This window comes from Molossus molossus, unplaced genomic scaffold, assembly GCF_014108415.1.
Source record: "Molossus molossus isolate mMolMol1 unplaced genomic scaffold, mMolMol1.p scaffold_m16_p_13, whole genome shotgun sequence".
Taxonomy (NCBI): domain Eukaryota; kingdom Metazoa; phylum Chordata; class Mammalia; order Chiroptera; family Molossidae; genus Molossus; species Molossus molossus.
The window spans coordinates 59,484,159-59,740,671 of record NW_023425348.1 but is presented as its reverse complement, the minus strand read 5'-3'; the positions used below and the strand labels follow the sequence as shown (position 1 = coordinate 59,740,671).

The window sequence follows — 256,513 nt, the reverse complement described above, 5'->3', positions numbered from 1 at the left end:
GATTTATAAGAACCAAATACTTTAATTATATTAAGGTAGTGAGTAAAGATGTATAATATTTTTTATTAATACTTTGAATATATTCAGTGGATTGGATGTGACTTCATAACTGTACTACAATTTTATTAAAATATTTCTGGAATAAAGGAACTCCTCTCCTATCATTTCTTTCCTCGTCAACATATTAATGTTTTTGGTTCCAAACTTTGAGCTCACAGTTGCTATTCTTTGCATTGTACCCAGGAGTTTGTTAGGTTCAAATAATACTGAATTTCAGAACTGACCTGTTAGTTGCCCCGTAGGATGTTTAAATATAGTGTGTCTGATTTCTAAGTGTGGTTCTTTGAAGGTCTGGATTGCCACTTGCCTAGAGCCCCATCACCATTTCATAGAATTTAAATGCTTCTGTGAGTATGGTCCCTGGCCTTTGGTAGTTTATTTAAATATTAAATAGTGTAGTAACAGCCATGTTATAGACATATCTATACAACAGGGAAATGTAGATTCTTCTAATCCATACCATAACATGTAAAAGGGCCCAGAGACTATGAAGAGCAACAACTTAACAATTACAGCCAGGGTTTTTTTGGTGATAAATTCAGTTTCTGTCAGAAAAGAAAACCTACTTTATTTCACCCCTACTCTTTCGAAACACTTTATCAGGCAAATTTTAGACATATACAAAATTAGACAACAGTATAGTGAACTCCATGAATTAATCTGTCATACCCCTATAACAATTAATACCTTAGGTCTAGTCTTATTTGATCTATATTAATTAGGATGTGCCTAGGATATGTGTCATTTTTTTTCTATTTAGAATTCTTAAATCTATGCATCAGTAATTTCATTTCTGAATAACTTACCATGACTTCTCTAATTAACTGCTTCTCTCTTCAACTGTTTATCCATAGAGTTTTACTTATTTTTTTAATTAAAAAAAATTTTTTTCCCCTTTATTTATTTTACAGAGAGAGGAAATGAGAGGGAGAGAGAGAGAGAAACATCGATGAGAGAGAACATCCACTGGCCACCTCTGGCATGCCCCCACTGGGGATCAGGCCTACAACCCAGGCATGTGTCCTGACTGGGAATCGAACCGGCCACCTCTTGATGCATGGGTCGACACTCAACCACTGAGCACACTAGCCAGACCATCCATTGAGTTTTAAATATTGGTGGTTGTATTTTTCTTTCCTTTTCTTTTGTTTTATTTTTCATTTCTAGAATAACTTTTTTTTTTTTCTTTGAATCATGATCCAGAAAAGACTCACAAGACTGACAAGATCAATGGGGAAGGAATAGTTTTTTTCCACAAAGGACAATTAACCACATTCAGAGGAATGAAGTAGGACTCTTACAACATGGAAATTAGTTCAAAATGGATCAAAGACCTAACCATAACTAAAATTATAAAACTTAGGAGAAAACAGGTGTACTTCTTTGTAACGGATAGCACAAGGGTTTCTTAAGCATGACACAGAAAGCACAAGCGCCATAGCCAGTGTGGCTTCGTTGGTTGCAATATTGTTCTATACACCAAGGGGCGGTAGGTTCAGTTCCCAGTGGGGAAACATGCGCAGGTTGCAGGTTTGATCCCTGGTCAGGTTGTGTGTGGGAGGTGGCTGATCGATGTTTCTCTCACATTGAGGTTTCTTTCTCCTCTCTAAAATACATATTTTGTTAAAAATTAAAGCACAAACAACAACAAAAAATAAATTGGGTTGCATCGAAATTAAAATATTTTGTGCATTAAAAGACACTATTAATAAAGTAAAAAGACAACTCAGGATGGGAGAGAATAGTCACAAATCATATATCTGATAAGGGCCTGGTATCCAGAATACATAAAGAACTCTTAAAACTCAACAAAAAGCCAAATCCATTTATAAATGGGCAAATGACTGAATAATCTAAAATGGTCAATCACATTAAGATGCTCAACCTCATTAGTCATTAGGGAAATACAAACCAAAATTACAGTGAGTTACTAATTCACACCCACTGGGATAGCGAGAATAAAAAGTGAGGATGTAGAGAAATTGGAGGCCTCATGTATTGCTGGTGGGAATGTAAAACTGCTGCTGCTGTGGAAACAGTTTGGCAGTTCTCAAAAAGTTAAACAGTTACTCTATGACCCAGCAATTCATAAAGTCTGTGTGTGTACACACACATCAAGGAGAATTGAGAACAGGGACTTAAATACTTGTACACACATGTTCATAGCATTATTCATAATGGCCAAAAAGTATAAATCAAATTTCTATTGATCGATGCACAGAGTGTGATATATCCATACAATGCAATATCATTCATGTGCATGTACTAAACAACACTGAATTATACACTTTGAAATGGTTAAAATAGCAAATTTTGTGGTATGTAAATTTTAACTAAACAATTTTAAAGGCTATACAATTTTTTAAAACTTAACACAGAATCTCTAATAAGCAATTGTGTGTTGTTGTTTTTTATCCTCACCCTAGGACATTTTTCCATATTTTGTTCAGATAGAGTGGGAGGCAGAGAGAGAGAAACATAGACATGAAAGGGACACATTGAGAGGCTGCCACCCGCACAACCCAACCAGGGTCGGGGACAAACTGCAACCAAAGTACGTGCCCTTAGTGGGAACTGAACCCGGGTGTCTCTGGACCACAGGATGACACTCTAACCGCTGAGCCAAACCAGCCAGGGCTAATAAGCAATTGTGTTAACAGTGACTTTTTTTTTTTTAGAAAGTAAAATAATTTACCCCGTTTTTGTTTAAAAAATCAGAAGGTTCCAATTTATGAAAGTTCTCAAACAAAAAAACAAAACAAAACATGCCACATATAAAGGCAATAGGGCCTGGCTTAATAAACACCATTTGATTAAAATTCAACACACTTAACTACATATTTTATCTTTGGTATAATTGATACATATGTAACCAGATAAAGTGAATTAAAAACTTGCCCTGGCCGGTTTGGCTCAGCGGTTAGAGCGTCAGCCTGCGGTCCACAGAGACCCGGGTTCGGTTCCCGCTAAGGGCATGTACCTTGGCTGCAGTTTGTCCCACGCCCTGGTTGGGTCGTGTGGGTGGCAGCCACTTGATGTGTCCCTTTCACATCGATGTTTCTCTCTCTTCCTCTCTCTCCTTCCCGCCCTATCTGAGTAAAAAATGGAAAAATGTCCTCGGGTGAGGATAAAAAATAAAATAAAAATAAAAACTAGTGGAGCCCTGGCCAGTTTGGCTCAGCGGTTGATCCTCGGCCTGCAGACCAGAGGGTTCTGGGTTCGGTTTCCGCTAGGGGCACGTACCACACCCCTACACCAAAAAAATTAGTGGAGGGTTTAAACATGACTGAAAAAAAAGAAACCTTGAAATAATAGTTATATTTTCTATCCCATGAATAAATATTTGAGTCAATATTCCTATACCCTTATTAGAAAAGTTGTATGGTCTTTCTTAACAACTGATTTTTTAAAAACCAAAATGGTATTCTCAAAACAACCCAGTACTGGTGTTGGTTACATCATTGACATCCCTCATTCTTTCCACTAGAAGACATAATGGATGTCAAGGGGCTGAGGGCAGATCATTTCAGCAATGCTTAAGAAACTCGTGTGACCCAAATCAGACAGATGTACTGTAATCTAGGACTAGATTGTTGGATCTTACTCTTCCCACTATCTTCTACTGCCTCCTGAAATCAAGTTTGTAGTCTAGACATCTTCAAATGGGGAATGAATTACTTAGGTTCATGAGTACCTAACTTTCCTGCCTGCCAGGCCCAGTTCTGGGTGCTAGAGGTAAAAGCAATGAATAGTCTACCCTCAAACTTGGAATTTTATTGGAGGCTGACAACCAAACAAGCAACTAGAAAGGAAAATGCCAGGTTCATGTGCTATGAAGATACTCAGGATATTCTATTGGAAAGGAGGAACACTACATTACATGGTTTTCCTCAGGGAAGGCTTCTCTGATGACATCCAGGTCAAGGCTTCGGATTTTCTAAATGCACTGAGAAAGGGTAGAAGGGTTGTACTTGGCAGAGGAGTAATAAATTATGACAACATTTTTCTTTATTGATTTTAGAGAGGGAGAGAGATCGATTTGTTGTTCCATTTATTCATGCATTCATTGGTGGATTCTTGTATTTGCCCTGACGGGGGATTAAACCTGAAACCTTGGTCTATGGGGATAGTTCACTAGCCAACTGAGCTACCCCAATGGCCTGATTTATATTTTTAAAAGATCACTGTGACTACTAGGTAAGAATGGGTTGTATATGTTTGTGGTGGGGATATGAGTAAAAGCACAAATAGTTGGGATACCACACCGAGTTGGCCAGATAAGAGCTGGTGGTAGCTCTCATCTTGGATTGAGGGTAGTAGTGGAAATGGAGAGAAGTGAACGTCTTCGTGATATAGTTTTGTGGTAGAACTGAGATGACTCTAATGGGAATTAGAAAGGAAAAACAGACTCAAAGGTTTGTGGTTTGAGCAAATGGGTAGTGTTTAACTGAAATTAAGGGCTGGGGATTGGAAATTGGAGCCATGTTAAAACCTATTCCTGGGCTAAAGATGTAAATTTGGCTAACCATAAGAATGCATCTTGTCTAGGTAAAAACAGATTCCTCAATGTGAATAAAATTCTTAATGCTTTGAAAAAAGTTACTAAACAAATAGTCACAGGTTGAAAGAGTGGGGCTGGATGTTTCACTACCTAGAGTTTCTTTCAAAGTCTCATCAGTTACTTCAAACTTGAGAGTCGTTTACTGAACTGAATGACCTCCCTCCTTTCCAGGGCCATTCGTTGCTTTAAAACGTCCCTTCATTTGCTCAATTTTCAACACATTCGCCGGATGCCAGCTCTGACTCAGTCTTAAGAGCTTCATGGCGGTTCCCTTTGGCCAGGAAGTTCAAACGCCTCATTCATTCATTCTCTCACCCTACACTCTTCCCTACACCCAGCTCCTCCTGCCTTTGCAATCCTGTTCCCAAAGCGCTTCCCGGTTCAACTCGCTCGCTGGGGCACACGCTTCACCAGGCTCTGCCCACCCATTACATTCATTACTTCCAGTGTGGCATTGATCACCATGGTATTGTACCTGAGAATTTATGAAGGGCAGGGACAGCCTTTGAGGTGTCTAGTGCCAAGATAAGGACGACGTTGGTGAAAGAACGAACAACTAGTTGTGCGTGGCTGAACTTCAGGCTCCCAAATCAGCGGAGGGCCGGGGCGCAGATAACGGGCCTTTCCTAGCGCGGGGACTAAGTCCACCAACCCCTGCAGCTGTCTCTGCGTCACGCCCTCTCTCTTTCCGGCTTCGAACCTGCACCACCCTGGCGCGGCAGCACCTTCGGACGCACCCAGTCCCGGCTGGAGGCGGGCTTACTGCCCGCTCTGCCCGCAGCCCTGCGAAGACCGGTGCATGCCGGGATGTGTAGTCCTGTGGACGGACGATCCACTACCCCATTGCAATGCATTTCGGCGTCTGTAGTTACGCGGAAGCCGAGGGCTACGCCGCGTAGCCCCGCCTCCAACGGGCGAGGAAGCGGGGACGTGTGAGGTCACTTCCTGCGTGCTGGGTGGCTTCCTGCGGCGTTTCCAGTTCTCGGTCTCTTTTCCGCTGCCAGTCAGCCGCCATCATGGGTCGCATGCACGCTCCCGGGTGAGCTTGGGTGTCCCCGCGGGGTGCAGGGCTCGGCCGCGAGGTCGGGGGGAAGGAGCGAGGGTGGGCAGCGGGTCGGGGGGGTGATGTTCTAGGCCGCTGTGGCACAGAGCGCCACTTCATCCCAAATTGCTTCTCTCCCCAGGAAGGGCCTGTCCCAGTCGGCTCTGCCGTACCGCCGCAGCGTCCCCACCGTAAGTAGCGTGCGGGGGCCAGGGAGAGGGGGCGGGGGTGCCATTCGTCGCTCCGGGAAAGGGGCGCCGGGCGGGGCGCCATGTGTGCATGAAGAGTGCCACTTCGAGAGTGGTGGGGCCGCCGTGCATCGGTGCCATCCCAGTTTTGTCCTCCTAAGGTCGCTTTCTTTTTTACAAATAGTGGCTGAAGTTGACGTCTGACGATGTGAAGGAGCAGATCTACAAACTGGCCAAGAAGGGCCTGACTCCCTCGCAAATCGGTGAGTGTTTTTGTCTAATGTAGCCCGTTCCGCCTTCCCTCGTGTAACTTGCTAGAAAGGGGTGGGGGTGGTAAAGGCGTCCCCATACGTACCTTGAAAACCTTTTGTCCTTTTTTCCTGGCTTTACTGTTGATGACTGAGACCTCATCTTTATTTGTTGAACTCTGAAGTTCTCTGAAAACGGTAAAATTGTTAAAGCGTTCTCAAAAATCGAATGAGTGTATACTGTGGGTTAGGCACTCTCGTAAGTGCATGGTTCTAAGCGCGTTACCTATGCCGACCTCGTTTAATTGCGACAGCAGTACTTTAAAATAAATATTATAAGTTTCCCCATCTTGCAGTTGTGGAAATTGAGGCACAGTGTGGTTGTACAACTGGCCTCAAATCACACAGCCATGAGGTGAAGGAGTGGAGATTGGTTAATCAAGAGTGCTTGTCCACTTTCCCCGTTAGATGTGGCTTGAACCTAAGCTTGTGTGACACTTACTTTGTAAGTGGCTTCATTAAGCAAATGTTTGTGTGCTGTGTGGTTGTGGACCCTGAGAATACATACGGAAGTAGAAAAAAGGATAACTATTTGCCCTCCTGGAGCTTGTAGTATGGTGGAGGGATCACAGCAGACTGCCATGTAGTTGGATGGTGCTATTTTGAGATTTTTTAAAAATAAGGTACATGAAAGTTTTAGAAGAATAGCTGATCTTCATAAACATTAGCTGGTTCTAATTGAGCAAATATACAGAGTCAGAATTTTACTAAAAGCTTTGATGTCCTCCAATTTAGCAAGCTCACTATGATGATGGTCTTCCAACATTCGCAGTTTCCACCAGAAGGGTTTTCCTAAGTGTTGGGCAAACCTTCCTTGGATGTCTGAGTGAGCTTTGTGTGAATTCTCATGTTGGTTGCTGTGGCGTATAAAATATAAAAGCAAGCCCCATTTTACAGGTGGGAAACTTGAAAAGTGACTTGATCTCAGAACCTTGAGTTTGTGTGTTTGGTGTGGGAATTTATAATGTATTCCTTTACAGGTGTGATCTTGAGAGATTCACATGGTGTAGCACAAGTACGCTTTGTGACAGGCAATAAAATCTTGAGAATTCTTAAGTCCAAAGGACTTGCTCCTGATCTTCCTGAGGATCTCTACCATTTAATTAAGAAAGCTGTTGCTGTTCGAAAGCATCTTGAGAGGAACAGAAAGGTAAGGACAGAACTGCTTGTGCTAACATACTTTAATAAAATATAATGCATCTGGTTTGAATTATATAAGATGGTTTAGGGCATGAGCTAGATTGCTTTGAAATTAAAATTCTAGAAGAGATGGGGGGAGGAGCTTTGGCTTCCCTAAATACAGTATATTCGGTTGGTTGAAACGTTGAGCTATTTGCTGAGATTTACAAATCGTTCCTGCCCAATCTGGTGGAAGGAAACGTTAGATTCCCTTAAGGTAGCCGCATGAACCTGAGCTTGTGATTCTGTTATAGGACATTGGGTAACTGTTTTCATTAAAGTCCATGGTGTCTATACATTCCTTTGTTAAAATAATGTTTAGCTGTTTGGTTTTTTTGAATTCTGTCAATTTTTATTTTTAGGATAAGGATGCTAAATTCCGTCTGATTCTGATTGAGAGCCGTATTCACCGATTGGCTCGATATTACAAGACCAAACGAGTCCTCCCCCCCAATTGGAAATAGTAAGTATTAATCTTATGTTACCAAGAACAAGAGTTAGCCATATAGTTAATGTAGTTAAAGGACAGATAGTGGTAATGTTTTAGGTCATGGCTACATGTTCAACTTCTCTTTCAACTCTGCCATTATAACAGGAATACAGCCATAGACATACATAAACAAATGGGTGTGGCTGTTTCCCATTGACACTTTATTTGCAAAGGACAGGCAAAGGGCCATAGTTTGCAAACCCCTGATTTAGAACTTGAACCCCACCCCCTTTGAATCCCTTTTAGATAGTGGGTCAGTTCATGCCTCTGCTCTCAGGTTTTTGTTGTCTTTATTTTTGTATCAGTTGCTCACTATGATGATTGATTTCCATACATTCGCAGTTTCCACCAGAAAGATTTTACCTTATGTTGGTCAGTTCTTCCTTGGATGTCTGAGTGAGCATCTTTAGTTGTTGTGCTTGGGCCACAGTAAACTTACTCAATTTAGCAGTTTGGTGCATTTTATATATTGGGGATTATTTTAGCTGTTTGGAAATGACTCTATTAGCTGGGGGATTGTATGAATAAATATAGAGGACCTGTATTAACCCAGTCTTTTCCCCTCCCCCCTTTTTCCTTTTCAGCGAGTCATCCACAGCCTCTGCCCTGGTTGCATAAAATGTCTATGTACTCAAGCAATAAAGTTGTTTAACTAGGAGTATGTTTTGTATTTCTTTCCCTTAAAAAATTGTGTATCAGTGATTCACGTGTTGCTCTTTGTAGATGTGGAAGTGTTTTTGCAGCATTAAAATTGTGTGATTCCACAGAGCGCTGTATGAGATAGCATCCATTATTTATTTTAATCTTCACCCAAGGATATGTTTTTTATTGACTGAAGAGAAAGAAACAGCAATCAGTTGCTTCCCTTAGGTGCCCCAACTGGGAGTGGAACCCAAAACCTTGTGGTACAATGCTCCAACCAACTGAGCCACTCGGCTAGGGTTGCATCCAGCTGAAAAAATTTTTTTTTATCCTCACCCGAGGACATTTTTCCATTTGTTCAGATAGAGTGGGAGGAAGAGAGAAACATCGAGTGGTTGCCATCTGCACAGCCCATCCAGGGCCAGGGATAAACTGCAATCAAGGTACGAGCCCCCAGCGGGAACCGAACCCGGGTCTCTCTGGACTGCAGGCCGACGCTCTAGCCACTGAGCCAAACCAGCCAGGGCGAGTTTTTTTTTTTTCCTTTATTGATTTTCAGAGAGAGAGGAAGGGAAAGAGAGAAAGAGATAGAAACATCGATGAGAGAGAACATCGATTGGCTGCCTCCTGCATGCCCCCCAACTAGAGACTGGGCCCACAACCTAGGTATGGGCCCTGACCAGGAATTAAACCTGTACCTCAGTCCTTGGGATGATGCTCAATCCACTTGCCACACCAGCCCAGCTGTTTCTAAGTATTTTTGATGCATTTTATGTTAAATACTGAGGTATAACTGATAGATATTATCCACAGTGTAGTATCAAATATATATGGAAGTGTCTCTGGAGAAGGAGCATTTTTAGTATGGAGGGACCTCAAAAGAAAGTGGTATTTCTTCCAGACTTGGTGGTGAGGCTTAAAGATGAAGAAGGAATTCAGGGAACGGTAAGCAAGCACAGTTACATGTGGAGCAGAGGGAACAGAAAGAATTGAGGTGAGCTCAGGTCCCAGAGCCTTGCAACTTTTGGATGAGTGAAAATAAAATTTAGTCACTTGGGTATTGTCAGGATATTTCTTTTAATTCTTAAAACCTAATGAGGTACATGGATATCCCTGTTTGAAAGGGGCAGTTCTCTTGAACAACTGGAGTGAGCTGTTTAAGATTGTAAAACCAGGAAATGATAAGTTGAATGGCTGGCTTACAGAGCCACGCTCCTTCAGAACATAGAAAAAGTTAAAGAATAAGCTTTTTACTTAAGCTTTACCCTCAAGTAGTAGGGTAAGACTGTTGGGTAAAGTCCTCGTTTTCAAGAGACCAGTATGGGAACTAGCATTGATACCCTGTTAGAGACAGATGGGGGCGGGGTATAGACACCTAAATAACTTACCTTGTTCTTCAGGACCATATATTGGCTTGAAGTGTGCTCTATGCTGAGTGTGCAGACTGATGCAGTCCCCTTCCTAACGCGTTTACAACTGTGGGAAACAGGTGTGAAAACTTTCAGTATTTTGCCCCATTACCTAGTGTTAAATGTAACAGGTGTGAAAACTTTCAGTATTTTGCCCCATTACCTAGTGTTAAATGTAAGTTTTTAATCTCTTGTGCTTTTGTGTTCATATCTTAAAAGTGGCTAACCATCATAAACAAAGGAATCAACTTACTGTGATACGGTAAACATTTCTAAGAGTGATGAACAAGTAAAACAATGCGTCCTTTGCAAAAAGGATTGTGAATTCTAGGTAGCTAGCAAAATGTTGGGTATTGATGGTTCTGGACCATCGGTTGTAGGTCAAAGCATCTCTAGATTTTCTTTTAAATTATAAGGAGTGTTTATTTTAATTATTGCCATCAAGTCAACAATTACTCCAAATATTAGACTGCATGCTGGAGGTTTTTTAATACCTCAAAAAAGTTGTACTTGATATTTAATGCAAGGAAGAAAATGGAAAAACCACCTGCAATCATTTTGAATGTGGGCAGAGGGGTCAAACTTGGCTTTCAGAAACAGGCCTCCCACTTGAAGTGTGATATGGGGGTTTAGATTCTCAAAAACCTATTGTGTGGTAGTTAAATCATAACAGTTTCTTTAGTGAACATCCCTCCAGATGATAACCTGCTAATATATTTATTCACAGACGCTTGCACATGAATCATACAACATACATTGTTCCATAATCCTTATGCCCTACTTGTGGACATAGTATTCCATACTTGCCATGTAACACAATTTGCCTTGTAGTTGTGTGACTACCAGAAATGACCTCTTTGGCATGTATATTTTATATTTTGTGTATTTTGCAAAACTGCCTTTCATAGTGGACTGATAAGTATTCAAAAAGTGCATGAGAATATTTCTCCACATCCTTTAAAAATTGTTTTTCTTTTTAATTGTTTAAATCTTCGTGAAAAGAGGCAATGCTCTTTATTCTGTTTTACTTCTTTGGTTATTGATGAATATCTTACGTTTACTTTTTGTGAATTGTCTATTCAGGTGCTATTCCAATTTCTATTTTGGAACATTGTTACCCTGAAACTTTCATCATGTGCTACATATTCTTCCCAGTTCCTTTTTAAAATATTTCCCCAAATTTCAATCTTGTGTATGCTGTTTGCTTTAGAAGTTTAAGAGTTTTATTGATACTGTCCCTAGTGATTTTCCTTATTGATCTTTGTTTTTTAATGGATCGGTCTAATTAAATTTTTAAATTAAAAAAAATAATAATTTTAAGGAAAGAGAGAGAGAAACATTGATGAGAGAACATCGACTGGCCGCCTCCTGCATGCCCCCCACTGGGCATTGGGCCCACAACCTGGGCATGTGCCCTCACCGGAAATCAAACCAGCGACCTCTTGGTGCATGGGTTGATGCTCAATCACTGAGCCACACTGGCCGGCCTAAATTTTTAATTTTTTTTTCTGCTTCTTCCTTCTGTTTAATATAGTATGGTCTTCATCTGTATTCTAGACAGACATTTATTCTCCCTTTTTAAACACAAATTCCCATATGCTTTTTATTTGTACATCTATTTTGACACAGTTGGAATCAGCACAGTTTTTTTTAAAAACATTTTTATTGATATTTTAAAGAGAGGAAGGGAGAGAGAGAGGAACATCCAGCAGCTGCCTCCCACACATGCCCCGACTGGGGATTGAACTGTGACCAGGCTATATGCCCTGACCAGGAATCGAACCCACCATTCCTTGGTGAAAGGGATGATGCTCCAACCAACTGAGCCACACTGGCCAGGGCCAGCATATAAATCTTATTTGTCCAAATTACACATATGTGAACACCTAGGTTTCCTTCAAAAACTGTTCATTTAAAAATCTTCAAGTGACAGTTGTTAATCCTACTGTTTTTAAATTGAAGGTATGCATATATGCGACTTTAAAACATACCATTTTACAACACTTCTAGATGAACAGTCCCTTCCCTTTTGCAGGCTGAAGTCGGGTGACTAACTTCAACTCACCTATTTCTCTGACAATGTGCCTTATTTCTAAAGAATTTTTTGAAACAGGTGAAATTCATTTAAAATTCACTATTTCAAAGTGAATAATTCAGAGGCATTTAGTATATTCATAATATTATACAACCACTACCCCTATTTAGTTCCAGAACATTTTCATCACCCCAAAATAAAGCCCCCTGTAGTCAGTCACTCCTCCTCCTCTCCCCCCAGGCCCTGGCAAACCACCCATCTGCTTTCTGTCCCTATGGGCTTACCTAGTTTGGGTATTTTATATAAATGGAATCATACAATATGTGACCTTTTATGTCTGGCTTTCAATTTGCATGATGTTTTTGGGGTTCATGTTATAGCATGTATCAGTTCTTTTTATGACTGAACAATATTCCACTGTAAGTATATACTATAATGTGTTAATGGGTATTTGGACTGTTTCCGCCTTTTGGCTATTTTGAACAGTACTGCTATGAACATGTACACGTCTGAATCCTTGTTTTGAATTTTTTTGGATATATACTTAGAAGTGGCATGGCTCTAATGTCCTTATACTATGATTTCTTATTTTTTAGTTTATACCGCTTCCCCTGGAATCCTCATAATAATAAAAGTTTATGGTTAACTCAGCATTTTATGTTTATAGATCTGTGAATATTCTATATATATATTATTGATGCAATTCTATTTTTAGCATTTCTGTATATATATATTTACATAAATTACATTAATAATTATCTTGTTCTTCCATCTGCCTGTTCTGTTTTTCTATCTCTGATTCATCCCCAAACTCTGAACCCTAATTTAAATCTCAATAACTTCAGTCAAGTTTACGTCTGTGTTTTTTTATTGGTGATATCTCTCCCAGGACCCTCATTCTCTAGCTCCAATTCAGAAAAGTTACTCTTGAGACCTGTAGTTCTCGGGCCTCCTTTTGCCATCAATGTGGGGATTCTGCCTCCAGCGTCAGATTCTCTACTCTGCATTTCCTGGTTTACTCCTTCCTTTTGGTGAGCAGAAAGGGCTCAATGCTTGGACCTCATTTCTTCTTAGTTTGTACTAACTCCTAGGTAATTTCATCCAGTCTGTGGCTTTAAATGCTATGTTTGAGGTTACTACACTAAAATTAATACGTCTAGCACAGGCTTTCCCTGAATCTCCAGCCTTAGGTATGTCCACCTGTTCAACATCCCCACTTGGATCTCTAATAAACACCAGGGTTTTATTTATTTCAAACTCAACTCGTGAATTTTGCAGCCTAGGGCTGCTCTTGCAGGACATCATCTCAGTAAATGGAGATTTGATTTATCCTTGAGCCAAAAATCTAAGTCATCCTTGCTTTTCTTTCTCTTAACACCACATAACTACTCGACCAAGTTCTCCTGGTTCTACCTTAATACGTCCCAAATTTGACCGCTTTTCACCTGTGCTGCAGCCACCCTCATCCGAGTCACCTTTTCGTACCTTACTACTGTGAAAGCCTCTTGGCCACCTGTGACCCCCACCAGGTCTTACCCACATCCAGCATCTAGGGTGACTTTTCAAAATGTAAGTCACATGTTCCATATGCTCAAAAACCTCCAGTGGTTCCCATCTCATTCAGAGTGAAATCTGAAATCCTCACCTTGCCTTACAAGGCAGTGTCAGTCAGGACCTGGCAGGAAACAGATGTCACACTCAAATTGAGGCATTTGGAGAGTGTCTTCTAAAGGAACTCTTTGAAAGGTATGAGTGGTCCATAACATCAGCTTCCCAGGCAACAGAGCAGGGTGAAGAGGGGGTCTGGAGGGACAGATGGAAAGCATCAATACCAAGGGCCCTGTGATCTGACTTCTAGCGACCTCTGCCTTTTACCTCCTACCACCCTGTGAGCCTGGCCTCACTCTTCCCAGGGGCATTGCCCTTGTTAATTCCTCTGCTTGGAAGGCTCTTCCCTCAGGTATCCACATGGCTTGCTCCTACATTTAGGTCTCTGTTTACCTGTAACCTCATTAGAGAGGCCCTTTAAAAAGCATCCTACCACCACCGGCTGGTGTGGCTCAGTGGTTGTGTCAACCCATGCACCAAGAGGTTGCTGGTTTGATTCCCGGTCAGGGCACATGCCCAGGTTGTAGGCCAAATCCCTGGGGGGCATGCAGGAGGCAGCCAATCGATGTTCTCTATCATTGATGTTCCTATCTCTCTCTCTCCCTTCTTCTCTCTCTGAAATTAATAACGAAAATAAATAAAAAGCAAGCATCCTACCACCCATCACTCCATCTCCCCCAATCCTGCTATTCTTCAGAGTACTTGAGTATTGTTACATTGACGTTTTCAGATTATAAACCCCATTAGAGCAGGGGCCTTGTTCACTGTTATATTCCTAGTATTTAGAAGAATGTCTGACACATAGTAGGTTCTCAGTAAATATTGCTTAAATAAATGCACATAAAGGATGAAAAAAATTTTTGAGATTTTGGAAAAAGTCTTTTTTCAACTCCCACTGTTGAAAGATAATTTGGGGATAGATTCTAGGTTAGAAATAATTTTTCCTAAAAATGTTATCACTACTTATTGTATCTACCTTTAAAATAAAACCTACCTGCTGCTGCTGAAAAGTCAGATGTCACTCTGATTTCCACCCCCCGCCTTACTGCTTTTAGGATCATCTCTTTATTGTTTGGTGTTTTGAGAGTTGCAATAATACCTTGGTTTTATCTTTTTCTTTTGTTCTGCAAGGTACACAAACTATTTCAGTTTCAAAACTGTCTTGCAGTTCTGGGAATTTTTCTTGAATTAGTCCTGTAATATTTCTTCACTATTCTATGTTCTCTTTCTGGAACTCACTATTTGCATGTTTGACTTTCTGGACTGATTGTCTATTTTTTTTTCATCTTTTAACAATTGTCTATCTCTTTTCCTACTTTCTGGGAGGTTTCAACTTTATCTTCCAATCTTATTGGTTTTTCATTTCTGTCTTCATATTTTTAATTTCCCAGAGCCAGTGGCATGTTGGTAAATGATATGTGTATATATATATGTTTATAGGATGTTAAATGTATATTGGTATGTTGGTAAATGTTGAACTCTGGTGGGGGTGGGGAGAGAACAACTCTGATTTGCAATGTTTATTTCTGTAGTGTAAAAACTCCTACTATAGGGGGAAAAAACAAAAACAAAAAAAAACCTCCCACTACAGCCCTGGCTGGTGTGGCTCAGTTGGTTGAGCATTGTCCCATGCACCAAGAGGTCAATGGTTCAATTCCTAGTCAAGGCACATGCCCCTAGGGAGCATTCAGGAGGCAGCTGATTGATGTTTCTCTCTCTCTTCCCCCTTCTTCCCTCCCTCCCTCCCTTTCTCTCCCTCCAAAATCAATAAAAAAAAAACACACAAAAAGGCAAAATGAAAAAAACTCCCAGTAGGGCAGATTTCAGGCTACCCATGGGATGTCACAATGGAGTTGGAACAGATATTTGGTAGCAGACCATTATATTGTATTTCCCCTATACAGGAACAATAAATGTAAATGACTTTAAAACCTTAGATAATAGAAAAATGCTGTAAACTAATTGGGAAATGGTGAGTTTTGAGTATTGCATTTGTTTTGAATATAATTTAGTGTTGAGTTCGAATAATTTTTTTTAAATATGTTTTTTATTGATTTTAGAGAAAGAAGAAGGGAAAGGGAGAGACAGAGAGAGAGAAGCATTGATGTGAGAGAGAAATATCAACTGGCTGCCTCCTGCATGCCCTGCACTGGAGATTCAGCCTGCAACCCAAGGATGTGCCCCTTTTATGGGATAACACACAACCAACTGAGCCACACCAGCCAGGGCTGAATAATTTAATTTTTAATAATGTCTGTGCTGCCTGTGGCTCAGTTGGTTGAGCATCATCCCATGCACCAGGAGGTCTCCAGCTCAATTCCAGGTCAGGGCACATGCCTGGGTTTCAGGCTGATCCCCAGTAGGGGGTATGCAGGAAGCAGCCAGTGGATGTTTCTCTCTCATCCATGTTTCTGGTTCTCTCTCCCTCTCCCTTCCTCTCTCTAAAATCAATAAAAACATTTTAAAAATAATAATATCTATATTTAACTGGCTTGCAGAATTCCTGAAAATTTAGCAGTTGGCTCCTGTGATCCCTTATGAGACACATCCAGCTTACCACAGCTCAGAGCTCATTTTTGTTCCTTGAATTTTCTTTTTTATAGAAATCTGTTGCTTTATATTTTCTCATCTCTGAATACTTAATGATAATCTTAAATTTTTTCTACCTCTATACTATATGGTTCGTCTGAGATACTTTTATGTTTGTTTGTCTTTTATGTTAGAGTCTTTCCTCAAATGTCCAGTAATTCTGAATTGTGATGCTCACTATATAGTGTCTATAGTACATTTGAATTGTATCTGGATGCAGTAATTCTCTTTCACCACAAGGTGGCGTATGTTGCTGGTGATGCTAACACTACCATAATATGACTGCAGCATTTTTTTTTTTTATTCTTATTTTGCATTTATCTTCAGATAGAGCGAGAGGGACAGAGGGAGGTAGAGAGAGAGAGAAACATCAAATGAGAGAGACACATTGACTGGCTGCCACCCACACGACCCCAACCGGGGCTGGGAACAAACTGCAACTGAGGTACGTGCCCTTAGTGGGAACCGAACCTGAGTGTCTCTGGACCAGAGGCTGAAGCTCTAACTGCTGAGCCAAACTGGCCAGAGCATACCTGCAGTTTTTAATTAATTAATTTTATTTATTTATTTTAATTTTTTTTAATCCTCACCTGAGAACATTTTTGCATTTACCTTCAGATAGAGCGGGAGGGACAGAGGGAGGAAGAGAGAGAGAGAGAAACATCAATGTGAGAGAGACACATCCACACGACCCCAACAAGAGGCTGGGGCTGAACTGCAACCGAGGTCCGTGCCCTTAGCGAGAACTGAATGTGGGACTCTCTCTAGTCCATGGGCCAACGCTCTAACCGCTGAGCCAAACCAGCCAGGGCATACCTGCAGGTTTTCATTAATTAATTTTATTTATTTATTATATTTATTGTTGAAAGTATTACAGATATTCTACTCCCCCCCCCCCACTGACCCTCTCTCCTCCCCACTTCTACTCCCCTCCTGCCTTCACCATGCTGTTGTCTCTGTCCATTGGTTATGCATATATGTATGCAGCTTTTAATTTAAAAGTGTGCTCTCACAAAAAAAAGTTCCTTTTGCTTAAAATAAATAAATAAATAAAAGTGCTCTCACATTTGTATTTCTTTGATTTTTACAACTTCCCAAAAAGCTAACGCCAGACTTTTTTTGGAAGGAGGCTTGGCATAAGTTCATTTTTTAAAAAATTACCTCCATTTTAAAGATGGGAAAATTGAAGCTCAGAAAAGGTAACCAACCTACTTTGATAGTCAAACTAAGGCCACTAGGATGCCTAGTGTTCTTATCACTATACCTTGATGCCTCTTACGAGTTTTCTCAGTTTTTGTTTGTTTGCTTTGGAAAGGGAGGAAGAGGGAGAGAGAGAGAGAAACATTGATGTCTCATATGCACCCCAATGGGGGATAAAACCCACAACCTAGGTTATGTGCCCTGACCTGGAATCAAACCCGTGACCTTTGGGTGCACAGAACGATGCCCAACCAACCAAGCCACACCGGCCAGGGCTCAGTTTGTTGGTTTGTTTTTTAAAGAAAAGTGCAAGTAATAATGACCCATGTTTTTCTAGACAAGTCAACTAACTTAAAAATTAACAGAAACATGGTGTGCTCTCCTCGGAGCATGCCCACAGCCCTCCTTTTTGGGGGCATTTACTTTTGCTTTCTTTTTCCTAAACTCTAAGCATCCTCATAAGACTTGCAACCAAGGGAACAGTGGGCAGCCACAGCTTGTACTGGGCTAACCTCCTGAACCCGTCTCCAAGGCCTCTTTTCTCTGGCTTCTCAGTGAGCTGACAGCATTCCGCCTGGGCCCCTCCTTTTCCACAACATTTCTAGAGAACCAAAGCAGCCCTGCCTGGGCTCTCCTGTTGTTCCATCTCTCCTAAGCCCTTCCTTGTTTCACTGTCCCCCACTTTAATAAACGTACTCTTAAAAAAAAAAAATTAAAAGAAACATTTTTAGCTAATTCCTAATGTATGAAAATATCCATTACAGAAATCAAAATTTATAATCTCCAGAAATCTAAGTGAATTTAGGGAGTGTTGTCTTTCATACTGTTTCTCTCTCATTTTGTTACTTATAAGTAAAAATTAGACTTCTTTTAAGCTAAGTGTGAGAGTTGCCTTTCAGCTCCAAGCTGCTCATGGCATCCCAGCCTCGCCTGCAGTCACACTGCTTCTTACATGATCACCTGTTGGTGTGGCTACAAACACAGTGACACATACTCCAGAAGCTTGGGGTTGACGAACTACCAAATCAGGACAGTGGTCCCCTCCAGTGGTCCTCTTCAGGGGGAAGATGAGCAGGATTGGGTTACAAAGAGAGTTTCAACTGTATGTCTGGCTGGTGTGGTTCAGTGGCTGAACACCAACCCCATGCACCAAGAGGTCGGTGGTCCGATTCCCGGTCAGGGCACATGCCCAGGTTGTGGGCCCAATCCCCAGTGGGGGGCATGCAGGAGGTGGCCAATCAATGTTCTCTCTCATGGATGTTTCTATCTCTCCCTCTCCCTTCCTCTCTCTCTAAAATCAATAAAGGAAAAAAAATTTTTTTTAATAGAAAGTTTCAACTGTACTTATAATGGTTTTTATTTCCATAAGGTAGGTCATATGTACAAGGGGATTTTTGCTATATTTTCTGTCATTTGTATGCCCAACATTATTTAAAAGTTCTCTATGAGGTCTAGAATGATAAAACAGCAGTTTGCTCAGCAATTATTTACTGAGCATTTTTTGTAACACATTCTTTTACACAGTGGTGAATAGCAATGTATGTATCACTAATTCATTCAAAACACATTCACTGAGTGCCTCCTATGGCAAGGTGCTAGGCCAGATGCTAGTAAGATGACGCATCTGATCCTGTACCTTCACAGACATGGGGCATGTGGGCGAAGAGGAGTTCTATGGAAAGTAACCTCACAGGGTAATCTGATCATACAGTCCTAATTGGGCAGGTAACGTTGGCAGTCACATCCCAGGCATAGATATCACTTCTTTACTAAAAGGCTTATCTTTGCCTTAAGCAAGCCCAGTCCATCGTTTCTGTACATCTAGGTTAACATAGTTTTGAAATGCCCTGCTTCTAACACGTGCCCACCCTTTGAGACCCCTCCTTCTAACACATGCCCACCCTTTCAGACCCCTACTTCTAAAGTGTGAGTGCACAGCCCAGCTGGTGTGGCTCAGCGGTTGAATGTCCACCCATGCACCAAGAGGTCGCTGGTTCGATTCCCGGTCAGGGCACATGCCCAGGTTGTGGGCCCAATCCCCAGTGGGGGGCATGCAGGAGGCGGCCAATCCATGTTCTCTCTCTTCGATATTTCTATCTCTCTCTTCTCTGCCCCCCTCTGATATCAATAAAGAAAAAAAATTTTTTTTAAATCAAGTATGAGAGCTCATAGTCTTAACTAGCTTGTAATTCAATCCTGGCCTTGCTCTCTCCCACCTCCGAGTAATCTTTACATTCCTTCCTTAATTTCAAATGCACACAAAAAACTGCAAAACTGTTATTCTCTGGAAATTGAGATCTTGCTCCTTAGCATGTTGTCAGTTTTGGCTCAAACTCATAAATATTCTCTACAGGTTTGGACATTTCTTATGTCGACAGGCACGTTATTCACCTAGGGGACAAGCCTGACAAGGTAGGAATTAGCTTCAGAAGAGAGGTGCAGATAACGTGCTAAGAAAAAATCATGGACAGTTTGGGAAGGCTTCACAAGGAGACGGCAGTGGAGCTGGACCTTGAGGGACATGTTGGGCAAGTGGGAGGAGGAGCAGCCCCAGAACAGCGCCCCCTGTGCGTGAGCAAAGTACGATGGTGGGAGAACGCTCAGTGTCGGGACCTGTAAGTAATTCAGTTTGGCTGGTGAACTTGGTAGTGTTGAGAGAAGTCTGGGAAAGGAGTTGGGTCAGCTCCCAGAGGCTCCAGGTCCAGGCCAAGCTGCTGGACTGTTCTGTGGGAGACACAGAGCAGAGCCACATGACCAGAGCTGTTTGCTGTTAGGGCCAGTGGGGCGGGGAATGGCAGGTTGCTTTCTGGAGCCTGGGTGGGCTCGAACAGGACCTGGCCTGCAGAGAGAGGAGCAGTTAGGGTTTGGGTTGGAATCACCACTTACAGGTGGGTCTTCAGTATCTGCTTAAACTCCTCCAGGGATGGGAAGGTCAGCACTGAAAAGGAGTTTGGTTTTACAGATTAGGAGTTCCTTATCTGTCCACTGGAGCCCCCTTCACAGGCCTGTAGTGAGGGGGAAGGAGACAGAAGAGGAGAAACAGCTTGGAAAAGTAGACAGTGTGCTATCTCTGCGAGGGGCCTGTCCTCTAGTTCTGGTAGTCAGTGTGCCTGAGGGCGAGCCCGGCTTGGGGGTCCACATGAGGAAGGCTGCTTTGGGGCCGTGCTCTTCTCCACTCAGGCCTGGGCCAACAGGCTGAAGGTTGGAGCTTCTGGTTTGCTTCTGTGCTGATAGGGGGAGGCCATGGTGCCGGGCTTGGAACGCCATACCTGGGGGAAACTTGGGACAGGGAGACCATCTGGTGCAGGAGGTGTGGGAAGGCCCCACATCACCCTGGGGCCCTGCTCTGCCAGCATCTACTCTTCTCGTACAGGGGATGAGCACTTTGATCTGGGGTCTCAGCATGCGCCCCCAGCATTGGCCTTCATACTCCACCAACAGTGTTTTTGGCCCAAAGATTGGGGCAAGACTGGTGCTCAAGGAAGACTGATGAGGTGTTCTCTGAGGGTCATTAGACAAGAGCCCCTCCTGGACCTCCCCAGCGAACGGGTTGTGGTGCCCAAGATCCACCACTGGGTAGGGACATACATTTCCCAGAGTGTCCGGCACACTGTCTGAGAGCCTGCAGTAATGCCCTGATTTATGAACGAATTCACAGAGATTCAAAGATCAGAACTGGTTTTTGTAACTTGTAAAGCCTCATACTCACTAAAGTGTCATTATTTATGCAAATCACCCCTGAGCTCTGACTGCCTCTAACTCAGGATCAGGCAGTTAGGGATTACAAACTTTGGCCTCCAGAACCTCACTGGAGCAACGCTGGAGGGTGGGAATTATTAAACTCTCTTTGTCTCTGTTTCCTCATGACATGGATGTCAAGTCCCATGGCCAAGATCAGATGCCAATACGAGGCTACCATGGCTGGACACTAGATTTTAGAACCATAGGGGTGTTATTTCTTCCCATTTTCTCAAAGCAGCCTGGGGTGCAACACTCTCAACCCCACTGAAGGACTCATCTCAGACCAGGACAGTTCTCTGACCTTTGAAAAGAAGATGAAGAATGGGTGGGGGCTGGAAAGCCTGGGTGAGTGTGTGAGGGGGCCTGGAGTGCATGGCAGGCGGGTCACTGAGGAAGAGGAACTGAGATTGGGATTTGTGTTCAGTCAGCCATTCAGGTGAGGAGACTTAGGTTCTGATCCTGGAGGAAGAACCCAGGACAGTCTTCTTCAATTAGCACAGTCAGGATGGAACCCAGGTCTGTCGTGTAGTATTGGTGCCTCTGCCCTATTTTCTCCACCCTGCACCGCCCCCAGGGGTGCTGTGTGAACTTTGGCTAGTCTCGGTGCCTGGGGGTCCTCATCTAGAAAAGAAGGAAGTTGGCCCAGGTAGGCTCCAAGCCCCTGCTGGGTGAGCCATGCTAAGCTGGGAAAGTAGGCGAAGCTATTCAAGTCTCCAGCGCCTTCAGAAGATGGGCCCTGTGGTAGGCAGGAGGAACGTTTGCAGTCCTGACTGAATCACTTTTTCCTACACTGTAACAGTTTCCTTTCTGGCCCTGTCCTGCCTGAAGATTGGAAATCAGGTCTAACTGTGAGTCATCTGGGCTCTGTCCAACCTGCTCATTTCTTCATTCAGCAACATTCTCTAAAGGGCCCCTTCTCCTCTCTCATCCATCCATCCACCCAATCAATAAATATTTATTGAGTATGTGCCAGGTGCTGTTTTAGGCTTTGGGATACAATAGTAAAAAAACCAGACGTGGTCTCGCTCTCATGGGAGCCTATAGGATTTTGGAGAAGATAATAATCAAATACAAATGTAGACGCCAACTGTAATATGTGCTGCAACAGAGATGTACCTGGTGCTACTAGGGAATCTCACCATGGGGGGCAGAGAAGGCTTCCCTGAGGAAGTGACTCTTGAGCTGTTATTTGAAGGGGAGTGGGGGGAGGGGCATTCCAGGCACAACAAATAGCCTGTACATAGGCCTTGTGGCAGAAGGGAGCTAGGGGAGTGTGGGGGACAGAGAGTGGGGCTGAGAAGGAGGGAGGGAGGCAGGGCCAGAGCCACAGGACTTTGTAGGCCTTTCAATGTAATTGCCTTTTTTTTTTTTTTTTTTTTTTTAGAGAGAGAGGTAGGGAGAGGGGGAGAGCAACAGAAGCACTGATGCGAGAGAACATCGACTGGGCCCCTCCTGCATGCGGGCCCACAACCTGGGCATGTGCCCCTACCAGGAATCGAACCTGCGACCTCTTGGCGTATGGGTCGACACTCAATCACTAAGCCACACCAGCTTAACTGTCTTTTCTTTAGAGCAGCAGAGATAAAGGTGGTTTGTCTGTTTGTTTGTTTTGTTTTTTACTTTTATTAGCATTTAATTTAAACTGAATTTACTCCCAGGCCATAAATTTTTATTTCTTCAGTTTCTTCTGGGATATCTTTTCCTTCTGTGCAACCTCCTCTCCTGGTTAAGGAACAATCTGTTCTTTTATTTATTTATTTATTTATTTTATTTTTTTTATCCTCACCCGAGGACATTTTTCCATTTTTTTGTTCAGATAGAGTGGGAGGGAGAGAGAGGAACAGAGAGAGAGAGAGAAACATCGATGTGAAAGGAACACATCAAGTGGCTGTCACCCGCACGAGCTACCAGGGCCGGGGACAAACTACAACCGAGGTACATGCCCTTAGCAGGAACAGAACCCGGGTCTCTCAGGACCGCAGGCCGACGCCTAACCGCTGAGCCAAACCGGCCAGGGCAACAATCTGTTCTTTTAAAAAAAAACACAGATTTTTGTTGTTGTTGTTAATCTTCACCCGAGGATATTTTTTCATTGATCTTTTCAGAGACCATAGAAGGAAGGGAGGGAGGAAGGGATCCAGGGAGAGAGGGAGAGAGAGAGAGATAAGATATATAGAGAGAGACATCAATTCGAGAGAAACACATCAATTGGTTGCCTCTCACACAGGGCTGGGAATTGAATCTGAAACCCACGTACGTGCCCTTGACCACAGTTGAACCCGTGACCCTTCAGTCTTTGGGCCAACGCTCTAACTGCTGAGCTAAACCAGCCAGAGCACAATCTGCTCTTGTTCAGTGAGGATCCTCTCAGTGTGGCAGGGAGAGCTCGTGTATGGGTCACTCAGCCCATGAGCTCTGTAAGTTCTGCACCGTTATCTTAGGAGCTTTGTTCCCTGGATGTGCTCAATGACCAGAGAATCGACATCTCCACCCTCAAGTTCAGCATTACTCTCTGCTTTTCAAACCTTGTGCAGCAAAAATTCAGCATTCTTTTGGGCCACCAACCCTGTGTGCAGTCCCACTGTTGGGCCTGAACACGCCTACCAACTCCATCATGTAACAATGGAATGGGTCTCATTGCTTCTGTAAAGTGACATTTTTTTTTTTAGAGAGTGGAAGGGAGGGAGGGAGGGAGAAAGAGAAACATCAATGTGAGAGAGACACATTGACTAGTTGCCTCCTGCATGCACTCCAACCGGCGCTGGGGATCAAACCTGCAATCCAAGTATATGCCCTTGATTGGGAATCGAACCCACAATACTTAGGTGCCTGGGCGGATGCTCTAACCACTGAGCAACACCAGCCAGGTCTATTACAGTATATTTTATGCTCATAATAATTTAACTTTGTTCACATATAAAAACTCTACTGCCCTGGCCGGTTTGGCTCAGCGGTTAGAGCGTTGGCCTGCGATCCGGAGAGACCAGGGTTCAGTTCCCGCTAAGGGCATGTACCTCGGTTGCAGTTTGTCCCCGGCTCTGGTCAGTCATGCGGATGGCAGCCACTCGATGTGTCCCTTCACGTCGATGTTTCTCTCTCTCTCTGTTCCTCTCTCCCCCTCCTACTCTACCTGAACAAAAAATGGAAAAATGTCCTCGGGTGAGGATAATAAAAAAAATAAATAAATAAAATAAAAATAAAAATAAAAACTCTACCCTTATGGTCTGGCCAGTCTGGCTCAGCGGTTAGAGTGTTGGCCTGCGGACCAGAGCGTCCCGGGTTCAGTTCCCGCTAAGTGCATATACCTCGGTTGCAGTTTGTCCCTGGCCCCGGTTGGGGTTATGTGGGAGGCAACAACTCGATGTGTCTCTCTCACATCAATGTCCCCCCCCCCCCCCCGCTCTATCTCAAGATAAATGCAAAAATGTCCTTGGGTGAGAATTAAAAAAAAACAAATAAAAACTCTACCCTTTTAACCCCTCTTTTGTTTTTTGTTTTGTTTTTGGTATGTGCCCCTAGTGGGAACCAAACCCAGGGCTCTCTGATCCGCAGGCCAACGCTCCAACTGCTGAGCCAAACCAGCCAGGGTACCCCTCTTTTGTTTTTGATGTCACAATCGACATCGATTGGCTACCTCCTGCATGCCCCCCACTGGGGATTTGGCCCACAACCTGGGCATGTGCCTTGACTAGAAATCGAACCAGCAACCTCCTGGTGCATGAGTCGATGCTCAACCACTGAGCCATACCAGCTGGGCTGTAGTTAATTATTTTTAATACTCTTGTCCTTTATTCTCTACAGTAGAGTTAAGTGGTTTACAAACCATCATACTAGAGTATTCTGAATTTGTACATATACTACCTTTACCAGTATATTGTATGTTTTCATGTTACTAATTAGCATCTTTTCATTTTAGTTGAAGAACTTCTTTCAGCATTTCTTATAAGGCAGGTCTAGAGGAGATGAACCCCTTATCTTTTGTTTTTTTTTCTGGGCAATTCTTTATTTTGCCTTCATTTCTCAAGGATAATTTTGCCAGATAGAACATTCTTGGTTGACAGTTTTTTTTTCCCCCTTGGAGCACCTTTAATATGTTATCCCATCTCCCCTAGCCTGTAAAGATTTTGCTGAGAAATCTGCTAAATGCCTTACTAGTCCCTAGCAAGTTATAAGCTGCTTTTTTCTTCCTGCTTTTTTAAAAAAAATGTTTTTATTAATTTTTGAGAGAGAGAGATAGAAACATCAATGTGAAAAACATTGATCAGCTGTCTCCTGCACAACCCCTACTGGGGATTGAGCCTGAAACCTGGGCATGTGTCCTGACTGGGAATAGAACCAAGACCGCTCATTCCATGGAATGACGCTCAATCCACTGAGCTACACTCGCCAGGTTTTCTCCTCCTGCCTTTAAGATTCCATCTCTGTCTTTGATTTTTTTTTTTAATCCTCACCTGACGACATTTTTCTATTTTTTGTTCAAATAGAGTGGGAGGGAGAGAGAGAGAGAGAGAGAGAGAGAGAGAGAGAGAGAGAGAGAGAAACATCGATGTGAAAGGGACAATCGAGTGGCTGCCACCCGCACAACCAAGCAGGGCCAGGGACAAACTGCAACTGAGGTACGCGCCCCCAGCAGGAACCGAACCCAGGTCTCTCTGGACTGCAAGCCGATGCTCCAACTGTTGAGCCAAATCGGTCAGGGCTGTCTTTGATTTTTCACAGTTTTATTATAATGTGTCTTGGAGAGGACCTCTTTGAATTTGTTTGGTGATTTATGAACTTCATGTACTTAGACATCCAAATCTCTCCCTAAATATGGGAAGTTCTCAGCCATCATTTCTTTAAATAAATTTTCTGCCTCCTTTTCCCTTTAGAACTCCAGTAATTCACAAATTATTTCTTTTGATGGTACCCCATAGATCACGTAGGCTTTCTTTACTCTTTTTCATTTTTCATTTACACTGACTAGGTCATTTCAAAGTTCTTATCGTCTAACTCAGATTCTTGCTTTTGCTTGATTCATTCTGCTATTGATGCTCTCTATTGCATTTTTCATTTCATTCACTGTATTCTTCAGCTTCAGAATTTGTTTGGCTCTTTTTATGATACTTTCTCTTTTATTTATTTATTTATTTATTTATGTATTTATTTATTTATTTAAATCTTTATTGTTGAATGTAGAATGTATTACAGATTTCCTCATTTTTCTCCCATTGACTCCCTCCTCTCCACTCCCACCCCCCTCCCGCCTTTTCCCACACTATTGTCTGTGTCCATTGGTTATGCATATAAGTTCTTTGGTTTATTTCCTCCCACGCCCCAACCCCCTTCCCTCTGAGGTTTGTCAGTCTAGCAATGAATTTGTACTTCTTAATCCCTTCACCTTTTTCACCCTTCCCCCCAAGCCCCCCTCCCATCTGGCAACCAACAAAATGTTCTCTGTATCTATGAGAATGTTTCTGTTCTACCTGTTCATTTTGTTTGTAGATTCCATTGTTGATAGATACGTATTCATTGCCATTTTGTTTGTTCATATATTTTATCTTTTTCTTCAAAAAGACCCTTCATCATTTCATATAATAACGGTTTGGTGGTGATGAACTCCTTTAACTTTTTCTTGTCTGGGAAACTCTTTACATGGCCATCGATTCTAAATGACAGCTTTGCAGGATAGAGTAATCTTGGTTGTAGGTTCTTGCTTCTCATCACTCTGAATATTTCTTGCCACTCCCTTCTGGCCTGCAAAGTTTCTTTTGAGAAATCAGCTGACAACCTTATGGGAACTCCCTTGTAGGTAACTAGCTGCCTTTCTCTTGCTGCTTTTAAGATTCTCTCTTTGTCTTGAACCTTTTGCATTTTGATGATGATGTGTCTTGGTGTGGGCCTCTTGGGGTTCATCTTATTTGGGACTCTCTGTATTTCCTGGACTTGTATGTCTGTTTCCTTCACCAAGTTAGAAAAGTTTTCTGCCATTATTGTTTCAAACAGGTTTTCAATTTCTTGTTCTCGCTCTTCTCCTTCTGGCACCCCCAAGATGCGAATGTTGGCACGCTTGAAGTTGTCCCAGAGGCTCTTTACACTATCCTCATTGTTTTGGATTCTGTTTTCTTTTTGCTGTTCTGATTGGGGGTTTTTTGCTTCCTTATATTCCAAATCGATGGTTTGCTTCTTGGATTTACGTACTCTACTATTGAGTCTGTGTAAATTATTCTTTATTTCAGTTAATGCCTCCTTCAATTCTGACTGTGCATCCATCATTTCTGACTGGTCCTTTTTTATGCTCTTGAGGTCCTCACTAAGTTCATTGAGCATCCTTATAAGAAGTATTTTGACTCAGCATCTGTTAGGTTGCTTATCTCCATTTTGCTTAGTTCTTTTCTTGGGGTTTTGTTCTGTTCTTTCATTTGGGACCTGTTTCTTTGTCTCCTCATTTTGGCTGCCTCCTTTGTGTTTGTTTCTGTGTATTACTTAACAAGCGGTATGGGGCTATCTGAGACCAGATGCTGCTTGTTTGAAAGAATTTAAGAAAACCTGAAGCAGGATCCAAGACAGACCAATCCTATGGTTAAGCAAGTGGCAACAGCTTGGGTGGGCCCGAAAGTTGGGTGGGGCGGGGCCTCAGGGAGTCATCAGGGCGGGGCTACCAGTGTGAGCCAGGTTGCTGGAGTCCCAGATATGGTGACTGTCTGCCGCCCCAGGGAAGGGCTCAAAGGAACAAAGGCCTCTGACAGCATGTTAGTCCCGGAGAAAGCCCCCTCTCCGGCCCTCGCTCCAGTGCCAAACAGCTGTTTTTCCCTGTATAAACCTAGTGCCCCTCGAGCTGCCTCCCCTCCAAGTTTAGAGGGAGTGAGTTCGATAAGTCCGTGCGCGGGCCCTTTAAGGAGCTGCCTGGGGCTCCAGCTGCTTCAGCTTCCCTGAGCCTCAGTTCCTGCTGGTTTTTCCAGCCAGAAGTTATGGGGATTCTCTTCCTGGCACTGGAACCCTGAGCGGGGCACCTGGTGTGGGATGGGGACCCCTCAGTCCTCGGGAAGGACCTTCCCAGCCGAGGTATCCTCCTGATTTTTATGTGCCACACGTGGGTGTGGGACCAGCCCTCGCGCCTCCACCCCTCCTACCAGTCTCGATGTGGCTGCTGGTTTAATTTAGTAGTTGTAGGACTTCCATTCAGTTTGATTTCAGGTGGTTTTGAATGATGGTTGTTCTGTAGTTTAGTTGTAACTTTGATGTAGTTGTGGGAGGACGCGATACCGCATTTACCTACGCCACCTTCTTGATCGGAAGTCCCGATGCTTTCTCTTTTAGACTTCTCATTTTATTCATGTATTGTTTTCCAGATTTCATTGAATTGTCTTTCTGTATTTGCTTGTAGTTCATGGAGTTTCCTCAAAACAGCTATTTTGAATTATCAGCTAAAATGCAGAACTCCATGTCTTTGGGATTGCTACTACAATGTTAGAGTGATCCTTTGGCGATGTCATGTTTTGTTGATTTTTTCATGTTCCTCGAACGTTTGTGTTGCTGTCTTTACATTTGAAAGAACAGTCACCTCCTCCAGTCTTTACTAACTACCCGCTTCAATGCTCCCAAACTTGTATTTTTGCTCCAGTGGTTTGCTAAAACTTCTGTGCTGGAAACAGACTTCCACAAAGACTCCCTCACCTGTAGGTGATCGTCTAACACAATGTTTTCCAGGGGATCCTCGACCATAGCTGAGAGTGGCTAGAGTAAGTTCATGGACTACTGCAGTGTCCACAGTTAGAACCAAGATCTGTATGCCTACTGCCCATGTATGTGCGGGTAAAACTCCTCTTCTTGGCATAGGTGCTGGACCCCACAGCTCCCACAAAACACTTTTGTCCATGGATGAATGCCAAATTATTGTTGTTGAGGAGGAGACACAAACAAGGGAAATCTTATTCAGCCACGATGCTTCCTACATATTAACAGTAGCATACCATATACAGAGTTCTACATCTTGCATTACACAGCAGTACCTAGAGCTCGAGCTAATCTTAGTAACAGCTGCATCCTATTGTAGGAATATGACATAATTTAATTAACCTGTTTTTTAAAAAATTGAGATATAACTGACATATAACATTGTATTAGTTTCAGGTATATAACAATGATTCGATATTTGAATGCTTTTTATTGATTAAAAAAAAGTGTTTTTATTGCCTTGGCTGGTTTGGCTCAGTAGTTAGAGCGTTGGCCCACAGACCAATGAGACGCAGGTTTGATTCCAGTCAAGGGCAGGTACTTTGGTTGTGGTTCATCCTTGGCCCTGGTTGGGGTTGTGCGGGAAGCAACCAGTAGATGAGTCTCTTTCATATTGATTTTTCTCCCTCACTCTCTCTCTCTCCCTCCCTCCTACTCTATTGAAGGTAAATGAAAAAATATCCTTGGGTGAGGATTTAAAATATATATATATATATATATGTTTTTATTGATCATTTATTTATTTAAAAAATTTGTTTTCTTTATAGATGTTAGAGAGAGAGAGAGAAAAACATCGATGATAGAGACATCGATTGGTCGCATCCCATTTGCCCCACACTGGAGATCAGGCCCACAGCCCAGGCATGTGCCCTGACTGGGAATCGAACCAGTGACTTCCTGGTGCTTGGGTTGATGCTCAACCGGCCTGGCTTTATTGAATTTTTAGAGAGAAAGGAAGGGGGAGAGAGAGAGAAACATCAATGTGAGAGAGATACATCACTCTGCTGCTTTCTGCACACACCCTACTGAGGATTGAGCAGGCAACCTGGGCACATGCCCTAAGTGGAAATTGAACCCAGGACCTCTCAGTCCATGGGACGATGCTCAATCCACTGAGCCACACCAGCCAGGCAATGACTCAATATTTATATATATTGTGAAATATCACCACAATAAGTCTAGTTAACATTCACCATACAAACCTGTTCTTTTTTGATAGACATTTGGGTTATTTCCAGTCTTTTGTAACTATTGACAATGCCGCAGTGAATACTCTAGTACACATAGGCCTTTGTGCCCAGGTGAGCACTAATGTAGGATAAATTTCTACTAGTGGAATTGCTAGGTAAAAGGTATATGCATTTAAATTCTAATAGCGTTTACCAAACTACCTTTAAAGACACAACCATTTTATAGTCCTACCAACAATGAACAAGAATGTCTTTCTCTACAATGCACATTTTTGCCAATTTGATATCTAAAAAATAATATCTCACCTTAATTCTAATCTGCCTTTCTCCTATTATGAGGTAGTTGAGTGTCTTTTCATTTGTTTAAAAACCACTTGTATTATTTTTTTGTGAACTGTGTGTTCATGACATTTGCCCACTTAATGTATTATTTCAAATTAATGTTTAACAATAGAAACACTATTTTCCCACTGTCATTTGCTCAAGAATCTCCCCAAAGGCAGGAGGCCCTTTCAGACAGGTGTTCAGGGTCCTCCACAATCACACCAATTCCCTTTCTCCAACTGCTATCGGTCTCCTTCCCTAATACCACTGTCTGTTCCCAAGGAAGGGCATGTGTACAGGCTCCTCAACATCACACACCCCTCCCACAACCCTGTTTGCTCTCTCATCTGTCCCTTCCCAAACCTGACCTGTCCCTCAGGGTCAACAGAATTCCACCTGTCTGCGGCGCCTCAAGAACTAATGACCACGCTGCCTACAGTCTCGCTTTTATGTGAGTCTCATCTTATCACCTATAGCCTATGTCCCTCAAAGGCTGGGCCTGATGGCTCCCAGAGTCCAGGCCCTCTGGGTGCTCAGTGTGCAGGGCTGTCAGTGTGGAGTGTTTCCCCCACTCATTGCATTCGGCTGCATCGTGAGTCAGGCACTGTCCCCGGTGCTGTGGATATTGCAGTGTATGAGACAGACCAAGGCCCTCCTCTCATCCGGCTGACAATTTAGTGAGGGCAGGAGGCTAATACACAACAAACACGGCAATAAAGAAACACACAAATAGGAACGTACAGTAATGGAATTGATAGTGAAGGGAGGGAGGGAAGAGTCTCCTTTGGACAGAGGGGTCAGGGGAGGGATCCCCCAGGAGCTAAGATGAGAGCAGAGACCTGAATATGAGAAGGCTCCAGCCATGAAAAGAACCTTCCAGAGCCCCCACTAGAGGTCCCGCCTGGAGGATGAGCTACAGCCCAGCCCTCGGCACCTCTTTCTGTCACTTGAGACTTGGAAGAGCCTGTGACCCCTGCAGCTTTAGGGCCGCGCGCGGTGTGTGGGGGAGAGGACCTGCACCCACCTGTTTCATACTCCAGATGCAAACTTGGGCAAATGAACTCACGCTTGACCTAGCATTAAGAAGCACTTTGTGTCATTGTTATTTCATTTAACCTACACATCAGTCCCGTGTAATATTTATTAACTTATTTTACAGAAGCAGCAGCCGAGGCTCGGAATATGGGAGTCACTTGTTTAGGTTTACAAGATTCAGAAAGAAGTAGAGTGCCCGCAAAGTTCTGTCGCAGGGATCGGGTAGGGTTTCCTGGAACATTCGGGGTGCACCCTGTTTCCGGAGTTTGCCCCCGGAGCCCCGACAGCGGCCCCCGCCCCGCCCGAGTCTGGGGCCAAGGGGCGCGCGGCGGGCTGGGGGCGGGGAAGTCGCGGGGACAAAGGCCGCGGCCACCGCTCGGGCAGGCCGGTGCGGCGGTGAGCTCCGGCGGCCGTCCGGGCACTGCGGACGCTGGGGACCTGGCTGCACGCCGCGCCCAGAGGAGCCCGCACAGCGATGGACCGCCCCGGGGTGCCGCCCGGGCCCGCTCAGGCCGAGCCCGCCGGCCCGCCGCCCGCACCGCCCCCTCCCCCGCCCCCGCTCCCTCCCTCCCGCCCCGCGGCGCCCGCGGCGGCTCCGAGCTCGGCGAACATGGCGGCGGCGGTCGGGCGGGACACTTTACCTGAGCACTGGTCCTACGGCGTGTGTCGGGACGGCCGCGTCTTCTTCATCAAGTGCGGCGGGAACGCGGGGCCGCGGGCGGGGGCGCGGGCCGGGCGGGGTGCGGAGCCCGGAGGGCGCACCCCGCGCGGCGGTGGCGCTAACAGGTGCACCTCTCTCCCCTAGTGACCGGCTCCGCTGCACGACCTGGCTGCACCCGCGCACCGGGGAGCCCGTCAACTCCGGCCACATGATCCGCTCAGGTGGGCGCCGGGTGGGCGGACGGAGGGCCGGGGGCGCGCCGGGCGGCCGGGTTTGACTAACTTTTCTCGCGGTTCCGCAGACCTACCCCGCGGCTGGGAGGAGGGCTTCACGGAGGAGGGCGCCAGCTACTTCATCGAGTGAGTGACCGGCGCGGCGCCCGCACCTGTGCCGTGGGGTGCCACCCAGTTCCCGCCCTGCGCCCGCGCCCCTTCTCCCGCGTCGGCGGAGGTGGCGGCCTGGCGCGGTGGCCGCAGATGTGTGGGGTTTTGTTTGCCCGGGTTGTGAGGCGGGCTGCTGGAGGGAGGCAGGCCGGGGTCCACTCTCCGCTGGGGTCCGGGGCGGGGGTCGGGGGTCCGGGGTCGGCCCCCTGTGGGGGCTGGGGCTGCAAACTGCGCCCTGGCCCGGGCAGTTAGGTTGGCTTCAGGCTGGTGTGAGGGGTCGGACACGCCTCCCCTTTGGGTGGGTGGCCTTTCTCTTAGGTCACATTCTCTGGGATGGTATTGGGGGGTTGGGACCGCACCCCACCCTGCCCCTCCTGCGCCTGTCTGTGGGGCAGAGATGGGGGGTGGGGAGGGGAACCGATTAGCCAATAATATTACCTCAGCGGGTGCTCAGTAGGTACCAATCACACTGCTGCCTCCACTTAGTCGAGCGGTAGCTTTTCTGCAAAAGCCGGGGAGCCTTGCGCAGAAGCCAAGTCACCCCAGCCCGGGTCTGTAGGGATGAAATCGGGGCGCCGTTCGCTAGCATAGTCTCCACCTTCCCGCCGGCTGAATCTGCCGCGTTTGTCCTCTGCCTGCTCTCCAGTGAGCTCCCTGAGGTCACAGACTGCGTCTGACCCTTTGCCTGGGTGCCTGGCACAGCGTAGGCACTCGAATGTCTGTGCCCTGAATGAATGCACTGGCCTAAGGTCTGGACAGTGCTGTGACTAATAGTGTGTAGTTTGGGGGACTGTTGAGTCAGAAATCCTTTTTTCCATCAACTTGAAAACACTGCTCGTCGGCAGTGGAGCAGCATTTTCGAAGCTCCGATGGTCCCGTAAAATCTCAGCGTCTCCTTCCTGGGTTTGAGCTCTTGCAGGATGGTTGAAATCCTAATGGATGAGATTAGTAGAAATGAGCGCTAGGGCTGTGGATGAGGTTGTGCTGTCCTGCTTCGTGTGTGAGTGAGTGAAGTTGAGGAGCTGGTTGGAACCATTAGAACCTCTTATCGTTGACTCTCTCTGGCTCATAACTGCATCCGTGGAGATTTATTATCTATCTCCTGTGTGCCACACAGACACTACAGAAGTGAATGTGGCAGCCCTGGCCCATGTGGCTCAGTTGGTTAGAGCATTGTCCCGTGCACCGAAGGGTGGTGGGTTCCATTTCCCAGCAGGCCACATGTCCAGATTGCTCTTGGATCCTAGGTGAGGGTGTGGGGGGGAGGAAAGAAGCGATGGATGTTTCTTTCTCACATAAATGTTCCCACCCCTCTCTCCCTCTCTCTCCCTCCCTCCCCCTCTCCCTTCCTCTCTCTCTAAAATCAATAAAAAAACAAAAACAGTCCTGGCCAGTTTGGCTCAGCAGTTAGAGCAACAACTGGTGTACTGAAGGGTGGTGGGTTTGATTCCCAGTCAAGGACAAGGTACCTTGGGTGGAAGTTCTGCAGGGGGGCAACCAATCGATGTATCTCTCTCATGGAAAAATATCCTGGGGTTGAGGATTAACAATGACAACAAAATATGCTCAGGCAAGGATTAAAAAAATTAGTGAATGAAGCAAAGTCCTGATGCTCATGGAGCTTGCAATCTATTGGAGGGAGAGGAGGGAACAGAAAATAAGTAAAGTAAATAAACAATAATATCAGCTCGTGAATGGTAGCTACTATACAGTAAGTTAAAGTAAGGTGATATCAAGTGACTGAGTGGCTTGGTTGGATGGGAGATTGATGGTGGTGTTTCTGAATAGTTGACATTTAAGGTAAAATATGAATGACAAAAAGTATCCATCCTTGTGTTGAGGAGGTGGCAAGGCATTTCTGGAAGAGGGAACAGCCAGTGCAATGGCTTTAGGCAAGAAAAAACTTCAAGGATCAGAGAGGCCGGTGTGGCTGGAATGTGGTGAACAAGGGAGACAGTGGCGTGAGAAGCCCTTACAGATAGGAGAGAGCTAAATGGTGTAAGGCTTTGAGAGCCACGGTTAGAAGTTCTTACACTTTATTCTGAGTCCAGTGAGTTGTCATTGCAGGATTTTAAACAGGGAGCCACAATGTGATTTGCATTTTTAGAAAGATCACCCTACCTGCTGTAGAGTGGGCTGTGGGTGGGAACTGTGGTGGGCAGGATAGCAGCGGTGGCTGCTGCTGTAGTCCAGGCAGGAGTGGATGATGGCCTGACTGGGGCTGGTAGCCCTGGAGATGATGAGGAGTGGTCAGATTTGGGCTTGATGATTTGGGTGCATTCTGTGAGAGAAAGAGAAGAGTCAAAGATGACTCCCAGAGGCTTGAGCACCTGGATGGATGGCGTTCACATCATTGAAATGGGAAGGCTGGGGGAGGCGCAGACTTGGGGTGGGGTGGAGTGTGAGATCTTGTTTTGCCCTGTTACATTTGAGATGTGAACATATCCACTAGTCAGATGTACACATCTGAAGGTAAAGGAGAAGGAGGACTGAAGAGATACATTTGGGTATTATAGGTGTTATTCAAGGCAACAGGATTAGATGAAATCACCTAGGAGGAGAGTGCAGACAGGAAAAAGAAGGTGCCCCAAGCCTTGTCACAGAGCAGCATTTAGAGGCTGGGAAAAGAGGTGGATCCGGCAAAGGAGAGTGAGGACTGAGAAGGTAGGAGAAAACTAGGAGAATGAGGGCTCCCAGAAACGTAAAGAACAAAACCTGGCAGGAGTGGATGGGAGAGAAAACATGGAGTAAAAAAATGGAGTCAGTTAGTTTGGGTGAATCTTTCAGGCAGTTTTGTTACAAAGTAGAGTTGAGAAATTAGCTGAAAACTGGAGAGGATGTGGGTTTGAGGGAGAGATTGTAGGAGATTGTAGAGCATGGTTTGTTCTGATGGGAATGATCCAGTAGAGAGGGAGAAATAGATGATGCAGGAAGGAGATGAGACAGTTGCTGAAGCAGTATTTCTGATAAGTGAGAAGGAAGGGACGCAGGGCATTTCATCCATTGACAGAAGGAAGGGCTGCGGGTGCCTGAGCTGATGTAAAGAGTTTGATAGAGGTATCCATCTCTCCTGTTTATGGTTTCTGTCTTTTCCATGCATTTCTAGGCAAAATCTTGAGCAGAGAGATCTGAGGGGTGTGTAGGATCTTAAGCCATTGTCACAGCTCCTGCCCTTCATCTCTTTTGCTGCCTCTTCTGTGGCAACTCTGTCAAATCCCTCATGATTATCCTTCAGCAGGCCCTGGTAGCCTGCCTATGGGGCCTTGGCGGAGTCCTTCCAGGCAAAGGGGAAAGCAGAGACCCTGTGGCAGCACACTGTATTTTCTTCCTCGTTCCGTGATGCGTTCTTAAAGACTTAAAGATTTGGGAGTAATTATTCTCCTTTTCCCCACTTAAACAATGTTTTGCTTCAGTCTGCTTTCTCCGATTTGCCATGAGCATTTCTGAATTTCCGATTTTTTGCTGGGGTGGTTCTCTAACATGGCTCATTCAGGAGGACAAAGCATCGGCACAACTGACTATTGTCCCCAGTGGGTCCTTGCCTGGAAAGTTGTGTGAGGCGCTCAGGGTGCATCAGCTGCTCCTGATAGTCAGCAGATGTTTGAATACTCTCCAGAATCCATTTCTTGAAGAACACCTTGGGCTAAGACAGGTGGATTTCAATTTTGGTTTCTGCACTTTGCGTTCAACTGTGGATTAACTAGGGACAAAATATACGAGGAGTCTACTCCTGGTTCTTTTAATTCTAGACTAGGTAATGCTGACACCCCCTCTAAGAAGACTTGTACTCCAAGACGTCTCTCCTTTCCCATCAGTCCCTTAGCTCAGGTAGCAGGATGTAAGAGTAACTGTGATAACAGTGCCATTCCCCGCAGCAGTGATTATAGTAGTAGCAGTAATGTAAGAGCTTCATCTTTTTGAGTCCTTGAAAAACACCAGGAGCTGTTTTATAACTATTGTCTGATTTAAATCTTACAACAACTCGAAGTAGGAACTGTTTACTAGTTCCATTTACCTGTGTGGAAACGTGTAATAATCCCAGTCATTCCAACAGCAAAGGCGGTTGGCTTTTTCTGGTACCTTTTCATACTTGATCCTTACAACAGCCCCTGAAGCTGCAGAGTAGAGTTATCCTGTTCTTTAGATGATGACATTCAGGTCCATGAAGATTCAGTGATTTGGTTGAAGTGTCAGAGCTGGGACTAGAACTGTGTGTCTTTAGTCTCTAATATGGTAACCATGGTAGCCATGGTGACTTCTACCCCTGGTCACAGGTGAGCCCCATGCCATGGGCCATTGCCCAAGACTCACGGGGCTAGACCTCTTTTTGTTTTTTGCTGGGGACTGAAGCTCCTTGGAAGGGCAGCAGCCCTTGGTCTCATATGTTGATTGGTGATGGCGCTTGTCTGATTAGTAAGAAATGGACGGCATTATTACTACTTAGTGAAACAGTGGGGCGGACACAGCATTTGTAAACATGAGGTCCATGAGGGAGTTCTTGATGGGGCCACAGGAACTAGAGTGTTCACTGGGCTGGTCTTCAGGGGTTTTGTGGAAAAGGAGGATAAACGGCAGAGAGGAAGGGTTCTGGCTGCCCTGCCTGTGTTAATGTTCTCCTTGAAGCCAGAACCCTGTTCCCCCCTCTGAGACTGGAGCCCATGCCAGCACTGAGTAGCACTTGGTGTTTATTGAAGCAGCAGTGTTTAAGGGACAAAGAGAGTTTAGTAGGTAGTCCAGGTCTTGGAAAACTTCTTATTGGGGAGGAGGTCAGGGTGGGGGGAAGACCAGGCAAGGTAAAAGAAGCAAAGTAGTTGGGAACAGTGCCCGTCAAGGCTGGTGCCTAGATCCCAGGCTTCTCCTATATAGTTTCTTGCTGTCAAGCATGGCACACAAAGCAGGAACCTGGTCTCAGGCTTCTTAACCTCACGACCTCATGTTCCATATCTGATGGGACGTCTGTTGGTCATTGGACCTGGCTGCTCTCCCTCTCTGGTGGCCACGTCTTGGTCCTTTGTGACTTGGCTCCTGACGGGAAACAGTTCATTGCACAATGTCTCGTCTGGCTTCATGTTTCTGAGTTTCAGCTTTGGACCTTGCAGGGCCATCCATTGTAGGTGCCCTTCCTCTTGTGGGTGCACATCCCCAAATGAGGGCAGTGAGGCTCTTGGGAAAGACATTTCTGAGGGTTGGAGTAAGGCTGACTCAATGTCTCTCCCCAGCCCTTTGGACCGCAGCAGGTCCTAGGGGCAGAACTAGCTGTAGAATTTGCAGAGCCCAGAGCAAAGTGAAAGTGCAGGGCCAGTTGTTCAAAAAGCCAGAAAATTAAAGATATTAAAGTATAAAACTCTTCCTTTCTTTTGTAGTCTTTCTCTTTACTCCCCCCCCCCTTTTTTGCATTTATCATCAGATAGAGTGGGAGGAAGAGAGAGAGAGAGAGAAACATCAATATGAGAGAGACACATGGAGTGGTCGCCACCCACACAACCCCAATGAGGGCCGGGGACAAATGGCAACCGAGGTACATGCCCTTAGAGGGAACCGAACCCGGACTCTCTGGTCCGTAGGCCGATGCTCTAACCGCTGAACCAAACTGGCCAGGGCTTTACTTTTATTTGCTATTTAATGTCATTCTGAGTAAAAAAATAAGTATTAGCATAAATCTTATGGTTCAGCTGTGTATTGTGAGATATAAGTTTTTAAATGCAAATATCATGTTGTTGACCTCATGGGCTGAATCACCACCACCATGCACCACTCTGAGACACCACAGGGCAAGAGTGCTGGTCTCAGGCCCCTGGGACAGGAGTGAGGAGTGGGGAGGCTGGGGGAGGCTTGGGGGAGGCTTAGGGGAGTGGGCAGTTGAGAACTGTCCCAGGCAGACGGGGTGGGGAGTGGCGTGAGCCAAGGTTTCACGCCTCCTTCAGAAGGGATACCCTTCTAGAAATAATGCTAAATATCTAGAGTGTGTTTTGCATTCAGCAAACCCATTTTTGAGTCTGACATTAAGGGGAGGGAGGAACCCTGGCCAGTTTGGCTCAGTGGTTGGCGCGTTGGCCTGCGGACCAGAGAGTCCCGGGTTCGGTTTCTGCTAAGGGCACATACCAAAAAAAAAGGGGGGGGGGGAGGAAGAGTTGGGAAGTGAAGGCTGAACCAGCGGTGACAGAATGTCCAGGTAGGGACCCCAGCTGGCTGTAGACACCAAGTGCAGAAGGCCTGCAGGAAAGCCTGTGACTACTGGACATCCTAGGCAGCCATCCTCTTGAGGCTTACTTATGCTGCAGCCAAGGGACAGTCTCTCAGGCCAGCCCAGGCAGAAGTCTGTCCTGTCTGCCACAGTTTCCTCCCCAGACAAATGTTGAACTTCGTGTTAGTGAAATTTGTCTTGTAGAGTGCCAACCTGTTGGCTCATTTAGTTGTCATCTTTCTCATGGAAATGTTTCTGGGAACAGCAGTCCCAGAAACTTTATTTCAAACCAGAGAGCAACCATTCTGCACAGAATTTCTGGGAAGCTCCCATGTGTTTAAAAGGGGAAATTCTGAAACGTCTTGTTGCAAGTTAAGAAGGTCCTCCCAGCTTGGCAAGTTTTGGCATAATCCCACACTTTGCGTTTCGTTTCCTGGTGGTTTTATCAAGGGTGAAACTGATTCGTGGATTGAAATGTTAGGCTTGGTGCAGAAGGAACAAGAGCGGTGCTGTGCACAAAGCTGAAGGAAGGATTAAGCGCCGTGATTTGTACCACGGTCTCAAACCCTCCCAGAAAAGATCTGGGAGACCCTCTTTAAGAAACCAGTCTCCAGTTGCTTTGGAAGGCCCTTTTTTTTCAGAGAAAAGATGAGGTGGGTAGGCAAGGAGAGGTGTTAGCCCCGATCCCTATTCTCGGTGCTGCGTGTGAGGAGGCTGGGTGCAGGTTTGCTGTGCACTGATGGCAGTCTTTCCATTCTCTTACTATTTCGGGGAGCGAATTTTGGGTTTCTTAAATTGAAGACTTTAGAAAAAGGAGCTTATTTTATTTTAGTTTTAGTTTTCGATTACAGTTGACATTCAAGATTGTATTAGTTTCATATCAGATTAGCAAAATTTAAATGTTGGATGAACTCTAGTATTGATAAAGATGTTGGGAAATGAGCAATATGTACATTATTGATTAAAATGTAAATTTATGCAAACTTTCTGGGAAACAATTTACAGTATTTATAACAAATTAAACTACTTATACATTTTGGAAAAAATGATTATATTGGTTTCAGGTGTACAGCATAGTGGTTGGACATTTATATGATATACAGTGATCTTCCTGTAAGTCTTTCACCTGCCTGACACCATACGTAGTTATTAGAGTATGAGCGACTAGATTCCCTGTGCTGTAGTTTACATCCTGTGACTATTCTGTGACTGCCAATTGTACTTCTTAATCTCTTCGCCTTTTTCTCCCAGTCCCCCGACCTCCCTCTTATCTGGCCACCATCAGTTTGTTCTCTGTACCAATGTTTGCTTCTCTTTTATTTGTTCATTTTGTTTTTTAGATTCCACATATAAGTGAAATCATATGGTATTTATCTTTTTTTTTCTTTATTTATTTTTAGAGAGAGAGAAAGGGAGAGAGAGAGAGAGAGAGAAACATCGATTAGAGAGAACACCAATTGACTGCCTCCTGCAAGTCCCCACAGGGGGTTTGGCCCACAAACTGGGCATGTACCCTGACCAGGAATTGAACCAGCGACCTCTTGGTACATGGGTCGACACTAAACCGCTGAGCCACACTGGCTGGGTGGTTTTTATCTTTCTCTGTCTGATTTATTTCACTCAGCATGTTGTTGCAAATGGTAAGATTTCATTCTTTTTCTTTTTCCCCTTTATTGATTTGAGAGAGAGAGAGGAAGGGAGAGGGAGAGAGAGATAGAAACATGGATGAGAGAGAACATCGATTGGCCACCTCCTGCATGCCCCCCAATGGGGATCGGGCCCACAACCTGGGCATGTGCCCTGATGAGGAATTGAACCAGTGACCTCTTGGTGCATGGGTAGACACTCAACCACTGAGCCACATCAGCTGGACAGATTTCATTCTTTTTATGGCCTAGTAATATTCCACTGTGTTATGTACCACATAAAAAGGAGCTTACTTCAGAAAGCACTTCATTATGTGGACTGTTTGGTGGTTTAATGCGGTGCCTGCTCCCATGTTCCGCCCCTTCAGAAGGGAGCCCGGTTTGAATCTTTGTGTTCAGTACGAGACGGCGCATGTCAGTAACCAGCATGGTGTTGTAGTAAATACTGGCAGAGAGAAAAGCACAGAGGAATGTGGTTTTATTTGCCTGTTGTTTTTAGATGGCTGTCAAACATTTTTATTTAGATTTTTTTTTTAATCCTCACCTGAGGACATTTTTCGATATTTTGTTCAGATAGAGTGGGAGGGAGAGAGAGAGAGAGAAACATCCACGTGAAAGGGACACATCGAGTGGTTGCCACCCGCACGACCCAACCAGGGCCTGGGACAAACTGCAACCGAGGTACGTGCCCTTAGCGGAACCGAACCCAGGTCTCTCTGGACCACAGGCTGACGCTCTAACTACTGAGCCAAACTGGCCAGGGCTTTATTTAGATTTTTTGAAATAAGAAGTGTTTTGTGTTAGTGTTTTATTGTTTACAGAGTGCTTTACAAACATTATCTGGTTGGAAACTCACAGATATTGTATTTTTTAGTGCAGAAATATGGGCTCAGAGTGTTGAAGTGACTTCCTAAAGCTGCATTCTGTTTTAGCTCAGCCTTTTCAGGGTTCAGAAAAGAGGGTGGACATGTGGCTGTCTCAGATCAGACCTTCTCAGACTTTTTGACCGCAGCCCTAATGACAGAAGAGGGTGAAGGTCAACTCACCTGGCAGACTGGATGGTGGAAAATGTCCTCAAAATGCTAGTTCTGTCCAAAAATTCGTGTAAACTTTACCATCAGTTTAACTTATGAAATCCCCTTCTGTATCTTCCATTAAGATTGGTACTGTAGCAGGGATGCATCGTGTTTGTTGTGTGGCTTTGTGTTTTCCTAAACAGAAACATATGCCCCTCGGGGTGTCAATTGCCATGTTCAGTCTTAAGTGACAGGGAAGTGTGGGCAGGCTGTGCATTGGCTTTCCAGCTTCTCTGGACCCTGCATGTCCAAAGGTGGATGCACAGACCTCAAGGAAGACAGCAGCTCTTATGAGCTCGGGTCATCTCTTGCCTAGACTGAGTCGTGCCAGACCACCTCTCTTCCTTGCGTGCAGTCTACTCAGTCACCTGGATGCTGGCCTGGAGGCAGGGTTGGTTTTTCTGGAAGCCCAAAGCACAGCCAGGCAACTCCATCATGCAGAAAAATGCGCAGGGATTGTGTATGAGGTGGTAGAGTGTATAAGGAGGCAGTGGGTAGGTGCATGGGCTCTGGATTCCTAGATTCTAATTCCAGCTCCACCACTTACAGCTCCCTGACCTTGGTATGTTACCTACTCCCTTTAGGCTCACTTCCTCACCAGTGAAATGGGGATAAGTGTGAGAAGTACATGAATTAATTGACGGAAAGGGTTTAGCAAGTACCTGGCACATGGTGATGCCCGGTAAATGTGAGCTCCTCTTTTGCACATCCATACAACTGTGAGATGGGGTGGAGACGTGAATTCTGGACCCTAATCTCATTCAACGGCTGCAAGAGAAGCCTGGTGCCCTTGAAATGGGGCTGCCTGGGTCGGGAACATGCAAACTATAGGACTACTTAAATTGGTTTGATCCATAAAAACTACATAACCATTATGGTTATTAAAAAGATGTCCTTGAAGCATTTGCTCTTAAGTGGTTGAGGGGGAAAAAAACCACTGTGTGTGTGCCTGCCTATGCAGGGGAGTGGATTGTAGAGCAGATAGGGCAAAATGTTAACAACGGGTGAGTCTGCGTGAGGGATGTGTGGAGGTTCTTTGTTCTATTCTTGTAATTTTTCTGTAAATTTGAAATGATTTCCAAATAAAAAGTTAATTTACAAACAACACGGTTTAACCTTGTCTATCAAGGGCATACTTTCTCAAGGCCGTGGGTACCTTATCCATGCTGCAGGGACCTGGGGACAAAAGCCCTGGGTAATGAGGTGTGAAAGCAGCTCCTGGTTTGCCTCTTTCCTGGGCATTTAGAGGGCTGCACAGATGTCCGCGCCTTAATCTGGGCGGCCACCTGGTTATCGGCTCTGACCGCTGAAGGACAGACTTACTGTGTGGTGCTGCCCGGGCCACAGATGTCAGCAGTGATCATCTTTGTGATGCTCTGTACTAGTTGAAAACACTTGTATTCCTTTTAGAGGCGGGTGTTTTTATTGTCCTCAGTTTACAGTTCAAGCTATTGGGGCCTGGAGTAGGAAGAGGTTAAAAGATCTCCCCAAGGCCAGAAAGAGCATCAGTGGGGGAGCTGGAACTTGAACATGAGTCTTCTGGGCTCCAGATTTGTGTGTTGTTCGTGTGATGTGCTACGAGGCATCCTCTGGTTTCCATTGCCGCCCTCTCTGCACCGAGTCCTCCTGTAGGATCTATTCCACAAACCCGGTCTTCTGAATCTGTCCTGATGACACTGAGACAGAGCCTCTGTGGACCTCCCTCAGAAAGTCCTCCACAGGATAAAAGGGTGAGGGTGGGGTGGATGGTCCCAGGTTGGGCAGGGGGTAGGGCCTGGTGTTCTGGGGGAGTGGACCCCCAACCTCCCCCCAGATGTCAGCTGACCACAGCTTAGGGTCTGATGAGCCTCTTAAGCCTGCTTAGAGCCAGGCTCTTTCAAGTTCTGCCATAGGAGCACTTCCAGCATCACGGCCAGTGCTCTCGGGTTCTCAGGGGCTTTTCCTGCCAAGGCAGAGCCCTCGCCCTCTCGAGGTCTGACAGCTTGGAGTTAGCATGCAGTCTCTTCCAGAGCCGCTGGCTGCCTCTTGTGGGGCCCTGGAGTAGTGCCCGGTGGGGGGGGGGGGGCAGCATGCTCCGGTGAGGGAGGCAGCAGCGGGCCCATTTCATCCCATACCCAGGCCCTTGGCTGCACAGCCTCCTGCGTTATCCCCCCGGACGAAATGGGAGATCAGACCATCTCCTTCTGGGAGGAGTGGAGCCAGAGAGGTGTTTCAGATTAATGTAGTAACCTCTGCAATAATCATATTCTGTCCACTTGCAAATTCAGTTGTCTGTGCATGTCCACAGTGGTGTCAGTGTGTCACTTTAAGGAGTGGTGAGCCCCTTTTTGGGGAAGCAGTTTACTCAGAGGCTCTTGGTCAGAGTTCATCCATTCAGTGTCCAGACTCTGATGAAGCATCTACTATATGCCGGTCTCCACAATGGTTGATGTGGAGGGAAATAGAAGTCACCATCTCCACCCTCCAGCAGTGCCCAATCCAGAAGAGAGGGACGCTGGACCATGTCAGTATGTGACTGGGGCTGGTGACCTGAGGAGGGGCCTCTGGGGAGCTTCAGCAGGTGAATGTGACGAAGTCCAGGCAGCTGTGGAGCAGAGTGCAGAGCATGGGCAGCCTGAGGCAGGGGAGGCCCGCCCCGGGAGGAAATGCGGAAGAGCTGGGGGCAAGGGTGTGTGTGTCCATCTGCATCTGGAGGAGGCTGGTGCTAAGTCAAAGAGTAGGACTGTCCCGGATAGCTGGCCTTCAGGAGAGTGTTGTAATCGGGAATATTGCCCCAGGGATTCTTCCAATTCCTGTGTCAGAAGGTGGGGCCACATGAAACATGAATTCTGGAGCCCGAGTGTCTGGGTTGAAATCTTGGCTCTGCTGCAGGTTTGGGCAGATCACTTAAACCTATATCTTCAGATGTTTCTTCATCTGTAAAATGGGGGCAATAACCATTCTGTGAACTTGGAACAGTGCCTGCCATATCGTACATGCTACATAAGAAAGAAGTGTTATCATTACTCCTCCTAGAACCGAAACCCCTCCCAGTGGTGACATGTGGTACCACCAGCAAGGGGCTGTGTCATTTTCTTTGGGGGATCTGAGACCAGGCTGAGGGAGAACTGTGCTTTTCTGTTGAGACTTATCTTTAAAAGGAAGCCGGGCACTTTAAAATGGTTGGTGCTAAATGTCAAAGCAATGAGTCCTCATCTCTGAAGCCCTGTGTCCATCATAAGTACGAGAAATACATAGGCTTCTCGTACATATGATGGATACATTTTCCAAATGGGCAGCTTTGATTTACTCCCTGTCCATCGTGCCCACCCCGCCCCAGTGAGAGAGTTGCTGGGTATTAATTAGTGTTTGCACTGCCAGGCAGGGCACATAGCTCTTTTTTTTTAATCCTCACTCGAGGACATTTTTCCATTTTTTATTTAGATAGAGTGGGAGGAAGAGAGAGAGACATCAACGTGAAAGGGACACATCGAGCGGCTGCCTCCTGCATGACTTAACCAGGGCCAGGGACAAACTGCAACCAAGGTACGTGCCCTTAGCGGGAACCGAACCCGGGTCTCTGGACCGCGGGCCGACGCTCTAACCGCTGATCCAAACCGGCCAGGACACGTAGCTTTTTTTGAGGCAATGCGTGCGGTGTCTGTGTTAGAGCACTTGGTGAGGGAGCAGTGAGGTGGACCAGAAGTGGAAGCAGTGTTCTGGAATGCTCAGTCAGAACTTGTGGAGGGTAGGACTGGGGACCAGCATGATCACAAACACCAGGGGTGATTGCAGATAGAGGGAAGCCGTCCCGGAGCTTCAGCTTCCCTCCCTTGACCATGAAGCGCTCCTTTCCTCCCTAGTGTTATTTGAGAATTAAATGTGACAGCCTAATGAAGCTCCTAGCATGCTATTTGGCACATAGTAGGTGCTCAGGCATTGTGAGCCCTTCCATTTCCAGGAGGACATTTGTCCAAATTGATTGGATGGAACGTTGAAGGCCTGGACACAGTGTCAGAAGGGCAGAGCTGGCTCTAATACCTACCCACCCACCCCAGTCTGGCCGGTGTGGCTCACTGGTTGAGCATCGACCCCTGCACCAGGAGGTTGCCGGTTTGATTCCTAGTCAGGACACATGCCCAGGTTGTGGGCCAAATCCCCAGGGGGGGCATGCAGGAGGTAGCCAATCGATGTTCTCTCTCATCGATGTTTCTATTTCTCTCTCCTTCTCACTTCCTCTCTCTCTCTATAAAGGGAAAAAAAATTTTAATACCCACCCACCCCATTACCCAGGGCAGATCCTGGAGAGCCAGGCTCCCTGGTGGGCTTCTGGTGTCCTGGATAGAGTTTGGGAATGCTCTATCCTCTCCTCCACCCAGATGGTGCTTTTCAGTTGCACAGGTTGGTAATGGGGCTGGTCTTGTAGGTGACCACTGAATGGGGACTCTGCCCACCTGGGAGTGGGCTGGCTGTTCCACATCTCAGAACCCCATGACCACTCAGAGATCCTCTTGAGGGCAAAGGAGGGGCTGGGACGAGCTGTTGTGAGTGATTGACGTTGATAGTTGGAGCATGTAAGCCGTCCGCAGTTCATGGGGACATGGAAACCCTTCCTCTGTGTGGGATATGGAGAAATGTGTCCCGGCAGACGGTGGTGATGGTAAGCTGTAGAGGTATCTGGCATTGCAGCCCTCCCTGAGCTGGTTCTGCAGGAGATGGGGCAGGGGCACCATGGTGACTCAGTGCCAGGAGCAGCTCGCCAGCTCCCTGGGGACTGTCAGGTAGAGTCAGTGTTCAAGCAAATCTGCGTAGTTGGTTGATTTGACATTTGGCGTGACCTTCTCAACACTGGCAGACGTACAGGAAGAGGGGGTTGATTGGAGGTGGAGGTTACTTGAGGTTTGTAAGCTAGAGTGGTGGTGAGGATACAAAGTCATTGGTCAGGATCCCAGGGAGAGAAAATGACTCCCTCCCAGCCATGAAAATGTTTGAAAAGATTTTTTCTCTCCACACATTTTGACCTGGGGATTTAAAGAAACAGAAAGATGCCTGCTGTGAAGCTAAATGTCGTAATCACTGTACCCATTAATACGTTTCTAAATGGAATTGATGGTACCTGAAATTTACTGAGACTTTGCATAATAATTTTTTTCCAGTGCTTGGGTGGGATGGTGGTTTTATTGCATTACATTATATTATAAATTAATTGATAATGCATAGGGGGAATAGAGAGGGCAGGAGAATGGAGGGCAAGGGGCTAGAAAATCGAGAACTAGGTCACATGGGTTGATGGGACATGAGGTCTTTCCCCTGACAGTGCCGTAAAATCAGTGCAGGGTGTTTTTTGTTTGTTTGTTTTGTTTTGTTTTTTATATGTTTTTATTGCCCAGCCAGTCTTGCTCAGTGGTTGAGTGTCGACCCATGCATCAAGAGGTCACAGGTTCGATTCCCAGTCAGGGCACATGCCCAGGTTGTGGGCCAAATCTCCAGTGGGAGCATGCAGGAGGTGGCCAATCAATGCTCTCTCTCATGGATGTTTCTATCTCTCCCTCTCCCTTCCTTTCTCTCTAAAATCAATAAAGAAAAAAAATTTTTTAAATGTTTTAAAATATGTTTTTATTGATTTTTCGGGGGGGGGGACAGAAATACGAACATCGATTTGAGGACCATTGATTGCCTGCCTTTTGCATGTCCCCCACTGGGGATGGAGTCTGCAACCAGGGCATGTGCCCTGACCGGGAATTGAACTGGGACTCTCAGCCCATGGGACGACGCTCAATCCACTGAGCCACATCAGCCAGACTCAGTGCAGGGTTTTAAGTGGAGGCACAACAGGATCAAACTTTTATTTGGAAAAAATATTGTCAAAGTGTGGTCCAGACATCGTTAGCACCAATGTCACCTGCTGACTCTCAGACTCCATCCAGACCTACTGAACTGGAATCTATCTTTTTTTTTCTTTATTGATTTTAGAGAGAGAGGAAGAGAAAAGGAGAGAGAGATAGAAACATTGATGAGAGAGAACATCAACTGGCCACCTCCTGCATGCCTTGCACTGGGGATTGGGCCCACAACCTGGGCATGTGCCCTGACTGGGAATCGAACTGGCGACCTCCTGGTGCATGGGTCAACGCTCAACCACTGAGCCACACCTGCTGGGCTGGGATCTTTTAACAAGATCCCTAAGTGGCTCGTGTGCACATTGCTGGTTAAGCCTGGGCTAGCTATGTCACTGGACAGGGACCAGGCCTTGAGCGGGTGCTTCAGAAATGTGTGGGTTCTTGAATTCATTCAGGAAAACTTTCACAGTATGAGTCCAGGTGATTTTTTGAGAGCATGTGTATTAAAGCTGGAACAATGAAACAAAGGAAGGACTTAGGGTAGAGGAAGCAACAGGAGAGATGCCAGGTAGGGCTGCTTTGGCTCCCTAGAAACATTATAGGAAAAAAGTGAGCCATGCTGGGCTGTGTGGACTCACTGAGAAGTAAAAGTCACGGTGACAGAAGTGAGCAAAGGGGGAGCTGCTGTTAGCTCCCTGAAAAGTCTAGGGCAGAAGAAGCAACAGGAGAGAGTCTAGGCAGGGCTGCTTTGGCTCAAGAGACATTATAGGAAAGAAGTGAGCCATGGCAGGGCTGCCGTTAGCTCACCAAAAAGTCAGAGAAAATGGGGCCTTGGAGACAGGTCAGGGGGTTAACCCAGGACAAGTTGCCACTGCACATTGCTCCCCAGGTTGCAAGTCTCATGGGGACCCTTAGAAAGGGAAGAAAGGCGTGGGCATAATTTTGTTTTAGCCCCAGTGTGTAGGTGGGAGCTGGAGAGAGCTCATTGGCCTCTGCTTCGACTTTTCCCAGCCCTCCTCACCTGAACACGTGTAGACATTTGTGTATTTGGCAACAGAGGTTTCTAAAACTCAGAGGGATTTTAATTCTTTGGGGGAGAGGAAAATAATTGGTTTCCTATTTTGTGTATAGATAGACATTTACATTAGACTTCAAAGCACACTCTTTTTTTTCTTTTTTTTGGTACATGCCCCTAACGGGAACTGAACCTGGGACTCTCTGGTCCTCAGGCCGAGGCTCCAACCACTGAGCCAAACTGGCCAGGGCCAAAGCACACTCTTTTTCTTTCTTTTTTTTTTTATCCTCACCCGAGGAAATTTTTCCATTTTTTGTTTAGGTAGAGTGGGAAGGAGAGAGAGGAAGAGAGAGAGAGAGAGAAACATCGACGTCAAAGGGACACATCGAGTGGCTGCCACCCTCACAACCATGGCCGGGGACAAACTGCAACCGAGGTACATGCCCTTAGTGGACACCAAACCCGGGACTCTCTGGTCCACAGGCCAACGCTCTAACCGCTGAGCCAAACCAGCCAGGGCAAGCACACTCTTTTTTTATTTCAAACTCTCCATGTGTCCATGTTTACGGTATAATAACTGTGGTGTGCAATGATCTTGCTTGGCCTTTCGACAGGGAGGACATGTTGGTGCTGATTCCTTGCGTCAGTGGAAAGCTTTGGAAATTGTGTTGGTTTTTTCCCTCTAAGGATGTATTTTGCTTGGTTTGGGGTGCAGTAAGCTGAGCAGTGGGGCAGAGGGACTGTCACACTGAGAAGCCAGTTGCTTTTGTCGAGTCCTTATTTGTGTGTTTACTTTACAAGTGTCTGCTCACCATGTGCACCGTTCCAAGGGTTTACTAGGAACGGGCTCATTTAATCCTCCTAGCCACCCTGTCTGGTAGGTCCTATTATGATCCTCATTTTACAGACAAGGAAGATGAGGTTTCAGAACTTGCCAAACAGGTTTTAGGTGGCCAGGCCAGGATCAACCCATGGTCCTTAACTGGGGTCCTCACAGTCCCTTTGTGCCCTGCTTGGCCTGTCCCTACCCTGCACTGTGGTGGGCTCTGCTGAGGAGGCTGGCCCTGATTTGTTTCAGGGAAACGCTCAAGTTTTACACAAGTCATTTAAGGCCACAGGGAAGTAAGGGTAAGGCCTGGACTATTGGCCAAGGACTCACTGGGAGCCAACCCTGTGAGGCCTTCTATTGAGTCAGCACCTGGACAGAGCCCTGGCTGGTCAGGTAGGAGTGGTCATCCCCCTGCCTCCAAGACACACATCCAATTGTAGAGAAGTGCTGGACTTCACACTGGGTCTGGGGAGGCTGCAGAATGGACTTCACCAGAGATGGCTTTCTCAGACTCCTCCCAGAGGGCCACACCCATGCTCAGAGACTGAGGCTGTCCCACCCAAAGTGAACAGATTTTGAAAATAAACTCTTCATAGTGAAAAGATTTGGCCTTTTGAGGAGAGTTAGCATGAAAACCTCACTCTAATGCTTTCCTGTGGCCTTCGGATTATTGCCCAGGCCCTTGTCCCTGGACATTCCAGGTGGAGGAGAGGGAGGCAGTCCATGAGGTTAAGCAGGAGAAGGTGGCTGGTCCCTTCTATCCCCTTAGGGGACCTCAGCAGTACTGTGAGGGGAGGGAGTACACCTGTTTTTGGCTCAGAAGCAGAGCCTCAGGCAGTGGGTCCTGGCAGATCACAACCTGCTCAGGCCAGGAAGGTCCTGGGAGCCGGGGAGGGGGGGGGGGGGCTGGCACTGAGCCAAGAAGTAAGCTTTTAACTTATGTTAAGCATTCTGTGGCCCCAGGTTCTTTGTCCTTCCTGAGGACCTTAAGTTCTTTTTAAAATTCTAAAGAAGTTTTATGCCTGGGATGTGACTACCCACCATGACCTGCCCAGTTAGGAATTACTGATCAGATCACCTTGTGAGGTTACTTTCCATAGAACCTCATTTTTTCATCCACAGTTCCCTCTTTGGTTCGTAAATCAATCTGAAGGAGGCATTGATGACCAACTTTTTGGTTGGAAGGACCTTAAGTTCTTGACTTACTTCCTACAGGTCGATAACATTCCCCTGGCTCCCCCATCCTGCCCCCTGAAACCTTCCTGGAAAGCTCTGCTGGTCTGGGTGTGTGATCAGGTGGGACAGGTGGAGGGACCACCTCCCTGAGGCTACCGTCTCTGTGTTGAGTGCGTCTCACTAGACTCAGCCTCACACACAGTTCAGCTGTTCCCGCTCCAGAATTGGGGCAGCTATGGGATCCAGAGTGAGCACAGCCCGACTTTGTAACCTCTAAACAAAGTGGGGCAATCGCTGGACCTGCCCTGTGAGTCTTTTGCAGTGGTTCAATGAGAATAATACATGTAAAGTACTCACTTTCTAAAACACAGTATATTTTAATACATTTTAGCAAGTATTTTTCTTAATACCAGGTAATTTGTCTTTTCTCTGTAATGGCTCTGCTGGTTCACATAAACCTGGCGAATTCTTTGTCTTACATCCTGTCCAGCTCAGATTCTGTTAGGGGCATTTTCTTTTTTCTTTTTCTTTTTATCCTCACTCGAGGACATTTTCCCATTTTTTGTTCAGATAGAGTGGGAGGGAGAGAGAAGAAGAGAGAGAAGAGAGAAACATTGACGTGAAAGGGACACATCGAGTGGCTGGCTCCCGCACGGCCCTGACTCAACCAGGGCCGGGGACAAACTGCAACCGAGGTACGTGCCCTCAGCGGGAACTGAACTGGGGTCTCTCTGGACCACAGGCCGACACTCTATTGCTGAGCCAAACTGGCCAGGGCTAGGGGCATTTTTTAACAAAGGGCATTGATCATCTTCTTGATGGGTTTCACCGGGGGGTTCAAAACACCCAACACTGTTTTCATCACAGCTGTACCCTAACCTGACCTTGGCTGTTACAGCTTTCAGGTGGCAGCAGTGTGGGTATGGTACAGCAAAGGTCATGTCTGACCTGAGCCTGGTTTGCCTCCCCTGGGCAAGGGGAAAAATTGCTCTGGTGAGAATGGAAAATGGAGAGGGGAGGCTCAATTCAGTTTAGTATTTCTGTATCCATTTTTGTCGTGTGCCTGGCAGTATATTGGTTATACTCAGGGGGATAGCAGGGAGCTGGCAAAGCCGGATGTCCACACAGCTGCAGGTGATAGGATGGTCAGGTGGTGTGTGATTAGGTGTCAGAATAAGTAGTGAAGGTGCAGCATGGAGAGGAATGTCCAGGAGGAGACAGTTCAGGGGCTAGATGGGATTGGGTGGGGGCAAGAGGAAGAGTGGGTGCCTCAGGTAGGGGACCAGCATTCATAATTCAGGGTCCCTTCACTTCTCAGATTTTTACTGGGCACTGGGTGTGTGCCAAGCTGTGGCCTGGGCACTGTGGATACCAAAATGAGTAAAGCACAGGAGAGAAAACAGCCTTGCGAGGTAGATGGCCTAGCGGTCGGGAGCGTGGTCTGGAACAGGATTGTCCCGGCCCTGCCGCTTACTAGCTTGTGGATCCTGGAGCCTCAGTGGAATCTGGAGCCTCAGTTTCCTCATCTGTAAAATGGGGATAAAAATCATTGTGGTGGGAACTAAATGAGTTGCTAGACAGTGCTCAGAACAGTCTTGGATATTCAAAGTACTATTGTGTGCCGGCTGTCATCATCATGGGAATATTAGCTCCATTTTGTCTGCTATGTTCACTGCTCTAGCGCTGGCTCCCAGTGGAGTCTGGTACACAGTAGGCATTTCGTTAATGAATCAGAGTGTCACTGGTGTCTTCAAAGATCCTGTGCTCTGGTGAGGACACAGACGTGCCAACCACTAGAGGATACTGTGGAAATGATTTGGTAAGAGAAACATGGCGACTGGGGAGGTACAGAGGAGGGGTGGCCAGGACAGGCTTCGACTGGGGTGGGGTAGGGGAGCCTGTGCTGGACCTGGAAAATCTAGCAGGGATTCGTTAGGTGACAGTGTGGATGATCAAGGAAGAGGAAGCAGCGCAGACACAGCATGTGAGAGGGTGACCTGTTCAAGGACATGGAGAGAGGGAGGAGACAGCAGGAAGGGCTGCTCAGAGACTTTGGGGCTTTGTCCCCAGGGTGATGGGGAGCCAGGGCTTAAGCAAGGGTGTGACCAGAGCCCCACCATGGTGTGGGAGGAAGGTGGGGGTGGTCATTTTCCCAGACTCCAGCTCAAGGCAGGGCTGGAGGAAGTAGGGTGGAGCCTGTGAGAGATTCCACCCCGCAGGTGAGGGGTTTGGCCTCCAAAGGGGGAGAAGCTGGGTAACCCACACCATTACCTGGCTGCGCTCCTACCTCAAAATAGGAGACAGAGATAAGGAGTGGGTGGTGTAAGTGTCCGAGGAGTGACCTACTTAAAACCTGACCCCCCTGGAAGTGAGAGCAAGAGCCGCCCTCACCCTCATGCCCACACCAGCGGCTTCCAAGGGGCACTGCCCAGGGCGGCCTCGCTCTCCTTCCTCAGCTCTGGGGGATGCACAGAAGTCCTGCCCGGGGTGGCCTCTGCCCCACCCACTGACAGAGTCTGTTCCCAGTGCTTCCAGGGGAGCTGGGGAGGGGAGGGGTGAGGAGGCAAGACACTGGATTCAAGTCTGTGGAACCTGTGTGTTTAGTAACTCCGACTGAAGAAGGCCGAGGAAGAACTCCACATTGAGACTTTTTTCCCACAGTGCATTATAATTCCTCCGGGACTTAATGAGCGGCAGATAGCGTGCACCTTGCTCTACTTGTTTCTCCCACCTCCCAACCTCCTGCAGTACCACCCAGAGATGGTAGGAGGTCAGAAACATAGAGAAGACTTGATCGTTTCTCTGAGGCCCACTGCCTTCTCCTTTGGTCTGTCCTGATTTCTCTGAGACCTTCGGAACTTACTTCCATGGCTGATCATTCATATGCAGAATCTGCCAAGGGTCTCCGCACAGGGCTTTTAAACTTTAACTGAGGTGGGCCTGACAGAAATGGAAAGTGACGTTTGCAGGCATGTGAAGTGGAACCATGACCAGCACTGCACCTGGTGGTGGTTTTTCTGGTCTGCAGTCCAGTGGGAGGGTGCCCCAGGCTTGCTTCTGTAACTCCACTTGTTCAGCACCTGCTGTGTGCTCACTGGCTCTTCACACAGGCCCTGAGGTCAGTGGCACCAGCAGGGAGAGTCACCGACCAAGAGCACAGATCTCGTCAGGGATGCCCCACAGGTGCTGGTGGTTCCACTGGGCGGGAGCCCGAGGTCACCTTGAGAACTGCCAGGGCCCTGCGCAGAGTCTGAGCCTGAGAGGAGGGAGCGGTGTGAGCCAAGGGTCTTCCTGGCGCCTCAGTTTCCTTCCAGGGCAGGCTGGTGGGGAGGGTGGATAGAGTTGGCAGGGCCGAGGTGATGGCATGGAAGGGGAGTCAACAGGATCAGATCAAGCACCATTTCGAGGCCTGGAGGGCCTCCACAGCCATTGAGGTGCTTCTCTGTGACCAACACTATCAGATTATTTGCTTTAATCCTCACGGTGACCCTAAAAGGTATTATTTGCCCCACTTTATAGATCAGAACCTTGAGGCCCAGGGCGGTTTTAAGTCCAAGGTCACATAACTAGGAATGGCTGGCATATTCTGATTCTAAGCCCGTGGGCCAGGTTTTGCATAGAATGGTGTATACCAGGTGTCCCTCCAAAAATGTATTCAGGGTGTCTGTAGATTCTATTACATTTCGAAAATTAAATGTATTTTGATAAACACTGGCTTGATAATTACACTTTTTTTTTGTATATACTTTTTTGGGGACACCCTATATATTAATTCATTTAAGCCTGTCAGGAACCTCTCAGGTGGTATATTTCAATGCTTATTTATACATGTGGAACTGAGACCCAGACTCAAATGACTTACCCAGAGTCACACAGCAGGAGGTAGTAGGGCCAGGGCTTGGACCCAGGTCACCAAACTGCCTCACTGGGCTTCCTGGTGACGTGAGCCACCAGCCCTTTAGAACTGTGGGGAGGGGTGAAGGTTGGTGAGTCTTGCTGGGAGGCCCTCCTGGCCAGGTGAGAGCTTCCCCACCTTCACACAGAAGCAGTCACACAGCTTCCTGCCTACATCTCTGCAGTGATGCGGCTTCCACACTTGTACGCCTAGACGGGGTCTCAGTGGACCAAATTCAGTGTGCCCTTTGGACTACCCAGTACAAGCAGCTGGTAATGACCAGGAAGGCCTGGCATCAGTCACATTTCCAAGGAACTTTTATTTATTTCTTTTTAACTTATCTTTATTATTGAATGTATTACAGATGTCCTCCCCCCTTTCCCCCCATTGACCTCTCCTCCCCGCTCCCACCCCCTCCTGCCTTCCCCACACTATTGTCAGTGTCCATTGGTTATGCATATAAGTTCTTTGGTTTATCTCTTCTAGCCCCTCTCCCTCCTTTCCTTTGAGGTCCATGAGTCTAACAATCAAGTTGTACTTCTTATTTTTCTTTCTCCAATTTGTGCTTCTTAATTCCTTCACCTTTTTCACCCATCCCCCCAACCTCCTCCCATCTGGCAACCAACAAAAAGTATCTATAAGTCGATTTCTGTTCTGCCTCTCATTTTGTTTGTAGATTTAATTGTTGACAGATATGTATTTATTGCCTTCTTCCTCTTCCTCTTCCTTTTCCTCCTTCTCTTCTTCTTCTTCTAGAAGACCCGTTAGCATTTCATATAATACTGGTTTGGTGGTGATGAACTCCTTTAGCTTTTTCTTGTCTAGGAAACTCTTGATATGTCCATCGATTCTAAATGATAGCTTTGCAGGATAGAGTAATCTTGGTCGTAGGTCGTTGCTTTTCATCACTTTGAATATCTCTTGCCACTCCTTTCTGGCCTGCAAAGTTTCTTTTGAGAAATCATCTGACAGTCTTATGGGAGCTCCTTGTAGGTAACTGCTTTTCTCTTGCTGCTTTTAAGATTCTCTCTTTGTATTTAACCTTTTGCATTTTGATGATGATGTGTCTTGGTGTGGACCTCTTTGAGTTCATCTTGTTTGGGACTTTCTGTGCTTCCTGGACTTGTATGTCTGTTTCCTTCACCAAGTTAGGGACGTTTTCTGTCATTATTTTTTCAAATAGGTTTTTATTTATTTATTTATTTATTTATTTATTTATTTATTTATTTATTTATTTATTTATTTTTTATCCTCACCCGAGGACATTTTTGTTTGTTTGTTTTTTGTTCAGATAGAGTGGGAGGGAGAGAGAGGAAGAGAGAGAGAGAGAGAAACATGGATGTGAAAGAGACACATTGAGTGGTTGCCACCCACATGACCCAACCAGGGCCAGGGACATACTGCAACCAAGGTACATGCCCTTAGCGGGAACCAAACCCGGGGCTCTCTGGACCGCAGGACGACGCTCTATCCGCTGAGCCAAACTGGCCAGGCTCAAATAGGTTTTTAATTTCTTGTTCTCTCTCTTCTCCTTCTGGCACCCCCATGATATGAATGTTGGTGTGCTTGAAGTTGTCCTCGAGGCTCCTTACACTTTTTTTTTTTAATTGGAATCTTTGTTCTGTTTGGGTGTTTTTTGCTTCCTTATATTCCAAATTGATGGTTTGCTTCTTAGCTTTACCTACTCTACTATTGATTCTTCGTAAATTATTCTTTATTTCAGTTAGTACATCCTTCATTCTGACTGGTCCTTTTTTATGCTCTTGAGGCCCACACTTAGTTTCTTGACATTCTCACTAAGTTCCTTGAAATTCTCACTAAGTTCCTTGAGCAGCCTTATAACCAGTGTTTTGCACTCTGTATCTGTTAGATTGCTTATCCCCGTTTCATTTGGTTCTTTTCCTGGAGTTTTGTTCTATTCTTTCATTTGGGACATGTTTTTTGTCTCCTCATTTTGGCTGCCACCCTGTGTTTGTTTCTGTGTATTAGGAAGGGTTGCTTTGTGTCCTAGGCTTCCTAGGGTGGCCTTCTGTAGTAGATGTCCTATAGGGTCAGTGGCACAGCCTCTGTGGTGACCCTAGCTGGGCCCTCAAGGTGTACCCCTCATGTAGACTGTCCACCCTTCTGTTATAATTGAGCCTTGATTGCTATTGGCACGTCAATGGGAGAGATTTACCCAGACTGATCAGCTGCAAGGACTGACTGTGCCCACTGATCACTGACCTCTGACTACCTTGGAGGATCAGCTGTGCAGGGCCCACCACAGAGAGCAAGACTTACTTCAGCAGGGCTCTGGTACCTTCTGAATCCACTCCTTGAGTGTTTTGCTTGTGGAGGTGGTTGGGTGGTGGTGCTTCAACTGGTCTGAAGCTGTCTGCTGGGTGTGCTGGCTCTGGGGCAAGGTCAGCCTCTGCCTGTGTTGTACCTGGGACTACCAGGCATAAGCTACAAAGTAGTCTGCTGATGGCTGCTTCTTGTGCTGGGCTTGGAGGTGCCCAGGCAAAGCCAAGCTGTGAACCAAGGCTGGCTGCTCTTAGTGCTAGGCCTGGGGCCAGTTAGCTAGAGGTATGTAGCTTGCTGAGGCCAGGTGCTGCTTATTTGAGAGAATTTAGGAAAATCTGAAGCAGAAGCCAAAACCGGCCAATCCTATGGCAAAGCCACTAGAAACAGCTTGGATGGGCCTTAAAGTTGGGTGGGGCAAGGCCTCAAGGAATCACCAGGGCAGGGCCAACAGTGTGAGCCAAGTTGCTGGAATTCCAGATATGGCCTTCGACTGCAGGCCCATGGGGAAAGGGCTCACCAAAGGAACAAGGCCTCCACCAGCACGTCCATCTGGGAGAAAGCTGCCCCGTCAGCTCTTGCCTGGATGCCAGACAACTCAGTTCTTCCTCGTATGTCTCTGGTGCTTCCCCTATGCTGGAGCCTGGAGGAAGCCGGTCTGAGTAAGTAGGTTCTGGCCTTTTAAGAGGACCTGTCCGTGGCTCCAGCAGCCTCAGCTTCCCTCAGCTTTAGTTCCTGCTGGTTTTTACAGCAAGAAGCCATGGGGACTTCTCTTCCTGGCACTGGAACCTTGAGCTGGGGGCCTGATGTGGGGTGAGGACCCCTCACTCAGGGAGGACCTTCCCAGCTGAGGTATCCCTCCTGATTTTTATCAGCCACATGTGGGTGTGGGACCAGCCCATCTGCGCCTCCGCCCCTCCTACCAGTCTCGATATGGCTTCTTCTTTAATTTCGTAGTTGTAGGACTTCCATTCAGCTCGATATCAGATGGTTCTGAATGATGGTTGTTCTGTAGTTTAGTAGTAATTCTGATGTGAGGAGGCGATACCGCGTTTATCTACCCACCGTCTTGACAGCCCAGGGAACTTTTTAAATCCTGCCGGTTCTACGCTGAAATGTATCCAAAGTCAGACTGGTCTCCCAACATCCAGGCTACCACCCTAGTCCATGCCACTGTCATCTGTTGCCTGGACTGGTGCCGTGCCCCCCTAACTAGTCCCTGTGCTGCTCTCCCTTCCCCAGTATAGCAGCCAGAGTGTTCTACAGTGGAAGTGGACTCTCAGCTCAAACCATAGGGTCTCTCATCTCACACAGCAGAATTCAAAGTCCTTGCAGTGCCATGAGGTGCTGTCATCTACCCTCCGCATCCCCAATTACCTGTGATTACCTGTTTACCTCATCTCTTCCTGCTCCTCCAACATGCGAGGTGTAACCAGGCTTAGGGCCTTTGCACTGACTGCTCCCTCTGGAATGCTTTCGTTCAGATAATCCATGGCCTACTGTTCCCTCTCTGTCTTCAGGTCTCTTCTCAGATGTTGCTTTCTCAGGGCAGCTTTTCTTCCTTCCTTCCTTCCTTCCTTCCTTCCTTCCTTCCTTCCTTCCTTCCTTCCTTCCTTCCTTCCTTCCTTTCTTTCTTTCTTTCTTCTCACCTGAGGACATTTTGCATTTATCATTTATCTTTAGATGGAGAGGGAGGAAGAAATAGAGAACTCAGCCAGGGACAAATTGCAAATGAGGTATGTGTCCTTAGCAGGAACCGAACCCAGGGCTCTCTGGTCTGTGGGCCGACGCTCTAACCGCTGAGCCAAACTGGCCAGGGCTCTTTTCTTTTTTAATCTTCACTTGAGGATATTTTTCCATTTATCTTCAGATAGAGTGGGAGGGAGGGAGAGAGAGAGAGAAACATTGAGGTGAAAGGGACACATTGACTGGTTGCCTCCCGCATGACCCCGACCAGGGAACCGAACTGCAACCGAGGTACAGGCCCTTGACCGGAATTGAACCCGCGACTCTTTGGTCCTCGGGTTGATGCTCTAACCGCTGAGCCAAACCAGCCAGGGCAGGGCAGCTTTTCTTGACTCCTCTCCCCAGCACTCTCTAGTCCCTTAACTATACATTTTTTTTCTTTAGAGTTCTCAACCCGACCTAGACATACTATGTTTTAATTTATTTGTCTCACCCACTAGAATTTAATGTCCATGGAGACAAGAAACAGTGCTTGTTTTGTTCAAGGTGCCCGTTAGTGCTTAGAATAGTGGTTGAACCAAGTAGATGCTCAGAAAATAATGTTTGATGTTCTGGTATTGAGGTCTGATTGAAAAATACAAATTATATGTATTTGAGGTGCTTTGATACACATATACATTTTGAGGTGATCACCACAATCAAGATTGTTACCACATCCACATCCATCACCTCACATGGGGACCTTTTTTTTTCTTTTTGGTTGTGAGAGAAAATAATTATTGAATGAATTTATTAAATGGTCCATGAACTCTGTGATATTCTTTCCTTGAGACTCTGCCTGAGAAGCCAGCCAGCCAGTGAGTAGTGCCCCTCCGCCTCATAGAGAGCTCTAGACCAAGTATCCCAGGGGCACTCTGGCCTTGGGTACTCTGGCTTGGATGTCCCCAAAGATTCCTCTCCAGTCTGGAGACCCTACAGCATCCTTATTTATCTCCCTGATGGCTTCTAGTCACCCATTCTTGGGAATTATCTGAAAACAGACATTTTCTACCAAACCTGTCCACAGATGGCCACAGAAAATTAAAATGGATTGGCTTACCAGCTAACGATCAGGAGTATTTGAATGCCCACTGAATTCTCAAGGTCATACCCATTCTTGCAATGGCCAGAGGAGAACCGCTCATGTGCTTGAGGTTCTCCCTGCAGAGCTGGAACTGAACCATGCCCAGGACAACCATGATTCAAGGCTCTGAGATGCAAGAGACCAGAAGGAAAGAAACCACAGTCAAGCGAACATCTGTTACATGTAGTACATGGCCACAGTGTTTCTATAGTTGTCTCACACTTAACCGTGTTATCATTGTGTGCCCATTTGATGGAATGGGGGATTAAGGCTCAGAAGTGATGGAACCAAGGCTCTCATTGACTCCAGAGCCCTAGGAAGAACTGGTAAAGCTCTAGAGGGGAACTCAGAACCAGGCTGTGAAGAACCCCCTATTTGAGTTACAGGGACAGTGTGTCATGGAACAGAGGCACACAGATGGTGAGGCAAGAATACTCTCTCAGGTGTGGCTTAGATAATTTGAAATGGCCTGTTCAGTATGAACATGTGTGCCTTTCTTTTTCTTATCATTAGTTACCTGGGAACAGGGAGTAGATGTTTTTAATGAAGCCCCAGAGAGCTGGAGCTAGAAAAATCCTAGCATCAACACTCCCCCACATAGGACCTGTGCCATCTCAGGGTCACCAGGGACCATCACAGACAAGCTCATCTGATTACACACAGCACATCCAGGAACAGCTTCGAGCAAACTTCACCAGTCTTGGAGACTTGGTGTGGGAAAGGCAGCTCGTTGCTATGTGAAATGGGCTTCCCTGTCTGGCTGATGCAGTACTGCAAACCATTAGGGAATGAATGCTTCTTGCTACCCAGCTTGTGCTGGTGGGATTGATGCTCCTGAGATAGGGCAACAGGGGTGCTTGTCTTTTAAAAATTGTTTCAATTTTTCATTTTTCAATTACATTTTAAAGTCAGTATTATTTTATATTAGTTTCAAGCGTATGGTTAGATGGTCATATATTCACAAAGTGATTCCCCTGATATTTCATGATATCAGTTCATTAAGTTGTTTATGTAATCACTTGTTCATCAGCATTTATTAGCTCCTACTCTGTAGCAGACGGTACATGGCAGATTCTGGGGCCACAAAGACAAGGATGTCTTCAAGGAATTCTCAGTCCAGTGCAGGGAGAAAGACAAACCAAAGACGACACTCAGTAGACGAGGGCTGTGGGACAAGAAAACATTGTGGCACTGCAGCGTGGCCACATGTCTTTGGGTTGACAGACTTGGGTTTGACTTTTATCTCAACCCAACCACTTCCCAGTTTTGACCTTCTGTAGTTTCTTGGTGTGGGCTAGGTGCTTACATACTTTTTTATCTCATTTATTCTCTCTCTCTCTCTCTCTTTTTTTTTTTTTTGTATATGCTCCTAGCGGGAACCAAACCCAGGACTCTCTGGTCCGCAGGCTGACGCTCCAACCGCTGAGCCAAACCGGCCAGGGCCTCTCTCTCTTTTTCAAATATGTTTTTATTGATTTTTTTTTTAAGAGAGAAGAAGGGAGAGAGAGATAGAAACATCCATATGAGAGAAAAACATCTATCCGCTGCCTCCTGCATGCCCCTTACTGGGGATCAAGCCCACAACCTGGGCATGTGCTCTGACCGGGAATTGAACTGGGACCTCTCAGTCTATGGGACAGTGCTCAATCCACTGAGCCACACCAGCTGGGTTCTCATTTATTCTTCAAAGTAGCCTAGCGAGGAAAAAATTTTCCCTCTTTTTGGAACTGAGGAAGACAAAAATTGGAGAGGGTGAATAATTTGTCTGGGTCATTCAGTAAAGAAGTGGCAGGACTAGAATTGCTATCCAGGTCTGACTACAAGGCTCCTGCACTTGCTGCTGTATCCAGCCGAGGAGAACGAGTTGCACTCATGTCCCTGCATGGTTGGTGCCCTCTGGGAAAAAGGGGTTTATTGACTATGGATTCCTTAGGAGTCAACAGGGTGATGTGACCACCCAGAACACGAATTTTGTTTTAGGCTGCATTCATGAAAGTATAGTGCTTATATCAGGGGAGGTGATAGTGCTGCTCTGCTTTGGGGAGATCACAGAGTACTGGGGCTCATTCTGGGATTACTTTTAAGAGGAATGTGGCCAGCTGAAGTCGTTCTGAGGGGTGACTGTGATGAGCACTGAAGACCTTGTCTCCCAAAGAACAACTGAAGGAACTTTCACACAGGGAAGAGGAGACCCACAGGGAAATGAGGGCTGGCTGCAGATATCTTAAGGGCTGTCGCACAGAAGAGTCATATTCTCTGGGAAAGAAATTCTGGTTCCAGGTTTACAACGCAACCTTCTGAAATATCTCAGGATGTGGTAAGTTCAGTTGCCAGAGATAATCATTGACAGATGGAAGCAGTGGAGAGCATGGAGTAAATGCCCTCTGCCATTCTGCCCAGAGTCCCTGACTGGCTGTGTCTCTGCTGTTTGGGGTGCAGCTCCTGGGGGGTCATGGAGGGTGGATTTAGATTGCGTCTCTCTCAGCCCAGATTGCCTCAGCAGGCTCCAGGATTGCTGGCCCTTCTAGGTGTTGTGGGGAGAACAGGGTTAGAACAAGAAGTAGAACACCTGGGTTTAAATCCTGGCTCAGCCCCTTCCAGCTGTGTGATATTGGACACCATGCTTGCTCACTCTGTAAAAGGGATCATAGCAGTCTGTCCCCTGCTGGATTTTTGTAAGATAGTAAGTGAGAAAGCTCTTTATCAGAGAGAGAGGGTTCAAACCCTGGTTATTAACAGGCACGGCTTTGGCCACCAGGGGCATAATGAACTTCCAAGTGCCTGGTGGTGCGAGCAGTGTCCGGGAAACAACCCACAGTGACGGAGGACTTGTCAGGTGCAGGTGCTTTGGAGAGCTGGCTTTAGGATTGTGCAGAGCCCTCTGAGATGTTTTGTGATGAAGTGTGTCCTATTACTAGTGATGAGTAGAGAGCCCCCTACCCTAAAGGCCCGTTGAGTGGAGGAGGCAGGAGAGACTGGGACAGGAGTTGAAAAAAGAGGAAGTGACATTTTAGTAGGGTCTCTACAAAGACTTCTTTAAAAAAAAAAATAATTTTAAAAATGTTTTTATTGATTTTAGAGAGAGAAGAAGGGAGAGGGAGATAGAAATGTCAATGAGAGAAACATCAATCGGCTGCCTCCTGTGCGCCCCCCACTGGGGATAGAGCCTGTAACCCAGGCACGTGCCCCAACCAGGAATCAAACTCACGACCTCCTGGTGCATGGGACGATGCTCATCCAAGTGAGCCACACTGTCTGGGCTCCAGAGACTTCTTTATGCAGGAAAGGGACAAAGGCCTGGAAGAGGCAAGGGTGTGGGGGGGTACAAATAACATGGAGGGAGAGAATTAGGTGCTGGGGTGGATGGGGAGTCTCCTTGCTGGGGTGGGGTATTGCCCTCCAGCTGGAAGCCTCTTTACTTCTGGACAGTAAAGTGTGCAGCTTTGGATTTTGAAAGAAATCTAGGTTTACTGCAGTTTGCTGGGAAACCTGGGTCATGGAGAGGCAGGGTGAGAGTTTCCTGGGATGCTGTGTACATTCCCTTAATTTCTCGGATGAAGGTGAGGTCAGATGGGAAGAGGGTTTTCCTGCAGGGGAAGGGTGAGCTGAGGTTAGAACCAATGCCCAACACCTCACTGGGAGCTGTTTTCACCGTGTCCCATGGACGAGTCTCTGCCCAGAAGCCATTTCCCCTAGTTCTGCCTCCTGGCAGGCTGTTCCTCTTGAGGAAAAGGAAGAGAGAGCAAAAGTTGTATTTACCAAAGGGGCTGGTTGGACAGGTCTCTCTGAGGTCAGAGTCTAGGCCAAGGTTGGCTGGGCTGGCACCTGGTGGATAGGGTAGGTGGAGTCAGGCCCTGGCTGGCCACCAGCAGCGGGGCTTTTGGTTGGGGTGACCCCTACTAGGAAATGAGGGTTTTCCAAGGCATTGCCCCTGAGAACAGTGGACTGAAAAGATTACAGCCCACATTCTTTCTCAGGAGATTAGGGCCTTTGGAGATTATGGGATACACAGGAGGCTGTAGGAGGCCTGTAAATTTCCCATTTGGGGCAATTAATTTGATGGATTGTAAAACAGCTCACCACTTCCTCTCCCTCTCCCTGGGCTGGGCTGGGCAGTCACACTGGGCCAAGAATATGCCCAAGAAGGGCCTTCCTGGCGTCCCACACGGCCTGCTTGGGCTCCTTCCCTTGCGGCAGGGGCTGGGCATGTCCTTTTCCTGCCTCCCCTCTGGTACAAGGGAGAGCATACAGTAGGTGCTTTTAGGGAGTCATGCAGAGCTAGTACTTATCTGATTGGGACCTTTCCAGGAGGCTGTAAGGGGTGGGATGGGGCAGGGCTCATGGTGGCAGCTCCCATTTATAGATGGGTAAGCTGTTGGGGTGTGTGTGAGGTAACTTGCCCAAGGTCACTCAGGTCATGGGTGATAGCTGGGACTCCGGCCAGGTTTCTGCACTCCCGGGCCAGGGTGTCTTCTCCCCAGTTCTAGCGTGCTCAAAGTGAAAGTGAAATAGCACTTTTTCTGGTGTCTGCCCAGCTTCCTCCTTGCCCCCAGCCAGCCATCAGATTTGGTGAATGTGTGCAGGGTTGGTAAGGCTCCCCCACCTCCCCAGGCAGCTCTGCAGCATTCCTTCGCTGGCTCTGGGGGGTTGCGCTTCTGGGCTCACAGCGTGAGGGGCTAATCTTGGCTGCTTCCCTTCTCAGTGGGGTCCCGCACCTGTGACTAAGAAAGGGTCCTGGCACAGTGCCTTTCTCTGGTGCCTACTGAAGGCCCTGCCGTCACCAGCTCGCACCTAGACTGGTGCAGCTGGTCCTGACTGGTTGTCCTTCCTCAGTTCTGTTCTCTCCCAGGGGCCCAAAGACCCCTATCTAATGTGCTTCCTAATCACAGCCTGCCTCACCAGAACTGCCTGACTGGGGGCTTCTCTTCCTGAGGTCTGTGCCGTCGGATTGACTGTTCACCTGGTCCTGAACACACCCCAGCAACATCGGATTGCTCGTAGCCTTTCGTGTTTGCAGGAATGCTCACTTTCCAGATAACTCTTGGGTATCCATTGTTTGGGCTCAGATGTTTTCTCAGGAAGCTTTCCCTGACCACCCTCCACCGAGGCTTTGTGACATTCCTTCACTGTGCTTTCATTCCTGTGTTCAACAAATGACGAGTGTTCAACAAATACGTAATGAGAGGCCTTGACCAGCCGGACAGCGCTGTAAGCGCTGGGGAGCACAGCCGTGAAGGAAGCCGTGTCTGCCCCGTGGAGCTGGCAACCTAGCATCCCGTCTCACCACATAGTACTTCGTTTATACTCATGTTTCTTTGTCCCTCTGTTAGCCTATGAGTTCTCGTGTTTTGTTCATTCATCTCTTTATCCCCAGCACTCAGCACAGGGTCTGGCAAAGAAAACCTTAACAGTTAATGTTGACTGAATAACTGCGCTGTCTTCCCACCTTCCTCTCCGCTAACCCGCCCCAGGGTGTGATGGCCAGCTGCCGCGCCCTCCCTGGGTGTCCGCCCTGTGCCTGGCTCTGCATGCCCGCTCACATGACCGCCCTGCTTCCTATTACACCTTTTGGTGTCTGTGTCTTCTCTCTCTCACCTGGTGTAAATTTCTTCAAGGCAGGGTTCATTTCTAGTTCAGTTTTGTGTACTCAGAATTTCTGCACTTCCTCATATTCAGCAAAATGAAGAGCAATATGTGAAGTGTATGTAAAGAAATAAAAATAGCCCTGGCCAATTTGGCTCAGAGGTTAGAGTGTGGGCTCAAGGACCAAAGAGTCTCAGGTTCGATTCTGGTCAAAGACACGTACCTCAGTTGTGGTTTGGTCCCCTCGTCAGGGTAGTTAGGGAGGCAACCAATTAATGTGTCTCTCTCACATCTCCCTCTTTCTCTCTCTCTCTTTTTCTCCCTCCTTCCCTCCCTCCCACTCTACAGATAAATGTTAAAATATCCTTGGGTGAGGATTTAAAAGAAAAGAAAGAAAAGTATAAGAACAGACCGAGTGCCTTGAGGTGGGTTGAGTTAATCATGAACATCTGGTGAGCACCTGTTGTGGGTCAGCTCTGAGCCAAGTGCTGGGCATTCTGAGATGAAGGAGGCAGAGGCGTCTGCCTGGAGGAGCCCAGGTGGAAGAACATGCAGACAGGGTGAGGAGGGGCACAGTCTACTGGCACCCAGGATACTTGAGGTGTAGGATGCCCAGACCCTTACTCTTGGTCGAAGAACCTGGCACTACGGAGTTAAGGAGGGTGTCAGACAGGCCTAGATTTTAATCCCATTTCTGTCCCTTGCTAGCTGTGTGACCTTGGAGAACTGAGTCAACTTTCCTGAGCTTTAGTTCTCCATCTGTGATGAGAGGTTAGCAAGAACACCTCTCTTGTGGGGTCGTTCATTCATTCATTCATTGAATGATCTAGACGTTGTTCTAGATGCTGGCAATGGGATAGTGAACAGAACTGGCAAAGGTCCCTGTCCTCATGGAGCATACATCTTAATACATCTTCATACGTACATCTTTAGTACATCTGACTAAAATATGTAGAATAGAGGAAAATAAGCCGGGAAAGAGGCTTAGAGCGCTGGAGTAGTGGGTTGGGCCAGGGAGCAGAATGGTCAGAGGAAGCCCCTCTGTGGAGATGCCTTTGAGTGGAGAGCTGATTAAGCATGTAGACCTCTAGGGGAAGAACATTGTGTGAAGAGGGAACAGCAAATGCAAAAGCCCTGAGGCCAGAGTGTGGTTGGTTTGTTGGAGGAACAGCAAAGAGGGCAGTGTGGCTGCAGCTGAAGAAGTAGGAGCGAAGGGTTCGAGGATGTGTGTGAGGAGGGTGGTTTGCAGGCCTTTGAAGGGAGTTTGGCTTTAACCCCGAGTGAGGTGGCAATTCTCAATTGCAGGGCTTTGAATAGAGGAGTGATACGATCTGCCTTTGGATTTAGAAGAAGGATAATTTTGGTTATTGTGCAGATAATGGACCAATCAGAGACATGGTATATAGCATGCTTAGCACAGGGCCTGGCATGGAGTAAGCCCTCATTCAATAGTAGTTTTGATCTTGGTGATGTATTATTTTTTTTTTTAATCGTCACTTGAGGACATTTTTTTCCATATTTTGTTCAGATAGAGTGGGAGGAAGAGAGAGAGAGAGAGAGGGAGAGAGAGAAACATCGACGTGAAAGGGACACATCGAGTAGTTGCCACCCGCACGACCCAACCAGGGCCGGGGACAAACTGCAACCGAGGTATGTGCCCTTAGCGGGAACCGAACCCGGGTCTCTCTGGACCGCAGGCCAACGCTCTAACTGCTGAGCCAAACCGGCCAGGGCTTGGTGATATATTATTAAGGATTGACCTGAATGCCTGCTGATCTTGGCCTGGGCCCTCATCCCGTCTACTTCTGCCCTGGCAGGGGCTGCAGCATTGAGGGTGCTGTCTCCCTGAGGAGCGGAGTGCTGGGGACTGGGCTTGAGAATGAGGAGGAAGAAGGTGTCTGCATCTTCATCTGTTCCTCTCTAGATCTTCTGTTCGGTAGTCATGGGGAGGCCTGGTGGTGGCAGTGGTGCAGGAGACAAGTCTTAGCCTTCAGAAACCTGGCTTGGAGAAGTCAGGAGCTGCCAGTCAGTCACAGAGCCCCCTCCAGGGAATGCTAAGATAACTTTCCCCTGATATGTGTCTCTTCTCCATGTCTACTCCTCCCTTCCCTGGTTGTCTGGGATTCCCAGGAGAGGCTTGACTCCCAAGAGGCTCTGGGCAGTTCTTGCTCTGTTACCCAGAGTGATCAATGGGTTGCGGAGGTCAGGAGAGCTTTGTAGACTTCGTGACATTGGAGTGGGGTCCTGAGGGTGAGGAATTAGCCAGATTAGGAAGGAAAGAAAAACCTTTGAGGTAAAATGTAAGGCAGTATCTTCAAATAGTATGTAGAGTCCAGAAAGTCTAGGTAGTTCAGTCACTGGAGCAATAGGGAGAGTGTGTGTGTGTGTGTGTGTGTGTGTGTGTAGGAGGTGAAGCCAAAGAGGCAGGGGAGGTGGAGCCTGAATCAGAGCATGAAGGGCCTCCTGTGACATGCTGAGGGTCATGGACCTGAAGTCAGAGGGGTGCCTAGGAGAAGGGTTTTTTTTTTGTTTTTTTTTTTAATCCTCATCCGAGGACATTTTTCCATTTTTTGTACAGTTAGAGTAGGAGGGAGAGAGAGGAAGAGAGAGAGAGGGAAACATCGACGTGAAAGGGACACATCGAGTGGCTGCCACCCGCACGACCAACCAGGGCCGGGGACAAACTGCAACCGAGGTACATGTCCTTAGCGGGAACCGAACCCGGGTCTCTCCGGACCGCAGGCGGACGCTCTAACCGCTGAGCCAAACCGGCCAGGGCAAGAGAAGGGGTTTTTAAATGGTTTGTGTGGGGACTGGGGATCACGGGTTTCACATTCTCCTGAAACTGATGAGTGGGTTTCTGAGCACATCTGAGCCTCCTTCCTGTTCTGTCTGGGGTTACTAATTAAACCTGTCCAGGGGACTCCTGCAGAGTGGAGCAGGGACAAAGCAGCACCTTGACTGCAGTCGTTCTGGACCTCCTGCTTCTGAGCTCAGCGCGCCAGGTGCTCCACCTCTGGGAGCACCCTCCAGGGCTGTGGCCTTGTGGCGGAGGCCAGGATACTGTAGCCATGGCTGACGAGCGGCCTCAGCTCCCCTCTGTCCCAGTGCTGGCTGGACACACAGGCCTGTCTCTGCCCCGCAGGGCTTCTCATTTATGCAGGGCGTCTGCAGGAGCGGCGCCTGGACTCTGAGCCCGTGGCCAAACATTCCACATTCTTTGGGTATAAAGATTTTCTAAAGGGGCCTGGGGCTCTTCCAGGGATTTACATTTTCTGTTTATGCCCCACCTGATAGCTCTCTATCTGATTTTTATATATTCCCAAAGCACTTTCCCACATCCTGGGGGAGGCCCGCCTCTCCAGCCTGGCCAGCTCACTGGGACTCTTCTGGCCTCCCGCGGCCCGCATGTGGAGTGTCCTCCCACCACCGCCTGTTCTTCCCTGGTGTCTTGGATGCTGAAGGGCCGAGGGTGGAGTGGGGCTTTTTGTTTTGTTTTTAAATAGGGGCAGCGTGGGTAAACAGAGCGGCATTTCTGGTGTGATGGGAGGGCCAGGACCCCACATTCCGGTTCCATGACGACAGCTTGTTCGGTTGCTGCTCGCTGGGCTGGGGGCAGCAGCAGTGCCCACGGAGACAATGGAGGCTCTGTTGAGATGCTGCTGCTGAGCCCTGGCAGAAATGCATTTTAATTGAGCACTTTCCACCCTGAAACCTGTGGAGATCTGGTGGCCTGTTCCTCCTCATGCCTTCATTTTCTCTCTGCAGCTCCAGAGCCAAGTTGTGGCAGCTCCTTTTCCCGCAAATACTGGCAGCCTCTTGTGGGGAAATGGTGGCTCCAACCTGAGGGTAGTTGGCATTTGGCTGACTTTGTAACAGGTGAGGGAGAGGAGGGCTGGGGGTGAGGGCTGGAGGTAGCTGGGAGACTTCCCTGTACTCTGGCCGGGAGTGTCATAGCAAGCAGGGTGCTCCAGGAAGCCCACCTGGGATTTAGGAGCACTGGCTCTGAAGTCAGATTGACTGGGTTGGAATCTCAGTGGTAACACTTCCCAGCTTAACCTCTCTGGGCCTCAGTTTCCTTATCTGCAAACTGGGAATAAGAATAGTGTCATAGCCCTGGCTGGTTTGGCTCAGCAGTTAGAGCGTCGGCCTGCGGTACAGAGAGACCCGGATTCAGTTCCCACTAAGGGCACGTACCTCGGTTGCAGTTTGTCCCCGGCCCTGGTTGGGTTATGCAGGAGGCAGCCACTTGATGTGTCCCTTTCACATCGATGTTTCTCTCTCTCTCTCTCTCCCTCCCACTCTATCTGAACAAAAAATGGAAAAATGTCCTCAGGTGAGGATTAAAACAAAACAAAACAAAAGAATAATCTCATAACTTATAGGATTGGTGATGAGAACTAAATTAGTTTTATTTTATTTTTTATCCTCACCCAAGGACATTTTTCCATTTTTTGTTCAGATAGAGTGGGGAGGGGGAGAGAGAGAGAGGGAAACATTGATGTGAAAAGGACACATCGAGTGGTTGCCTCCCACATGACCCAACCAGGGCCAGGGACAAACTGCAACCCAGGTACGTGCCCTTAGCGGGAACCGAACCTGGGTCTCTCTGGACCGCAGGCCATCACTCTAATTGCTGAGCCAAATTGGCCAGGGCTAAATTAGTTCTCTTTTAATCTTCACCCTAGGATATGTTTTTATTGATTTTTAGAGAGAGGAAGAGAGAGAAACATTGATGTGAGAGAACATCGATTGGCTGCCTCCTGTACTTGCCCACACTAGGGATCCAACCTACAACCTAGGTGTGTGTCCTGATTGGGAATCAAACCTGTAACCTTTTGATGTACGGGTCGACGCTGCAACCAGCTGACCCACCCAGCTAGGGCAAGAACTAAATGAATTTAACATATAAAGTACTAAAGATAATACTTGACTTACAGTAAACACCAATTAAGAACATTTATCATGCCTAGCTGGCGTGGCTCAGTGGTTGAGTGCTGACTCATGCACCAAGAGGTCACCAGTTCAATTCCCGGTCAGGGCACATGCCCAGGTTGTGGGCCCGATCCCCAGTGAGGGGCATGCAGGAGGCAGTCAATCAATGTTCTCGCTCATTGATGTTTCTCTCTCTCTCTCCCTCTCCTTTTCTCTCTTTCTAAAATCAATAAAGAAAAAAAATTGGAAAAAAAAAAGAACATTTATCATTATATTATGTCATTTTAGTATGTTCTGATCATCATCAACATTACATTTGCCCTTTAAGGGCTGCTTCTGAGACTACAAGAGGAATAGAGCAACAGTCTTAATAAAATGCAGAGTCGATCTTGTCGTTCCTTGGCTTGGAAAGCCTCTCTGCATGAGGAGGAGAGAATTTTGCTTGTTGAAGTCCTACTGTGTGCTGAGTCCCGGGCACTTGGTGTACCTCTGCTCTTTTCAGTGAAGTCCTATGTCTAGCCTGATATGTAAGACCCTTCATCAGTTGGCTCTTTCTTGCCTATCTTTTCTCTCCTACCCACCAAAACCAACCAAACAAAACATAGCTCTGCCTAAAAAATGGCTTGTTTTTCTCTGACGTTTCTCTGGCTCTCATCTTCCACACCTTTGTACATGTTCTTCTTTCTGTGAGGAATGCCCTGTGGCTGGTATCTGTGGATCGGGGGACACACTGGCCCAGGGGAGAGTTTGGGGATTCCCTAACCACCATCCCATATGGACCTAGCCTGTGTGAGCCCTCTGGCAAGGCTGTCTCTGGGGGTGTGGCTCTGGCTGAATCCTGAACCATTGACTGTGTTGCCTAGACATACCCTAATAAGACACCTGCTCATAGGTTTTTGCGAGGGGTTAATCCACATACAGCATTTAGAATGATGTCTGATATACTGTGAGTGTTCAACCAATGTTATCTGTTCTTGCTATTGCAAGAAGTCTGATGTAGCATTTTTCTGCTTGGAGTATTTCTCTTTCTAGGCTCAACACTGGGCTGCTTTCCTTTGGGGGCAATAGGCATCGAAGAGACACAGTGGACCAGGGAGATCTAAACAGTGTGTCCTTGTCCTGCCTGGCACTTTCTGTGGCTATTGATCCTTGCTATGGGTCAGGGCCATTTCTGCCTCACTCCAGTCTGTCCATGGCAGGACCCCTTGTTTCGCAGCTACTGACTGCACTCCTTGATGTGGCCACGGTTTGTGATGACAGCCGGGAAACAGACACAGCCAGCCTCGCAACATGTGAGGACCCTGTGTACACAAGGGATGGCCTTGCCGTCAGTGAATGGGATACTTGGTATCCAAGTGAGGACAAATATTTATAGACCAAATTGCTCTGATTTGAGATTAGTCCGATAACCAATTTTTGCTCAAGGAGGGTGGAATATGTATTTTTTCATCTTGCTGACTTTACAAGGGCAAGTTCTCAAAGATTATGTTGCAAGTACCTTTCATTGAAACCAAAAATGATGAAAGGCCATTTCCCCCTTAGAAAGAGTGAGGGGAAAAAAAGAGTAGAAGATCTCATTTCAGGGAGCGGTGGTGCTGTGTGGTCCATGGCACCCTGGTTTGCTGATTATTGGGCTCAACAGTCAGGAGAGTTGGGGCTTTATCCTGGTTCTGTCACCAACTGGTAGGTGGCCTTGAGCAAGTAGGCCTCGGGTTCCATACCTGTAAAGTGGAATAACCATGTAGCTGTGCCTGCCTCCCTGAGTTGTTTTCAGGAGCTAAAGAGCATGTGTTCTTGTGTATTTGTGTTTGTTTATTCAACCAACCAGTGTTTGCTAGACCTGCTGTGTCCCTAGAGCCAGGCATCTAAGGACGGATAGAAGACAGTCTCTTCCCTCCTGGATCCTAGAGGTGGAAGTGAAGTTTGGGGGAGTGTGTGAGTGGATGGACTCACAGACATGACATGGCAAGTGCTTTGCTAGAAGCGCATAGAAGGTATATTGGTACTTTGGGAGGTCCGGGAGGCTTCCCAGAAGAGATGACACTTGAGTGAGACAGAGATAAGAAAGTGAGGGGGCGCAAACAAACCTTGGCACTGTAGAAATGTGCCACAGGGTGGAGGTGGGGTTGTGGGCCTGTGGGAAAGAGGCGGCCCTACAGATCAGGCTGGAGATAGGCTAAGGGTTGAGGCTAAGGTGTCAGGGTGGGGGCAGAGTGATTTGAGGCATCGAAGTGTGGAACAGGTTGGTATTTTAGAAATCTCACTGGTGGCTATATGCAGGGAGACCTGGCCAATGACAGAGATGCCTGCTAGAGGACTCCTGTGATAATCTCAGTGAGATATGTACAGGTTTGAACTAAGGCAGGGGTGTGGGCATGGCCAGAGGCACGTTTGTGTGTGTACGTGTGTGTGCATGTTTACATGTACCTGTCTGGGAAAGGGTGAATTCTCTATATGCTCATTGAACAGTTTCGTTGTTTATCGAGATAATCAAAAAGTTCAGATACCCAGCAGTTCTGTTGCTATGGCTTCATCCTACCAGGGTAGTAAGTAAGCAGATTGCAAAGGTACGTGGACAGGGATGTTCATTGCAGCCTTGTTTATAATTCTAAGAAATTGAAAACAGTCTCACTGCCCATCAGTTAGGAATCAGTTAACTAAGTTATAGAGCTGCACAACCATTAAGTGATGCTGCAGGTCTGCTTCCCTGAACACAGCAAGAGATCTACATGTATCCAGTGAGGGAATGGAAGGACACCGTGCAGCATTTCGCTGCTGTCCCTTCGCTCTCATTCTCCATGATTCGAAAGCCTGTCCAGGTTGGGTTTGCTCTCTGCCCCTCCCCGTGTGTGACTTTCTGTCTTAGGTTACTGATAACAGTTTTGTGTTTGGGGCGCTATGAATAAGGACCATGCCTCGTTCTTGCTCCCTTGTTTCCCTTAAGCAACAGGAGTAGGTGGCCACTAATTACTGCAGTGCTTAATTGAGGGATGTGAACAAAAGGCCTTGTTATCAGCACTCGGTGATATTAAGCTGTAGGCTGATTCTCCCTCTCTCTCACAAACAGAAACAGTGTGTCTGGCCCATAAAGAAGCTTTTAAACTAGAGTTGTGTTAACAAAGACCTCTTCCAGAGACCTCCCTGCTTGGGGGAAGCTGGGTAAATTCAGGCTTTGTTTTCTCTGTCTTCAGAGCCAACTGGAGGTGAGGGGAGATGAGGTGTGCCTGCCGTCCAACCGGTTTTCATGCACAACATCTGAGCCAGTGTGTTTTTATTGGGGTGGCGGCGGGGGGGGGGGGGAGCTTTGGCTTACATCTGTTGGGTGCTAGCACCTTATGTTATCTTGTTTCCTCCTCACAGCAGCCTGAAGATGAAGGAAATTCTATCTCATTTTGCAGACAAGGATAGCAAGGCTCAGAGAGGTTGACTCACTGGCTTAGGCTGCCCAGGGAGGAATTAGTAGAACCAGGATTTGGCCAGAGGTCTGGCCTTGAGTGCGTGTGTTTTGCTTTAACCACCAGGGATCCTAGAGCAGGGATTGGGCCGTGGTCTGGGCAGGTAGGCACAGTTGTTGCCTCGTGGGTTTGGCGTTGGGTAATGAGTGAGGGGTGGGACACCGTGTTGGGGCAGGATGAGTATCAACTGGTCAGGTATGTATTTCATATGTGCGTGTATACAGCATGAGGCAGGATACCGAGGGCCACAGAGAAGAGGCCAGCATGATACTGTTCTTCTGTGGTCTACTGTCTGGTTGAAGCCACTCTTTCTTATCTGGAGAGATGCAGCAGGGGGTGTGAGGGATAAATAGGGGAATGGAAAGTAAGAGGTGGAGGAAGTTGGAAGGGGAACAGACAGAGGGACGGAGGTCGGCTGGGAGAAGAGGTGGGGAGGGTGTGAGCAGTGGTGTAAAGACGACTGGTCTGGTATGAAGTGGGGGTTTCTTGAAGGTGAGGAGTGAGTGGGAGCTTGGTTGGAAAGGGGCGAAGCCTAATGGGTTGGTAGGTCCTGGATGCTGGACCAAAACGTTTCACCAAATTCTCTGGATGATGGGGAGTTACTGAAAGCTTTCGAACAGAGAGTGGACAGGGGGAGCAGTTCTAGGGTGTTTCATCTGGCCATGGTGTAAAATGCGGGGGAAGGAGGGAGCGAGGAGTTGCCTCCTTTCTCTAGATGTTTGGCCATCTGCAAGAATAGTGGTAGGAGGGGTGGGGATGCCCCAGCTGAGGTGGACTGGGCACATCAGTCTTCTCTGACATGGATGTATGATAGCTGCGTGTGCTCTGGGTGTGTGACCACACGTTGACGGTGGGTGTGCATGTGTACATTCATTCAACAATGATTTATTGAGTGTCTACCATGGCACTTAAGCTAGGCATATGGCAATGAGCAAAACAGACATGATCCCCTCCTTGAGTTTGGCTTTGAAAGTAAATGTCATGTGAGGGAAAAAAACATTACAAGAAAAACATCTGAGCTGCTGAAAGAAAACAATTCGCTCCATAGACTGGTTGTTCCGCCCAAGTGAAAACCGCTTCTCACTGCAGAGATGAGATCTTACAGAGGAAGCTCCAGAACAGCGCTTGCCTGGGGTTGGGGTTCAGGCACAACCCCCTTTACTTAGAGGTGACTTAAACAATGCAGTCTCCCAGGGTTTAGGGGAATTCCTTGTAGCTGTACAGCACATTCCTATAAGTCTGCTTCTCAGCACTCCTGCCCCACCCTGGCTCTTCTCTGAGCCAGTTTTTCCAGCCTCATTTCTGCTCTTGGGTGAGGGGCTGGAAGAGAAAAAAGGGGACAGGGCAGACAATAGAACAAGGAAAACTTTTCAAACAGGACAAGCCACAGAGGTGCACCCTCCCTTGCTCCAAGGGTCAGTGAGGCCCCAAATCAGAAGTTCAAAGAGGCTTCAGCTGGGCTCAGGTCCTCATCAGTTGTCTAGCGTCTGGTAGCTCATTCCCAGGGCTTGTTTCTGAAGGCCCAAGTGGTACGGACCAAGATGTCACTCACTCCAAAAGGCCAAATACCCTGAGAAATTCCAGAGGCTTTCCTTTGAGCCTTGGGGCTCTGGCCAAACAGCCCATAGTGTGGCTGCAGCATCAGGTCCTTCTTAAAAGTACTTGTCTCCCTTACCCCCAACCCAAGGGCTGGGCCATCCAGGTCCAGGGGTGCAGGCAGTGAGCAAGTCTCTGTGGTGGGCTGCTGTCCCACAAGCAGCTGTGCTAAGCCTGTGAATAGAATGGAGACCTCACAAACTACTTCACTAGCTGGGAGAAGGACACAATTTTTGCTAAAAGTCTTAAAGGTGGTAAAAATTGAAGCTTTTCTCTAAGCACTTACAGAAATTACTTTTTATTTATTTTAATTTTTTCCAGTCCTCACCTGAGGACATTTTTCTATCTATCTTCAGATAGGGTGGGAGGGAGGGAGAGAGAAAGGGGGAGAGAGAGAGAGAAACATTGATATGAGAGGGACACATCGACTGGTTGCCTCCTGCACGACCCCAACCGGGGCCATGGATGAACCACAACAAGAGGTACATGCCCTTGGCTGGAATTGAACCCATGACTCATTTGTCCACAGGCTGATGCTCCAACCACTGAGCCAAACCAGCCAGGGTCAGAAATTACTTTTTAAATTATAAAGGTATCCATGTTCATTGTTGTAAGTTTAGACAATGTAGATAAGCAACAAGAAGAAAATAAAAATCCTTTATAAACCTATTACCCAGAAAGAATCACTGTTAACATTTTGTTGTATATCTATATGTGGTTATGTATATGTGTATGTGTTTTAACAAAAATAAGATACTATAGTATCATACTGTTTTGTTTTTGTTTTTCACTTAATTATATATTGGGGGAAAATTCCATGTTATTAATTAAGATTCACCTCATCAGTTTTAGTTGCTGCATAATATTTTCTTATATGGTTGTGAAACTGGAACCAAGGTCAGCTGCCTGCCTGCTGCCACAAAAGCCAAACTCATGAGACAGATGCCGGTAGGAAAGGAAAGAGGTTTATTAAAGTGCCAGTAATCTGAGAAGATGAAGGACTCTTGTTGCAAAGCCCATCTCCCCATCTCAGTGCAGGCAGAGGTTTTTATAAGGAGGGAGAGGAAAGCAGAACAAAGAAATCAAGGGAAGGGAGTTGAAAAGTTCTCTATGTGCACACTAGCATATTCCATTCTAATAAGGCTCTTAAAACTGGTCAAGTGATGGTCTGGTGTTCATCAACCTGATCTTCATTATCCTGGTTTTACATCATCCTGGTTCTATGGTTGAGGGTCAGCAAATCTCTCAAAACTGGGATGGCTGAGGGTCAGTCTGCATCTTCTGAAGATAGTTCCTAGGATTTTTATACAAAAAAAATGGGGGGCGGGGTATAATTCCCCACTGTTACACTTTCTTACAGTCAGTTTTTCTTCCATTTCTATGGAAGTTAGGGGTTGTAGCCAAAATATATCAAAGCATTAAAAAAATTCAGAATCCAGCCCTGACCAGTTTGGCTCAGCGGTTAGAGCGTCGGCCTGCAGTCCGGAGAGACCCGGGTTCGGTTCCCGCTAAGGGCACGTACTTCGGTTGCAGTTTGTCCCGGGCCCTGGTTGGTCGTGCGGGTGGCAGCCACTCGATGTGTCCCTTCACGTCGATGTTTCTCACTCTCTCTCCCTTCCTCTCTCTCCCTTCCATTCTATCTGTACAAAAAATGGAAAAATATCCTCGGGTGAGGATAAAAAAAAAAAAATTCAGAATCCAGTTTAGTTCATAGATGAAAAATGAAATTTTACAGGCAATTAACTGAACTAGAATCTAATATCTACAACTTTGTGTTACAGATTATTTTGAAAGGCAATTTTTCCCCTAAAATTACCCTTGTTTTTATTAAAGATCCAAATTAAGACAAATTCATTTGTTGTATTAAGTTCATTTTTAATTTGGCCTGATTATTTTCATAAACACAACAGGAATAGCAATTTATCATATAGGGTTTAAAAAATCAGGTGTGCTGGAATCTCACAAGAAATTTTCAGATTGAACAGTAGCCTCTCAGGGCAAAGAAGCCAGGCCACACAGTTGCCATCAGGCTTTGCCTGCAATACCTATAAGTTTGGGGTAAATTTCTCAAGTTCTTGAGGCCCCCAAAATGTCTTGAGGTTCTTTCCTTGCCATTTCCCAGGAAAGCAACCTTTGTCCCTTACCTGGAAAGACTGCCTGCCATTAACCATGTAAATAAGCAAGGTACCAGACCATTTTTCCCAAGGGGCTTTTAGTGCCTTCAAAGTTGGTCTTCATTCCTTAAAGCGTTTTGCTGACATCCAGGGTCTAGGCATGTCTTTTCTTGTACATGACATTCCAGTCAAAGTCTTGGTTAATAAAACTACAATTGGAAACTGGCTTTATGTGTCCTGTTATGAATAAATGAGATTCCTATTGGATTCATGTAAACAAACACATTGCTATGAAAATAATAATACTTACTCATTAAGAATTCTTAGCTTCTGGAGGGATCAAGTAGGGAGAAAAATATAAATAATTTAATATTGTTTATCAAGGTACAATTTACCAAATTGCTCTAAGAAAACAAGTTTCCTTATATCTGGAAAAAAAACACCACCTCAAAAACCAGTAATATTTTGAACAAAGGCATAGGAATGATAATTATTTTAAGTTTATTCAGTCTCATGATCAATTTTTGTTTATCCTGATTACTTGGCAGTATTTCTATGAATCCAGTTATTCCTTAGAGTTTTATCAATTTTTATCTATTTTAAAGGTATGATTTGAAAATGTATTCTCAGAAATTCATATTTTAGGGTAAGTCAAAATTCTTTCCATGGATCTTTCTGAAGATGTAACATTTTTGCAAATGCATCAGAATAAAATGACTGTCTCTAAATGACAAAAACAACAACAAAAAACAACCAAACTTAAAATGACATGGTTATAGATCTAATTATAATGCAGTTGACAAAGCAATTTGCTCTCTTTTGGTAACAACATTTTAAAGTAACACTCAGAATTATAAATGAAAGCGTATTAGACTATGAAGTAAATTAATTTGTTCCCCACTATCATTTGGACCTGGTGTTCCTGTGGGGAAATTACAATTGGTTTTGAAAAATCAAAGGGAGCTTCCGGGCCTTTTCATTTGCCATTAAAATTACCACTCTGCTTTACTATTTATCTATGTGCCTTGCTTTTTTTTCCTCTTATTTCTTTTTTCCCATTTCCATCTCCCTTCTTGAGTACTGCTCCTCCAATGTTCTTTCTTCCTGCAAGATGTATATCCCTTTCTTGAATCCTTTCTTACTTTTTTTCACTTCCTCAATTCTTTCTCTTTCTGCTTCTTCCCTTTACACAATCCTTCTTCAACTTGCATGAACCCTCTGCAACTTACAAAGTCCTTCTGTGACTTTCCTATTCCCTCTTAGTTGCTTCTTTATAATTCATTCAGATAATCAACTTTAGAACAACCTACTTTCAATTTTATATTATCAAAATCATATACCTTTTCCCAACTTAGTTAGAATTCTTAATTCTTAGAAACCTTAATTTTTAGTGTCAACTAAAAGTAAGTAATTAGCATTCTTTAGATTGATACATTTATAAATACATTTCATAACTTTTAGAAACAGGTTTTTCCATTGGCAAATACACTCACATTTTAAAAGAGGCATAACAGAGATAACATGAACTTTATGACTTTTAGGAGGCTGGAGAAAAGATGGGGGAAGATATCAGGCTTGTGCTTATTTCTGGGACTGCAGCAGCACCCAGGCTTTCAGGAGGAGGATTTAAAGTGTTTAAAAAACTTATTTCATCACATTTTTCTTTTTGAGTTTTACTGTCTGGGAGGGAGTGAGACCTTTCCCCCTCTTTGAACCATCACTTTAGATCTTTCTGAGAATTCTTATCATGTAACAACATGAAAACTTCCATGTAAGAGATCTTATCCCATTTACCAGATCTTTGGGGAAACAACTTCAATAGGAAAATAATATAGTAGTTCAAAGAACTATTTAGGGGCCATTGCCCTTCTGACCTCAAAACGTATATCAGCCACGCCGTATTACAATAAAAGACCATTGGCTCATAACCACAGGTGGACCAATTGGCCAGAATGTGACCCAGGGGCCTGCCATGGGGTACTGATGCTGAGGACCACCATGCTTAAGAGTCAAGGATTACACATAAAATAACAATTAGACAAAAAGGAAGGAGCGAGCAACTTTATAGCAGTATGATTCCTATATAAATATCTCCAAGTAATAATGTCCCAAATCAAAAACACAATTATTAAGACACATCACAAGATGTAGGCAATAAGAAAAGCAAACAATACCCCCAAATCCAGATAACAAAACCAAAAGAGTGTTCTAACCAAATCCCACCCCAGGGAACTGGGATTTTTCTTAGTCACTGTGCCATGCCTACCACTGTGCAGTTCCTGTTCATTCCTACAGAATCCCAAATGTTTCAGAAAACCCCAAATGGCAGGGCAGGGACTCCTGGTTATGCACATGAGGTACTTTATACCCAGTTTGGGCTCATCAGCCCACCAACAACCCATTTCCTTCCCCCAGTCAGGTGTAGCAGGTGGCCAGCATTAAGAGAGAGGTCAGGACAGTCCCTGAGTAAAATCACTTGGCAGCTGCTAGGGATTCCCAAGTTCTCTCACAGGGTCGGTCAGCCACAGGCAACCTGGAGAATCCCCTCCAAAGTCCAGGGACTTACTGGGTTACTCCTGCTTGCTTCTTGCTGGCTTGCCAAAGCTGTAACTGGAACCAAGGTATTGCTGCCTGCTGCCATGAAAGCCAAACTCATGAGACAGATGCTGGTGAAAAAGGAAAGAGGTTTATTCAAGTGCCAGTCACCTGAGAAGATGGAAGACTCTTGTCACAAAGCCCATCTCCATTTCTCAGTGCAGACAGAGGTTTTTATAAGGATGGAAGCAGAGCAAAGAAATCAAGGGGAGAGGGTTGAAAAGTTCTCTACATGCAGACTAGCACAGTCCATTCCAATAAGGATCTTGCAACTGGTCAAGTGATGTTCTGGTTGTGTCATCCTGGTTCTATGTCATCCTGGTTCTGCAGTTGAAGGTCAGCAAATCTGGAATGGAGATGACTGAAGGTCAGAGTCTGCATCTTCTGAAGTTAAAGTTCCTAGGATTCTTATACAAACATACTATTTATCTATAAGCCACAAATTAGTCAGAGTCAGCATTTACTAAAACAATGTCGAAAAAATTGTGGGGTGGGTTACAATTTTCCACTGTTACAGTCGTATCATGATTTATCTAACCAGTAATGGATAAGATATTTTTGGGTTGTTTTCCAAAAGAGAGTATCTTTCCTGTGGTGGCTGATCATAAATTAACTACATGAATTAGAATCTCTGAGGTTGGGCCTCTGATGTTGTTTCTTTAAGCCCCCAGTGTGGAGAGACCATAAACACCTAAGTTGGATCTTTTACCCCAGGATCAGCACTGTGCATGGATTTAAGAAAGGCACAGAGAGAAACATCTTGCCTCTCCTCCAGGATTTCTCCTGCTGCTGCCATCAGGGATGAGTTTGAAGCTGATGTGAGGGCTATTGATCTGGGGGTTCCCCTCTTTGGTCCCTGCTGAGTCTGATGTCTGTATGCTGGTGGCCCTTGAAATGTGGTTCTGGCCCCCCACGTCTTCTTTTTTTTTTATCCTCACCCGAGGATATTTTTCCATTTTTTGTACAGATAGAGTGGGAGGGAGAGAGAGAGAGAAACATTGATGTGAAGGGACACATCGAGTGGCTGCCACCCGCACGACCAATCAGGGCCGGGGACAAACTGCAACTGAAGTACGTACCCTTAGCGGGAACCGAACCCGGGTCTCTCCGGACCGCAGGCCGACGCTCTAACCACTGAGCCAAACTGGCCAGGGCCCCACGTCTTCTCTTTACCCTGTACATGATTGTTAATTTTGAACATTGCAGTTGATGAGTTTTTGTGGCCCAGGCCTTGCCCATCCAGAGGAGTAGAGGGGCTGGTAAGGACTGTGAGGGAGCTGATTTGGGTCATGCTGTGTCTGGAGCGATCAGAGAGAGGCGATGGGGTTCTCTACAAATCCAGGGTGCTTTTTTAGGTCACAGGGTGTTTTCAGACATGGGCTCCCTAATCCTTGCAACCAGCCAGCCCATAGAACAGATAGACCAGGCGGTCTTATTCCTGTTTTATAGTTGGGGAAGCAGAGGCTCTGAGAAGGTCACACAGAATTTTGGATCTGAGTCTTTGTAAGAATCCAGTGTTTTCCTCACTGTTCATATCTATTTCTATCTATTAAAAAAAAAATAGAGAGTAAGTCATTCTGTAATCAAGGGCTAATTGCTATGTTTGGAGCAAAAACGACAAGTGAGGCAGGGAGACCTGTTTGAGAACCATGTTACTTTGTTTTTATATTATAGTTTTTTACAATCAGTAAAGCACTTTATAGCATATGTTACTTTTTCTTGATTTTAAAAAGAATACATAGTTATTGTATAATTAGGAAAAAAGAGAAAAGCCCAAATAAGGGAAAATAATATTTATAATCCTGTTAACATATTTTTCTTCAGGGATATCAGTCAACTCTTCAGGTTGGAAGTGATAGAAACCCATCTCAATCTAGTTTAAACAGTAAAGGAAATATGTTGACTCCAGTAACGGGGAACTTCAAGGGTAGATCTGATCTGGCTTTGATACTATTAGACCCCAGGGCTAACAGGGCATTTTGAAAGCTTTGCTCTCTTTTCTTTCAGTTTGGCTAGCCCCTTGTCAGGAAGAGAGATGCTCACTTTCCCAGCATCTGTAGATCACTTCTTAGCGAAGACTTTGACTGGCCCTGCTTAGATCACGGACCCACCCTTGGGGACGCATGGTCACTGAGTTGTAACAGGACAGCATGGGAGGTCTGGCTTTCTTCAGTGAGGAATGTGGGTAAGCAGTGCATGCTCATTATATTGTGACATGTAGAACTGAACACTGTGTGGCAAGTGCTGTCTGGACAGCTCATCATATCTCTTTTCTCAACATTATACTTTTATTAATGTAACCTACAACCAAAATATGTTCTTTATTAATATCTAATTATATTACATCAAAGGCTGCTGCATAGTCTCTCTCTCCCCTCTTGTGCTACCTCTGCTGGGAGATTTTGGACTCAAATTTAGGTCTTTAAGCTTATCCCTGTTAGATTTCATATGGCTGTATTGGGTCCAGAGAATCAGCCTGTGAGATCCTTTAGCCATAATTCTGTCATCTGGTTTCCTGGTCTGTCTCTCTTTCAGCTCAGTGCACTCTGCAGTCAGGGGATAGATGTGATTGACAGTTACTGATGCGGGGAGAGAAGAGGGAGTGAGGTTGCTCTAGGTAGTCACCTGTGTCAAAAGAGTCAGAATCTTCTCCTGCCTCCCCTATACCCCCAAACCTTTACAGTTTTCTTTTTGTGGGCCATAAAGTCATCCTTCTGGGTTCATGGTATGTCAAGTAGCGTCACAGTGTCATGGTGTCAAGTAGTCTGCTTGCCTACTGAGGCCCCAAGTGGACTTAAGTTGAAGCAGGAAGGATCCAGGTCAGACATTAATAACTTCTTGGCATGTGTGGGTATGGGAGGTACACTAGAGAAAACAGTAGGTCCATTTCCAGAGGCTGTGAGGCACTAGCAGCTTCCAGAGAAGTCTGTGGTGGTGTAGGGTGGCAAGCAGGGTACTGAAGCCCCTCTGAGCCCTGTTGAGGTGCAGGTTGATGGCGCCAGCGTCTGTATGCAGGCATTCTGGTGTGCTGGTGGCTTTTGGCCTCCATGGCTCTACTGTAGGCTCCAAACTGTGTTGTTCAGCTGCAAAAACAGTTTTCTTCTCTTGCAAGCAAGAAACACAAAGCGGCCCTTCAGAGAAGGCGGTGGGCGTGCAGCTGTTCTGGCAGTATGTTGCATTGATCTGATGCAGCACAGGGCAAAGCACCCCAGGTGGCCTGGCAGAAGCAGGGTTGGGCAGCAGTATCCAGAGGACCCCGGGAGAACAGAGGGCAGTGGGGGAGCCTTGCCCCGAGTCCATGGTCAATGGCAGGAGGAGGCCTGATCTAGGCACTGGCACGCCCTGTCCATGAGTTGGACAGGAACAAGGCTGGAGAGTGACCTTTTCCATGTGGTCCAGTGGGTCTGGTGACGCTTCATGTGTGCTGTGTGTGTGTGTTTATGTCCAGATCTGAGACTGGGAGCAGTTTCGCTTGTGGCTGCCTGGGAAGAGAGGGAGGTAGGTCTCTCTACTGATGAGCATTGGGGGTTTCTGAGGCCTTCTCACCCCTACATGGGTTTGCCAAACCACTCAATACATTGATAGCCTGTCCGTTTTGACATCCAGATGGCTTCCTGCGGGTACAGCCCTATAGCTCTCTCTTCCTTCTGCTTGCACAAGATTCCTGTTGGACTGTCAGTTTTGGTTTGGGCTGAATGGAGCTCTGTCTGCTTGTTCTCCCCCCAACCTTTGTCTTTCCCCTTTCCTGCATGCCCCCATTCCACCCAAAAGGAGGTGTCTGGTTAGACAAGGAACGACTTCCTCATATTCAGTTGAGCCCCTCTTTCTGGGCAGTGGACCAAAGAAGAGTCTAGAGTCCAAGGCTGCTGTTGGCTGCTGAGGACGGGGTTGAGGCAGCAAGCTGGCAAGTCTCTGTGTCTAATGGGGGTGCCTACGTTGTTCTAGTACTGGAGAGCACAAGACAAAAGCTTGTCTGGGTCTGTTCTGGGCTCCTGGCTGGTCACACCAGAGGAACCGGATTTGCAGAGCATTTCTCACTGGAGAGCGGAGCTGGTGGAGGGTAGCAAGGCAGAGTGACAGCTGGCGGGCAGCTCTCTCCTGGAGTCAGGGTCCATGGGGTTTTGGACTCCCAACAGGAGGGGCTTGCGTTCACGTGGTGGCTTGTAAGGGGTGGGCCTCGGAAATGGAGGGCCGCGTGCATCAAGCAGCGCTGTTTTCTCCCTCCCTGGTCCCCAGCCCGGGGAAGTCATGTGTGGAGGACCTCTTGAGTGCTTGTCCTTGATCGCACTGCCCAGACCTCAGATTCAGGCCAGGGGTCAATTTGAGTTGTCCAGATTTCCCCTCATCTCTGCTATAGGAGAAGGGCAGCCAGTTTAGGAAAATCCTTTGTGCAGGGACTGGAGTAGGGGGCCGTGCAAGTCGAGGTTTGCCCTCATGAAATGCTCTCTGGGCTGTTCTGGGGGTGGCTGCAGAAATGATACTTTAATGAGAATGTTTCTTTCTAAATTTTAACTAGCAAAGCCACAGCAGTGTACGCCAGTTAATAATGTACCTGGTGAGTCACTGAGCTGAAGTTTAACAGCCAGTTTAAAAAACAAGGTAGGGAGTTTTAAAAATAGGACATTGAAAGCGTGCGTGTCCTGAAATGATTTCAGTGTTTCTGTTGGAATAAGCGATTTTGTGCCTTCTGTGGCCCTGTTATCTGGCCTTTCCAGGGGCCCTGTCCCTGAAAAGTAATTTACTGAGCAGCCCATTTGTAGATGAACCGCTGTGGGAAGCTACATGGCTGGGGCAGCTCTTCCCACTGTGGGATGGTCCAGGAAGGTGGCCGAGGCGGAGAAGGGAGCCCGGATCTTGACGCAGGCAGTTGCTCCAGGCACATGACAGCAGTAAAACCCGCATGGCCAGCCAGGGCTGGTGACCGAGGATTAAAGCAGGGTGTGGAGTTCAGCTTCAGCATCTAAGATGACAAAGTCCTTCGGCAGAGTTTGCTTTGGAAAAGAGGAGAGGTTAAAAAAAATCTCAATGGAAAATGTAGGGAAACTGAAACAAAGGTTCCTCTTGGATTCCAAGTAGTGTGTGTTACTGCAGGGTATCAGTGCCTTTTGTTAGAGCCCTGGGTCACAGTCAGCCCCTCCCTAGCTCGAGCTCCCAATTTCACTTTCACACTCGGGCCGAAGACTGCAGGCATCCCCGTGCCTTGCTCCAGCTCTCTGGTGCTCTGGTGGCTTGTACCTACCACTCTCGAGATGCCTTGAGAGACACTCGTGGTTGCTCAGTGGATGGTTGTGGAGCATATGGGGTGTGAGACATACATACACAGCCCCTCTGGTCCTTCCCCGAGACTGTCCTCACTCTCCCAGCTCCATCCAGAATTTTCCCTCTCTGGCCTCTTGTGCGTCCTCGCTCCTCCTGTTTTATTAGAAGACCTTGCCAGGCTGACATCGTACTGGCATTTATCTCAACGCCTCACTTACTCCCGCAGCCATCCTATGAAGTAGATGCGAGTATCATAATGTTGCCATTTTACAGATGAGAAAGTCAAGGTCAGAGAAGATGTACTAATTTGCCACAGAAGTTTATGGTGATACCACTGCTCACCCACTGGTGTCTGATTGAAAAGCTGAGTTCTTATCTTCATGGCTACAAACTTTCCTTTTCTGGGCTTTGACCTGTAGTGGAGTTGGGAGCCTCAGGGAGAAAAAATACTGTCCATTCACCCCTCTCCCTGCCCTGTCTAGAGACATCTGTCTCTCACTTCCCCCAGGAGTTAGTAGCACCCTAAAAGTGAGTTTGCAGTAGAGCTGTCAGGCTGTGAGGGATGCTGGGTTTTGTGAGCTTTTTTCCACATTGTCATTATCATTGCTGTCGGTACAGTACATAAAAGGCAGGATGGAAAACAACAACATAGGAGAGATTGGTCTAAGATAGGGGGTCTCTAAACTCTTTTGATCATGTATATCCCATTAATAAATTAGCATGTACTTTAATGTATATATTCTCATTTATAAATCACATACACAAACTGCTGTACTAATGTACCTATAACACACGCACACTTAAAAGACTGATATAAAATGAAATATGCATAGATGTTCTAATATTTTCTTCCTGAACTACAGTGGTCCTCTTGAGTACCTCACAGTTGAGTGCGCCCACTTTGGAGACCCATGGTGTGCCCTGTTATCTCTGTTTCTAGGACACTCTGCTACAGCCCAGCATCCCGGGCACCTCCGGCCGGACTCTCCATTTTTAGGTACTCTGATTTTCAGGAGCAGGCAGGCCTTGTCCTTCCAGCCCTCGTGTTTTTTGCTTAGAGTTTTACCAGGTTGCCTGGAGCCAAGGGGGAAACTTTCCTAGCTCTGCTCTGGCTGCAGTCCATGCGGTTATTCCTGAGCCCTGGAGTCAGTCCAAATAGCTTGCAGATATCCTTTGGGCACAAGGGACAGGACGTTTCCTGGTGCTTGGGTATAGCCCAAGGATGGTGAGGATGTGGGGAAACTGGAACTCTTGTGCATTGCTGGTGGGAATATAAAGTGGCAGTCACAGTGGAAAGCAGTTTGGTGGTTCCTTAAAAATCTAAACAAAATCACCATATGATCCTACTTCTAGGTATATACCCAAAGGAATTGAACAGGGACGTGAACAGATCCTTGTCTACCAATGTTCATTGCAGCATTGTTCAAGGGTAGAACTAACTCAAGTTTCCATCAACAGATGAATAGGTGAATAAAATGTGAAATGTACATACAGTGGAATATTGTTTGTCTATGAAATTCTGACACATGCTCCAACAGAGATGAATTTCAAAGACATTATGCTAAGTGAAATAAGCCAGACAGATATTGTATGATTTCACTTATTTTAGGTACCTAGACTAGTCAAATACATAGAAACAGAAAGATTAGAAGTTACCAGGATGTAGGAAGTGGGGTAGGGGTGGGGGATGAGGAATTATTGCTAACTAATGGCTATAGTGTTTCTGTTTGAGGTAATGAAAAAGTTTTAGAAATAGGTAGTGGTGATGGTTGTACAACATTGTGAATACAATAGAATAAGGGGAAAAAACCTTTTTCTTTTTAAATAAAAAAGGAGGAAGCAAGGGGAGGAGGCTGGGGTTGGGGTGGAGGGAGGTTAATTCTTTGTCCGAATGTAGTGCAACTGCCAATCAGATGCCAGACTGTCCCTATCCCTGGGCACCTTTGCCAGGCATTAGGGCTGCTAGAATAGGACACCTGTGGCCACACCCTGGCCATTCTGACTGGCTGTACAAATAGCTCTACAGGCCTCCCCAGGGGCATGGTCATCAAGATTTAGGCCATGAAGTAGGGCCATTTGTCCCCTTCTTGTCCCCTTTCCCCAGTCAGCTGATGGCAGCTCTGGTACTGCAGCCCAGCACCCTGTGATCGAGGACACGCCTCTCTGGGTGCTCCATTGTCAGAACTCTGATTTTCAGAAGCAGGTAATGGGTTTTCTCTAAGAGTTGGAATCATGATGTAGGGTAGACAGGTTTCTTTGGAATTATTTTTAGGGCTTAGAATCCAGAGGTGGGTGATAGAAGCTGTGTCTCACTCCTACCTCACAACCAAAAAAGAAAAAAAAAATGTCCTAAATTAAGCAAGGTACACAGAACCTGAAGATACCTCAACCAAATTGGAACAGCTCCTCTAAAAATAAAAGATGCTGAAATCTGGAAAATACCAAATATGGCTACATGGTCAGGTCTGCTTTTCTGTCACCACCCCCGGAGGACTGTGTATCTGGGCTTGTCTTTCATGTCACCCACTCCCTGGGGTGGGGAGCGAAGACCACCGGTTCTGCAGAGGGGGCTGCTGAAGCCAAGAGGGGTCAGAGTGGCTGCCCCTGTCTCTCATTACCCCTTTTCCCAAAATGTCTGTTCAGCCCTTGACTTTCCTGGGGAGAGGTGCTTTAACTCAGAAACCCCCTTAGTGCCACTGGTTCCCAAGGCTCCAGTGGCCAAGCCCCACTTCTTGGGCACTGTGATTTTTCTTGTTGCTCCTGGGCTCTGGGCTCACCAGAGTGCACGAAAGAGTCTCAGAAACACAGGTTCAAGGGAGGCTGCCCAAGGGCCACATCAAGTTGGTTATTCCCATGGGCGCAATGAGTGTGCAGGAGACTATGGTTTTAGGGAGTGAATGTTGCCTGGAGATGATAACCACAGTGAAAGATATTGGGCCTTCAAGGTTTTTGTTGTTGTTGTTAATCCTCACCCAAGGATATTTTTTCCATTGTTTTTTAGAGAAAGTGGAGGGGGGGGGGGGGGGGAGAGAGAGAAAGATCGATGTGAGAGAGACCAGGGCCAGGGCATTGAACCTGCTACCCTTTGGTCCGAGGGCCAACACTAACCGCTGCGCAACACCAGCCAGGGCTCCCAGGGTTCTTATGCAGACAGCCTCACTACAACAGTGTGAGGTGGACACTGTGTTCATGCCCATTTCGAGTGAGAAAACTTAGGTTAAGTACCTTGCCCAGGGCCACAGAGCCAGCAAGAGGTAAAGATGGGATTTGAACCCAGAAGTCTGTCTCCAAGACCTGTGGACTTAGGTACCATGTAAGTCAGTCATTTCTGCCAAAGCCACAGGGCTGTCTGCTCACTTGAGGCACAGTGTTGGGAGTCACAGCCTGGCTGCTCCTTCCACTGCCTCCTGTTTTGGGAAAAAAGACAGAATAAAAGTTGCCTCGATGTCCTCCAAATCACTTCCCTCCTGGAGGGGTGGTGTCAGCCCGAGTTTGCAGGCTCCTGTTTGCTGTCTGGTGCCTTCGGTCAGGCCCACCACGGACATATTCACCAGGCACCCACTCTGCACATACCCTTTCGTCGGTGCTCCACTCCCGGGATCTCACCACAGCCGAGGAGTTAGGTGTCACAGCTCCCGATGTACAGGTGAGAACAGGCTCAGAGAGGTGAACAATTTGGCCAGGTTCAATAGCTACTTAGTAGCAGAACTTCAATTTGATCTAAGGACCATCTGACCCAAAAATCCATGGCCTTTCCAGAAGGGTGCAAGGGGCACCCCGGCTCTGCCAAAATCCTACCTCCAGCCTTGATGAGGCCATGGTAGGGTGAGGGCCAAGGCTGAAACAACATGTGCCTTTCTAGGAAAGATGCTGGGGGCAGAGATAGATGAGGAGGGTCCTCACTACCTCCTCCAGGTGTCCTGCCGTCCTGCCCTGGGGACAGGGACAGCTAAGATACCCCCTTTGGGCGTGGCCAGGGGCGGGTGCAGGGCTGAGGGCCTGTTTTCTGGGCCACTTCTCCGGTTGCCTGTAGCCCGTAACTGTAAACTCTCAGGAGCTCTTGGCCCAGGGAAGCCGAGGGAGGGTCAGTGCCTGTGAGGGGCCAGGGCAGGTGTGAGAAGCAGGTGCTCCTGCCCCTCTGAGACTTGTCCTCCGATGAGCTGTGTGAAGCTGGGGCACAGCGCAGCCCTTCCTGGCGGACTAGCCCAGCTGTCAGCTCTTTCAGGAGGCTCGGTCATCCTGGTGAGTGGCAGAGAAGTTAGCATGGGGAAGGGGCGGCTTGGGAACCTACCTCACTGAGGAAACTTGGCTGAATGAGCTGATTTCTCTAACACTTGAGGCCTTTGTGTTCTGGGCTTGGAAAAAGCTGTAGCCAGAAAGTCAGGAGGAATATGTTTCAGAGAATCAGACTCTTCAGCCAGAGACCCTCAAGGGCTCCTGGAGGGGTGCGGGGGCTGCTAGCTGAGTCTGTTCCTGAGGAGAGTGGAGATGTGGGGGTGGGGTGGGCACCGAGGTGATGAGAGGAAGCCAGAAGTCGGAGGACAAGTTGAGCTCAAGGAGTTGGGTAACTGGAGTGAGAGCTCCTTCCCCACCTGGGCCAGCCCCCTGTGTGCCTCAGTGCCCCCATCTGTAGGTTGGGGGTGAAATTTCTTCTTGGAGGTGTTCCTGCCTGAGGCATTGGGAGGGCTGGGCCTTGGGGTGTAGCTGTTACACAGTCGTTGTTGTTGTTATTTATTATTTAAGCACCTCTCCTGTGGCTGAGCAGGGGCCTGGGGTGGAGTATCACCTTAAGGTGCGGGTTTCTCTCTCTGCTGGACCCTGTGATCTCCTGTTTGTAGTTAGCACCTCCTGCACCGGAGACTTCACCTGGGTCGGTCACGAGGCGCTGAGCCTTCCTGGGGTCCCCTCGGTGGGCTCCTGCAGCACTTGTCTGCCAGCCTGGAGTGCACATGCCCTTGTTCCACCTTCCCCTGTCCTCCTCCCTCACCAGGGACTGGACTGATCCTCACCTTCACGGTGCCTGGCACCCAGGCCTCAGGACACATTTGAGTAAATCCAGGGAGGTTTGAAATCTAGGTCTTCGGTGGCTTCTCGTCTTATTCTTGTCTCTCGGCCACGCTCAGGCCCTGTGTGCCCAGGCCTCCTGCTCTGGGTGTTGGTCGCCCGGGGACTGTGCTGGCTTCTCCAGGGCTTATGGCTGCGGGAGGAGGGGGACTGCCAGGAGCTGCGTATTCAGGACAAAAGGGTACAGCAGCGAAGGGACCACAGGGACTGAAAGGAGGCAGGGCCCCGAGTGGGTAAAGAAGTCAGTTCACAGCAAAGGTACGGTGGGTGGAGCCATCAGAAGTCTGAAGGTTTGTGCACATGCTCGGCCCAGGTGGGACAGTGGAGGGCTGGGTCCTGGACCATGGGACAGTCTAAGAGGGTGTGTGCACACGCTCGGCCCAGGTGGGACAGTGGAGGGCTGGGTCCTGGACCATGGGACATTCTGAGAGGGTGTGTGCACACGCTCGGCCCAGGTGGGACAGTGGAGGGCTGGGTCCTGGACCATGGGAGAACCTGAGGGGGGTGTGTGCATACACTCGGCCCCAGGTGGGACAGTGGAGGGCTGGGTCCTGGACCATGGGACAATCTGAGGGGGGTGCACACGCTCATCCTCAGGTTATCAGTGGGTCCTTTTGGGGGAGTAAGTTTCAGATCTGAAAATGCATTCGTTTCCTGGGCTCCTTCTCCTGGGTTTGGCCTGGGATGAGCCAGGTATGGGGTGTAGGCCTCCATGGCCTCCGAGGGGAACCCCCAGTCCCCTCCACTCAGGAACCATGTTTATGGGAGAGCTGGAGCCAGGAACCACACACTGATAAAGAAGTGTTTTCATTCTCGAGGATGTTAATTAACACAGATTAGATTTCAACTGAGTGGGCCTTTTGTTGCTGGAGTCTTTCTAATCAAGGTAGTCTCAATACTGCTGTGGTTTCCCTGAGCCAATTCAGGTGCATTACTTTGTTCTGTTACCACCTGGGGTATTCAGCCCTGATGTTATTACTTAGGTCCCCACTGGGTCCAGCTTTTCAAACTCGATTTAAATGCTGGCCTGGCATCTCCCTCAGACATCACCCTCGTAGGGTGCTGAGTCTGGAAAAAGAGAGCCCACGCATGCAAACACGTGTCTTGGCTCTGTGCATTTATTAAACATTTACAAATGTGTTTTCTCAGTTTCCTGAAGTAATCTGGCACAAACAAGTTGGGCTTTGAGTAGTATTTGCAGTTGTCATGTTTGTTAACAATTCCATCAGTTCCCCTGTATGGAGAGAGCCTGGAAATAAACTAGACAATGGTGACAGGGAAGACAGGAGGAAATAAGGAGATACTATGGCTGGTGGCCGGTCACCAAGTTTAAAGATGGGGAGCTTCCTGGCTTGCCCCCCCCCCCTCCATCTTGCCACTTCCATTCTTGCAAGGAGCACTGTTTGTGCTTCTGGGTGAGCCTTCATGCTTCTTTTCAGTATTTTTTTCTATAGTTACCTCTGCTATGTAATTAAGGAATTAGCTAAGAAGAAAATAAGTTACCCATAATCCTACCACCCCAAGATAAGGATACTTAAGATCTTAGCATATTTCCTTCTAGATTTTTTGAGGCATTTAAGAAATACTATTGAGGTCTTACATTCTCTCTCTATAAGTCTGTATAATTGGTGCCTGCTGAATAGTCCTTTTTCTTATGACAGAAATAATGCACATTTGATTGCAAAATTTTGGAAAAGACCGAGGGAAGCACAGAGAGGAAAAGTGAAGATCACACTAATTGTTTCTCTCTGTGACTGTGTGTATGTACACACTGACAGTCTCTCTGTTCTCAAGCGTATAGCCTTCTTTCTCACAAGTTGAGAGGGTGTACACACAGGCATTCTTTCTTTCTCCATTCTACTTAAAAATATCCCATAAACGTGTATCATGACATGACGTCTTTCTTTAAGACATGATTTAAAAAAATAATTTATTTACGTGAAACTTATGCAATAACCATTTTAAAGTGAACAGTTCAGTGGCATTTAGTATATTCACAATATTGAGCAATCAGCATCTCTATCTAGTTCTAAAACATTTTCCTTACTCAGAGTTTAACCCTGCCTCCTGGTGTGGCTCGGTGGATTGAGTGTCATCCCATGGACCGAGAGGTCCTGGTTCGGTTCCCGGTCAGGACACGTGCCCAGGTTGTGGGCTCGATTTCCAGTGGGGGGCATGCAGGAGGCGGCCAATAGATATTTCTCTCTCACATTGATATTTCTCTCTCTCTCTCCCTCCCCCCCCCTCTAAAAAATCAATAAAAACATATATGTTTTTTTAAAAGTTAAACTCCTGCCCTGGCCAGTTTGGCTCAGCAGTTAGAGTGACGGCCCAGCACCAAAGAGTCTCGGGTTCAAGTCCTGGTCAAGGGCACCTACCTGGGTTGCAGGTTCAATCCCCAGTCCCATTCAGGGTCATTCGGGAGGCAACCAGTCAATGACGTATCTCTCTCTCCCTCCCTCCCTTCCACTCTATTTAAAAAAATTAATGGAAAAATATCCTTGTGTGAGGATTAACAAACAAAAAGTTAAGCTCCTTACCCATTAAGCAGTTTCTTCCTTTTCCTCCAGCCTCTGGCAACCAACCAATCTGCATTCTGTCCCTATACATTTATCTATTCTGGATATTTCATGTAAATGAGCCATACTGGAGACATTTTGAAAGCTGCGTAGTATGCTTTTATGATCTATTTGAACAGGCCCTGGGTGGTCTTCAGCAAAAGGTCCCACCATCGAGGAGCTGGGATTTTGTCATATGGACATAATTTATCTAACCCCTTGTTTCTGTACACTGAAGTTGCTTCTAGTTTTTTAATGCCATATAAGTAATAATGTGTTGAACATCTTTGTGCTGTTTTTCCCCCCAAAAATATGTTTTGATTTTAGAGAGAGAGGAAGGGAAAGGAAGAGAGAGAAACATTAATTGGCTGCCTCCTGCACACCTCCTACTGGGGGTCGAACCTGCAACCCAGGCATGTGGTCTGACCAGGAATTGAACCAGTGACCTCTTGGTGCGTGGGACAATAATCAACCATCTGAGCCACACAGGCTGGGGCTGTACCACAGCTTTTTTTTTTTTTTTTGGGGGGGGTTAATCCTCACCTGAGGATATTTTTCCATTGATTTTTAGGTAGATTGGAAGGGAGGGAGAGAGAGAGAGAGGGAGAAATATCACTGTGAGAGAGACACATCTATTGGTTGCCTCCTACACAACCTCACAGGGACAGGGATCCAACCTGTAGCATAGGTATGTGCCCTTGACTGGGAACTGAACCCGCAATCCTTTGGGCTGCAGGCCAATGCTCTACCCGCTAAGCCTAACCAGCCAGGGTTGTACCACATCTTTTTCACCCACTCATCTGCTGATGGTTACTCGCTGCATCCACATCTTAACTATTGCAAATAACACTGCAATGAACATAGGGTGAATATATTCTTCTGAATTTGTGTTTTGGGTTCTTAGGATTATTCCCAGAAGTGGAATCCCTAGGTCATAGGCAATTCCATTGTTAATTTTTTGAAGTAACTCCATACTGCTTTCCACAGTGGCTGTACCAATCTGCATTCCCATCAACAGTGCACGAGGGTCCAGTTTTCTCCACCTCCTCACCAACTCTTGTTGTTTATTGATATATTTATTAATGGTAGCCATTCTGACAGGCGTTAGGTGATCATCTCATTGTGGTTTTAATTTGCATCTCTCTAATGATTAGTGATGGTGAACATATTTTCATATGTATATTAGCCGTCTGTATGTATCCCCATTAATTGAGTTTGAAAGTGGTCGTGAAGCCCTGGCCAGTTTGGCTCAGCGGTTAGAGCATTGGCCTGCGGTCCGGAGAGACCTGGGTTCGGTTCCCACTAAGGGCATGTACTTCAGTTGCAGTTTGTCCCCGGCCCTGGTTGGTCGTGCGGGTGGCAGCCACTCGATGTGTCCCTTCACATCGATGTTTCTCTCTCTCTCTCCCTTCTTCTCTCTCCCTCCCACTCTGTCTGTACAAAAAATGGAAAAATATCCTCAGGTGAGGATAAAAAAAAAAAAAAAGAAAGTGGTTGTGAAGTAAACACTTTTATTTCCTTGAGTGAAACACTCTCACCTCCAACCTTTAGCCTCCTTATTGCTTTTTCCACAGTCTTATCTCTTCCCATGAAAGCAGTTCCTTAGCCGGGGTGACTAATGCGTCATGCACGCTGATAATACCTCACAGTATTCGCAGTTAGCATTTAAGAAGGTAGCACTTAAACCTGCCACTTCTGTCGGGATCATCTGGGCTCTTTTTGCTGAATCTTTCTGTTCTTCAAGGGTAACATAGCTTTTATAGAGATGGCTAAACTGCTTTAGATTGACTTGAACTTGTAACTGCCAGAGACCTCAGTAAAGTGATCTGCTGCTTCCCGTCTCTCATCCGGGTGCCGGAAGCGCCAGAGTAAGACTGGCTGGGAGATGCTCTGTGTGGACAGATTGCGGATTAGGGTACAGCCAGGAGCAGGCTGGAGAGGATTCCTGCAGAATCCAAGACTGGCGGGATATTTCTTTATCCCTGTCACAGACCTGGGTTAGGAGTTCTTAAAAGATGAGCTACCTTTGACTCTTACTGCGGCATTGGACGTGGGGTCATTGAAAGATCATCCGCTGATTCTGTGTGTGGGGAGAGATGGTCACAGAACCAGCTGATGGGAGGAGCACTGACGTGAGATATAATCTTCGCTGTGTGACTTTGAGCAAGGCACTTCTCTCTCTAGGTGTCAGGTTGTCTGTACTTCAGGTGGATGTTGACTTGCCCTAGGGACGAGTGCCCCACTTCAGAACTGCACTTGCTAAGCCATCACTGATGACTTCCCTCCAAGCCTAGCACAGTGTCGGGCACAGTGAGCCTCCAACAGGCACATGTGTGGGCACACACATGCACACATACGTACGTTCCTCTGAGTTGCTCCATTATGACAATAGAATATGCTTGTTTGCTTGGTCCCTATGGAAGGTATCCCCCCAAAAAACCAACAACAACAACCATATTTCTTACAAACTACATCACCAGGTGTGATCTTCCCCACACCATTTTCTAAGTGGCCATGTATAGTCTTTAAAATCTACCCTTTTCTAGATGACTGGGTCTCTAACCATGCCCCAGTCATTTTAGATCCCTTGTGTGGACTCACTAAGCCTGCCTTCATTTTTGATAACTAGGATCAGTCCTGAAAATTTCATTCTTTCCCTCCATTCTAGAGCTTTCTGGAGGTAGTCTTTACTGTCCTTTATGGAAACTATGGACTGCTGACTTGTGTTTGATATGGCCTGGAGAAAAAACAACTTAGACCTCTAGCTAGATCAGTGACTTTCTTTAAGCTTCCTTGATCCACAGATTAAGTGTATATATTGTCTCCTATATTAATATGTAAGCAACAGATGTATTCAATTAATTCAAACACTAACTGAACTTCTGTGTGCCAGGCACCATACTAGATGCTAGGAGAAACAAAGATGAGTAAATCATGGTCCCTCAAGATACCCCAGTCCAGTGGGACATAAACAACTATAATGTGACAAGTGTCCTCATGAGGATTTGTATAGAATACCATAGGAACACAGGTGGGGGTTGGGCAATCCATTCCATGGGATATGCTAAATAGGAAGCAGTGTTTGAACTGGGTCTTAAAGAATAGGTAGGAAGTTGCCATATGGATGGGTAGCAGAAGAGTATTCTGGGGGAAAACTTTCATTTTATTCATTCATTCAACAAATCTGTCCTTAGCCTGCTGCAGTCTAGGCCCCATGGTTTGTTAAGAGTTTAGATTTTCTTCTTTATATTCTCTAGGGTGCCTAGCATAGTGCTTTGTATACAACAATTGTTTGGGAAATATTTGAGTAAATAAAATATCTAACTGATAAGTTAAGGAAGTAAAAATCACTCTGACGCCCAGCTGGTGTGGCTCAGTGGTTGAGCATTGGACCCATGCACCAAGAGATTCCCAGGCAGGGCTTGATCCTAGGTGCCAGGCGTGCAGGAGGCAGCTGATTGATGTTGATGTTTCTCTCTCTCATCGATGTTTCTATCTCTCCCTCTCCCTTCCCCCTCTCTAAAAAAGTCAATACTTTTTTTTTTTAAATCACTCTGACACTTGTAAAAACTAGCTTGCAAATGAAACAGTATAAATGAAAATAAAACACAAGACAACTGTAAGTTGCATAGTTAATATTTAACTCTTGTTAGCTGTATTTATTTAGTTCCCTTCTCAAGAAATTTATTTGGAGGACTTCAGTGACCTTTCAAATAACTACAGCATCCTATATAATTAGATTTTATTCTGTGCTCTGATAGTACTGGGTAAGAGCATTTATGGTGGTGTTTTATTTATTTCATGATTTTTTGGTAATTGTTTAAGGAAATATATATTCCTCATCTTCGTCTTAAGTTTGTTAGTGAAGCCCTGAACTTTCTGTCTGACTCCTTGATTCAGTTTAGCTCCCTGTGGATCTGAGGGCTGTTTCTGAACTTTATATACATTTCTGTTTGGTGAGTCAACATTCTAATCATGATAAAGGCCAAAGTATTCTTTTATAAGCCTGGTACAATTCGTCCCATTCCCCTCTTACCAGTTTCTTGAAGGGGAAGGGAAAGAAAAACATAAGCACCCTCAAAATCTGCTTTGTGTTTTCCTGCAGAGTAAATAATAGATGTTTTATTTATTTGAACAAGAGTAAAATAAAATAAACACAAACTAGAAAAACATTGTCCAATCAATCAGGTAAATTTACTTTTAGAAGGTAGGTTAAGTTGTGCCCTTAAATGCAATACTAGCTTTTTAAACATTAAGAGTTAATTGGTAAAGGGCTTTAATGTACATTTTGTCAGTGTAAGTGCTTCTGTCTATTTTAGTACAAAAATATATCACACATAAAATGAAATCTTATATTTCAAATGTATGATCAAGGGCCTTAGTTTGTTACCATCTGAAAAGCCCTGGTCCTCACCATTTGGTTTGGCTTATTTAATTTTTATGTTGGGATTGTGTACATAATTGTTCTTATTTGTTTTTTTTTGTTTTTTTTCACAAAATCTTAGAACTTTAAGGCTTCTTGTAGATTAGAGTCACTCTGGCACTCACAAAAGATTTTTCTTTGGTTTCTTCCTAGTCATTTATTCTTACATTCCTTTAATCAATCAATACAAAGCATTGAGCTGATTTCTGTGAAGACCAAGGTTTAAAACTGGTCTGTGAGCCCTGGCCGGTTTGGCTTAGTGGTTGGAGCATCGGCCTGCGGACCGGAGGGTTCTGGGTTCAGCTCCCGCTAGGGGCATGTACCAAAAAAAAAAAAAATTAAAACTGGTTTGTGAAATGATATAATCCAGTGGCATTTAATAATACCATCTCCATGACTCCACACATGCCATTTCCTCTGCCTTGTGTGTTTCCTCTTACTCATCTGACAATTTAATCCTTAGCCTTCAAGGCTCAAACCTCCATGAAGCTTCCTGCGACCTCTCTGTGTGGCTCAGAGCAGTGGATCCCCAACCTTGGGCTATAGATTCTTCGAGGAGAATCAGCCAGTGTGGCCCCACAGGTGGTTTTAGCCTCTCACACACACCTATCCTTAGCCACACACCATCTCACCATTCCCTCATCTGAGACTTGTGCACCCCCAGGGCGAGGCACACAGGGCTACTCTTCACGGAACACCTTCTTCCCAGCATTTGTCCCTCACTCAGTGTCAGGCCCAATTCCCCCCACTCTTGTAGCATTTATTAACTAGTATCTCTCTCTTTAAAAAAAATACTTTGGCCCTGGCCGGTTTGGCTCAGCGGTTAGAGCGTCGGCCTGCGGTCCTGAGAGACCCAGGTTCGGTTCCCGCTAAGGGCGCGTACCTCGGTTGCAGTTTGTCCCCGGCCCTGGTCGGTTGTGCGGGTGGCAGCCACTCGATGTGTCCCTTTCACGTCGATGTTTCTCTCTCTATCTCTGTTCCTCTCTCTCCCTCCACTCTACCTGAGCAAAAAATGGAAAAATGTCCTCCGGTGAGGATAAAAAAAAAAAAAAAAAAAATACTTTGAGTTTAGAGAGGAAGGGAGACGGGGAGACAGAGAAACATGATTGGCTGCCTCCTGCACGCCCCCTACTGGAGATTGAGCCTGCAACCTGGGTAAGCGCCCCAACCAGTAATCAGTAATCAACTGGGTACCAATCCGTGCCTGGGATGAAGCTCAACCAACTGAGCCAGTGTCTCTTTTTAAAAACCTTATCTTGGCTGTTGTTATGGTCTCTTCCCTCCCCCCTCCCTCCTATCTCCAGTTTGGTTTCTTTCCCTTCTCTGAATTTCTGTGGCTCATACTCTGGTGGCATTTGCTACTTTCTTTTTGTACTTTGGTTGACTTTGGTGATTTATGTTTATGCCTTTTAACTTCTATCTAGACTCTCAGGCCAAGATCCAATTCTTATTTCTCCTCTTTATGCCCCCAAGTGCCTAGTACAGGCACATAGTGGGCAGTCAGACATTAGAGTAAATGAACGATTTGGGATTTGGGAATTTATTGTAAGTTATCTGCTTAGCAATGTTTCTCAGTGTTTTCCAGGACTGTCTGCATCGGATTGATGTGTGTATGATGGGGAGGTTGTTAACAGTGCAGGTATCATGGCCCTATCCAGATTAACTGGACCCAAATCTCTGAAGTCTACATTTTTAGCAAGCAACACCCCCCAACCTAGGTGATCTTATTCACATTGAAATCTGAGAAGTCCTGGTTTAAGGGACAATGAGCCAACTTTATAAATGCATTTTTGCTGCTGAGCATCAAGTGTCTTCAAGATGAAGCCTGGGAGATGAGCAGGATCCCTGTCTACCCCTTTCCTCCTGCAGGAAAGATGGGGATTTGGGGGGAGACATGACTTTTGTGCAGTGGTGAGTGAGAAGAGAGCCCAAAGGTGGGGGGGGGGGTTTACCCATACATGGATGGACAGATAAGGCTTTCTAAGTAGTGATGAGGAGAGGCAAAAGAGAGGGGGAGCTGGGGACTTCTGGGAGGAGGAACCAACATGAGCAAGGCGTGGAGGTGAGAAATCCACAGTGAGGGAATGACAGGGTGTCTGGTTGGCTGAATGGAACTACATGAGGAAAAGTAGAAGAAAAAAAACTCAGGTGACAAGGGCTTGAATGCCATGCTTCCTTCTGAAAGATGATGCTGAGGAGTCTGGAGGGTGGGCATCTGTGAGGACCTGTCCCTGCAGGGTCTGCTGTTCTCTCTGTGTGTTGAGGATGTCCCTGGGTGCAGGGGAGCTGGGAAGGGCTTTGTGAAGAGGGCTGGGGGATCCTGGAGCTCATGATTAAGTCCCAAAACACTTCCATCCGCGTTTGATGTGAGAAAGTATCTTTTCAAGTTCCTGTGCTTTTTCCACCCTCTAATCTTCTCCAGCTCCTGTGAACTTGCTGGAGAGGGGTGTGTGTGTGTGTGTGTGTGTATGTCCTTCCTTCCTCCATCCTGCCTCACAGCTCACCTAGTCATCTCTGTATGTGTGTATATATGTGTGACTATAGGTATTTGTGCAGATACTGTCTTACCCGTGCTCCCTTTCTCATTGCTGTGACTTGTCACCTTCCCGCTGGGAGGGAAACGGAGGGTGAGGCAGTGCAGGACATTCTGATACATTCCAATGTGGTTTTACAACCCCCCGTTGAGAACAGAGTAGCCTATTCAGTGGTCACCACCAGGGCTTACAAATGCCACAGCTCTCTGGGCACTGTGGGACCCAGGCTGCCGTCTTCTTCACAAGCTCCCAGGGGAGCTTGCTAAGGCTGAGGTAGGTGCATTTTGGAACCATCCGCCCAGATGACCCAGTCACTCTGCCCTTTCACTCAGGGATTAGGGGCCTATGAATTCCTCAGCTGGTGGGGGTGGTTAACTTGAGAATGACTCCTCCTTCCCCTACTTTGATCAGTAGAGAGGAAAATACTTTACAGAGCAGAGAGGAGGCTGAGGGAAAGTTCCCTGGGTCTTCTCTGCGTGGTGTGTGTGGGTGTGTGTGCGTGGTGTATGTGTATGTGGTGTGTGTGGTGTGTGTATGCGTGGTGTGTGTGCATGGTGTATGTGTATGTGTGGTGTGTGTGTGTATGTGTGTGGTGTGTGTGTGTGTGTGTGTGTATGTGTGTGTGGTATATGTATATGTGTGGTGTGCGGGGTGTGTGTGTGTGTGTGTGTGGTGTTGCTATAGCTGAGTCTAACAATGCTCATTAAGACCCACAGCAAGTTGGGGCCTGTCAGTAATGAAAACTCTTTGCTGTTTTCCACAGAAATTTCATTTCAACACCTGATTTGCCTTCAAATACCCTGATTTGCTATTCTAATTAAGCACTGAAGTTGGCTTTGTGGGCAGCTTTGTGGCACCCTCTGAGCATCCTTGGTCTGCCAACCTCTTGGGAGACACTTGAAGTGAAATTCTTTGAACACATCAAAAAAGTCAACACTAACACACAAAAATTTCAGTGATTCTCAAACCCTAAAGATATTCAGTATCCAATTTCAAAGTTCCCACCTCCCCCTCACTGTAAAGTTGATGCAATCCTGCCTTGTGATGTGAAGTGAAGAAGGGGGGTTTCACATTTTAAGTTGGGGGGGTCTAAGCGTTGGGGGCTCTGGCAGCTGGGGGTATCAAGTCCTCTTTAGTGCTGGTTATCCATTGACTAGGCAGTTTGGGAGAAGACACTGGGTGCTGGCTCACTGGGCTGTGGGAGCGAAGCAGAGGCGCCCTCATGGGGAAAGTGGGTGGTGCCACAGGTGGGTTCTGCTGCCCCCGTGAGGAGGACTCGGGAAAGGCAGGACCTTTCCAGGTGGAGCCAGCCTCTCTGCTTTCTCCTCAATGAGGAGGCCGAAGACACCACATTGGAGGGAGGGAATCTGGCTGGTCTGTAGCTCAGTCATGAGCACATTGAGATTGTGAGGCAGAGAATGATTTTTCCATTAAAAACAAAACCAAAAGCACCAGTGACTTAAATGAGATGGCAAAGTACGTTGTCCTTTGAGGCCAGAGAGGGAAACTTTTAGGACTTTAGTTCCTGATCAGGTCCCTACTGGGCACATGGTCCAGCCCTTCCCTAGGCCCAGATCCCTGTTTCTTTTGAAACTGCCTTTTATTTTTATTTTTTTTAAATCCTCACTTGAGGACACTTTTCATTTATTTTTAACCAGAGTAGGAGCGAGCGAGAGAGAGAGAGAAAAACATCAATGTGAGAGAAATATATTGATTGGCTGCCTCTTGCACAACCCCAACCAGGGCCGGGGACTGAACTGAAACCAAGGCACGTGCCTACGACCGGAATTGAACCCGTGACTCTCCCGTCGGCAGGCTGATGTTCTAACCGCTAAGCCAAACCGGCTAGGGCTGAAACTGCCTTTTAATGCAGCCTTTGCTGCATTCAGGTGCTGTGTCTTCTTCCCTCCAGATCTGATGTCTGTAGGTCCTTCTGACCCCTGCTCCCCAAGTCGCTTTGTAGCACCTCACTCCCAGAGGGTCCCAGGTACTCCTGGGCCAAAGTTTTTATTCTATCTCTGCCTAAAAAATCTTATGCAGCTTCCATTTATTTATTTATTTTTCTCACCCGAAGACATTTTTCCATTTTTTATTCAGATAGAGTGGGAGGGAGAGGGGAAGAGAAAGAGAAACATCGACGTGAAAGGGACACATCGAGTGGCTGCCTCCCGCACGACCCAACCAGGGCTGAGGACAAACTGCAACTGAGGTACGTGCCCTTAGTGGGAACCGAACCCGGATCCCTCTGGACCGCAGGCTGACGCTCTAACCGTTGAGCCAAACTGGCCAGGGCCCATTTATTTAACTGATAAAGTCCACTGATCTAGATCTTTCTTCCCTCCTATCAGGTTGATGTCCATCTGTCTGTCCGTTCGTCCATTCGTCCATCCATCCATCCATCCATCCACTCATTCATTCATCCATCCATCCATCCATCCATTTATTCATCTAACATTTGCCAAGTACTGTAGGGCTTTGTGAAGTTTCTGGGTACAATGATACATATGGCAGAGAGAAGTATAGCCCTTAAGGAACTCTCAGGCCATTGGGGAAGGTGACCAGTAGTCAAGTGCAGGGCATGTGGTGGGTTGTGGGGTAACAGAGGAGCACCTGTGGAAAGGTGGGCCGGGTCTAGTAGTGGTCACTCAGTGTTTGTAAGGTCAGAACACACTGGGTGCTGGAAAGAAACATGGCAGTGTTTAGTATGAGGAAGGATAATGAAGTTTTTGCATTATACAGACCTTCAAATTAAGCTTGATGAAAAGTAATGAACTCTTCTGAGCCTCAACTTCCTCATCTGTAAATTGAGTAAGGCGTAATAATAGCACCAGCCTCATAGGATGTTGTTAAGGATTAAATGAGATAATGTATATTTGTGGAACATAGTAACTGTTCAATAAATATTGGCTATTGTAATTGTTATCAAAGTCAGAGAAGGAATTTTCTCCAGGATCCTTGAATGGAAGTCACTGATGCAGAGAAAAACATCTTCAACAATTTGCTCAGCGTGAATTCAACAAGTCTTAAAAACATGTCTATTGTGCCATGCCTCAGTGAAAGGAATCGCTCCAACAGTTCAATTTGGTGAAAGAAATCCACTGCATGGAGAGTAACACCCTGTGTTGTCAAGTGTGGGGTTTTGCACATTGGATTTATTTATTTATTTTTTAAAGACGAGGCATTTCAATACTTGCAAGGTGGTTTGGTGTTTTCATTCCCAAAGAGAGACAATATCAGAATCACCTGGAAAATGTCTTAAAAATGCAGAATCTGGGGTCTTGCCTTTCTCCCTGCCCCCAAACTGCTCCAGTATACCTGAGCAGAGTCTGGAAGTGTGTGTTTAAATAAGTGCTTCCAGGCAATTCCACTTAGCGGCTCAGGGAAACCAGGACAGAGCTCAGGGCCCTGGGGCTGACCCCTGGGCTTTGTTTCTCCTGGTGCTGCTTCTGTCAACCTCGATGACCTCCTGGTCACTTGGCTCTCAGAGTGCCAGGGTTATTAGGCATGGGTATTCGACGAAGTGACGGTGTGAGCACGTCTGTGTGGGCTCAGTGGATGTAATGGATTATCATTCCTATTTTTTCTTCCTTTTTTAAAAAAATTGAATTTATTGGGGTGACATTGGTTAATAAAGTTTATAGGTTTCAGGTGTACAATTCTATAATATATCATCTGTATATTGTATTGTGTGTTCACCACCCCCAGTTCAGTCTCCTTCCCCCTAATTTTTCATTATAATCTTTTCTTCCCAGTCCCACTCCTTCCCATAATGATGTAATCAGTTACCACCTCCCAAAATTTATCTCTAAGCCTGTGATTGACTCTGATAGGATTTAATGTTGTAAAACAAGGAGCAAGAACCTGTGCTTTGGCAAATTCTTTGCTGTTAAAAAGCCTCTGATTTCAGTTGTGGTCTGTCTGCCCACTTTCCTGCATCAGGCAGAGGGAGAGACTGTGCCCGGCATGTCCGATCGGGCTTGAAGCTTGAGGCCTGTGCTATCCTAAAAGTAGTCACTAGCCACGTGTGCCTTTTGAGCACTTGGAATTCGGTTAGTCTGGATTGAGATGTGCTGTACATTTGAAATACATAACGGACTTAGAAGACTTACTACTAAAAAAAAGAATGTAAAATGTATCAGTAATACCTTTTATACTGATCACATGTTGAAGATGATCATATTTTGGATATATTGAGTTAAAGAGTCTTATTAAAAGTAATTTAAGCCCTGGTCGGTTTTGCTCAGTGGTTAGAGCATCAGCCTATGAATCAGAGTCCCAGGTTCGGTTCCTGCTAAGGGCATGTACCTCTTTTGGTTTGTCCCCAGCCCCGGTTGGGGTCATGTGGGTGGCAACCAGTCCATATGTCTCTCTCACATTGATGTTTTTCTCTCTCTCTTCCCCCCTCTCTCCCTCCCGCTCTATCTGAAGATAAATGCAAAAATGTCCTTGGGTGAGGGTAAAAAAAAAGGAAAAAAAGATAAAAGTAATTTCACTGGTTTCTTTTTACCCTTTTTAATGTGCTCTGGAAAGTTTAAAATTGCAGGTATGGCTCAGGTTATATTTCATCACAGTGCTGCTTTAGGTTTTAAGTCAGTCTTGGGAGTCAGTTCAAAGTTTATCTTGTTTACTTGTATGGAAATTCAAAGGGTAGGATTTCCATTTGAAAAAAGGGTACATTTTACATTTGCACATTCAAAGGGCAGGTTTTACATCTAGAACCATTATTCTGAAACCTTGAACTCAACCTTGGAAGTTTGCAGTGCTGTTTATTATCATGGTGCTTTTAAAAAGTGGGAATTTTGTGAAATTCATTCTGAAGGGCATCTGGAGTTGTCTACTGTTGCCAGCATTTTGGGGGGCAAGAAGAAAGCCTAAGTGGAGAAATTGCTTTGCTTAGATTGGATTTTTATTGCAAAGCTGCAAAGCCCAGAAGACACCAGTTTACAGCGGACACTGCAATTCATTTTTAATCGGGCAAAGGATGAAACTGTGATGATAGCGATGAGAGCTCTGCTTACCCTTTTTCCAATCACTTTTGGTCCCTCTTTAGCCCTTTGCCTTCTCTGTCTCTGCCCTGACGTTTCGTGAGTACAGTGTGTGAGGCCCAGCCAGGCACTCACATGGTGAGGCTGAGAAAAGCAGATTTAGCTCCAAAGCAGTGGCCAAGTGAGAGTGGGCACTGGTTGTTACCCGAAAGGGGTCCTGAGTGGGTCTGTCTAGGGCCAGCCGGTACTGTGTGGGTTCTTGAGTTCATGTAGGAAAATTTTCACAATATGAGTCCAGGTGAATTTTACAGGATGTTCATTAAAGCTGGGACAATGAAACAAGGACGGGCTCGGAAATAAGCCTGGGCTGGTCTCCTTTGGCTCACTAAGAAGTCAGGGAAAAGGGGTCCTGGGGACAGGTTCAGGGGATTTGCCTGGGACAAACTGCAGCTGCCCATTGCACCCCCCGGCTGCAAGCCTCTGAGGTCCTTAGAGCTAGGAGATGCATGCCTGTGGGAGAAGAGGGCAAGGAGGTGGGGGCCGGAAAGGCCTGGGAATACTCCTCAGGGGGGAGGAGGTGCTGGGACCTTCATTTTGAGGGATTTTAAAGGCTGGGCCTTTAGAGAAGGCCTTGGGGGAGGATCTCAATAGAATTATCAGCTTTATGCTGATGTACCAAAATGAGATTTATTCTCTTAACTTTATCTGTCCTTGGGTGTGGTTGACAAATGGCACTAATTGGGTTTCTGCTATCTGTCTCCCTGAGTAGGGTGATTTAAGCTATTTACCCTCTGGTTGGGGAGGAGAAGTGCAAACCATTTATTTTGAAGTGTCCTGGGTTTAGGGAAGATAGGATTTACTATTATGGCTACCAACTGCTGTTTAACTATCTGTCTCAGCCTCCCTACTCCACTTGTCCTGGCTTACTGTCTCATGGTCACCAACTTTCTCCCGAATGGCTGCATTCCTGGGAATTGAGAGCAGTTTTTTCATCTCTAAAGTGGCAGTGCTCAAATTCTCGTGTCTGCCTCCTGGTGGGATTATGAAGAATAAAAAGGAGAAGGAAAAAGGCAAGTCAGACGTCAGGGGTACAAAAATAGTCCATAGTAAAAGCCCAGCTGGACATCAAAGTTCCCTGCCATTAACTATTTTTGTTGCAAACAGTCTCTCTTCTAGAAGCCTCAGATCTTTCTCCTGTTATAAATTAAGGGAATAGGTATTTCTATGTAGTTAAAAAGACACAGAATCTGACCCTAGTTTGAATTCCATTTCTGCTACCTAGCCGTGTGACCTTGGGAAACCTATTTGACCTCTCTGAGCCTCAGTTTCCTATCTGTAAAATGGGGATAATAGAAGCTGTTGTGAGGTTAATCATGCTAACCTCACAACAGGTTCTATTATCATGCTAATACGTCTGACATCCTTAGAACAATGCCTAGAACATGGCAAACACTTTGTGATAGTTGAATGTATTCAGCCAACAATATTTGGTCCATGCCTTCTGTGTGCCAGGTGCTGTTCTAAGCACTGGGCACAGCAGTAAACAAAGCAACAGAACTCACTTTGAGAGGTACTTTTAGTAGAGGAATTCAAGATATGTTTGTTAATTATAATTAAAAGAGTATGTACCCTGCCTTAGGGGTCTTTACAATGCTGCTTTATTTTATTCATTGGGTTTTGATAATAAGATTCTATTTGTTTCTACTAAACAAAACAAAGCAAATACAAAACCTTGGGTTTTATTCCTAGCCCACCTGCCTCTTCTCTGTGTGACTTGGGCAAATGATATTAACTCTCTGAGGCTTCATTTCCTCAGGTTAAAAAAAAAGTTTATACATACTATCTTGTTTAAGGGAGAGTGTGACTATTAAATGTTTATTAAATGAGATAATATCTGTAAAGCTCTTAGCATATGCTTGAGTCATTGTCAGTGTTCCGTAGTTAGCTGTTATTGCTATCACTTTTAGTTCTAGACTTCTCTAAGTCAGTGGTTCTGAGTTACAAGCTCCCCCGACTGGTGGAAGGAGAAGTTGAATCATATTCTCCTGTGGTGCCCCTCTCCGTGGGCTAGATTGTTCATGAGTGCCTTGGAAATCATCTTCTTTTAAAAAATTTTTTTAAAAACCCTCACCCAAGGATATTTTCCCATGGAGTTTTAGAGAGAGTGGAAGGGAAGGAGAGAGAGAAACATCAATATGAGAGAGACACAGATATTGGTTGCCTCCTGCATGACCCCAACCAGGGCTGGGGATTGAATCTGCAACCCAGGTATGTGCCCTTGACTGGAATTGAACCCGAGACCCTTTGGTCCGCAGTTTGATGCTCTAACCACTGAGAAAAACCAGGCAGGGAAAAACCATCTTTTTTAGAGAAAAACAATAGAAAGCCAGTCTTTAAATAGAGCTGCCCAAAGATAGAGTCATTTTACATGAGAGGTAGTGAGTCCCACATCATTGAGTTGTCCAAGCTGGAAAACCAGTCTGCAAAGATGTAAAGGGACGGGCCTGGGTTTGTGGTTTTGAAGGTTGCTTCCAGCTCTAAGATTCTGGAGCCTCTGTTGGCTCATCAGCATCTGATCAAACCGGGCAGGGAAACCCTTGGGAATGGCACCCTATCATTCTCTCCCCTTGGGGCACCCATTTCTAAAGGGCAGCTGGTGCCTTGGCCGGTTTGGCTCAGAGGTTAGAGTGTCGGCCTGCAGTCCTGAGAGACCCGGGTTTGGTGTCCACTAAGGGCATGTACCTCGGGTACAGTTTGTTCCCGGCCCTGGTTGGGTCGTGTGGGTGGCAGCCACTCCATGTGTACCTTTCATGTCGACGTTTCTCTCTCGCTCTCTCTCCCTCCTACTCTATCTGAACAAAAACATGGAAGAATGTCCTTGGGTGAGCAAAGAAAGAAAGAAAGAAAGAAAGAAAAAAGAAAGAAAGAAAGAAAAAAAGAAAGAAAGAGCAGCTGGTGACCTCAGAGGTTTGCTGTCCCACCCAGGCAGGTGGGGCACTCACTTTGATGTTGCCTGTAATATTTCCTTCTTCTGAGTGCAGTTATTTCTTGGAGGCAGGCACTAGGGTTGAGTTAGAGGGAGGCATATCACTCCTTCACCACACTGTTTATCCGGAGAGTTGGGGCACCTGGGTGTTAGTGCCACACTCACCCTTAAATTCCTTGGGGATGGGGTAGACTGAAATCACTTCAGAGCTAGTGGCTCCTGGCGGAGCGAGCCGCCACAGCCAGCTTTTAATTTTGCTCAGTCACTCCTCCAGCTTCATTGGCCACCCCGGACTTGCCTATGGGACATGAAAAAGCAAAGGTACTGTGTTTGCTAGATCCACTTGCTCTTTTTTTTTTAAATGATAATTATCTTAAAAAAAAAAATCTTACTGGTTATGTCCAGCAGTTTAATGGCTTTTAAAGGAACTATTACCTGAGCATCTACTAGCCCGGAGAACCTGCTGGCCACCAGAGGGCAGAAGAGATGAGATATTTCTCCCTTTCCCAAAAGTAGCCTGATTCTTCCGTTCCCTCCAGGTGTCTACTATGTGCCAGGCATTGTGCTAGGGCCTAGAGCTACAGGGCTGAGAAGACACAGTGCCCTTCTCCTCTTGGAAGCTTTAGTCCAGAGGGAAGACGCACCTTGAGTACCTTCCTGCAATCAAGGTCCTAATTGATTGTGAAGGGCAGACAGATCCACACAGACTGAAGGGTGGTTTTTCTTGCCCAGCCCCCAGTGGCCATGGCTTTGGTTTGGCAAACCTGGCACCATTGTTGGATTTCCTGGGTTTCTGGCTCACCTCCTCTTGAGATGTCTGGTTCTCATCAGATCCTGGATGCCAGGGCCATGCAGCTGGTTTTTGTCACCTCATCCTGGTTGATTCATCCCTGCCCAGCAGCTCTGGGAAATCCCCAGCCCTTTCACCCCACATACGTCTTCTGTGCCAGGGCAGCCTTTCCCCATTCATAATCTTTGCAGCAAACCAGGAATCCTCTGGCTCATGATAGAAGGCAGGCCCAGAGGGATAAGAGTGACAGGGGCCTCTGTGGTGCCAAGCTGGATGACCTGAGGAACATGAGGGAAGAAAACAGGGGAAAACAGTGGCCTTCAATGAGCTGCTTTATGAGAGTGAGTCTTAAAAAAAAATGCATGTTGCCCGGCTGGTGTGACTTAGCGGTTGAGCATCGACCCATGCACCAAGAGGTCGCCAGTTCAATTCCTAGTCAGGGCACATGCCCAGGTTGTGGGCCCAATCCCCAGTGGGGGACACGTAGGAGGCGGCCAGTCAAGAGCGATGGTTCTGTCTCTCTCCCTCTCCCTTCCTCTCTCTCTAAAATCAATAAAGAAAAAATATTAAGAAAAAAATACATGTTGCCTTGGCTGGTTTGGCTCAGTGGTTAGAGCATCGGCCTAATGAGTCTCGGGTTCGATTCTGGTCAAGGGCACATACCTCAGTTTTGATTCGTTTCTGGCCCTGGTTGAGGTTGTGCAGGAGGCAACCAGTTGATGTGTCTCTCTCACATCAGTGTTTCTCTCTCTCTCTCTCTCTCCCTCCCCCTCCCCCTACTCTATCTGAAGATAAATGGAAAAATATCCTCAGGTGAGGATTTTAAAATATAATTAAATAAATAATAAAATAAAATTTAAAAATACATATTTTTTAAAGCAGTTTTAGGTTCACCTCAAAAGTGAGCAGAAGGTAAGGAGATTTCCCACATAGCCTACCCCTACATACACACAGCCTCCCCCATTATCAACATCCCCCAGCAGAGTGATCTGTTGGTCACAGTCGATGAACCCACAGTGACATGTGTCATAATCACACGAGCCCATCGTTTACATTAGGGTGCACTGTGTATTCCTTCTATGGGTTTGGACACATATATAATGACTTCTAGACTATATTGCAGAGTTGTAGGCCTAGATTTTTGTGGCTCCCCTATGCAGTGCACCCTAAACTTCAGGCACTCCTACCTCTGCATTTTTACAATAGCAATACAGTATTTTTTTTTTTTTAACCTTGACTTACTTAAAAAAAAACCACTAAGTGGATTTTTCAAAAGTAACTTTATCTTCAGTTTTTACTAACCTTTGTAGCTCTTATCTACATTATATATAACTATTATTTCTAATGTTTATCTTTTTTCAAGTGTTATTGCCATGCCGCCATCTTGGGTACCCTCAAGTATTTGCTCCATTCTTAAGGAGAGTCTGCCTAAGAAGTTCATGAATGGACTTTCAGGAAGGCCTTGAATCCCCTAAAAATGTCCAGTAGTATTTGTTGTTGTTGTTTTTTTATTGATTTTTAGAGAGAGAGAGAAGGTAGAGGGAGAGAGAGATAGAAACATTAATGAGAGAGAACATTGATTGGCTGCCTCCTGCATGCCCCCCACTGGGGATCGAGCCCACAACCTGGGTATGTGCCCTGGCCAAGAATCGAACCTGCAACCCCTTGGTGCATGAGTCAACACTCAACCACTAAGCCACACCGGCCGGGCTCTAGTATTGTGTTTATGTATTTTTTTCTGGGGGAGATAGTTTAAAGTTTTTATCATATAAAGGGGCCAGACCAAATAAGAAGAGCCACAATTTGCAGTTCTTGGAATTACATCTAATGACCATTTACAAAGATTTCATCTTCCCAGGAAGAGAGCTGGAGTTTTTTTTTTTTTTTTTCAAGATATGGACGTTTTACTCATAGAACATCTTTTTTTTTTAATGAGGTGCAGATAAATTGCAAATTGAAAAAAGGTAACAGCCTCTCCCATTTCTATTATGTTTTTAAAAAATACATTGTTATTGCTTTTAGAGAGAGAGGAAGGGGGAGAGAAAGAGAGAGAAACGTCAATTGGCTGCTTCCCATATACACCCCGACTGGGGATTGAGCCCTGTAACCTGGGCTTATGCCCTGACCAGGAATCAAATTGGTGACCTTTTGATGCACAACACAGTGCTCAACCAAGTGAGCCACACCGGCCAGGGCTCTATTCCATTTTTAACCTTCAACATGTGGATGTTCATTCATTGTAAGAGGAGAGTGACTGTTTCTTGATCCAAAAATTGTGCTGTATGGTCCAATGAAGGATTTATATGTATATGCCTTGCCTTTCAGAGACACAAGAGGAAAATGCCAGTTATATATTTAATGAGTTGCCTTTTATTAAACAGAGAAAATTGGGGAGAAGGGCAGGAGAGAGGTGGAAATGCCTGTCCTGGAATACTAGAATGTAGGTTCACTATAAATATAGGTCAGTGAATGTTTGAGAGAAAAATGAGCAAGAGGAGAGCTGCTTGTTAGGGTAGAACTATAACGTGATCTAGTGGCCCTGGGGGGTAAGCATGACCACGTAGACCACACAAATCACACGAAAAGCCTGCTTGAATAAAATCGGAGCAAGCCATGTGTCTTCCTCTGCTTCTGGGGTGACACAAAGGGCCCTCTGTTCATTCTTCCCAGCTCAGCCCCTTAGCCTTAGAGAGAGTGTTAATAAGTCTCTGTCTGTATCCTGCTTTCTTCCAGCGAAGATTTGTGAACACTAGATGCAATGATAAAATGGAAATAGGAATTTGAAGTCAGGATGAGGGAAAGTATGCGGAAGGGGGAGAAGACAAATCAAGGGGGATGGGGAGAGGGGAAATATATATGCATTACGGCTGAGCGTCACTTTTGACTTGGAGGTTCCTGGCAGCAAAAATGAGAAGGGAACAGAGTAGGTTTTCTGGATTTTACTCTTAGAGAAGAAAAACATCCTAGTCCTTAAGAGGAAGCTAAGTACCTCCTAATTTGTTCTTCTAAGTTAAATTTCTTATGTAGGATCCACTGAAGGTACGGAGAAAAAGGTCCACTTCAGTATGCTGCTTTGTCTTATTAAGCCCTTGTCATCCTGGGTCTCCTCAGACTGTGCCAGTTTCCTCACTTTAGGTGGCCATGTTACAGATGGCCATGTGACTCTCCTTTGTAGAACTTGTCACAGATGTCCATGTACATCTACTCATGAGATTTTTTTTTTTTTAATCCTCACCTGAGGACACTTGCATTATCTTCAGATAGAGCAGAAAGGAGAGAGAGAAACATCGATGTGAGAGAGACACATCGACTGGTTGCCACCCACATGACCCCAACCGGGGCCAGGGACAAACTGCAACCAAAGTACGTGCCCTTAGCGGGAACCGAACCCAAGACTCTCTGGGCTTGGGCCGATGCTCTAACCGCTGAGACAAACCAGCCAGGGCTCATGAGATTATTTTGAAAGCGTGTCTTCTCCCCTGGATTATAAGTCTCAAGAGGACAGGGCTGTGTTGTCCTCAGTGCTTGGCATAATCCTGGCACACTGTAAGCCCACAGTAAATACTTTGAATGAATAAAGAAGGCAAAAGCAGTGGGGATTTTATTTGATTCTTGTAATACTGTCACAGACAATTGAGGTTCTTTCAACGGTGCAAACAAGCTCTTGTTCCGAGAGCTTGAGCACATGGTTCTCAGGGTATCTCCAAGCTCATTTTACACACTGTACCCTTCAGAGATTGTTAATAATAATAACAGCTCCAGTGTTTGTGCACCTGCTCTAAGTCCAGTCCTGCAGCCGGTGCTTGGTACCGGTCGAGGGAGCTGAGGCTCAGGAGGGGAGCGCCTTGCCCAAGGTCACATAGCTGGTAAGAGTCAGAAGCAGACTGTCTGACTCTAGAGCGCATGCTCTTTCCTGGCTGCCTGCAGTGTCTGAACCCGAGCCACAAGTGTCTGTGTGAGTTATGGGTTCTTATCTCTTGGCAATTAGAGCTGCGCAGCAAGGGTATTTCTGGCACAGACTGTGGCTTCTTTCTGACAGCTGTTACATTCCGGTCTCGCTTGAGTTTGAAGAAAGCAAGCCCACACCTGGGGACAGCGAAGGCCGTCTCAGAACTCATCTTCCCTGGCTTTTGCACACAGAGAATGTGTTTATTGCTCTTGTCTCACTGTCTCCTGAAGTGCAGGCGCAAGAAAGTTGAATATTATTTTCATAAAAATCACTAGGGAGAAAGGGAGAAGAGAGGCCCAATTCTGTCGTCTCAAGGAATAATTGGATTTGCCCTGTGATTGGGGGAGTGGAGGTGGGAAATGGCACCATGCCAGGAAGTACGTTTGATGGTGCATTTGATTCCGAATTTGTCAGGCGCATACTTTTAATTACGTTGTGCCTGTTGTCATTATTTTAATAGAGACCTAATGTTTAGAATGGGGTTTGTTATTATATTTAACGTTTTCTACTCAGCAAGGCTGGCAAATGGGAGCGTCTCATGGCTCAGTGTTGCCGCCTACCGTGTACTGCGTGTAATGTCAATCTTCAAAGGATTAGAAGGCAATAAAACACATTTCAAACTGCAACAAGGCATAATTTGATCTGGGTGTTCTTCCAGAAGGCTGCAAGTCCTCAGGGTGAGCATTATAAGCATCTGTCATCACTGCTGGCTCTGGAGTGCCAAGATACTGGTTCCAGCGACTTCTCGTGATAGAAAATGCTAGTAAAAAACGCCACTTTTCCTTTGCTCCCTTGAGAAGGAGCCTTCTCAAAAACATTTGCTGCCTGCACACAGGGAGCTGAATAATTCTACATTCCAGTTTGTGTGAGAGTGTTCGGAAGAAGGCACTTCAGGGGCTATTTGTAAATGTGATAAGGCTTTGGTTCTATCTTTGGCCCACTAGCCTCAGTGAGGATTTTGGCTCATGTCAGTGATTAGAAAACCTAGTCATTTTCATGCTGGCGATTTCATATTCCAGAGCTTGTCTCTGCACTTAGAAGGACACCTGAGAATAGCAGTGGACACTGACGCGCCTATACCTCTCCACCCCAGGAAAGGACCGACAGATCCAGCTTTGTTCGTGGATGGAGTTAGATTGAGTCTTAATCTGATTTCCTCCTATGGCTTTGACAAGTCTTATTTGGAAGATGAAGTAGCACAGTGATGGAACTGGCATCCTGTCGTTCCTGGTTTGCATGGCAAGGGCCACAAAATAATCCACATACAGATACAGCGTAAGATTTCACCCACTTTTCTCTGTAAATTATTACTTAGGTAATTTAGGACAGAAAAAAATACGAAAAATGCAAATGCTAGTTATTACTACGCCATCTCTTTTTAAACATAGGAGATCAAAATTTTAAAGTGTTTTACACTATTAGTTAGGGTATTTCCTCCCTCTAACCTCCAATTAATATCCACAATAAACAACCTTGATTGATTAGATGGATCTGAAATTTTAATATACAGGAATGTCCACTAGTTCATGGTGGAGTCGAGGCAGTTTATGGGATAGAGATAAAAAATAAATAAAAAGTAAAAGAGGCAGCGCCAGTGAGAGTATAAATTATATTAGGAGATTAAACCTCAGGAGACAAGGAGAATGAGAACAGCCTGGTACTATTTCAGTTAAGCTAAAAAGCCATTTATTGGACAAGTTGATGTAGCCATTTTTAAAATGCTACTTGGAAGCTGCTCTTGGGTTTGGAAAGCTCTGTGTAAACATGGGCTGCTTCATGTTCCTGACATTTCAGCTAAACTTTAAAAATTGCTTTTCTTTCCCCCCAACCTCTACCTGACCTCCAGCACACACTCACTTCCTCTGAGCCAAGGAGCTGTCAATACTGAAAGTATTTTATCAAGCGAGGTTGCTATTTTTCTGGAAATGCTGTAGCCGGGACGCCAGCCGGGCATTTGGGAAGCCTGAATGTGGGAGGCTTATTTTGGAAACCCTTTTGTTATCATGGCACTTAGGCCTGTGAGCAGTTCCAGGGACTCACGCCTGGACAGGCTTCGATGATAAGGTGACTGAAACAAGAGTGTTGAAGTGGAAGAGTTGGGCAGAGTCTTCTTCTCACAAGCTGGCAGGATGTCCGATAACCTTCCTTCTGTGATTGCTATTTCCAACCTCTCCCCCAGGACCCCCAGCCTCTGTGTAGCCTCCTGGAGACCTGGCATGCAAGAGGTCATCTTGAAAGAATGCTACTTACACGGGCCCCCAGGAAGCTGGCTTAGAGGATGGGGCTGGGACTCAGATGTGACTGGACCACAGAGGATGGGCTGTATGGGGTGCTTAGCCTCAGAGCAAGCTGTAATCTTGTGCTGAGAGGTGGTGCTGTTCTTGCTAGTTACAACAGACCCCCCCTTCCCAACCCTCGCAAGTTCACCTACACGAAGGAAGGAGTCACGTGATGGTGCGATGCCACCGATTACATCTCCAGCCCTGACCTCTCCCCTGAGTGGAGACTGCCACAGCTCACTGCCTTCCAGACGTCTCCACTGGGCATCTAATAGACACTGCAAACCTAAGGTGTCCAAAATAGAGTTCTTGTGTTGTTAATCCTCACCTTAGGATATTTTTCCATTGATTTTTAGATAGAGTGGAGGGAGATTTTGAGAGAGAGAGAGAGAGACAGACATTGATTGGTTGCCTCCTGCACACCCCCTACTGATCCCCGGCATGTGCCCTGACCAGAGTCACACCTGTGACCTCTCTGTGTATGGCATGAGCCACACCATCCAGGGCCAAAACAGAGTTCTTGGTTCATTTTAATGACTGTTTTACCCTTGATTTGTTCTTTCCACAGGCTTAATCATCTCAGGAAATTGCACAAGCATCCACTCTGTTGCCTAAACCCAAAACTTGGAAGTCATCTTTGTTTTTTCTCTGTTTTCTTTACCCCTGTCATAAATAAATCCCATAAGGAAATCCTATTGGCTCCGCCACCAAGACATTTTGCACTATTGCCATCTCACCAGTCATCGCCCTCTCTTGTCTCTACTTCTGCAGTGGTCTCAACCCAGTCTCTCCACTTCTTTTCAAAGGCATTGCAGTCAGACCATCTGGGTTGGCATTGAGTCCTCCACTTACCGTGATGGGCAAGTTACCTAATCTCTCTATGCCTGGGTTTTGGCATCTGTAAAATCAGGATAGTAATAGCACTCATATTAGAAGTTTCCATGAGGATTAAAGGAGATCGTACATATAAAGTTCATAGGATAGTTAAGAGCATATAGTTAAGCACTAAAGAAATACTAGGTTTTGCCCTGGCCTGTTTGGCTCAGCGGTTAGAGCGTCAGCCTGCGGACCAGAGAGTCCCAGGTTCAGTTCCTGCTAAGGGCATGTACCTTGGTTGCAGTTTTTCCCTGGCCCTGGTTGGGTTGTGTGGGTGGCAGCCACTCGATGTGTCCCTTTCACATCGATCTTTCTCTCTTCCTCCCTCTCTCCCTCCTGCTCTATCTGAAGATAAATGCAAAAGTGTCCTTGGGTGAGGATTAAAAAAAAAAAAGAAAGAAATACTAGGTTTTTATTTCTTGGCCCTTCTTCATATAGTAGCTATAGAAGTCTTTTTATTTTTTATTTTATTAAAATTTTTTTCTTTATTGATATTACAGAGAGAGAGGAAGGGGGAGGAAGAGAGGGATAGAAACATCGATGAAAGAGAACATCAACTAGCTGCCTCCTGCGTGCCCTGCACTGGGGATCAGGCCCACAACCTGGGCATGTGTCCTGACTGGGAATCACACCGGCGACCTCTTGGTGCGTGGGTCGATGCTCCACCACTGAGCCACACCGGCCGGGTATAGAAGTCTTTTTAAAAAGCCAATCTGTTCATGCCTCTTCTGTAGCATGGTCATTTCTTTTAAAACCTTCCATGGCTTCCTATTGCATTTGGAAGAGAATTTAAATTCTCACCAGGTATTACACAGCCCAACTCACCCTTCACATCTGACTCCCCAGCTTCATCTTTTACTATCCTCCCCACTGATTGCTGAGTTCTAACCTCACCATCCTTCCTTTGCAGAAGTTACTTCATTTGTTCCGACCTAGTCTCATGCCTAAAATGTTCTTCCCCTTGGTCTTAGTTTAAATGACACATCTAGGGCTGTTTCTACATATACCCTGAAATTCCATGTCGCTCTGTCATATGACTGTTTTATTTTCTTCGGAGCACACATCGATCTCTGAAATTATTTGTTTACTTGTTTATTATCAGTATTTTTGTCCCTGTCTCTTTTGCTGCTACTGTGTGCCCTGTGCCTATGAGACCGGACTTGTGGAAAGTCCTTGTGAACATATATTCACTGAATGAAGATAGCCACCGTTTGCTTAGTACCACTGTGCCTCATGGACTTACACAATTCTGTGATTTCATCTTCATAAGAACACTGTGAGACAGGTGTTTTTAATCCCATTTTAGATTGAGAAAACTTATCCAAGACTACCCAGCTAATAAGTGTGTAAGCCCAGATTTTAACTTAGGTCTGGCTGAGTCCATGGAGTTGTTCGTTTATACCTGGCTTATGAGTACAAGGTGAGACTAGACAGATATCAAAAGTACACCATCCTCATCCTTTTGAAAGATACCAGTTTGCTGTAGCTGGGTGGCTCAGGTGGTTGGAGTGCTGTCCCATACACTAAAAGGTTGTGGGTTTGATCCCTGGTTGAGGTGCAAATGGGAAGCCATTGATTGATGTGTGTCTCTGTCTCTGTCTCTCTCTGTCTCTGTCTCTGTCTCTCTCTCTCTCTCTCCTTTTCCCTTCACCTCAATAAAAACATATCCTTGGGTGAGGAGTAGAAAAAAATCTGTAAATCTATACGGGGGGGCAAAAGTAGGTTTACAGTTGTGAGTATGTGAAAGAGTTCATTCTTTTTTTTTAAAATTCTCACCCAAGGATATATTTGTCCATTTATCTTCAGGAAGGGAGAGAGAGAGAAACATCGACGTGAGAGGGACACATTGACTGGTTGCCTCCCGCATGATCCCGACCAGGGCTGGGGACGAACTGCAACCGAGGTATGAGCCCTTGGTTGGAATTGAACCCGGGACTCATTGGTCCGCAGGCTGACGCTCTACCATCGAGCCAAACTGGCCAGGGCCACAGTTTATTCTTGTATTATTTATTAATTATTGTATTTATTATTAACCTACTTTTGCCCAATCTGTATATTTATTTATTATCCATTCTTTCAAAACTCTCATTTGGGTGGCTTTCGGTCTCTGACTATGTAGCAAATAAACTTTTTCCCCATCTTAATGATCCTTGAGCTCCAAGTCCCAGGCCCAAGTTGGCTTCCTTGGTCAGTGTGCTTATATTTCCCACTGAGGTGAAGCAGGTGCCTCATTTCTGTCCCTGATCTGTTGCCCAGCTGTGGAAGGCTGACCTGCTCTCAAGGGGGCTGGAAAGTTGTACAGGAGTGGACCTTCTGATGCATGTGACCCTGTTAAAATTATTTTTAAAAATCAATTTTGTTCTTACTACTTTCTTCCCAGAAACAATTCTGGAATAATCAAAATTTCTAACCCTTGATGTCTGTGCTTTCTTCTCTGTTCATTCTCTAAACAAAGGCCCCATGTTTTAATAGACACCATAACAGTAAAATTTGCTTTATTAGACTCTAGGTGGATTTAACATGTAACCTAATGGTAGCTGTGGCTGGCTTGGAAGTTGTGTGTTTTATTTTGAGCAGAGAATGTTGGTAGTTGCAATGCCTGGTAGGGGATTACATGATTATCGAATTAAAGTGGCCAAATAAGACAAGCATCCCTCGTCCTTAAAATCCTGTCCTGGTGGTTTTTGCCCATTGTGTTTTGAGAACCGGGGCCTTAGCTTGGAGTTTTAATCCCACATGATTTCTGTCCTTGACATAGGAGTTCCCGAGTTATGCCACAAGAGAAAGCCAGTTATCTTTCCTACTTCAGCTCCCTCATCTGGTTTGTGAGCAACTTAGGTTCTTGTAAAGCTTGAAATATGAGGCAAATTGCTGTTTACCCAGCCTTGTACCAAAAGACCCACAACTAACCAGCTCCCCCAAAGTCCCAGCATATATTTTCATTAAATAATAACACCCTACACAGAAATGGTGCTGTTCACTTTTTCTTAATGTAACCGAAACCAAGGTAAGGCTGCCTGCCACCACAAAAGCCAAACTCATGAGACAGGTGCTGGTGGAAAAGAAAAGAGGTTTATTCAAGTGTCGGCCACCTGAGAAGATAAGGGACTCTTGTCGCAAAGCCCATCTTCCCATCTCAGTGCAGGCAGGGGTTTTTATAAGGAGGGAGAGGGGAAGCAGAACAAAGAAATCAAAGGGCGGGGGTTGAAAAGTTCTTTATGTGCAGGCCAGCAAAGGATCTTGAAACAGGTCAAGTGATGGTCTGGTGTGTGTCATCCTGGTCTTCGTCATCATAGTTCTACATCATCCTGGTTCTACAGTTGAGGACAGCAAATCTCCTGGAACCAGGATGACTTAATGTCGGAGTCTGTATCTTCTGAAGTTAGTTCCTAGGATTCTTATATAAACATGCTCTTTATCTATAAGCTGCATATTTGTCAGAGTCATCATTTACAGAAACAATGTCAAAAGAATGGTGGAGTGGGTTACAATTTCCCTCTGTTACATTAATGCTTTTGTATCCAACCCCTTAAAAGAAAAGTAGAGCCTTCATTAGGCTATTTCCTTAAGGGGAAAACTGAGGCACAGATTGTCCAACTAGTTACTAGCTGAACCCAGTCTGATTTATGGCCTATTCTTTTTCTACTCGTCCTTGCCACTGTGCTTGGTGGTACTAACAGGTCTGGGGAAAGCAGGTTGAATAGCTTTTGGTCATTAGGACCAAGGGTATATGCTTTCTCAGCTAATTAAGAATATCTGATAGAGAGTTTCAGAGGTAGGGGACAGATCCATTAACTGATGGTCATAGTTGCTTCGTTCCAGACCCTTTAGTCTAAGCTTCTAAGCATTATTATAAGCACAGCCCAGGAGGTAAATGTAAAAATAATTTTCTTGCCAGTTTTTTCTGCATGGTATCCTAGCGACGATGTACAGCCTGTCCTTAGATGTTGGGGCACCAACTGGGACAGTATCAGAGCCTGCAGAAGGTAGTGATATGAAGGGCATGGTCAGAGTCAACCCTTTTAAAAGTGAAGACATAGTTTCTTTTTATTTATTTTTTTTGGATAATTTTTAATCCTCTTATTTTTAAGCAGCATTTTATTTTCTGATTACTAAGGTAATATATGTTAATTGTCAGACAACTTGAAAATCCCAAGGAAGGAAATAAAAATTCAACATTGGCCTGGCCAGTGTGGCTCAGTGGTTGAGCGTCGACCTATACACCAAGTGGTTGCTGGTTTGATTCCCAATCAGGGCACATGCCCAGGTTGTGGGCCTAATCCTCAGTTTGGGGGGGAGGGGCATGCAGGAGGCAGCAGATCAATGTTCTCTCTTATTGATGTTTTTCTCTTTCTCCCCCTCTCCCTTCCTCTCTCTAAAAATCAATAAAGAAAAAAAATCCAACATTGTTGTCCTGGCTGGTAGCTCAGTGGTTAGAGCATCAGCCCACAGACCAGAGAGTCTCATGTTTGATTCCGATCAAGGGCATGTAGTTCAGTTGGTTGTGGTTCAGTCCCTGGCCCTGGCTGGGGTCATGCGGGAGGCAGCCAATAGATGTGTCTCTCTCACATTGATGTTTCTCTCCCCCGGCCTCTCACTCTATCTGAAGATAAATGGAAAAATATCCATGTGTGAGGATTAAAAAGAAAATCTAACATTGTTAACATTTTGGTAAATGTCCATCTGGTAGTGTTTTTTGTTTTTTTTTTTTAACTTTTTCATACAGAGATTCGGTTCCAAACTCAGAGTGTAAGGGAAAAATCTCATTAAGTCAAAATTATCCATAATCACCATGGACAGCCATTTTTCTGTATTTAAAAGTTTGGAAACCACTGAACAAGACTTAAGGAAAGAACAATGGAAAAATCTGTATGAAATGAAAAGTCTATGGGGAAAACCATTTTACCTGTAAGATTACTATCAAACCCTTAATGGTAACGGTGGTAAATAATTGAAATCTGTTCCTGCCTGCCTGTAAGGTTTATTTCATTCTGTTTTAATATTGAGCTTCTATAACTTTAATGTGGGCTAACAGATTTATTTGTGAGGGTGACATGTCACAGTGGCATTGCGTTTTGCTCCAGGGGGTAGGCTCTGAGTCAGTGACACAGTGCAACTCCACCATAGGTGCTTACCACACACACACATACACACATGTACACATAATTGGAATAATTTGTATACATAATTGGTTTTATTTTATTCAACAGTAAATATCCTTCATATCATTTTTTTTTTTTTTTTTTTTTTTGGTGGTACGTGCCCCTAGTGGGAACCAAACCCAGGACTCTCTGGTCCGCAGGCCGACGCTCAACCGCGGAGCCAAACTGGCCAGAGCCATATCATTTTTTTTAAAGTATGTTTTTATTGATTTTTTTTTTTTTTTTTTTTAGAGAGAGGAAGGGAGCAAGAGATAGAAACATTGATGTGAGAGAGATAGATTGATCAACTGCCTCCTGTATGTCCCCCACTGGGGATCAAGTCTGCAACCCCAGCATATGTCCTGACCAGAAACTGAACCGGAATCTCGCAGTCCATGGGATGACAGTGCACTGAGCCATACCGGCTGGGCTATATATAATTTTTAAAGTTGCATGTATTCCACTGTAACCAATCACCTATTATACAGTTAGGTTATTTTCAATTATTTGCTGTTATAAAATGGTGAAATGAACATCCTTATCTTTGTGTTCATCCATACTTATATTTGAGGGTAAATTCTTAGATGTGGAATCAGTGGTTCAGAGGAAATGAACATTTTTAAGTTTTTTAACTCATATTGATAAGTTGTCCCCATATTGATAAGTTGTTTGCTTCATTCAAAGTGTCTGTTTCCCAGCAACATTGGACATTATCATTTAAAGGAATCTTCCACAGCATGCCTTTTTTTTTTTTTTTTTAATGACCCAGGGCTTCTGTTCATTGCCTGGCCAATTTATCCTGGAAAGAATAAAAGAAACGAGGCTAGAGATAAGTGCTGGTGGCCAGGGGTTCATGTGGAAGGGACAGTGACTGATAACAGGAAAAGGGTGAACTTGGAAACTTTTTTTTTTACTCCAGTCTCCAAGTTATCTTTAGCAGACATCTAAAGACAGAATATTGCTTAATACTTAAAGGGCATATGTAGCTTTAAAAGCTTGTTCAAGCCCTGGCCAGTTTGGCTCAGCGGTTGGAGCGTTGGCCTGCGGTCTAGAGAGACCTGGGTTCGGTTCCCGCTAAGGGCACATACCTTGGTTGCAGTTTGTCCCCGGCCCTGGTTGGTTGTGCGGGTGGCAACCACTCGATGTGTCCCTTTCATATTGATGTTTCTCTCTCTTCCACTCTCTCCCTCCCACTCTATCTGAACAAAAAATGGAAAAATGTCCTTGGGTGAGGATAAAAAAAAAAAAAAGCTTGTTCAATATTATAAATTTTTATTTGAAAAATGATTGGATGGCTTGTTATAGATGTTACAGGATAGGAAAGACATTTTTATGTAAATGACATGTATATTTATCCAAAAGGGAGTACGGGTTTAAAAAAAATAAGCGGAGAAATACTGTTCTCATTTTTAGGTAGAGAAACTGAAACCAAAGTGGAAGGGATTTCTGTAAAGCCACACAAATTGATGATGGACTTGGGACCAGAAGTAAAGTCTCCCCACTCCCTGTTCAGAGGTCTTCCATTGAGGTGGGATATCATGGTTCAGGGGAGAGGAACTAAAAGATGTAAAGGCCTCTTTGGACAGTCCACCAGGCTCTGTTCTAGGGCCACTGGGCCCCATGGCCTTCCTGGACAAAGGCCCAGGTGTCTCCGGCATGGCAGTTCACTTCTGCTTGATCATCTCCATCAGTGAATGGAGTGAGCTTACACTTTAATAACAGGGTCTTTGTCTGAACTTTCCCTCCCCCAGGATAACTTCTCTTCATGCCTCAGCAGCTCAAATGTCACTTCCTCAGAGAAGCCTTTTCTGACTGCCAAGATAGTTCAGGGTCCCTCCGTGCATTCTTATAGTACCTCTTACCTTTAATACCCTTGTCATAATTATAATTACCTTGTTTTGTATTTTATCTTTCTCTCTCGCCTTAATAAATGCTCGAATGTTTGACTATTTGGATGGATGCTAATAAGTGAATGGATGGATGCTAATAAGTGAATTAGAAGTGTGTGGGGGCTGCTGCATGGTGCTTTTTCTGATGCCTGCAGAACAGTTGTTCCTTATTGCCAAGGGCATTGAGAGAAGAGAGAACTAAAGAGACCCCGCTGAATCTGCTAGTGTAGAGACAAGCCAGAGGGTATGGTCTACTTTTCTGGGTGCCCCATAGCAGTCTCCTGGGCGATGGGGTTAGCAACCATATCCAACCAAGTATTCATTCCTAGCTTGGCAAAATGAGCCCCGGCAATTTAGTAGAAATGCTTAGAGAAGAGCCTCCTTGAGTCATTCTGGGGAAGAGAATTCAAGGTCAGGGCTCTCCTGGCAGGAAGAGGACAGCAACCCAGGTCACCTGCAGCCTGGTGTTCACAATCCATGGGCACTTGCAGCAACGGCTGTAAGATCTGCTGGTGGCTGGCTGGGCGCCAGAACAGCGCCGCTGTTAGGTGGCTGGTCCAGCCCCCTCCGCTGGTTTTCCTCCCCCTTCTCCTCCTCCCTACCCAGTCCAGCTTGCAGCATCCTCTGCAAGAAGAGGCATGTGCCGCTCTCGGACGCGCTGTCCTGGCGGAGTGGCTGCACCTGAAGCGCGCTCTGGACCGCCGGGGGCCGCCGTCTGGCGCTGCGCCACGTGCTTTGATTCGCGCTGATGTCGAGTGGGTGTGGGCTCTCAGGGAAGGCCCAGGCGAGGACGAGGAGGGCGCGCGATGCGCCGCGGGCGCGCTGAGGCCCGAGCGCGCTCTGTCGCCCGGCGCTGCTGACCAGTGGACGTCCCGGGCTCGCGGAGCGGGCGCATGGAGTCGCGGAGCTGCCCGCGCCCGGACGCGTGCCCCGCTGCCCTTGGGGGCAGGCTGGGGCCGCTGCGGGGGGCCTGCAGGTATGTCCGCGTTCGGTAACTTTAGGGTGGCTGTGGGCTGTTGGGTCGTCAGGGAGCAGGGTGCACGGGCTGCCTTTGGGGTGCCTTTGTGCCTGGGGGCTGGCGTGTCAGGAGCCGGTGTGTCCCTGGCGGGCCGTCGGCTTGGGAGCCGCAGCGCGCCACCGGAGTTTCAGCGAGTGCATTCATTGAACCGGCGCCCGGCTTTGGTTACTCATCGGGAGGGGCGCCCAGAGAGCCGCCTTGTTGCTTTGAGAACTGGGTCTCTAAGTACAGCCTGCGTTCGTAGTAACAGGATTCTCTCTCGGCAGACAGCGCGGCTTCCCGAAATCGGCTGTGGTTGGGGGCACCGGTCGGTCAGGAGTGGCGGGAGTGAGCAGAAGCGACCTAGCCTCCCGTTCCACCCAACGCGCCTGGGTGCCTGCCCCTCCTCTTCCCCTCTATCCTGATGGGAGCCGGCTGTGGGGGAGGTAAGGGGTCAGCTTCTCGCCAGTGACAGGTTTGGTTTTAGACACACCTTCCCGGAGGAATGCGGAGGCTTTGTTCCAGGCGCCCGTCCCAGCCCCGAGCCCAGAAGCCCACGGGCGTGGGGCCGGGGCTCCGGTGCCATTACTCATCTTTTATGGCCACTCCGGCGAGCTCTCGGGTAGGCAAGTTAATTATTAATGTCTCTAGCCTGGAGAGAGGGAATCTGGAAATGAGATTGGTGGGTTGCAGGTTTTTCTTCCCTTGTTTTTTTCCTTTTCGTTGACAATCAAGGTTTAAGCCCAAGGTATGGCAGCCAATTTCCTGAGAAGGATGTTGGCATTCCCCCTATGACCAGCACTCTGGTCAAGGAAAGGGTCCCCTTACCCCATCTGTGGGACAGCCCTGTCTCCCGAGAGGGCAGAAAGGGAGTGGGACTCTCTGTTTCCTTCTATTTTTTAACCCAGTGTGTACCTTTCTTCTTTTGCTTTTCAAAACCATCCCTCACTCCATCCCCTGCCTCGGGCAGTTTTTTTTTTTTTTTTAGTTTCCAGACCAGGTGCGTGGGGCCTGGGTCTTGAGCTAGTCCCAAGCCTATGAAAAGTGCTGCCTTATCTCAGCCCCAGAGCCTGAAAACCTCCGCACCTGCTCAACAAGTGGCCTCCCTGTATTTTCAAGGCACTGGTCTGTAAGACTGTGGACAGAGGCAAAAGTGTCTGCCAGCTAGTCACCTGACCTGTCTCTCCCAGTGCCTGCTCTCAGAGCAGAGAGGAAGGAGGAGGTCAAGGTGGAGTGCAGCCACTGCTCAGGTGGTTTCAGTTTCCCTCCTCCCGAGCTGGGAGAAGGTGAATTCTAAGACTAGCTGTGTCTCAAGGTGCACTCTTTGTGTGCTGGCTTATTTCCTGTTGAATGGGAATGGAAGGGCCCAGGCTTAAATGGAGGGCTGTTGGGTGGGGTTTGGCTGGTAGGAAGCACGCCTGAGATTTTGTCCCAGTTTGGGCCAGAGGAGAGTTGCCAAACTCAGCACCCCCCACCCCCACAGCATTGTGCCTTAGAGACCTAGGAGACCTGTTTGTTTTGTTATTGTTGGTTTTGTGTGTGTGTGTGAGTGAGAGAGAGCCAGAGAGAGAGAGAGAGAGCCAGCGAGCTTTGGATAGAGTACTCAGCCTCAGAAACTGAAGGATTGGTGGGTCTGTAGAGTAAATGTGATGAGAAGATGAGCGCATCTTGAAAGTTGCCACTCTTGGGAGGAGTTTGGAGAGGGGGAAGAGCTGATGTTGTAGGGTGTGTGTATAGAGGGGGATGGGCGCATGGGGAACAAGGAGTGCAGGGAGGGAGATTTAAGCTTTGCTGTGGGCTGTGTATTGTATCAGAGAGGTTCTGGGAGACAGGCTGCTGTAGTTCCCCACATCTGTCTCCTTCCTCAGTGATTTGACTTGCTGGGGTCACCTTCCTCCTGGCTCTGGCCTACAGAGCTGGACTTTTCTCGCGGTTCCTAGGGACACACAGTTCCCATTTCTCCCCACCCAGCCTTCAGGGAGGAAATGAGTGAAGGAGAGCTTGGCTTCAGAGAGGCCACCGACCCCAATGCCTGGATTATTGGGAGGTCATGCTACCTGTCCTCCCACCTGGGTTGGTTGTATGTGTACTCAGTGGAACCCCTCCCTCAACACACATGCTTTTAGAGTGCCCCTTCTCCAGCAGTGCCCCATTCTGTTTGTGATCTGCTGGCAGCCCTTGGTGATCTGGGTTGAGGGTTTGTTCCTGATTAGGAACAAGTTTTTTCTGTTGTGGGACATCTGCCCCAGGCTGCAATCTGATGTCTATTTACCATGCAGCCTGGTGGTCAGGACTGAATCTTCAATGATAATGGCCTGAACACTGCCTGGGGAACCTATTCAAGGTGATTCTGTAAAGAGTAGGTGGGCAGTAGCGTCCTGGGGCTCATGAGGTGAGCAGGAGGACATTAAGTGTGGGGAAAGCAAGACAGTTATCAGGAAAGTAGTGGGATTGTGGGCTAAGGAGGGGCTCAGAGTCACTCTGGGTCCTAGGGTCAGAGAACTGAGCAGAGTTGGCTTAGAAATTTTGTCATGTGTCCTGTTCCTAATGTCTGTGCTGGACAAAGTAGGCTGTGGTGGGGCCTGACTGCCCCAGCCACTTGGGAAAAGGGGCAGCTTGTTTTTGTACACTAGCTCGGGGCTTCTCCCCTCCTTAAAGGAGACACTGGGGTGGTGGTGGCTGTTACTGTGTTCCTCAGCAGCAGCTGTGGCAGGAGGCTCTTCCTCAGATGGACAGCAGGACAAAGTACCCAGGCTCAGAGAGGTGCTCTGAAGGTTTGTTGTGAATCACACTAGATCAAGAGAAACAGAATAAAGTCCTTAGCAGCCTTTGTAGTCTTGGTTTGCAAAAAACATGAAATTCCTCCCTAGGGTTTATACTGTCTCTGGTGAAGAGAGAAGGCCTGTGCCCTATGGGTGAGGGGAATGAAAATGAGAGGTTGAGGCCAATGGCATGTGGTACTTTCTCTGCAGATTGGGTTCAAACTCAGTCTCTACTGTTTATTAGCTTGGTGTCCCTGGGCCTTTCTGAGTCTGTTTCCCTGCCTGTTAATTAGGGATAAGGATGCCTTTCTTCACCACATCCCCCCCGCCCCATTAAGGATTATATGAGATGTTTGTAAAAGATTTAACACAGTGCCTGTTAATTGGTAGCTATTATTTTTTATTCCTGAAAAGTAGCTATTATTTTTTATTCCTGATCAGATCCTTGGAGCAGCACCTGAGAGGTGCTTTATTATGTAAAAAGCAAGAATGCTAGAAATTCCATTTTGTGCCCACCCCAGAGGTCATACCTGGGCTCCTAGGGTCAGGTGTGAGAACTGTCCACGAAGAGTTTCTTCAGACCTTTATATTAAACCTGTTTTGTAGCATCAAGTGTTCAGAGGCTTGGGAGACCCGTGCATCCCTGGCTGCAGGCACATAGCACAGCTGCGTTGGGAATGCAGCATCCTCCGCCTCCTGCTAAAGCAGCCGGCCCAGGTCCCACCGGGATTATGGGACCTTAGTCCAAAGAGCAACCACACACACAGCACTTTTTAGCTGCATGACTCTGCATAAGTTTTTTCATCTCTTTAAGCCAATGTCTTGTGAGAATAATAAAACCTCCCCCACACAGTTCTTAAGATCAAGTGGGATAATATATGCAAAATTATAAAGCAGCATGCAAATAACGATTGATGGCCTACTGTGTGCCAGGCACTGTTCTGAGTGCTTCTGTGTATAGCTCCTTTAATTCTCACAACAATGTCTGATGCAGTTGGTTCTTGCCCACATTTTATTGATGAGAAGTTGAACTGTTAGGAATTGTGATTCTTATTGTTGGGTAGCTGACCGCCTGTGGAAATCACACCTCTGAAATAAAGCTCCTCCCAGAGTGGGAATAAATAGAAGTTTCTGGAAATGTGTTTGCACACTGCATTTTTTTTTTTTTTTATCCTCACCCGAGGACATTTTTGCATTTATCATCAGATAGAGCGGGAAGGAGAGAGGGAGGAAGAGAGAGAGAGAAACATCAGTGTGAGAGAGACACATCGACTAGTTGCCACCCACATGACCCCAACTGGGGCTAGGACAAACTGCAACTGAGGTACGTGCCCTTAGCAGGAACTGAACCCGGGTTTCTCTGGTCTGCAGGCCGACGCTCTAACCGCTGAGCCAAACCGGCTCAGGGCATAAATGAGGTTCTTATTGGTCAGTCTGTCTTTTGGTGCCTCCCTCTCGTATTTCCGGCCCCTCAGTTGGAGCCTAGAGACACAGCAGCTTCCTAGCTGGAACTTTTAAGTGTCATTTGTGTGGGAATGCACCCCTCATATGCTCTCTCACTTAATGGTGCCTTTGAGAAAGGGATTGCTAGTTTGACTTCAGACAGAGGAAATGTTTGGTTTAGAGCCGACCATGCAGATTGGCATTTTTAAGGTCCCATCTTTCTTTCTGATGGTTGTTAGCTGTTTTGCCTCCTTCCCTCTGCTCCAAATCATCTGCCAGTGAGCACTCAGGTCTGAAGTTTTACATGTGTTAGAAGGAAAAAAGAAAAGGAAGAAAGAAAGAAACACCCTGTGAGTATAAGGGCTCACGGCCAGTCGTGTTTTAAACACGGGTGGTATTCATTCATGGAGAGTTATGATCACAGCCTTAAATGCTTTCTCTTTACTTCTGTAGCATGTTTCTAGGAGAAGAAAAAGGCTGCAGCTTTGTGGGTTAGTCTTTCTTTTAATGACACCAATAATATTTATGAAGGTGTAAAACAAAGGAATAAAGGTAGGGTTTGGAATGAAAAGTGAAAAGGACCTGGTGGGGGTCCAGGCATGCTCAGGAGTTCCCGAGCTCTTTGGGAGAGATGGGGTTTTTATTTTTATTTATTTTTGTTTTTTGTTTTTTATCCTCATCCAAGGACATTTTTCCATTCTTTGTTCAGATTGAGTGGGAGGGAGGGAGAGAGAGAGAGAGAGAGAGAGAGACATCGAGTGGTTGCCACCCACACGACCCAACCAGGGTCGGGGACAAACTGCAAATGAGGTACGTGCCCTTAGCGGGAACCGAACCCGGGTCTCTCTGGACTGAAGGCCAACGCTCTAACTGCTGAGCCAAACCGGCCAGGGCGAGATGGGGTTTTTATAGCATGGACCAGGCACTCTGGCTCCCACGGCAGCCTGGTGACGTCATCAGAATGAGTCTTATTCTGGTCATTTGACTGAAAAGTGAAGTGACTTGCCGAAGACCAGGTAGCCAGGTGTTAATGGTGGAGACTGAACCCCAGGTCTCTGACTTTCTGACTCAGAGGCAAGTAGTCTCCTTTACCGTTATAATAAATTTAATAATTTTTCTTATTATATATACATTGTGGAACATTTAGAATATTACAGAGGAAGAAAGAAGGAGGGAATCATGGGGCAAGCACCACGAACAACCACTGTATATATTTTGGTGGATTTCTAAGGAGTGTTTTCAGGGAGTTAGAGGGAAGATTTGTTTGTTCTTCATACACCCCCGGGGCATATCCTGTTTCCTTACTCTCTCTGTAAAATTTTGGCTCCCTATAAACTCAGGTCAGGTATTTCATGCTTGCTGGGCACAGTGAGGGCGAGCAAGGTAAGCCTGGCACTGCTGCCTGCAGAGAGCCTACATCAAGTGGGAGAGGTGGGTGTGCCCTCCACCAGTGGGCCAGGCATGGTCGTCATAGCAGCCAGCTTCGTCCCTGCGCTGTTCCAGGTGCTTTAGACAAGTTACTCATGCTTAAGCCTCAAACAGCCTTACAGTTGTAGAAACTAAGAAGTTAAGTGGCTGCCTCAGGTGATAAAATTAACAGCCACCCAAGTTGAGATGGAAATCCACATTGTTAATTATAAAACCAAGTGCTGCCTCTTATGAAAAACTGCTGATGTAATTAATCCCAGAAAAGAGAAAGCACAGCCTTTCAAGATGAGGAAAGCTTTATGTATAGCATCCTCTCTTTGCTGTTCTCTTTTTCCTGTACCTGTTTTTTGTTTTTTTGTTTTAGTTCAATTTATTGGGAGAGAATTGGTTCACAAAACCATACAAGTTGCAATTGTACGATTCAACAAGACATCATTGTCCATCACCCAAAGCAAAGTCTCTGTCCGTTCCTCTACCTGGTTTTAAGATGAAGGATTCTAATTATTTTGAGTGGTATTCATAACTTTTTTACAAGGTTCCCTGCTCCGATTCTTTTGCTTATTTTGGCCACTTGATAATCTCAGAATCTTGGAACTGGGAGGAAATGAAAAGTTCATCTAGATAATCCTGTTTATTTTCTTATTTGGGGGAAACTGAGTCTCAGAGAAGGGAAATGACCTGCGCATTCATGATTTTAGTTCAGCTGGGACCAGAACTCGGTTTTTTTTTTTTCCCACCCGAGTTTCCCAAAGTGTGAAAAGACGTAGGCGAACACAGGCGTATTTTGTATTTGAATAGTTTTATACAGTGTATAATTTTTTTTCATGTGTGTTTGGAGAGAAATACAGCTAGAACATCACTCGTTTGGCAGCAGGAGTGGCTGCCTAGGATATGGCTGAAGTCTGCATGGTCTATTTAAAGGAAAAAGTGGAAGTACAGGTTGGACAGGGACATGGCAGAAACCGCGGAGGTGGTGTGTGGGCAATGTGTGGATAACATTAAGGAAATGGTGTGTCTGTGCCAATTTGCACTCCCTGAGAGGACTTGTTTGCCCTGCCAGCTTGATTCTTTCAGGGACAGAAAGAAGGGGGCCATCCTCTAGTGGAAACATACTACCTGTTAGACATTTTACCTGTGGGTCAGTATTAATGAGCTCACTGTGTGTATATTGAGAAAACTCAGAGAGGTTGCTTAACAAGCCAGTGGTCACACAGAATAGATTGGAGAGTCAGAGTTCAGATCCTAGCTTGGGCTCCGTCCATTGCTCCTCCTAGCCACCTGCCACATTTCATAAGGTGGGTGAGGCCTGGACCCAGTCGGCCCCTGTCCTCTTGGATTCTTTTTTTCATCTTCTTGGATTTTGACACCTTCTTGTTCATGTACTAGGCTCAAGTGGAAATGACTGGTTGGGTTGCTAGGTTGCCAATATAGCCTGTTAATTTAAAGCTTCATTTTGATAGAATTTCAAAGAATGTGCTGTATTTATAATATGTGGTATTTATCTCAGCTGACTCATGCTGGTAAGCGATAGAACCCTTATCTTGCTGCCTTTTGGCTTCTGTTCACAGTGTGGTGATGTCGTGTGGATTGTGAGTTCCAGAAAGACATGGGCTGTGCCTGTCAGTTCTTCTAAAGGGCAATTACCGGATGATTTTTAAGATTGATTCATCTGTCCATGCTTTGAATGTTCAGAGAATGAACGAGTAGATGTTTACCTGGAGTGGGAGTATGGAGGTATGGGCTGTTCTCAGTTAGCTGAAGACACCCAGTTGAGGGTTATGGAGAGAGCACCCTCCTTGGGAGAGTCTGGCTAGAACAGGTGGTCAGGCTTTGAGTCCCTCCTCAAACAGCTGAAGAGGTTTTACTTCTCAGTGGTTTAGGACCACGTGGAGCATGGTCTCTTTCACGAGGCGGACAGTCACTGCTCATCTTTATGCTTGAGGTGCTTTAATTGTGGGGTAGGCTGAATGATGGTGCCTTCCCCCAAGATGTCCATGGTCTAATCCCCAGAACCTGTGAATATGTTACCTTATGTGGTAAAAGGGACTTTGCGGTAAAGGATCTTGGGATAGGGAGATGGTTAGGGATTATCGGGGTGAGCTCAACATAATCAGGAAGGTCCTTATAAGAGCGCCAGAGTGGAGAGAAGGAAACATGACAGTAGTAGCAGAGGTAGGAGTGACGCGGGGCCATGAGCCAAGGAATGTGGGCAGCCTCTAGAAGTTGAAAACGGCAAGAGATGGATTCTCTCCTGAGCCTCCAGAGGAATGCAGCCCTGCTGACACTTTGATGTTAGCCCAGCAAAACTGATTTTGGACTTCTAACCTCCAGAATGGTAAGATGACAAATTTCTGTTTTTTTAATTTATGGCAATTTGTTACAGTAGGAAGCCAATACAGATGAGTGCTAGAGATCAAACAGGGAATATAGCACAGTCCCTGTCTCAGTGGCTCTCAGACGGGTAGGGGAGAGAGGAAAGTAAAGAGCCAATTTAGCCCTGGCCAGTTTGGCTCAGCGGTTAGAGCGTCGGCCTGCGGTCCGGAGAGACCCGGGTTCGGTTCCCGCTAAGGGCACCTACTTCGGTTGCAGTTTGTCCCCGGCCCTGGTTGGTCGTGCGGGTGGCAGCCACTCGATGTGTCCCTTCACGTCGATGTTTCTCTCTCTCTCTCCCTTCCTCTCTCTCCCTCCCACTCTATCTGTACAAAAAATGGAAAAATATCCTCGGGTGAGGATAAAAAAAAAAAAAAAAAGAGCCAATTTAGATAATAGTGGGGAGCACCCTGATAGGACTGTAGGTCCAGGAATCCGTGGGGCCTAATCCGGCCTGGGAGATGAGGGGAGACTTCCTAGATGAGCTGACCTCAGAGAAGCCACTGAAGGAGAGGCGTTACAGGACACAGTGGGACAGAGAGGAACCTTTATGGTAGAGAGAAGAGCATGTTTAAAGTCAAGTGAGGAAGACCTGAAAACTAGGTGGAAGCTACTGACCAGGCCTTGCAAGGCAGAAAGTTCCATCTAAGTTGGTGCAGGCCCTCATGGGCCTTTTGGGCCTTGCATAGTGGGGCAATACGATGGAAAATCTTGCTTCTGTGCCTTCAGGTTTGTGATAATAGAGCCATCAACATCCCAGACACCTGTTAGTTCTTTTATACATATCCTATTTAATCCTCACCACAGCTGTGCCAGGTGGGGACTGTTATTTTCTTCATGTTGTGATTGAGGAAATTGAAACTTGGGTTAAGTAATGGACCCCAAGCCACACAGGTGATAAATAGTGGGGGTAAGATGTGAGTCCAGACCTTCAGACTTCAGAGCCCAGGTCTTAGCATTCGCCTCTGTGGTAGAAAAGCCACTGGACTAGTATCAGCGACCTGAGTTCTGATGCTAGCTCTAGACTTTGAACAGGTCAACCCACTCTCCCACCTCAGTGTCCCTTCTGTAAAAGGGGCTGAGAGGCCTGCTGCTTTGGAGATGTTGTGAGCATAAAGGAGACCCTAAAGCTGGTTTTCTGTGAACTATAGGACACTTTCCTCTCACCAGAGTTTCAGACACCTCCAGAGAGGGTTTTGTCAGTGAGCCCATCTCTCCATTCTAGGTCACCCTAAAAGGTCAGGAAGCAGGTTGGGGAATTGGGCCGCAGTGGATCATTGAGGTGTCCACATGGGGCTGGTGTGGTTGCATCCATGGCTAGTGGTGGAGATAGCAAGTGTGCAAGAGACAGTGGATGGCCTGTCTTAGGGTACCAGGAGTAGGGGTGTAAGTGTGGAAGGAAGACGTGTGGTCTGCTTCGTGTTCCCCGCAAAGATGCTAATGGCAGAGGTGACTGAGGAGGAAAGCTGTCCTGACCTGGAGTCAGGTGAGCAGCATTCAGTCTCAGCCCTGCCACTTACTATCTGTGATTTGAAGCAAGTTGATGTGAGTTCTGGAGCCTCGGTCTCTTCATGTGTAAAATTGGGCTAATGACTCTTACTTTGCAAAGTATGTGAAAGCATCTTGCCCAGTTCCTGGCACATAGTGGACATTCAGTAAATAGTGACCATTTTTAAATCTGATAGTTCAAGATTTCTCAGGGTTAATCCAATAAACCATGAACCCCAGTTCTTTGCAGGATTCCACCTTTCTCCTTTGCCTTTAAGACTCACTTAGGCACATTGCAATTGGATGTGATGGGAGGGTATTGCCACAGAACGAGCACCCTGTGCATTGTTGAGGGGGAAAGAGTGACGAGTGGTTTTCAGGTGGCTGCAGGGAGCACGCTGAGCCGTTTTGGAAGCAGGACTATGTTTGTCTTGCCAAGTACAAGATTGAGTGTCATCGTTGTGCTTTCTGGGAATAATGGCCATGCAGATAAAGTAGATTTATGGCGCTGAGGTACGTCAGAGAACAGACTGCACTTTTTTTTCTTTTTTTAATGTCTACATTTTCTGATTATTAAGGTAATGTGTTTATTTTAGAATATTAGGGAAATAAAAAAAGAAAAACATTTAGTTCCATATCCAGAGATGATCACTGCTAATATTTTTATTTATTTCTCTTCATTCTTTTTTGAAATATGCATATACTTTTTTCAAAATACAGTTTAATATGCTTTATTCACTTAACATGATATCCTGTGCATTTCCCACATCATTGCATTGTCCTTAAAAACATATTTACTTACTACATGGGCCAAACTTTTCTTAATCATTTCTCATCCATTAGTTGGGTTATTTAGATTACGTCCACTAAAACACATAAATACACATTTTCCCCTATAATATATACAAGTGCCTTTTTTTTTTTTAAACAACTTTCTTAGATTTCTAGAACTGGAATTTCTTGGTCAAAGAATAAGTACATTTAAAAGTGCATATTAGTGGGATTATCAAACTGTTGTATTTACCTTATAGTGTTAAAAAGCAAAAAAGTTACGACACATTAGAGGCTGGGGGCCACCTGGGCGAGGTCCCTGTTCTGACCATTGTGTACAGAGGCTGCTCACTTGCGTCCCGGTGGACAGTACAATGGCCTCTTGTGGCTCTCCAGTGAAATTTAAGTAATGGGTCAGCCTTTCCAGTGCTTCCCTCTCTGTCAGGAAGTTCGTCTTTGAATCTAACCTAAATCTCATCTTCTGCATTTTAAATCCCCACCCGCTGCTGGTTCCCCTCAGTGGAGTGGAGCCCAGTCGAGCGCACAGTCTGCATGCAGCCCCCTCGCCTCTCTCCCCGCTGCTTGACCACCCGGCTCTGGCCACCAGCCTTATGTTACCCTGGAGGAAACTCGAGGGTCTCTGGCTACTGCTTTCACGACTGGGAGGGCGGTCCCTGCATCGAGTTGCTGCTGATAACGCCAGGTAGGGTTTCTGAACCCGAGAGTGCCCACGCCATGGAGGCCAGCATCCCGGCCCTCTGCAGAGCTTCTGGGGGCAATTAGCATTCAGAATGGTGCTCTCCTATTGATACTGTGGGTCTATCAGATTCGTTCTCTGGGAAAAAAAGGAATGTGGCTGGAGCGGGGATTAATTGTGTTTCAGTCCCAAGCGCAATGGTTAAGTGGTAATGTGTGGTGAAGGAGGACGGCCAGGCAGGAGGGGTGCTGGAGTGAGTGCATTCTGGTGATGGCTGTCAGTGTGGGAGGGGAGGGTCCCACCTTGGGATCGAGTGACCCCTGTGCCTTCTGCCCAAACAGCCTTGGCCACCTTTCTTAGCCAGCATCCTTTGTTGAGAGCTGACAGCTTTATTACGGGGCAGTAGGATATTAATTTGGAAGGGAAATAAATGTCGCTATAACTTCATGGGCAGCAAGAGGCCTCTCAGACATTTTAGAGCTGACTGGCAATAGGCCAGCAGGGTGGAGCCAGTGGCACAGGAAACAGACTGGGAATTGAGTCCTGCAGCACCTGTGGGACTATCTAACCGTGGCTGAAGCCCAAAACATCTCTGGGGCCCAGCCCAGGCTGGCTGACCTCCTCCAGCTCCTTGCTCTCCCCTCCATGTCAACACCAGGAGATCTTGCCTTCATAGGAACTGCTGGGTGCTATCACTGTTACCTTTTCAGAAGGGCTACACCCATAAGATCAGATGCCTTGTTTTATCATTGCTGTTCCCTGCTTCAGTGCCTGGAACAGTGCTGATGCTTGATTAGAATGAAACAAGAATTTATGAGGCAAAACACAGCTAGTTCTCTGCTCTTTAGCCCCCATTTAAATTTTACATGTCAGGTGCGTTTTCCTCCTTTGGTGGGGGGAAACTTTTTTCTTCTGCCTCCCTTTATTGTTACTCCAAATATACTTTAGGGCTGGATGTCACTGGTACTTTTAGTTTAATGAATTGGAGCCCCACACCCCCACTGCAAGCCCTTTGCTAAGTGAATGCTGTCCCTGGCTGCACACTAGAATTCCCTGGGAAGCTTTTTAAAAAGATGGATGCCCGGGACCCAGTGCCAGAGATGCTGATTTACTTGGTCTGGGTTGGGGCTCTGGCATCATCATTTTACAAACATTCCACAGGTGGTTCTAATAATGGTCAGTGATTTTCTCCGAATAAGGAGTACAATGTGCCTGCCATGTTCTCTCAGCAGTTTCCTTTTCTGGTGTTGTGGAGAAGCCTGTGTTGTTCATGCCACATCCTTCATGGAAGCAGAGAGAGTGAAATGACAAATGAGAGGATCATGTCAGGCCTTTTGTGTGTGCTGGTGGCTTGGTGGGAATTCCTATGGATGTGCCCAGCACCCGCTTCTGTACCAGGGAGTGCTGTGGCTGTCACTCTGCCTGGTGTTAGGCAGGGAACCTGGACAGGATGGGAGGCCTTGGTGAAGGTGAAAGATAAAAAGGAATGAACAGGGTGTGACTCTGTTTATATTTGGTTCATTAGCCAGGGCGTGGGTTCACTTTTTTCTCAAACTTTTGGAGCATGGGGCACAGGAGGGAGGGATGGGGAACGGGCTGTGCGTGAATGGCAGAGGTTGACTTTCTGTTTGGGTCTGGAGGCCTGCAGTGAATATTCGACCCCCTCTGGCTCTCAGTCACCCCTGTGGCTCTCAGTCACTCCTTGCAGGCTGGATCCCTACGGCCTCACTTCTGCTCGTTTCCCCTTGAATGTTGTAGACAACTCTTCCCGGAGGAGTTAATGGGGGACCAAAGTATTGTCATGAGTGAATGATCCCTTCACTCAGTGTGTTTAGGGTTTCCCTTAAGTGAATTGTACATGGTTTTGGTGCATAGGTCGATGCTCAACCACTGAGCCACACTGGCCGGACTAATTGTGCATGGTTTTGCTCCCTGTTGGCTAATGCATTTGACTTGATGTCCTAAGTTTTACCACCTTCCCCCACCTTTTTTGGGGTGTTTGTGGTTAGGACTTTTTTCCAGGAGCAGCCTCTCTGGTGGAGGGGTTGCTTTTGTGGTTTCAGCTATTCCTTAGCTTCTATCTTGTGGTTGGGCCACATCCCCGGTCTTCTCTGCCTTGGTGAAGTTGGCTCTCCCTTGAGAGACAGCCCCCCTATAATTTTCCCACAGGTGAGGAGGCCTCTAGATGAACCCCTGGGCTGCTGATGGCGCCATTTCTCAAACTCACAAATCCTGCTTAGAAAAAACTACTTACATTTTTTTCGGGGGGGGGGGGAGGTGGTAAATTTTCTCATGCCATTCAAACTGAAATTTGCTAACCATCTGTTACAGATTCCTCTGGGGTGCTTGTTAAAAATTCAGTCTCTGAGAATAGAACCTAGGAATTTGCATTTTAGCCAGAATCCCAAGCCATTATCAGGTACAGGAGTGTTTGAGAGTCACCGCTTTGTTAAACAATGGCATTCCCCTGGTTTTACAGGGGAAATATGACAGAGAGTGCTCAGGGAATATGACAGACTCGCCCAGGGTCACCCAGTGAATGAGGGCTGGAGCCAAGTCTGGAAGAACCCGGAGCCAAGTCCAGAATGTTAATAATTCACCTTATATTTGTAGAGAGCTTTGTTCTTTGAAAGCATAGCCTATCTTTCTGCTCCTCTGGTTTGCTAAGATGGATAGTACCATTCGTCGTCTATTTTTTTTTAACAGATGAGTCTTTATGGTGGTGGGGGGGGGGGGACTGTCCTGTGCACTGTAGGATGTTTAGCAGCATCTTTTGCTCTACTCCCCTGATGTCAGTAGCATTCCCCAGTTGTGACCATCAAAAATGTCTTCAGATATTACCATATGTCTCCTGGGGGAGGGGGGGGGGGGGACAAAACTACCCTGGTTGAGAACCACTGCCTGAGCAGCAGTAGCCATGTGTCAGAGATGTCTCCCTAATGGCATCCTACGGCATTTATTTTCATGTTTGGGGACTTCACTTTTAAAATTTGCATATCTGGCTTCTTCCCAACTTGGCTACTGTGCTGGATGACACACATCAATCAAGTCACACTGAGTATGGGCTCTCTCCTCCTCTGTTTTCGCCTGCAGAGGAAAGGCGTAGATAAGCTTGGAAAGACTAAATTTGGACTCCAGTTTGTGGTTTGCCCGCCAGCCCTGCACTCCTTAGCTGTGGGATCTTGGGCAAGTCTCTTAACCATCTTGAGCCCCTTTCCTCATCTGATTATGATAGAAAGAGGTATTTGTTGTGAATGAGAATTAAGTGACACCTTGAATGTAGAAGTGTTTATAAAACAGTACTCATCTATTAAGTGGTGATGATAAGATTCAGGTCTAATTACTGCTCTTGAGGTTTCCTCAAATTCAAAAGGCAGAACTCAGCACAGCAATTCTAGACTTGTGCTTGGCCAAGTATATTATCCTTGTCATCTTTCTGCCCATAAAGTTAGTCTTCCCATCTCTCCCTGTAAAGTTAATCTCTTCTTGGTGGCCATTGGCGATACCTTTTTTGGGTAATTGCCTCAGCAAGATTGGTCATTAGTTATAACCTGTGACTGGTGAGAGCCAGTTTCTTTTTATGGTGAGATTTCCGAAGAGCTGTCAGATATTTTCTGAGAATCAAAACCAGTGCCACCTTCCTTTGCCTCCTTGCCAACATGCAGAGAGGTGCATGGTAATTGATGTACGAGGCCTGAATGCGGGTGCTGAAGCCAGAATTTGTCTGCAAGGAGATGCATGTAGATGACCTTGGAGATTAAAGGTCTCTGAGCTCTTTGGCACAGCAAAGCTCAGCTAGTCGAGCACTTTATTTTGCAGACAAGGAAACTGAGCCTAGAGAGGGAACATGTCTGAGGTGTCACAGTGACAGGATGAGATTACCACTCAAGCTTTCCAGGTGCAGAGGCTGTTGGTGCGGTATTCACACCTGTCGAGGCTGCTGCCTTCTGTTTTACTTCAGATGTTGCCTTGGAGGTCTTGTGACATCATCTCTTTCTGCTCAATAATTTATGGATGGAAATTTACCAGAATTCAGAGCACATGGCATGGTATTCACTGATTTTTGTAGCAGGACATCTTCAAGGGAGAAGCACTGAGCATAAAAGAGGCTCCAGTTTCTGTGTGAACATATTGAAGAGGAAAAGGACTGAGAAACTGAAACTCCTTTTGTTTCTTCTGTAGCACCGCCCCATGGCTACACACTTTCTGCCACTGTGATGGACTCCTATAGCATCATCCCTACTAATATTTTTTTTTTGTTTTTGTTTTTTTTTTCCTCACCCGAGGACATTTTTCCATCCTTTGTACAGACAGAGTGGGAAGGAGAGAGAGGAAGAGAGAGAGAGAGGGAAACATCGATGTGAAAGGGACACATCGAGTGGCTGCCACCCGCACGACCAACCAGGGCCAGGTACAAACTGCAACCGAGGTACATGCCCTTAGCGGGAACCGAACCCGGGTCTCTCCGGACCGCAGGCGGACGCTCTAACCGCTGAGCCAAACTGGCCAGGGCAATCCCTACTAATATTGATGGTTAGTATTGTTAATGCTGGCTGCTGTTTATTGAGTGTTTGCTGTGTGCCAATGCGGTGAAGTGTTGTACCTCAATACGCATCTCATTTGATCCACCCAAAAACTCTACAGAGGGCACTATAAATGTCTGTTTTGCAAAATGACAAAACAGGTCAAGTAAGTTCTTCAAGGTCACAGAGTAGGAGAGGGAGCTGAATTTAAAACCCCACCAATTTATGAAACCGAAGTAGGTTTATTCACTGTGAACCCCACCCATCTGCTCCTCCTCTCCAGCCTAAGTCAATGCCTCCAAGGACTCAGTGTTGATTTCACAGCCAGTTTGAACTTCTAGGTCTGTCTCATCTGGGTGGCACTGGCTTGCTAGGCACCACTTGTGCCCTGGGCATGTCCTCTCAGGCTATGCCAAGAGTCTGAATGAAAAGAGCTGTCCCTGACTCAGGCATGTAGAGGTCCCCTGTTGAAGGATGCTCGGCCTTTAGAGACTGAGGCCTGGATTTTGCTTGGGTCCCTTAACCTTCTGGAGCCTCATCTTCCTTGGCTAAGTGGAGGAGATTCCTGTCTCACAATTTTTTTTCCTGAGAGTGTTAAATGAAACGCTTCATATTGAGTGTTTGTAAACTCTGAGGTTAGGTGGGATCGTGAGACTTATGATCACCCAGTGCCCAATCTAATGCCATCATGATTCCAGAGGAGGTGGTGTGGGGGCCTGGGGAATGGAATACAGGGACCGCTGGGAAGAAGAACCAAGTCATCTCCCTTTCCACTCATTTCAGAGGCTCTCACTTGGCCGTTCAGCTTCATGTAGCACTGTGACACTGTGGGTGGGTGTGTGGAGGTGTTTCTGCTTCCCTGTCCTCTCTGGAGGGAGTGCTTCCAGGTCTCCCCACAGATAGTCACCAGAGGGCCCCATCTTGCTGTTCCTGGGGCTCTGCCTCAAAAAGGGCTGCTGTGTGTGGGAGGGCGGGGGGTGCTCAGGTTGTTTAAAGGGAAATTGCTAATACAGTAGGTACTTTGGGTTGTGGTGATCTTGAGGAGAGCATAGAATTTTTAATGTTATTTTTTTCATCGTGAAAGTAGTATAACTACATTTCATCAAAAACTGGATAATAGAGAAGAGGGGGGAAAAGTACACATACTTATTTCACCTTAATGTATTTCTTCTGGACTTTTGGGGGGAGGTAGGATAATAACACGTTCATTTATCTTAAATAGTAGACATGACATGGCACAAATTTGACAAGGGACAAAGCAGTGAAAATTGTCTTTTTATAGAGCATGCTGTTATTCATATTTTACATGTGATTTTTATTCTCTCAGCTAACATTACATTATCTTCATATGTCTAAACAACATTTCTGATTCTTTCCTATTTTAAAGATTTAAAAATATTTTTGTAAACAATATATGCAAAATATATTTATGAATTTTCTAACAAATAATGGGCAGCATGCCATATTGATACCAGTGGTGGTATGTTACAGGTGATTTTTAAACATTTTTTATGCTTTTATTTTCCAAATTGTCTTCAATGAGCAGAGATATTCAGAGAAGTATGCAGAGGAGATATTGTCCATAATCTTAGAACTAACATTTTGGCCTATTTTTTATCCTATATTCATTCTTTGCATTTTATAAATATAGTCAGATTATATTTTCTATCAGTGTGGGTCCTGCTTGTTTTCATCTAACAGCATTTATTAAGCTTAGGTGCTCTATAAACTTTGTTTTTAATGGCAGTACAATATACTATCAAGTAGAAATATTATATTCTGTTCAACCATTCCCATATGGTTGGTTATATTACAGTGAGGTTTCATCCAGTTTTTTGTTGTTTTGTTTTACTGTTGAAATAATGCTATAACGAACAATTCAGGAAACACAGTAGTTAGAAGTGTTGGCCCTGTGTGTCAATCTGGGGCTTCAGGGAACGGTATACCCAGTGGGCGGGTAACAACAGGCACTCAGCAGTTGCTTGTGCTCAGTGAAATGAGGGGACACGGGTGAAGGAGTGTTCTGTAAACGATTTCAATAAATGATAATATTAAAGAATAAAGAATGTTTTAAGGCAATGAAGGGCTGTCGAGAGACCCCAAAGAGGACTGCAGAATTCAGACCTGTCATATTGTGACAGCTTTAAGGTCTTCGAGAAGATCTGCAGTTTCGGCCATGCAAAGTTGTCCAGCAGGCACGAGGAGCTTGCTCTGGTCTTTGCGCCACATTGAAGAATCAAGTGGCAGCGATACTTTCCCGGTCTCTGAGGGAAGGGAGATGGCAAACCAGCCTGAAGGATGGTTGGTTGTCTGACTGTGTGCCCACCCCAAGTGGCGGCTGAAACCAAATCAGTTTGTGGAAGGCTGGAAGGGTTTTCTTGGCTTCACTCTCTCTTCCGGAATTGAACAGGAAAATAGAATTTCTCTGAAACTGTCTCTTTTTATTTGTGCCTAGAGCACTCTGTAATTTGGACCTTGTCAGAACAGTCTGTCTTTATTTTGAATTTGGAACCATTGACTCCCCCTTTCTTTCCACTGTGAGCTATTTATATGCCAAAAAGCATAAGTGGAGGTCTTTTCACCTTCTCACTATGAATTCAAGAAATAAAGAAAGTAAAGCAGCGTTCTCTAGAATCTAGAATCCCTGAGTGTTGGCAACAAAGAAATGAAAAATATTCTAATGTAACTGGCTGTGCAATGGTGGTGGAGTGAGAAGCGTGGCCGCTGGGTCCTAGTGCTGTTTCTCGGCCTTTTCCAAGATCCTCTGGGCAAGGGGATCCTCATTCACCTTGCTGAGAACACATATCCCAAACATTCTGTTTGTCTATTTATTCCATCCATTCATTTATTCTATTTGGTCCACTTCAGTTATATGTCATACATTGTGCAAAGCCATAGTGATAACAGCTGTGACTAAGACTTCCTTCATTCCTGTTTTAGTCAGGGTTCAGTGGCAGTAATGAGAAACTAGCTATTCTAAACAGAAATGGATTTAATACAGTGAACTAGGTGCTTAATCATTGGAAGGGTGGAGGAGCAGGATCTAAGCTGGCCTTGGGCAGTGACTCCTAAAACAGGACTCTGAAATGATCCACTGGTAATTGTCTTTTTTGTTGTTATTGTTTTTTCTTTTTATGGTATTCCTCTTGCCTCCTGCTCCCAGCTTCTCTGCCTCAGATCTTAGACTCTCTCCTTATGGGAAGAACTGTTTCAAAGAATTAATGGATTGTAAAGTGTTAATGATCAAGAGTGTTGTTAATAATAGCTGTCATTTGCTGACCCTTTACTGAGTGCCCAGCTATATGCTAAGTCCTTTATATGCCTTATCTCAGTTCTTAAATCCTCTAGGAGGTAGTTGTATTATTTCTGCGTTAGTTACTCAGCTATTAAGTAACACTTGAATTCAGGCAGTATTTCTGTCCAGAGGTACTTGCAGTTTAAAAGAAAAGTTAGGCCAGAAAAGATAACACAAATGGCCAATAAGCAGATGAAAAGATGTTCAAGGAAATGCAGATCAAAACCACAATGAGAGAGCACTCCACACCCACTAGGATGTCCCTATTCAGAAAGATAGTTAAAAAGTGCTGGTAAGGATGTGCGTGGAGAAACTGGAACACTAATACACTGCTGCTAAGAATGTGAAACACTCTGAAAGCCAGTTTGCAGGTCTTCAGAAGGTTAAATATAGTTAGCACATGACTCATGAATTCCATTCCTAGGTGTATATAACCAAGAGAAATGAAGACATATGTCCACATAAAAACTTATGCATGAATGTTCATAGCAGCATTATTCATAATACTATCCCCAAAGTGGAAATAACCCAAATGTCCACTAGTTAGTGGATAAAGAAAATGTGGTATACCTGTACAGCATTATTTGGTGATTAAAAAATAACAATGGAGTACTGATACATGCGACAAGAATAAACCTTGAAAACATGCTAAATGAAAAAAGCCGGTCACATTAGATGACATAGTGTGTGATTCCATTTATATGAAAGGCCCAGGATAGGGAAAACTATAGAGGTAGAAAGTAGATTAGTGGTTGCCTGGGAGGAAGAGGCGTTTCTTTTTAGAGTGATGAAAATGTCATAAAATTGGTTAGGGTTGGGTTGTACAACTGTGACTATACTAAAAACCATAGCATTGTACACTTTAAATGGGTGAATTGTTTGACCTGTGAATTATATCTTCAAGGTACAGAGAGAGACAGAGAGAGAGTGTGAGTTTGCTTACCCAAATAAATGAATTGCTAATGGTGGAATTCAGGGAATAGTAGATAAATCCTATACAACTCTTAAGCTTGTGGCTTATTTTATCCTCACTAGAATTGACTGAAAAAGTGGGTTTAGTTTAGCACAGAAGTAAGTATTTAGTTCCCAGCTGATTGTCTGCTGGGTGGACCTAGAGGTGATTATTTTTTCTCAGCCGTCTACTTTTCTAGGTTTTTCATTTTTTTCTCTTAAGGGGTGTGTATTACTTTTTACAAGTAAGGAACTAAACGGTATGTCATAAAATAGATAGTCCATTGGGTTATGTGAAAAGAACATCATGACTTCACATGAACTAGTTTGAATTTTTTTTTCCTAGAGAAACGATTTGGGGGGGTGAGAGGCTTCACAAGTGTTTGCCCCTGGATTGAGCTGGTGTCCGAATCCAGCCACTCCTTGAAGCCGCCTGCCTTTCCACCTCTCATTTCTTACTTGCTCTTGGAGTCTGTCCAAGGGCCACCAAGTTGTTAATGAGCACAATGTTGTGTCCAGTTTTGCACACAACTTTATTTACAAGGACAAGATGATGGGGGAGGGGTGGGCGGTGATGGCTAGTTATGTTAAATTGAGTGCAAGTAAAAGAAGAAATGTAAAGGGGTGTCTGTGCCCTTAGGTAATTTGTTCCATTTTATTTTTCCAAGTATAACTGCTGATTCTAGCATTTCATGATCTACTTGTAACCTGGTAAAATACCTCATGAAAGCTACAAGGCCTTCACAGAATGGGAATTCACGCTAGCCCCCTGCTTTCCATCTGATCTAAGGGCTGGCTGGACCATATATATGGTTTTGTTTTTTTAAAACAGGATTTATGGATCAGCAAAGTTAAATTCATCGAGCTCCAACTGTATGTTTGAGTGCAGAATTTGCTGTTAAGCAATCAGAGTAAAGCTGAGGATTTACAACTGTGAGAGGCTTAAATGTGGAGAGTGCTTTTCCCATTACACATTAAGTTGGCAACTTGGAGCATGACCTGGATTTCTCAGAGGCAAGCGCTGGCCTCTGGGGCCTTCCTGTGTACTGTGTGCACGTGTTTGTCTGCAAGTAAGGTCCCAGTGCTTTCCAGGTAAAAAGGGGAGCAGGTTGTGAAGGTGGGAGGAGCAGGTCTGCTAGGTGCCTGCCCTCCCCCCCCCCCCCCCCCCGCACTCACCCCAGGGAGCCTGCTAGCACTTTCCTGGACGCCCCTGGCACCCAGGCTCTCCATTCCTGGGTTGACATCTGGGACTCCTAAGAGCAGGCCCGGAACAACTTACAAATATGGTATAGAGAGAAATCCCAGAGAGCAAGGTTCTTTACCACTTACGTGTTCTTTGCCTTTAAACAAATTGCTTACCCTTTCCAGGGTTTTCCTAATCTTTTAATTTTGTTTATCCTCACCTGAGGATATTTTTCCATTGATTTTTAGAAAGAGTGGAAGGGAGGATGGGCGGGGGGAGAAACATTGATGTGAGAGAGACACACCTACTGGTCGCCTCCTGAACCACCTCGACTGGGGCTGGGAATTGAACCTGCAACCCAGGTATGCACCCTTGACCAGGAATCGAACCTGAGACCCTTTGGTCCTTGATCTGACGCTCTCTCCACTGAGACAAACCGGCCAGGGCTCCTAATCTTTAATAGAAGTAATGCTACCTACCTTACACACTCAGGGTGAACATTCAATGAAAATCACATGGAAAGCAGGTAACAGTGCCTGAGACGCATTAGGGTTTTGAAAGATTCTTACCTCTTCCCAATCCACTGTTTTTCTTTGCCTCCCCTTCCCCTGGCCTGATTCCTGCACTGCGTTGGTAGAGAAAGTTATCCGGTTTTCTCCACTCCAATCAGAGGCCACTTGTCAGTATTTTGATTGAAATATTTTCTCTCCTTTTACCTATTTTTATGCTAGATTTTAGTCTATATTGACCACATTACTCCAAAAGAACACTTGTTGAAACAAAAAATTATTTACTCTAGAATAACACTTTGTACGCTGATGAAATGCTCCTGGCTATTCTTGTCCCTTGGCTCTTAAACTTAAGTTTTATGATCGGCTTGCTAAGACACACAAAACTGTGAGATCTTGACTCGCTTCACCTTGAATTCATAGATTAATTTAGGGAAGATCAATGTCTTTACAATAATGGGGTTTCTAGCTCTCCTTTTCCTTTCATTCTTTACAATATTTTTCAGTAAAGCTATAATTTTCCTCCTTAAAAGTCCTAGCAGAAGTTTATACAGAGCAAAGTGACCAAAACATGTCTGGATTTTAGAATATTGGTTGGGTGGCCATGAAGACGGTGAACTAGAGAGAGCAGAGTCTAGAAGTAAGGAAGGCGCTGAAGAGACTGCTGGAATAGTCCAGGTGGGAGGAGAGGAAAGCCTGAATTTAGGACTGGGAGAAGGGAGGAGCTAAAGCATGCCAGAGACATTTCCTGGGAAGAGTGAACAAGGCCTTTCTAATTCTCTCAGAGCTAAATAAGGCAAAGTAATAATAAGATTTGCTGCCATTTAATGATAGCTCACTATGTAGTAGGCCAAGGACTGGCATGTTGTGGTTATCACTGCTTCCCCATGCGATGCTCCTAGGTAAGCATTCTTACTTCTGTCTTCCAGATGAGGAAACTAAAGCCCAGAGAGGTTAAGTAACTAACCCAAATCACCCAGGGAAGCAAAGAAAGTGTTCAAATCTTGATCTGCTTCTGCTCAAAGGCTACTGGGCACTCATTTAATCTTAAGCTGTCTCAGAGTTTATTGGAAGTATTTCATAAAAACATGTCAGATCTTTTGAATTTTATGACTGAAATAAAATTGTCTAAAATCCTCTTCTCAGTCATCGTCAGAAAATTAAATTGGAATGTTTACCTAGCTTTATATGTTTGATAAAGGATCTAGACAAATCTAAATTTATGAGATCTATGAAATTTGAGCTGCTGAGGGCAGGAGGATGGGCTTTGGGGAGACAGGGACAGGTCATGTGACTCTGCAAAGACGCAAGAAGTCCTGTTTTTGAATTCTGAAAGTGTTCCTGGTCATGTATTTCTGGGTAACATTTTGTTGATGTTTTTCTTCCATTGGTCAGGGGAAAAAAATGAATGGCCTTAATTAAAATTTCTATTGTCTTTGCCACTGAGGAAGGAAGCCTTTTGGTGGTTGTCATGGTGATGTCTGGATGACATTGTTGTAGTGGGTAGTGATTGCCATCCAGAGCCCTGAAATAAGCATTTATCATTTTCCTGCCCTGTGAGAGGCTTGCAGAATCCAAATTTCTTTAAATCACCTTTGAAATTTACACTTGAGCCAAATATGCGTGTGTGTGCAAGGCGGTGGCTCCACGGCTGTGACGGTGAGTCCTGAGGTCTGAAACCCCGTTCCTAATTGCTTTGTGTTCCAGAAGCAAATGTCATATGCAAGGTGCTCCTGATGACCCTGGGAAAGCAATTAGAAACTAGCAGCCTTTCATATGGCGGTGCGGACAGCTCAGAAGGCCTCCGCCCCCCTTGTAGTTCTCCTGCCCTCCTGCCGGCCACTCAGAAGTCTTGCCTGACACACCTTCTCTGTGGGCAGCCATTTAAAGTGGTTGGCACTTAATGCATGGCAACTTTAAATGCCGCCACTTACCCGGTCCTCCACTGTTTCTCCCTGCACCCAGCTGGCATGCTGGAGCCATCATGCTGCATGAAGGCAGAAGGTGGCTGTTTCTAATAGTAAAACCAAGGCTTTTCTGCTGGCTTTGGGGTTGCTGCACAGTATGATTGGGGTGTAGGAAGGGGGGGTGATGGAGGAAGAGTGATGTTATGCAACTGGGCAATATAGATGGGTTTTTGACGGCTTTGTCTGCACATGAAGTTACTCCACCTCCACCTAGGCCCGAAGAGGACAGGGCAGTGACACCCTCCTCCCCAGTGGTGCTATGCAGCTGCATAATGTGGCTAGGTTTCCCAGAGCTCAGTTTGCAGGTGAGGTCACCCCCAGGTCTAAAGAAGGCAGGCTTATGATACCTCCCACACCCAACTGGATATCTGTCTGCAACCTTTCACGTAAAGTGATGTTATGACAATAATCAAAGAGTTTTCCACCAGAGAACCTGGTTGCAAGTGTGGCTCTGCCCCTTACCTAGCCATGTGGACCTGGATAAGAACTTAACCTCTTGGATCCTTGATTTCCTCTTCTGTCCATTGGTAATAATGACAGCAACTACCTCTCCAGGTTATTATATCGCAGGAAAGGTGCTTTGTCAGCTGTAAATTCTAATTCACTGGCTATTTTTCAAGCTCATATTGCATACTAGGCACGGTGCTGCAGAGTCAGAGCTGACCGAGAGGCAGGGCAAGCAGGACAGTCAGAATAAGATGGTGGGCACCAGCAGGCACTTACTCCACCTCATGTCAAGCAAGACTTCTAGGAGGAGGTGACCCTTGCACTGAGTCTTGAAGGATAGATAGAAGTTTGCCAGAGAGGCAGGGAGACAGGCTTCAAGAAGATAGAGCAGAGTGTGCAAAGACGCAGGGGCGCCACTGGAGACTGGGTATCCATGAGAGTGGTGACCCGTGAGGCCAGAAGCAGATAAAGGGTGGTGTTGTCCTTTATCCAGAAGGTGAGGCAGCTATTGCTTGGTTTTAAGGTAAGGAGTCATGGTTTGCAGGCTTAGCAATATGGGTAGCTGTGTGGAGGACTGTGGAAAGTTAATAGGGAATAGGTGGGCGGGTGTGTGTGTCTGTGTGTGTGCAGAGACAGGATGACGACCTCAGAGGCTACTGCTGTCCTCCCAGTGAGAGCCAGGATGCTGTGTGGGCGGAGAGGACTGGCTGGATTGGTGATGTGGAAAGTAGAGTTGACTAGTTTCAGTGACTTATAGGGAATGGGGGAGAGAGGATGTCTTCGGCATTTCTAAATGGTGTGACTGTTGGCATTTTGGGAAGGACAGATTTTCACTGTGCAGGACAGTGCTATTTAGCACCTGGGGCCCTTGCCCACTAAATGTCCCCCTCATCATTGTGACAATAAAACCATCACTGCCATTTTTCCAAATGTTCCTGGTTGAAAATCACTAGACAGTAGTTTTACTAAGATGGGGACCAAAGGAGGAAAAATCGGATGGGAAGGGTCCCATTGTGGACTGTGTCGATTTCATGGTGCCTGAAGGACATCTTGATAGATGTGTCATGTAAACAGTTGGATCTAGGGATCCAGGACCTGAGAGTAGATCACACTGGAGATTCAGCTTTGAGAGTCGTCACCATGGCAGCCAGCCAGCTTGGAAAGACCCTGAGCTTTCCCGGGAGGATATTTAGCATGAGAAGGGGCAGGACTGTGTCATGCTTCACCTTCTGAGCTGGGGAGCACTGATAGAATTCTAGGGCCACTTTACAGGGAAGGGGAAACGTAAACTCTGCCAGAGCAAGTGGCTTCTCCAAGCGTTTCTTTTAATCCGTTTTGGCAGATTCTGTCCTTGGCCCAGCCAGTGCCCAGATACAGCTGGGGAGAGGTGGGTTTTGCCTCTTTTAGTTGAGGGCACTTTAATGTCTTGCTGGTAGGACCAAGTGTCTCAGTGACTGGGCTGTTACCATGGCTGCCTTGCCTTGGGTTTAGAAGTCTTGGTGCCTTAGTAAGGAGGCGTCTCAATTTGCTTGCTTTCCCTGCAGTGGCAGATTTTTCCTTGGCGCCCCCTGTGTTCTTGGTTCACTGATTAATAGACACTTGAGGATTTGTAGGGAGGCATTTAACATGCATCAGATACCATCACTAGCAGAGAGAGTGATTCACTGAGCTCTCTGCTATCTGCATCCCTCCCCAGCCACACAGTTTGACGCCGGGGAATTGCGTCTGGATCTGGGAAAGTGCAGTTTATATGTGTGATTCAGAGTCAGAGACTGTGGCTGTCTCCAAAGTCGGGGGTGCTCGGGGAGGTGGATGGTGAGGAGCCAAGGAGCTTTGCGCTTCCGTTTCCTTTATTTTTCTTCAAAGGGGAGAGTCATTCTGGGCTCAAGATCACCTGCAAGTTCTGTGCTCTACCTTCAGGCTTCCAGTAGTACCCACCCAGGGAGCTGGGACTTCCAGGCAGGGATGTGGAAGGCTGGTGATTTATTTTCAGAACAAGGAAACCAGTAAGAATGACTCCTTTGAAGCCCTTAACCTGTACCGAAGTTTTCTTCTTGCCTTGGAAATACAGTTTTGTCCTGTAGTCTTCATGGAGAATATTTCAACCTTTGTCTCCTGTTTTGGAGTTAAAGGACGTAGATTTGAATCCTGGCTCTGCCTCTACTGAGCTGTGTAATCTTGCACAGACCCCGTAACTTTTCCATCCTCAGCTTCCTCATCTGTAAAGTGATCATAATAGTATGTACCTCCTAGGAGTATAACCAGGCAGGAGATAATGCCTGCAGAGTACCTGGAATATGATATATGATATGGCATGATATGCTCGCTGAGTTACGTTACGGATATCTCTCTTTTATATTTCCTACCCCTCCTCCCTGCACACATTTTTACTAGCTGCAGGGTCAGGCACAGTGGCATGGTGGGCACTCTATTTAGGGATGGGAAGAACTAGTAGGTTTTTTAGGGAGCGGGGACCTCGATAAGGACAGCCACCCTTGTTGTTCGCTGTCTTGATACCCGGCACCGTTTAGGAGACTTTCACGGAGCCCACGCTGGCAGTGTGGGGCTGTAATTGGAACCAGTCCTGGCTCCAAACCCACACTCTTCCACTGACTTCAATACCTTTCTCCTGTTCCGTCCCCTCTCCTGTCCTACTTTGCCCCCACTCAACCAAAAAGACACAGGAAAGAAATACTGGACTCAAACCCAACATGTCTGTCAGGATATTCAGCCTGGGCTCAATGGTTTGCTCACTGAAAGGTCTGGGTACTCAGGGTCCTGTGGGCCAGGCACTTTCTTCCTGGTGTGCTCCTCAGCCTGGGGCTCCCTTCCTGAATGGGCATCAGTAGGAAACTGAGAAGGAAATGGGGTTGGGAGGGGGTTTCCGAAATCTTCCCATTTGCTTTACTAGAAGTGAGATAGGCAGAGAGAGCCCCTCCCTGACCGGATGTCCTCTCCCACTCCAGCACTGAGGCGGGGTGGCCCCCTTCCCCTGGTCATGGAGGGATGCGGGCCAGTGCCCCTGTGCGGTTGGCTCTGTCAGTGCCATTGCTAGAAGACCTTCAGAGGGGCAGCTGGGGAATAGGTGGTCTTAGGAGGTCCGGAGTGGGTTGTGAGAAAGCAGCGTGGGAGTGGAAGGTGCCCTAGCCAACTGGGGACAGCCCACCGCTATGGGAGCAGCTGCTGGAGGCTCCCTCCCCTGGAACGAGGCTGGACTGCTTTACCTCTCACACCCCGCTGACAACTCGATCTTTTCCAAACAAAGACCCTGTGCTTGAATTCCTCGCACCATCCCCTGGGCTCTGGCACAGCTAGCCCTCTGATCTGCGTGCTGATACTTTGCAGTACAGCCCCGGTTTATGGGGTAAAGTGCTAAATGTCAAGATTTATGTGGGTCATTCTACCCTGCACACCTGTGAGTGAGCACATATAGCCGACTTTGTGCCTGGCCCTGGTTTCCTTCTTCCATTACTGCTCTGACCTTGGAGGCACATGGGAAAAGTTACTAGCTGTATCTCCACCATGGTTAGTACCAGAGAGCACCCCCCTCTCCTGTCTCCACTTTCCGAGCCCTACCAGTGTGGCAGTGACATGGAGAAAAGGAACCTAGGCAAGCAGCACCCAGTGTCAGAGCTGGAAGGGCTCCCAGGGCTCATCGTCGCCAACCTATTCCCATTTTACAGATGAGGGGGCTGAGGCCCAGAGAGGGAAAGCCACTGTTTGCTTTCCAATTGCCTGGTGGTGGTGTTTGCCTTGGACAGATGAAATCCTTGAAGTATGGTGCAGAGGAGACGTCGTAATGTAGGAAAGGAGTTTGGCTTCCGAACTTGGATTCCAGTGGGAATCCTGAATCCTTCAGAAATGTATGGCCTTGGACCAATGACTTACCCCTCTTAAGCACAGTTCCTGGGGTAATGCATACAAGCATCTCAAACAGTTCTCACAGTGGCGGGCATTCAGGAGATGGTCCCTGTGTGTTTTTTTTTATTTTTATTTTTTTATCCTCACCCGAGGACATTTTTTCCATTTTTTGTTCAGATAGAGCGGGAGAGAGAGAGAGGAAGAGAGAGAGAGAGAGAAACATTGATGTAAAAGGGACACATCGAGTGGCTGCCACCTGCACGACCCAACCAGGGCCGGGGACAAACCGCAACTGAGGTACATGCCCTTAGCTGGAACCGAACCTGGACCACAAGCTGACGCTCTAACCGCTGAGCCAAACCGGCCAGGGTGGTCCCAGTGGTTTTTTAATGGATACTGGCTGACTGGCTGCACCGGACTATTAAAGCTGTGTATCTAAAAGAAAAAGCTTGACATAGGTATTGTCAACCTCAGTGTAAGCTTCCTGTGAGAGGGGCTGAAGGGACCTCACCCAGCCCCCACTATGGGGCTGTGACGGCTCCCTCCTGCGGCCAGGTGTGGGGAGTTGGACTGAGGTTCTAAGTCATAGCTCTGTAAGGGTCTTGCTTCGTTGTTTTCCCACCAAAATATCTCCTAATGCTCAGGATCTCTTCATCCTACTCATGTATTTCAGAAATCTCTTGACTCACTAACTGGTATGTTTCATGGCTTAATAGAAGCACAGAGCTGGAGAGGAGCATAAAGCCATCTTGGCAGATTTCAGGCCTGGGGTTTATGTTCTTTCTTTAGCAACATCTTGCCAAACGGTTTCCTGGCCTGAGCTCGAAAACTTCCAGGAGGCAGCCAGCCCACCTGATGTTCAGAGGCCACTCTGGCTGTGACCTTGTTGACACATAATTCCAGTGATTTACTTGATCCACTGAGTCTAGTTCTGCCATCTTGGAGTGCAGGGGACAAATCAAATGACTCTTCCTCGGGGTAGCCCTTCTGAAATGATGACAACCGTCACGTGCCCTGAGTCTTCAGGCCATGAAGTTCCAGTTCTGGTGGTGATGAGGCTTTGACCCAATAGTCACAGCCGATGCTTGTCTCTCCTAGACCTGCCCCAGCTTTCTGCTCTGGCCTGTGGGTGTGGTTACCAGAAGTGAAGCGGTATTTGGGTGGGGTCTGATCAGTTCAAATTGAATTTTTTATTTTATTTATTTTTTGACCTTCCTTGTTTTGGACTCTTTTTACTAAGCAAGTCCCAAGGTCCTGCTAGCTTTGTGACAGCTTTTCCACACTTTTGACTAATTCGGTTTGTAATTGGTCAATGCCACTAAACTAATACAAGTTCTGTATTATTTCCCAGAGCGGTCATAACAAGTTACCACAAACCTGGTGGTTTAAAACAATGAAAACATATCCTCTTACAGTTCTGGAGGGCAGAAGCCTGAAATCAAAGTGTTGGCAGGGTTGGTTCCTTTTGAAGGCTCTGAGGGAGAATCCATTCCATGCCTTTCTCTTTGTTTCTGGTAGTTTCTGACAGTTCTTGGTGTTCCTTGTCTTTGCCTCTGTGTTCAAATGGCCTTCTCCCTGGGTGTGTTTTTATGCCACTGGAATCCAGACCAACAGCCCTGGGTTTCTGTGCAAGTTGTCTTGACTGGGCAAAAAGATTATCTGCTCTAAAATATAATTTTCATGTTTGTTAGTGGAAATTAGTCAGCGGAAAATGGATTTTGTTTAATGCAGGAAATTGATTTTAAAACAATGTATGATTTTTTTTTCATAATCCTTGTTTTCAGGAACTAGCATTAATTTATGGTTAGTAATAACTATGACCTGTAGCAGTTCTCTAACCTTCCCAGACCTTAGTTTCCTCATCTGTAAAACAAAGACATCGGGTGAGGTGAGCTCTGTCATTTTCAGCTCTCAACTCTTAATACTGTGGTTCCTGGAAAGCAAGGGTTACCCTTTACGATAAAGGTCTCAAATTGGTTTAATATACTGACTGAGAATTTATAGCTGTTGACTAAGAAGACAGGTTATCATTCATGAATCTGAAAACTCTCTTCTCTTGCTCACCTTAAACAGAATACAGAGGCTGTGATGTTAAACATGCCCCTCCCTCTTCTTGATTACTCAGGCAGTGTAAGACACTATGGGATTGGCGGCTAGCTGGCTCTCAAATACTTGCTACATGAATGAATGAATATGCTATGTCACATATCTTTGTTGGAGGCAAGTAATACAGTATCATGTAGTCTAGTAATTGTGGGCCTTTTAAATATTCCTCCTGAATACCTAGCAGAAGCAATTATTTTTCAGTGCACGGGACAATGCCCAATTAACTGAGCCACACTGGCCAGAGAAGCAATTAGTTTTAAAAGAGGTTGGCCCTGGCCGGTTTGGCTCAACGGTTGGAGAGTTGGCCTGCAGACCAGAGAGTCCTGGGTTTGGTTCCCGCTAGGGGCACGTACCAAAAAAATTAAAAAAAAAAAAAATATATATATATATATAAACTTGTCCTCAGTTTTGCCCTGGCCGGTTTGGCTCAGCGGTTAGAGCGTCAGCCTGCGGTCCTGAGGGACCCGGGTTCGGTTCCCGCTAAGGGCATGTACCTCGGATGCAGTTTGTCCCCGGCCCTGGTCGGTTGTGCAGGTGGCAGCCACTCGATGTGTCCCTTCACATCGATGTTTCTCTCTCTCTGTTCCTCTCTCTCCCTCCCGCTCTACCTGAACAAAAAATGGAAAAATGTCCTCTGGTGAGGATAAAAAAAGAAAAAAAGAAAATAAAAGAGGTTGGCAATGTTTCGAAGGTGCTTTCTGGAGCAGTTTCCTTATCTGTGATGTGGGCAACTGTTGAGGCCTGAACTCTGGGGCCTGTATTCTGAACACCACAGTGAACTGTGTATTTTTCAGGTTGGCGTGGGAGGTCTGTGAACTTGTCCCAGGTAGCATGCACCTGGTCGAATGCTTTTCTGTTGTAAGAGTTCCTGCTTGCTGTCGGTGGTCCCTGCGGGTGTTCCCTGGTACCTCTCTGCCTTTGAATCCTTTAGGGAGAGCACGGTTGGTGGTGCCTCTTTGGATTTTCACTCTTTGGGAGAAACAGTCGGCTGGCTGTGCTTACCTCTTTAGGAGAGCAGTCAGGGAAGGCTCAGGGCGAGGCTACTTCCATTGTTGTTGGGAAGATTCTTCTAAGGATTTTTTTGTGAGAAGGAGAGTTTTTGGCCTATTTTTGCCATCTTCTTTTACATAAGACATTTTTTCTTTAAAATAGGTCTCTTCCTAAAAGGAAGCTATTCTTTAGACTCAGAGGTGTTGGTACAGGACAGGGGTTGCAAATTCAGATGTCCCTACAGGCTTAGCAGTTAACCAAAAGGCAGACTGTGTTTATGATCTCCAGTTTGCGTTTGGAAGACTCAGTTCACTCCATTTATCTTGTTTTTCCAATTCGGGTTGAGTCGGGGTACAGAGGTATTTCTCTTCTGGTAAGATAAATAGAAATGCAGGTGTGATGACAGACAGCACTAGGCGGACACCCTCAGCATCGGGAGGCGGTAGGGAGTGTGGTGACTGAGGTGAGCCAAAGGTGCCACTTCTTACGGGGCCCACTGTTGCCACAGTTTCCGGTTTTCCAAGATAAGCTGGATATTTATATGAAGTTTTCCTATTTTTAACCTTTGGCTCAATTTATTTATTTATTTATTTATTTATTTATTTATTTATAATTCTTTTCTGAGGATATTTTTTTCACAGATTTTTAGAGAATAAAAGGGAAGGAGGGAGGGGTGGAAGAGAGAGAAACATCTATGTGAAAGAGACCTGTCAATGGGTTGCCTCCCGCCTGCACCCAGACAGGGCTGGGGATAGACCTACAACCCAGTTATGTGCCCTTGACTGGGAATTGAACCTATGACTTTCAGTGAGTGGGCCGGTGCTCTCACCACTGAGCCACACCGACCAGGGCTGGCTCAATTTTTAAAATTTATGTGGCTGAAATAAAAATAATTTGGGGGACCTTTTTTTCTTTCTTTCTTTGCAGTTCATCAGTTTGAAACCTCTGATACATATTGGTGCAAATTAATACAAGGGATGGGCTCCCAGGTCATCCCCCTCTATGGTTGGTCTGGGTGGGGTCCTAGCAGAGCTGTGTGGAGGGGACCGCCGTGCTTACCCTCGCATACAGATGTGGAAGAATCCAAGATATGTAAAGTAAAAAGCAAGTTATAGAATAATGTGTACTGTTTTGTTTATGTACATTTTTTCAAAAAGATGTATATGTATATACATAAAATTTTAAGTGCATAAAAATTTCATAAAGTTAAAAAACCCTTAAAAGTCCAACCAAGGATACACAAAAGACTGGTAAGGGTGTTGCCTCTGAGACTGACACTGAATTGGAAGGAAGAAAGGGAGCGTCTGCTGTTTTAGCTTCTACTCTTCTATGACACGTAGGACCTCGTCTTTGGAAGGTAAAATGAAAGGAGTTGGGAAGTGTTGCAGTGTGAAGAGTGTAAGCCTTCAGTGCTGAGCACTGAGAAAATGAAAGAGCAGAGGGGCCTGGAGTGATCAGGAAAGACTCCTGGGAAGAGAAGAGGCTTTGAAGGTTAGGCAGAATTCATTAGAGAAAAGGATGGCAGGAGCCCAAGCACAGAGGTAGAAAAGATAGGGTGACTTGGGGACTGGTGAATAGTTAAATATGGCAGGAGCCAAGAGTGTAGGGAAGTGATGAGAGATAAGGAGACTGCAGGAGCCACAGAGGGTGTGTGACGGGAGACAGTGGAATGGGAGCTGTGCTCCAGCATGACCGATCTGGCAACAGGGAGGAGGAAGTTTGAAGGCAGGGCCACAGGGTGGGAGCGTCTCACGTGGCCTCTTCTGGCTCCCAGGTAGCTGTCACTGACCCCTGCTAGGGTGTTGCTTGGTGAATAAACCTGATGAATAAGCTCATGGCACTTTCTGTTCCTCCACTCCCAGGAGTGTGGGCTTTGGAAGCTTGCCAACCTCGGCTGGTGCTCAGTGTGGTTCCTGCACCCCTGAAGCCAGCTTGTCTTCCCAGACACTTCGGAGGGTCTGTAGGGCGACTGGCCTTTGACTGAAGTGCAGCTACTAAGAACAAGCCCACACTTTGGAGTCAGGCAGATCTGAGCGTGAATTCTGACCTTGCCGCTCACTGGTTATGTAGCCTTGGGAAGGCACTTGACCTTTGGGCCTCAATGTCCTCATTTACAAATGAGGTTAATATGATATAACTTCTAGGGTTGTTGTACCTAACAGGTTGATGCTTAGCAAACAGGTGTGCCTTGCTTTACTTTTCTGTCATGACACCTCTGACCTATAGGTATGTATATTTATATTACAGGAGTAGGTAAAAGTAGGTTTACAGTTGTTCGTATTGAAAATAATACAGTAATTAATAAATTATATAATAATAAACTCTTATGCATACTCACAACTGTAAACCTAATTTTGCCCACCCCTGTATTTATGTTTACATATAAAATATATATTTATTTTATATACGGCTATATCAGTCTAGTCTATTGGATTGTAAGTTCCTATTCAGTGGGGATAATTATGTTCTAAACATTGTTTTACCCCAAGGCACTCATAATATTAGGCACATAGTAGGGCTGCATAAATGTTGGACAAATGGAGTTTGTGTTCTCAAATAATCTCCAGTCCTTGTAGCAACTGACTTGTGATTGAGTCAGATGTGTCTGTGGGCTAGGGCACATATCCACGGGAAAAACAAGTTTGGTTCGGCTAACATGTCAGGATGGCTTGTGATCATTTTACTGTGGCACTTGATGTTTATACATTTTGGGAGACCTTCTTTTAAAATATATAAAATTATAGAAGGCATATCAACACATTGCTAGGGCCCTTCCCAGGGCCTTGGAAGGGGCTTGTGAAAGTGAGGGGCCCTAGAGTTTGAGATTTATTTGTTTCATAGTAAATCATCTCAGCATTTAGAGATTTGTAGACCATTCACTACAGGCAGTAGTAGGAGTTATGAAGGATGTGGAGATTTCTAAAAGGTAAAAATTGCTGGTAATGGGTTCAGGTTTTAGTAAAACTGTCAACCCAAGTAGACTCAGAATAAAATCCCCTGTAATTATTATTTTTTCATTCAACAAATATTTATTGAGCACCTACTATGTTCTAGGCACTATGTAGGCACTGAATGTAGCTATGGAAACAGAAGTCATTATCCCATGGAGCTTATTTTTCTGAGGTCATCTGCATTGTGACCGCATCTGGACCTAGGTTGCAAAGAGTCACAGTGTTGATCTGAGGCCGTGGGGATAAAGCCACGGGCAGGAAAGGCACTTTAGTTCCTTAGTGTCCTTTTCTGACCCCTTTCGCTTTCTCCTTTCCAGGCCTTTTCGGGGAGTGAGAGCCACATGGTTAAATCGATGCTGATTGGACTGAGCCATCCTAAGCAGTGATGAAAGAATCATAGATGATTACTAGGGGACGTGGGTATGGTGGCCTGTAACTGCTCAATCCCTTCCTGGCCCTGACTGCATGAAATGCATGTTACCCCCACTATCTGAAAATAGAGATTTCCTGCAGAACCTTTGTAAGCTGAAAGAGTGTAAAGCGAAGAAGTAATTACCACTAGTTTATGTGGAAAATTTTTTGCGTTCTCAGACTCCACCAAATAACTTATCAAATCATACCAAATAACACATGAAACCTAAAATAACCCTACCATGTAGTAAAAACAGTTATGCACAAAATAAGTCGATAAAGCACAGATGCTCACAGACACAGTTCGACATCTTGGCAGCTTGAGGCTGAATGCAGTTCCCTGGGAAGGAGCTGGCGGTGCACGCTCGCCACTCGGGGTGCCTGCTCCCTCCGTCTGCTCGCTGCTCGGGTGCCTGCTCCCTCCGTCTGCTCGCTGCAGAACAAGTGCTGAGCGTTATTTTTGCTTTTCACCTTTTCCGTAGAAGTGAAAATCCTCTTTGGATGTCTTTCAGTCATCAAAAACAGGTACTAAAGTAGGTCTTTCATAAAAGCGAGAGGTGCAACTTGAACTTTCAAAAACTGGGGGACACCTGTAGTGATATAGGAGCCATTGTTTCTCCAGCAAAGGCCCCGCTGTGGGGCTTGTTTCGGCCACGGTGTGGCAGAACAAAACTGAGCAGTTTGTTCTGACTCCAGAGTTTGTTAAGTGGGGGTGTTTCTTATGTCCTATTTCTGGAGGGGCAGCCAACCCCACAGTCTCGAAGAAGAGAAACTTCGAGGTTTGGAGACAAAGCGCCTCCCTCGCTGTTTACTCCCAGTCAGGACTCTGCTTGGCTGCAGCAGGGTGGTGACTCAGAGCTGGAGCGATGTTCCTGAACCGTTGCCAGACTTTGCATCAGGGGCGGGGAGGAAATTGAATGAATGAGTAGGAGCAAGTGGCTGCTAGATTTGTAACACCTTGGGAGGCAGCTGCTCCAGAACCGAAATTGAGAGCAAACAGGTGGGCCGGGAGCCTCCGCTTTGCCGCTGCACGTGGCCTGGCCCACCCTTTTTGTCTGACCTGAACAGGGGATTTCATGAGGCCACCATGAAGCTCAAGGAAAGAGTGAGTGTATCTGTGCCTTTCCTAGCGAGAACAGGAGAGCAGGTTAGTCCTGACTGGTTTCATAAGGATTCTATAGTCTGGTTCAGGAGACAAAGGGAGTTTTGGATGGTTTGGTTGGGAGCGCCTACAGTTACAACAACCACAACCTGCTTTAATTGGGAATAAACAGGACAAAAGTGTCATTAGCTACACCTCCCTGATGTCACTACAGAGGATATTCTGTTGGCAAGTGATGTTGGGGAGGCCAGCTGTTCTGCCTGGTTCCTTTGTGTTTTCAATTATGTGTAGTGTTGAAACATTTCAGTCTGTGGCTCTGGCCATAGGCTGAGATCAACCTCAGCGCCTTAAATTGTTGCAGCTAGACGATCCCAAAAACATCACCTGGTCCAGCCTTCTCGTGTTCCACATAAAGAACCTGACTTATTGAAGAGCAGTGAACAGAAGCATAAGACGGGGTGTTCTCTGAGGTCAGAAATATTTCCTGTGCAATTTGAAAACTTCTCTGGAGTGTGTCCCTCGCTGTGCTCAGCCCGCTGGAAGGCTTTTCTTTTCGGGCAGCACTTTCCAAACCATGAGACTAAACCCAGTGCGGGTCAGAGTGTGGCTGAAGGAAGGCGCCTCTTGATCGTAAACTACTTTGTCTAGCAGGCAAGTTCTTTCGATAGACGCTTAAGCAGGAGGCTGGGTGTTGTGCCTTAACTCAAAAGGAAGAAAATGTGTTTTTGAGCTGCTGTTCTATGGCGGGCTAATAATACTGGAGCCTGCGACATGGAAAAAGACAAAACGACTTGATTAGAGTGGTGTTTTAGAGCTAGCCCAAGAAAAACCTAACAGGCACGAGGTTTGAGCGTCTGCTATGGGCCACACACATTATCAGTGCTCTTCATAACAATCTTGTCAGGTTGCAATGGTCTCTCTTTACAGATAAAGAAGCCAGCTCTCAGACAGATCACTAACTCATGCAAGGTGGTGCACAGCCTTTGTGTGGCAGAGCTGGGATTTGACTCCGAATGGTCTGCAAGCCTCTCCACATGGGGAGTCTAACCTCTCCTTGGACATATGAGGAAACCAAGACCCAGAGAGGCTGCCCCCCCACCCCCCCGGGATGGGACTGGTTTGGCAGTAACAAAGCTGGTGTGCTGCTCCTATTATGTTGCTTCCCTGCCACCTTTTTGAAAGAGAATTAGGGAAGGGAGGCTATCTGGGTTGGATTTCCTCATTCTATCAGGAGTTTGGCTTTAATCTTTTCATGATTATTGAGGTTCTATGAAGCCAAAATCAAAACATCCTCGTAACCAAGCAGCAATCCTAAGTACTGGGGCCCCAGGATAGAACTTGAGAAGCAGATGGGTTCTCAGCGTGGGTGACTGGGTCAGAAGAAATGAGTGATGAAATGAGTTGGCCACCAAGTGGATCTGCAAACATCTGGAGAACCTAATGTAATGGAGAGCTTTCCCAGTCGTGCTGGATGACTTCAGTCTGTTGATTACAGTTTGGAAAGGACAGATGTCCCTCTTTGCAAGATGTGAGAGCTTTGAGTTCACTGTTTATTTTGCGACTCTCTCATGCCCAGCTCTGTCTGTGCCTGGGCCCTTTGGCACCTCTGGGTGAGGAGAGCAGTTACTGACTGCTCCAGGTGATGGGTCTGGGCTTTGGCTGGATTTCAGTGTCTCCGCCTAGCTGGGTATGTGATTGAGTCAGGTGTGGCAAGAGTGGGGCAGGCTCTTCCTTGGTCTGCGTCATGCACCCCAGGGCTGGTAGAGCCTCCCAGCCTGGGTGTAGGGTCCTTTATGAGGGCCCAGGGCCCCTGCCTTGCCCACTCTGTTGGCTGACATCAGAAAACATGGGTTCTGCACAGCCTCTTCCTGAAGGTGATGTGTGTTTGTGCTCAGGCTGTTGAGGTAAAGGAGTTCAAGTGCCTGCTTCATGGTATCACTATTCTGTGCCGCAGGAGATACTGGAGAAGTAAGTAAAGGGCTGCTCTCAGCCCTCCGGGCACTTAGGATCTTACTGGAGATAGGGGAGGGGTGAGGAGAACAAACACACACGAAATCAGTGGAGAGCAGTATGAGAGAGTGTATAATCAGCCACCAAATTGTAGGTTTCACACCAAGTACTCTCCCCGTTCACAAAAGTGAGATCCAGGTAATGTTGGTATTATCCTCCTATGTGTTTTTAATCACTCAGTAATTTCCTCTCCGGTGTTTGCATTCCGGTCTTTGATTCTCTCTGAGTGTACTAACTGTCCCTTGCAGAGGTGGGGATGTTGCAGGAGAGGGCTAATTTTTTCAAATTATATCTTAGCATAATTGGGAGACAGCCAAGGATGGGAGCGTTCTTGGCACATCAGTGTCTCATTCTTCTTCGGACAGTAAGAGCAGAAAGCCACTACCTTCTGTGGCTTAGGACCCTTTAGGTTCTTGTCTCTTTGTTCCCTGAGTCCAGACTTCTGTAGGGTGAGTGAGCCTATTTGGAGGCATGGCCTCACATTAAAGTAGGAGTCTCCTTAGTCATTTCTCATTCATTCTGCAGCTATAACAGTGCTAGCCACTCTTATAGGCTGATGATTAACAGTGAAAAGACAGGAAAGGTCCTTGCTGTCCTGGAACACACACATTAGTCAGGAAGACATAATAACAAACACCTACATAAGTAAGAAAAGTGACAGTTAGTAATAATTAAAATAAGGTAATGTACTGTGAAGTGACTGGAAGCCGGCTTCAGTGGGTGGTTGGGAAGGGCTCTGAGATGATGATGATTCTGCTGAGGTCTGAATGACAAGGAACCAGCCATGAGAGTGGGGCAGAGAGCATCTGACAGGACAGCTTGTACAAAGGCTGCTACGTAGGAAGGAGCTTGGCGTTCAAGGAGCAGAAAGGAGGCCAGTGTGGCTGGGACAGGCTGGGAAAGGAGGAGAGTGGTATAAGAAGAGGAGGAGCTAAGCAGGGGTCAAGTCATCTAGGATCTTCTAACCCAAGATAAGGAGCCTGGAGTGGTGCTGTTAATGGAAATAAGGACACCTGGGGAGCAGTATCAGGCTTGATGAGAGTGGGGGGAGGAGACTCATTCTATTTTTGCCCTGTTAAAATTTAGACACCAGTAGTCATTACCATAGTCAAGGCACAGTCAGGTTTTGCAAACGTTAATTGAATGCCTTCTGTATGCCAGGCATTGTGCAAGGCTCTCGGATGTATGTGTCCTCATTTTATCCTCACAACCTTTTGGAAGGATAGTATTCTTTATTGGCAAATGAAAGAGCTGAGGCTCAGCGAGGTGAGGTGGCTTGCTCTGATTTGAACCCAGATCTTCTGACCGAAAGGCTCTGGGCTGACTTGTTGCTCAGGGCAGATATTGAAGGAGGCTGGTTAGTACTATTTCCACTTGGAGAGAGTATGGGAACCACATGTTGGCTTATCAAGGCCTGATTCCTACACATCCGGTAGAAGGGCCTGCCAGAGTTGACTCCCGTGTGCAGCAAGCTGTTGGGAATCTTGACATTTTCCAAATAGTGTGAGCTCCAAAGACCATGTCAAGACTCTCAGCCTCCTTGAGAAACGTCACATGAACAACACTGACACTCTGTACTGAATGAGCAGTTTCGTAAAAGGGTTAAGTAAAATAAAACAAAAGGAGCTTGAGAAATGTTGAGGGAATGTGGAAAGCTGTTCAACTCTTGGTGGCTACATCTCTCGACTCTGCAGCCCAAATGGAAACCAAAGAAGATGGGGAGGCAGTGTGTTGTGCTCTTGGAATTTCAGTTACCAATTTGGAGACCTAGCTAAGAGCACATCAGGTTACCCAGAATCCTTGGTTTTCTCAGACACAGGGATTTGGAACCAAGTGCTGAACTAGCCTAGAGGCAGGCTGAAAGGAGCTCCGGGCCTGCAGGGTGCCGCACGGTGCTCCGGGAGCCACACGAGGAGCCCGAAGGTCCAGAGCGGCACACGCTGTCCAGCGGGCCAGGGGGAAGAGCCTTGACAGAGTCCCTCCTCAGGCTTTGAGACCGGGTACATTTCTTACCTTTGAAGCTGTTTCTTCTCTTTAGAACACGGGCCCAGTAAGAGCTAACGCTGACAGAGCAGCGTTGTCGCGCTGAGCGTGCCGATACCACCGCTGTCAGAAAACAGGCTCCTCGGGGACCCTGACCTCCACTCCTGAACGCTGTTCACATGAGTCCAGGACTTCCGGCTGTGTCCCCAAAATTGCCATGCTAAGTAATTGGCACCTTCATGTTTAACCAACCAGAGCCACTGCACATAGTCAAACTCTACGTGCATGGAAAATTAATTTTGAGAAAATGTTGCAAGAGACTACAAGACCCGTTTACATGTTGACTAGTCTTGTCCTGTGGTTGTAGGTGGGCTCTTCCTGACATTGAGCTCAAGTCGGTCTCCACACCTCGCTGGTCCTCACTCTGTTCTCTTCTGTGTTTGCTGTCAGACTTCTTCAGGGCCTAATCCAAGTCCTTCCCAGCCCTGGGCCTGTGAAGATGAGCTTATTTGAGTGGACGGTTACCCGTGGCCCGCCTTCACAGGGATCATCCTCCCTGCCCCTTGTCCTTGCCCAGGCAGGACTGGCTGCTGCTCAGCGTGGAGGGGCCGTTCCTGGGAGGAGAGGGGGGTCTAAGGATCAAGGCTAGGCTGTCTGTTACCTCATTTGCCAAGTTACTTTCCCAGTAGCCTAAAGAGAAACAGTAGCCCTTGTATGGAGGAGTTTCTATGCTCCCTTGAAACCAGCCACCTAGCTTTCGGCCGGGCCATCTCTATCACCACCAAGGAGTAAGGTGGCAATTCAGGTTTAAGAACAGGTATTTCGGGGGATTTGTCTGTGCCTGCTAAGTGCATCTTGAGACAGGGTTATAGTACATGAGATTCTTCATGGGTTTTAGAAAATCAGAAAATGGCAGGCTAGGGACTTTGGGGCTAAGGGGTTGGGAGACAGCAGGAAAAGTCAGAACAGTTGGCAATCTCCAAATGGGTGTAGGGATTCAGCACTTACTGGCAGCCTTGGTTTGGTAAGGGTGAGCCCGGAGTAGTAGTAGATCAGAACACAGGAGCTGACTGTCACTGTGGATATGTCATCTACCCTTTCTGGGCCTCCCTTTCCTCACCTGTGGCCTGGTATGATGAAACACAACCTGCCCTGCTGGGTATTTGGGAAGATTGAATGAAATAAAATAGCCCAAGGACCTAACTCTCCCTCCTTTGCTCTAAAAATGCTGAACCAGAAGCTTTGCCATTAGCAAGATGGGTGAGTTTGATCAGAAATGATCGGATTTTAAGACCTCAGTATTCCAGAGGCATTACTTTGGTTCATCTCTTTTCTCAATGTATGAGTCTTTTTTTCTTCTTTAGATTTAGTGTTCCAATGACATCCCATAACTCGAATCCTGTTTCCTAATGTGTAACATGGAGATAAAAATATCTGTCCTGCCTAACTCAGCGCATGCTTGGGAGGGTCAAATGCGATGAGGAATGTGACCACATGTAAAGCTTCATGTAAATGCAGGAAATGATGCTGATGGTGCTGTGGTTGTTAACTTTTTTTGACAAAAAGGGCAACCTTCATATTAGGGAGGAAAGGTTGGGAAGCTGCCTCTAGATTTGATGAAATGACAGCTGTATTTTTGTCCACTTTTAAAAAACCATCTTCCCTCTAATGTTAGAATGTAAAATTTATCTTAGCTCAGGATTTACTTGCCCAAGACTCGGCTTGTTTAAGCTGGTACGAGCTGGGTGTGGGGAGCCCAGGAGTTGCTGTTAAGGTTGTGTGGTATGTATGGACTGCCTGCTGGATGCTGCTCCAAGCACACAGAGGATTCACTCTTTGCCTGATTCCACCAGAGCTCCACCCAGCTGACCCTGTGACAGGACCAAAGGCTGTCTGGGGACTACCTAGGGCCATATTGGGGTTGTCAGTCAGACTTTGGGAGGGAGGGAGGAAGGAAGGAAAGGGACGAAAGGGAGTAGCAATGGATGGTGCTGTTTTCCTGATGTCTTTTCTTTAGAGATTTCTCTTACGGCCAGAAAGCTGCCAGCCCCACAGACTCCTAAGGGAAGGGGACAGCAGGTTGTCATGCAAAGAGCATCACATTTAGAAATAGAAGACCTGGATTCATGTCTCAGTTTTGTCACTGATTAACGAAGTTATCCTGAACAAGTCACTTAACCTCTCTGAGCCATTTTCTCCTCCATAAGATGGGCTTGACGGTATTAATCGCAAAGATGCGTAAGGAAAGGTTGGGAAGCTGCCTCTAGATTTGATGAAATGACAGCTGTCTGAACTGGAGAACCCTTGAGAAGTGATAGTGGATAGTGGTGTTGTTGCTTTGTTGTTTTTCCCGTTAAGAGCAGGGCATTTTTTTCTGCAGGTGGAAATGAGGCAGGCTTAGATTAGAGTTTGTGTTTTCAGATTCCCTGGTGAATGGAGATGCCAGTCTAAAAGGAGCTGGATGTAAATAAAGCCTAACCCTTGAACTTGGTGTAAGGACTTCTGAAGCAGGTGTTAAGAGAGCCTGCTTCCCATTCTTATCTAGATGCTCATGTCTTAACTCTGAGTTTTTGGGAAGATCAGGCTGCTGCCTGCCAGATGATGAAGTCATAGGATTCCAAGGGCTTGCCTGGAACCAGGAGCTGGGAGTCCGGTGGCTGGCGGTGGTTGGGAGGGGTGAGAGGGTGTTGGGGTGGTGCATAATCGCAGGACCTGGGAGCAGTCTGGCTCTGCCTGCTGCACACAGCCTGTTGGGAATCAGGCTGCTCTAACCTCAGTGCCAGCATACCCTGGACACCAGAGTGCAGGGTGCTCAGACCAGGCTCCAGGGCAGAGTAAGAAAAACTTTGTAACTTAGAGATTTTTTTCTTTTTAAATCTTCTACGAGTCTCCAGGGTGGCTCAATGCTCACGTTGGAGACGGGGCTAATATTTTAGCAAACTGAAATGATATATGGACTCTGACAGCAAAAGCATCTTAATCATCTGTGTTTGGAACCTTAAAAAATGACCATGCCCTGGTCATCTTACCTCTGGGATGTTGTTGTTATTATTATTATTATTTTGCCTTTATTAATTTTTAGAAAGAGACAAAGGGAGAGGGGGGAGAGAGAAATAGAAACATCGATGAGAGAGAACATCGACTGGCCGCCTCCTGCATGCCCCACTGGGGATCGGGTTCACAACCTGGGCATGGGCCCTGACTGGGAATTGAACTGGTGATCTCTTGGTGCATGGGTCGGTACTCAACCACTGAGCCACATTGGCCGGGCTGAGACTTTAACCCAAGGAACTAATTTGAATGGCAGAAGAAGTTTATACTCAAAGATGCATTTATTAAAACAGTTGGCAGGGAGGACACCTAAAATATCCAGCATTAGAAGAAGATTAATCTTTCTAGAATGTAAATGCAATAGGCTGAGGACTTTCTTGTTCACTGTGTCTCCAGCACCTAAAGCAGAGCCTGGTACACAGATGGCCAGTGAATATTTTTTGAACAGTTGGTAATATGAGAAAAATTATATCTACATGATGAGATTATTATTCAGCTATTTCAAATGAAGAAGTCTTAATGACATAGGACATTTTCTGTGTTCATAGGATATGATAAAAAAAAAAACAGGATACATATTTCTAAATACAGTAAAATCACAATTTTTTTTAATAGAAGGAGAAAACAACAAAAAACCTAGGAAGGAGACTATGCCCAGGTATATGTCTAGATGGTGAGATCATAGATGACTTTTTTTTTCTGTCTATATTTTCTAAAATTTCTCAAATGGCTGCTTTTGTGATTGGGGAAAGCTTTAAAACAAATCATATTCTTTTCAAAAGAAGGAGGTTAGGTTTATTCAGGGAACAACCCAGCAGCTTCTAGAGCTAGCTCCTCCTTCCTTTCAAAGAACCAAGCAGCCTTTGTGAACACACAAAACACCTACACACACTGGTTGTGCCTGTCAGCTTGGTGTGGAAGCTGATCCCTCCTAACTTCAAAAGGGTGCTAGAAGCCCTCCAGTGTTGAGACTGAGCAGGTCATGTTGCAGAGACATGCTCATCTATTTATGTCCCACCCCTGAGGTGAAGACGTTTTGTAGTAGGGAGAAGAATTTTAAGAAGATAGATTTTTCTGGGTGGGTGGTTAATTCTTAAAATTCTTTCCCTGGTTCATGGGTTTGGGAAGCCGTTGAAAGTGCTGTCTGCTTCCTTCATTCTTGTTTCAGCTTGTGCCGTCTTCAAGTAACTTTTTGCTAAGCCACTCAGCTTGTTGGGAGTTGGTGCTTCGTAGGATGTCCCTCTGAGATGCAGCGTGTTCTTGGTGCCATCCCTAGAATTCAAGTCCCCGTGTCTTAGGTGGCTGGTGGCACCTAAACTGGAAGTTCTTGCCCCCCCCCACCCCTCAATTTTTATTTATTGATTGATTTGAGAGGGAGAGAGAGAGAAACATCGGTTTGTTGTTCAACTTATTTATGCATACATTGGTTAAATCTTGTACGTGCCCTGACTAGGGATCAAACCCACAACCTTGGCATATCAGGACGATGCTCTGACCCACTGAGCTACTCAACCAGGGCTGAGCTGGAAGTTCTTGGCTTTTGAATACAGCTGGATTAAGTGCCGCTCAGCAGAAAGGCCCACTTTCTTACCCTGGGAGGAATCTGATGACCAGGGGTCCTCAGACATTCCGACCTGTTGTTGTGTCTGGCATCCTTTTCACTCATGTGCCTGCTTTAATGATCTCTCTTTCTTTCTCTTTAGCCATAACCAGCAGACCACAGCATTCAGGCATCCTGTGAGTGGGCAGTTTTCTCCAGAAAACAGTGAATTTATTCTTCAAGAAGAGTAAGTACTTTTATATATTCTCCTTTTCCAGGCAGAGTTTGGGAGCTTAAAAGTGTTTGCTTGAAACAAAGCTTGTTGGACTGTTTTCTCTCTCAGCTAGAGGGGCTCAGGGTGGGCTGGTTGACTGAAGGTGAAATGCGAGAATTTTGTTTTTCAGCCTCTGGACTTCCCTCAGTGGGATGAGGTGGAAGGAGGGCGGTGATGGGGGGATGTGCTGCGATTGGTATTGTCAGAGCCTCTTAAAAGCTCTGCCCCTTGAACGAATTATTTTCCTCAAGCAACATCTAACACATTCATCTGGTGTGAAAATACCTTAAATATAGCCTCAGACCGAGCAAGCCTCCAAAGGGAGCCTCAAATAAGAGTCCAAAGCTAGGGCTTAGAAGAGAGGAGGGCGGGTGACACCCCTTGTTCCTGACCATTCTGAGCTCTTATGCTTGCTTTTCCTGACACAGGAACTTCCTTGCTCCACAATCCCGTTTCAGCAGGGCCCCTGGGATGCTCAGTGGCAGGTGCTGCCACCCAGGGCTGTCTACTGAAACGTGTGTGCAGCCCAAGCAGATGTGTTCCTCAACCAAAAACGAAGGGAACCTGTGCAAGTGGCTGCGTTCCCTTCTGCTCACCTGAGACCGTTCTGTCTGAAGAAAACAAACAATTCTGTCTGAGAAACTAATAGAGACATTGGCTTTATGTTTTGTTCCTTCAAATCATTTTTCTTTTGTTCAGTCACCTAGACCAATGTGATCTTAAAATAAATTATCAGTATTCATATTTTAAAAAAAGGGTTTTTTCTATATTGATTATAGAGAGTGAGGGAGAAGGAGAGAGAGAGAGAGAGAGAGAGAGAGAGAGAGATTAATGAGAGAGAACATTGACTGGCCACCTCCCCCATTCCCGGCACTGGAGATTTGGTCCACAACCTGGGTATGTGCCCTGATCAGGAAGCGAAGTAGCGACCTCTTGGTGCATGAGTTGACGCTCAACCACTGAACCACGCTGGCCGGGCAGTATTCATATTTTTAATGCATTTTGCTCCCTTGGTGCTTACTCCTTTAAAATTTCTATTGTGGAAAATTTCAAACATATACAAAAGAAGAGAGTTATGGTAAGAAAGCCAATGTATTCATTGCCATCTTCTATAATTTTCAAAGCATGGCTGATTTTATTTCATCTCTACATTCCTCCTCACCCCCTAGATTCTTTTGAAGCAAATTCCAAACATATCATTTTATCTCTATAGTATTTTCAGCTTAGAATAATTATTTTACAGAGCTTTTAAAATTAGAAATCTATAATTATAACAATACTGACATCCTTGCATATTTACTCTGTGCGGAGGATTTTACATGCATCTCTCATTTAATACCGTAACCTGGGGAGTAGGTCATCACCATCATCATTTTAGAGATGAAGACACTGACACTCAAAGAAATAGTCGTTTGCCCAAATTTGATGTCTTCCTGGCTTGATCTCTTTAGTCAGGTCTAACCCTTGCCCTAGAAGCTGCTTGCTGAATTATTTTGCTGCTGGTGGCCTATGGGACATGATGGCTAGACTGGCGTCGGGGGTCTGACTTTGAAAGCATTAATACTATTAGAGAGAGAATGGGTGGAAGGTAAAGACTGTCTTGTCTCCTACATCAAGAAAGATCTGCTGTGTGAAAACAGCCCAAATGTGGATTATCTGAATTCCAGCTTGGAATGAGTTTGTAGAATCCTCAAGGTCAGAAGCTCCTGAGAGGTCACTGAGGTCAGCCCCTTTTCTTAGGCTTCCTGGAGACATGGACACCTGTCATTATTAAAGGTCTGGATAGGGAATCCATCAGAATGCTTAAATTGGGAAGTTGTCAACTTTAATATGAGCTTCTAGGAAAATGCGGACTTTTTATAACTAAATAGTTGTCACACACACCTCCTATTCCTCTTTGTTAACAAAGACTTTGTCCCCTGACCACTTCCGAGAAGTTAGCCTCTTTTATTCTACCAAAATATCTCTGTAGTTAATCTCTGTTCCGTTCAGTTTCCAAGGGTCACTGTCTCCCTCTAGAGTCCCTTTCCTGGCTGTCATAGGCATGCTTGCTTATCTCAGGTGGTGGGAGCAGCTGTGTGGCCAGACTCCTTGAAGGAGGCAGAATGTGCTTTAGGCATTGAGAGGGAGGGAGGCTTCCTGCACTTACTCATTAAGTACTTAGTAAATGCCTGCATTGTGTCAGGGGCCGTGCCAGACTCTGCAGTCACAGCAGCAAGGCAAACGCGGTCCCCTCTATGAAGAGCTTACTGTTGAATAGGGAGGTTAGATAATTAAACAGATCACAAATGTGATCCATGTTCATGCCTGAGGAGACAAAGGGTTCATTCGGAGAAGGTAATGGGGTTCTAACCTGGCTTCAGGATCCTGGAAGGCCTCTCCGTCCTGAGAAGGTATGTTGAAATGGAGACCTGTCCAGTCAAGGTGAACAACCTGGGCAAAGACGTTGAGGGCAGAGCGGGTGGAGCGTGGGGGATTTACACCAGCTGGGTCAGAGTGGAAACTGAAGAGCACTGTGGATACTGGAGATCCTTGGGAGGTGATATTGACAGGAGGTGAGGACATTGACAGGATTGATTGCGATGGGGATGAAAGAGAGGGAAGACTTTCTCGAAGTGTTTAGCCCTTAACTGGAGGAAGGAGGACGATTTTGATAAGTGCGCACGTGTATGAGGGTCGTTCACACGGGGACGTGTGGCCATCGTGGTGGGGTCAGAGGGCAAGAAGACCCATGTGTAGTGGAGGATTGGGAAGGGGAGTGTGGATAAGGTTGGAGACAGAGGCTGCAGTCCGTTGTCTAAATCGCTTGTTCCTTGAAACACACTCGGATTTACCTCCTGGCAGAGTTCTGGAGGGTGAGTGAGGCATGCTTTCCCCTCACAGAAACCATTAAAAAAATGTGCCAACGAATAGGATGACTGTTATAATCTTGTAAAGAGAAGGTTAATTTTGTTGTGTGGTGTGTTATGTGTGGCTAGGAGAAAAAGGCTGAGATGACCATTTTTGTCCTTCACATACCCACTCTCCGCTTGTGTTGGGTGGAAAAGGAAAACTGGCTTTCTCGTCTTCAGAGACGGTCTGTTAAGGCCACATCGACTCTGCTTGCAGAGCCGTCACCCCGGTTTCTTGGTGCGAATCCTTCTAGAGCAGTGGTTTTAAAGTGTGGTGTCTGAACCAAGGTGGCCCAGGAACTTATTACACGTGCAGGTGCTCGAGCCCGGATCGTCTGGCCCCAGATGCGGTGCCGCTGACTAGTTTGCGTACTGCCTGTCCTCTCAGTGGTCTTCGAGAGACGTCCTTGGCTGTCCTCAGGCGTTTATGTGCTGACGAAGTAGGCCACTGCTGCTTAGGGATGTTAATTGTAATTGTATTTGCAGTAATGAAATTTGATCCAATAACTGCACGCTTGTTTGGAAGATGCCAAGCCTCCTTGGTAGTCTTTTTTTCAGAAAAAGTTCTCAAGCCTTTTTGCAGGGCCTCATTTCCAATGATTGGATCATTTGGGCTCCTCTTAAGCCTCTTTCCTGATTCTCAGTGATTTCCTTAAATTGGGAGCTTGTGGTTGCCCTTTGTGGCTTCCAGGGGCCACACACAGGGGCCCTCCTGAAGGGGTAAGCCCTGGCCCGAGGAACTTCAGGCTGTGGTTTTGGGGGTTGGTGCTGTGTACAGGAGCATTTTCTCCTCCGAGCTGGTCTGCCCAGGAAGCCGCTGGCAGACGCCTCTGCAGCTCTTGGTGAAGAGGAGAGGAGCGTTCCGGAGCCTTGACGCTGGCAGCTGACTGACAGCAGGCGGTGCATGCGGATCCCCAGGCTCTGTCGAGCGCTTGATGTTGAGGTGGGGCCCAGTTGAGAGTGTGTGCTCTGGAAGTTCAGATGCCTGCTGTTGTGCTCAGAAGCCAGCGGCCAGGCACCCAGGGTTGCGTGGAGTTCCCAGCAGGGCGAGGACCCTGGCCGAACCTGCGTCTTGGGCATCCTCGTGAGTTGAGCTTGTTCCTTCCCTTGGGGTCTGAGCAGCCCTCTGTTTTCTCATTGGATCATTTGGGGAAGAACTGCAAGTTGGAATTGCCTGGAATGTTATGAGTGGTGTTTAGAGGATAACACTTAAAAGCTTTATCTTGCTGCAGGTAAGAATTACCTTCCTTACCTTTGACCTCTTTGGGGGTTCATTTTGCAGATTTTAGGGCAAGGCTCTCTGAGGTGGATGCTGATTATGGGTCTGGGGGTGGGGTATCTCCTGCTGCTGGGAGATGGCTGACTCCCTTCCCTCCTGCAGTTACAAATTGGTGAAAGCTGATAGTGAGAGCTTAAGAATACAGGATTGGGGTGGGGGTGCACTGAGCAGGGAGAAGGAGTCTGCCCTGTTGCCCATCAGCAGAGCCCAGGGCTGTGAGGCCGACGTGTTGCTCTCTGCAGCTGTATAGCCAGCACCTTGTCTCTCCAGACTGACAGTCTTGCGCTAGCTTTGCCTGTTGCATTTGGTTGCCATGGCAGCAGAAAAATGAGGAAAAATGGAAACACCTGGCAAGCAGATACAGAAACTTGGACTGTTCAGCTTTCCTTCTGGGTCTAGGAGACGGCGTTTGTGACAGTCAAGGTAAGGGAAGAGGTGGTGATAGTGTCCTTAGTTCATTCAGACACCTGGGTGTTGGCTTGGCTTTTGATGTTGATGTGGCAAAGGGCACTGGCACAGGGGATGCAGTCCTCGCGACACAGTCTCCAGCTGCGCGCTGGGCAAGGATGCTGCAGTGGGGGTGTCCCTGTGCATGGAAGGGGAGCTGCCTGGCAAACAGTCATCTTGTTTTCTCCTGTGACACCCCTGTCTTCTCCTTGTACCTCCCCCTGGCTGGGGTGTGCCCAGATCTGCATTAGAAAAGGCTGTTTCCATTGAGAGAAGTGGCTGCCTGCTAAGCCAGGAGGAGCAGGTAGGCTAGGAGAGGGCTCACCAAGGCTCTTGTTAGAATTGTAGCATCTCTGAGACAGCAAAGCAGAGGTGTGAGGAACAGCAGAGGTCAAGGTCCGGTTCTCCCTGGGAATAGATAGGGACCTGTACCCTGGACAGCGGAAGAGACTGGCCCAGGGTCATTTGGCAGAGCGGGACTCAGGCCAAGTTCAGGGCAGTGCTGGGGTTTGGGGGTGCATGAGGGGAGCCCGCAAGGCTCACTGGATGATTTTCATGCTAGGTGAGGGACACTGTTTGGGCAGCTTTCCAGCTCCCCGGGTGGGGTGGGGAAACAGGGCTTGTGTTGCAGAGAGGATTGTGGAGGAGGGGAAAGAACACAGAAAGCCATAGTTGAGTAATGAGGCCATAGTGGCTGAATGAAAACCCGTGTCAGACAGCCTCCCCAGGGGGTTGGGAGTGTACAGTGCGCGTTGGCTGTCTGTGTGTGTCTCTTTCTCTGGGAAGAGGGGGTGTGGAGGTGTCTGCCTGTTTGGGACAAGAACTTTCTTTTAGTCTTGCTTTTCTTTGTGCATTGCTTTTCCATACCCCTTTAGATGGTGGGTGTCAGCGTCTCAAAAAATTTGCTGGTTGTTTTCTAATGTGCCTCCTTTCGAAGCAATAATTTTAGCTGAGTTCTCTGTGTAGGATCCTTGAAGATAAAGCATAAATTTGGGGGCCTGTTTTTCCAGGAATTCATGGAATATAGGTATCATCTCATGATGTCTTCTCAATAAGAGATTCCCAAGTCCCCATAGCTTTCTAACCTCCCTTTTTAGCCTTGAAAACTCCTGACATTATTATTCTCCTGGGGAAAGAAGGGGAGCCCAATCCCCTAGCCACAGGGTTACTACACTTCAAAGAAGCCCCAGATACAGTGTTCAGAGGAAATGATTGTTGTTTGGAAGGTGATTGTCTGACATCTTGAGCTTTCTAGAGAGAAGTGCCTAAGAAATAAAAATAAGGTGTACCTGAGATTTAAATTCTGGGGTCTCCACTTGTGACAGTCACCAGCTGCTTTTCATTTAGCCGAGTGCTTCATGGTTTTCCAAGTGTTGTTTCAGTCCACACACTTGCCTTGCGAGAGGAAAGTCGTTTTCACTACCTTTTGCAGTCACGGAAACCAAGGCCCAGAGAAGCGACGTGACTTGTGGAGGAGTCGGCCAGCTGCAGAGTTTTGTTGAGACCCAGTTATTCTGGGCTCATGGTCTTTCTAGCACCCCAAGGTCCTCTTGGTTTGGGGGTTAGTCTTGGGGCTGAGAAGAGCAAAAGCCTGCCTGTCAGACTTGGGGACTTGGCTATGGGTGGTGTCTCTGTGGCAGAGCTCAGGTTTTTGGAGTCCAGCTTCTTTTGGGGGCAAATCTTAAATCTCTTTCAGGCTTTAGTTTCCTCCTCCATAAAATGGAGATGGTGAAACTGGCTTTGCAGGTTAAGTGAGATAACGTGGGCAAAATGCCTGGCACTTAGTAGGGCTGGACAAGTACAGCCCAGTCCCTCTGCTTGCTTGACCTTGTGTACCTATCCCTGAGTGTTGGTGACACTTGGCTTGGTGACCTAGCTATTGTATAGGCAGTAGGGTAGGGAAGGTCTTGCTTGATCCCACTTCAGTCTGCTGCTGTCCACAATGTTGACTGAGAGCAGCTGAGGATTAAACAAATCACCTGAATTCAGACCCAACAGAAGGAAAGGGCGTCTGAATTATAGCCTCCCTTTCTCACTGGTCTGCCAGTGTTACATGCATTTGCTCCTGGGTATGTAGGAAGCAGCTCCTTTTACAGAGAAATGGAAGGACAGAGAGCAGAACTTCCTGCCCAGGCTCACCTGACCCATTCTTGAGGAAGTTCAGAGGAGAATGAAGTCATTTTCCTGTTGATCTTCTCCAGACTGATTTTTGTCTGGTCCTAACTTCGTTTGTTCCTTTCTGATGGGCAGCAATTGAGTTAAAACTCCAGCTCACTGTTTTGAGCTTCAGTCCACACCCTTCCAGCAAAATGATCAGTGTTCTGTAGCCCAAGTCAAGGAAAAAGTCTTTGTTCAAATCATACCCCTGCACTTTGGGCATCCAAGACAGCAGGGAAACCTGGCTTTTAAGTTAATAGGTTTTATGTAATGAAGCGGAGAGTCGGCCCTCCTGTAGCATGTGCCGGGTTCAGTCAGTCTCCTCTTCCGGGATCTGTGTGCCTGGCCCGTCTGCACAGCAGCTCAGCTCAGGGCCACATGCGCTCCTCTGGGGGAGGAGGAGGGTTCTGGGGTGAAACCTGGTCTGAGAAGTGTCTGCCCTGCCAGGCTGTAAAGTGGGGACACACTCTTAGATGTCACTGGCTGAAGCAAATGTGCCGGAAGGCGCACAGCCACGCGAGTGATGGTCCCTCCATGTTGTCTCTTCAGGAGGCTTCACACGGGTACTGCGGATGTTCCCGTAGCTTAAAACAGTGTGGTAAACAACATCCAGAAGTTTCCATTGGAGTCAGCTTTTCAGCCAAGTGAGGAAATTGTTTTTTGAATGCCAAATGGTGTTTTGAGCATGGCCACCACTTTCTCTTTTTCCTTTTTAGTGTTAGATGTAATTCTGGATAACTTCTAGTTATTTCCAGAAGTCTTCTTCACCCATGGAGGACCTACAAGATCATTCATTGCCCATGTTGAGATTCAGGGGAACCTTCTCTGAAGACAGACCTTGCTACTTGGCTGAGTGGGTAGCTGTGTGCACCTTGTTCTAACAGAGCCAGGTCAAGGGCGACCAGGTAGTGGTTGAATCTGTTGCTTCAGCTGGGAGCTGTCCCTGCCCATGGGCAGCCCTGGTGAAGATCCACTCCTCATTTGTGGAGGCAACATGGTCCCCTCCCTGCGGGAAGATTTCGTTTGGACGGCAGTCGTCTTTTCTAACAAGCCAGCCTTCTCTGGCTGTGTCTCAGCTGAGGTCTCTGTGGTCATGAAGACTGGGGTTGTCTTCATGTGCTCCTCACTGCCTGATCCCTCACTGATGTCAGTGCTGGAGCCTCATCCAGTCCTTCTCCAGCTGAAGTGTGTTCACCGCTGGCTCCCTGGGTGATTGTCGTGCCCTGTCCCCTCACTCCCACGGCTGCAGGGCAGTCGGCTTTGTTCCTGTGCGAGCCCCAGAGCTCCCTGGCCAGCCAACATTTCAGAAGCTTGTGTGGGGAGGAGACCGGGGGCCTTGAGTGCAGGGGGATGATTCAAGTTAGGGCTCAAGATTGTAAGGTGCAGAAATGGCAAAAGTGGCATCTGTCCTGGATTTCCTGGGCCAGTCACAAGTCCAGATCACCTTTCCTCTGTCCCACAGAGGACGAACGGCACATCTAATGGATGGAATCTGATGCAGTCATTTGAAATGATGTGGATGAGATTAAAGGAATGGAGAAAATGTTTATTATAAGTTTCCTTAAATCAAGATGCAAAATCATAAACACAGTATGATCACAGTTATATAAAAACAAAAGCCCCCCCCCCCCCAAAAAAAAACAGGCATATAAAAGAGAGTGAAAGTAAATATACCAAGTATTAAAAATGATTTTCCTTTGGGTAGTGGGCCTATGCTGATTTTTTTTTCTTTCAGCTTTTTTCTTATATTTCTCAAATATTCTATATACGCCTATTTAACTTGATAAACTATCAAGCAAACCTTTTTCATTGTTGGTCTTGATGTCCTGAAATTTAGCTTAGAGCTATGGCTGCCATAACTGAGGTCGCCCACGATTTCTTCTTGTCTCACACCTTAGAAATTTGAAAAGTCAGGCAAGACCAGGCTCCAGGGAGGCGTTGGAACATAGTTCTGTCTGGAGGCAGGGCCTGGACAAGGCAGACTCTCAGAGCCCCTCCCACAGCCTCACCAGCAGTGAGTGTACCACATTCTCTCAGTGGGGAGCAGTGAAAAAGTCTGGCTGGGATGGAGGCCAGGGGCGGGGAAGCTAGAGTGAGCGCCTGAGCTGATAAAGAGCCCGCTCCTTCTGCCCGAAGGGATTTGCACCTCCAGCTGCCAACATCCGGCAGGACCCAGCCCCTTGGAAAGCTGGTGCCTGCTGCCGTGGTCTTTCCGGGAAGAGCTGCCCCAATGGTGCAGGCCATCGGAGCTCTGGTTTGGGGCATGGGAAGGATCACGTATCCTTTGAGCAGCAGTGGTTTTTCAAGGAAGCAGCATATTTTATCTCCAAGGTGGAAACTAGAACCTCTGTAGAAGTGAGGCTGGAAAAGGCCATCAGAGTGCTTCGTCCTCAGCTGTGTCCTGCCTGGATCCTCCATCTCCACCGGGTCCTGGCCCAGGCCTCCAGGTCAGATGCTCTCCACTCCTCAGGTGAAGAGCCTCAGTTTACTGCTGCCGCCTGGATCCTGTTGCCTGTCAGAGCAGTGGACAGCCCAGCCACTCCTGAGACTGCTTTGAGAAAGGCTCACTGATCCTGGAGTTAGCAGCTTTGGGGAATCAGCCCCGGGCCATTCAAGGATAATACTGAATTTGTGTGGAGGCATTTGCCACCCGCTGCTTTGAAAACTCTGGCAAATGCTGGGGCTCTGTGGAGGCAGGTGAGAATGGTTCTCTACAGTGTCTCTTGAGTGTTGGACCAAGATGTTCCCAAAGTTCTGGTCCTCCCAGGGCAAGTGGAGCATCTCGGTGGGAAACATGTCACTGGATGCTGATGGGGATACACCCAGGGGATCCCCATTGGGGTTCCAGGCATGCTTCATTCTTCTTGCTCTCCACGCATGGCACAAGGGGTTAATATCGCCTGTGGCTCTATTTTGGGGCAGCTGGAGTGTTCCCAGAATAGGACTCTTTGTTGAGTAGTCTATTTTGGGAGGCAAGTCCTACTGGCGTTTATGCAAGCAATTCTCTGTGTGTATCTGGGGGTGTGGATGTGTTCACAAGTGATTTCTTGTTACTAATTATACACAGCTTCTTTTGTGAGCCAGAGAAATGGAGGTGTGTGTGTGTGTGTGCGTGCGTGCGTTTGTCCATGTGAGTAAGGGGTATGGATTGCTCTTGCTGTGATGAACCATGTGTGACTGTGTGCCCATGTAATGGGGCAGTTGCCATAGACATGCAAGTAAGGGAGCAAATGTGGGGACTGTAGGACAGCTGGTGAGGATGACTGCCTTTGCCCCTTTGTGGGGTGTCAGGCTGTGGAGATGTGCCCATCTGTCATCCTCGTGATGCCCTGAAGCACATGGGTAGGCTGGGCATGGTGGCCCCCAGGCTGCAATTTGGAGGCAGGTGGTCTCCAAAAGGTCGGTCCAAGTTGCCTAAGGCCCGTCAACCAGTTCTAACCAGGAATCAGTCTCAGATTCCACTTCCTACTGCAGTCAGGCACTTATTCACTAGATTCTCTTACGTCTCCTCACAGGCCAAATCCACATATGTCAAAGCAAGAGAGAAACCAAAGGCCGTCCAGCATGGTCAGCGAAACGTCCACGACCGGGACCACTTCCACCATGGAGGCCAAGCCTGGCCCCAAGGTGAGCTCCTGGCCGCTCCTTCCTTCTGTCCCCTCTTTTGTACTTGCCAAGCCCCTCTATAATCAGAAGAAAGTTTGACCTTCACCGTAGTTTTGTGAAGGAGACACATGAGAAGTATTCTCTCATGATGATAGAGCGGGAAGTTGAGGCCAGCTGGGGGTATGTCACTTGTCCAAGGAAACAGGTGATTGCTCACAGAACCAGGACTGACAGCAAGGCCCTTGGATGCAGTCTTCATTTTCCAGATGTATCTTGGAAAGGCCACCTGTGTGTTAGAGATGGCCTGGAGAAATCTGTGACTGACGGGCCCTTGAAAAGGGCCCAGCGGTGTCTGTGCTCAAGATTTGGGAGCACTGCCTGAGGACAGGGAACAGAGCTGGCATTGCAGAGGACACCGTGCTGAGGACCGAACCCAGCGGGGAGGGATACATACCTGGTAATTGGCAAAGTCTGTGACCAAAAAGTAGCTTTGTTCCAGAAAGTCATAGGACATATTGGGGCCAACAGCTGCTGGTGAAAATTGATTGAAATATCCCTTTAAATTTTTTTTCTCTGTGACCCAGATGGGAAGCTTGCCAGGTCTTGGACTCGCTTTTTAATTAGAGTGCTGTGGCCATGTGCATGCTGGTCCATGTCTCCTTGCTGCTCTTTTGATCAAAGGGCGCTGGCACTTCGAGGAAGGCAGAGGAGCCTGCAGCCCTCATCACACAAGTGCTTTCTGTGCCTCGCTAAATCCTCCCTGCTGCTAGAGTTTGCATCTGCTTACTCCTAGATCATCAAGTCCAGCAATAAGGTCCACAGCTTCGGGAAGAGGGACCAGGCCATTCGGAGGAACCTCAATGTTCCGGTGGTGGTGAGGGGCTGGCTGCACAAACAGGTGAGGGGGGAAGGGGAGATGGAGATGCACCTGCTGATTGCTTTCCTTTCCCTGTCCTCTTCTACCCGAGCTGGGTACAGGCTCATAATACGTGTTCTGTTCCTGAGTTTGTCTGAAGCAGATAGGTTTTGCCCACCGTGCTGAGCAATTTGCTGTTCATATTTATGAGTGGACTGTCTACTCATTGGCTACAGCTCCCCTTCCCATACCCACTGGACCACTTTGACCCTGTTGCAGTTTGCTGCCCTGGGACCCAGGTGCTTATGGGGGGTGGGGGGCAACATGAATCCAGCCTTCATGCTAGCACTTGCCTTCCTGATGTTAAAGAGTCTTTGTTATCATTTGGCAGAAAAACCTCTCGTTTCCTCTTTCCCAGTCCAGCACACATATCTAGCTCCCAAGTCAACCAAACTCAGCTCATTGCTCCTCACCACTCACCTTCCCCGCCGCCCCCAGTCTGCTTTTCTGGATCACAGGTTAGAAACCTCAGTGCCGTCACCAGCTCGTCCTCCTCCCACATCCAGCCATCCAGGAAGCCCTGTCAGTTCTGTCCCCCTGAGACCCCCTTCATCTCGGTCCTCCCCATCAGTTCTGGCCATGGATAGGCTGTGAGTGCCCAGGGCTAGAGACTGTCCCTCTCGTCTCCTTCCTTCTCTCCTTGCTCCCCACATTCCTTCACCAGGTGCCCGCCATGTTCTCGGTGGTCTCACAGCAGATACAAGATGAATGCCATGTGGTTCCTGCCTTCGAAGGCCTGGTGGTCTGCAGGGAGCCACAAATGGACATGTCTCACGTGTCATGTCCTCACCCAGCGCATGCCCTCACATATCACATTATCTGAAAAAACACAAATCCAGCTCCAAAAGCAATGATGTAAACTTCTAAAGGATCTATGGGAAGACAGGAGGGCATTACATTGCACACACCACGGAATAAACTCCTAAAAGTCTCCTTGAAATCTGTCCCCCCAGTTCTGCTCTCCATGGCAACACCCACAGCTCCATCCCTCTCTTAAGGAGACCCCTTCCCTCACAGCTCTGTTCTCACTCTCCTTTCTTACCTCTGCCCATCTCTTCTCTCGCCTGAGTAATTTAACCCTCTGACTTTTTCCATTTGCATCTCTGTGCCCATTAAACAAAAGGATGCTCCTTTGAAATGTGGAGGGAAGGAACTGTAAATAATTCTTCCCCACCCCCAGCCCCTTGGCTGTGCTATGACTAACAGGTCTCGGTGGAGTGCTATGGACACAGCAGAGAGTGTAGCTGTGTTTGGGGGAATCCTAAAAGGCTTCCCAGAGGAAGTGACATTTGAACCAGGTATGGAAGGGTGGAGAGGAACTCAGCAAATTAAATTTGTTTTTAGCACTTCAGTAAGTAGAGAATGAACAAATTTCATGTTGTTAGGTTTAGAAACTGTCAGAATTATTTTTTTTTAATTAAAGCCTGTCAAAAACTTTTGCAGAAGGAAGATAATTTTAATAGCTAAAAAGGCTCTGGAATTTTCTTAGGTTTGGGAGAAAAGTGACCCTAAAACACTACTATTTTTCTACCATGACCATATCTTTTTTAAAACGTTCACAATCACCTAAAAAAATCTTTTCTTTATTGATTTTAGAGAGAGAGGAAGGGAGAGGGAGAGAGAGATAGAAACATCAATGAGAGAGAACATCGATTGGCCGCCTCCTGCATGCCCTTCACTGGGGATCAGGCCCACAACCTGGGCATGTGCCCTGACCAGTAATCAAACCGGCAACCTTTTGGTGCATGGGTCGAAGCTCAACCACTGAGCCACACCGGCAGGACTAAAATTTAATTTTCTAGTGAAAGAATGTCTGTACAATAAAAATTCATTAGTTTATTGAAAGACAGAGTGAATATGGGCAAGTCAAGATGGGAGGAGGACCAGGATGCTCAGACATTGCCCTGACTTGTTTTCTTTGCTTTGCAGGACAGTTCTGGGATGCGGCTGTGGAAAAGGAGGTGGTTTGTGCTTGCTGACTATTGCTTGTTTTACTATAAAGGTGAGCCGAGGCGTGAGCCACCAGGGCTCTGTGCTGGGGTGGGGGTAATGCAAATGGTGGTCTCAGATTCCGTGACTGAGCTCAGTAATAACCTGCTGACCTGCCAAAGCGCTCACTTTAAATATGGATGGTTGGTGACGTCATTTTTACAAGTCCCAGCCCTGAAAGTTCCATTTATTGAGTGAAAACCAACAAGATCTGGTTTACTACTACTTAGGATCTCAAGACCTGGAGTTGTCAGCTTCTGCCCCACCCCCCCTTAGGACATAGGCACACCTTTGACATAATCTGGAGGGGTGGGAAGTACAGGTAAACCACTGTATTTTGTAACCTGTTATCTGGATTTGTCTGTCCACTGGGATATTGGATGGACACCTGGTGGATTGAGTTGGCCCTATGAACGTTATGTACATAGAGTAGGCTGTGTATGCTGAGAAAGAAAGTGAGCCTCAAGATTTGGAGGAAGAGAGAGCTTACTTTTAAGATGAGTAGACTGTGATAGGCACTTTAGAAGACCTTCAAGGACTTAGGCAGTTTAGCGGGGGTCAGAAGTTAATTGCATTTTGGAGCACTTGGGGAGGCTTCTTGGAAGAGATGGGATTTGAGTTGGGCTTTTAAGGATAGGCACTATTTTGCTTGTGGGGGGTGAGAATGGACATTACTAGTAGAGGAGGTCACTTTAGTAAAAGTTCCAGGAGCAGAAGAAAGTGGAATGTCAAGCCTGTGAGGCCGGAGTGAGTCTCGCGTGGAGGTGCTCTGGGAGATGAGGCTCAGGAGGCGGGGAAGGGCAGAGGAAGCTGGGCTTCCTTCTGTGTCCAAAGTGCCTTTGAGGAGGAGAGGGACAGACCTGCTGTTGTCAGGAAGGAGCCCCTGGCAATGAAGATGGTTTGGAGGAGGATGAGCATAGAGGTAGGATGTTTCACACATGCTCCAACTTTTCCTGTGAGGTTTGCGCTACCCAGAATGCCCTTCCCCATCCTTTAGAACACTTCAAATAACCACCTTCTGGAGCCTGTCGACTTCCCCAGACTGTCACCCCGCCTCTGTGTTCCCGAAGCACCTGAGATACTATTGTATCTCAGGAGTTAGCAGGTGGAGTTGAGCGTGTTTACATGTCTGTTTCAGCCCTTGGGGAGAGGGCCCTGTCTGAGTCACCTGTAGTCCTAGCCTGAGCACAAAGGTCCCCGGGAAATAGCCGAAGGGACCATCAGTGACTGCAGTCATGGGGGAGAGAGAAGGATCTCTGAACTAGGGCAGTGGGATGGACCAGCCCAAGGAAAGTGCCCCAGAGGTTATTCTGATGTGTTTTTCCATTCAAAGACAGCCGAGAAGAAGTGGTCCTTGGGAGCATCCCTCTGCCCAGCTACGTCATATCGCCTGTGGGCCCTGAGGACCGCATAAGTCGCAAGTATTCCTTTAAGGTATTGCTCCCTCTCCTCTATGGCTCAAATTTCATCCTATGAAATTTCCCCAAAAAGGCTTTATAAAAGCGGTTCTTTTTATGGGGAAGGGGGAAGAAGTTAAGCTAGAGAGTTTCAGGCTCATGTTAATGGTTACAAATTCTTTACGCAAGAGTAATATCACATCACAAGTACTTTCATTTGTATCTGAACTTTTGAGTCCCCCAGCCTTGCTCAAATATTTAGACCCCTCTTTTCATCTCTCTTCTAGTCCTGTGGTTGCAAATTGGACACAGCCCTTCTCATACTTTCTTATCACTGTAATCACCCAGTCTGACTAGCATCCAACCAAGTAGTGCAAATGATGATCCTTTATAATGAATTTGTATCAGTTATATTATGAAAACTTGCATTGAGGGTCAGGGAGCCTGCCGTTGAAGAGATTTTCAGGTTTGTCCACTTTATCTTTTGAAAAGCGATTAGAATAAAATTTGGCTTATTTTCTGGGTCACTGAAGATTCCTAGGGAAATCCCTTTACCAGTAAAACCCTTTTCTGTTTCCTTCGTCACCATGCCATTTGGAGTGAGTGGGTCCGTGATCATTGCTGGCCATCCTCTGGCATCTTCACAGCCAGGTGTGGAGGCTCCAGGTGTGGTCAGGCCTAAACTTGGGGAATCTTGAGGCCTCCACAATTCTTTCCCTGCTGATATTTCTTGGATCTCTAGGGATAGTGAGGGTGGGATGGGTTGAAGGTCCACATCATTGGCATTAGGAGTGGAAATCTCATTGAAGCAGGTGCTGCCAGTGCCAATGGCCACGGGGAAGCACCCCTCATGCTGCTCAGGATACAAAGCAATGACATGCATTTCAAGCCGGGGTGAGGTCTCCTGCCTACCCTCTTCTATAGCTTGGCTCTTTCATTGTGGGGGTGCAAGATGAGTTTTAGGCAGTCAGTACTAAAGCAGAGATTGAATGAGTCAAGTTTTCCAGCCACCAATAGTTAAAGGACCATGGAAAGCACATGACAAGACACCTTCAATTCTCTGGCAGGGCTAAAGGAAAGTGTTGGTACACAGTGTCAACAACACCATTGGCAAGTGATCGTCGTCATCAGCATCTGGATCTGGGGTCCATTGGGGCTGTTGGAAAGTCAAGTCTCATTTTCCTCCATCTTTCCTTCCTGAGTTGATGCTCAGCTTTGTCCATCCTCAGGTGTGAGCTTTCCTTCTCTTTCCCCTGATTACTGCTGTCCCTACGACTCCAGAATTGTGGGTTCATTCTTGGATCCTCTCCCCTTCATGTTGCATTATATAGTGTTGCCTTATATCTGCAAAACCTTTTATGATTTGAGAGGTGCTTTTATTCGTGTTAGCTCAGTTAATGCTTGTGGGGAGGTCAGTATTATTAGCTTCATTTTGTAGGTCAGGAACACGAGGATCTGAGCGCTGAAGAAACTTGCCCATAGTAACAAAGCTGGAAGATGATAGAGACAGAATTCAAACCTGAACTATATCCTCTTTCAATTGAATTACAGAGAGGGAAAACAATTTCTTTCTCTTCCTCTTATTTTGGTTACCTCCTGCACACACATTGTCAGAGGTAGGAGGTGATTTGACTTAACGTTCATTGTTATCATTTTAGCAATACTCTTCTATTTAACAGTTCAGGAGCCTTTCCTGCTTGTTGCTGGCTCTGAAAGCATTTTGTTCAATAGATTTCAGACTGGTCTTTTGCAACCTGAAAGCCTTCCTCAGAAAACCTTCCTTTTTAGGGTCAAGTGTTGCCATTGGGCAAGCAATCAGGGTAATGATGTCGTATGTGATTTTTCGGGGGACAGCATTTGGAATATTCTCAAAGTAGCTGATCATAAGTATATTTATATATCTCAACACTTAATTGGGAGTTGTGAAAATAGATTCTAGGAAAACATCTTTTATGTGTCATATTCTTTTCTTTAAAAAACTGTTTTTTTCCTTAGACTTTACTAAGACTGTTCCCTAAATCTTTTGTCTGGGAGACAGAAGGCATGCATGTATTTGGGGAGACCTTTAGGAGAGACGCTGAGGGTCTGAGAGCAGAGAAAAGCGACTGCTGTCAGACCTGGTGGTGTTCAGCTGCTTCTCCAGAAAGGCTGTGGTTTCCTGAGGATGAAGGGGTACCCTTCCCCTTTGAGCTGCAGCATCTTTCTTTTAGGGGCCAGAGAGTGGGCCCCCTGGGCAGGTCAGGATCCACGTTCTTGGGCATCATGAGGAATGCACAATTTGTTGTCCTGAGCCTTAGGCCTGTTTCTAATGTCAGTGCACCTGTGAACTTCTCTGACTGTTGTTAGGGCACCTTGCTTGGGATCGTTCCGCATTATCTGTGGTGGTAGATAGAGATGCAGACTGAAAGGTCATATGGTCCTCTCCTGGTCTTTTTTCCCCCAACTGTGCCTGCAGCCTGGCAGGCCCTACTCTTGACCAGGGAGGTTGGGTGCCAATGGACCCTGAGCACAGCCAGGTCTGCAGGATGAGCCAAGCAGGGCTCTCTGAGACGGTCACCCTGTTCTGCCGGCTCAGCTGGGGCACCTCCCCAAAAGTCTCCTGTTGGGTGCTCAGCCACCCTCGGCCTGTGGTCACCTCTGAGCAAGCTTGGCCCTTTGGATCCAGGCTCTGCGCAGCAAACATCCCCACTCAGCCAAGGGTCCAAGGGTCTTCAGTGGGGAAAGTGCCTTTACTCCCTCCCTTGGACCCATTCTCCCTCGCGCACGATCGCAAGGTCCTGACCTGAGCCTGCAGACCCCTCGTGTCCGTGGATACATCATATCTCCCTTTTTAACCTGTAATGTTTCCTTTGATTAAGAAAGTAGACCTTCACAGGTATCAATCAGCAGCACCTGTGCCTTGATCGCCACTAGAAATCAGAAAGATCCTCACGTCACATTATAATTAATGTAAATATCTTGAAATATCATTTATGAGCTTCCCCACTTTGAAATCACAATAATTATTACTGCATTTGTTTTATGATGCATTATTTATGTACGTATTGTTAATATTACATACATAATGTAGGGAGGGAAGTAGAGAGAGAGAGAAAGAGAAACATCAATGTGAGAGAAACACATCAGTTGGTTGCCTTCTTCACAACCCTGATCAGATCTGGGAATCAAACCTGTAACCCAGGTACGTGCCCTTGATCTGGAATCGAACCCATGACCCTTCGGTCGCAGAGCCAAACCAGCCAGGGCTTATGATGAGTTATTAAAGAAATACCTGTATCACTGTCTCACAATGTTTAAAAATATTTGATAACTATATTTCAACATAATATATTTATCTTATTTGTGAGAAGAGTTCATAAGATTCACCAAACTGTCAAAAGGGTTCATGACCCCCAAAAGATTAAGACTACCTGCTGAATTCTGGCTGAAGACCAGCCAAGAGATGAGGTTTTTCACTTATTTATTCAACAAACGTGTGTTGTGTTCTGTGATTTTCCTTGGCAGGATGTAGGTCCTGGAGATACAACAATAAAAAGGACAGAGGCCTTGCTTGGGGTCATTAGGGAATGAGAAGAGAACCAGAAAGCTGCCCTTCTCTTCCACCTCAGTGTTGCTTTGCGTCTCTCACATCTGTCTCCTCCTCTCCCTGTCACTGCTCCGTGTCAGCACCGCCACCGCTCCCTCGGTCACTGGCTGACTGCACGAGCCATGCCTGGCACAGAGCGCGTGCGCTGGAGTGCTGCCTTCGGCCTCCAAGCGCCGTGGCCTCCGGCCCATCCTCACGCTTCCGGAATTGCACGTGTGTTCAGGTGTGCTCCCCTGCCTACAGGGGAACGCCCAGTCTTGGTTCACAGAGCCCGGTTCTTCAGCTGCTGTCATCTTCCACATGTCCTCCAGCCATACGCAACTGCCTGAAGGCTCAGGACATTTCTCACCCACAGGCCTTTGCTTGAGCTTCAGCCACAGCCCAGAATGCCCTTTCCTCACTTTTTGCTTGGCCTTCAGGTCTCTGCTCAGGGTGACCCTCTCCGGGAGCCTTCCCTGGGCCCTCCGGACAGGTCAGGTACCTTCCCTCTGCACATCCACAGCTCCCGTGTCACTGCAGTGCCTGGTCGACGTCCCTCTCCAGAGCGTTCACTGGAAAACCAGCCCTTCGGCGGGTTCGGTGATTCTGCCTGGGTAGATGGGCTAGTCCCGATCTCCAGACGGGCCATGTGGACCAGTCATCTGTGGTAGGAGTCTTGGTAGGGGACACTGCTCTCACCTCCTAAGTGAAGGCTTACTTGTAGTTTACGTTTAGTCCTCTATCAATTAGTGATGCAAGAGAGGGTAGAGAAGACTTCTTCAAGTTTCTAGAAAACTCTATCAGTCAACCACCTTAGGTTACTCAAGCTACTGCTCCTACAGGAACATCAGCTAACCGCTTTGAGTCTTACAATGGCCGGCTGTGCCGAGCGCCCCGAGCACGTTCGCTCATTCAGTCCTCCCATGGCCTCACACATAAAGACTGCTGTTGCCCACGGTTTTATTGTCAAGCTGAGGAAACAGGCATGAGGTGGAATGGTTTGCCCAGGATTGCCCTGGGGTAAGAGGCAGAGCCCACTGTGGATCTCAGGCTGACTCCAAAAGCCCAGTTCACCGTGCCAGTCAGCACAAAGCATGGGCATGAGGAGTTCCTTTCCCAGTCTAACCAGAGGACCCCACTGTCTGCGAGGCACGAACCTGCGGGTCTCATCCTTGACCCTGGCCGTTCTCTCGCCACTCATATCCAGTCCATCACCAGGTCCTGCTGATGTCACCTGCCAGTTCTCTCCACCCCCTGTCCACTCCTCTCCTCTGTGCCCACCGCCATCTCCCCCCTGCAGTCCTGTCATGGCCTCCTGACCCGTGTCCCCTCACCTGCCCCTGCCCAGCTCTAACTGCTTCTCCCTATTGCAGCCAGGGTAGTTTTTCCTAACAAAATATGATCACAGCACTCCCCAGCTTAAGCCATTTAATTGCTTCCATTGCTCTTATAAATGAGACAAAGCCCTAATGTGACCACAAGGCCCCAGTGACCCGGCCCTGCCCACTGCAGTAGCCTCATGTCATCTCGCTCCTCTTGCCAGTCATGCTGGCCTCAGCCTTGAAACATACTGTACTCCTGTCCAACTTGGGGCAGCACACAACCCCTCTATGCTACTCTTCCTAAAATAGATGCTTCTGTAGACGGCAGCTTAAACGTCATTTCCGTAGGTGAGTCCTTCTCCTGGTCAGGCCGGGCTCCCCTGTTCCTTTTCTCACAGCATCGTCAACTTCTTGACAGCACTTGCTACAGTGGTAGTTACTGGGCTGTAAACGGTCTCGGTCTTGTAAGGCTGTTTCTTCAACTTCTGGTGTAGCTTCATAAGTGACCAATTATTGTTGAGTGACTACGAGAATGAATCGGTTAATCCTGGGCTCTGGCCTTCCGGGGGCTCCTGTATTTCCCCACAAGGTCTCTGTGCTGCCGGCTGACAGTGGGGGCTTGAGGTACGAACATTCCATTCACTCTGTTCTATCAAGACCTGAGTCCTAAGAGCCGGGGAGCAGTCATACCCCAGGGGCATTATGTTTGTCCAGTGAACCTCCTTTGCTCATCCTGATTGCCTTCAGGCCTGGCTTCTATTCAGACGTGCACAGTTGTCGAGCAGCATTGTGTTCACTGGAAAGTGAAGAGCAGAGGGGAAGGGAGCCTCTTCGAGATACTACTTCCTGTCATGTTCGCTCTGATGTCTTCCTCTGGCTCAGGGTACTATGGACTTGGGTCACTAGGCCAGGAGGAAGGGGAACTCCCGGTTCTTCTTGGCTTCACAGTTAATAACATCTAATATGCCCAAGAACAGACAGAATGTAGTTGGGCAGCTGGGCCTTGCACATACTGGCAATTTGTTAGTGACTGAGGGCATGTTTCGGATCATGTGTAACTCCTCTGTAATGATGGATATCACTCCCAAAGCCCATTTGCAGTCAGACATACAAATTCCTCATGTTGGAAGTGTGTCCCATGTTTCTTTCCTGGACAAGGCTATGTCCATGAATGCTGTACAGCAGGGACCTCCTCTCTGATATCCTTGAGGGTTCCCTTCTTTGTGGGTGGCCTTGTGTCTGGTGGGGTGAGTGCCTGTCCCAGAACTGTCTCTGGTTGGGCAGAAAGTCTGGGAGAGGGTGTCAGAGATCTTTTTTTTTCTTTATTGATTATTATTTTTTGTTTGTTTAGAGAGAGGAAAGGAAAGGGAGAGAGAGCTAGAAACATCAATGAGGGAGAACATTGATTGGCTGCCTCCTGCATGCCCCCTACTAGGGATCTGGCCCACAACCTGGGCATGTGCCCTGACCAGGAATCAAACCGGTGACCTCTTGGTGCATGGGTCATCACTCAACCACTGAGCCACACCGGCCAGGCAAGGGTGTCAGAGATCTTATGGGGTCATTTTCCAGGAGAACTTTTCCAAGAATTTCTGCTGATTCACAATAAGACTTGCAAAGATCTCTTCTCATTCTATTCTAATTGCTACATCTCCACCTTGCTAAACCAGGAGGATTCCTTCCTGGGGCCGTAGGTGTCCCCTTATGCATGCAAAGAAGGAAATCAGGTTTGCTTTGGTCACTGTAGGGACCCGTTGCTGCAGAGCACATTTGCCTGTACTCTCTTGGCCGCGGGCTGGATGAATCCAGATATGTGGATGTCAGAAACCCATATTTAATATGCATTTTAAACCTAGGTGTCGGTGTGGGGAGAAGTAAATGCTGAGGGGTTTCATTCATGACCATTCGTGATTCTAGAAGCTTGCCATTTTTCAGCTTCTAATTCGTTCTCTCATTTTGTTTCCTTTGATCCTTGCATGGGATCTGCCTTTCATTCTGGATCCGGACTATCAGACCAGGGATATGTATCATCATACTCATTTCTGAGTAGGACCTGGGAGCATTGTACAGAGAAGCCTAGACTCAGAGTCAGACAGATCTGGGTGTAAATCCCGGCTCCAGCTCTTCATTCGTTCAACAAGTATTTATGGAGCACCTACTACATGCGAGGCACTGTTGCTGGGATACAGTAGTGAACACAGTGCACAAATCCCTACTCTCATTGCGTTTATATTCTATTACGTATAATGTAAAATACAGAATGGCAGGTAATGATAAATGCATTGAATAATCTGTTACTGAACGTGGAAATCTGGGAAAGTCACTTAACATCTCAGACCTTCACTTGCCACATTTGTAAAATAGATTCTGTCTCTACCTCTACAAGGCTGTTGGGATTAAAATGAGATTAAATTCATGGACGTGCCCAAGAGACCCATAGTGGTCATTCAGTAAATCTTTTCTTTTCTTTTTTTTAAACACCAGCTTCCTATGTAGATTTGGAAGGCTCTTCCTTGCAAATTTAAAAGACAGGCCCCTGCTCACCAGAGCACAAGGGGAGCAGCTGGTGTAGCCTCTCGTTTGGGAACTGTCCCAGGTGTCTCTCTTGGTCACGCCTGGTGTCTCTTCACAGGCTCTTTGCAAGTGTGCCGGTGAAAGCACCCCAGCGCTTCCTGGCACATAGTAGGTGCAGGAGATTTTCAGCCAAATGCCAGCTCTGTCAAACTTTGTAGTGCCTCTTGGGAGAGACAGAACAGCAGCCTCTTTGATGGGCACACAGCACAGTCCATGCCCAGGCTGTGAAGTGCAGTGAATATCTGCACCAAGCTGCCTGCTGTTGCAGCTGATTTTTGACTCAGTGCCAGTAACCATGTGCTTCAGGAGAACCCAAACAGATTCCCGAGAGGCAGCTTCCACGGAATGAGGGTTTATTTAAAGTCTTGCTCACGTGTGTCCCTCCCTATGCATGAGTAAGATAAATCAGGAACAGGTAACACCTGCACAGCTTTTTTATGGGGGACAGACACAGCTGTCCCGGGGCCTGGCTGCACTAAGAGAGGGGAATTCAGGTGTGGCGTTTCCTGGTGTGGAAACAGGCTGGGTGGTGCTTGGACTTTGAGCCTGGTAGAGGGGAGAGCATGGCCCGAAGGTCTCCTTGGTTTTGCTCCTGGGAGTGGAATGTGTGCTAAACTCTCTGCCCTGGGTTTCTGTCTCCATCCTACAGGCTGTGCACGCGGGGATGAGAGCGCTCATCTTTAATAGCTCCACTGGGAGCTCTCCAGCGGAGCAGTCGGGCATGAGAACCTACTACTTTAGTGCCGACACCCAGGAGGACATGAACGCTTGGATCAGGGCCATGAACCAGGCTGCACAGGTGCTGTCTCGGTCGTCAATGAAGAGGTCAGTCTCAATGGAAGGTCCCTGTCAGAGCACTTCCTATCCTAGGGTGGGGACCCAGATTTCACCGTTCATTCACTTGAATTAAGTGCTGCCCTCTCTCTGAAGTCCTTCTTAACAATGAATTCTTCCGGGAGGGGAATGCAACAAGTGCTGCCTGTCACAGCTGGAAGGTCCGCTGGGAGTGGTCTAGTCCACTCTTCATTAAATGGGGAAACACGCAGGCCTGGGAGGGCAACCTGACTGCCGGGGGTACACAGCCTTGGGGCTTGGTGTGTGCTGCTTTTTTTCTTCTCTTGTGTGTGGTTGAAGGGACAACCTTGGCACCAGTTTGGGGAGGAGAGAGATCTTGAAAACTGAAAGTTGCCACAGACTGCCCACCATGCTGTGGGGGCTGACCAGGGGGCTACCTTCTGGCTGCCCCTTCCCTCCAGTGGGCAAACCAAGGGTACAGTCAGGGATCTTGAAATCCCTGAATCTGTTGGCTATGGTTGATTCCCTGAGAGAAAAAGCAAAGGGGCTCGGAGAGAGTTGGGTGTCCCTGGAAAAGTCAGGGTGTGCCCTTAACCAGTCCTCATCTGACATGGGCTCCCTTCTTCAATATCCAGGTGCCTTGCTCTGCTTAGAGGCCTCTTTGACAGTGGTCTTCTTTTGGTGGGGCCTCCAGCAGCCTAAAGGTGGGATTGTTCAGTGACTGCAAATGGGTTTCACATAGTGTTTTAGCTTGTCAACCTTTTCCAATCCATGTGTACGTGATTTTAGGTATTAGTGGTATTTCATGCTCTTTCTTTAGGGAACAGACCTTCGGTATAGAGGGTGACCTCCTTTCAGAGGTCAGGTTGGGGTCAGGCCCTACCCTTAGAGCTTCCACAACACCTCAGTCGAGCGTTTGTCATGCTGTGTGTGTTTTTTTTAAATGTTCTTATCAATTTTTAAAGAGGAAGGTGGGGGGGGAGAGAGAGAGGAGAGAGAAACATTGAAAAGAGAGAAACATCTATTAGCTGCCTCCAGCACACCCCCTACTGAGGATCAAGCCCACAACCTGAGCATGTTCCCCAGCAGGGAATCGAACCAGTGACCTCTTGGTGCATGGGACAACGTTCAATCCACTGAGCCGCTCCGGCCGAGCTATCATGCTATTTTTTAAATTTTTCCTCCAACTTTTCTGTATTCTAGGCTTCAGGCAGTCGTGTTGGGATCTTCTGCATGATGACACAAATGTCTGTTGAGTGAGTGAGAGATTGAGAGAATTGAATGAATGTGTTAGACGGGTCAGGACTAAAGACTGTCCTGGAAGTTTCCGCATGAGCTCTGAATCAGTAACTCTGAGCTGCAGTCAAGTTTGCCTGGACCTCCCAGCATTGTTTTCCAGCCTGAATTTTCTGATGTGTCCATGATAATGATGGGGAAGCTCTGCCGTTAGCCTGCGGGCACTCTGTCCATCGTGCCATTGCGTTTCCTTTGTCATCCCAGGAGAAGCAATGACACATTTTAGGTTTGACATGTCTTCTAGTGCACATGCTGGTCCCCAGAACTCACTGTCCTACTTTTTGTTTTATATATATTTGTTTAATATATAACTAGACAATAAATGAAGACTTCTTATTTTAAAAATGCAAAAAGGTAAAGACAAAAATATCCTTCATCACCTGCCCAAGGTCATTTTCATTACTAGGTTAATGGATATTCTATTACACTATTTTTTATTCATTTGTATACATATATGCACTTGAATGATCACATCTTGATAATCATTCTATACCAGTGTATATGGGTCGACTTTATTTTTTGACTATTACATGGTATTTCATAGTACCATAATTATTTAAGCATATGCTAAACTTGGGGTAGTTTTTCTCTGATCTTTTACTGTTGTAAATAGTCCTATAATGACATCACTTACAACTCTCCCAATCCAAAAAGTCCATATTCATCTCTACCCTACATCAAGTTCTCTGTTCAAGAATATTTTTTAAAAAATAGTCCTGTAATGAAAAACTTTCTGCATATATGAGTCTTTCAGATTGTTGGGTCAAAATACAGTATATTTTTAATTTTAATCAGTATCACCAAATTGCTATTTAAAGAAAACTGTATGTTTCACTAGTGAGAGTGCTTATTTCCCTGCATCTTGGCCAGTATTTGATATTATCTGTTTTTTAAATTTTTGCTGAGCTGCTGCATAAGTAGTATCTGATTATATTAATGCATATGTCCGTGATTTGGGGGATCTTTTCTGTTTCTTAGCCACTTGTGCTGCTTATTCAGTGAATTGCCTGGACCTACCCTTTTCTCCGGAGAGCTTGCCTCTTCTGTAGTGCTTCCTTTCCTGCATGCTCTGAAGCCTGCCTCGTTGAGATGCAGCTGACTTTCTGGCCGCGGTTGGTGGTGGGCTGTCCAGTCTTGTGGTTCATGGAATCTGTTTTTCCTCTCTTTAGAAAATTGGGATGCTGTTTGCCAGTGTCCAATATTTCGACATTTTTTCTGTTCTCTCTGATTCCTCAGAGACCATCTGAGAGGTTTTTTGAGCCCATCTCTGCATTTCCTCTGGGCCCCAGGGTGCTGACGCCTGGGCCTGGAGCTCACCTTCCTCCCCATCCTGACTTTCAGTCTTTCTTACCCAAGGTGGTTCTCCTCATGGTGAAGATCATTCTTCTTAATGAATGGAACTAAATTGGAAGTTGAAGAATTCAGCTTTACCTAAGTGGTGTCCTCCTCCCCAAGCAGAGACCTGTGTCTCTTCTTTTTTAAGCCCCCCCCCCCACTTTATATTATGTTAATACTTAGAAAAATAGAAAGTTTGTTTTTGCTTTGCTTTGTTTTAAGTGAACAGACATTAGTTCTTTCTAGATTTTACCATTTTTGCCATCATTCCCATGGGCCCATTCCACTGTGGATTTGTGCTTGACTTGGGGCTCCACCTGCATGTCCTTTCAGAACATGAACTCTGAGAGCACCCTGTGTGGTTACACTGGTTCCTTTAGACAGCAGTGGGAACGGGGCGCATTCTTGGGTCCCAGCTTTGGTCAATTCATCATGGCTGACTAGAGCACTGGGCCAGAGATAACTTGAAAATGCGATTGGGCTTAACAGGAAAAGGCGCTGCGATCGATAAACGATGCCTGCCTCGAACCATTCAGGGTCAACGTGCTAGCTGACATTTGGATATACAGGATGGGGCAAAAGTGGGTTTACAGTTGTGAGTATGTGAAACAGAGTTTATTCTTGTATTATTATTATTAATTTTTTTCCATACGAACAACAGTAAACCTACTTTCTCCCCACCCTGTATTTTACTTTTTCCTACCTGGAGATTTTATAAATTATAAAATTTTATAATGATCAGATTTGGGGTTTGGGGAGGGCTGCATTTCTTTCCATCGAGCTGCCTTCCCTTTTAGGGTCTCAGGCCCTGGGTTTTGTATTGTCCCTAGATTTTGTCTGAACTTTTAAAATTTTTTCTTAACATGCTCTTAATAAACTCTTAAAATCCCATAATCATGCTTTCTCAAGGTTCCTCCCTTCAAAAAAACACTTTGTCCTACCTTCTGCGTCAGAATAAAGGCAGCATAGTGTTTCCTCTTGCTTTTTATGAGAGATGAAATTGTCAGACTTATTACATGTTCTGTTTTTTCTGAATAAAATGTTCAGACATTTGGTTGGTTATTGGGAAACTTCCGTCTGTTGGGTGGGTGGCCCAGTGTGGGGCTTCGTTCTCTCCTCTGTGATTCTCAGCCAGAAGCTTCTGTCCTTCGTCGTAGAGGCAGATGCTCTGTGTAGGACTCCTGGTTGCAGGTTACAGAAAACACAGATTTGCCTTGGGGGGGGACTTACTGGTTTATGTCACTGAAAAGTTGAGGATAGATCTAGCTTTAGGAACAGCTGGGTTGAAGGCTCAGACAGCATCACTGTAAGTCATTCTCTGGGCTCTGCCCGCCTCTGGGTTGGATTCCCTCTTGGGCTCCATGTGGAGTGGGTGGCAGGTGAGCTGCAGTAGCCCTGGACTCATGTCACCCAGGTTTAAGTCCACCAGGAAAGAGCCAGAGTCTTGTCCAAAAGCTCTGAGGTCCATTACGATTAAACAGGCTTCGACCACATTCATACCCTAAACCATGTACCATGGCCAGGAAATGCACAGGCCTGGCATGTATGCTTCACTGCTAAGAACCAGACCATGGGACCGAGAGTGAGGCAGGGGCAGATGTCTGAGTAACATTGGGCAAAGGAAGGCAAAATGACTTGCATGATGATCTAAGGGGGGCACAACCAACCATGTCCGGGGCAGCTCATTTTTCCCTTACTTCCTACTATATTAATTTCCTTTACCGTAAGTGCCTCTTCCCAGAGCTTAGTCTCTGAGGTCAGATAGACCTGGTTCAAATCCCAGCTCTACTACTTTCTGGTTGAGTCACTTGTGAAAATTAGGTATGCTTTTTAAACCTTGGCTTTTCTTCGTTCTAGGGTTGTTGCAAGTATAAAATGAATGGATAAAGTGCTTACTGAACCTGATGTTCTAAGATGTAGTAGATACTCCATATTACATGGACTGGCTTCCATAGGGTTTGGTTTAACAATATAATTGGCTCTTTCTTCTTTACACTCTTCCAGTTCCATTGTTAATCCTCTGGATGACATTGCTTTAGGGGGCGTACTTCCCTGCATCTGCCCACATGGCATACAGCCACGTGGACCCCCACACAGTGGACTAATGGACTAGCCTAAAGCCTGATGCTACACTGGACTCAGCCGCACCCTGGAATGGCAGCTCTGGACACTCACTCTGCTTCTAGCTCTGCTAACTTCCCAACTATCCCTCCTCCAGGACTGGACTAAGGAAAATGGGACTTTGCAAACCAAGGGATATGACTACACGCAAATAAAACTTTTTACCACATCTCATTCTCCCGTGGGGCCCTCTGGAAATGCTTATTCCAGTGGCATCCTGAGAACCCCACTCCCACTAGTGACGGTCCACTCAGTTATCTGATAACACAAATAATGAATCTCCTGGGACCACATTGCACTCCCTCCCTTGCCAGGATGTGCCCCTCCCCTAGCAGTGTGAACTGTAGTTCAACAACCCGGGTCCTGCAGCACTGCCCCTCAGCCTGCTCTTCACTCCCTCCTCCAGCCTCTTCCTCCAGCGTTCCTCTGGCCCAGGAGCAGAGCTGAGCACCCTCACTGCACCTTCTCCCTTTGTCCTCTTGTTTTTCACACAGGCTTCAGGGTCGCTTGATAGACATTATTCAGGCATTCTTGAGACCGCCCCTCTCCCCCAAGCTCTAAGAGGCACCAAGCATTGCTGCCAACTACCTCCTTCTGTTCATAATTTTTCCCCCTTTTTTCCACATTCTTCCACTTGCCAGACTTTGGACTCTGGTTTTTGATTCCCTACACCTCCTTGAAATCTGTCTTCCAACTCTCCCAGTTGGACTGCTTTCCCCTCTTAGGATGTCTATCCTCTCTAACAAGCTAGGAGGTCAGCTTGCCTTTACAGCTCACAAAGCAACTGACAAGCAACTCTGATAGGAGGGCCTATCAGAAGGCAACTTAACTCTTTTCTCACTTTCCAAACTTCTGTGGTCTCTGATGTAACTATCGTCTGTCTTGGGGCTGAAGGAACTTACAGTCTAGCTCCCTTTGGAGTGAAATCCAACTTCCTTAGCTGGACTTTTGAGCAATGCATGGGTCTGGTCCCTACAGACACCTTTGGCTCATATCTTGCCACTCCCCATTCTCTCTGCCCCCGACCATACTGAATTCCTTGAGTTGGGTGCATTGGTTCATCCATTCATCTATTTAGCCTTTTATTTTACAGATATTTATTGGGGGCATGTTGTGAGTCAGACTGTCAAAGATGCTGAGAAATATAACAGCGGTCAAGAGAGGGGCAGAGTCCCATGCAATCTTGGGTGGAGGTCGGGGAGACAGACCATAAACAGGCAAACAAATCAACAGGGTGATTTTCTATCATTATCTATGCATGAAGATGCAGTAAAATAGGGTGATGGGGTTGGGAGGGACTAGCGGGGTTGGGGAGGCTTCTCTGTATGGGGACGATGTGGGTGTGAGTCCTGATTGATAAGAAAGCCACGTAAGCATGCAGAACTTGAGGAAGAGGGTTCCAGCAGAAGGAATGGCACTTACAAACAACTTCAGACAGGGATGAACTTGGTTTGTTCAAGGAACAGAAGCTAGGGAGTGTGGCTAAATCAAAGAGAGCAAGGGGTAGGGTAGACTGTGAGGGCATCTGGGAGGTAGAGGTCCATCTCATGAGGCACTAGAATCCCTCTGGGCCTTGCTCAGCTGTTCCCCGGACCTCCCTTTTTTTAGGACAACCCAGCACATCCTTCAAGCTTAGTCAAGATGTCGTTTCTCCTTCCCTGACCCTTCAGTGTGTTCGATGCCCCACTTGCAGCCCTCTCATTCCTTCTGCGTAGAGCTTTCGCGCTAAGGTTATGTTGGCCTGCTTTCCGATTGTTGCCCCTGCTAGACTGTAAGCTCCTGAAGATGAGAACAGCTCTGGCATAGTCAACGTTCGGTTCATGAATGGGTACATGGATGTTTGACTGGCTGGGCAGGTGGGTGGGTGGATAGATGAACAGAACAGCTATAAAAACTCTACCTGTAAGATGTTCAAATAAGTATTCGGGGTGTCTCAGAGCAATCTGAGTACTGTTGTGGCATTGTGTGTAGGAAATCAGCCTGCTCAGAAATGGCCCCTGTATTTCTGGCTATCTGCACTCTCTTCAGAGAACTAAATGCCTTCCAAATTCTGATCACTTTAGGTCAAGTGTAGCAGGAATACCTGAGGGTGGATAAGCTTCTTGGACCCTTGGCAGAAGTAATTTATAGATATGATTTTTAGCCAGGTGCAGGGCTTCGGGGTCCGATCAGGTGGGGTTTGAGTCCTGCTATGTCACTGGTTGCATGATCCAAGGTAAGGTGGTTAACCTCTCTGCACGCCCCTGTCATTACTGTAAGGAAAGCCTTGTGGGCTTGTACGATCATTAAGGTGACGTGCATGGTTAAGGGTTTGCCTGTACGAGTGTGCAGTCAGTGATGACTGTTGCTGCCATGGTCCCATCCCAGCAGAGATAACGTATTGGAAGGGATCTGGTACTCATGTGAATGCCCTCAGCCTCTCTTGACAGCCCTGACCTTGCAGGACTTTTGCAGGGACTAAAGATGGGCTGTGTCAAGTTTATGGCACATAGTAGGACCCAGCATGGGGTAATAATAACCAAGCTTGGCCACATGCACACACAAAATGAATGGCCCAGAACTGTGACCACCTAGGGAGATGGGAAGGAGCGAGTGTGGCCTGGGCCAGAACTCTGAGCAGTACAGGCTGAGCTGGGGCAATTGAGCATGACTTGCTCAGATAGATGGAAAAGGGAAGGATTCTCTAGGCAGAAATAAAGTGAGGAACCAGCATAGAATGTCTTTCCTTTTCTTCTTTGTCAGTCCTTAAATCTTCACAAGGGACTTTGCCGTGGCCACTCCACTGAGGCAAGAGGCCCCTCAGCTCAGCAGTCTGGTGTTTCATTTAGAAGTCTTCAGCCTTGCTCCTCTCTAGGGAGGGCAGCCTGGAGAATGGGGGAGCGTGTGGCCAGAGCTGCCGGGCCCTCCATTGTTCTTTTAGAGCAGAGCATGAAAGGTAGCCAGATACCTTTCCCCTCCCAGGGGGACTGACCTATTTAACTCTGGGGAAAAGAAGAAACCAACTCCTGTCTTCATTTCTCTCCAGCCATTTTCTTCCTCAAATGCTAGGAGCTAATTCAAATGAGCAAGCCTGCCTTAGGGCTCCCTAGAGACTTTGAGGCCCTTTTTCTTCAACCTTTTGTCCAAGTCTCTGAACTGCGTCCAGGGTGGGTTCTGGCTTTTGAGCTCACTGTTCTCCTGAGACCGAGGGTCTGTCAACACAGACTGAGCCGGTGTCCCAGGACAGAACTTCTGTCACCTGACCTGGCTCAGACCACACTCTCCAAGAATATCAGTGGCCTGGCCCTGGTTCTTGGGCTACTGGTTTGGTCATTCAGGGAAGTGGATGGGCAGGGATCCTCCAGCGGGATTGCCACAGAAGGGCTGTATCCGCCGATAGGACCGAGGTCCAACCCGATACAAATTGTCATTCCTCTGCCCACCTGAGACTTTGAATGAGTTTTAATGTGTGTGGCATGTACATGTGTGTTTAGCATTAAGATAGAGGGAAATATTGTTTCTTATTTCCTGTTGAGATAAAGGGTTTCGGACCAGAATAAAATGATAACCAGCGTACAGTTGCTTAGTAGATGTTACTTCCAAGTTCTGGTGAAGAAAAGGGGTAAGAGAGAAGTGTCCTTGGTCTGAGATGTGTTCTCTTCCCTCTTGCCTGGGGACACAGGAATTTGCTCACAGCAGACACCTGGCATCGCTGGGATGTGCTGAAAGTGGAGAGGCCCATCCCCTGCAAATAAAAGGCTGAGCCCCTAACGCAGGGAGGGATTGCATTTGGTTGCTAGTCGTAGAACAACCCAAGTTAGGATGGCGTACTCAAATTGGGCTTTAGTTTCCTCAGAACAGGAATCCAGGCTGGTACACTAGCTCCATGATGCCATCAGGAGCCCAAGCTCTTATTTTCTTCCCAGGTTTGAGCAGGTGGTTTCTTTCTCATTTTTGTCCCCTTGCTGTTTAGCACAGAGGCTGAATTCCAGGCAGAAGGAAGGGAAGGGTTAGCTAAGCTAGCTAAGTGTGCCTTCTTTTAAAGACTTTAAGGTGTCTGAGTATGGCTTATTGGCCAGATCTGTGTTAGTTACAGGGTCACCCTCAGTTCCAAGGGAGTTTGGGAAATTAAGTGTTTTGCTAGGTACATTCTTGCTTTGAAAAAATTGGGATAGGGATGCAGGAGAAAATAGATGTTGGGAGTCAACCCATTTGTATTTGAAGGTACACTGTGGGCCAGGTACATGCTGTGCTTAGTCTCTGCATTGTCCCCTTTAAGCTCCCAACAACCCAGGAAAGCTGGCGCTGGTGTCCCCATTTTGCATATGAGAACCCTAAAACCAGAGATGTGAGGGACTCACCCAAGGGCCCCCCAGCTTATATTGGGGTGAAGCCAACACTTGAGTCCAGGCCTGACTGGCTCAAACTCCTATGGGTTTGTGGTGCTCGAGGAGTGGTGTAGATGGCCCAAATGGTCCTGAATGTCAGGAATGCCCTGTGTTTAGAATAGTAACAGATTCCAGGTGCTTACGATGACAGCAGTGACCTCCAGGAAAGGCTCGTGTCAGCTTACCTAAGCGTCGAGGCCCTGCACGGCCAGCTTCTCTGAGTGACACACCGGCAGCCAGGGGGTGCTTCCTTCTTTCCCATCACTGTGCTAAATCGAGCATGGCAAATCTATTTTGTGACAGGTCTCCTGATTTGAGAAGTCGTGTGTTAAATTGTTGGGAATGCAAGGAGACAGGGAGAAAACCAAAAAGCATTTTTGCCTTCAAGCCTATAACTTAGTAAATTAAATGTTGAAGCCACGTAAGGTGGGGGAGCGGGGAGCATTACCTTCCCCTTTCTTACCTGTAGCTATAGTCTGATGATTTGGGGGCACAAGAGCATCTTCTGTGTGTCCCAGCAGCCGTGAGTGGGACTAGGAGTCTGTTCATAACTCTAAGTCCTGGGGCCTAGAAAGCGGCCAGACTACCATTCTTTTAGCTCCTCTCTAAAGGTTTGTTTTGCAGTAAGTGCTGGTGTTAATCTGAAGAAAAGGATTTGTCATTGCCTATAAAATTTATTTTCAGAAAGTACTGACATATCTGAGCTGGACTGCCCCAGATGAGCAAACAGATAGCAATAAGAAAGGCATGAGATTGTCACATGTACCATTTATTCATTCGGCAGGATTTATAAAGCACCTGCTCTGTTCCATCTCTGCACAGAAGTTCTGGGCGTGTAATATTTGGCGAGATGGGCCTCTCACCTGATGGAGCTCGTGGTCTGCTCGGGCTGTTAATGTCCAGTTAGATTAGTGTGACCATGGAATCAAAGTTCTGATCGGACCGGGTGTATGTGGCTGGGATGGCTTCTGGGAGGAGGTGACATTTTAGTCAGATCTCAGAGGAGTAGAAGTTTAAGTAGGCGGAGTGAGGGACTGGACATGAAAGGTGGTCCAGGCAGAGGGAACAGCCCATGCAAAGGCCTGGAGGTACTTTGGGGGGTCTTGGGGGCCGGCTGCACTGTCTGGAATGGGCTGAATGTACTGCTGTCATTGCAGGGACATGGAGAAGCTGGAGCGGCAGGCAGTCCCCCAGGTCAACCATGCAGAATCCTGTCGTGAGTGTGGCCGCGTGGGACCCGGACACGCGAGGGATTGTCCTCATCGCCGCCACGAGGACTCCTTCGGCTTTGAGAGGCGGGAGCAAGAGGAAGAACGGTACCGTTCCCACCCACTGGAGGGCAAGAGGGACAGGAGCAAGGCCCGGTCCCCATACTCACCAGCTGAGGAAGACGCCTTGTTCGTGGATTTACCCGGGGGCCTGAGGGGCCAGCAGGCACAGCCCCAGAGGGCAGAGAAGAATGGCATCGCATCTGGCCCAGGAGAGCAGAATGGGACTGGAGGATACCAGCGGGCCTTCCCTCCCAGGACCAACCACGAAAAGCACAGCCAGAGGAAGAGCAGCCTGGCCCAGGTGGAGCACTGGGCCAAGTCCCAGAAGGGGGACGGCAGGAGGTCAGTAATAGACTCAAGATCGCTGCTACCTGTGAGCATAGTAAGGGAGTAATAGCATCTGTCACTTACCCAGCACTGGGTAATGCTGGCCTTAACCTCTACATCCATTATCTCCAAAAATCTCCTACCAGTTCTGCAAAGAGGGGGCAATCGTCCCAGTTTATAGATAGGAGACTGAGGCTGGGAGAAGTGCAGGAACCTGCCCAGGGCGCACAGACACGTGGCAAAGCCAGAGCTCAGACCCAGGCCTGTGAGCCTCCCAAGCCCATGAGAGATAACCTCAGGAGGCTTCTCTGTTCCCCAGGGAGTGGGCTTTGAGACTGAGCATGTAGACAGTGACTCCTGTTCTTTTTTACGCTGCTCCTTCTCTGCATCTGGGAAGTATCTGTAGAAACTAGAGGGAGTCCAGGCCCATTTCTAACCTCGGGCACCCACAGCAGCACCTGGGCACTGTTGGCATCAGGCTTTATCACACCCGTTCCTTCAAGAAGCAGTTTTGGCCCTGACCGGTTTGGCTCAGCGGTTAGAGCGTCGGCCTGCGGTCCGGAGAGACCCGGGTTCGGTTCCCGCTAAGGGCATGTACCTCGGTTGCAGTTTGTCCCCAGCCCTGGTCGGTCGTGCGGGTGGCAGCCACTCGATGTGTTCCTTTCACGTCGATGTTTCTCTCTCTCTCTCTCTCTGTTCCTCTCTCTCCCTCCCACACTACCTGAACAAAAAATGGAAAAATGTCCTCGGGTGAGGATAAAAAAAAAAAAAGAAAGAAGAAGCAGTTTTGAATTATGTAGAGCACACGTATCCTTGCTGTTTGCAGAGCACTGTCTGTATTTTATTATAATTTTAGATTACTTAGGACACATTCATGAACGTGAAGAATTCAGGGTCACCCAGCTTCCATTGTCTCCAGAGGCCACTGTGTTTTGTCTTCATTGTGAAAACACCAAAACCCCTCACGGTCCTTGGGCTTGTAAAACAACCACGGACGGTAAAGCCATAGTGCCTTCAGAAAGCTCCCCACGGGCGAGAAGGGCTGGTGGAAGTGCCAGAGCTCAGACCAGGTCTGTCTCAGGCCTGACAATCACGAGCTAAAGTGCCACCCTGGGTGAGCCCCAGACGTGCCCCCTTTGGGCCCTGGAGGCAATGCGCGCCCAGGGGAGCAGCGTCTCCTGTTTCTGGGTGTGGCAGTGTGGTGTGCATGTCAGGGTTGTGTAACCTCTTCATTCTGGTCCAGCTGGACAAGGTAGATGGTGAGAAATCACAGTGGAACTCCCCTACACAGCTGGTAGACATTGTTGCGGGACAGACCAGGAGGACGAAGGCCTTTTGTCTTGTAGCTAAGATACTCATCCATTCCCACCTGGGACAGAGCAGGTGTCCGTTCTGTTTGTCCACATGTTGTGTCTTGTTGAACAGGGAAGCTGCTGCTCAAGCACTGGGGAGGAGCTTCTGCTCTTTGTGTAGCATGAGGTGGTTTTAAGGGACCTCGCTGCTGAATGAGGTGGGAAAGCTGGGTTCTTACATTAAGGTGCAGGTCCTCATGTTAATGTATGGAATTTGGATTTTATTTGAAAAAGCAACATAGGGAACCATGGGAAGGTTTTAAGCAGGTAAGTGATGTAACAGGATTAACAATTCACAAAGAAGTTAAGCGCCTAGGGAGGAGGCTGTTGTCATCCAGAATGGTGACAGTGGAGACAAAGAAATAGATTGGAGGCCCATTTGGAGGCTTAAAAGCAAAGCGTGTCAATGAGTGGGATGTCCAGGATGACAGAAAGGGAGGAACAAGGAGGATCCTTAGAATTTTGACTTGAATAACTGGGTGGTTCTGATATGGGGAAGGCTCAGAAACAAGTTTAGGGAGGATCAGGATTTCCATTTTAGACATGTAAGTTTGCAAAACTTATTAGCTGTCCGAGGGGAGATGTCAGGTAGGCATTTGGATATGGATGGTGGTGTTGAAGTTTGAGGGCTGATTGGACATGCCAATAGGGGACAATCAGCATATAAATGGTACCCCAACACTTAGAAGTTGGCAGCAGAAGAGAGACCCTGCAGCGAAGACAGAATGGTCAAAGGGAAACTCATAAGTTAGCCAGTTCCTCTTATATGTAACTCTTAGGAACTGAAGTCAGTAGGGAGCTGGCGAGGGGAGACCAGAGCAGGAGAACCCAGAGGTAGGAGCAGATAGGAAGGGTGAGGGTTTGACCCTGATGAGCCTGTGTTTCCTGCCAAAGAGTTTGGATTTAGCTGTGAAGGCCGTTGATGAACTTCCACAGCAGCCTGGCATGGCGTCGGTACTGAGAATGGTGGTTCAGAGGGTGTTGGCAGGGAAGCGGGGGGTGCAGAAAGGACTTTCAAACGCTGTGGGACGGCTGTGCCTTCTGCGTTACTCCTTGTGAACTGTCTGCATGACTGCTCCTGGCAGCCCACCAACCATCTGCTGGGGGGCAGGGGCACATCGGGGAGCCCAGCAGATGAGAGGTGGCCCAGGAATGCGTCGGACTGTCCCGAGGATGTGAGATGGGAGTTGCAGCCATGCTGATCTGAGGAGCAGGGTGACATCAGGTCTGTAGCTGAAAGCAGTTCATGACCCTGCAGGTCCTGAACTCGCAGTGAGGGGGATTTCCGTCTGGTGGTAGAAGCACTTCTCAGTGGGCTCAAGAGTAAAAGTGAGGAGTTGAAGGGAGAGTGGGACTGCCCTTTCTAGAAGAAAGCGGTCAGTCTCTGAGTAAGCAGAGTGCTCAGTCTCTGATCATTCTCGTAGCTTGAAAGCACTGACTGAGCCTTGCATTCCCAGAGTTGGTTTTTTTCTTTTTCTTCAAGATATATTTGAAATCTCTGACAGTCAAGTAATAAATCAATCTGGCTGCTTAATAAAGAAACCTCCTCCATTTGAAAATATAGACGATGGATATCTCTGTATTGTGAATGATTAAGACTTTGCTAATCTCATTACATTGAACACATGGGACATTGGGAGGAGGGTTATTTGGGCTGTATTTGTGGCTCTAGACCACACAAGGAATTGTTTCTAACTGTTCTTTCAGTACTTGGAGATATATTATGTCTCACATCATTAAATTCCTTTAGAATGATGGTTTGGGGGAGACACACTGATGTACCCTTAGAGTTTTAATTCATTTTAAGAGATTATTTTGAAATTCTAGCCTTCTACTTTTCCCCCAGTATTTAAATTAATGCACACTTGTAAAATAAGAAGGCTGGGGTGGGGGTGGAATTGGGGACTCAAGCATTACTGCTAGGAACAAAGTAGAAAGTGGAAGTCCTGAATAATTGATGTGGAGGTTAGGGTGAGGAATATCTGTTGAATAAATAATTGGTTATAGAGTTTGATTTTACATTCTGATGTGACCATTTTGTAGTGGCTGTATCAGAATATCCTGTTCGGTCTGGTGCCTTTTAGACCAGGGAGGCCCCATAGCTACAGAGCAGGGTGTGAGGACAGGGGACCTTGAGCACGCTTGGGGTAAGGCTGGAGCTGGAGGCCAGCAGGTGGATCTGCTGCAGGAGCAGAGCTGCTATGGGAGCTCCTGCCTGCTCCCAGGGTGATCCTATCATGTCTTACTCCCCGCCCACTTCCTGTGTCCTCCCTCTGGGGCCAGGGCTCACCCTTGACTGGGATCTTCAGGGCCTCCCAATGGCCAGCACTGGCCGGGTTGGGTGTGGGGGTGTGTGGTGGCCGTGCACAGGCAGTGAGCACAGGCTAGAGAACAAGCTGCAGGCTTTGGGGCGCTGCCCGGTGGGGGCCTCTGACCATGGGACACCGGAGGCAGGCACCAGTGGGCCGCAGAGCCAGAGTGAAGGGGTGTGGGAGCGCAGGTCAGACATGCTTCAGGCAGAGTGAACAGTGGTTAGTAAAGTCATAAGCTCCCCAGGGGAAGCCCCCCGGGCCTGGTTGGTGCCGCTACCTCTCCACTCCCAGAAGATTCGGGCGCTGCCCCTTCCTCAGAGGCACAGTCCCTCCGGCGCTGGGCGTTCAGCAAACCCTGCCACCTAGTGGCAAGGAGACCGGCTAAACAGACACACTAGACAAGTCTGGGTTGAAGAGATCTCAACATTACGTCTTGTAATGGCAAAGATAACGATAAAAAGGGAGAAGAAAGCTACCATTTTTTAATGCCATTTCTAATCCTCACAACAATCCATTAAGTGGTTCTTAGTGTCCCCCTTCACTGCAAGGAAATGAGGGCATACATGACAGCCGAGGTCATATAGTTGGGAAGTGTTAAATGAGATGAGTTTTAAAACAATTAGAACGACGTTAGGACAATTACAATGTTGGCCACCTAAGGTCTTGTTAAAACACAGGTGGCTGGGCCCCACCCCCAGAGTTGCTGACTTGGCCATTTGGCTGGGACCTGATAACCTGCATGTCTGACATACCTGGTGGTGCTGATGCCCGTTCGCAGACCACACTGGGCAGTACGGGCTTGGAACACTGCCTTGCCCACGGTCGGCACTCTGTAGAACCTTGTTAGGTAAAATTGATAGGAAAGGCAGAGTCCGGATTCCAACCCAGGCCTGTCTGATTCTCACACCTGTTCTCTCTCTCTCTCTCTTTTTTAAAATGGAGTTGAGGAATTCCTCAGTGCAGTAATTCACAAAAATTTTCTAGAGTTAAAGGATATATCTATATTTTTAAACTTTTTTTTTTTTTATCCTCACCCGAGGACATTTTTCCACTTTTTTATTCAGATAGAGTGGGAGGGAGAGAGAGGAAGAGAGAGAGAGAGACATCAACATGAAAGGGAAACATCGAGTGGCTGCCACCCGCATGACCCAACCAAGGCTGGGGACCAACTGTAACCGAAGTACATGCCCTTAGCAGGAACCGAACCCGGGCCTCTATGGACCGCAGGCTGATGCTCTAACCGCTGAGCCAAACCGGCCAGGGCTATATTTTTATATAATTTTTTTTCTTTATTGATTTGAGAGAGAGAGAGAGAAACATTGATGAGAGAGAACATCGATTGGCCGCCTCCTGCATGCCCCTCACTGGGGATCAGGCCCACAACCTGGGCAAGTGCTCTGAATCGAACCAGCGACCTCTTGGAACATGGGTCGACAGTCAACCACTGAGCCACACCGGCCGGGCGACACCTGTTCTCTTTTTACAACATCATACCACCTCTCAGGTTTGACTTTTAAGGCTGGATAAAACTCTATGCTTTGCCCTTTGCTGAATTTTCTTTCACATAACAAGATGGCTGGTTGTAGTTTTCACAATTGTATCCAGCTTTTGTGTGCTGGCATATTTGTTGAAAGGCTGTTTATGCGTCAAGCCTTTCTCAGACCATGGACAGTCCCACAGAATGTGAGGCACAGTTCCTGCCCTGCAGGGATCTACAGCTTGGCTGGAAAAGAGATGTCTTGCGAGTACAGAAAGGTTCTGGCAACACAGGACCTCAGGAAAGTTACCAATCATACAATAACTAGGTCAGAGCAGGAACCCCGAGGGCTGCGGCGTTGCAGAAGGCCTCTGTGGAAGAGGCGGGACAGTTCCTGGAGAATAAGTGAGGTTAGGGTGAGTGGGGTGAGGGCAGCCCAAGCAGGTGGGGAGGGAAGAACCGGACTGTGAGATGAGTGCCGGGAGGGAGCAGGCGCAGGTGAAGTGCCTGCTGTGCGGCAGGCCGGGACCCTGCTCTCTCACTTGTCTCACGGACTCTCAGAGCAGCCTGTGAGGTAGGTAATTCTGTCCTCATGTTACAGATAAGGAAGCTGAGCCTCAGAGCAGTGGGGCAAGCTGCCTAGGGTCACCTCTCCAGTGGATGTTAGAGCTAGGATTCAACCCCAGGACAGACTGCCTCCGCTTTTCCCCCGGGAGAAGTTGCCCAGGGGTGCAGGAGGCTGGGCTCCCACTCTCAGGGTGAGGCTCTCCCTCTCGGACTCCAGTGAGTACAGGGCTGCCCCAGCTCAGCCCTGGCCCCAGGAGGAGAGACAGTGAGAAGACAGCAGGACTGCAAGGTGGGTTGAGGTCAGATGCTGGAGAGCTGTGAGGACCAGGCAAAGAGGTTTAGACTTTATTTCATAAGCAGTGGGGAGCCATTGAAGTTTATGGAGCACAGGAGTGATTGGATCTGAGCACCTGACGTACAGTGTTCAAGCTAGTGAGGAAGGTCTCAAAGTTGTCTGTGTGATGGGGGAGGGGGTCATTAATCAGTGTATGAACTAGAGTGGTAGACAGAGAAAGGAACTGATGACAGCCACTTCTTACGAACCTGTAGAACTCGGTGCTGGGAGACCAGGCAGAGGGAGAGTCTTGTGAGGTTCCTAGCAATGTGCCCACCCATCAGAAGAGCAGACGGGGTCAAGCGGGAGAGGGGAGAAGGCAGGATTCACCACACTGCACTTGAGGTGATGGGCTGGGGTCCCCAGTCGGCCTGGTGGAGGGTCGACACTCCAAGGCTGACGGGGAAAATGGTTTGGAGTCCTCTGCCAGGAGAAAGTCCAGCATGTCTGCCTTGATTGTCCGTTGGAGTTCTTACGGGGCTCACTCGGAAGCCTGGCTGACCCTTGTGGGTCATCTTACCTGTCCTCCTTTCTCCTCAGCCTGCCCCCGGACCAGACCCTTCCTCGCCACGGTCCCAGCCAGTCCCTGTCCTTCCCTGAAAACTACCAGACTCTTCCCAAGAGCACCCGGCACCCCTCAGGGGGCTCCTCGCCGCCTCCTCGCAACCTGCCGAGTGACTACAAGTACGCGCAGGACCGAGCCAGCCACCTGAAGATGTCGAGTGAGGAGCGCCGGGCACACCGGGACGGCACCGTGTGGCAGCTGTACGAGTGGCAGCAGCGCCAGCAGTTCCGGCACGGCAGCCCCACGGCGCCCATCTCCGCGGGCTCCCCGGAGTTCACCGACCAAGGCCGGAGCAGGAGCATGCTGGAGGTGGTCCGCTCCATCTCCGTGCCTCCATCTCCCTCGGACATCCCTCCCCCGGGGCCCCCGAGGGTCTTCCCACCCCGGCGGCCACACACGCCCGCAGAGAGGGTCACTGTGAAGCCACCCGACCAGCGGAGGAGCGTGGACATCTCGCTGAACAGTTCTCCCAGGAAGGCATGGGGCCCTACCACCAAGGTGAGGCTCTGGAGTCCTGCCTGGCAGCTGGGAACCTCACATGGTTTGAACACGAATTTGAACAATTTGCAGTAACAATAGCTAACATTTGTGCAGTACTTTTAGGTGTCAGGTGCAGGCTTTACTTTAATTCTTACAACAGCCCTAAGAAGTAGGTGCTATAATGATGCCCATTTCACAGATGAGAACTCTTGAGCCATTAAGAAATGAGTAACTTGCACGGGGCAGACAGCTATAAGCCTGCTTTCTTGCAGCATGGAAGGCAGGAAAAGTCATCAGTGTTCAATCAGTTTAATTATGCCTTATAACCCAACTTAAGTTTGAACTCTGCAAGCTTTCAGTTTGTCACTGCTATAGCTAGTGAGACAGGTGTGTATGCCCCTTTTACAGATTTAGAGTGAGGCTCAGAGAGGTGAGGTGCATGAGGCAGGCTGCCCTGGCAGTGAGTGGCAGGGGTTCTGGCCCTGGCCCGGCCCTCAGTGTGACTTCTTGTCTCCCACCTGCAGAACTTCTCTCACGTGGACCGACGCTCCATGCCCTCCATGGGTTACATGACCCACACTGTCAGCGCTCCCAGTTTACATGGGAAATCGGTGAGTAGGGCTTCATCCCCCGTCCAGGTGAATGGTATAGTACAGCCTGCAAAGGGCTCATCTCATCTGTTTCCCCCCTGAGACGATCAAAAGCAGTCTGCAGGGCAGTTATCAACCCCCATTTTAGAGATGAGAACATTGAGGCTCAGAGAAGTCGAACAACTTGCTCAGGGTCACCCAGCCAGCACTGGGTCCGTCCCAGATCCGACGAAGACCTGGGGGAAGTGGAAGAGAATGTGGGCTTTTCTTCTCTTTCGGGCAGCATTTTCCAGCCACCTGCTTTTCTCTCGTCAGCTCCTCTCCTGGTCTTTGCTTTGATTAGTTAACTGTCTTCAAAGTGTGAGTCTGGGTGCACTGTTGGTTGCTGTTTTCTGAAAAAAGTACTTCCAGCAGCACCTTTTCTGCTAGTGCCTTTATTTGTCCTAATGACAGAATTAATGCAGTAATTACCTAATGGTGTCACATCAGTGCTGTCCCAGCGCGGGGCGAAGAGTAATTATAGCATCGTGCTCCTACGGTGGCTAATTTCCTCGTAATGTGTCTGCACACCTGCAGCTGGAGGAGCTCTCGCTGCTGCTCACCCGGTTACGGCGGCACCAGGCCAAGTTGGCCAGTGTGCGAAATTTCGCTGTGGGCCAGTTACTGCAGCACCAGCTGACCTTTCCCACCTGCCAGGTCAGCACTGGTGGGCTCTCTGGGGCCCGGGGCCACCCCAGGGGCAAGGGAGTGACTTGCTGGCCCGTGTTCCTTCGTGCCCACGCTCTAGTCTGTATTGCTTTCTGGCTCTCTCCCTCGTTCCCTGCCTGTTTGCTTCTGGATGGTACTGCCGGACACTGCCGTGGTGGTGGGGTCCGTGCCCGGGCACCGGGGAGGAGGCTGCATGTGGTGTGAGGGCCCTGAACTGTGGCTTCTCTGGCTGTGAGCAGTGACTGGCAGGCTGGTGTGTGGTCATGTCCAAGGGGCTGTGCTGGCTGTCGTCCCCGTTGCCACCTTGGGCACATCCCTTACCCTGGTGGGCCTCACAGTGACCGGGCAGAGGTTAGGTAGGACAGGAATTATTAGCACACAGCAGGCAGTGGATTAAGTAGAGGAAGTGACTTGCCTCAGGTATACCCAAAGCCCAGGGCCTGCCTGGCACAGTGTTCTGCACTTTCCAGGACATGGGGGTTTGCAGGCAGGCTCCGTGGAGTGTCAGGCAATTGCTCTCTCCAGCATCTGGAGCCCTTAAAGAAGTTGCTGGCCCAGGCGAGGCGGGCCCCTCTGAGCTGCACAGGCATCGGCAGAAGACCAAGGAGGGTGATGGGGTTGTCGCCTTCCTTATCCTGTTTTAGTGAGATCAGAGGGACTTAGGAAATGTCTTTTAAAAAAATGAATTTAAGGGAACACTTACAAAAACCCGAAGTTGTGAATTTGGGTGATTTTTAGATAACATTGATTTAGTAACATTAATATATTAATAATTTATTAATGATTTAATAACACTGCTCCGTCCTTATTGCTATGGGAAGTGTATAGGGACTGGACTAAGGAACTAGGGATGGGCAAGGGGACAGTTTAGGGGCAGAAATAAGATCTTGCTCATCACTAGTGTCCCTGGCAGTGGTCCCTCAGGCTTCTCATGCTCAAGAGCACTGCCTGACTACCTCGCGTGGTCTGTGCTTGTTTTACGTCAGAGCTGCGACAGGCCACCTTCGAGCCCTGACTCACCTTGGCTCGCTGGGAGGCCTTGCAGCTGAGGGAGTGGTGCCTGGACTGCTCTCCTCAGTGCTCACACAGCTTCCGTGATCTGGACGTGGGAAGCACACGTTCCTGGAGAGCGGCCTTTTCAGTATTCTTACTTTTCCTCCTCATTATTCTGAAGAACTCGACAGACTGTCTGACACTGGACTGTCCTCAGCTAGCTCCTGACATGGCCACATTGGCTCCACGCTGAGCAAGGAAGCCAAACTCTCAAGAACATCCAGTGGCTGCTGGTGCTTGTTATTCTGAAACCCAAGGTCATAAGGGGACCTCCCTGGGCCACCTAGGTCATCTCTCCGTCTCTTCCGAGCATTTATTCGTACCAGTCAGGGGGTCACTTTGCTTCATGCATGTGAATAACCCAGTGCAAAGGTTTGATGACAAATGTGGAGTACTGGTGATAGATGGGACCCTAGCTCAGGCGTAGCACATCCTCTTCCAGGAGGACCTCTGGAGTTCTGTCTCAGGAGATCACCTCCGCCTTGACTGCATTGCTGTCCTAGCCTCTGGCGGGATGTGTGCCACCCCCTTCCTTGCCATCAAACCGTGCCCTCAGCTAATGAGAGGACAAGCTGGCTTTCCCCACAGTGACCTGCAAGGTCCACCAGGCTGCAAGCAGGCTCCGAGCTGTACTGAAACATTTGTGCTTCCTCTGTGGCCCTGGATGTGTTGGTCTGCTGTGGTCCCTGCCCGCCGTGCTGTGCAATGTAAATAATTCATGAAGCCTGAGTCATGGAAACCCTTGGTGTTTGAAACTGTGTTTTTTCCCCCTGTGCTTCATTTGAAGGCTGATGATACCTACCTCCAGCTGAAGAAAGACCTGGAATACCTGGACCTAAAGGTGAGTGACATCAGGGGTCTTGCTTCCCTTGGACACTCCCTTTCTGAGAGCATCAGCTCCACTGTAGCCAAGCCCCAGCCAGAGACAGTGCAGGTCTGATCAAGTCTGGATCCCAGGTGGAGACAGCTGCTGTCAGAGTCAGAAGAGTTGATTTCTAGCAGCCTCAGATTCTGGGCTCAGTGTCCTGTGAATTCTGCTGTAAGGTCTCTGTCTAACAGAACGAGGCCACAAGATTCGGATCTCTTCCTGTCCTTGGTCAGAACCCAAAGGTCCCTGCAGATAATAACTGGTTGGTTCTTCAGAGCCTCCAGTGGGGTGGGAGTGAGTTTGGTTCATAGGGTGCCACTGATGTGTGCTTTTGGTCACAAGTAGGTCGGTGGATTGTTTGTTGCTGGGGGAGAGGATTCCACACGGAATTACGTGTCTCTGAGGGATGCCGCCATCCCATCCCGTTTCGGAGATGATCCCTGGTGATAAAGCTCCAGGCTCTAAATCAGCCTCCTTTGCACAGAGCCCGAGAAAGCCGTGGAATTGAGAGGCATTCTGCCTGAAAGCTGCCATTGTTGCATTCACACGGTTCTCTGAAAGCTCACACTGTGAAAAGCACTCCTTATGCCTGAGCCATGAACCAACTGAAGGAATGTGACCTTTAATTAACGGCGGTGTGAGAAGGCGGGTGCAGGGCTGGGGGAGGGCACCAGTGACTGCCGCAGGGGCATGCCTCCCCAGTCCCCTGTGCACCTGGCTGGAGAAGTTTCAACACGGAGATGGTCATTCAGTCCTGTAGAAGTGGGGTACGAACATTAGGCCCTATCACAGCAGATGGGGGGGCTTCCCCGCACTGAGGTCTGTTTAGAAATCAACTATTTAACTTCTGTATCTATTGAGCACATGCTCTGTACCCAGCTCTGAAGAAGCCTAGAGGAGATGCAAGAGTAAAATTGAGGGTCTCTGGGTTGAGGAAAAAGAATATCCCCAAACAACAGACTTACTTACAAAGACCTGGCGCAGTGCTCAGGGCTGAGATGATGAGGAGCACTATGGGCTGCAGTGCTGGGCAGGCCTCCAGAGGAGGTGGCACGTGTGTGAAGCCTCGAAGAGCCAGAGGGTTTGGGTTGGCTGAGATTAAAGGGAAGGGGATGGAGGGAGCGAGGGTGTGGGTGTGTGACCAGGGCAGGGGGAAGATGGAGACAGATCATTCATGTTCCAGAGTCTACCCAGGCTTCAGGAAGGGAGGTGCAATGGACAAAAGTCTGACTTGGCTTTTGGACATGAGCAAAACACATCTGTCCAAACCAGGACATCTCTAATTTATCTGGTGAACACAAATATTGTAAATATGGTAGTAATGCCTCAGGGTACAAAGTGCTCAGACAGGGCGGTGTGGGCTGAATGTGCAGCCCAGCCCATCCTCCCGTGCCCTGATGGGACAGGGCAGGGTCCTTCCACCACCACCATCCCCACCAGGCCCCAGCTTCCACCTGCCATGTGTGCCACCACATCCCTGGTCCCTGGTCTTCCTGATCGCCAGCCACCACCCCTGTTTTCTCTCACCCTGTTCTGGCCATGTCATCAGACCTGTATGTACTGAAGGACCGTAGAGCATCCCTGTGCCTCGGCCTGGGGCAAAGGCTTGGCCAGCAGCAGCAGCACAGGTACGCCACGAAACACCCTTCACCATGCTTGGTGCCCAGTGCAAGAGAAACTTACTACAGTGCCTCAGCCAGAAAAGTGGGTATCTCTGTCTTCTGACTCCTGTTTGTATGGGAGAGCTGAAACTCATTGTTGTCCTGGGGGAAAGATAGATCCATCTCACGTTTGTTTTATTTCAAGGTAAAGGGAATTTAGAGAGAGAGAAACTGAGGCACAGGATAGCAGAGCAGAGCCAGGAGTCCCTGTGTGTCCTGACTCCCATGAGAAGCTTCCTAGCAACAGAGGGTAGGAGGAGTGCCTGCCACTGGTCTACTCCTGATACATCTGGGAGTCCTGCAGTGGTCCTGGAAGGGAGGTGGTGGCATCATTTTGTTAGAGATGGAAGCTCAGAGAGAGAAATGACTTCCTCAGTGCACAAGAGTACTTCCCAGGGAGTCAGCTTTGGGTGTCGTTCTGACTCTGAAGCTCGTGCTCTTAATCCCGTTGCTTCCCAGACTGTCTGAACATGCTGCTGCTTCTGTGGGCCCAGAGGAATTCAGTTTTTTATGGAACTGAGCTGGGGTCATTATGCCAGGAAATGTGTTTGATGGGACGGAGGCATGGCGTGTCCTTGGGTGTTTCACTAGCTGGGAGCTGTATGTACCCAGCACATTAGTAACTGGGAGTTGTCACTGTTTGTCATGAGAAACAGCTGTGTTGACACCAAACTTCCCCTGGCCTTGTGCTGTTACTCCAGTTGCTGGCTGCTCTCAGAACTAGTCCCCCAGATCGTTGTACCTCGGCCCGTGTGGGAAGAGATGCTGGGTTTGTGCTGCGTGTGAGTCATCAGTCTGGCGTGGCTGCGGGAAGGGCTGCTACCACCCTGGCCTGCCTCCGAAAGACGGGTGCCTAGATCCGGGAGGCAGCGGCCTGCTCTGCTCTGACCCAGCCGGGGTATAGTCCCCAGATGAGGGAAGGGCTGGAGGCAAAGGAGAGGTGCTGAGGGTCTGCAAGGACCATGCTGAGGAGTGTGTAGGTGAGATGCTTTCATTTGCCAGTGTCTGAGACCCACGTCACCTACTAAGCCAGAAAGGGGAATCTACATTCCAGGGGCTCAGGCCACATGGTCACTGTTCTCCTTTCCTTGGCGTGCGGGCTGCCTGCACACGGCCAGGGAAGGCGGCCACCTGTGGATCCAAGGTCATGGCCTCCCGGTGGAGAGAGGCAGGGGTCCCTAGGGGGAAGGCATGCTGGGCAGGAAGCTCCAGCACAGAATGGTCAGGGGGAAGGGCGATTCGGGAAGACACAGAGACCGTCTGTAGAGCTCTGAATTACCACCAGGTGCCTCCGGTGGCCTGAAGGGGGAATTCAGACAAGTGAGCAGTAGCTACGGGTAGACGGGTTTCAGTTCAGTAAAAGACTTTTCTAAAAGGGCCACCACAGGTCATGGTGAGCTCCCCATCACTGGAGGGCAGCTGAGGTCTGAGGAGCATTGGGTGGAGGAGCGACTGGGTCAGGAACACCAAGGCCCCCTGGCTCTTGAGATTCTGTGATGTGGTAGACAAAGTGAGCTGATGCTGGGCCCATGGGGGCCTGAGACAAGGGCCTCCGTGGACATAGTGGATGCTGGGCCCATGGGGGCCTGAGACAAGGGCCTCTGTGGACACAGTGGATGCTGGGCCCATGGGGGCCTGAGACAAGGGCCTCTGTGGACACAGTGGATGCTGGGCCCATGGGGGCCTGAGACAAGGGCCTCTGTGGACACAGTGGATGCTGGGCCCATGGGGGCCTGAGACAAGGGCCTCTGGACACAGTTGAATGGACCTTTGCATGGAGATAGTGACAGGCACAGTCCCACAGTCACCAGCTTCTTGTGAGAGGTCTCTCCTGGGTCCTTGTGGGGAGGGTAAGGGGTAAGCCTCTCTGGAGGACAGTCTCTCCATCCCCACCCGCTTGGCCTAGAGGCCCCCTTGTCTCTGCCAAAGGCCACGGACTTAAGGATCCTGAGCCCATCACCCCTCCATCAGTGGACGCTTCCGGAATCAGTGGGTGGTGGTGTGGAGCTTTTTCTCCCTGAAGTGAGCATTCCTGCTGCGTGCCAAGTGATCCCACAAAGGCATACTCCACTGTCTTAGAAAACGCTGTTTCATGTTCTTCTTAGAAATGTTTACTTCTCTGGCGTTTTACCTGGCGGTGCCAGGGTGGAAAGGACTCCACATAGATTAAGCATCTGTTCCTGCCTGGCAGTGTTTGGGCAGTTGATGTTCCTATCTCACGCCATCCTCTCAGCATCCTTGAGCAATAGGAGTTATTATCCCCACCTTACCAACCAGAAACCCAAGCATCAGAGAGGTAGCTTCTGCAAAGTCACACGGCTGGGATTCAAACCCAGTGACCAACCACACTTGCCTTCTTTCTTCTGCGTACCATGCACTTCGCCCTCCCCCACCCAAAGGTGTATTTGCTGGAGTGTACGTATTGCATCGAAGTTCTGCTCTTCAGGACCCTTCACCCTGGCTAGGTCTGGAGAGAGTGTGGGGGGTAGCTGTTGTTGACAACTTGAACTGTTTTTATGCAGCTCCGAAGCACAGCTGGGATGGGGTGCGGAGGGGAGGGGATGTGCAAGCCGCCCAGGTGATGCCTTTGTAGGTAGAGTAGGAGGCAGTCAACTCCAGAGAGGCTCTTGTCCCTGGTGAGGGACATGTCATCAGTGGCTCTAGACCCTTTCGGACTGTTTGAGCCTGAGATCAGGGCTTCTCTCTTCAGGGTGTTTTTCCAAAGTCAGCTTCTGGAGTAGAGTTTCTCAGGTTGTGGGACATCACCTGCTTCAGGATCACCTGGGAGCTTGATAAATCATTGCAAGTCTGGGGGGGCTCTGTTGGATTAGAATCTCTGGAGATGGTGCCCTGAATTTTGTCTTTTTTTTTCTTCTTTTAATCAAGTTTTGGGTTAATTCTTGTGCACACTACAGTTTGAGGTCCGTTGTTCTGGAGAAGAGATTATTAACCCTGGACATGAACTAAAACAACCAGGGCGCTCTTTAATTGAGTATCGTCCTATCCCTTAGCAACTCTGATTTAATTGATAACACTCAGGTATTACTCTTAAAAGCAAACAAAACCTCCTTCAGTGTCTCATGTGTAGCCAAAGTTGAGGGACAGTTTCAAAGCCATGGTTTTCAGTGTGACCTGCAGCATCAGCAATACCTGGGAGTTTGTTGGAAATGCAAAATCTCGGGTCCTACCCCAGACCAGCTTGGTGAGAACCTCTGGGGTGGGGCCCAGCACATCTGTATCCAGTTGTTCATATGGAGAAACCCATGCAGGTTATTATCATTACAGTAGCTTTATTAGCTTAGAAGAATGTCACTCACAACTGTAAACCTGCTTTTGCCCACTCCTGCATTAACAAGCCCTCCAGGTCATTCTGAAGCACCACAAAGTGTGAGAGCCGCTGTTTGGAGTCGTGGTTCCCAGTGCTGGCTGCATATTTGAGAATCCCAGTGCCTAGGCACCCCCACACCAACTACAGCCGAGTCTTAGCGCGGGACTCAGGCATCGTATTGGCTGAAGTTCCTGGGTGACTGCAGTGTCCAGGCCAGGGTTGAGCTGCCCGTCTTAGCGGGTAAGGACAGTCTTCCCTCAGGGAGCTGTCGACACTGGGATCTTCAGTACAACGTGATTCTTTCGATGCAACACGGGTGTGGAGGCGAGGGTCTGGGGGATGAATGATGACACCACTCCAAAGCGTGTGATGAGGGAGGCCGAAGGACAAAGCCAGGTTGCCCCTTGCCTCCTGTGGCAGAACCCAGAATGCAGTGGGCACTCTCACCTACACTCACCTGCCCGAGATCCTTCAGGCGGAGCTTATTGCCCCCATTTTATAGACGAAGGGGCGGAACTCCAGGAAGGTCCGACAGCTGGGAAGCCACACGTGAGGACTTGAGTCCCTGTCACAGAACCACACAGTCACCCATCCCCCTTCAGCTTCCCCCAGTCCTGTCCCCAAATTCTGGCTCCTTCAAGTGTTGTTTGATGTCTCACCTGTTACGTTTTGTTGTATTTACCTTTTTGTTTGGCACAGATAAAAAATAATGAACCTTTGATCAACGTGCTTTACAAAGTGCTGAAGAAGTCAGCACGGGGCTGTCGGCCCAGGAGAAGCGTAAGATGATCTGATCTGTGTCTCCAGGCGGGGCCATTCCATTGCTTCTGGCTCAGGGCCGATTCCATCACTTGCTTAACCAGGGGCTCTCCTGACCACCCCCAGGCTTCCTGCAAGTCATTTCGGTTTATTTTCTTCTATTGGAGCTCCTGTCAACATTTTGGCCGGTACTCCAGGCTGAGCCTCTCATCCATGCTGTTCTGTGACTCCATCTTTTGTGCTGCCACGGGGGTGAGGGGTGGGGGGCTTGCCTAGCTTGCCTCCAGCTTGTGTCATGTTTCCATTGTCACTCATCTGCCTCCACGGTGAGGCCTGCCCTAGACAGAGACCAGCATGGTCTGGGTAGTCAAGCATGAGTTCCTTGGGAGGGAGGTTGTTTCTGGTCACCTTGGAGGAGCTGGGTTGTCTTCAGATTCCACTGTGGGCCTGGGATTAAGGTGACTCCTCTTCAGGGCAGGGTGTTGATGTTGGGAGCTGGACTAGAATAAAACGGGGCCACCCCCCTCCCCCTTGACTGATGCAGAAGTAGTGCCTGGAACACACCAGCTTTAGTTGCATTCCAAGGGAGGCTGCTGGTGCTATGCCGGTCACCCTGAGCCCTGAGCAAGGTGTCTGGGGATGTGGTGGAGGGGAGTAAGAGGCCTGGGTGGCCTTCGGTGCCTTTCTGTTGCAGACACTCTTTCAAATGGATAATGCCCACCGACTCACTTTTTCTGGTGACAGTGATGCTGGGGACCCATCGTTGATGTTCTCAGTGGATTTAAACATTGCTAACGCAAAGTATGGTTTTAAAAGGAAAATTAGATGTAATACACTACTTGTGGATGTCTTAGTAGCCTCAGCTCTCTGGAACAGAGCTAAATTTAGAAGCTTCGCCCTGGCCGGTTTGGCTCAGCGGTTAGAGCATCAGCCTGTGGTCTTGAGAGACCCGGATTTGGTTCCCGCTAAGGACACGTACCTCAGTTGCAGTTTGTCCCAGGCCCTGGTTGGGTGGTGCGGGAGGCAGCCACTCGATGTGTCTCTTTCATGTCGATGTTTCTCTCTCTCTTCCTCCCACTCTATCTGAACAAAAAATGGAAAAATGTCCTCAGGTGAGGATAAAAAAAAAAAAAAAGAAGCTTCACGGGCCTCTGAGCTGTGTACACAGGATCACAAAGCCAGCTCTCAAGCCTGAGGCCTTTACAGGAGGAGGTCTCAGCAGGAGCACAGCCAGCTCACCTCTGATTCGTTACATGTACAGACTCACTAAGCAAACATTTCCCGAATATCCTCAGTATGATAGGCCCTGGCTGGGCTTTGAGGATATGGAGAAAATAGGTCACAGCTCACTTTCACCCCTAATTAGGGTAGTGTCCGGGGAAGAGAGATGGAACATTTAATCTGATGCGCTAAAGCCCTTAGTTGTGGGAGACACAGGTGTGGGAGCATCTCCTTTGAAGGGCACCAAACTCGGCTAGAGGGAGGAGGATGGGGAGCAGCAAGTAAGCCACCTGTGTTGAGGTTCTAGCCCTAACAGACTGCCTGAATTTGAATTCCCAACTCACAGCGCCTTAAAAGGGGACAAGAGGAAGTTAGTTCTTTGAAAAGAGGAAGTGCTAATATCCAGAGAGAGAAAAGAAACATTGTATGTCAATCCAAAATGGAAATGAAAGCCCAGAAATTTGGGAGCACTTACTCAAGGGACAAATAGCCCTAAACGCAAGTTTCTAAGAAATTCTATATTACTTATTATTTAATAATGACTGATTCATCAAAAAAAAATTGAATATATATTCATCATTCTGTGAAGGCAGCGAAGTGCCTACTTTTAATAAGTTTTCCATAAAAAAATTTAGAAGATTCCACTTTCTCAAAATGCCCTTTTTGTGTAGAAGCCCTCACTTAATCCCTGATGGTGCTGAAAAAACCAGGCATCGCTCAATTAGTGTCTCTGCTGTGCTATTTCAGTATCAAAACGATATCATCTGCAAAAAGCTTCAGTGAAGTATGGGGAGGAGTTTTGCCAGGAGGAAAAGTCCCCAAAGCACATCTCACTTTGAAAATGATTTCTTCCTGGGAAATGAGCCGTGTCAGCCCCTTGGAGGGTAGACAAGCTCATCGCCCTCTGTTTTGATGAAGGACTGTCGCACAGAGTGAAGACTCTCCTAGCGTACCTGCTGGGTTCCCCTGCCTTTAAAGTCCCAAGTCCTGCCTGGGAAGTTCAGCTGTTTGTGGTTCACCAGGATTGATTTCACCGCCTCCCTCTCCCCTTCTGCCCTTGCAGAAGCCAGCACACCTGCTTGTTTGTGGATTGTTGCTGTAGTCAGTGTGTTTCATGACTGTACGTGTAGGCATACATAATCTGTCAGTTTGAACAGCAGAATTTGGCTGGAGTTCTGTTTTTTTTCCAGGAACTCTGCAGCACTGACCTACAAATATTTCCCTTTGACCTACCTGCAATGCAATAAGCCTCTGCCGAGTGCCTTTCAGTGTGCCAGGCCTTGTGTTCGGTGCTGACTTGACCATGATAAACAAGACGGTGGTCCCTGCCCTCTACCATGTGACCAGAGGGAGCATGGGAGTGGGTGGGACACATCTGTAGCCAGACTCAGTCCTCAGGCCAAGACAGGATGGAGAAGGCATTCTCCTTTGACCTTTGCTGATGATGATTGTCAGGGGGAGAGAGTATAGGACAGTTGGACATATGTGGGGGGGAAGGGAGCTTGAGTTCTGAGGGAAATGCTTACCAATATATCTCTGCTTCTGATTCACACTCACAAGCTTACTGCATCTCCCAGATGGAGTAGGGAGAAAGCGAGGGCCGTCTCTCCAGCAGCTGTCTGTCCATCCATCCTGGGCTGCACTCATACTACACATACCACCCTTCTTGGCCCTGGTTAGCTACTCCCTTGTCTCTTTCCCTGGGCAGACCTGCAAAATGAAGTTCAGCAAGACCGCCTCGCATACACGGGGCGCATCCACCCTGGCTGTTGTTCTGCCTGTGGCTCGGCCATGACAGGAGGGCATCTGTGCAAAAGCCCTGCCCCTGCTCGGCTTTCAGCAAGAAGGATATTTGGGGGAAATGGAAACATGGACTGGAGCGTTGAGTTTAGCTTCACAGGGGTCGGGGAGAGATGGAGAACCTGTTGCACATGTTGGGTCAAGGGAGGGATGGAGAATGTGAATTTTGACTCACCCATAAATTTGGGTGATTTTTGTCTACTGCTTTGTGGTTTCCTTTCTCAAGAGGACAGGGTAACTTGTAACTTACATAAGTACGGCCCAACCTCAGTTATTCCCGGGTAAATTAAAAACCCCAACCAGTAATTACCCAGCTTCCTTGTTCTCTTGGCCAGATCCTCTTCCCAAACAGTGAGGGGGGAGGCGGGCCTTGCTCATGGGACCTGGGCTGCTCAGACACTCCTTAGGCTAAGGCTTGACGATGCCCGAGGGGTTTGCTTGTTCTCCTGGTCCTCCCACCCCACTGCCCTGGGCGGGGTTCAGGGGCTTCTGTCACTTGTGTTTGACCCGGGTTCAGCAGCAAAACTCTTATCAGTGGCAAATCTTCCAAGATTCGTACTGATTTTGAGCAAATAGAAGCTGCTACAGTTGATGATGCTGTAACTTGAACATCTGCATTTCCTTGAATTTGAGAAATTTACAAGTGCTACTAGAATCTTGAAAAGGTTTTGTTTTTTTTTTCTAAAATGAAATAGGCTTAAAAATAAAGCAGGTATTGCCTGAGTTTTTGCCCCTCCTGTGCCATGACACCTCCTGCCACTGCCAAGACTTCCACACCCATCCATTGGGGGGGCTAACTTTCCTTCCTGAGTTTTAGTCCCAGAACCCGTGGTTAAATCTCCTTCACCTTGTTCACCTCGCAGATGACAGGCCGGGACCTTCTCAAGGATCGGAGCCTGAAGCCGGTGAAGATTGCCGAGAGTGACATCGATGTGAGTGAGCAGAGCGGCAGGCTGGGCCTCGGCTGCCAGCTGGCCCCAGACCGGGGTGGGCAGCTTCACAAGGGTTTGGATGGTTCTGTAGCCAAAGGCTTTCTGATTACACCCCAAGACCATGCTCTTTTCTCGTCATCCCAGGCCCTCTCCAACCTGTTCTTGCTTACAGGTCAAACTGAGCATCTTCTGTGAACAGGACAGGATCCTCCAGGACTTGGAAGACAAGATACGAGCCCTCAAGGAGAACAAAGTACGTATCAGTTTTGCATAATCTTAGGCTGGGTGGAGTAGGGGGTTGGTCTTTTCTTAGTCACAGACTGGATGGTATCCAGTAATAGGTGTTAGTTTATCCAGAATAATGTCTTTGGGTTTAAAGGGTATTTTGGGGGTGGGAAGGTTCTTTCTGAACCTGGAGGAAAATAGGGAGACCTTGGCCTTGTACCACTGCCCTCTCTCTCCCTCCCCCTTAATTCTGCTCTGGCCCACCTGTCCCCTGAGGCCTGGTGAGGTGAGCTTGCAAGAGGAGGGCTCCGCTGGATCTGGGCTATGTAGGAAGCAAGTCTGGATGGGAGGGCAGGAATGGGCCAGGGCAGAGTTGGGGGCACCAAATTTGGTCTCTTAGTGTGAATTATTTTTCTTATTGCATTTTAACAAGGTGTTATATTTGTGATGTTGAAGGTTTATAACATGCCCTTTGTCCTAAGAGCTTAAAGACTTTTCCATTGATTCTGATTTATTTTCATCATTTATCCCGTAAGGAGTTGATAGCCTTGTGCCCATTTTGTAGATAAGGAAACCGAGGCACGGAGCTGTTAGGTGATTTGTCCCTGGCCACCCAATGGGCAGAATCAGGGCTGGACTCAGAGACCCTGACTCTCAGGCCCCAGCTGGACACTGGCCCTTCAGTCTCGGTTAGATCCGACAGCTTTGGTTAGTCCCTGGCATAGTATATATAGGAGGCCTCCAGGTACTGTCTCTTATCCTCTTGCTCTTTGACCCTTGCCCCATGTAGGACCAGCTAGAGTCCGTGCTGGAGGTGCTGCACAGACAGATGGCCCAGTACCGAGACCAGCCCCAGCACCTGGAGAAGATTGCCTACCAGCAGAGGTTGCTGCAGGAGGACCTTGTCCACATCCGGGCGGAGCTCTCCAGAGAGTCCACTGTGCGTAGAGGCTGTGGAGGCAGCAGACACTTTCCCCACAGGATGGGCTGGGCAGGGGGTTGCTTTGCTCATCTCACCAGCTATCGTTGACTTGGTGGCCAGGGGCAAGAGTCCTGGGGTAGCAGGCAGCCTCCTGGCAGTAGCTTACCTTGTGTAGGGCTTGACATGTCCAGGGGTGCCTTAGGGTCCTTTCCATCAGTGACTCCTGGATGGCTGTAGTGACACCCAAGGGACCAGATTTCTCAGAGCAGCCCATAAGGCTATTCCCTGACCTGCGTGCAGTTAATTTTAAGATGTCAGAACTTCCACTTTACTTGTTCATCTGATATGGTGCAGGCCCTTTCTGCCAGGGCTGGGAGCCAAAGGTGGGAGAAGGGACAGCGCAGATGGCCAGGGTCAGGGCATGAATGAGAAGACAGCCCATGTCTCTCCCCAGGCCTGCCCAGGACCTGCAGGGCTCCCCTGCCCTCTTGCCCTGGCTGGGTCAGCGGTGGTCAGGAGCACAGGTGCTCACGGGCTCCTGGGGGCAAGGATGCTAAGACTCAGAGTGTTTCCTTGGCCGACAGGAGATGGAAAATGCCTGGAACGAGTACCTGAAGCTGGAGAGCGACGTGGAGCAGCTGAAGCAGACCCTGCAGGAGCAGCACAGACGGGCCTTCTTCTTCCAGGTGGTTCAAGGGCCCTTTGTCCTCCCTGGGCTCTGACTCCTGTGCGCCCCACTGGGCCTTCTCTCCTCCCGGCACTCAGCCTGCTCACCGCCCCATCTCTTCCTCGGGCTCCCTTCCCCCACCAGCCTGTGTTGCACAGCCCCCCCCCTCCCCCGTGCCCCTCTGGGGTGTTTTGTAAGGGTTTTACATGTGGGAAAACAACCCGGGAAGACACAAATGCCAACCTTGAGACCCTTACGGAGACTTGAGAGTGATCAGTGTTTCTTGGTTTTTGGCCCATCTTGGGCTCCTAGAAGCCCCACCTCCTTCCTTCCTTCCTCTGATTCCTGAAGATAGATGCTATCAAGCCTTCCCCTGAGGAGGCAGTGTGAATCCAGGAGGTGCCTCTGGTCTCCAGGCAGACATTAGCATTTCTGGAAGCCGGGCAAGGAGATACCCATCGCTGTGCTCCACTCAGGAAAGGCAGCTCAGAGCCCTGCTTCCTCTGTCCTTAAAAACCGGGCCACCCCGTTGACAGCTGCCTCTGTCCCCAGAGGTGAGGGAAGAGAGGCCCTGTGGTTTTTCTTCCTCCTGGATGGGTCCTCCAGATGCCCCGTGTTCCCTCCCTGTGGTGCCCAACCAGGCTACAGCCCCACCCTCAACATGTTAAAAATGGAAAAGAACCTGCTTGCAAACCCAGCTTCAGATTTCTGGGCCCTGACATGAATTCCACTTATTTGAATTCAGGGAGTATTAATCAAGGCTGCTTGTGTTGAGGCACCTGCTAGGCCCGTTTGGGAGCGTGGCTTGCTAATTGATGAACTGGTTCTAGCCACGGCTCCTCACTCAGGTGATTGAATGAATATGTTGACTCTCCTCATGTCAGCCTCACCCCCAAAAGAGATGGAAATTCAGAATGGGGAGGCTTTTCCCAGGCCCTGCTCTCCCCCTACTCACCCTTCGGAGGTGGGTCCAGGGCCACGTGGAGACTTGCCTGTGGCTCAGGGCTGGTCTGCTTGGCTTCCCGGCACCTGCCTAGCTCCTGCTGCTGCTGTTTTTCCTATGATTTCCCTTCATCCGAGCTGACTAACAATTTCCTCTCTGTTTTCCATCCCTAGCACTTAGCATAATGGCTTGAAAATACTAGGCGAATATCAGTTAAGTCTTTCAATCGATTATTTCTAATGACTAGTTTCTTAAACTGTCCTGTCCCGTTATACCGATCTTCTTGGACTTCCATGAGCCAGATTAATTTTAGCAGTAATTTTGTTTTTACCTTTTTATTCCTTATGTTTCTATGATTATTCAAATCACATGTGAATACATCTCTCTGAAAAGACAAAACAGTGGGAAGCAAAACCAAAACATAAACTTACGCTTCTCTTCCCCCCTTCCCCTGTCTGCCCCAGACCACCTTCCTGTGTGACGAGGGCCACCCGTTTGCAGGGTTGCCTTCCTGACCGTTGTCTTTGCATTTCCAAACATGTGCACGTACCTAGAATTATATAGTCTATTTGGGGGTGGAGTTAAGTTCATTTCAAGAGGAATCATTCTTACACCTTGTTCAGTGACTCACTTTTTTGTCATAACCTTATGTTGTGGAAATCTTTCTAGGAAAGACACCCCAAGTTTGTGCTGACCAATACAGTAGCTATTTACATTTAAACATAAATTAATTAAAATGAACTAACATTAAAAATATATTCCTCGCCCTGGCTGGTTTGGCTCAGCAGTTGGAGTGTCGGCCTGTGGTCCAGAGAGACCTGGTTTCGGTTCCCACTCAGGGCATGTACCTCGGTTGCAGTTTGTCCCTGGCTCTGGTTGGGTTGTGTGGGTGGCAACCACTCGATGTGTCCCTTTCACGTTGATGTTTCTCTCTCTCTCCCCCCTCCCACTCTATCTGAACAAAAAATGGAAAAATTTTTGGTGTGCCACAGAATTTTAGTAATCAGTTTATGTGTGCCATGAGATTAAAAAAAAGGTTGAAAAATCTGTGATCTAAGTGAATTAGTTCTTAACCACTGCATAGAATTTTGTAGTCTGGACAGTCCATACTTCATGTAGCCATTCCTCTTCTGATAGACAGTATTTGCAGTGTTTTGCTTTTATAAAAGATGCCACAATGAACATCTCTGTAACTGCCCTTTCAAGCTCATTTATGAGCACTTATCTCAGGCCCCCAGGAGTAGACCCGATGGGTTGAAATGAGTGACATCGTCAGTGTGGATGGCTACTGCCAGATCACTCTCTAAAAGGCTGCAGTCTCGCCCTCCCACCCACAGTGAATGAGAGGACTGAACCTGTCTACCCACATCCTCGCCAGCACTTGATGTTATCAGTCTCTTTAGTTTGTGCCAGTTTACCTGCTGAAAAAGGACATCTTGTTTTAATTTGCATTTAGTTACTTACTAGTGGGTTAAACATCTTTTTATGTGATTATTGGCCATTTGCATTTCTCAACCACCTCATTTTGTGGTGGTTTAGCAAATAGAACCAGCCCCCCCCCACCGCCCCCCCCCCCCCCCCCCCCCCCCCACCACAGAACAAATGGGTACTATGTTCAGGTCTTAAAACATGGGCTAGTTTTTTTTTTTTTTTTTTTTTTTTTTTTTTTTTTTTTTTTTATCCTCACCCGAGGATATTTTTCCATTTTTTTGTACAGATAGAGTGGGAGGGAGAGAGAGGAACAGAGAGAGAGAGAGAGAGAGAAACATCGACGTGAAGGGACACATCGAGTGGCTGCCACCCGCACGACCAACCAGGGCCGGGGACAAACTGCAACCGAAGTACGTGCCCTTAGCGGGAACCGAACCCGGGTCTCTCCAGACTGCAGGCCGACGCTCTAACCGCTGAGCCAAACTGGCCAGGGCAAAACATGGGCTAGTTTGAAGGCCGGCCCCCTGTTGGGTTTGCACCTAGCTTGGCATTGCTCGTGCTTTCCCTGAATGCCACACAGACCCCCGGGAAGCTCACAAAGCCCTTCCTTGAGCAGGCTCTGTGCTAACTCCTTTGGTGTAATTCTAGGCCAGGCAAGCTGTCAGAGACCTGAATAAATCATGAGCACTGGAGATATGCTTGCAGCCCCATACACACAGTCTCAGTCGTAGGGCCTGGAAACTCGCCTCCCTGCAGCCAGGTTTGGCTGTGAGAAAATTCATAGCCTTGTCATTAAAGACAAGTGGCTTTATTTATAAAGACTGTCATGGCCACCTGGGTGGGGAAGCCAGATAGAAGAACATCTGGGTAAGCGTGTGAGAGGCATTGATAGGTGAGGCGACCTGTAGGTGTCTTTACTTTGGGACAGTGAGTTCAAGCCTTTGCTGAATGTAGTACCCAGGAGCCTTCCTGCCCAGCCTGGTGTGAGGATATAGGAATGAAACCCCACTGCCTTGCTCCTCAAAAGCTTCCTTCAGCTTGTCATTAAGTTCTGAAATTCCATCGCCCTTGGAGAAAGATAGAGGCTCTCTGGCCTTCTCTCCTCCTCGCTCTTCTCTTACACATGGGGGTGACAGAAAGAGTGGGGCAGGGCTGTGAGCTGGCAGGTGGAAGTGTGCCAGGGAGGCTGCCAGAGGAGGAGGGGAGAGTTGACTTGAGCCCCATGTTCCTCCATCCCCTGCTCCCGGCACTCTGCTGGGGGACCTCAGCTCTAGTGATCCTGTTAGCTTGGACACACACTCTGGGCTCAAAGACATGACTGTTCTAGGACACTTGTCCTCTAGGGAGGAGCGGACATCAGGTTCTTTATTTGCTGGTCAGCCCTGAGGATGTGTGTGGGTGCTTAGGGCAGGGGGAGCATGAGCGTCTGAGCCCCATTGGGAAGGAGCCTAGAACACTTGTTGTCATGGTGGTTGGACAGTGTTTGATCAGGGACTTTTCAGTGACTAGTCCTGTGTTCGTTCAACATACATGCACTAAGAATCTGCTGAGAACCTGCCGCTGGGGATGTGTCAGAGCGCGCAGAGTCAAGTTGTAGAATCAGGTCCGTAAGCGTCATACAAGCGAGAGCTCTTCTGATGAACTGAGGGTGGCCGGGTGCCTCGAGAGGATGTGAAACCCTCTGTCCTCCCCGTGATAACTTAAAAACTGAAAGAAGACTCTAGTCGATGTTTAACAACTGTCTTAAAAGATGCCCGCAGTTCCTTAATCACGACAGACCCCACTCACTTCTTTCTAGGGCCCCTTCCCAGCCGGTTTCAGTTGTAACTTGTCAAGTGTGTGTATATAGTCCTGTAGCCGGGCTCTTTCCCCATTACTTTTTTTAAAATTTATTTTTAATAAATTAATTTTTTTTCTTTATTAATTTAGAGAGAGAGAGGAAGGGAGAGGGAGATAGAAACATCGATGAGAGAGAACATCAATTGGCCGCCTCCTGCATGTCCCCCACTGGGGATCGGGCCCACAACTTGGGCATGTGTCTTGACCGGGAATCGAACCGGTGACCTCTTGGAGCATGGGTGGATGCTCAACCACTGAGCCACACTGGCCGGGCCCATTACTTTTTTTAAATAACAGCATTATTATAGAATTCCTTTTTAAAGTATACAATTCAGTGCTTTTTAGAATAGTCAGAGTTGTGCAACCATCCCCACAATCAATTTTATAGCATTTGCATCATCCCCCAGAAGAAATCTGTACTATTAACAGTCACTGCCATCCCACCCTCAGCTGGCCACGCCTGCTCGAGCCAAGTACTAATCTACTTTCTGTCTTCATGGATTTACCGTTCTGGACATTTTATAGAAGTGGAATCATACAATACGAGGCCTTTTGTGTCTGGCTGCTTTCACTGGGCATGATGTTTTCCAGGTTCATCATGTAGTAGCAGGTATCAGCACTCTATTCCTTTTTATGGCTGAATGTACTCTGAACTAAACTTCAAATCCCAGGATTAGCTGTCTTTTAGCGGGAACCGAACCCGGGTCTCTCCGGACCGAAGGCGGACACTCTAACCGCTGAGCCAAACCCGCCAGGGATTAGCTGTCTTTTAAAAGATGCTCTTTATATTCTAGGGAAGGCATAAATAAGCTCTAGTCCTTGCCTTCTCTTCCCTCATGCAGTGGTTGCCTAAGATGGTCTGTGTTTTGAAATTGTGGTAAAATATACCTAACGTGAAGTTTACCACCTTAGCCATGTTCGAGCTCACGGTTTGGTAGTGTTACTTGTATTCACATTGTTGTGCACCCATCTCCACAGTTGTTTTTGTCCTGCACAGCTGGAATTCTGTACCCATGAAAAAGCAATCCTCACCCTGGCCGGTTTGGCTCAGCGGTTAGAGCGTCGGCCTGCGGTCCAGAGGGACCGGGTTTGGTTCCCACTAAGGGCATGTACCTCAGCTGCAGTTTGTCCCTGAGCCCTGGTTGGGTCGTGCGGGAGGTAGCCACTCGATGTGTCCCTTTCACGTCATTTTCTCTCTCCCTCTCTCCCTCTCACTCTCTCACTCTCTCTGAACAAAAAATGGAAAAATGTCCTCGGGTGAGGATTAAAAAAAAATAGAAAAAGCAATCTCTGTTCCCCACCCCACCCACCCGGCAGCTGGCAGCCACCTCTGTCTCCTTGGAACCTGCCCTGGATGCCTCGGATAAGTGGAACCGTGCAGGACTTAAGGCAGCCTGTTCTTAGATGCGGTGGAGCTAGGCAGGGCGGACTGGCGAGAGCTCCCCTGAAATGGCTCTCCCAGCCTGGGCACCCACCATCCAGGTCTGCGCTCCCCGAGAAGCCGTGAAGTGTGCGTGGCTCTAGCCCTGGGGGGTTTCCCAAGGAAATGCTGCCTTCCCAGGGTGAGGGTCCCTGTGTGAAATGACAGCACCAATCCTAAGACAAAAATTCTTGCAAGGAGCTAAGAGGGACACGAACCACCCCTTGTCTCCCGCAGGAGAAATCCCAGATACAGAAGGATCTCTGGAGGATCGAAGATGTCATTGCAGGCCTGAGCGCGAATAAAGAGAACTTCAGGATCCTGGTGGAATCGGTCAAAAATCCGGGTGAGTGGGCCGTCGCCCTGGAGGCCAGCACCCAGGGGGTGGGACGGCCTCCGGAGGTCGGGTCCTCGTGGTGGAAGTCACTCCTCCGAGGAAGCGGGTCTGGGTTCCATCCCCTCCTTTGCTTCCCTCTGTGCCCCTTAGAGAGAAAAACGGTGCCTTTGTTTCCTCACCCACCTGTGCCTTCGCTCTCAACCTCTGAGAGCAAGCCGCCCCCGCAGCCCAGCCCTCCCACCAGCCCTGTGCGGACCCCCCTGGAGGTTCGCCTCTTCCCTCAGCTGCAAACCTACCTGCCCTACCGATCTCACCCGCCCCAGCTGAGGAAGGTGACGTCTCCTCTTCAGTCACCCACCAAGACGAAGCCCAAAGTTGTAAGTATGATGACCAGGAGCTGAGTGCTGTCTTCCTCTCTGGCAGATGACTGCCCTTCTGTGTCCTCAGGTCAGCTTCTCTCAGGAGAGAAGTTTTTAGGGAAACATGGGGAGATAGAACCAACCAGAGTCCTGAGCCATGAGAAGTTAAGGATTAGAGGGGCCCTGCCTTTGGACCTCAGACTCCCAGAATTCAAAGGGCCCTTCAAGAGACTCTAGCCCAAGCCTCCCATTTTGCAGTTGGGAAAACTGATGCCCAGCAAGAGAAAGTGACTGTGATGAGTAGGTGGAATTTGTGGCCTGCACCGTGCAGAGAGGTGTGTGGCTGCCCCTTGCAAACCTGCAGTTACACACGCCTGTGAACTGTGAGCTCATCTCAACAGAAGGACATCCTTGTCTTCACCTACAGCTGAGCACTCTGCTGGGTTGTAGGATATTGATCTTCAAAATAACCTCATGCAGGAAAGTCAGTATCCCCATCCCAGAGACAGGAGAACTGAGGACCGAAGGTGTTAAAATTTGCTTCAGATCTCCATGTTAGATTCAGTCCACATCTCCTGACCGTGCTCTGTGCCTCTGCCATCTTATTGGACATTCATCCCAGGTCCTCAGGTCAGGTTTGTGGCCATGGTGATCGCCTGGGCCAGTACTTTGGCTTGCCTGGCATAGAGAGGGGCCAAGCCCAGGCAGAGTCTGGGACAACAGGAGACTTGAAGGAAACAAGGTGTGGTCAGGTACTGTGATAGCTCACACAGGGCCAGGCCAGCTTTGGGTGGAGAACATGAGGGGTCTGGTCCAGGTGACTGGAGAGCCATGGCAAAGGGGACCTTGGAAGGGAGGCCTCTAGGATTCTGGTTGGAGGAGCTTTGCCTGGGCATCATGTGTGCCCAGGACCTCTGAAGAGGTCAGTGCACTGCAGTGGCTCAAACCAGTTCCCATAACCGTCCTCACCTTTTACCTGCTACCGGCCAGGGCCCAGGGCCCCGGGACATTGTGAATTTCTTCATCTTGAGATCTCCTTCCCAATCCCAGATCTAAGAGGCATGGTGCACCCTTGACTGAAATTGAACCCGCGAGTCTTTGGTCCGAGGGCCGACGCTCAAACCGCTGAGCCAAACTGGCCAGGGTTTATTCATTTTTATGTGCCTTAGTTTCTTGAATTTAAAGTCACTTACTTTTTTATTAGATAATACTCTCAAAGGGTACAAAATCAAAAGACATGAAATAGATATATATATAATAAAATGTCTCCCACCCTTTGTCTCCAGAAATTCTATTGCCTTCAATTTAGGGCAATGGATGTTTTGTGTTTATCTTTCCGGGGAGCTTTGCAGAACTTGGTGATTCTGAGATCATGTCAGGGTCAGAAACCTGATGCTCAGAGACGGGATGACCGTCACACACTGGTGAAATGAGTTATAAAAGAAGAATGCGGACAAACCTTCGCAAGGCTAGCTTGCCGTGCCCTTCCCCAGGCCCTGCAAAATTCTGAGAAAAAAAGCAGAATTAGACTAAGAAAGGGGGGGTTTAGGAGGCAGGAGCCTCAATGGTCACTTGTCCCAGGAGTCGATGTCCACGGCAGTTGGGAGCCAGGCTGTTGATCTGTAGCGAAGCCACAGCCCTCAGAGTGTCATGGCCCAGGCGGTGTGAGGGGAGGGGAGTTGGAGGAAAACAGTGACATTCATCATCCTCAGGGAGTGGGCTGTGGGGCAGGCAGTCAGTCACCCATCCTGACCGCCTGCTCAGTCCCCAGGTTGGGAAGGAGGAAATGTTTTGTAACGGTCACACTACTGATAGGGCGGGAGGAAGACTGTCCCTGCTCAGCTCTCCAGACGGCTGAGAGTCTGAGGCTGCAGGGCCGGTGTCGGCTGCCTGAGCACAGCAGAGCGGGGCAGAGACGTGGGGTGGCGCTGCCACAGACTTCGGGGCCAGCCTGCTCCCCCTCTGGGGCATTCGGAGAAGGTGGAGTAAGAACATGGATCCAGGTGACCAGAGCTCTGGATTTGGGGACACAGCGAAGGCAACACTTTGAAAAAAGGAAAATGGGTGAATCGCAGGGAAGAATGGATTTGGAGCCGAGGGGACGCCTTCCTCACAGCTCAACCAGGGAAAATGTTGGCACCTGTGGGCCGCAGTGGTTGTGCTCTGCAGGCCCGAGGTGGACGTCCGGCCCTTTGGGCCACCACAGTGGTGGGGCTGCGCGACCTGCTCCCCCCAGCTCCCTCTCACTGGGTACCCGCTCTGCTCCTTTTTCTGAGCAGGAAGAGGAGGCACCTCCCAGGCCCCCGCTCCCTGAGCTTTACAGCCCGGAGGACCCGCCCCCCGCCGTGCCGCCTCTGCCCAGGGAGGCCACCGTCATCCGGCACACCTCAGTGAGGGGCCTCAAGCGGCAGTCGGACGAGAGGAAGCGAGACCGGGAGCAGGGACAGTGTGTGAACGGGGACTCGAGGGTGAGCAGGACCCCGGGGACACCTGCAGTGGAGGGAAGTGGCGTGACACTGGGCAGGTATGACAGCCTCCTGCTCTGCCCGCAGGCGGAGCTCCGGTCCTACGTCAGTGAGCCTGAGCTGACGACTTTCAGTGGGGACACGGCCCAGCCTTCCCTGGGACTCCTGGGCCCCGAGACCAGGTACCAGACGCTGCCCAGCAGAGGTAAGGCACGCTGTCCTCAAAGGCCTCTGGGAAGCCCCAGCACTGCCAGTCACTGCTCCCCACTCTCCCACGGTACCTCGCACCCTCGTGCCTGCAGCTTCAGGCTCTGGGCTTCAGGGAGGCCGGTCCTTCCTTCCTCTGGCCCATACCCTGATTCTCTTTCTTTTCGTTACATCTGTTCCTGGAAATGGTGACAATAGCAGTTACTATAAAGGTTGGCACTGTATTGTGTTAAGCACTTTATAATCACTTAGCTAATATTCATAGTCTATGAGGGAAGTGCTATTATTGTCTTTGTTTTAGATATAAGAAAACCAAGGCTCAGAGAAAGTAAGCACCTTGCCGATTAGTAACCAGTGACAGAGCCAGAAGCCAGTCCTGGTGGTCTGGCTATAGCCGCTGCCCCTGCAGGTGGGGTGCTGGGGACGGCATCAGCTTGGCCATCTCGTGCCTTCCGAGGATGATTTCCTCTGTGTCACTCAGGCTCACTGAATCCTTTCTTTAAACACACTTCAATTGGGCCTTCTTCTCGCTGTCCTTCCTTCTCCCTTCAAGGTGGGGATGGGGACAGACTTAGGCCCTCAGGCTTACCCGTACCCCATTTTTCCCATAGCCAGACCCTCTTCCTCAGAAATCTCCAAAAAGGGAGGCCTCCAGAACCCCGGAGCAGGTGGACCAGGCTCCCTCACGTGTTCCACCTGTCTGCTTCCGGAGGTGGACGGTCAAGCGCTTTCGCCCATTTGGCCAGGTGGACACACACACAGCCATGGTTCCCGCACGTGTAGGGCTGTGTGACCCCCAGCTCACCACGCTGTCTAGGCTTACTTTGGCCACGGCAACCCTTGACACTGGGCCCGGAGGCCCTGTCCCCTTCATTCATTACGGCTTGGAGGTGTTTATCAAGGGCAGTACTGGTGACATTGTGGGCAGGACGTTTCTTTGTTGCTTGGGATTCTCTTTGCCATGAGCTGTTTGCTAGTGGTCCCCCCAGTTAGCGGGATGCTCGTTTCCAGATGTCAAGGACCACCTCTGGTAAGAATTGCTGCTGGTGGAGAAGGCACAGGCCGTGGCCCCAGCCTCCAGGCTGAGATGGTTCCAGAGCCACAGGACCCACATGTGCGAAGCACACGGTCAGCGGTGCTCCTGCCGTGTGCCTTGGACACATCTCTCAGCCCTTGGGAGCTTTGGCTCGCCCACCCCTGCAGGGGTTGAGTAATACTTCCTTTGTAGGTCCAGTGGGACAGAAGTCTAGACAACAGTGCTGCCATAGTAACCGCTCAGTAAACGTTCGGTGCCTGCCCCTTTCCCTTCATTCGTTGACTCCTTCAGTCAGTCAACCAAGCATAGTTGAGTTTGCAGTCTAGTTAGGTGTGTTGCCACGGTGGTCAGTGTCAGTGGAGATACTGGAGGATATCGGGGTAACTGATTCTGCCTGGGGCATTTCAGGAGCCTCCACACAGGCGGGGTATCCACACTGGGCCGCGCAGGGGCCCCGAGAGTTCATCAGAAGGAAGGGATGCAGGGCATTCCTGCTCCTCCAACCTGTACATCTGCCAAGCAGCCCCGTCCTCTGCGTGTGAGGGGAGACTAGTCCACAGATCTGTATGGACACTGTCCCCCATTGTGGGCAGAGGGCACCCCTGGACTGGCCACTCGTCCTGTACCTGGAGCCTTGCTCTTCAGGCCCTGTTGGCTGAGCCCTTGTGGTGCCTGACAGCAGGGGCAGGGAGGGAGGGAGCAGGGAGGGGCTGGTGGCCTGTGCACCCCACCACAAGTACTCACCTTGTCTTTCCTCACGAAGGGCTCTCAGGGTCCACGTCACGGCTCCAGCAGTCGTCCACCATCGCTCCCTACGTCACCCTCCGGCGGGGTCTGGATGCCGACAGCAGCAAGATGACTTTCCCTGTGAGTGGCCTTGAGCAGTTTCCGAGGAGCTCGCTGCTCCCTCTCGCACAGAGGGAAGGGCTCCAAGGTGGATGGTGACTGGCAGTCCTGTGAGCCCTGGGGACGGTCTCTGAGGCGATCTCAGCCCCTCCTGAGCTCAGGGTCCTTGTCACCACGCGCTCAGTGATACCTTTCCCCCCTGCCCACCCAGAGGGGCATCACCATTTCCATTTCCTGAGGACCCCACCTTTCTCCCCAGCCTGTGAGGCTCGAAGGAGGGAGCCCAGGAAGTCTGCGCCCTGAGTTCCGAGCCCACCGTGTGCTGCTTGTAGACCTGACCGCAAAGGCCTGGGCCTCAGTGTCTGCATCTACAGAATGGGGTGCTGCCAGGGAGCCCATGAAGGCCAGGGCATCATGTCCGAGGATGCCTAGCGGAAGTGGTTCTCGGTGGCCGAGCCCAACCAGACAGTGTGTTTGTGTGAGAGACAGACAGACCAAGAAGGGAATGAAGCCAGCGGCGCGGCTGCCCTCTGCCCCAGCCCAGCTGCTCTGTCTCTCGCCCTCTCCCTCCTCAGAGACCCAAGAGTGCCTTGGAGCGCCTGTACTCAGGGGACCACCAGCGGGGCAAGATGAGCGCAGAGGAGCAGCTGGAGCGCATGAAGCGGCACCAGAAGGCCCTGGTCCGAGAGCGCAAGAGGACGCTGAGCCAGGGAGAGAGGGCGAGCCTGCCCGCGCCTCACTACCTCAGCCACCCGCACCCCGGAGACCTTGGCTCAGTATGTTAGGAGGGTCCAGGCAGCTGGGGCTGGGACAGGGAGCAGAGCTTCCCCGGGTCCCCTGAACACAAGCGTGTCACACCCCTGAGTGAGTGGGCTGTTGACCCAGGTGGTTCAGAGAACACCTCACGGGGCTGTTTTGCTCACAAGCTGGGACGCATGCGTGACCTGGTCAGAGGGTGATTGGGAAGCAGAGCTGGCCTGAGGATGTCACTGCAGGAGTCAAGGAGCCTGAGGAAACGCCCAGCCAGTCCTCTGAGTTGAGCTTGAAAGAGCCCTTTGTAGGCCTTCAGAGTCTTTCCGCTGAATCGAGGACTTGGGAATATGTACTTGGTTTGAGGATTCCAGGAGTGGAGGAGGAAGAAGGTGATAGGATTTGATGAGGAGGAGCACAAGCCCACCAAACCCCCAAACTTCCGAGCAGATGCCCTGTGGGGCAGCTGAGCACAGGGTCACGCCCCGCAGCTCTGGGCTGTGCTCTCCCTGCTTGTGGTGCCCACCGGCTTCATGGTGCGCCAAGTGAGCCAGGGAACTCTGCTACCCCTGGTGGTGCTTCCCGGCACTGCACCCTGCCCACAGTCGCCTTAGGTCCATTTTGGATACATCCCTTTCGACATAACCCTGTTGTTTAAAACCGAGTGTTTCCCTAGACCTCAAGCCTGACTGTTCTTTCCCTCATTCATTGCACAAGCTCCTTTGCTTTTAGTGTCACCGCTCGTTGCCTCTCTAATCCTGCCTGATTGTATTTACAGAAGCTTCTAATTCTCGTTGAACGTTCTCTAACGGGCCTGTGCTCTTTGTCACCAGGCTTATAATAGCAGCTCTTGTCTCCATAGACTAGCGAGCACTCCCGTGTGTGGCTCACCTTCCTGCTGCCCCCTCCGTGTAGGCCTACTGCTCACAATGCACTCATCCCAAAAGCCGCCCGCGAGACCGAGCCAGCCTGCCGCCTCAGGGCCGTGGTCGCTGGCAGAGGTCTGGGCATTATGAATTTATCACGGTCCGCATCTTGCATCTGGACAGTAGATACAGACTTCAGAGAGTGTACATGTGAATAAATTCTATCAAGTTAAAGTGGTTTGGTTTTAATTCCTTCAGTCCCATTGAACAGTTTCTTATGGAAAACTTTTTGTGTTTTTAGTATTTAATAACTTGAACAGATGGCAAGCTACATTATGTTCTGTGTTCAGAGGGGCCTCTGCAGCTGTTAGCTCAGACACCAAAGGGGTAGGACCCAGGACACTCATATCCTGAAAAGCTGCAAAGCCAGTAACTTTTAAACTTTATAAGCTAATGTTATGTGGGGTAACACTGACCTTTTACAACCTGATGTCTCAAATGTAGAAAGGTTATCTAATAGTCGTAACTTGAATACCTTGTAATTTTTCTCTTAAAAAAGAAAAGACTTGTGTAAGTCTCTGTATCAACGCCAATAAACGTGTTCCTAATGATAATGGATTGGCGTGGTTCTTCCCCAGGATACACCACAGAGCCTAGTGACCTTTTTCTGTTTGTGGAAACAATCAGGCTGGGTTTAAATGAGGCCTTATCTCTCTATCCGGAGCACATTTGAGCGCGTAAGAAAATGTGCTTTTTCTTTGTGAATCATTAAATTGATTTTTCATCCCTGAAATGTCAACTGCCTAATCCTTTCATACTGTGATTGGAAGCCTAAGAGTGATTACATTGGCTTGGAATCAGTATTGAAAGCTTGTGCATGAATGGGTGAAACGTACTGATAATGGCTCTGGATTGGTGGCTTTCGGGGCACTTGAAGGGTCATCAAAGACCAGCTTGACCGCTTGGGGCTCTATGAGGTGGATCGGGTGGGAGGGAAGAGGGGACCTGGGATGGAGAAGCATCTATTAGGCTGCTGCTCAAGAGAAGAGAGGCTTTGAGCCTATTCCCTCCTCAGAACCTCGGCATCACAGGCCTATGAGGAGGCGGGCCACACAGCTGGTTAGGAGGGCTGCCTGGAGTCACACAGCTGTGCATGGATCTAAACATGCCCGGTTAGATTTTCCCTCTGTGAAGAGACACTTGGTGATAGCGCGGAACAGCCCTGAAAACTTTGCATGTGATTTAGCATTTCAGTTTCACATGGTTTTGTGTGTTTTCTAACTTAAAGAAAATTTTTGCCCTAAATAGATGCCGTGATGCACAGCAGTTTATCTGCCTCCCTGGTCCCAAGCTGCTCCTGCGTGGACCTCCCCAGCCACACTGTGGGTGCTGTAGGCCCACCCCTAAATGTGTCCTGTTGGGGGTACCCATTCCAGAAGCGCTTGGCTATTTCACTTGTTTACCAGGGCCTCAAGGGCTTACTTCTTCCCTTATTTCTGAGCAGGGATGTGCGGCTCCTGAACCAGGAAGACTTCCATGACGGGGGGGGGGGGGGGGGGGGGGGGCAGCAGTAGGGGCAAATCCCTTCTCCAGAGTTCTCCCAGGTTGGGGATCCCCTCTCAGACCTCCTGTATCCCTGGGAACATTATGAGTCTGAAGTCATGGGTCTTTGACCTGTACCCTGGGGATGCATGTTTGAGCCTTTGGGGGACCTAGATCAGAAAGAAAGCAGCCTGGAGTCAGGCCATATAAAGGGGCAGAGGCCCCCTTCTCCGTTACTCGGAGGTCAGCATACGCAGGACTTGTTTTAGAGAGAGGAGGTTGAGGTCCATCGTCACACAGCTCTTCCCTAATGGGTCGCAGGCCCATCTTCCAAGGACCCCGGGCCTGCAAGACCATTCGGAAGGGGACTGCGTGGCTCCCTCAGCAGTTAGGAAGTGACTACATTAACCCTCTTGTTCTGTTGCCAGTGGAAGCGTGAGCAGGACTTTGACCTGCAGTTGCTGGACCGCGCTGTGCACGGGGAAAGGAAGGACAAGGAGGAGAATGGCTGGTTGAAAGTACAGGCCATGCCTGTCACTGAGTTGGATCTGGAACCTCAAGACTATGACTTGGACATCAGCAGAGAGGTGAGGGCAGGGTCTTCCTTCGTGCTCCCCCCAGGAGGCGTGGCTTTCAGGCTCCCAGCCTGACCCACCCTCCCAGGGGCACTAGGGGCTGTTGTCCTCAATGGGGATGAGGCTTCGCTTCATGTGGCCCAGGAGACAGGATGGATAGCCCCGTGAGGCAATAAGAGGAGCCCAGTGTTTTGATGCAGGTTTAGATCTCTCTCTCTCTGCAAGTCATTTAACGTCTCTGTGCCTCAGTTTTCTCAACAGTAAAGTGGGTGTGATGAGGATTAACTGACTCCATGTGTTGCCCAGAGGATTAGCAATGATCGGAAGGCCATATGAGCACAGGGCCTGGCACATAGCAGGCATGGGGTGAGGTAGTTATTGTTAGGAAATATTCTTTGAAAACCCAAGGTTGGCCTTGCAGCTGGCCTCTCAGGCTTACTTGGGCGATCAGACGGGGACAATCAGTGGGTTTGAAAAGCACAGGTGAAATTTCCAGCCTGACAGAGGCTAGGAGACCTGCATAGTTCTGGTCTGAATTCTTCTGACGCCCTCTGGTGGCTCAAATGCATCATGACCAGCAGGCCTGGGAAAGCAAGTAACCCCTGGATCTCTACTGATCAGGAATGTCTGTACCCAGGAGAAGAGAAAGGGAATCAGAGGGTGACAGGTGCAGGGTCTTCAAGACATAGGGTGGTCTCCTGTGGCCTCTGCTGTGTCATTTGTAAGCTCTTTAGAGCAGTGTCTAATGGCTGTTTGGTTTATAGTACGTGCTCTATAAATATTTGCTGAATGAAGACTCTGTTGAATGAAACACAGGTGGCCCACAAGTATCCCAAAAAACATTGTGTGAGGACCAGCCAACCCTGAAGTGGCACGAGAGGAAATGCTCTCACCACAGGAAGGGTAGATTTAGTGTGGGAGCAGATTGAAAGCCCTGGGGTCGGCTGAGGCTCCAGGGGTTCATGAGTCCCTGCCTCAGGCCTTTGCCTTTGGTACCTCGGAAACAGCCAAAGGTCTGTGCTTTCTCAGGTCCACAAAAGAAGCTTCTGCACCCTGCCTTGGCCGTGAAGGTAGCTCTGTAGTGTCCTAATTGGCCTGCCAGCCAGGGGAAAAAGTCTTATCGCTAACCTAAATCCCTCTGCTACAATGTAATCTACTTCCTTCCTCTGGATCTGCCCTCGTTGGAAACAACAGAGAAGAGCTTATTTCTGGCCATCTTACACCAGAATGAAAGGGCTGCATGGATTTAAATTCAAGTCCAGATTTGCCCTGGGATTGGATTTAGCTTGTTTTTTTTTTTTAGAAGCTTCAACCAACTCCTTTTTAATTGCTGTTGTAGTTCAGGAGGAAAAAATTCCCTGGGGTGTGCAAAAGTCGCCTTTAGTGGTCTCAGCCCAAGCAAGGTTTTCCAGGCTTAGGCTGCTGCTGGGTTCGTGTGAAAGACTAGTGGGCAGGAGTGGGGGCCTTTTCCTCTAGAAGGAAATAGAGAAGCATGGCTGCCTCCTGTCTAGACCAGAGGAGCTTTTGTAGGGACAGAAAACACTATCGCCACCCAGCCATCCACTCAGCCATCCCTCCATCCACACACCTACTCACCCCCCACCTATCCATCCACCACCCATTCAAGGAGTATTTGCTGAGAGGCCACCAAGTGCCAGGCCCTTGCACAGGCGGGGAGACAGATAACCGGGAGTAGCAGGGTGGGGTCAGGGAAGGCCTCTCGGGGGAGGTCGGAGTGATGACACAGTCAGCGGCACCAAGAGGAGCATCCCAGGCAGCGGGAAGCGCAGGGGCAGAGGCCACAGAGTGGGTCAGTGTGGCTGGAGAAGCTGGCAGGGGTCCGATCACATTGCGGGTGCACTGAGGATGTTCACATCTGTCCTCAGGGCTTCCAGCCCCGTTGTTTGACCCTCCCTCGCCTGTAGGAAGTTGTTGGGTGTAGTGGAAAGAACATGGTTTTTGGAGTCAGACCTGGGTTCCGATTCGGACTCCACAGTGGACTGCCATTGTGATCTTAGCAAGTCAGCCTCTGTGGGCAACGTGTGCTTCCTCGTGATGGGGGACAGGGTATGCGAGCAGATCTCGAACCCAGATATCTGAGCCCCGCCATGGCCTCCTGGCCCTGTCCTCAGTTGTCCACACCAGAGAAGGTCTCCATTCCTGAGCGTTACGTGGAGCTGGATCCGGAAGAGCCGCCCAGCCTGGAGGAGCTGCAGGCCCGGTACCGCAAAGCCGAGAAGATCCGCAACATCCTTACCCGGTCCAGGTCAGCCTCCTGCTGCCCCAGTCCTGATGCCCACTGGGCCCGATCCCATGGTGTCTCAGCTGAATGGGCCCTGGGCTAGGCTGGCACACGTACATCACCAGCAGATCATCGAGGAAACTTGCCTAGGTCCCCTGGGACGTTCAGAAACCTAGAAGGCTTATCCTATGTCCTGTGACCCTGGCAAATGTGGGGAGTGGAGCCCAGCATGGCGGTGAAGACACAGTTGGGGCTCCCAGCATTGGGGCCCATGTTCCTTAGAGCCACAGACCAGTGCCAAGGGCCTTTCCCGCTTTCCCGTCCCTCAGCCTCCGTAAGTGTCATGTTTGAGGGCCTCCTTTTCACAGCTAAGTTAGCCATTCCACATCCGGACTTAACAGGAGCCTGAGCTGGAGCTCTTACCTCGAGTTCTGTGATTCCCTCAAGGAAGAACAAAGCTGTGATTTGGGAGGCATTTGGGGAGAAGCATGCACACCTTTGTCTGGGGAGGAAGTGCACCATTTTATCAGTGCCCCCTAAAAGGACGAGATCCCCCAGGCCAGGAGACCCTCCCTTCCTGCGGGGGATGGCAGGGGTGGCGAGGGCGGCAAGGGCTCACCCCCTGCTTTCTGGCCGTCCTGCAGCATGTGCAACCTGCAGCCGACCTCAGGCCAGGGCCGCAGGAACAGCGTGGCCGACCTGGACTCGCAGCTGCAGGAGCAGGAGCGCATCATCAACATCTCCTACGCCCTGGCCTCCGAGGCCTCCCAGCGCAGCAAGCAGGTGGCAGGTGAGGCCGTGGAAACCGGGTCCTGCTCGCTGCCCCTTGGGGCTCGGGGCCAGCCAGGCCTGTGGGGGAGTCCACAAAAAACCAAGTGTCAGGCATGGTAGTTTGGGGCCAGTGGTGTGTTCTCCTGTCCTGTAAGCACCATAGGGCTTGGAAGAGGTGGGGCAAGCTGGGCGGGGGGGATTGGAGCTCAGGAGTGTCAGAGGAAGGAGGCCCAGGACAGGGGGTTCCTAGCTCGTTCTTAAATATGGGAGAGTTGCTGCTGTTCGGCTTTCCCGGGGATCGTGGGTTAAGAACAGGTTTTTCAGGCCCCTGAGCCAAGGGGCCAAGGCTTACGTTTCTGGCCTCATGAAGAAGGCGGCAGGAAAGCTGTGGGTGCTTAGATTTCTGCTGGGCACCCTGCTGTGGAATCAAAGCCACCATTCACCTTAGAGCTCCCTGTGCCAGAAGGCAGGACTTGGGAAGTGGGACTGTGCTGAGCACGGGATGGGAGGGCGTGTGTGCCCATGTCTGCGTGTGTGTGTGTGTGTGTGTGTGAGTGTGTGTCTGTGTGTGTGTCTGTGTGTGTGTCTGTGTGTCTGTGTGTGTGAAAGGCTTTCTCTCGGCCAGGAAAGAGGCTCCAGGCTCCTCCCCCCAGCCACCTCCTGCAGCTGTGCCCTTGCAGTGCACCTAATGCTCCTTCCCCCGCATGAAGTGGCTCGTGTGGCCAGGTGGTGCCCTGGCAGGTGCATTCTAGGCCTGGAGAGGGGATGGCTGCAGAGCCTGCAGTGGTGGCAGTGCCCCCGCCAGTCCTCCAACCCTGGCCAAAGGGACATGAAGTGACAAGGGCCCCGGGGGGTCTGGTCTGGGGGGCAGAGCTTTAATGGTGCATCGAGAAGCCATGGGAGCGACTGAGGACAGGCGGAGGACCAAGATCTCAGGGGAAGCTGTTCTCTGTCCCCATGAAATCCCTGCTGTCCAACTCTGTCTGGTACATACTGGGTGGGCTGAGAGGTGGTCAGTGTGGCTTTCTGTGAGGAGGGAGGTGCAACAGTAGATGGTCACCCACATCCCCTCCTCCTAGTGATCCTGGGGGCTCCTGGTGACCCACCAGCGATTCTGAGCCCCTCCTCATGTCGGGGGTTCCAGTGGGGCACTCCCCCACCATAGGTGCCCCCCTCTCCAGCCTGTGCTTGCTCTTGGATCTACCTCCTCGGCTTCCTTACCACGAGCAGGCTCGAACCTAACACCTGGTCACCGAGGGCCTCCCGACCTCCCAGCTGAGTGGCTATCTTTCTGCAGCCTCTGCTCCCTCTGCTCCCCTTTCCCTCCCAGAGACACATTTGGATCTGCAGGTCAATCCCAACCAGGCTCCATGGATGTGCCCCCAAAGCCCAGGCCATTAAGGGTGGGCGGCGGGGCCCGTGCCACCCCCGCCCTGCCAAGCAGGGTGTCTGCGCTGCAAGAGCAGATGAGGAGCCTAACGCACCCCTTAATTCCTGTGCCGTCTAGCGCAGCAGCTGGCCCTCCTCCCGCCTAAAGCCCCCCTGTCCTCCAGGACGGTGCCTCCTTATCCCCCCCTAAGCAACGGACTTCACTACACCTTTGTCTAACACCTTCCAAGTAAGAGCCCCCGTGGTGTGCCCCCACCTAGTGCTGAGCATGCCCCCACCCTGCTGCTGAGATGGCTGCCATGCGCCTGCTGACGCTTCCTTCCTTTGGCAAAGCGGCTGCTGGGGAGGCCGGTCTGGATGCGTAGGCAGTGGGGGCTGATGTGTCCTGGGAGCTCCATCGCAGTGGCTCCAGTACAATAGGGACTAAGACCCAAGCACCCTGCCTCCTAGAAATCGCAAGAACTAAGCCGCAGGCCGGAGACCGCCCCAGGGGACCGTGCAGGCCAGCGGGCCAGCCGGAGGAGGGCGAGGTTGGAAAGTCAGATCTGGGCCGTTCTGAGCTTTGGCCAAAGGAATCAAAGAGCTAGAAGACTGGGGACAGTCCAATTCACAGATGAGGAACTGGGCCCAGAGAGGGGACAGGGCTCACTCCAGGTCACACGGAACGGTGTCAGCCAAGCCCAGGACTGCCCTTTCCGTCACCTGAGCACTGCAGGCGGAGAGAAGGGGAGCTTCGGGGGGCTGCGCAGGGCACTGTGAAATTGGCCCTCAGCCATTCGAAGGTTCTGGCGCCACCCCCTTGAGTCCTCCCATGTGAGCATTTGGTGATGAGAGACGGTGTGGGGTGTGGGAAGGAGCCCGGACCAGGCCTCAGAAGGCCCGGCGCCTGGTCCAGTGCCTGGTCCAGTCTTGTGAGTTGCTGCTGAGCCCAGTGGCCTCGCCTGGACGGAGGGGTGCGATCAGAAGCCCCGGTGGTCCTTCCCTGACGTTCATTCAGTGGGGCTTCCCGTCTCCTTTGCACGTACCCAAGGTTAGCATTGCTGAGCGCGTCTATGCCCCGGGCATTGTGAGCATCCTGTTTGAGCCACACAACAACCCCATGACGATATTCACCCTCATTTTAGAGGTTAGGAATCAAAGCTCAGAGAGACCTTGGGGATTTGCCCAAGCATCTCAGCTGTGTCAGAGCCAGGGTTCAAACCCCTTCAGTGCGAGTTCAGCGCCTGTAACTCCAGGTGTTTGGAGAAGGGCGTGACCTGAGGACTTGAGGGGCAGAGAGTGTGCGCATAGGGCGTGGGGCATGGCTTTCGGCAGGTGTCCTTGGGCCTGGGCACGCCCCCAGCTTCCGAGCAGAGGCAGCAGGCCCACCAGCCTGAGGGTGGAGGAGGAGGTCAGGCAGGCTCTCGGGAGGAATGGAGAAGCACAGGATTCTCCAGCTGGGTCCTCTGAAAGGTCCTCTGTAAGGATGCAGGGACCTGCTGGTGCCGCGGCAGGGTGTGTGGCTTCCCAGAGATCTGAGCGTGTCCAGGACATCGAGAGGCAGGAGGGGCTCCTCCCCCCAGCTGTCCGTGCTCCGTGGCTGTGAAACAGATCTCTGGTGCTCTGGTCAGAGCGTCCACATTTCCTGCTGCCCTCGCTCAGTCTCGTTAGGAGGTGGGTATGCTCATCAGGTTTTAGATTAATAAGGCTCATGGAGGCTGAGAGGGTTACCCCAAGTCACTCAGGGAAGGAGAGCAGGGTCAGAACTGGACCCGAGTTGTCTGCTCGGGCCTTTCACTCTGTCAGAGTGAGGACCCAATGTAGGGGCCAGCATGTGTCAGGAGAACTTCCTAGAAGCGGTGGGTGGGGAGGTGGGGCCCAGCGCCCATGAGTCCTGGAAGCCCAGGGTCCCCCACAGCCGCCGCCTTGCCTCAGTGCTCTGCCCTCTGTCCGCCTGCCGCTCCTGTCCCGTGTGTGCAGACATGCCCTCGCCTGCTCCCCGCTGCGGGCAAGGGCCTGCCAGCTTCTCACTCTCTCCTTTGCTTTTCAGCAGCCCAGGCAGTGACTGACCCGTGACCCAGCGTGCGGGGAGAAGTCTGCAGCCAGAGGTCCAGTGGAGCCAGCTTCCCCGAGAGATGACTTTCCTTCCCTGAGGAAGCCCTCCCAGCCGAGCAGGGGTTCTGGCCGGGGAGGGAGCCGCCCACCAGCCCAGTGTCCACCTCAGGGCCAGGCCCCCCTCTGTTAGTTCAGACTCCTTTTTACATGACAGACGCACTTTTGATACACATGTAAAATACTGACACTGTATTTTAGAATCAGAATATATTTTATAATGTTCACCTCAAGGGCTGAGTGGCTGGAAAGGTGAGGTGCAGGATTTGGGGGTGGCACGTACAGATTCAGGTACTGTTGGGGTAGGTGTGGGTGGGGAGAGACCGATGAACTCAGGGGAAGGTTGGGTTCGAGAAGGTGCTTCCTGTGGGTCCCAGTGCAGGGTCCTGGGCGTGCTCTCGGGTGGGGGAGGGGCCCTTTGGCTGCAGAGATCAGCTGTCCCTGACCTGGCCGGTGACCGGCTCTGGAGTGTGAAACTCCACCAGGACGGCATCTGGAACCCACGTCTGTGCCTTGGCCCTTGGGTCTGGTTTCGGGGCGACAGTGTGTTCAAGAGTTTCGGCTCCAACCCACCCACCAGGTTCTCTCAGCAAAGGGTCCTTCTCAGAAAGAAAAAAGCAGTTTTTTTTCATTAAAAAAAATACACTTTGAAATACAGAAAAGGTACGAGGAAGCACCTTTTGTCGTATCATAAGCAATAAACTCCTCACTGGGTGGCATCTACCTAAAACTGCTGACTCCACGCTAGGCTGTGACCTGAGTCCTCCCCCTGGAGAACCTGTCAGCTTTCCCAGGACTGGGTCTGGTGGCCAGGGTGCCCCCCCACCCCTGCTGGCCGGCAGCCAGCCGGGCCACGAAGCAGGACTTGGACTTGACTTCCAGCCCCAGATGAGGAGGGGGCTGCCCAGCCAGGCGCAGTGTTGTGGCCCTTTATTTAGGTCATGAGCTCATGACATTCTGCATACAGAAAGTGATGTTTAAAGGAAAACAAAACAAAACAAAACAAAACTCCATCGTGTGGAGCCACACTTTTAAATGAAAATTGGCCTTTGACTATGGTCAGAAAAACATCTTGACTGTATTCAGAAGTTGCCGTCTATTTTTAACTACATATGCTGCCAGTATCGACATCATGACATTTGCCAAAATAAGATTTTATTTTTGCCTTTATAAGATTTTGTTGGAAAAATGAAATGAATATTTTGCAAGAAAAAAGTTAATTTAAATAAAAAAGTGTAATGGTTTGCAAAAAATGTGATGTACAGATTAAAATATTAACCTGATACACTTCCTGTTTCTTGCTGGCTATGTTCTCATGAGTGGCCTGTGTTCGTTTTTTCCCATTTCTTTGGAAAAATCCCCACTGTCGGCTCTTGATCCTGCTTGTGTCCACCTACGAAAAGTTTCTCCTGATGACAGTTCCTTGCCACTTGATTGACGGGGAGGCCGGGGGAAGGCCTGTGCTCCTGGTCTCAGCAGCGCTGCGGCCTCCCTGGGGCTGGTTTGGCGGGCAGACTGCAGTCCCAGACAGCAGGGGCCTCCGCAGGCTCCCTCCAGCCCACACACTGCCGCTCGGCCAGTGAGGCCGGTGAGTGAAGGCCATGGCAAACCAGATTGTATTTAATTCACTTTAACTTGAGATGTATGCTTAAAACAGAAGGCAAGAGGCCCGCTGAGTGTGGGGGCGTGTGTATGTCCAAGTTTGCTGTCGTGGTGTTTTTCTCTTGCCAAGAGGCACACCTGAGGTTCAGAGGGACTTTCCAACTATGAAAACTGGGGAAGAGAGATCCCAAGGCGTTCTGAACAGGGGACGCTGCCGCTCTTTTAGCGACAGATCTCTTTGAATTTTGCAATAAAAACACTCCCCTGTTGTAAGCCTTTCTCGGAGATGCCTTCATAGTAGAAGAATGGGGTTTGGGGGAGGCGTAGTTCTCCAGGACCCAGTGCAAAGCAACCCCGCATAAAGCACGGTCAGTGGCTTCCTTGCCGCTGGCCTGTTTCCGTCGCGCACAGTCCTCTGTGCGAGGCGACTACTCTCCAGCTGCAGCAGGAAGGTGCAGACTGTTCTAGGAGAAGCTGGCCCAAATGTCAGTCTGCAGAGAGCATGGCAGGCCCCCAGCTCAGACTCCACAGAGAGCCCGTGGGGAGCCGCAGCACGCGTGGGTGGGCACCCCGCACAGCCCCCCCAGAGGACTGGCTACCTGAGGTAAGAGGGCCCTCCAGGGGGGACAGCTCTGGGGAAGTCCATGTGGCCAGCTTTGCTTTAGAGGGGACCACAGGGCCTGAGCAGAGTTTTTGTTTTTGTTTTTCTAAATCCTCACCCAAGGATATTTTTCCATTTATCTTCAGAAAGAGTAGGAGGGAGGGAGGGAGAGGCATTGATTGGTTGCCTCCTGCAGGACCCTCAGGAGGGCTGGGGACCGAACTGCAACCGAAAGGGAGGTGCGTGCCCTTGACCGGGATCGAACCCATGACTCTGGTCCGATGCTCCAACCACTGAGCAGTTTCAAGAGATGGAATTGCCCTTGACAAAGGGGACATGAGCATGCTTCTCCTGCATCGGTTAGTTGACATCCACTCCTGAGTTTTTTTGTGTTTTTTTTTTTAACCCTCACCCGAGGATATTTTTTCCATTTTTTTGTACAGATAGAGTGGGAGGGAGAGAGAGGAAGGGAGAGAGAGAGAGAAACATCGACATGAAGGGACACATCGAGTGGCTGCCACCCGCACGACCAACCAAGGCCGGGGACAAACTGCAACCGAAGTACGTGCCCTTAGCGGGAACCGAACCCGGGTCTCTCCAGACCGCAGGCCGACGCTCTAACTGCTGAGCCAAACTGGCCAGGGCCTGAGTTTTAACTCTAACCTGGCCCAGACTGAGAACCAACAAGAACATTTTAGGATCTAGTAGGAAGTATGGGGGCTGGGAATGAATCTTTTCCTAGTCCCCAGTGGAGCCTCCTACTGCCCAGGTTCTCGGCCTGTCCAGGGCTTTGTTTCAATGACCGGAGCTGAGATGTGTCCCATTTGTGGGTGCACTGGAGGTGGACAAGCCCAGGCTGATGGGGGTGCTGAAAACAAACCTTTTACCTTCTAACTTTTCTGCCTGCCTTGATCTCTGGTTGTGGGGTGTAAACTGCCCCTAGCCTCTTCCCCTCTCAGTGAAGCTGGGTTCTCCAGGACTTTCCAGGATATTGTAGGTTGCAGCGGAAGGCCAGGGACGCCTCTGTCTGCCCAAGGTCAGCTTGGGGGTGGAAGGCTGGGAGTGGAGTAAATGCGACCCTCACTCAGCCACATGAGACCCCATTTCAGGCTTTGGACGTTTCCCCCAACTGTGGTGCAGTCCTCCAAGGCAAGTCGTCGTGTGCGCACCGAGGGTGGGAAAGAAGCAGCAAATTATTTGTCTAATCTCCAAATCACATTTCTGAGACGTGGCAGGCAAATGCTGGGAGCTTTGTGCTTCCGATTCAACATCAGATGCCGGGACTTGTGAGAGACGTGGCCCATGTGGGTTTTGTGCTGTTATGAAAAGAACAAAGGGATAGAACTGTTGGGGGGGGGTGAAAATGGCAGCCCCTCCCGGCCCCGGTAAGCACGCCATTGCCTGGCCGCCTGCACTCCAAAGGCGACACTTCCATCGCTCTCCGGCAGAGACACCTTTCTTCAGAGAGCGGCGGGGTACAAAGGCAGAGCACAGACTGTGCGCACATCAGAGCCCCCGGAATTCTGTTTGAACAAGCATATTGATTGGGTCTGACCCTGTTACATTTTTTCCCTATTATTTGAAAAGGTGCATCTAACTGTAGTGAATTGAACCAGCGGAGCTGAACTTTCCATGAAAACTTCTCGAGGTATTTCTTTGGTTCAAAGCTTTTGAATTTTAAAGGGCATTTTTAATATGAGTCTGTCGAGTATTCTCTGCCACAGCCCAACAAGGGACGTTAAATGCAGATGAGGCTGGGGTGGGGGGTGCACTTGCCCGCCTGGCAGAGGATGCAGGTTGTGGTTGGAGGGTGAGGACCAGCCGGAAAGGGCTGTGCTCTGGGTGGAGGCTGGGCCCCCAGCACCCCCAAAGGGCCGCTCTGGGCTCGCTGGGACAACTCAGGACAGGGAAGAGGTCCCGGTTGAGCTGCCTGAAGGCTCTGACGTGGAAAGCCAGGAGGCACTTGCTAAGGGCTCCGTCTGATGAGCTGGCTCATCATACTTCTCAGTGGCTCACTCTCTCACACTGCGCATTAGAAATGAGCAGGAATGAGAGGCGCAGCCCCTTGGTGGAGGCCCAGGGGGCAACAGGAAGCAGCCACTGTCTCAGGCCCTGGGTTGACATCACTGATCCGTCACAGATGCTCACGCAGAGTCCTGACAGCACTGCCATCCTTAGCTGAGGTGACATCTTGGGACGTCATGCTGTTCGTGTGGTCCAGCGCAGTGGTCCCTCTCACCACCCAGGCCCGGGGCCCTGGAATCACCCACAAAGTCATTTCCCCACCCAGTGGGGCTGCCCTGGCCCGCCGAAGGCACACCGCCCACTTTGAGTTCCTGGCTCCCTGGTGGTCCGAGTCTCTGCCTCCAGAGGCCTCGTGAATGTAGAAACTGCCTCCTTCTCGGACCCAGAATCTGGGTTCAGAGGCCGAATCGTCCCTGGGAGGAGCTGGAAAATTGGGTCCTGTGCTGCGAAAACCCAGTGCCTGGGCATCTCGGCAAAATCCCCCAGTGTTCTTGCCACAGCTCCGGCCTAGAACACTGGCCGGGGGAGGTGAAACCCGGGTCAAAATCCCGGTGATAAACAGGCGTCCTGCCTCATGGTCTCCGCCCACACCGGCCCCTGCAGATTCCTCCGCCCGGGCCCGGGGCCCCAGCGGCGTTTGACTGTCCCTTTCAGGCCTCCGCTGCTGCCTGTTTCCTGGGGCACACGAGCCAGGTGGGCACACATGAGGTCCCGAGGACCGTAACGACTCAGCTTTCCTGGCGCCTGCCCCCTCCTCACAGTGGGGGTCCTCTGCCTGGTCTCCTCTGGTGATTTCTGGGAGCTCCCAGGCCTGTGCTGTCCCATGAGCTCACACCATGGTCCTGTCCAGTTGGAGTTACTCCACTTTCAGCTTCTGGATGTCTTCTTGCCACCAAGCCACTGCCCCTGTGCTCTGGGGGAGCTGTTCTTGCCTGGCTTGCAGCCCTGTCCCCAGGCTGCAATCCTTGAGTGCCCCATGGGGGTCCCCCCCGCAGAGTTCTCCCTGGCCAAACCCGCTGCAGTGCACATGCAGCAGAACCTGACTCCTTAGTATCGGCGTTGGACCCAAAGCAGGGCTGTGGAACCCTGGGGAGAACCCCTCCCTCCCTCCCTCCCTCCCTCCCTCCCTCCCTCCCTTCCTTCCTTCCTTCCTTCCTTCCTTCCTTCCTTCCTTCCTTCCTTCCTTCCTTCCTTCCTTCCTTCCTTCCCTTTCTCTCTTTCTTTCTCTCTTTCTTTCTCTCTTTCTCTCTCTCTTTCTCTCTCTCTTTCTCTCTCTCTTTCTTTCTCTCTTTCTTTCTCTCTTTCTTTCTTTCTTTCTTTCTTTCTTTCTTTCTTTCTTTCTTTCTTTTCTTTATTGATTTTAGAGAAAGAGAGGAAGGGAGAGGGAGAGATACAAACATCGTTGAGAGAGATCATCAATTGGCTGCCTCCTGCTTGCCCCCCACTGGGGATTTGGTCCACAACTTTGGGCATAAGCCATGGCTGGGAATTGAACCAGCGACCTCTTGATGCAGCCACTGAGCCACACCGGCCGGTCGAGAACCACTTCTTTAAACTTCTGCTCAGACCCTCTCTCTGCGGACTCAGAAACATTCTCTGTCTCCCCTGTCCCCCTCCCTGAGGGACACACACCCCTGTCTTTCTTTTGCTGTGTCGTAAACTGGCTCAGAACAACACTTCTTATTTCTCATGATTCTACCACCTGGGCTGGGCTCGGCTGGGCAGGTCTTCTGCTCCATGTGGTGACGTGGGGCTGGGATGTCCAAGGCGTCTTCTTCGCTCCTGTGTCGGGCACCCCAGCTGGGGAGGCTGGATGAGCTGGGAGCTCACACAGCCTCCCCGTGCGCCTGCCTGGTCTTTCTTACAGCGTGGAGGCCTCGGGGTAGCTGGATGTTTCACCTGAGCTGGCTTCCAAGGGCAGCAGAGCTAACAGGCCTTGAGGAGTAGGCATGGGGTTGACACAAGGCCACCCATACTAAAGGGGCGGGGAATGGCCTCGGCCTTGATGGTGGAGTGAGCTGCACATGGAGCTTTTCAGCGCAGGGCCCCGCCCTCATTCTCCCACGGCCACGCGGAAGCACCGAAGGCCCAGCGCCTTGGCTCTAGCTTCTCCTCCTGCAGGGCCCCGGGGAGCCAGCGTTCCAGATGGTGTGACCACAAGATGCAAGCTGACTGGTCCTAAGTCTCCACTTGGAAGGGCACTGCCCACAGGGTTCCAAGGCCTACAGCTCACTCTGCACTAGTGAGAGATCGACTTGGAGGTATTCGTCCCCTGGGATGTTAGGCTTTACTTTCTACTGTCACATACCTGGGCTGTAGGTACTGTTATTTCCACGTTACACGTGAGGAAGCCGAGGCACGGTGGTTCCACGACTGGTAAGTGACGGAGCTGAAGTTTGAGCTCGTGTTGGGCTCCAGGGAGCTTTAACCACTACCTTGGCTGCTGTTACCTTGGGAAGGGGAGCTGTCCTGTGGGCCCGGGTTCCAGGTTACTTGAGAAAGAGTTGCCCCTGCTGAGAATGATGAACTCACAGACAGCCCGAGGAGAGACCCCTGGGAGAGTGCCCAAGAGAGTGCCTCGTGAGCCAAGGTGCTCGGTGAATGGCAGCTGCCATCATGGCTGTGACCTGACAGCATTGCCTGGGGTCCCGTGCAGAGGCCGTACTTTGGCACATACGACTGGCTGTTGGCCACAGCCTTTGGGGCTCAGAAATCAGATTTGTCAGCACGAAGATGGGGGCTGTCTCTTTCAGCTGTGATCACTCTGACGAGTCTCACGATGCAGTAGGAGAAAACTGGGTGAGAATCTAATTGCCAGGATACTAGCGTTCACTGATCATGTTAAATGCAGGTGAGGCTGCAGCATCTTCCTTGGAAGGTTGCCTGGCAGTCTTGCGGTCAAAGCAATCTTGGACAGTCCTGGTGACACTGAGCCGCACCAGCCTGGGGACCTGTCACCACGGCAGGGTGCCCCGTCCCACAGACCTGGTGCCCTGGACCAGGGATTCCTCTCTCGGGACAGAATAAGAGAGCACTGCCCCTCAGGTGTCCCCTTGCTGTGTGGCCATGGCTGGCACCATGGAAGGAGGCAGAGGGGACAAGCACACGCTCTATAGAGTTGTCCTGAGGATTAAATGAGTTGTTACATAGAAGATGCTAAGCATGGTTCCTGGCCCCATAGGAAGCACTAGAAAAAAGTATACATATTAGTGTCTGGCCCCTGTGGCTCAGTGGTTGAGGATCAACCCATGCACCAGGAGGTCGCTGTTTCAATTCACAGTCAAGGCACGTGCCCAGCTTGTGGGCCAAGTCCCCAGTGGGGGACGTGCAGGAGGCGGCCAGTCTATATTCTCTCTCATCGATACTTCTGTCTCTCTCTCCCTCTCCCTTCCTCTCTCTCTAAAATCAATAAAGAAAAAAAAAGTACACATATTAGTTATCATTTACCTGCATTTAAGTTATACTAATGTAATACCTACTGTACTCTTATTCTTTGTGTTTACTTATTCATTGCCTGTCTCCCTCTCAAGAATATAAGCTTCTTAAAAATAAGAACATTGTGCCCTGGCCAGTTTGGCTCAGCGGTTAGAGCGTCGGCTTGCGGTCCGGAGAGACCCGGGTTCGGTTCCCGCTAAGGGCATGTACTTTGGTTGCAGTTTGTCCCCGGCCCTGGTTGGTCGTGTGGGTGGCAGCCACTCGATGTGTCCTTTTCACGTCGATGTTTCTCTCTCTCTCTCCCTTCCTCTCTCTCCCTCCCACTCTATCTGTACAAAAAATGGAAAAATATCCTCGGGTGAGGATAAAAAATAAAAATAAAAAAGTAAGAACATTGTTCTGTTTGTTATATTATCTCTAGTGCACAGAGCATTGTTTGCCACACAGAAGGTGCTAAGAAATAATGTGTTGAATATGTTGAATGTGGAGCCCCTCTGTCCTTCAGATGACTTTGCAGAACCCTGCTCCGCTGCTGCGTGTTCTGTACCCCAGCCCGGCGGTTCTCCACCCGGGTGTCTAAATCATGCGATACCTGACTGTTTAGTCAGGGGCACTGACCTCTTTTCCCTTAGATTGTCAAAGAAAAAATGACAGCAGCCAACACAATCGCCATCTGGTGCGTATGACTCAAAATGATACCTTTTTTATTTTGGGTCAGAGTTGTAGTCATTAGTTTGTGTGTGCCATGAGGTGAGGTGGGAAGGGCTGGAGATCGCTGCTCTGGCCCCTGAGCGAACCCCTCGTGCCCGTTTTGAAGTTCCTTGAGTAGTAGCTAAGAGCAGGGATTGTGGGATTCAGATCCACCCCGGGGCCTTGGGCAAGTCACTGGGCCTCCGTAAGCTTCAGTTTCCTACTCTGAGAAGTGGGACAGCCGTACCTCCTTCCCGGGGTGGCTGTGAGGGCTCCACGAGTCGTCCTTAGCACTGTCCTGGCATGGGAGCACTCACCAGTGGTCACCGTGCTGGTTGACCCTCATGTCTGATCCTTACCATGATCCAGGGCTCCGGCTGGTTCTCCCGCAGTTAAACCCTCTCTTCTTTCCCCGACTCAGGCAAGATGAACAGGTCCGGGGGCCTCTGCTGCCCTCCTGCCCGAGTCTCCTGCCCTCCACCATCTGGCTGCCATTTTAGACAGGCGCCTGAAGCAAGTAAAGCAGTGGCCTGGGGTTTTGAAGTCGGGTTCACAAGGCCCTGCCACTGCCAAGCTGCATCCCCGAACCCTCCGGGGGCAAAGGACAGGCGAGTGTGAGGTTTCCCCGCAGCCGCCCACCAGCCATCAGATCAACCTGTCCCGCCCCTTTGATGTCAACTCCCCCACTGAAGCCCGCCCTGCTCTGAGGTCCTGCTTTGAAGTCGGCCTGTAAACAGCTTTCAGGAGGAAAGTTGTCTGTGGGGCCTCGGAGCGCGGCTGGGCCCTGGAAAGGCGAGTGGAGTGCCGCCAACCCCTGATAAATAATTCTTTCTGGGCCCAAGAAAGATTCGTTCCATTTAAAGGAGAAGAGAATTCCCTTGACCTTTCCATTGAAGTCCGGTGGAGGGGGTGGGGAGAGAGGATTTTCGTGTCTTCTCACTGAAGTCACATGGGGCAGGGAGGTTGTCTCTGTGAGCCCAGCCCCAGTGACTGCTCCAAAGGGCCCCCTGAACGGACTCCGGGCCAGGCCGGGCACTCCCCACGCCCCACCACACTGTCCTGCCCTGACCCTGGAGAAGGACCCTGTCACCAGAAGAGAGGTCTCCGCCCCCTCCAGGCCAAACCCTACTGCAAACGGCTTCTGGGAGGCACAACCCCATTGCCTTCCTTTCTTTCCAGTGCTTGGCACCACCAGGAGGGGCGGCAGACAGGATTTCCCACCTAGCGTCCTGAACATGGATACGGGCTCATGCGTATCCAGCGCTGGCCTCGGGGAGGCCCTCGGTCTGCCTTTGTGCACAGCTGGATAATAGGATGTGGTTTGTGTGTAGATTTGTGAAATCTCTCTCTATGGCAAAATGTAACTTACCTAGAGAAGGTACACAAAATAACAATGTACAGCTCGGTAAAGGATCAGAAAACACACACCTGTGGAACGGCCTCCTCAGTCAAGAAATGGAAGTGTTCCAGGATGCCCAGACCCTCGCAGGCCCTCCCTCTCCCGCAGAGGGTACACTCTCCTGCCTTTTGTGGTGACCACCGGCTTGCCTTTTCTTTATAGTTTTACTATCAAAGCGGGCATCGCCAAATACTATAGCTTAGTTTTATTTCTTTTCTGAAATGTGTACGAATGGAATAATAAAGAATGCCTTCTTTCCATCTGTCTCCTTTTCACTAAACAGTATGATTGTGATATTCATCCATGTAATGATGTTTCATTCATTCTGTTGTTGTATAGTATCCACTGTAGGAACATTCAACAATTTGTATCCATTCTATTATCAAAGGACATTTGGGCATTTTCAGTTTGGAGCGATTACAAATAATTTTGCTGTCCCCTGGCCTGTTTGGCTCTGCGGTTAGAGCATCGGCCCTTGGACCCAAGTGTTTCAGGTTCGATTCCCCAGTCAAGGGCGCATACCTGGGTTGCAGGTTCAATCCCCAGCCCCAGTCAGGGTCATGCAGGAGGCAACCAGTCGATGTGTTTCTTGCACATCAATGTTTCTCTCTCTCTATCTCCCTCTCTATCTAAAAATCAATGGAAAAATATCCTCTGGTGAGGATTAACAACAACAATAATAATAATGCTGTAAACATTTGTATACATGTCTCTTGGGGCATGGGCACCATATTTCTTTTAGAATAGACCTAGACATACAGTTACTAGGTCATAAGATAAGCATATCTTCAACTTAGGAGAAAATTCCAACTGTTTTCCAAAGTATTAGTGCTAATTTGTACTCCTGTCCTCGCTGTGGTGGCAGCCTCTTGGACGGTCCCGACGAGCCCCTGAGTAAGCCCCTCCCCACTAAGTGTGCACTTCTTTTTTTTTTCTTGTTCACCTCTGATTTTTATTATATATATTTTTTATTTAATTAATTTATTTATTTTTGTTACAGATGTTTCTCCTTTTTCCCCCACTGATTCCCCCTCCCCTTCTCTCCCCTCCTGTCCCCAGCTTTGTTGTCCATGTCCACTGTTCATGCATACATGCATATAAGTTCTGTGGTTTATCTCTCCCCCACCACCCCCTCTTCTGGGAATTGTCAGTCTGTACCCCACTTTCACATCTCTGGGACTACCCCATTCCTCAGACTGTTATGTTCATTATATTCCACAAATAAGTGAGATCATATGATATTTGTCTTTCTCTGTTTGGCTTGTTTCGCTTAGGATGATACTTTCCAGGTCCCTCCATGTCGTCTCAAAGGATAAGAGATCTTTCTTTCTTACAGCTGCATAGTACTCCATTGTGTATATGTACCACTGCTTTTTTATCCATTTGTCTACTGATGGACACTTGGGCTGTTTCCAGATCTTGGCTATTGTAAATAGTGGTGCTCCAAACATGGGGGTATATATATTCTTTCTGACTGGTGTTTCAGGCTTCTTAGGGTATATTCCTAGAAGTGGGATCACTGGGTCAAATGGCAGTTCAATTTTTAATTTTTTGAGGAAACACCATATTGTTTTCCATAGTGGCTGCACCAGTCTGCATTCCCACCAGCAGTGTACTAGAGTCCCCTTTTCTCCACACCCTCACCAACACTTGTTGTTTCATGATTTGTTGATGGTGGCCATTCTGACAGGTGTGAGGTGATACCTCATTGCTGTTTTAATTTGCATCTCTCTGATGGTTAGTGATATTGAGCATTTCTTCATATGTCTCTTAGCCATTTGTATGTTCTGTTTGGAGAGGTGTCTATTTAGTTCCTCTGCCCATTTTTTAATTGGGTTCTTTGTCTTCCTTTTGTTGAGCTGTATGAGCGCTCTACATATATTGGAAATTAACCCCTTATCTGATATATCATTGACAATTATGATCTTCCATAGAGTGGGTAGCCTTTCCATTTTGATGACTGTATCTTTTGCTGTGCAGAAGCTTTTGAGTTTGATGTAGTCCCATGTGCTCATTTACTCCTTTGTTTCTGTTGCCTTAGGTGATGTATCAGTGAAAATTCTGCTGCATATGATGTCTGAAATTTGTTGCCTACAGTTCCTTCTAGGATTTTTATGGATTTCTGAGTCACATTTAAGTCTTTTATCTATTTTGAGTTTATCCTTGTGTATGGTTTAAGTTGATGGTCTTGTTTCATTTTTCTGCATATAGCTGTCCAATTTTCCCAACACCATTTATTAACGAGGCTGTCCTTACTCCACTGTATGCGCTTGCCACCTTTGTCAAATATTAATTGAGCATATTGCCTTGGGTCCATTTCTGGGTTCTGGGTTCTGTTCCTCTGGTCTATATGCCTGTTCTTGTGCCAGTACCAGGCTGTTTTGATTACAGTGGCTTTGTAGTATAACCTGAAATCTGGTATTGTGATCCCTCCTACTTTGTTCTTCTTTTTCAAGATTGCTGTGGCTATTTGAGGTCTTTTTTGGTTCCATATGAACTTTTGAAGTATTTGTTCTAATTCTGTGAAGTATGTCATTGGTATTTTGATGGGGATTGCATTGAATCTATAGATTGCTTTGGGTAGTATGGACATTTTAATGATGTTAATTCTCCCAATCCATGAACAGGGTATGTGCTTCCACTTTATTATATCTTCCTCTATTTCTTTTTTCAATGACCTGTAGTCTTCTGCAAATAGGTCCTTTATTTCTTTGGTTTAGTTGATTCCTCGGTATTTTAATTTTTTGGCCGCAATGGTAAATGGGATTGTTTTCTTAGTTTCTCTTTCTGTGAGTTCATCATTGGTGTATAAGAATGCCATCGATTTCTTGACATTAATTTTGTATCCTGCTACATTGCCAAATTCATTTATTAAGTCTGGTAAATTTTTGATGGAGTCTTTGGGGGATTTCTACATATCGTATCATGTCATCTACGAATAATGACAGTTTCACTTGCTCCTTTC

At 47.9% G+C, this 256,513-nt stretch overlaps 2 protein-coding genes and 2 non-coding genes across 4 annotated transcripts; all 4 read left to right on the top strand.

Annotated features, from left to right (window-relative positions):
- The first annotated feature begins 5,564 nt into the window (after positions 1-5,564).
- Positions 5,565-8,483, top strand: RPS13 (ribosomal protein S13). The gene is made up of 6 exons (XM_036259871.1): positions 5,565-5,660; positions 5,806-5,854; positions 6,036-6,114; positions 7,140-7,309; positions 7,701-7,801; positions 8,413-8,483. The coding sequence occupies exons 1-6, from the start codon at positions 5,638-5,640 to the stop codon at positions 8,444-8,446; spliced, it is 456 nt and encodes a 151-aa protein (XP_036115764.1). The 5' UTR covers positions 5,565-5,637; the 3' UTR covers positions 8,447-8,483.
- Positions 6,900-6,989, top strand: LOC118629219. The gene has a single exon (XR_004959440.1). It is a non-coding gene; the product is annotated as a small nucleolar RNA SNORD14 (small nucleolar RNA).
- LOC118629218 lies at positions 8,138-8,228 on the top strand. The gene has a single exon (XR_004959439.1). It is a non-coding gene; the product is annotated as a small nucleolar RNA SNORD14 (small nucleolar RNA).
- A 23,439-nt stretch (positions 8,484-31,922) lies between the features above and the next one.
- Positions 31,923-235,792, top strand: PLEKHA7 (pleckstrin homology domain containing A7). The gene is made up of 23 exons (XM_036259722.1): positions 31,923-32,010; positions 32,123-32,199; positions 32,280-32,337; positions 167,101-167,184; positions 177,501-177,612; positions 178,385-178,489; positions 180,437-180,509; positions 181,830-181,930; positions 190,004-190,179; positions 200,426-200,881; positions 207,449-207,971; positions 208,478-208,564; positions 211,092-211,145; positions 220,805-220,873; positions 221,046-221,126; positions 221,889-222,038; positions 222,605-222,706; positions 228,558-228,666; positions 228,808-229,034; positions 231,296-231,484; positions 231,569-231,686; positions 233,488-233,591; positions 234,146-235,792. The coding sequence occupies exons 1-23, from the start codon at positions 31,928-31,930 to the stop codon at positions 234,353-234,355; spliced, it is 3,348 nt and encodes a 1,115-aa protein (XP_036115615.1). The 5' UTR covers positions 31,923-31,927; the 3' UTR covers positions 234,356-235,792.
- The last annotated feature ends 20,721 nt before the right edge of the window (positions 235,793-256,513 follow it).

What these genes read in the sequence shown, in the direction of transcription:
- RPS13 (XM_036259871.1), top strand. Translation starts at nt 5,638, where the DNA reads ATGGGTCGCATGCACGCTCCCGG. An exon ending in ACCGCCGCAGCGTCCCCACC is followed by an intron (nt 5,855 to 6,035) that starts GTAAGTAGCGTG and finishes TTTTACAAATAG; the next exon opens with TGGCTGAAGTTGACGTCTGA. An exon ending in CCTGACTCCCTCGCAAATCG is followed by an intron (nt 6,115 to 7,139) that starts GTGAGTGTTTTT and finishes ATTCCTTTACAG; the next exon opens with GTGTGATCTTGAGAGATTCA.
- PLEKHA7 (XM_036259722.1), top strand. Translation starts at nt 31,928, where the DNA reads ATGGCGGCGGCGGTCGGGCGGGACACTTTACCTGAGCACTGGTCCTAC. An exon ending in GAATTTATTCTTCAAGAAGA is followed by an intron (nt 167,185 to 177,500) that starts GTAAGTACTTTT and finishes GTCTCCTCACAG; the next exon opens with GCCAAATCCACATATGTCAA. An exon ending in GAGCCCTCAAGGAGAACAAA is followed by an intron (nt 221,127 to 221,888) that starts GTACGTATCAGT and finishes TGCCCCATGTAG; the next exon opens with GACCAGCTAGAGTCCGTGCT.